Raw genomic sequence first — 288,358 nt, forward strand, 5'->3', positions numbered from 1 at the left:
CTGGAAGTAGACCAGACAGGCCCTTTTGTGGACGGAAAGATAAATGATGAAAACATTACTTTCCTAGTAGATACTGGTGCTACTCGCTCAACTGTTAGATCAGCTGACGTTAAAAATCTTCCTCTCTCGGATAACACAATCCAAGTAGTTGGAGTCTCAAACAGACAGATTTAAACGTATTTAACTGAACCAGTTAAGGTTAAAATAGGGAAATTTTCCGACATGCACCGCTTTGTTGTATGCGACACCAGCCCTGTAAATTTGTTAGGGAGGGATTTGTTGTGTAAGATGAACTGTACGATCTTCTGTACTCCTGATGGCATAGCTTTTATGACTCTTGACGAGGATGCACTGTACAAAATGACCATGGCCAATATGGAACCTGAGATTACTGAGGCATTTGCTGTATTTGACCCAGAAGAATTGCCTCAGGAATTAAAGAAAACAGTGAAAACGGAGGTATGGGATTTCACTGGAGAAGACATGGGACTAATGAGAAATGTAGATCCCGTAAAAATTGACACCCGAGATAATTGCAGGAGTTACTCCTATAATAGACAAAATGATTAACCAAGGTATTTTGAGAGAAATGAGCAGCCCATGTAATTCACCGATTATGGGTTTGAAAAAGCCTAACAGAACTTTTAGGATAGTACAAGACCTGAAAAAAGTGAATAAAATTGTTGTGTCATGTTGTCCCATCGTACCAAAACCTTCTGTGATTCTATACCAGATTCCTCATAATGCAGAATGGTACACAGTCATTAATCTGTGTCATGCTTTCTTTTCCATCCCATTGCACCCTGACAGCCAACAGATTTTTGCATTCCGGTTTGGTGAACGTACTTTGGCATGGTGCCGAATCCCACAGGGTATACAGAAAGTCCATCGATATTCAATCAGATTCTGAAGAAGTCCCTAGAAGATTTAAAAATGCCCCAAAATTCAGTACTAGTCCAATATATCGATGACATACTGGTGGCATCAAGAACTCGAGAGGCCTGTGTAGTGGATACTGTTACGTTGCTGAATCATTTAGCAGATGGAGGACTTAAGGTATCCCCATCAAAATTACAGTTTTGCCAAAAAGAAGTACAGTATTTAGGCCATAAAATTGAAAAAGGGCTGAGAAAGGTGACTGCAGATAGGATCAGAATAATCAAAGGAATGAGAGTCCCAATGACTCAAAGAGAGGTGAGAGGTGAGAATGTTTCTTGGAATGGTTGGGTATTGCCGTCAGTGGATCAGCAACTTTTCACTGATTGCAAAACCTCTGGTGCGATTGACAAAGAGTGGTGTGAAAGACCCCCTCGAATTGAACAAGGAGGAATTGAAGGCTTTCAAACAATTAAGAGACGGTTTGTGTGATGCCCCAGCTCTTGGCATGCCTGACTATGAAAAAGAGTTTGAGCTCTATTGCAGCGAGAGGAATGGGTGTGCACTTTCTGTACTGGTACAGAAATTTGGAAAATTGAGGCGACCAATTGCATATTTTTGGGCTATACCAGATCCTGTAGCTGTGGCATTGTCAGGAATCAGACTAATGTAGTATCTGTAGTTCAGTGTAAACTGCGAAAATCGAAGAGGCAGCGAACTTTTGTGAAGCCTCAAATGGTGAATCTTTACTGGAACTTATAGTGTTACTGTGGGCATTTGGACCTTTCAAGATGGCCGCTGCTCTTTCCTTGAATTGCTGCGCATCTGTGACAGGACGTTACAAGACGGTTGAGCATGCGGTAACCTGCGCACTTCAATCGTGATATTCTGTGAGGAGTTTCGTTTTGTTTGCCCTCTTCCCTTTAGCGAGTGGAAGGCGGACTTTCTGCACCCTAGAAGGGTTCATTCCCTTTCCGGCGGATTTCTCTTGTTTTCTAGTGAGATCTTGCAGTGTTAGTCTTGGAGCCGAAATTACCGCTTGCCGTCAATGTCTTGTCTGAGCGGTTACGGTTATCTGAAGCCAACACAAGTCTGCAGCGGCTCTCCAAGTAGCTCTCTAAGTTCAATCCCTCAGCACAAGTTGGTAGCAGTCTTCCTGTGAGGTTGCAGTAAGAACTTTCCTGTGGAGTTCCAGATGCCAAGTCGATAACAACAACTCGAGTCAGTAAGAGAGTGTTAGCGCTCTGGACCAGTTATCCTTTCCTTCCTAGGCGACCTTCCCTTTTCCTTTCCGTCCTTCTTTCCCTTTCCCTGTTCCTTTTGCGCGTTTACCTTTTGCCTACTGGAGAAGCGGAACTATCAACACTTACGTGAGGCAAAGCAAGAAACAGCTTTTGACAATCGGCTCTACAGAAATTCAAGAGAGTTTCCCATGCTACTAATGTATATATCTTGCACCATGTGAAGAGTGAAAACTGAGTTTATCAATTCGTAAATTGTTGACTAAGACTGGTAATTATCTTAAAAGTTAGCAAGTATTTACCATATTCAGAAGAGAAGCAAGCCTACAGGAGTACTAGGTAGGAGTTAGTTATGATATTTAATGTCACTAGAAAAAGAGTAGAGTAGGATGTTGTTATAACCTTTTTTGTTCACATCTGTGCATTAGGTGTTCCTCGCCAGGGGTTGCCAGTGGAGGATTGAAAACTTCCATGAGACGATTCTGTAAAGAGAAGGCAGTTGCACCATCCTGAGGCAGTCTCTTCTTTTCCCACTTCCCCTTTCCCCCGTGCTAGTGCCGTTACTCAGTGACTGGTGACTGTACTGGTGCAGGGACATTGGGATCTGTCTTCCGTTGCTGCTTCCGTGGAAATTAAGGTACTCTTTGACAGGCATTACCTGATTGTTTAAAAGCAGTAGCAGCTACCTGTAAGAGCTTGGAACAGAGTGAGGGAATTGTGATGGGATATCCTGTGATGTGGCAATCCTTTGAACTAGGAGTCGCACTCAGTTTATGACGCATAGTCGTCTAACTAAGTATGAGAAGGTCATTTTAGGTGCAACAAATGTGAGCCTTGTGAGATGTCTAAATGTGAACCCATCAACATTGTTGCCTGATGCTGAGAATGTGGAAGTAAGGAATGATGTGGATCATGATTGTCTGGAAGTTCTTGACTTTTGCACTAAACCACGCCCTGATAAAAGATGTATCTCTGAAAGAAAGTGCCTATGTAATGTTTGTGTATGGGTCATGTTTTAGAACAGACGAGGGCATTCTGAGTGCAGCATATGCGGTATGTACTGTAGCGGCTGTACTGGAAGCGTCTTGTCTGAAAGGAGTGAGATCGGCCCAGGTTGCTGAATTGTTTGCATTAACAAGAGCGTGCAATTTGGGAAAGAATTTGAGAGTCATTGTGATTACCGATAGTCAGTATGGCTTTGGTGTGGTGCATGACTTTGGGCAGTTATGGTCCCAAAGCGGGTTTTTGACATCAAATGGAACCCCTATAAGGAATGCTGAAGTGGTTGGGAAATTGCTTGAGGTGATACAGCTGCCTAAGCAATTGGCAGACGTAAAATGTGCTGCCCATTCAAAGACCGCGGACTATGTGTCGGCGGGGAACGAGTTTGCAAATGACATGGCGCAATATTGTGCGTGCAACCAGAATTCGGTTGATCGAGGCAGGGAAAAAGAAATGAATTCATGTCTCTTACTTTTTAATAACACTGTGAATATGTGGGAGGAAATGAGACAGTTACATGAAGAGGCAGGAGATGAGGAAAGAAAACAGTGGATAAAATCAGGATGCGCACCCCGAGAAACAGACCACGTTTGGGTTTATAGGGATGGAAGACCAGTCATGCCTGATAGCATGGTCTCTTCCATGGCACGGATGTATCATGGACAGGCACATGTAGGAAGGGATGCTATGATTAGGCTTTTCAAACAGACATGGTATAATGCCAAATTTAGGCTTGTAGCTGACAGTCTGTGTCAGATGCCTTATATGTCAGCAATACAATCCTGGAAGAAAAACAGTGGTGAGCCTAGGAACGATAGGACGGGAAGGAGGGCCTTTCACCAGAATGCAGATTGACTTCATTGAAATGCCCCCCTGCAATAGGCTGAGGTATGTTCTAGTAGTAGTTTGCTTATTTTCACGTTGGGTGGAAGCGTACCCGACTAGAAGGAGTGATGGAATTACAGTAGCAAAACTCCTATTGAGAGAATTCATTCCCAGATTTGGTTTTCCAGTCACGATCGAATCGGATAGAGGGAAACATTTTCATAATGAATTCATGAAACTGATTTGTGAAAAATTGAATGTACAGCAAAAACTGCATTGTGCCTATCGCCTAGAGGCTTCTGGAGTGGTAGAACAAGTGAATGGCACCATTAAAAATAGATTGGAGAAAATGTGTTTGGCCACAGGTTTAAAATGGCCTGATGTCTTGCCTCTAGTGCTCATGACTATTAGATCTATCCCAGATAGGAATACTGGACTGAGTCTCCACGAAATTGTAATGGGGAGGGCAATGAGACATGTTTTCGTTCTTGTCAACAAACTACTGCCTATATCTGATGACTTAGTGTTGGCTTATTGCAAGGGGTTGGCTGACTCCGTTCATTCTGTGTTTCATCAGGTTGGATCGGATGCAACCACTCTTGAAAAGAAGCCAACTCATGATCTAAGTCCAGGAGACTGGGTAAGGATTAAAGTGCATAGAAGAAGAAATTGTCTGCTCGCACGGTGGGGAAAACCACGTCAAGTGATCTTGAACACGACGACAGCTGTGAAATGTGCCAGAGAGAAGAATTGGATTCATGCGAGTCATACTTTGCGAATCCCTAATCCAGCGAATAACCATGAAGAGGAATACTTGGAAGAATCTGATACCAGTTCCGAGTCGGATTCAGAAGAAGCAAGAACAAGACCAACTCCTGGAAGGGGGGAGTTGGAATCAAGTCCAGTTATAGCACCAGAGAACTTTCCCTTAAGAAGGAGATTGGAGATTTCTGACACTAGCTTAGAGTCAAGTACGGAACAAGTGCAAGTACATGAGAATGTAAAGGAAAACATTGAGGAAACTGTCAAGGAAATCCTTGATAAAGAAGCTCCGCATATAAGTACGAGAGAAATTCCACCTGAAGTCACAGAAGTAGATGGTGAGGTACTAGATACAGAGAGTAAGGGTAAGATTGTTGCGGAAGACCCCCGAGGAGGTGTAGGGAATCCACACATCCAGGTAGAAGAAGGGACAGTTAGTCAACAGGAAGATTGTTTGGAAGATACACGAGGAGGGACAGAATTAGATAAGGAGCAGGAAGTTGTGGAAAGAAAAACTACCGAAAATAAGGGTCAAGGTGGAACCGAATCTGAAGACAGTGAAGAAGAAGTACAAGAAGGCTGAGTCCTGAGGAAAAGAGCATGGAAAACTGAAAGAAGTGAAAAGGGAAGTAAGTTGAAAAGGCCAGCGAAGGAGGAAGTTTGGCCAAACAAGGTAAAGAGATTAAGGTATCGATTGACACGAGTAAAGTCATCTAGAGCAGAACAAGTGAATGAGGTTTCTAGCCAAGAGAAATCAAAAGACATTGATCAGACACCTTTGGAAAAGGGAAAACGGACTAAGAAACCCAACCAGAAGTATAAGTCACCAGAATGGAAATACGTGGCACTTCCTGAAGTACAAGAGGAAGCAGACAGCCAAGGAAGTCTAGATGTGACTATACCAGAAGTGGTTGAGGAAGACGAAGATTCGGAAATCCTGAGAATTATCTTGTCCGACATCGGAGAAGAGACGGATGTTCAGGAAATTCTGAACCAAGACTGTGAGAATAAAGGGAAGAATGATCAAATGCCAGATTGAAGGAACTGAGGTGTTCCGGAGAAAAATTGAAATACTGAATAAGACACATATCCGAAAGGAATAAAGTAGGCGCTCAGAGCCTTGGGTTTAGACAAAACTAGTTGTGAGTAAACGAGGCTAAGTCAAAAGACACTAATCATTTCCGAAATGGCAAAAACAGAAGGTAGAAAATATATATGTGTGTTCCTTCGAAGATGGTGCAAGGTGTGTTGTTGTTGTACAGGATTACTAATGCTTCTGTGGAATGTATTAGCTTTAATAGTCTCATTTAAAGTAACATTCGAAACGATAGAGGGTCATAGTGAGAATAAGACTAAAATAGAAAATATTCATGATACTCATCCAACTAGAGTGAAAGATAGAACTGATTTACATAATGTTAGGTCCATAACTGATTTTTCTAACAACGTTTTCTCGAAATTATTATATGAATACATAAAAACTATGGATGTGAGAGATTGTTACGTTTGCATGCAGTTACCTGCATCAGTGTCTGAAGGTGTTACGTACCACCACCTTCCTGTGACATATGGAATAACATGTAGTGTATTAGCAAGTTTGTTTTATAAAGCAGGGAAACTAGAATATTATTTTTCTGATGTAGATAAAACATTTTCAGAAGTACCTGTAGTTCCTGAATTAAATAAGATAAAATCTGGTAAAGTTTTAGGTGAATATTTCTTAGAAACTAGAGAATTAACTTTAGAATCAGTATTTAGAAATAATCTCACTTGTAGTCTGAATAGGGAAGAAAAGACCTTTTTGGATATGGTGGAAGAGAGGAGAATCAAGATGCAAAGAAAGATACCTGAGGGAGAGGGAGAAAAGTCGGTCTGGGATGTTGAAAGAGAAAAACATTTGAAAGGAGAAACAAGTCCGGCTATGGCTTTAGATTGGCCTTAGAAAGGAAAATTGTGCATTAGAAGAAATGAAACTGTGTATGATAACTATTTTATAGGTGCGAGTGAATGCCATGATACGTATAGAATCATGGGAGGATGAGGATTTAAAGGAGGAAATGATCCGGTATTCCCTGGATTATATTTTATCTGTGGGAACAAAGCTTATTATCGACTACCGGACCATTGGTATGGCACATGTTACCTAGGCCTGGTCTTCCCAAAAATATTTCATGTGGGAAGGGGAAAAGATGATGCGCATGAGATAAGTAGACAGCTAACACGTAGAAGGAGGAAAGTTGGTCAGAAATTGTAGGGGATATTTTTGGAGCACTGATACCAGCCGTTGGAATATCTCTGAATGCACACAAAATTAGAAAATTGTCTACAGTAGTGGATCGCTTATCGACAAACACTGCTGGAGGGTTCTTACTGGTAAATACCGAAATGGTTGCCATGAGAGCCATGATTATGCAGAATCGATATTATTTTGGCAAAAGAGGGAGGAGTCTGTGGGATGCTGAAAGTGCAACATTGTTGTACTTATATTCCTGACGAAAGTCAAGATTTAAAGACATATATTAAGAATATAACTGACTTGCACGAGGAGATTGTTCCATTGGAGGTTGAAAGTGTTTGGGAAAGAATTGGGAAAGGGTTTTCTACTATTAAGAACTTCTTAATTAAGTTAGGAAGTACATTTATAGGCAAGATTCTAATTCCAATAACTTGTATGGTAATGTTAGTATTAATTCTGAGGTTAGGATGTGTGTGTATAAAAAGAAGAAAATTACAAAATAAAATAAAAAGAGATGTAGTTGAGAAAAGAGAGAAAGAAAGAAAGGAAAGAGAAATAGGGGACATAGAACTGAAAGAATGGGAAGAAAGTATATATAAGAAAACAAGAGAGGATGAGACGGGGGAAACTATAATGTGATGTAATAAACTTAAGAGAGCTGAATTCATTTCCGAAATTTTTTATCAAAATTTAGTGGAATTTATGGTGATATTAAAAATCATCAAAGGGGGGATTGATGGAGCAGTTAATAAAAAATGTGGTATACCTTCTCTATTTTTCATGAACATACTAATGACGTAATCAGTTTATATATTAATCTGTATTAACTGTGTGCTGTGATTTATTAACCAACAAAGTGCACCTTTGTTAAACACGAATTACACGCGGGACTAATTGCTATTTGCATGGCAGAATAACTTTAATGACTAACTGTGGTACGCCTATTAACAATAGAAGGTGTGGTGATAGAAAATGTCATGATTTATGTTGCTTTTGGTGACGTTTGCGTTCCTGTTGGGACCAAATGGTGAGTATTATTGCTTTAAATGTTGCCATAAGCTAGGAAAATACTAATAAATAATGGGATTAGTGTGGGTTTAGACATTAGAATCTTCATTTCTGTATATTAATTATGTTTTATGTTTGTTTTGCTTAAGTTGGCATTCGGGCCTACCAAGCCATGACATTCAAAATGGAGTTCGGAAGTGGCCATTGTCTTGTGAGCGCGATGTCTACTGCGCAGACTCGGATGGCTCCGAAGATCTCCAGGCATCCTCAATTCAGAGCACAGTGTTCTTTGTCAAGGATAGGAACGTGGAGGACTGCCAGATTTCAGTCAGTGTAAATGACCCGAAGGAACAATAGCCACCTATAACGGAGAGCCAAAATGTTGATACATCGGACATTTTCACATGAGAACTGTATGAGCTAAGAGAATGGCATGACAAATCTTATGAGAACCCCGGTTTATGAGAAATAGAGAATTAGTTTGTAACTTTAAGGGGTTCAACCAATCCCAAAACGTTCCCAATTCAGTAAATGTTACACGTTTCCCCAAATTTGTTGTAAAAGGATAGTAGAATAGGGAGGAGTTAGTTGCGTCCCGGAGGAGTTAGTGCGTTCCAGAGGGTGTCCTGAATTTTGCTTGCACGACTGATTGGTCCGTTGGATATCTTTGGGACTGTGTCGTGCTGAGCGAAGGAACTTTTCAGACTTATTGAGTTTTGGCCTGGGTTCGATTGGGACGATTTTTCAAAAGGATTTGGGTTATTCAGAGCCAACTGAATTAGAAAAGACCCCGATAGCAAGAATAGGTAAATATAAATGTCATGCTAAATTGTGTTGAATAAGTCAATTTGAACCTTGTTGACCTAAATGCTAATTATGCAACTGAAAACAAGCAATTAGATAAACTAAACATTGATTAACAAAGAATGATTTTGTGGTTCTTTGAGTAGGACACTAAATAAGAATTCTGAAGCTTTAATGTGTTTTAGCTGGTTCTAGATCACCATCAACCAGTCCAATTAATTGGTCCGTCGACCAAGTGGTGGAGAGCCTTGATGTTAAGGTTAGGATCCTATAGGTAATGATGTAAAAATGTATATATTGTAACAAGTTTTTCCTTCCCTATAGGTAATAAGGTACCCCCCCACATGTCCAGCGGATTCCTCATCCTTCTGCATGCGGATTAGAGTGAGAAGTGTGAGTGTTGGTGTTATGGGCCCCACCAATGAATGTGTGTGTGTATGAATAAGTGTGGATGACGGATCTGTGACGCAGGGAGGATATGAAAATGTGCCCCCCTTTTCCGCTGGAGCAAATGCACCATACGTTCCGCCGCAGGGAGGTCAGTTAGTCACCGCAACAGGGATCCGGTAATTTGACAAACACGTGGCAACAGCAACCACAGATAGGGACCGGGGCTACAACCTCGGCAGGGAGGAGTAACTGTCTGGGAAGGTAATGCCGTCACACAAACGCAGCCCAAATGTGCAGTAAGATAAAACCCCCAGAGTAAATACCACCCATTCACCCACAAACCAAAAATGTATTGTACCCAAACTAAAGGAAGGACCAATGAGACAACGTTGGGCATACAAACTTTTACTTGCATGTGGGCATTCAGGGCTGCTGTATGTGTTCTGTCTACAGAGTATTCTCACTAAAGTTTGCCATTAAACGCACCTACAGGAGGCAAGGCCTCACTCTGCTGCTGATTCCCAGGGTGGGGTTGGGGGGCCACATGCCAGGGGGAGGACAGTCTGACGAGGGGGTGGGGTGGCTCCCAGACAAAGTACTTAAAAACAGGCACTCTGCTCCTTGCATCCAAACTACCTAATCAAAATGTCCCCATTCTCTGGCATCTGGCCCGGGACCCATGTTTCCTTCGTGGTGTGCAGCTGCAACAGTGTCTCCCAAAAATTAGAAGCCTCCGGCCAGATGGAGGGCCCCATTCACTTCTAAATTGAAGCTGTATTCAAGTGACGGGAGTCAAGATTCCTGTCGGCCTGGGACAATGAAGACCCCATAACCTTCACAGCACACGCACAAGAACCAATGAGTAGCAGGTGCTCGCATGGTGTCAAGTTAATCAGGAGGTTTGCCGGGTTAGCCAGAAGTCCTAGAATTGTGAGGCAGTCCCTGTCCAGTCACCATCCCTAGGCAAAGTTCCCGGATGTCATGATCCTGGCGGTGTTTTTTTCTGTTCTTCAGCTTTTTAAAATCTCCAAAGTCTGGTCACTGTGACATGCCTCTCCTAAGTAGCGAGAGAAGCATGCCCGCTAGTTGGAAGTCCCTAGCTACAAACTGTGAACTGCAGATCCAAGTGCATGGAAAAGACAAGGTCTGAGGGATAGTCAACGCAGAATGTGCGTAACTCGATATCAGGCCTAGAAATTAACCATTGCGCCAGGCCTAACAAACACCATCCGGTGAAGGCAGTAAGACCTGACCTGACAAATCGGCATGATCAGTGGTACATGGGGCTCAGAACAACTTTCCAACCCCTTTAGATCTCAGAAAGTGCTAAACAAAACAGCAAAAGGAACCCAAAGCTAGCCTAAAAAGAAGTCTCAAGAGAAAGGGCAGAGTCAAGATATCTGGCACTGCAGGGGAAGCAACCAATAGGTAAATATGCCTACAAGGGATTTTGTTTCATAAAATTAACACACTTGGAATAATTATTTGGCAGTAAAGCTCCGACTGGTAGCTTACATAAGATTAATCTGAACGTCATTGAATAGTTATAATGAAATTAATCAATGATTATTTAACACATGGGTATCAATTTTCTCAGAACATAAACAAATTTAATGTGAACAAAGTAAGACATTATTGACCGGGCTAGCTGAACTGGTCAATAAACCACTGTTTTTGTTCAAAAGAGGCTCAAATTTAAAAGATCGTCTTGTGCATGCATATATTGCACCTGATACTCACACCATCGACAATTTGAGATAATATTAGACAACTGAGTACTGTTGTTGGACACTTCAAGTGTAGTGTGTTCTCAGCGTTTGCCAACACTAAAACTATCAAGTCATTTGAGATTAACGGCAAAAAGACACCAATAAAACACTTCTCCAATTGCAACACAAGAAATGTGGTTTATTGCATCCAATGTCCGTGTGGCCTACATTATATAGGCAAAACCACACAAACAGTGAAAAAGCGTATTCTACAACATCAATCACGTATCAGAAGTAAAGTGGATAACGCCCCCTTAGTGGAGCACTATATTCAGACTAAACACTCAGAGAAAGACATGCTCTTGTGGGTTATGGAGGTTATAAAACCAACAATCAGACAGATAAATGTAGACCAAACCCTCACCTTTAAGGAGAATCAATGGATTTGTCGAACAGATAACATAAGGAAAGGTTTGAATTCTGCGACGGAATGGCATTCACTAGCACGCATTGTTTAAACATCTGTACTAGAACAATACAAAATGCATGTTACAGTGAATTTCCATTTGACAATCAACATATGATGAAGTCTTCTTGCCTTTAATAGTTCAGATTCTACAGCAGGAGCGGAGGCGAGGATTGTGCATTTCTTTCCTCACTTTTTATTAACCAGCATGTTTAAAGACACAAGAAAAAGCATGACAAGACCACAACTCCCATGAAGCTCGGGAGTAACCATGACCACCAACAGTCCAATCATAGTAGATAATGAAGTCCATAAACAGTTGCAGCCACCGTAGACCTTCCTCTTTCTTCACTGCTGGCCCGTCAGTAAAGTCCCTTCTCTCCTTACTGTGGCTTTGGGTCTTGGCTTGATGGGCTGTGTTTTGTTCTTATTGTGACAGAATTGCATAGTTCCGCTTTGTTTGCACTGTATATTTAGCGGGTATCTTCCGATGGTGTAGCGCGTTAGGCTTCGTCCCGAGCGCGTTAGTATTTTTATACGGAGCGGGTGCACTAGGTGACACTGTTTCGTGCCTTCAACGCAGCTCTTCGTTTTCGGCGCCCGAGAAGGGCCGCTTGTGAGGCAGCTGCCGCTGAGGGATCGGAGCCTAGATCCTTCCCCCCCTCGCCTGACACCGCTTTAGCGGTAAGAGTGACGGGCTTAGCCCTATTAAAATATTTACATATTACTGGTTTCTCCGCTCGTTGGTTTTTTCGCCGGTGTGTGGCAGCTCCTGGACACCGACAAGGGGGAGGGCCCCCCTTAACTAAATTGGGGCATTTTTTTCTGGTGTCCTCACCTCCTATTACGATGCAGGCTCAGAGGGAGCATGATTACACCCCATCTTTGTCCTCTGAGGAGGACCGGCTCCCCCAGGCGCACAGACCTGCAGAGGTGGACAGGCTCCTCTCTTCGGCCATCGCCCAGGCGCTTGCCCCTTTGCAGGAAAGCTTTGACCGTCTGTCCGCCCATGTTTTCAAGGGCACTGGAATACTGGGGGACGGGGGAGCCGGGCCTAGCGGTGTGCCTACTATTCACCCGCGCAAGGCTCATAAGCATGACGCGGGGCACCTTGAGGGCTTCAGTCGTCTGGCGGAAGTCTTTTCAGAAAAGTGCACGCACGTTTCTTGATGCACCCTACCGGGAGGAGGTCTTACCCGGTGAAACCAGCAACGATGGCGCCACGGATTTCAACCCTGAGGAGGGGTTTCCCGAGATAGGGGAGGTGGAATTTGAGGATGATGGAGATTCCTTGGATGGGTACCAGGAGCACGACAGGTCTTGGCACTCTCAGTCTTCTACCTCATCAGTGGGGGAAGGGGAAGGTCCCTCAGCCGATATGTTTAATCCCCTATGCATCTACAGGCCCCGGTCCACGGAATGGGTCCCGGACAAGAAAGTAGCCGATTACGTAGCTGACAAGATTAGGCAACCACTTAATAAGGAGGTTAGGGCCTGACTTCGGTCCGAATGCCCCAGACCGTCCCTTCCCAGCGGAGTCACTCTGACCCCCGAGATTGACCCCAGATTGTGTACTTTCTTCTCAAAATATATGAAGGATCCCAAGAAGGGGATAGATAGATCGTGGTGGGCTTGCCAGGACAAGCTCTTGGATATGGTGGGAACGTTGACTAAGGTTATAGAGTTAGCAGAGAGGTCCCGAGATTCTGGGGAGCCCCTTTCTGCGGACGAGGTGGCGGGATGGGCGCAGCGCGCTCTCTGCCTTCTGGGCAATGCGAATCGCGCCCTCTCGGCCGAGCGCCGCCGTTCGCTGTTGTTGAAGATTGATCCCAAGCTGGGGAAGCTCTCTTCCTCGGAAGCGGGTTCGATAGCCCAGGGCTCCCTCTTTGGCGATCTGTTCATCAAGGAGTTAGGGAAGTTTGTGGCTTCTTTTTCGGCCCTGGACAAGGCGCAGGCTTCTATGAAGAAGATTTTTCCGGGGAAGGTTTTCGGTGGGGCCGGATGAGGCAGGGGTCGCTCCTCCGGCCGTCAATCGAGTCAAGGCACTAATAGAGCCCAAGCCAAGCGAAACAACGGATGGCAGGACGGTCGACAAGGGACCTTCTACCCCTCCCGGGGTGGCAGAGGAAAGAACAGCCGAGGCCGGGGAGGCATCCACAACAACGCCGGTGGATACAGCGGTAAGCGTTGCCTTGTTAGCCCGGTTCGGTTGGGGGGGGAGAATCTCCCTGTTCTCTCACAAGTGGGCAGAGATTACCTCAGACCCTTGGGTACTGGAAACGGTCAGAGGGTTTCACATAGAGTTCTACGGAATGCCGGTTCAAGGTGTCAGACCCCGGTCGATGGTGTTTTCTTCTCAGGACGAGTCTCTTATAGACCAAGAGGTTCAAGAACTTTTGTCCAAAGGGGAAATATGCCTTTCAGAGCTCCATCCCTCGGGTTTCTTGAGCAACATCTTCCTGGTAGAAAAGAAGGACAAGGGCTACCGACCGGTTATCAATCTCAGGGCCTTCAACAGGTGGCTAGTCTATTGCCACTTCAAAATGGAGGTGAGGCCTTCTGTTGCAGGATGATTGGTTGGTGCGTCTGGACCTCAAGGACGCCTACCTCTCGGTCCCCATTTTTCCCCCACACTGCATGTTCCTCCAGTTTCAGTGGAGAGCACAGGTTTTCGAGGTTCGAACTCTGCCATTTGGCCTGTCCTCGGCCCTGTGGTGCTTTACGAAGCTCCTCAAGCCGGTGGTGAAGCATCTCCGAAATCTGGGCATTCGGTTGATCATTTATTTATTCTGATAATGGATCAGTCCAGATCGCATCTACTCTCACACTTAGAGATCACAATTTCCCTCCTTCAGAGCTTGGGGTTTACCATCAACCGGGAAAAGTCGGACTTAGTCCAGCAGCAGAGCATGACCTTTCTGGGCTTCAGGATAGATTCCAGGACGGCGACCCTACATCTCCAATCAATCAATCAATCAAAGCCATTTATAAAGCGCACTACTCACCCGGAGGGTCTCAAGGCGCTTGGGGGGGGGGGGCGCTACTGCTCGAACAGCCAGGTCTTGAGCTTCTTCCTGAAGGAGAGGTGGTCTTGGGTCAGGCGCAGGTCGGTCGGGAGGGAGTTCCAGGACTTGGCGGCCAGGTAGGAGAAGGACCTTCCTCCTGTTGTCGCTCTTCGGATGCGGGGGACGGCGGCGAGGGCGTGGCTGGTTGATCGGAGGTGGCGTTTGGGAGCGTAGAAGTTGAGGCGGTTGTTGAGGTAGCTCGGGCCTTGGTCGTGTAGGGCTTTGTGTGCGTGGGTGAGGAGGCGGAAGGTGATTCTCTTGTTGACGGGGAGCCAGTGCAGGACTCTCAGATGTCCAGAGATGTGGCTGCTTCGGGGGATGTCGAGAATGAGTCTGGCTGAGGCGTTCTGTATCCGCTGGAGTCTCTTCTGGAGCTTGGCGGTGGTTCCGGCGTAGAGGGCGTTGCCGTAGTCCAGTCGGCTGGTGACAAGGGCCTGGGTGACCGTCTTCCTGGTCTCGGTGGGGATCCACCGGAAGATCTTCCGTAGCATGCGCAGGATGTTGAAACAGGACGAGGAGACGGCGTTGACTTGTCTGGTCATGGAGAGGGAGGAGTCCAGGATGAAGCCCAGGTTTCGTGCGTGGTCTGTCAGTTTGGGTGCGGTGCCCAGGGCGGGGGGCCACCAGGAGTCATCCCAGGCGGAGGGCGAGGAGCCCAGGATGAGGACTTCCGTCTTGTCTGAGTTCAGTTTCAGGCGGCTGGTCATCATCCACTCGGCTACGTCTTTCATCCCTTCGTGGAGGTTGGCTCTGGCGGCGGCGGGGTCGTTGGTCAGGGAGAGGATCAGCTGGGTGTCGTCTGCGTAGGAGATGATGTTGAGGTTGTGTTGGCGTGCGATGGCCGCAAGGGGGCTCATGTAGACGTTGAAGAGGGTGGGGCTGAGTGAGGATCCTTGGGGGACGCCGCAGATGACTTCGGTGGCCTCTGACTTGTACGGTGATAGGCGGACTCTCTGTGTCCTTCCGTCGAGGAAGGAGATGATCCATTCCAGTGCCTTCTCCTGGATTCCGACGTTGCTGAGGCGCTGCACTAGGGTGCGGTGGCAGACAGTGTCGAATGCCGCGGAGAGGTCTAGGAGGATGAGGGCCGCTGTTTCTCCGTTGTCCAGCAGGGCTCGGATGTCATCAGTGGCAGCGATGAGGGCGGTCTCGGTGCTGTGGTTGGCTCGGAAGCCAGACTGTGAGGGGTCGAGGGATCCATTCGTCTCGAGGAAGGCGGCCAGCTGCTTGTTGACGGTCTTCTCGATGACTTTGGCTGGAAACGGGAGGAGCGAGATGGGGCGGTAATTCTTGAGTTCGGTGGGGTCCGCTGTTGGTTTCTTTAGTAGAGCGCTGAGTTCGGCGTGCTTCCAGCTCTCAGGGAAGGTGGCGGTGTCGAAGGAGGTGTTGATGATGTCCCGCAGGTGGGGTGCGATGACAGCGTCGGCCTTGTTGAATACGTGGTGAGGGCAGGGGTCGGTCGGAGATCCGGAGTGGATAGAGTTCATCGTGCAGATGGTGTCTTCTGTGTTGATCGGGGTCCAGGTGCTGAGGGTGGTGGTGGGGGGCGTTGGTGCGGTCGTGGGGGGCGTTGTTTGTGGGATGAAGCTGTTGTGTATGTCAGCGATCTTGTTGTGGAAGTAGGAGGCGAGGGAGTTGCAGAGGTCTTGCGATGGGGTGATGTCGTTGTTTCCGGCGTTGGGGTTGGAGAGCTCTTTCACGATGTTGAAGAGTTCCTTGCAGTTGTGTGCGTTGTTGTCCAGCCGGTCCTTGAATGCAGTTTTCTTGGTGGCGTGGATTAGTTGATGGTGCTTCCGGGTGGCGAGCTTGAGGGTGGTCATGTTGTCCGGTGTTGGCTCCCTTCTCCAGGCTTTCTCGAGGGCTCGGCAGTTCTTCTTGGAGCTCTTGAGTTCGTCGGTGAACCATGGGGCCTTCTTGCTGCCGGGTCTGCTGGGCGGGGTCCTCAGTGGGGCGAGTTCGTCCGCGCAGGTGCTGATCCACTTCGTGAGGTTGTCGGCGGACTGGCTAGGGTTCGCTGAGCTGGCTGGAGGGTGCTGGCTCAGGGAAGCGGCGAGCTGGTCGGCTGTGATCTTGTTCCAGCTTCTTCGAGCATCCTGTTGCTGGTGGTGGTGGATCGTGGTTCTTCTGAAGGTGAAGTAGACGCAGCTGTGGTCCGTCCAGTGGAGTCCAGTGGCGTGGCTGAAGGTGATGTCTTTGCTGGATGAGAAGACGGCGTCGAGTGTGTGTCCGGCGAGGTGGGTGGGGGTTGACAGCAGCTGCTTGAGTCCGAGGTTGGCGAGGTTGTCAAGCAGGGTGGTGGTGTTGCGGTCGTTGTTGTTCTCCAGGTGGAAGTTGATGTCCCCCAGGAGGATGTAGTCAGCGGAGGGGAGGGCGTGCAGGCTGATGAAGTCGGCGATGTCTTCGCTGAACGGTGTGCGTGGTCCCGGGGGTCGGTAGATCAGGGTGCCTCTGAGGGTGGTCTTGGGGTCGGTGTGGATCTGGAAGTGTAGGTGTTCGGCGGTAGTCAGGGTGTCGTCGGTGTTGGTCGTGAAGCGGATGGTGTTCTTGTGGACGATGGCGATGCCTCCTCCAGTCTGGTCATCGCGATCTCTCCGGGTGATCTTGTATCCCTCTGGGATGGCGATGGCGATGTCGGGCGCTGAGGAGTCGTTCATCCAGGTTTCCGTGAGGAAGGCCACGTCTGGAGATGTGGTGTCGAGGAGGTTCCAGAGTTCGATGGCGTGTCTGTGGACGGAGCGGGTGTTGAGCAGGATGCACTTGAGGTGGTTGCTGCTGGTGTTCGGCTTGGCGGGTGCTGTTGCGGGGCAGGTCCGGATGCAGGCGAACTTGCAGGTGAGGCAGCTGAAGGGTCCGTGGGTGCGTCTCGGGGTGGCTTGGTGGCATCCCGGGGTTCGGCCGGTGTCGAGTGCGTTGATGGTGGCGGCGTCGTACGTCTGGTGGGTGGGCTGGGGTCCTCGGGGGCCAGGGGTTCGGGCGCTGGGCGCGGGCCAGGCACGGACGGGCGCAGACGGGCTTACCTTTGGCGCACCTTCGGTGCACAATCGGCGCGCCCGCTGCGCGTGCACACTGCGCGTTGGCCACTCTGCCATATGAGGAGAGTGGGGGGGCGGAGCGAGGGAGGGGCAGCTGGGAGGGGGAGCGGGGTGGCGAATGGGGAGGGCGAGCGAGGGAAGGGGGCGGGGCCGCAGGGGGGCAGCGGCGGGGAGGTGGCGGGAAACGCGGCCGGGGCTGGGCGACGGGGGGGAGCACAGGGGGCTGGGCAAAACGGCGGGAAAAAACAAAAAGGCGGCGAAGCAAGCTGGTGGCAGGGGGCACAGGAGATCCACAGACCAAGCGGATCCGGCGGTCGGGGCACAACAGAGGGCGCAGGGCACAGCTCAGGGCAGAGGTGGCACCAGGGGACGGGCTCACTCACGGGGAGTGTGCTCGGGGGTGACCTGTCCGGGGGAGCAGAAGATTGGCAAAATCAAGAAAGAGTTGAGGAAGGTCCTCAGGAGGGACAGGATCTCCTTGCGGCAGCTGGCCAGGATTGTTGGCTTGTTATCATCCTCGATTCAGGCCAATCTTTCCTGGGCCCCTGCACTACCGTGCACTACAGAGGCGGAAAGCGTCCAATCTGCGGAGGGGCCTTACCTATTCTCAGTTGATCTATCTGACTCAGGAATCCATGGTGGAGCTCCAGTGGTAGATCGACCACATGGAGGCGTGGAATGGCAGAGCGATCTTTGGGTCGCAGCCGGATCTGGTGATAGATTCGGACGCCAGCCGCCTCGGTTGGGGGGCCCGATGCGGCTCGACCTCCGTAGGGGGCAGGTGGATGGAGGAGGAACTTTCCCTTCATATCAACTGTCTGGAGCTCCTGGCGGGTTCCTTTGCTATTCGGTCCTTCACGAAGGACAAAGTGTCTTGCTATGTGCTCCTCCGGATGGACAACACGACGGTGGTGCAATACATCAACCGCTTGGGTGGCACGCGGTCCAGGGTTCTGGTGGAACTAGCCAAGGACTTCTGGCATTACTGCCTTCAACGTCAGATTTCGGTGACGGCCGAGTACCTCCAGGTAACTCAGAACTCGGTTGCGGACTGGAACTCCAGGCACTTCCGGGATGCCAGCGATTGGAGGCTGGATGCAACAGTCTTCAGATCGCTGATGGCTTCTTGGGGACCCTGCCAAGTGGATCTCGTTGCTTCCAGATTGAACGCCCAGCTTCCCAGATACTTCAGCTGGAGACTGGATCCCGGGGCGGAGGCGGTGGACGCTTTTCTCCAAGAATGGTCGTCGATGCGGGCTTACGCCTTCCCACCATTCTTGTTCATTCAGAGGGTGGCGGCACAGGTTCGTCGACAGAAGGCCTCCTTAATCCTGATAACCCCGATTTTGCGCTCTCAAGCGTGGTTCCCTTCTCTCCTAGAGCTGAGTTGGGACCTTCCGATACATCTACCGTTCTTTGACGGAGTCTTATTGGACCCCCTGGGCAATCCTCATCCCCTGTTGCTCCAGGGCCATCTTCATCTTATGGCGTGGAGGATTTCAGGTGACGCTGGTCGGACGGATCTCTTTCGCAAGATGCTGAATTCCTCATCCAGCAGGCATGGACCCCGGGGACCATCAAGAGGTACAGATCAGACTGGAGGCGATGGGTACGTTGGTGTATGGAGAAGCATTTGGATCCCGTGGGCTCCAATGTTTCGGATGTCATCAACTTCCTAACTGAGCTTTTTCGAGAAGGACTGGCTTATTGCACCATTAACTCCTTCAGATCTGCCATTTTGGCAGGCCATGTTCCGATTGACAACAATCCGGTAGGAGAACACCCCTGGGTGTGTAAGCTCCTGAAGGGCATTAGGATTTCTCTACCCTCTGAGCCTCGTTTTGAGGGCCTCTGGGTGCAATCTGGTCCTACATTTGCTGATATCCTGGCAAGACAATCCGTATCTATCTAGAAAGGAAATCTCGGCGAAACTGGCAATGCTGTTCTGCCTTATTTCATGTAAGAGGGCGTCAGATGTAAGAGCTCTGGATCTTACCGCACGGATTTTTACCTTCAACATCTCGAGGAGAACCAAAACGAGTACAAGGTCAGTAAATTATCCTGCTTTTCAAGATTCCACGAAGTTGTGCGTCGTTAGGTGCCTGAAGGCCTATGAGGATATGACATTGGAGGTACGGCATCCGGGTGAGCTGCAACTCCTGATTGCCATTAAGAAACCGTTCAAGGTGGTGTCTTCACCGACCATTGCAAGATGGGTCAGGTGGATTATGACTGAGGCTGGTATTGGCACTAGTGAATTTGGCGCACACTCTACCAGGGGAGCAATGGCTTCCAAGGCCATTCAGGTAGGGGGTAGATTGGAGGACATTATGAATGCGGCGGATTGGTCTTCAGATTCAACTTTTAAAAAGTTCTACTTTAAACCAATCCATGAGGCGGCCGCATTGGTGGTAAGTAGGCTTTGAACATGCATAATCCTCGCCTCCGCTCCTGCTGTAGAATGAGAAATTTCCTAGTTAGCACGAAGGAAAGTTTCAATTCTAATAAGGAGGCGGAGGCGAGGATTATCCCCCCGGGCATGTTTCGCTTATGCCTCCCACCCTTGGTAAGCTTTCGTAGTAGCTCTAAGAACAGCGTGGGTTCAGAGTTTTTTTCGGACCAGGGAAGTAACTTTTTAGTCTTCTCTTGTCATTGGATCTTAGTGATGTTCAATACTTTGTTGTGTATATATTTTTTCTATGTTCGTATGCTATATCATGTTATTGCATTCTCGCACAATGGTATGCTTACTGCTTATTGCTTTGACAGGATTTTACAATTGTATTGATACCATACACAGTCTGATTGATGTTGGTATGTGTTGCGGTTTCATAGTCAATCCGCAATATCTTATATATATCCTCCTAGGTTCCAACTTCAAGACGGAATAGGACCCACAGGGCTTAACTTCCTGCAGCAGAGAAAGAGGAAGGACTACGGTGGCTGCAACTGTTTATGGACTTCATTATCTACTATGATTGAACTGTTCGTGGCCATGGTTACTCCCGAGCTTCATGGGAGTTGTGGTCTTGTCATGTTTTTTCTTGTGTCTTTAAACATGCTGGTTAATAAAAAATGAGGAAAGAATTGCATAATCCTCGCCTCCGCCTCCTTATTAGAATTGAAACTTTCCTTCGTGCTAACTAGGAAATTTCTCATTACATGTCAAAGACCTCTTAGATGACAACAACTCTATAGGATGTATAGGTCCAAAAACATGAATCTTGCTCAAAGGCATTTATGTGAAAATATGTAAGCTTTGGAAAGAATATGGCCACAGGTTTGAAGTAATCATTGTTTAAAGTGTATTGTGATAAAGAGTCAAGGGGCATATCAGCAACAACCGGCGATAATTATCACTAAGCGCACTTAGCGCTAGGATAATTATCGCCGGCTAGCATGGATTTTTATCGCTGAGATAGCGTGCTATTAGCAACGCTTATCTCAAAAGCGATAAAAATCCTAGCGCTAACTGCCTAACGTGAGATTATCGCTGGAAACCCAGCAATAATCTCACGTAGAGTGGCGTTATCTTGCTGATAGGGACTCACAAATTTAGCCATGATATCCACCTTCCATAGGATATCATGGCTAAGTCAGTCCTGAAGCAGGTGTAAGGAAAGTAGCGGTTATCGCTACTTTTCCTGCTGCTATGCTTCATAGTGTGGGGCTTGATGTTAGGTCAGGAACGCCCACTTTGCATCTCATTAGAGATGCAAAGCTGGGCGTTAGGAATCCCGACGCTAAAGCAAGGTTTCACGCGTTAGCGTCACCTTGCAAATTAGGCGATAAAATTATCGCCGCTTTTCGGCTGAAAACGGCCGCAAAAGCGGCAATAATTTTTTATCGCCAGCTTGTAAATATGCCCCCAAGTCTTTTACATGTGCTGTATAGCTTAATAGAAACGTGGGTATTTAGTCAAACACAGAACTAAGGAAGGGATACCCTATTGACATTGTTATTGAGTGACTTGCACTATGTAATCTATTCTCTTTCACCACTATTGTTTTCGCTATACTTGACTTTACCGTACCGGTCCATTTACTTCTCACTTTTCTCTTTAAGCTAACACACTATCTGGTGAAATTCGCTGCTCGCGCCCTTCTAACTAGATAGCTGTTCGCAAATATATTTTCTGAAGGAAGTCCTTCCATTATAGGAAATTCTGTTCTCCATGCCTATAGAAGTGCCTTCCCAGTGTGTTTTGTGTTTTGAGTGTCTGCCATATATTGCAGTATTATACCTCTACTAGTATTTTGATCGCTTTTGTTACATGCACACATGTCACTTTCTCCTTTTGTAACGTATCGTCTGCTACCTCTTGTATTTTGTTTGCTTTTGATACATGCACTACGGCCACCACTGCCTCATGTAACGTAACTTTTGTTTTAGTGTTCTGAGTGTCGGCCATCTATTGCAATTTTTTTCTCTTTACCTCTACGTGTACTTTGTATGCTCTTGTAACCTGCACACGTCACTTTTTCCTTTTGTAACGAATCGTTTGCTACCTCTTGTATTTTGTTTGCCCTTGATACTTGCACAATTGTCACTATTGCCTCATGTAACGTACCGTTTGATTTTGTAACATGCTCACTTGTATTTTTGCTCCTTATGTATCATTACTGCTGGTATTGTGAAGCGCTCTGACACCTTCGGGTAAAGTCCGCGCTATATAAAAACGCATTAAATAAATAAAATAAATAAATAAAAAATAAAGAGAGCTGAGTTAAGCCTTCCTGTGATAACTAGCAGCCGCCAGCATGAAGGACACCATTAAAGATGGCCGCTCCATCCGCGGCCTCCGGCGGTAGTCCGTCGTTCATGTTTGCGGAGGAGACCTTTAAAGATGGCTGCTCCACTCGCGGCTTACGGGCGGTAGTCCGTCTTTCATGTCTGCGTTGGAGACCTTTAAAGATGGCCGCTCCCCCATGCCTGCTCTGCTGCCATATAAAGCGCCTTGACACCCGATCTCTCGGTTCGAGGAGGCGCTATATATACCCCTAGAGAAGGTCCCGGTGGTTCTATTCTCGCAGCAGAAGGACTCGGCGTCCATGGCTGGGACCGGCTCCTGTTGAATCTTTGCCACACACTCCAGGTCGGTGCAGTCCCCGCTTCATTTCTGATCTAACGTCGCTTTTAAAGCCGGGGTCTGTTTCACAATAAGTTTTAGCGAAAGAAAATAATAAAATGACAAATTGAATTTAGGATTTATTGTGGATGTCATTGTTCAATGGACTCCCTCCCCCTCCCCGCGCACTCTGATTTCTTTTAGTAATTCTCCTTTGATATAATCTCAAGAACTAGGGGAATTTAGGGCAGAGGATGTGGACTAACGGCTAGAGCGGTCGACGGTGAACCGGGTTCGAGTCTCGGCAACGACGCTCAACATCCTGTGATTCTGGGCAAATCATTTATTCTCCTCGTGCCTAAGAAAAACAAGCATTGGCATAGCCAATAGGTCTTGCTTTTGTGACCTTATAAGTGTTTAGTTATGCAAATGTTGCATGGCTAAACACTTATAAGGTCCCAAAGGTGAGACCTATTGGCTATGCCAATGCTTGTTTGTCTATTGTGAAGATGTATGCGGTCAGGGGTTTAAGTTGGGGTTTCGAAACGGGTCTCTATCGGGCTCGGTTTTGTGCCCTGGCGCTCCGTTTTTTTTCTGGACTGCAGTGACAGCAGGCACATCGATGAGCGCGTGCTCACTTGTGGATAAGTTATGGCATGACGTCATGCCAGGTGAGCTGGTAGGGGAAGTGAAATCCTTTAAAGGGAGTCATTTTCTCTCTGGATTTCCCTTCTCTTTTTTAAACTCAGGAGCAGCAGCATTGCCGTGTTACCAGGGCTTTAAGTGGAAGCATTTTCAATATTCTATATAACAAGCCATAGTTGCTGCTTATTTATCTTATGCAACTAACAACCATTGATAAAGCCAATAGTCCTGACTAGTAGGTATGATGTTAGTAGTTGTATGACATATCTGGATGCAATGACAGAAGCAGCAAAATACAAGTCGGGCGGAACACTAAGCTAAGCACAGATTTTTAGCTTGCGTGTTTTTAAGCCATGGCCTTAATTACATTGGCCACGCCCCTTTGAGAGACCCCCCCCCCCCAAAGTTTTGTTCAACCCGCTTAAAGCCCTGTATGCGGTCATTATCTTTTCTGCAGCTTAATGTCTGGAGGAGAGTAGGTAGGGGGAAATTTCATCTGAAAGCAAAACAGACAGAATCCCAGAAGAACGGGTACAGTTGGTTTATGACATTGCTACTTGGCAAAATATCAACCAGTCGTGTGCGTCTTAGTCAATGAAATTGGCCAAAAGTCCTGTGCATATTGCAGAAAAAGCACAAACCTGACAAAAACACTCAAAGGACATTCTGCCCAGTTACAGTTGTGGCTATCGAACCCGGCTCCCCAGCTTCGAGGTCGCTCGCTCTAGGCATTAGGACAACCCAAATACACGTACCATACATGCAAAGGTGAATCAAAAAAATTAGCAAAACGCCCCGTCAAAGGACTTTTAGTGCCCAGTTTATATTGATGTAAAAAACCGGTCCCTTTCCGTTCACAGGTCCCGCTAGCGATATAGCTGAGTCGGTTAAAGATGAGATGGCGATCACGTGATCTAATCCAAGCGAGCATTAACCGACTAATTCTTCCTGATAACACCTGTTTAAGCATCCTCGTGCGCAGCCTATAGGCATCTAAACATGTCCTCGTGCACAAGTCCCTAGCGCAGAGAAACCCCACAGCCAGGAACTGACATCTCATGTTAAGTGGACATCCTGCAAAACGGTGGTAGGCAGCAGACTGCCCCCCCTCCACCCCCACCATGGGTCTGAGGGGGCGTGTTTGTATGTGTGTGGTGGGGGAGGGGGGCATTCTCGCCACGCCAACAAAAGCAACTATTATGAAGGTAAGAACAATTAACTCGGAAAGTATTATAGAGCAGGCCAATATCCACGGGAGCGAAGAATGAGCCTTTCCTCTCCCCAGAGACAACTCACCCCTTGGCTATTAAACTAGCAAGAACAGGGAGATATATCTGAGGAGCGAAGAGACAGGAATGAGCCACCTGGAGGTTTCTATTTCATTCTGTGGGGTAACAGGAGGAGACGAGACATGAACCTGCAGCAAAGGAAGACAAATAATAAGGTATAGGTTAGGACAGATGTCTTCTATATCAAGGGTGCTTAACTTCTTATTTTAACAGGTACCCTTGTGTACTTTCTCACACTTACACAGGGAATGTATGCCAGTAAGTTTTAAATGAGCTCCGTAATCGTCTTGAACGGAATCCAGGAGCGTTAGTATACGTGGTTCATCAGGATAGTAAGTGCCCAGTTCATTAAGTGAAAGAAAAGGTATAACTGATATCCGGCGTACCCTCAATGCGATAAACAGGTTTGTGTCTCTGACTCTAATAGTAAGACGCCTTGTACAATGTCCAGAATGCACTTACTTGGGGTCAGTTAGGCAAAAAGGCAATAAAGACCAGGGCGTCTCTTCTCTCCGTATGTATACATAGAGCGTCACAGTTCGTTTCCCACAGTGCAGTGTCCAACACAAAGGATACAGTTTAGCGTGTCTAGCGCTTTTATTAACTTGTTGCTATTTTTGTCATAGCGTGCCCCAGTACTGTGGCGATGAAATCAATAAAAAATAAATACATGGCATCCAGTTACCGCAATTCCCCTCTTTCCGTTGGGAGCCGTAGCACTGCGAACGCTTCCTCACGCTCGAGAAGCAAAGCAAAACGTTGTCTCAGATTAAGGCGTGCTCACTCTATTGCCGGGAATTCAAGACAGCTGATTTCTTGAATGCTACGGCGCGTTCCAACATCCAGGGGAGAGTTTACCAAGCAGGAATACACCGCGCTTCCTCGCGCTATTACCAGGAGTTCAAACAAGCAGCCGTCCCAGCGCTACCTCGCGATACGGCAAAAAAGGATAGGGTTATCAGGAACGAACAATCAGCACGTCCTCGCGCTCGAAGAGGAAAGTTCAAAGCAGACTCTGCAATTATAAACTTGCACCAACAGCAGGGATTCCACACGGCGTCCTCTGTCAGGAGAAAGTAAGAGAACGTTCACAGGATAAGGCGCGGCCCAATTACCAGGAAGCAAAGCACCTGGGAGCAGCTCCTGCTTGCTTATATGCTGTTCAAGTCAGCTGATAGAGTCCCTGTGCAATGTGGGAAGGTACACAAGTCATCTACCCTCATAGTGCATTATGGGACATGTAGTTCAAGAGTTACAAGCGTAACCATAATCACAACAAGTCCACACCCTAACAACTGCTGCATTGGATACAGGCAATCCCTGGTATTTTACAGTCTAAAAACCTACTGGATGTCTGGGATAGGACCACTCACCTCTGCTCTGGTAATAGCCGAGACTGTCTCCCAAGAAGGCGTGGCTCTCGCATCTGTTTTGCCCCAAAAACTAATAATATCCTTTTGCACTTCTGTGAGGCAAAGCTTTATTTGTGCTACCGAGCACTTTTGAGGGGGCCCATTCCTGACCGTTCCTCAACATGTTTTTAGTGGCGCTAATTGAAAACTGTTAAATCTGAATTTGCTGGTCAAAATGCACACAGCCCAGGCACCGCTGGTCACTAAACCGGACTCCTGTCCAAGACCAGGATATGTCCCCTCAGATCTCTCCCAGGCTTCCCAGACCGGCAGCGGGTGTCTCGAGGTTACATCTGTGCATGAGACCTACAGCTCACAAGACGATCTGAGCCGTTCATCCTCCAGAGGTCGATATAATCAATAGCGTTGAATTGGGTAATAGTAATGCCCGTGGTTTACAGCACTTAGAAACTGACAAACTAGGATAACAAGTGCTGTATGTATTATAATGTGTGCATGTCGACAGAGGTTTTGAAACCAGGGTATGTGAAATCACGTGTCTAATCTCCACATCCTACTTACGGTTTCTAAAAAAACCACAGCTTCCTGCCAGTCACGCAGTTTTGAAGTGCTGTGGGCACTACTAATACTAATTTCAGGTCTATGTTTATCCAGGTAATCCCGGCTCCGCCGTTTGGGCTCGTTGTGTGATCCTGTACGACAGTTCCATTATCTGTAGGTATTGGATGATCTTAGAAACCCGACTAGCCAAATGAGTTAAGTGCTATTTAAAAACGGGGCCATTCGTTGATATTTCCACACCCAGCTCAATGGCTGCTCACCACACGTAGGTATTCCTACAACCGATAGGATATTTCGATAACATTAAGAAATCTCAATTTGTTTCTTTTGACTAAAGTAAATCCAAGGAAACCTGGTAATTGTTGCCTCCTATTCGACATCCCGTAACCTTGTACCCCGCTAATTCAAACGCTTTAACGCTCCCCAAATTTCGCATCTCATGGTGTAAAGCGGGAACACAACGGAACCTTATACTATACGTAAAATTCTTGAAAAGTTAACTAAAGTCACACATTGGCGGATGGGTTGGGCAAGGGCCTACGACAAACGGGCCTTGTGTCGGATATCTTTCACTGGACTGTCCCTCCCCACTATATCCATCCAGATACATGAACTTGTGTCTTTTTTTTTTCTCCTCTTGCGTCATTTAAGTGTACTGCCAGCGCCCAGATGACTGGTCTCCAGGCGCAGTTTACGATATAGTAAAAAAGAGGGCCTGTCACCATTCGCAGTTCATGCTAGATTACAAATCATACAGCGCCCAGACGACTGGTCTCCAGGCGCACTTCATGCTATAAAAACAAACAAGTGCTCACCTCTGCGTTTACGCTTTAGACCATTACAAATGTGAACACAGCCACTGGGGAACTAGGATTAGAACTATATATATCTGTTGGTTAACCCTCCAAAAATATCAAAACACGCTGTGCCCAATTTCACAATTATTACTGTAAACCTTTTAGTGAGCCCCAGTTTGCATAGCCAAGGCCATGTCCTAGTGAAAACAGATTAGCTCTATCACATGTCTGTCACCACGCTGTTACCAGGCACTTTCCTGAAGTTCGCAAGTTTCACACTTTTAAATAGGTATTTTATTTACAAATTCAGTAGCCCTGTCACCACTATACATTTCAGCCTGCGTTTTTAGGTCTCGCCTGAGACAGCGCTTTAGCGCTGTTCTGGCGAGACTTATAGTAAGCACTTTTGGAAGTGCAAACGAGTGCTTTCAGGCCGCCAACTACTGTGCATGTGTGCCGGGCGCACGCACCATTTGGCAGCCTGAAAGCACTCGTCTTTCACTTTCGCCTGTCACACAGCCGCGCTTTGAAGTGTGATCGCGATTGCGATCACTTACATTTCGCGGGCGCTTTGATGTTTTCAGTGAGCCGCGCGGCCACTGAGGACATCAAAGCGCCCGTGAACACCATTTGCCACCCCCACCTCTTCAGCCAACTTACTCGCCATGTCTGCTCTGGATTCTTGTGCCTCTTTTTGAAACTCAGGAGCAGTAACATTGTCGTGGTGTCACTAGGGCTTCAAGTGGATGCTTTTTCATTCAATATTATATACAAGCCACAGTTACTGCTAATTTATCTTATGCAACTAACAACGATTGACAAAGTCAATAGTCCTAACTTGTTTAAAATGTAAATACTTCAGAGAAATGACTACTTGTTATTGCATAAACAAACGCCCCTTTTCTCAAGTTACACTTTATGCAAAATGAGTGCGTGTTGTCTGTGTGTTTTTTCTGGAAGCACCAAGGTTCCAGTCTGCAGTTCTCATGTGTGTCTGTGGGGGCCTAGGAACGGTGGGATCTATCTCCAAGACATCGCTGTTTTCATCAACGACATGAAGAGTCGTTTGAAGCATTTCAGATGAAAGGGTGAAGTCTGAACTGAAAAAATATGAATGCAAGCGTATGTAAAAATTGAGGCTTCCTGAGTGTTAGGCTACCTTCAAGATCAAGATGTATAACCTGTAGTTTCTTGCTGTCCCCTGCCTCCCACCCTCCCATCTTCTGTTCCTTCAAAGCGCTGCAGACACGTTGTGTGGTCTTAGGCTGACATTCCAGTATTTCTTTTCGCTTTCTTTATAATGTGAGCAGCTTGAGAAACTTCACTTTCAATCCAATGTTGTTTTGGTCACGTTTGTGTTGCTCCTTCAGTTTCTGTAAAGGCAACTGTAAATAGACTGAAACTTTTTTGCTTCACTTCTATATGTTTGTGCCCCCGACATCATGTGTAATAGTGCGCTCCCATTGAAGCAACTGTGAATGTTTAGAAAAGCTGCATTTTCAGTCTCAGATCCCGGTGTCGGAAGACACCCAATGCTTTTATGTCCCCCTCAGAGCTCCCCCAAACTGTAACTGGCTGGACGCTTTAGTAGTTATTTTCCAATATTTGCATTTTGCAGCACTCTGTAAAAGTATATGAAGTTGCTTGCCGCCCCATTTTAGCTGATTACTGCTCCCCCGCATCCTACAATAGTTTGCTTGAAAGCGCTGCAGACACCGTGCGGTCTTGTGCGCATATTGCTGTATTTCCTTTTCCTTCCGTAAACTACAAATGTGAGCAGCCTGAAAAGCTTTTCTTTCACTCCAAAGGGCTACAGGCACCCAGGTTCACCCCTGGTTTCCGGGTCAAATTACTGCCTCCTTGAGCTTCTGTAAAGGCAGCTAATTGTAAATAGATGGAAGCGATTCAGCTCAGCTCCTATATTCTTGTGCCCCGGACACCATGTGTAATTTTATCTCTTCCTCTGGTGCCGATATCAGACACTCAAACTGCAGCTTTTATACACATTCACAGTTGCTTTTACAGGAGCAACAGAGGCATACAAGGATGAAAGGGCTGACTTGAATGTTATAACTGGGAATGGACTGGACCATTGCCAAACACAGCATATAAGCCCACTGGACAGCGTCCAAAAAACGCTGTTGCAATTGTGAGTTAGTCAGGTATCTCATGCCTTTGCATAATAAGCATTTCCAATGCAGGAGGTCTCGCATTTGCAACAGTTTGAGCTATTGACATTGTATATGACCATGCAGTTTATTTGTGTTCAGAAAACCTACATAGTGCATGTTTACGCACCGCTTGCAAGTTTTCAAACACATAAATAAAAAGCATTGCCAATAGCTCAAACTCTCGCAACTGCGAGACCTATTGTATTTTTGTTCTTATGCCGTAGGCAAAAAGTAGTGGTTTTAATAGTGTTTTCTGTGGTTTGAAGAGTGCAAGGTAACCGCATAATAAAGGATTAAAAGATTCACACATGGAATCACAAAGTCTGCAGTTTGACGTTTTAGTGAGTGACTGCCACCTGGGGTTTACCTTTTTAGATTGCAGTCCCATAAGGCTTGCAAACATTATTGATTTATGGCATGCTTTCAGAAGTGCACAGCTAAGATAAGGTTGGGGTCTGAGTCAGTCTGGCTGAGCATTGGCATACGATTGCCCCACCACTGATAGTAACATTGATTTACTAGGTTTCCCCATATCTCTTGCCATTGACAATATTTGTTTGTTTTTTCAGCTTTGCTTTAACATTGGCTCAAGAACGCTGTAAACTGTTTAATACCGTCTGATTGATTTGAAGGGTGGCAATTGTTATTTGAAGCTGTAATGACCATGGGTTCTTGGGTGAAGGTGTTCTGGAGAACAGTTTCATGGTGTTAGGTGGGGCTTTTTTTTTACCCTGTAGTAGTTGTTTACAAAGGACGCCATGCTTGCCCATGTTTGGCCCTCCAGACCACATTCAAGCCTTATGAAGGAGCTCCGTAGATATGATGGTAGTCTGAAAACCATTTTGTATGCCTTGAGCTGATTCTTATCCATGATGTTTACTAGTTGGCCCCGGTTTGTGGCTGTACTTGATCGTTGGTAGGAGGGTAGCTGCTAGGACTCATCTTTTTGGGGCGGTAGAAGGGCTTTCCAGGGGATTGTTTCATTTGCACATGATTATTATTGATTCCGCCTTTGACACAGTGTGCATCAGGTGCTTTTTGGTACCGCCTTTGGTTGATGCACAGACACACAGGTGGTTATAGGCATCGGCTGTTCTGATTGTTAATGGACCCAAGGTCCATGTGCAATTAGGTTTTTTGGTTGAATTACAGAAGGCTAGTACTTTGGTCTTGGAGCCATTTGCCACCATTTTATTATACAGGTTGTACTTGTGCAAGGCATTGAGGGCCTTCTGTAAGCCTACTTTAGTGTGATGCAAAAGAATTACGTGATTGGCGTATTGGAGCACTGAGACCTTAATGTTTCCAATTTTGGGCAGGATAAGGCTCACTTGTTTCAGTGCTGCGCCCATGTCTGCAAAAAAGAGATTAACAGGGGGCGCAAGCACAAAACCTTGCTTAAGGTCATTATCTGTCTGGATTTTCCTTGTGACCGCTGTCGGTGTTTACTTGACCTGCACCCATGTAGAAGTGTATAGGGATATAATGGCCTGGAGAAGTTTGTTTGGTATGCCCAAATCTCTAAGCTTCCTTCATAGGCCGTTTTTCTCAATGAGGTCAAAGGTGGCTGAGTAATCCACAAAACAGACCGAGTGGGAGTTTTTTGTTGTTCGTTGCCCGGTGTATTAAATAGGAAAGGGACACAATGTTATCCAGTGTGAAAGTCTGCCCTGAAGCCCATTTGACTGAGTGGAATTATGTCATTCACTTTTGCCCACTGTTCCAGGTCTTTCAATAGAACAGAGGCGTAAGCCTGGGCTTAAATGTCCTGGAGGACAATGAGGCGGTGAGTGGATGGATCCCTTTTGTCGCCCTTCGTGTATATGGGAATTAAGATCGAACCCCTCCAGCTCTCTGGGAATTGCGTGGACGTTAGGCAGGTTTGATAGAGCAGAGTTAGTATTGCATAACACAGGTCTGAATCTTCTTTAAAGACCTGGTGTGGTGCCTGCCGCTTTGCGTTTGGCATCATGCATGGCAGCGAGGTAAAACAAGCATTTGCAATGCAGTAGTTCTCGCATTTACGCGATTTTGAGCTGTTGGTATTGTAAATGACAATGCCTTTTATTTATGTTGTAAAAACCAAACCTAAATAAAAGGCATTGTCATTTACAATGCCAATAGCTCAAACTCGTGTAAATGCGAGACCTATTGCATTGCAAATGCTTGTTGCTATAGGGCAGTTGTGCAGCGAGCCGCTCTCTCCATACAGGGGCTAAATAGCCGCATTCCTCGTTGGTCACGTGCTTTCCCTTCACTGTTGGTTGTTATCCGCTAATGAAATTTATGGCCTTTCCAGATGCTGCCGCCCTTGGTTAACCTAATATCCTGTTACTAAATGATTTCCGCCCAGCTTTTCTTTGAAATGCTTGTTGTAATTGAAAGCATTCCCCAAATAACCTTTTTCGTCACTGTTTTTGTCCAAGCTTATTAAATAGTAATACACAGTAGAGCTGTGTGCCACGGTTTACAACAGCAGTAATGAAAATGTTGTCCTGAGCGCAAAAATGAGCTTGAAGAATGCCTCAAATTTCCCTCTCAAAGTTCTTTCAACAGAAGGTGCTCGTGGTATGCTATAGGGCAGTTGTGCGGTGCGCCACTCTTCTTCATTCAGGGGCTTAATTTCACCCGGTGTTTGCCGGTATGCACATGACCAAAACATATTGAAATATGAAAAAAAATACGGCTAATATGTATGATATGCTATAGGGCATTTATGCAGCGCGCCACTCTCTCCATACAGGGGCTTAAAAGCTGCATTCCTCCTTGGTCACGTACTTTCGCTTCGCTTTTGGTTTGTCAACATTTTAGGTCTCGCCTGACCCAGCGCATGCGCTGAACTGGCGAGACTTTTTGAGAGGGCTCCAAAAAATGCTACCAGGCCAGCCTAGAGCTACAGTGCATGTGCGCGGGCGCGCACGCCACGCTTGACCGCAATTACTTTCGCGGCTGCTTTGATGTTTGAGCGCGATCACTTTCGCGCCCGCTTGGCATAGCCAATAGGTCTCGCTTTTGGGACCTTATAAGTATTTAGTTATGCAACTGTTGCATGGCTAAACACTTATAAGGTTCCAAAGGCGAGATCTATTGGCTATGCCAATGCTTGTTTGAAGCTGAGGTAGGAGGGGTTGCAACGTAGATCTTTGGGGAGTGAGTTCCAGATAGTGGGAGCATTTCTGGAGAAAGAGCGTGACTGGGTAGCTTTCTTGTTTACCAAGGGCGGTACTAGCACACAATTATTTGTGCTCCTCATTTCTCTAGAGCAGCCCGCTTTGTGGAGTGTCTGAGAGATACAATGGGGTGTGATGATGCACGGCTTTATGCGTAATGCAAGCTTTCTTGTCTGTGGATCTGCCTTCGATGGGAAGCCATTTGAGTTCTTTGAGGATGGGGAGATGTGGTTGAACCGCTTACAGTCAGAAATAAGTCTTGCCGCGAGGTTAAGGACAGATTTGATTGGGGTAAGTGGGCTTTCGGTGTTCCAGAGAGAATGTCATTACCGTAATCCAATCTAGAAAATACTAGTGATTGAACAACTAATTTAAAGTCATCAGCAGGAATGAAGGGTTTACTTTTCTTGAGGTGGAGAAGAGTGAAGAGAGCACCTTTGGCCGCATTTTTTATGTGGGGAGAAAGGCTGAGGTTGTGGTCAATACTTATTCCAAGGGATTTAACGGAGTTAGAAGTGGACAAAGAGCAGTTGAGAGCTTTAAGGTCAGAGATCCAGAGTTGGATGGGGAGCTGGTTGTATTTAGGAGCGAAGAGAATGACTTCAGGTTTTTTAGGGTTGAGTTTAAGGTGATTGTGCTGGAACCAGTGTTGAATCTTAGTCGGGGCATCATTGAGGTGCAGAATGTCAGCTCGGGATTTGATTTTGTAGTGAAGCTGGGTATCGTCAGCATAGAGGTGGTAGTTGATACCGGATTGCTTGAGAATGAGGGTGAGGGGTTCCATGAAGAGGTTAAATAGAGAGAGAGAGAATAGAACCTTGGGTAACACCCCGGAAGACAGGAATAGGTTTAGAGAGACAACTGCTGATTTTAATTTGTTGGGTTCTATGCTGAAAGGAGGTGAACCATTTTAGGACTAGACCATTAAAGCCGAAATTATCTTTGAGCGTGTTGAGTAAGGCGGAGTGGTTAACAGTATCGCCGCAGAGAGGTCAGGAAGAATGAGAAGGGAGGCCTCCCCCTTGTCAAGGGAGTGATGGATGTCATCAACAATGTTGAGCATAGCAGTTTCAATACTGCAGACCTTTCTAAAGCCTGACTGTAATGTGTCCAAAAGACAGAAAGAGTCCATGTGCTCGTCCAGTTGGAGCAAGGCGCATTTTTCAAGAGCCTTGGATAAAGGAGGAAGAATCGAGCTGGGACGCAGATTAAGATCAGTGGGGTCGGCATTTTTGAGGATAGGAGTGATTTGGCCATGTTGGAGGGAAACAGGGACACACCCAGTGGCCAAGGAGGAGTTGATGATGTTGGGCCAATAAGGTGTAATTATAGCAGGGAGATGGTCAAAGGTATGAGAGGAGGCTTTAAGCGTGGTGATGACTTGACGCTCTGTAACAGGGGTAAAGCTAAGCCAAGATGCATTATTTTTTAGCTGTGGGCTGGTGAGGAAATGTTCAGGAGGGGCGTCTGCAGGCGGGAGATGAACAGGGTCAGGCAGGGAAATGGGTGTAAACGGAGACTTGGATGGGAGGGCAAAGAGGGATGATGAGCAGTGTGGTGGGAGGGATAAGGCGAAGGATTGATCAATCTTGGTGATTTTTTCAGAAAAAAGTTAGCAATTTCTTCACATCTTTCGATGGAGGCCAACAATTTGGGGGGGGGGGGGCGAGGGGGCAGAAGCAGTTTGATTTTTGATAATGCTGAAAAGTTCCCTGGGTCGCTTTTTGACCTCCATCGACAAGATGGACCCCACCTCACTCGCCCCATACCCCCTCCTCTCATCGCACCTTCCAGGCCCCTGGGAATGATTGCTCACTCCACAAGTCCTCTTCAGTCTAACATCATGAACACCCCTCACTGCCCGCCACTGGGGTTCCCTCCACGTCCTCTTCCTATTCCTCTCTCCCTGTCAAATGTGGAACATACCACACTCTCCCCCGACGACCTTGCCTCGTTTCCCTCCACGCTCTTAGCTCAATCGCTCCTTAACATTGAACTCCACCTCTCTATCCTAACGTTAGAACTTTCATCCCTCAGGAAAGACTTGTTTGCGCTCCGAGAAACTAATCTTGCCAACCATACCTTTTTCCTGAGGCTCCGTACAAACGAACACTGCATCCCCTCAACAAGGGAATACTACACCTCTGTAGACCAACCGGTCGACCTCCCGGTAACAGTTCTTATACCATTCCAAGCCCTGATTAGCTGCATTTATCATCAGCTCTTATATTCAGAGTATCGTATAACATCGTAGACCCAGCGCTTAAGCCTTGACATATTCAAGGCATCATATGGATACCTCCCCCGTCACAGCAGCAGATGTAATAAACCTGGAACATGGCCACATAGGTATTATGCTGTAAATAAAGTGCATAGCAAATCTCTGGATGCACCCAGCTCTCCTCCTGCCCCGTCTTATATCTGCCCATGAAACGTGCAGGGACCCATAACCGTATTTAACACAGTTGGGTAAATCATTTACAAAAGCAAAAACATAATCAAAACACAGGCTTGGCAGCTTCCGTTCGACCATAGCGGCAGATATTGTAGAGAGGGCTTAAGCCATATATTAAAACACTCAAAGATTCCCTTCCCCCTGTCGTAACATAGACACGTATTTATTAAAGTAAAAAATTAATAGGGTGCAAAGTGACAGGGTGCAAAGTGCAACCAGTTCACCCTCCTGAACACAGAAGCAAAGAGCATGTAGGATCTTTGGGCCACCTCACCCGGGATAGAGGGTGCAGAATTCCTCTCTCTCAAGCATCATGCAGCCCCTAGCAGCCCTTCTTCAGGAGCCCACTGTGCCCAACTGCGCCAGGCTGTTGGCACCCTTCCTGAATTAAGGCGGACTGAGACCCTGTTTGGAGAGGTCCTTTACCCTAATCAAACCTTTAAAATTGCCAAGAAACTGCACCAGCTGAATCATCAACTTGATGTTTCGGGGGTTTAAAGACCCCATGAGGTCACATGGTACGAGGTCAAATGCCGCCTTGAAATCCACAAAGCACATGTGCAGTGGCGTGTTAGTCTCTTCGCGATGAGACCCACAGCCATCGGATTGGATTGGATCCCTGGCTTCTCTGTGAAGCCCGTCTGATTCAAGGGCAGTCTTCAGCTTCTAATGCCCACTCAGACAGGCCTTGTGACAACAGGGTTGAGGTATTTTAGGTCCACATCTGTCAAGGCCCTACTTGTGCACTCATTGTCCTCAGTTCACTCACAGGAGCAGAATGATCCGAGTTCCAAATACCCCCTGCAGACCTCCTCACGAGTCCTCTAGTTACAAGCTCTTGCATGAACCCCGCAGGGGGAAAAGGGAAGGGGACAGAGAAGAGACTGCCTTACTTCTGGGTTCACTTCTGCACCGCTAGGCACCCACCGTTGCTTCTTCTGGAGTAACACTTCTATGCGAACTGCAATTAAATAACATCAAATTAATAAGCTTCTCTAACTTATTCTTTTACACTATTTTACTCTCTTATTCAATGCATTCGCTTATACCACGTGTGTTAAGGCTTAGCCTCTCTTCTATGAGTCTTTTTGTACCTTGAACTTAAAACTACAGAGGTATCCGGGACCATGCTCTAAATTGAAATTATCAGACAGTCTCCAAATATTTCTTATAACTAAAACTTTATCTTTTTTCTTTCAGGTACTTGCGGTTAGAAAGACTGGATTCTACTCCTTGATGTAGACCTCCGTGAGGTGAACAGGTGAGTGGAACTTATTCACTATGAACAAGTTTCTCCAATATTTACACTCTGCTCCTATTTAATAACTATATTAATATCCTGTCTAACTACTCGTTGCACATGAGACGCTAGCTACCCTAAAACTGAATTTACAAATGAACTTGACTGACTAAGAAAATTCCTGAGCTCTCCTCTCTCAAACTGTTGTTGAAGTGCGCGGCTTCGAATGCTGCCAACGCACTTCACTGCTGAGTGGCTGTCCACGTGCCTTCAAAGGCTGTGACCGGCAACTTCTGAGTCTTTAACGTGTGTCTGCAGTGATCACTCCGATCACTGCAGGGGGTGCGTTCAAATCAGGACAAAGCATAGCCCAATCTGCATCCCCCAATCCGACTGTGTTAGATTACCACCACACAGTGTGCCGCACGGGCAGTCAGACGCGGAGCCTTGACAGTACTCCTATGCAAGGCCACGCCTCCTGGCTTGTGTTTGTGAGGATACTGATGATGGAAGGCTCGTATTAATCTAGGAGCATCAACGTCGGATCTCTCCTCCCAAGATCTTTCCTCTGGTCCATAGCTTTTCCAATCGATCAAATGTCTTTCCTCTAACCATTTTTTAATCTAGAATCTTTTTAACCTCATATATTCTTCCTTACCTTCAATCAACAATGGTTTTGGAGGTTGTGATTCCTTAAAATATGATGCCTTTTTTAACAGACACATGAAAGACTGGATGTATTTTGACCTGCGAAGGGAGTTTTAACCTGTTAGTCACTGGATTTATTTTCTGATCTACTGAGTATAGACCTACAAAACGGGGCTGAAATTTTCTACTTCCTCTGAGCCTCAGATTCTTAGTACTCAACCTCACCTTATCTCCCGCCTGCAAATTTGCCCCTGATCTCCTCTTAGTCGCACTTAATCTGTAACGTTCTTTCGCTAGAGCCAAATTTCTAGTTGCTGATTCTTGAACTTTTGTTAGATGTTGAACTAGATCTTGTACGGCAGGCACCGCCACCTCTTGAAATGCTACAGAAAAGTTCGGGTGCCGCCCATATTTGAAACAGAAAGGGGAAAACCCTGTGGAAGCATTTTTAGCATTGTTGTGTGCGAACTCAGCTGCCCAAAGGAGATCTGGCCAATCACCTTCCTGATCTAACAAACAACCATCAGTATTTTTCTAATTCCGGATTGGTTCTCTCCGTCTGAACATCAGTTTGTGGGTGAAAACTCGTGGAATGTAGTTTCTATGCTTAGCTTTCTAGTAAAGGCCTTCCAATAATGGGACAAGAATTGAGATCCTTGATCAGTAATCCGAATCTTAGGTATTCCATGAATCTTAATAAAATGCTGATTGAACTGCATGGCTAACTGTTTGGCATTTGGGTTACCCTTTAAGGCGACAAAGTGAGTGATCTTAGAGAAAGCATTCACCTTTACTAATATTGAACTGTATCCCTGACTGGAGGGCAAATCCACTATCGAATCCATGGTGACAGTGTGCCATGGGTGAGGAGGAGTGGTTAAGGGTTGTAACAGCCCCTGAGGGGCTAGCCGATCCGACTTTCCTTGTGCACAAGTCTTGCATCCTCCTACATATTGTTGTACATCTTTTGTCATGCCAGGCCACCAAAATTGTCTCATAAGTAATTCTTCTTTATGAGGAATTCCAGGATGATGGGGCAAGGGACTGTCATGGCCAGTGACAGCAGTGGGGCATATAGATACGACAGCTGCACCCTTTGTGCAAGCATCCTCCAAGCCCATGCAGTGCATTGCATGGGGTTAATTTCAGTCCTAGGGCCTCCCAAACAAGATCATGAGTCTACGTCAGCAGGAAATTCAGCTCGATCTCCCTAGTACCAGCAGGCCGCGGAAACACCACTGACATTGCCCAGTTAATACCGAGGCCCGAATGCCACTCAAATTTCACATATTCCCATAGCAATTCTGGTAAAAAGTAGCAGAGTCACTGACATATAAAAGCATATCGTCGGCATACAAGGAGACCATAAGTGGTCTCTGCCGAAAACTTAATGCCGCCGCTGCATGCCTTTGTCTAAGTTTACAGGCCAGCGGCTCTAGCGCAAGCTAGAAAAGCATTGGCAACAGGGGGCATCCCTGCCGCATGCCTCTGCCTATGGGGAACGCCGAAGACACCCAGCCATTGACACGTACATGAGCGACTGGTTCCGTGTATAGCACTCTAATCCATTGAAGAAAAAACGGGGGAAGGCCCATTCTAGTTAAAACCGTGAACATGAAACCCCACTGGAGGGAGTCAAAAGCTTTTGCTGCGTCGAGCAGCACTGCCACCACCTGAAAGTCTGGGTCGAAATAATGCAACGCAGAGAACATGGTACGCAGGTTGTGTCCTAGAGCGTGCAGACATAAAGCCCGACTGGTCTGGCAAGACCAGAAGAGGGACCAGCGGTTGAAGCCTAGTGGCAATCATCTTTGCCAGGATCTTGGTGTCTATCAATGATTGAGAGATGTCTATAGGATTCTCAATGATTGGCGGGCTTATCTGGTTTCAACAAGGTTACCAGCATGGCCTCTTTATGGGTAGGCGGAAGTCTCCCCTCCTCGTAAGCCTCCGCAAAAACAGCTAGGAGCAAGGTCTTCCGCATAGGCTTTATAAAGTTCACTGGGGAGCCCGTCCATACCTGCTGCCTTACAGGTAGGTAATGACATAATAGCTAACTTAACGTCCTCAACATGAAAGGGCTGCATTACATATTCCCGTTGTGCATTTGAAAGCCACCCCAATGCAACGTCTTCAAGATAGGAATCTATCTTCGCAGTCGATGGGGCATCCCTAGCCGCATAGAGTGCGGTGTAAAACTTCAAAACTATATTGCTACTCTTACACACAGCCTTAGCTACAGCCAAAATGTGTATACTACGGCAATGGAAGTCACCTCAACCACCATCACAAGAAATATGGATTGTGGCCATGATTCAAACAGCTTCCTACGAACGTATTCTATACAACATACAGGATCAATCTGATCTTTCTTCGAGTATGGTCACCTTTTCTAGCTTTAAATACCGATGCTAATATTAATGACCCATCTATGCAGTAATTTAATTCTTATCCCTTTTCATTCTCATTTATCATTCATTATTGGTGGTTAATAAATCTTAATACATATTGTGTCTGCCTATTATTTGTTGTTGTTTTTAATAGCTACTCACCAGAACACTTGCATACAATTCTGTATCTTTTAATATATATATTTATACATCAAGTGAAATTATTATCCCTTATATTCATCTTTTCTCTATTCTTATTGGTTTTCTAGAGTGTCTTCTTTTCTCAGGAACATATTTATATAGCTTTATATAGCATTATGTCTTATATTTGTGTACATTTTCATTTATCGTTTTCTTTTGTGATCCCTTCTTTACCTTCCCTTTCTCTCTCCCCCCCCCCCCCCCCCCTTCCGTAATTCCATCTTTTATGGCCTCAATATAAAGTCAAATATTTGTTTTTGCATGGATCTGTTTATGTATTTATTAAATTATATAATATGATTAATTATTCAGAAAGTTTTATTATATGCTTATATATAACAATTTTCTTAATCATTTATTGTATGATAATGCAAACAGTTATTATACTATATGTATTCTTTTGTAAATTCCAATAAAAAATTGAAACACAAAAAAAAACTATATTGCTAATTTCGGGAGTTGAGTAGTGTCCAACCCCATTCTCATCTAAGAGTTCCTAAATACACTCTTGACTGCGCGGTGCTGCTAGTTTCTGCGCCAAGAAACGGCTTGGGTAACCCTCTCCCCGTAGTAGCGGGCAGTACTGCGTCTGGAGCGGTGCATCGCTTCCTGATCAACCGTTTCATTATGATCGGTGACAAGGTCTCTTATCTCGGCTAACGTTTGCGGGGAGGGACTTCTCTCATATTCACGCTCCAGTGTAGAGAAATCAGAGCCCAGTTTATGTATTCTGTGTCGAAGATCTCGTAACGCTCCAGATTGTGCCCCTATGCCAGGGGTCTTCAAACTGTGGGGCGCGACCCCCAGGGGGGCCGTGGAGTGATGCAAAGGGGGTCGCACCTTCCCAGTCACACTTCTGCCCAGGCCCAAGATCTTCAGCCCTCCCCCCCCCCCCCCGTCCTGTCTCAGCCCGGGCTGCTGCAGTGAAACTTGAGCTGCTGGGGGCTCAGCTGGGCAGTGTCTGGATTCCTATCTCCGGCACCCCCGTGTTTTTTCACAGGTCTTTAAAGACCATTTAACATACCTTTGTAAACTGGTTACAGAGGCTTAGGTTTTTTTGCTGGTTCCAGTACCCCCTGGGTCCCCACTGTGCCTATTCCTTACATTTGGATTTTACATTCACTGCCGTAGTGTGAGAATGCATTTCATGGAAAGGAATACAAAGTTGGCTTCCTGGGGGCGCCGTGTGTGAAAGTTTATTGTGCTTTTGAGCACCTGCTGCAGCGTTTCTTTCCCCCAGCAATTACCAGGCCTTACATAAATGTCAAGATAACTTGTGTGATTAATTATCTTCCTGGAGAGAGATCAGAATGTTGTATAGTTGAGGTTTTGACTTAGGTGAAGTTAGTGCAGAGGGTTAATATGCCTGCTGCAAAGAACGTGTACCAAGTAGATTACAGAGTGGGTATGATGTGAGGAGATCAGCAGGTTACTGCTATCAAAAGAGACATCCTTTTGTTACTTGCAATTTATAACTTAAAGTCCTAATAGAGAATAGTGAGCTATTAACTTTCATCCTAGAACAGCATGCACACTACAAAGAATACCTTATTAGACCATTGATTAATGTTGCAAAAAGGGTTAATTTGGCTAGAAATCAATTCTTATTATTAAAGGAAACTCCCAAACTATGCTGTTTCTTTTTCGACTCTGAGTTTGTGCTTCTCCACACCAAGCACTCTTGAACTATACTGCCTACCAGTATGGATGACATGTGACTCCTATACTTTTAGTCCTTTGGCTTATGTAACATTTCCTATACACTGATTTACACACTTATGATTGTCTCTGTGTAATGTGTGTGTGATGCAAAGTGCTCGGACACCCTACACTGGTATGAGTGGCACTATATAACTAATTCAATGCATCTGAGAGTGTGGGGTTATGGAGACTTGGTCACTGTTAAAGGGTGCTAGTGAGAGAATCCGTGGTGGGGGTGGTCATTGGGGGGGCACCAACCAACATTGTCGCACAGGGCACCACCAGCCCTAAAGCCGGCCCTGGGAAGTATGCACAGATAAGCGCTGAAAATACCTCTTTAGGTGACTGCTTTTTTTTGTACCGACTGGGCCATCAAAATAATCTGCTGGTAACCCTAACCATAGGACTGGAAGTTTGTTGCAGGATCAGCACATTATTTATTTCCTTCACCCTCGATCCCCGATTAATGCCGCAATAGTTTAACTTAGATCTTAAAGTCTACGCCCCGTCAATAACATGCTGAGTTACTTCATGGGTCTGGGAATGCACCCTGCATTCAGACAACTCATTCCTCATTCTCGCCCTTTATTGTCACGCTCACCCTGCACTCACACTGATCACCATGCACTTGCACCATTCACCCGCTCACCCTGCACTCACAGTGATCTCAATGCACTCACACTGATCACCATGCACTTGCACCATTCACCTGCTCACCCTGCACTCACAGCGATCACAATGCACTCACACTGATCACCATGCACTTGCACCATTCACCCGCTCACCTTGCACTCACAGCGATCACAATGCACTCACACTGATCACCATGCACTTGCACCATTCACCCGCTCACCCTGCACTCACAGTGATCACAATGCACTCACACTGATCACCATGCACTTGCACCATTCACCCGCTCACCCTGCACTCACAGCGATCACAATGCACTCACAGCGATCACAATGCACTCACAGCGATCACAATGCACTCACAGCGATCACAATGCACTCACAGCGATCACAATGCACTCACACTGATCACCATGCACTTGCACCATTCACCTGCTCACCCTGCACTCACAGTGATCACTCTGCACTCAAAATGCACTTGTCCTGCTCACACTATACCTCAACCTGCAGTCACACGAGTACACTACTCATCCTGCACTCGTGACACTTCACTCACCTGTCCCCCTCACTACTCAATATGCAACTCACTCAAACAAGCCCATCAGTAATCATACATTCATTCATCCTATTCTGAACTTGCATCCGCACCCAAAATGAGAGAGGACAGCAAGGGAGTGAGAGAATTTGATTGAAGAGGTCAGGGATGAGGAGAAATGTGAATTGCCGAAGAGAAGTGTGGACACGCAAGAAGTGAGTGTGATCCAAAGGTGAGGGCTTCTGTTAGAACAAAGGGGAGATGTGAAAGAGGAATGGGGGGACTGGAGAGGTGTAAGATACAAATAGACAAAAATTGAATGGAGAGACGAGGTGAATGAGAAGTGCAGATGGGCACGGGAGGTGACAGGGCCAGAGAGGCCATGAGATAAATGTGAGAGACTGTTAGAGATGAGGGCAGTGAAAGGACAGAATGGCAAGAGGTGATTAAAGGTGAAGTGAGAGGTTGAATGGGGAGAGTTCAGAAGTTGTAAAAAGGGGTGAAAGAAAATGACCTGCAAAGTGAGAGAGGGATCCGGGGTTAGGAGAGGAGAGAGGGATGGAAGGGAGGGGGTGAGAGGAAAGCTGCATGGGTAAACGGCTTAACTCTACACAAAACCGCCAGGGTTTTAAGGGGCCCCTGCTTCTTCCGGTCAGGGCCAGGTGAGCTTCTAATGTGGCAGCACGTATTGCTGCAGAGTGGAAGGCCCTTCACAAAGGTTGACTTGAAATCTTTCTGATGATAATTGCTGTATTTTGGTTATAAATGGGTACTGATTGGGGGAAATCTTTCCTCAGCGTTACTGTGTGTAACAAATATCAAAATAATGAAGCAATGCTATCCCAAAATACGCGGCATCACATAACCTCATTTACATTTTCATCCCACGCAATTTAGTCAACAGGTTTAGACATTTTTGTCAGGAGGGGGTCCTTACGCCTCAAAATGTTGACAGGGGGGGTCTCGGCATCCAAAAGTTTGAAGACCTCTGCCCTATGCAAACCCCACGGGTAGTCAGTCACCTTGAACGCCTCCCACAGCACTCTGGCGCTCTCTACCGAATCCCCATTTTCTCAATTTTTTTTACTAATCTTCTGCCCAATAGTGTGTCTAAAAACCGGGTCCGTTAATCCAGTAGGCTGAAGTCTCCATGTAAAGGGTGGCCGCTCGCACGTGGGTATCTGCAGTTCAAGAACCACGGGGAGTGGTCAAAGTGTACGAGCCATGTGCCCGACCCTCGCTGTCCAGGTACAGACTACCTCTGAAACAAGCCAGAAATCTGTGGGACCAGGTCCCATGTACAGAGGAGACAAACGTGCTTTCACGGCCTCACAGAAGTTGGAGTCGCCAGACATCATGTAGTTGGCCAGCATCCAATATCCCTAATAGTGTCTCCGCTGCCTGCTTAAGCCTCCCTGTCCCACTACTGACCCTATCTAAGGTTATATCTAGACAAACATTAAAATCACCACCCCAAATTATCTCAGCCGAAGGAAACTCAGAAATTCGGCGCCAGACCTCCGCAAAAAAGGTCGGATCGTCGGTGTGCCCCATACACATTAACCAACAGCACACTCATGCCACCCAGTTGCCCATGCACAATCGCTACTCCCCCATGCTCATCCGTGTCAGTCTTAATCGTAGTGAAGGGGACCCCATTTTAGGTCGAGCCTAGAGCAGCGCATGCGCTGCTGGCTTGACTTTTAGTAAGGAGATTTTCAAAGTGCTACCAGAGGCTTTTGTGGCCTCAAGCTTGCGTGCGCGTGCCTGCGTGCAGCCGCCATGTGGGTTTCTGTCAAGGCTCATTAAGCCTTGTGCCTCAGCTGACAACATAGCCAAAGGTAATTTATCATCCCCCCACCTTCTTTCACAGTGCAGCGTCCATGGGCGAAGCGCTTTCACTTTTACATCTCTGAAGCACAGGATTCACGGAGGGTGCGCTTCAAGCATAGTTAATAAAATGTAGTTAACTGTCACTGCCTGGGAGAGATTCATACTCCTGCCTTATTTTTACTGCTGCTTCTGTTGTGTTTCTCAGGAACGAGTTACGGCTGTACACTGATCAGGTTCAAAGCGTTCCGTGCTTATCCCCCTTCCCCCTCTCTGTCCTGACACTTATTATCAGGTTCAAAGCATTCAAGCATTGGCATAGCCAATAGGTCTCACTTTAGGGACCTTTTAAGTGTTTAGCCATGCAACAGTTGATGGTGTTGCACCAAGGATATTGTGCTGCATAACTAAATACTTAGAAGGTCCCCGAAGCGAGACCTATTGGCTATGCCAATGCTTGTTTAACAAGGGTCATCACACCCCTAGAGTAGGTGGAATACGAAGGCCCAACTCTCTCACCTGCCCACCACGTGCCCACGATTTGCGCTGATTTTGTAGTGTGGTGCATCTCTTGGAGTAAGGCTAATTACACCTCCAGTCTATCCAAGTGTGCCAAAACAGATAGTATCTTTTTAGGAGTGTTGAGTCAACGTACATTCCAAGTGAGGAACTTAACCATACCACTCATACTGTCCACACAGCACTGTATGAATACCAGCGCTATATAGCATGTCATGCATATCTGAAGCATCGTAACCTATCTTTACAACAAATGCACAAAATAAATACATCAGCCTGCCCCTCCTAATCTCCCATACCCATCCCCCCCACCCACTTCAGCATCCCAAACTTGCCAAAACCATCCCAATTCAATGAAACCCACTGTAACGAAAACAAAGATTTGCATTTGGGGTACACCCATTTGGGGGGCGCAGGGTGCTACTAGCCTCCCAACTAGTAGGAGGTGGCCGAGCAGGTCTAGTACCTGTGCCAGTGTCCAATCCAATCTGCAACAGCGCGCACTATAACCTGAGCATACTGTCATCCGGAAGTGGGAGCCACCCCACCGATAAACAACCACCCTTACAGAATCGTACACATATTACATCCCTGAGTGAGCATTAAAATAATAAAATCAGGAACGCCTCTTTGTATCAATCCTCCTCCATGCGTTTCACTCGTTTAGCATGCTCGAGGGCTAGGGTTAGAGGAGATTTTTGAGTCACCATCCGGCCTTATGTAAGAATTTTTTTGCTCTACATAATTACCTTCTGGCAGACTGCACAGCCACCGTGAAATCAGGGAAAAAGGCCAGTGTTGCTCTGGTGTTCGATAGTCCCTTTGTCTCTGGCTAATCGCAAAATGGTGTCACGATCTCTGTAATTTAAGAGTCTCGCTATGATGGGACGAGGAGAGGTGCCCGGAACAGGTCTCGCCGCAAAAGAGCGATTAGCCCGCTCGACGAACATGTGGGATAGGTGCTCAGTACCAAAGATATCTTTAATAAGGTTCTCCATGTAAGTCTCCATCTTCCCCACATTGGTGGATTCCGGCAGCCCCATGAGCCTGATATTGTTGAGCCGGGATCCTGCTTCTAAATAGTCATTCTTGGCTTGGATGATGGACAACACCGTCTCCATGTTGAGCGCCCTGCCAGAAACTTCACTCAACCCATCCTCCGTTGCAGAGACATGTTCAACTTCCCCGATACGGACATTCTGTTTTTTGAATTGCGCTGACAAATGATCTAGATGAAGGTTCACAGCCGCCATCGTGCCCTCGATAGATTGAAGACTGCGCGGCATTACCAATAAAGTAGCTTCCAGTGTGGGGGGGTTATCTCTGTGAGCGTCTGCGTCCGAGGCAGCCTTCTGTGAGGATTTAGAAGGTTTTCGAGTCTCAAACGTGAGGTGGGGCTGTTTTTTGTCCATTCTCCCCATGGCAGACACAAGTGGTTGCACCCTGTGTTGGTTAGGCAAGACACAGACGTAGAGAAGCGTGCACTGGACAGCCCTGCAAATTATAGCAGGAGGTCCCCCACAAATAAGGAATCTCTCGGCACGTGAAAAGTAGGGAGGGTACACCACATATAAGCACCAGAGAGAGAGAGGGCCCACAACGGGCCAGAGGCACCCAAAGGTTACCACGAAGCAGCACTCCGTCCCAAAGCCGCACAGCGCCAGCGGCGCATATAAGGGGAACACCAATATTGATCACCAGGGGAACAGCGTAGAGCCCAGGCCCAATGAGCAAGTCCATGCAGTCCACACAGGCAATACGGCAGCCAAATCCGTCAGCTTGCTATTTGGAAAAGAGCGAGCTCGTCGTAATCTCCCTCGCCAGGGACAACAGCCTGGTGCAGGCAATCAAAGGTGATATGGGCTCTGCTCTCCAGCTGCAGCAGAAGGCCCAGCAGCGGCATTAGCGATGTGACAGCAGTTGGCAGTGTGGTGGCCCAACTCCACGCGGTGTGCAGAGCCAGCAGCCTCGCCGCGCGCACATCCCCGCTGGCCCCCACCGCAGCTCGCAGAGCACGGTGCCAACCCATGGCCCCCAACCGCCACCGCAGCTCCGGGCCTCAGACGCCGCACCCCACTCACCACCTCCAGCACCGGGAACGGCACGATCGGCAGCTAGTCGCTTTCAGCAGGTCCAATGTGCAGGTGACTTGGGCGGTCGCTTCCCTCCACTCCGATCCACAATCCGGATTCTCACTGCCAGGGCCAGTAGAAGCATGCTCGCCTCCACCTCAATCCTGTCTTGCCGTCTGTGTGCAGGAGGCCGAGGCGAGATGCAGCTCACTCTGTAGGGCTCCAGCAGATGCACTGCGTCTCAGAAGCATTCGGCGGGTGCCATTTTGCAATAGCTCGCCGAGCAGTTGGCGGGTCCATGTTTTCAGCGCTGCGGCCGTCGATAGTTCCGCTAATTCCACCCCAGCACTTGCAGAAGGCCAACACCACTGCCCAGTTCAGTTTGGTAAAGCAGATGCTGCAATTTCAGGCAGGTAAGGGGCAGATTGTGGCTCTGCCGGGCAGAGCAATACTAGGGGGCGGCCATCTTGCTGTACGCCCTCTAGCGCCCCCCTGAAAGACATCCTTGATGGCCGATAATTCTTTTTCCGTAATAGTGTAATTGATTTCCACCGGAAGTAGTTTCCTAGAGCAATATGTGATTGGATGCAACTGTCCGGTATCTTTATGACATTCTGACAAGACTCCTCCGATAGCTTGCTCTGAAGCATAAGTTTCTACGTAAAAAGGGTTGACTTGGATCAGCATGTAACAAAACTAGTGCTGAGGTGAAACTTTCCTTTAAAGACTGAAAGGATTCTTCTGCCCCAGTAGTCTGTTGGAAAGGAGTTCCCCTTTTTTAAAGTCTGGTGAGTGGTATGACCTTCTGAGAAAAATCCTTAATGAACCTCCTGTAGAATTTGGCAAGGAGGCCATTCAAGTACTGCTTCAATCTTTTTCTTGTCCATCGTCGGACCCTGTGGAGCGATGATGAATCCTAAGAAATCCACTGATCTTACTCCAAAGGCACATTTCTCTAACTTTGCGTACACACTGTTTTGTCTTAGACACGGATTCTTTTGACCTGTGACTGATGCTCCTCTTCGGTAGATGAATAAATCAAAATATCGTACATTTTTTACAGTTGCACATTGATCAATAAATTACTTTAACACGCTGTTGATAAAGTATTGGAATGCCACTGGGGTGTTGCAGAGACCATATGGCACTACCTGATATTCAAATAATCCATATTTGTTTATGATGGCTGTTTTCCACTCGTCTCTTTCACGCACTCTGATAAGGTGGTACACACCCCGCAAATCTACACCCCGCAAATCTAATTTCGTAAAATATCTGCAACTTTTAGTTGATCCAGAAAAACTGAAATCAAAGGTAAGGGATAACTATTCTTAGTAGTTATTCTATTCAGTGCACGATAGTCAATACAACTCCTAAATTCAACATCTTTCTTGGTAATGAGAGTGGAGAAAAGACTGGAGACTGAGGGTCGGATGAAACATTTTCTCAAATTTTTTGAAAATAGTCCTTCAAATACTGATTTTCCTTTTAAGTGAGAGCGTAAATTCTGCTGCACGGTAGATTAACTCCTGGCTCCAGATCAATTTTACAATCATAACACCGATTACGCTGTAGATTTTTTGACTGTTTCATTGAACAGATCGGCGAATTCTTGATATTCTTCCAGGAGTTTTGCAGTTTGAACTGTACACAACATTAGCTTGTTCTCGCACAACCGGGAGGCCGGACTCTTTCTTGTGTTCCACCTTTTCATGATAGCAATGTTCGGAGTCTAACACCACAGTTCTCTCACTCCAATTTGTCTGGTTATGTTCTGTTAACCATGGTAGTCTCAAAAGGAGTTGGATTTGGGGGTGGGGGGGGGGTGTGTATCGATAAGATTAAATTGTACTTCTTCACGATGACCCTCTGAAGGAATTAATTTGAAAGGCTCAGTGTGGCTCACAATTGGTCCTGACGATAAATTTGTTCCATCAACTGCCCTTACTTCTAACCTTCCGAATTGATTCTAAGCCCACCATGGAGGCAAATTTAATGTCGCAAAAATTCCCGGTGGGCCCAGAATCCAACATCCAGTTGTGAGAAGTTGGCCTGGTATATGCTGTCTGCTAATTAAAGTGGGCACCTTGCACCAGTCCAAACGACCCTTATTGATGAATAGGTCAAAGACAACCTTTAAAGAAAGCTATCCTAGTGGTAGCTGTGGAGAGAAGCCTTCAGGCTAAGTCTCGAAGGAATGTAAAGCAGCTTTTTACCAGTCTATAACCTCCCTGAATGACCAAATTAAAGGAGAACCACACCAGGTATATATTTAAAATATATGTATTTATTACTAAACACTCTCTACTAACCTCTTTATGAGATTAAAGAACAAAGCACACAATATTAAATCACTAGAATGACAGTAAATGGCACAATACACAGTGGGCTCCAGGGGGATGTGAGAGTGCCATCTTTCTTGCATGGTATGCCCCCACTTTTTGCTAAATTGCTGAATGTACTTTGACTGAGTGTACCCTGGACTCCTGCCAATCAGGGGCCCAGGGCCTATGTTCCTTCACTAAAACACACAAACTCCAAATTGGCAAACCCTGGCCACATGTCAGCCCCTGGTAAATGGTACCCTAGGTACCCAGGGCCTTGTGACCTGGGAAGGCCTCTAAGGGCTGCATCACTCATTGTGCCACCCTTAGAGGCCCTGTACACTTACACACACACACTGCCTTTGCAGGCTGAGTGTCTGGGTGCAGGACAAAACGAAGAGTCGACATGGCACACATCTGTGTGCCATGCCCATCCCCTACACTGCCAAGGCATATATCAGCCACCCCTCTGGCTGGGTGCCTTATGCCCATGGTGTGGGTGCAGGAGCCCTGTGCCCCTACAGTACCCAGGTCCATTCCTGGGCACTGTAAGTGCAGTGCTGCCATTTAAGAGTACATGGTGCTGAGAGCTCGTCAAACCCGAGCTCCACAGCACCATAATGGCAACACTAAAGACTGGGAAGTTTAGTATCAAACTTCTCAGCACATTGAACCCACACTGATGCCAGTGTGGGATTTAATGTACCAAGCACCCCAGAGGGCATCTTAGAGATGCCCCCTTACAACTAACCTACAATCCACGTCTGCTCTGAGGCTGCCCAGGCTGCCACACAGCAGACACGTTGCTGGACCCCTGGGTGGGAGAGCCCCTGCTCTCCCGGGCCTGCAACAATGCACATCCTGGGTGAGGTGATAAATCTCCTCCCCCAGGATGAGCAAAGGGAAGCTTCAAAGGAATGCCGCCTCTGGGAGTTTCCCCAGGCCACTGCAACCCCTCATTCTGGCGGGAAGCTCGGCTGGAAACCCCATACAAGGACAGGGGATGTGCCAGCCTGCCCACCCCACCCCTCAGGTGGGGGAGGCGAGGTGAAGCACATCTCCGGGCTCTCGCCATCTTGAAGATGGGAAGCCCTACCCAATCAGGATTAGGCTACTGCCCCCCTCCCACAGGAGAGGCAGGATAGGGGGTGTACCCACCCCAGGACAAGGACCCATTGGTCCCTGGCCTTCACCTACCTGTAACGCCCCTAAATCTAGCATTTAGGGGCACCCTGAACCTTCCTTCCCCAGATTCCAGATTCAAAAACTACAAGAAGAGCAAGAAGAACAAAGACCTGCCCTGCAGCTGCTAAAAAGAGAGGAAGGCATCAACTGCTTTGGCCCCAGCCCTACCGGCCTGTCGACCCTCAAACCTGCTCCAGCGCGGCATCTCTCGTGGCCAGCAACCTCACCAACCCCGGAGGACCTGGCTACCTTTTGGCTCTAAGCCCCTGGGACTCCCATGAGTAGAGGCTCTACTCCGAACCTATTTCTAACCCATGGCAGCAACCCGGAACCGCGAACCCAGCACACTCTGCACCAGCCAAGCCTGGCCAGTGCCGGAGTGGACAAAGACCCCGAGGACGACCCTACGGCGACTGTGACCCAGAGTCCGCCACCCAAGGACCCCCCTTGACACTCCTGAAGAAGCCTGCAGCATCAGAACAAGGTGCCCCCCCAACCGCGATCAACCGAGGGCAAGATTTCCCGACACCAAAAGGCAACCCTGCACGCGGCGCCCTGCGGCCCCCTGTGCCCAATCCCGGGGTACCCACCTAACCTCCAACTACCCAACTTACCTCTCGAAATGGTGGTGGCACCTGAAGCATCCTCGTCCCCGAGCTTGCAGCCTTTTTCCCAACCGGAGTATTCCCATTGAAATCCATTGAGCGCCCGACGGCTCAAAAGCACCCTGCACCCAGCCGCCCGAGTGGCCCTGGCAGTGCAACCTCTACACTAGCCTACTTGCCCTGAGTGAGTGACCAGGAGCCCAGCTCCCACAGCCGCGTGGCCTGCTAGTCAGCAGCCACCAGTCCAGGCCCCCATATTCCTCATAGGCTAACATTGGGTCTAACTCTCTCTGCACCTGGCTGCCCTAGAGCCGCTGAGGGTGAACTAACTGTGCCTATCTGACCTGGGGGGACCCCTGAGTCTATGCCCAGAACCTCAACTTTGCCAGGCGAGAACTTACCTGAAAACCTCTTACTCTATTTTCTACATAGGGTAACATTGACTGGCTTTTTCTTGAAATTTCGTCTAAGTGTGGACTTTTCAAAACTTAAAATATTCACTAAAAATCAGCCGAGTGACAAACTCCCCTATTCTCGGGTGAGCTCACAGTGCTGGATCTTGGTGCCCAGCACTGGCTCGGAAGAATACTCACATCTGTACTTACCCAGTAACCCAATTTTCTCCCATAGGAAACCATTGACTGCTTTTCTGTGAAATTTCTTTTGTGTCGATTTCTGCAATCTTTAAATATTCTTCTAAAATCGTACAATTTCTGCAAACTTAATTACTTACCTGTTTTTGATAAAGACCCCAGTACTGAGTCCAGGTACCCAGTACTGGATTACAAAAGTAACGATAAAGTACTCTACCTACAATTTGAATTTCTTGCCATAGAGAATCATTGAATGTTTTCTTTGAAATATTTTCTAAGTGTCAACTTTTGAAATAGCTAAAAATTACTGTAATGATTTTTACACAATAAAGTCGACTTTCACCACTTGATTCTGAATACTGACCCAGGACTGAATCTAGGATCCAGTCCTGGATTTACAAAAGTAATCTAAAAAGTAATCTATTACAAATAACCTGAATTTACCATTGAGCTCAATGCATTGTTGTGTTTAGGAAATAGAATTGTCCATTGCAACCAACTGTGACTGTTTACACAAATCAACTGCTTATTGCAAAAGTATTTATATTCAACCTCTCATTCTGAGAAAGTATATTTTTATTCCATTTGTGGTTCTAAAAATAAAACAAGCATATATTTTTTTATATAAACTATTGGCCTAGAGTTCAGTTATTGAGTGTGTGAGACCATTTGCTGACTGAGTGTGTACAATAAATGCTTTACACTGTCCTCTGGTACTGCCTTACTGCTCGACCAAGCTACCACTTTTGAGAGTAAGGTTATACCTAACTTTAACCTATATCAGCCCCTGGGGGACTGTGGACTCTGTACACCCTGTACCTATTAGGGAACAGTGTATACAGAGTCACTTTCTCACAGGGGAGACCAAACCATATACTAAGAGTGGTATAACAACAACGACTTGACTAGACACAGTGCCTAGAGCACTTAGAATCGCTGGGACCCCAAGGAACCACCCAAGGTAGTGACACGGGGCCCACGGGGTCGTGTGCAGTGTAAGAACACAGCCGCGAGCTCTGTACAACTCTATGGGGAAAGTCGCGGTTGGAATTTTAAAGATTAAGGACACTTGGGAGAAGACTGTAAAGCAAACCCTTTCAAACATGGAAGGTTCTATGGCCAGCACCCATGTGAGCACCGGAGTACTCTTGTTACGTAACCCAGGGAAGCCGGGTGCATAGGTATTAAATGGTGTCGGTAATCTTCGTCGTTTTCAATGGCGTGATGCTGAAAAGTGCTGCTGCTTTGAAGCGGAAAAGTGTCCAGTGAGATCCAAGCCTGGATCGGAGATGAGAAGAATCTGAAAGCAGAGGGGACAGAGTCTGGGTCACTTCACAGTAACTAGGGGCTCGGTAGACGAATGCCCACCGATGTCTGGTTCTTCAGGTGAGAAGAGGTGAAGCTTGACTCTGCAGCCATGGGGACTAGGAGACGTCGAGGAAGACCAAAGTCCGCAGGCGAGCTGTCCCACGAAAGATGTCGAGTGCTAGGGGGGTCAGTGTCCGGATTGAACACCAACAAGCCTTGGCAACTGCAACCCACTCGGTCAGAGAAAATATGCTTGTGAGGACCAACCAGGTCCTGGTGACTCCCCAGGCGATGGAGTCAGAGCATGTCTGGAGCAACCAGGAAAGCCCACTGAAAGTTAAAGTTGCCTTCACAGGGACCCACATGCCAACAGGCCAGGAATCGCGAAGGGACCTAGAGAAGAATCTCAAAATACCAGGTCACGGAGCACTCGTGGAGTGTAGGCCGGTAATCTTCAGTGGAAACACTGCTCATGGTCAGGACTACAAGTAGCCCAAAGCATAGACTCTGAGAGCGCCGAAAAGCATATGTTGCTGCAAATGGACACATTGTCCAGGGGTACAGGTTGCACTGTCCCCATGAGGGCTGAGGGTCTCCATGCAACCATTTTAAAGTTAGCGTTTACCACAAGGTTATAATGCACTTACAAGTATATGGTTGGCTGCATCACAACCCGGAAATAAGTTCTGAAGGCTGCAGAGGGGCTCTGCTCATGCATGGGCTCCCTCTCACATAAAACCCAGCACCCTGCCATCAGGATTGATAAGCCCTACCATAGGGGTGACTGACGAGTTTATATGTGCAGTGATATAACCTTACACAGGTTGCAGTAGCAGACCTGTGGTGTCAGATTGAGAGGTCTCTCAGGGGTGGCACAATACATGCTGCAGCCCCTTGGAGGCCTCTGGGGTACCTATGCCCTAGGTACATAGTATACCATATACTAGGGACTTATAAGGGTACCCCAGAATCCAATCTGGAGTGTACCTAAAGTACATGCAATCAATTTAGGGAGAAATCAGATAAACTGGGGTCCTGATTAGAAGGATCCCAGTCAGACTAGTCGCAAACCAGGAAAAAAGTGGCGATAACCATGCAGTGAGATTCCACCTTCCTACAACGGTGACTCCTAGAAGGGTCTTTTCTCTAAACTTCAAGGGCGTAGTTGAGACCAGATGAGGAGCTGAAGACTAACTTATTTGCAACTTGATGACCTTTTGGAGTGGTTTCCTCATACGCATCCAGTAGTCCAACTCCTCCTACTGGTGGTGCTGTGAGTTTTCCTTCGTGTAGAGTTTTGGTATTTTTGGGCAACTTTTAACAAAATGCCCACTTATACCACAATAGATGATTTTGTCCTTTTTTCCTTCTCTTACTTGGAAAGTTGGCCCCTAATTTTACCAATTTGCATTGGTTCAACTCCCGATTCTTTCTCCAACGTTTTCGTGAAGTCTGTTCGTCTTAGATCAAATCTAGGAATACTTGGGCAAAATTCTCTTTTCTCTCCCTTTCTCTGAGTGGCGATAATCGATTTGCAGGGCTAGATCTATCAAAGCGGACTCCTCAGTGGGGCGATTGGGGATTTGTGCCAAGGCGTCCTCCAGCCCATTCTTCAAACCTCTATAGAATAAAGCTGCTCTCTTGCATTCGGGCCACTCAATCTCTACCACTGATTTATTGAATTGCTCTAAATGTCAGCAGTTCACAATTTCCATGTCTTAATTCCAGCAATTTGTCTATTGCCTGAGCAACCTTTGATCTAAGATTCTCAAATAATTTTTTGAACTCGTCATAATCATACAGTTTTGGCTCATCTTGTGTGACCAACTGCATCGACCATGAAGCTGCATCTCCACTGAAATAGAGGATAAAAGCAATACGAGACCGTGCATCTGGAAAGACGGGTGGACGGCACATGAAATGTAATGAACATTGATTGAAGAAGATCTGAGCCTTTTGGGGATCTCCACTAAAATGTTCTGGTGGAGCTAGTGGAATGACTGGGGCCAAGGAATGCACTACTTGTGTGGTGCCACCTGGATTCAGGACTGCACTGGTACTTGTCGTAGCTGAACCAGAAGGGGGAATTGTAGCCCCAGAACCCCCACTCTGTAGTGTAGTTCCTATTTCCCTAATAGACTCTGCGTATTGGAATAATATACCCTATAGTTTTGGCATAGGACTGAGGTCAGTATGCCCCTATCAAGTATATTAAACTTAATTACTTTGTGTGCCAGCTAACTCTGAGGCCACTAGAAACTCCTTTTAAACAAGGGAGTAGTTTCTGGCAACCGCAATAGCATGACAACTTTGTTTCTCTTTAGAATCGGAACACACTCAGTCGTGGAAACCACAGATAAAAGTTTCACTCGGCTAATCGTGAATGCTTAGTTTCTTCAGAGTTGCACAGAAAGAATAGACGGGTGTTTCAATAAAAGGATTTATTGAACAGTCTTATTTCTCGTGTAGGAGATATGAGCAGTTACAATCGTAAGACAGTATGCGAGATATATTATGTACAGCGTGAGCAGTATAAATGAATAATACTGCACTAGCATTATCTTTTAGCTATGACACATGTATTCATATACATAAATAACATAAGCTAAAAATGCGAGTGCTCATAAGATGCTTCTCTAACTAGTTCTACCCCAGTGTACCTAACCTAGGTGTAGTACAAGGTAAGAAGTAGGTGATGTAGTCTATAGTATGGTATGCTATAGTCTGTATGCTAAGTTTGTATAATCAGAAATTCAAAGGGTGGGGGGGGGGAGTGAAGAGGAAAAAGGTAGAATCGTCGTCCTCTTAATATTGTTATTCAACATAAAGATTCTACCATTTATTACATCGACATATACGTGCATATGTGTGCTATTCTGATTTGAGCTGTTAATCATACATAAATGATGGTGTCCTAAAGATCTAAGCACCTTCTCTTATTTCAGGAAGGGAAATATTACAAAAACTGTAAAATACACCTCACACACTGAAACCGGATTCAGTGTCCTGCTTCATCATTGGGGTCTTCCCGCCGCTCTATGGGAATTAAGAGAAGGTGCTTAGATCTTTTTATGACCCCATCATTTACGTATGATTAACAGCTCAAATCAGAATAGCGCACCTATATGCACGTATATATCCATGTAATAAATGGTAGAATCTTTATGTTGAATGCTAAGTTTGTATGCCAGGAGTCCCTCTAGGTTCTAGTCCGCTCCATACCTTGAGAATGAGAGAGGTGGGAATCTCTTTTCGGGTCTCGAACTCTAACACCCTGCGAAGGGAGTCGGAACACTGGAAGCTGGATTCTCTGCAAGCAGGGATGACAGCGTCTTTTGTCAGTGCGTCCGGCTGGGACACGGGCTCCTCTAAAGTCGAGGTCTCCTCTGACTTGCCTGGGCATGGGAAGGTATATTCATACGTGGTAGGTGTCTTGGAATGTTAGCATTGACGTAAAGTCGGGCTGAGGAAGACGTCCGGAATGAACCCTTAAGGAATAGTGGTTCATGCATAATAAATAAGTTCTTGGAGAAATCAACAATCCTGTGCTAGCGGAACTCCCAAGAGCTTAAGGGTCTGGTTTCTAAGAACTCGTTGTGACGTTGGGGTGGACGGATGTAGGTGACCATGCCTGTATTTGGATAGCATGGCTAATGCCTAAATAAGGACTGGGATCTTATGCCTATATAAGGGCAATGTGAATTGTGCCTATATAAGGACATGTTTCGGGAAACTGTATACGGACACCTAAAGCGGAATATAACACCCACTCCACCTTCGAATGAACGATGGTACTAAATGCTAAACATTAAATGCTAAACCTTAAACTAAGTACCACATGTTGTCAAACATTTGTGAAAGCATACTAAAGTTTAAAAAAACTTTTGCTAAACATGTAATGCAAAGGTATTGTACATTTTAAAGCAGTTTTTCATTCTAAGCCGATATCGGAAATAAATGCAATATGAATGAATAGAAATGTATACATATGACGAATGGTTGACAATTATTAAACCCAAAGCCATTTCATAACATGGTACTAAATGAAATAGTGGTAAATAAGGCGACAATGTGTCCCTGGAAGTGTTCAAAGAAGTCCGTTCTATATGAATAGTTCTACTGTAAGCAGATTGAATTGCCATGTATTTTCAAATTTAGAAAAAAAAGTAAATTTTAGGAAGAGTTCCAAGTCTTGTTCTTTTTAGAAAATATGGAAGCCAAATTCATAGCTTACCCTGTACACTGAGCCCTATCAATGTCAGTGTATGGGTCTGCTGAAAACATGAAATCATCTACTCCTGTAGACAAAATATTGTCTACCGATGTCGGTGACAGTTAGAACACCTCGTTTAGAAGGTTAACTGCACAGAGATGTAAAGCATCTCCTTCAGCATGGGATACCGCAGCAATGTTCACGTCCGTTGTTACCTGTGTGCATGTTGATCCATCTCGTACCTCAGCAGCAGGAAGCGTCTGTGATCTCAACGAAGGCCGTCATCATGATTGGTAGCCTCTGGATACAACACAGAGCATGGGCCGTAATCTGGTCCAGCAGAGTATCGATACCCTTTGGCATGACTGATGGGAGTGTTAGACAAATGTCTAGCACGCATTCTTCACCGCAAAGCAGGCAGCGTAGAACAGGTAAGATGCAATCTTGCCAGATTGGTCTAAATGACAGAAACCATGTTGTATTAAGTTCCCGTAGACTAAGAATGCTCAAAAGTTGCAATATGCGCTCACGGCACTTCCGCTCTAGGAGAGCTTTCTCCAAGTTACTGGGAGTGACGCCAGTGGATAGACTTGCCATGGCGTAGTAGGAATAAAAACAGGATTCCTGCAACGAGTGCTAGAATTAAAGGCAGACCACCAAACACCGAATGCACGAAGTTTGGAATGATTCCGAAGACCGCCTGAAAAGGTGTTAACAGTCCTGAACATACGGTCTTAAATAAATGTACAATCCCGCTCGTATCAGACATGTTTAAGATACGTCACATCATTTCTACAAAATGTATAGGGCAGTTTGTACGTATTCGAGCTTGGATCTCAGCCGAAGTCCTTGCAATTTGTAGATCATAGGTTTCTTTGGCCGAGGTCAAAGGCATGGTCAGTTGCAAAAGCATGGCTTTCATTCTGCTTAAAGTATCAAAACGTATAAAAGAAACATTCAATGAAGGCCACAGAGGCGACTCCCTGACTGTGTCTATTTGGGGGAACAATACTTGCAAACAACAAGTAACCCTGGAGCTAACCGTTACCAGATATGGGATTCCTGGCCACATGCCACAGCAACTTTGATCATTCAACATGAGGTAAGACAGGTTTGCCACAGAACCATTACAAGCCCCGTGTGAAGAAATGTCCTGACATAAGTGGCACAGTGTCATTCAAAAACATTATTTGCTGTGGGATGATACAGGCTCTAAACACAGCTTCTATCCCCTGCACTTGCCAATCTTTAGAACCCCAGACAGATTTTGTGTTGGTCTTTCCAAAAGTCAAACCTTGTCTAGACAGTTGGGCAATAAAGGCTGCAGAATAAATCTGTTTTGTATTAGTTAACACATTTTTCTGTCCTGATGTGTTTGCATTTCTATAGAAAAATGTTTCTGGATCAGATGTATTGTACCCTGAAAAAGATGGAAACTTATTTGTAAACGTTTTTCAGCTATTACTACAGTTTCTTGCTTCACGATGGGAAGATTTGTGTGGTTTAAAAGTAAGTTCACATTTTTACTTTCAGTGTCCAAACGAATGTATCTGCCATTCACAAGCACGCCAAGTCATTACCAAAGCTAGCCCAAGCAGAAAGAAAAATATTCCAGAAATAATCCATATTTCAATCCATGGTGAAACCAGATAAGTCTCTTTCAGAAAATGAAAAGTCTTGTACTTGTTGTTTGAAAGTTTTTTTGGGCTCGCGTCGTTTCAGGCTCACTTGGAGCCTCAAAACTTATCAAAGTTAATGAAGTAGCCAGAAGCAGTCGGTCAATTGTTGGAATTGCATCAGGATTCGTTGAAATCGCTGGAACCAGTTGATCACGTGTTACGTTAGTGTAGACGGGTGTATCTGGACGAACTGTTACTTGTATTTCAAGAGGGATGAGTTCCATAGCATTGATGCTTAGTCCTTCATTTGTTACTGCTGAATTCTCGATGGTTTTGAGTCTTTCAGTCTGAACCTCTTGGATAGTGAGAGGAGGGAGTCTGCTACTAGGTCGGAGTCCACGAGGCCTACTATTGAGTATTGCCCACATAGTGTGGTTTGATTGACAAATCTTTTCTCCTTTTTTCCAGCAAGGGGCCGCAGGAGTACTGTTCTTGTTACGTGGATCGCTAGGACAGGTACTGATTGTCTGTAAGAAGGCCCAAATTCCTTCTTGTCGGCAACCTTCTCTGACTAGATCCCCAACTTTTGGGATCCAGACAGGCCGTGCTGGGACTGCCGTTTTTTCCACAGTGGTGGTTGGCTTCAGGAACACGTTGCTTTGTTTCGATCTTAGTTCATTTAGATCCACCCAAACCTAATACTCTAGCTGTTAGACTGCTTTATGTCCCGGTTTTTCCTTTCCACAACAGAATTTCCCTCCGGATGAAACCGAGAGGAGTACCGCAATGCTACGCCCAAACTGGCCATGGCTTCTTTGTAAGCCCTAGAGCTAAACGCAGGGCCCTGGTCAGAATGTAATGTGCCGATAAAGACTCGCAAATCTTTTATAATAGTTCGAGCGTCAGCTGAGCGCTGAGGCCACATCCATAAGAACCTTGAGCATAAATCTACTGTGACCATTATATATTTATAGTTACCGTCCCTTTGCAAGGGACCACAGTGGTCCAGATAAACACAAGCTAATGTCTGAAAGTAACAGGGGTGTCTGCACAGGATGTTTCACTGTGGAGACTTTCATCTGTTCGCAGATTTCACATTCCAAAACAGTTTTTTGTCTGTTTCCTAATGCCAGGCCACCAATATCTTTGTTTTAGTAAAGATACTGTTGCAGAAACACCCGCATGGGCAGAGGCTATCCCTTTATGTGCTGCTAGGATCAGTCCTATTCCCTGTTCCGTGTTTGGAATTACCCTATCCCGCACTCCAGGGATTCGAGCAAAAGGAACGTTGTTTGCATCAATTACATAAGAGTAATTGAGTGGAAATTTCTTTGGTAACGCTGCACCATTGCCTTTGCTTGAAGCATTGACAGCCAACAATATCTCAGTTTGTTCTAATTTTTGAACGAGTGATCGCAGCTACGGAAGCAGTCTGAACAGCTTTGTGGCTTCATCAGCCTATGATTTCCCTGCAACGTGAACGCCATCACGTTGATGACTCAGAATGTGTATCACGTGAGCTTTTGGTAGTTTGTTTCTCAACTGAACTACTTGTTCCCAAAGCGTTTTATGCCCTTATTGTGCCACCTTTTGCATCTTTGAATCCGTTTTGAAGCCAATTTTGTAAATATTCATTATATGACTGAACACAGTAAAAGTAATCGCACACTATAGCCAGTTTGAATGCTTGTAGTTCAGCTCGCTCAGCTGTACAATCTCCTAGAGATTGAGTTTAAGTGACCATTCGGAAGATACCATCGCGCATGCGACATTTAACAATTGCGCACGCTTCATTGTAAGCTTGCTTACTCCCTGTAGCGGGTTGTGCTGATCCGTCAGTATAAATGATAAATTCGTACTTATCAAGAGGCAGAATTTCAGTGGGCAGAGGACATTCATGTTCATATTGCAGGAATGCTTCTGTTTTTAAATCTGGATCAAAAACCTATTCAACATCTGTTGCAGCCGGAGAATTAACCCATTGTATCTATCTAGAATGTAAAGCTTTTGCATTTAGAATGCTCACTTTTGTAACCGCCTCTAAGGCTGGTACTGGAGTCACGACCATGCATTTCCCCTGAGCTAGAGCTTTACTACAGCGGTTTGAACTGCTGTCAGTAGTTATTCTGTTGCAGTGACAAGCATTTCTGCTTGTGTATACTAATGTGATATGTATGCTATTGGTACTCTTTCACCCTCAAATGTTAGAAAGGTTAATCCGCATTGACCCAAAATTATTCGGATCACTAGATTCCATTTATTTTCGCGTGTTTGTAAGTGACTTGTTGCTAACATGTTAGCTTGGAGTGAACGCAGGATGTCTGTGTTACTGTGTCCAATGTTTTGTTGGAAAATCAGGTTTGAATAATTCGTAGAGGTTTAACCCTTTCTGTGTAATTTAGAATGTAAGTTCTTCCAAAATTTAGGAAACCCAAGATGGATTGTACATTTTTCCGCGTCTTTGGAGGTTCGGGCAGGTCACACTTTTCTAAAGTTAGCTGTCAGGCTTTTGCTTTCACTTGAAAGCTCATATCCTAGGAAAAGGACATTAAGATGGGCAATTCTGGATTATTTTTAAAGTTTAATTTATAGCCCTCCGAGGCGAAGGCCAGTGTAATGGTACTCACCCTGTTCAAGTGCCTATCTAGGTCCTCGTCGGTCAGATAGTCATCGAAATATGACAATGCCTCGTCGTCATAAATTTGTAGTTACTGTTTCTCTTGCTGAGAATAACACTGGGATGTTTTTGAACCCTTGTGGGAGTTGACAAAATTGACTCTGGATCCCCATTATTGAGAACTCTGTTAAGTACCTGCTTTCAGGTGCAATGTTTTGACAAAAGAAACCATTTAAAATGTCCAATGTGATTTTATATTTTTTACGCACAATGTTATTCATTAATGCTGTACTATGTGCATTTTGCACTGCAAATGTCTTAGAACAATTGTTCAGGTGTCTGTAATACAAGACTAGACGATATGTATTGTCTGGTTTGGACAGGGAAAAAGGATTGTTCATTGAGGAGGTGCATGTTTCAATCACCCCTTGGTATTCAAGTTGATCTAAGATCTCTCTGACCTGTTTTTTTAGCTTCTTGCTTTATTGGGTACTGCCTTAGTGCAGTAGGCTTTTTTTATTCATTTTTATTTTTTTTTTACCTCTATTTTACCTCTATTTTGTGGTGAGGGGAGTCCTCATCCCACCCTACATGATTTTTGTATAATGCTGGGGCCTGAGCAACTGCCCATTTCCTGTAATGTTTTTGTGATGTTTTAGGGCGCCTTTAAACCAGAGATTATGCTCTTGGTATGTGAGTGGAATTTCAATATCCTCAAAAGGAATATATTCCTCAGGTGGTTCATCTTCTTTAAAGAGGTGAAAGACTTATGTTGCTGGATTTGATTCTGTGAATATAATTCATAAATAGAATACCTCTGTCTGAAAGGATTCGTGTGCTTCTATCACAAACTGCTCTACCACCTCTTGGTGTTAGGCCGTGTTTTATAAGTTTTAGAGTGATAGCTCTCCTTAAGTTTGGAGGGATGTTTATAACACCCTCATCGGTTTCATTTAAACCTGTAAAATTAAAAGCTGTTACGACTTGGTCAGCCGCAGCTACACCGTGCTCGGTGTTAGTATCCCCGTTCTGGGACATTGTTTTTCAAGGAAACCAAGATAAGGTGCACAATATTTTGGAACCCTGTAATCCTTTAACGTTGAACAAACAAAACAGCTAATATATAGGATTTTTGTCCTATTCAGCTTTGGCGGATACTTAACCCTACCCACTCCAGACGTCTTATGGAGTATATGAATAGGGGTCTCTGAGAAAAACACGACTGAGTTACTCAGTATCTAGCGTTAAAGTAGTGCCTTACCAAACGTTGGGCGCCATGTGTAGTTCCTGTTTCCCCTAATAAGCTCTGCGCATTGGAATAATATTCCCTATAGTTTTGGCATAGGACTGAGGTCAGTATGCCCCTATCAAGTATATTAAACTTAATTACTTTGTGCCAGCTAACTCAGAGGCCACTAGAAACTCCTTGTAAACAAGAAGGGAGTAGTTTCTGGCAATCGCATAAACATGACCGCTTTGTTTCCCCTTAGAATCGGAACACTCTCAGAATCGTGGAAACCACAGATGACCGTTTCACTCAGCTAATCGTGCATGCTTAGTTTCTGCAGAGTTACACAGAGAATAGAATGGCGTTTCAATAAAAGGATTTATTGAACAGTCTTGTTTTTCGTGTAAAAGATATGAGCTGTTAGTCGTAAGACAGTATGCGAGATGTATTATGTACAGCGTGAGCAGTAGAAAGAGATAATACTGCGCTAGCATTCTTTTAGCTATGACATATATATTCATATACATAAATAACATAAGCTAAAAATGTGAGTGCTCATAAGATGCTTCTCTAACTAGTTCTACCCCAGTGTACCTAACTTAAGTGTAGTACAAGGTAAGAAGTAGGTGATGTATTCTAAAGTATGGTATGCTATAGTCTGTATGCTAAGTTTGTATGCCAAGAGTCCCTCTAGGTCACAGGTCTTCAAACTGTGGGGCGCGCCCCCCCTGGGGGGGGGGGGGCGTGGATGGGTTCCCAGGGGGGCGCAAAGGCCTCTGTAAGCACATGTAAATGAAGACGCCTGGAAGTGAAGCGATGTTTACTGCATTTCCAGGCTGTCTTCATTTTCTCCGAAGCCCTCAGAGTGCCGTGGGGCCAGAGGTCAGTGGGTGTGCTGCTGGGGGCTCGGCTGGGCCATGTCTGGAGTTTTATTAAGACACCAGCAGGCCCGAGTTTTTCACAGGTCTTTAAAGACCATATACATACCTTTTGGAAACTGGTTACAGAGGCTTCGTTTTTTTTCTTTCTCCAGTACCCCCTGGGCCCACACTCTGCCTTTTCCTTACATTTGTATTGTAAATGTACTGCTGTAGTGTAGAAAAAATGCCAGCCATGTATGTTTAAAGAGCCTGCAAAGACCTTGCTTTGACACTAAATAGGGTCTTAAATAAAAAAGTACGTGTTCATTTGTAATTTGACTTTCTGTCTGTTCCTTTTATTTTCAGTCATGAAACATTCAGGTAGCCCTAGAACACATTTAAAAGTGCTTTATATTTGCTTTTCGAAGTGCGCACAGATAAGTGCTGAAAATAGGGCTTTAGGTGACTGTTTATTTTTGTACCGTCTGCAACATAAAAATAATGAGCTGGCAACCCTAATCACAAGACTGGAAGTTTGCTGCAGGATCAGCACATTATTTATTTCCTTCACCCTCGATTCCCTGATTAATTCCATAATAGCAGTAGTTTAACTTGTATCTGAAACCCTGTGCCCCGTCAATAACATGCTGATTAACTTCAAGTGTCTGGAATTCACCCTGCATTCAGACAACTCTCTCCTCATTCTCACCCTTCACTTTCACACTCGCCCTGCACTCACAGCGCATAGTTATGGTTTTCCCGCATTTGCCACATAATCTATCATCTGCTGCATAGTTTGCAGATTAAAAAATGCAGCAACACCTGTTACCTCACAGTGGAAGGCCCTTTCTAAAGGTTAACTGGTCACCTTTCTGTTGCTTATTGCTATATGTGGGTGTTAATGTGGTACTTATGAGGGGCAATAAAGGCCAGGACAATCTTAACCAGTGTAAGAATAGCAAAATAGCGCAGTAATGCGATCACAAAATAGGCAGCATAATTCACCTTTGCTTGCTGCAGAATTTTGTCAACCAAGCTGAATAATTTGTCCTTCTCCTGCCGCATAATTCCAATGGCCCTGTTTCTAGTGCTAGGAGGTCCCAACCTGTGGCAGAAAGCACTGTGAATATGTAAGTCATTATTTTAAAACAGTATTTACATACTCTAAGCTATGCCGCTGCAAAATGATGCAGTGATTGAGATAAAACAAGTTCTTACAAAACATACTTTTTAGTAATAAGTAATCAAACTGTATCTAATGCAGACATTTTTGTAAGTGTCTCCACTATTCCAGATCCCAGCTGATAACTCCTTTACATTACATCTTAAAAAGAATAGATCTTTGCCGCCATAATGCTTTAAGCAGATCCACTGGAATTATTCAGCAGAAGAGGACCACATTATGCGGAAGGTTTGACTAAATTATGCAGCAAGAAAAGGTAAATTATGCAGCACAATGCGCCACATTTTGTGGTTAGCATTACCTCATTATTTTGTAATTTTAACTCATGGTAACGCTGTCGGGGGAAATATGGGTCTCCAGTCAATCTTTGCAAAGGGCCTTCCACTGCTCTGGAACACTTTGTCACGCTTTAAGTAACTTTTGTTCCGTTTGAACTAGAATCAAGATTTTTGTTGTTGAAATCTGCAGATTATGTCGCAAATGCAGTACACTGATAATTATGTGGAAAACGTTGCTACAGAAACTCCTAATTCCATGGTTTCTTTTTTAACTTTCTGCACCACCACCCACACTTCAATTTCAGGCAGAGGCATCTCATAGTCAGTATTAACCATTCAGGGGCAGTTTTTTTGTGAAAGCTAAGTAAGTGTGGCAGGTAGAAGGCCAGCAGGATTGCATTCAGATGCAAAGCCCTAATCCTCTCGATCCTTGGGGTCTCACAGTAATGGTCTAGGAGACAGAGAAAAGGAGCGAAATTCATAGATATTGTCAAAGAAGGCCCAGAATAGGGAGCACTGTATGCAGACTCATTTTTATGTTTACAAATGGCCAGAAACCGCTTCTTCAGAGAGATACCCCAAAGAAGGGGACAATATAAGTGTTTTTGTTTTTGTAAAAGGGACATTCATTAGTGAAGCTGGTACTGCTGTCAAGTGTGTAAGTGGCCTCTGCTGGTTATCATAAAGGAGCAGATGCAGCAGGACTGGGGCCCAGGGATTTCGGAGGCCCACTGCATCACAATTATGACTGTCTACCTTTAAAAAAAGGGGCATCAGAGCTTATTGTCCTTTCAAGCATTAGGACAGAGGTGATGATCCGTACTGGAGGGGAGGAGGTAAAAAAGGAAAAGGAGATAACTGCAGTCCTGAGTAGCAGGCTATGATTAGTGCAGCAGGTATAGTTGCATTCGGGTCAGAGAGTGTGAGGGGCTCACAACACCCCAATTATGGGGAGCAGTTTGTTTGGGATCTGTTTGTTTGATGCTTTTGCTGTTTAAGTCTCATATTTGGTGCAATTCATAAGCTACAGAAAAAATATTTCTAAAATCGCCTCATAAGCCCCGCTCCCTTTCACGCAGCCATGTCCCTCCTGCTCCCCCAATCCTTGTCATAAAGTTTTGGAGGGGGGCCCGACCTCAAAACATTTTGCTTAGGTGGGGCTCAGAGCTCAAAAGTTTGAAGACCTCTGCTCTAGGTTCTAGTCTGCTCCATACCTTGAGAATGAGAGAGGTGGGAATCTTTCTTGGTCTCGAACTTTAACACCCCGCGAAGAACACTGGAAGCTGGATTCTCTGCGAGCAGGGATGACAGCGCCTCTTGTCAGTGCGTCAGGCCGGGACACGGGCTCCTCTAAAGTCGAGGTCTCCTCCTACTTGCTTGGGCAATGGAAGGTATATTTATACCTGGTAGGTGCCTTGGAATGTTAGCATTGACGTAAAGAAAGAAGTCCGGAATGAACCCTTAAGGAATAGCGGTTCATGCATAATAAATGAGTTCTTGGCGAAATCAATAATCCTGTGCTAGGGGAACTCCCAAGAGCTTCCGGGGCTGGTTTCTAAGAACTCGTTGTGACGTTGGGGTGGACGGATGTAGGTGACCATGCCTGTATTCGGATAGCATGGCTAATGCCTAAATAAGGACTGGGATCTTATGCCTATATAAGGGCAATGCGAATTGTGCCTATATAAGGACATGTTTGGGGAAAATCTATATACGGACACCTAAAGCGGAATACAAAAACTCTTCAACTTGACCGCCAATTCCAAGGTTTTTCTCCTAGAGGCTTCCATTTCAGTCTTCAGGGCCTTATTTTCCTTTCTAACCACCATTAACTCTTGCTGTATTACTTCTAGAATCTTCCCCCGACTCTTCAAATCATAACCTTCTGCCATTCTACTCGGAGTTCACTACATGGGCACTTCACTCTGTCAAGGCCCTACTTTTATACTCCCTATCCTCAGTACACTCAGAAGCAGAATGATGCAAGTTCCAAATTCCCCCTGCAGGTCTCCACACGAGTCCTCGAGATACAAGCTCTCACATGAACCCCGCAGGTGGGAAGGGGACAGAAGAGACTGCCTTGCTTCTGGGTTCAATTCTGCACCGCTGGGCACCGACTTCTATGCGAACTGCAATTAAATAATATCAAATTAATAAGCTTCTCTAACTTATTCTTTTACACTATTTTACTCTCTTATTCAATGCATTCGTTTATCCTGCTTTTGTTAAGGTTTAGCCTCTCTTCTATGAGTCTTTTTGTACCTTGAACTTATAACTACAGAGGTTATCGGGACCATGCTCTAAATTATCAGACAGTATCCAAATATTTCTTATAACTAAAACTTTCTTTTTTCTTTCAGGTACTTGCGGTTATGAAGACTGGATTCTACTCCTTGATGCAGACCTCCGTGAGGTGAACAGGTGAGTGGAACTGATTCACTATGAACAAGTTTCTCCAATATTTACAGTCTACTCCTATTTAATAAATATATTAATATCCTAGCTAACTCCTCACCGCACACGAGACGCTAGCTATCCTAAAACTGAATCTACAAATGAACTGGGCTTCACTAACCCCTGACTAAGAAAATTCCTGAGCTCTCCTTCGCTCTCAAACCGTTGGTGAAGTGCATGGCTTCGAATGCTGCCAACGCACTTCTCTGCTGAGCAGCAGTCCTCTCGCCTTTAAAGGCTGCCGACTAGACTGGCAACTTCTGAGTCTTTAACACGCGCCCGCAGTGCGCTCTCAGATCACTGCAGGGGATGCGTTCAAATCGGGACAAAGCCTAGCTCAAACTGCGTTCCCCGATCCAACTGATAGATTACGGCCACATAGTGTGCCGCACGTGCAGTAGGACGGGGAGCCTTGACATCTAACAGCGCTATCAAGCAATAACTGCTTGGAGATGAAGCTATCCTGCCTTTGAAAATGGGGTGAATGATTGAATCTCGACAACTTTTTGGTGTGCTCCTGGAGGCCAATATGGTGTTAAACATTAAAGCCAAGAAATTCGCCCACATTGGTATATTTTGTGTTTGGAGGGTTCGAGGGGTACCATTGGGCCAGGTTCAGAGCTGGAGTGGGAGTAATCTATAATTTTGATTATGGACTAAGTCGAGTATTCCAGTGGATCATCGGCAGCGAGGATATCGCTTGCCATATGGCATTACTGTGAGGGGGGCACTGAGGGGATTGAGCTGTCTGAACAGCCTGAAAAATGTGACCTCAGATACTCCACCCAGTAATCCTCACTTATGCTCGCATTATTTGATGCCCTTTGTCGATCTTGTTGATTAGCTTCCAAAACGTTTCGGAGTCATTTTGCTTTGACGAGTGTAGGTGCTTGGTCCATAAAGCTTCATGCCTGCTTCTCTTGAGAGACCAGAACTCTTTTAAGCCTTCTCATATTCTAGAGTTTTTAGCAGAGCAGCATTCTGCGGGAAACACCGCAGTTGCCGGAGAGATCTAGTAATCTGGAATCTCATAATGCGAGTCGCCTTGGCACACAGTGACCGTGTTAAAATTGACACTTGTACATTTGTGTGACTTATTTGCCCGTATTTTGCCACCAGACACTCTGAGGCATTTCCAAGCCTTGACTGGGTTTGACTCACTAGTTGTAGTTGCTTCAAAAATCTCTACTATGTCAGCCGCCAGGTTGTGGACATTATCTGTATTCCACTTAAGACGTAGTTGATGATCAACCTCAACACGGTGATCAATTTTAAAGTCAATAGCTTGACTTCTACATTAAGGCTTGTCATGAAACCGTTCTGTTCGAGGACCTAGTTTATGTTTGGAAGGGATCTCTCCCAGGAGGCGGCCATTCAGGACTCTTAGTCCAACTGATTCACAGGCTCCCAGGAGTTTTTCACGATCATATCTTGCCACCTGTAGAGTGGTTAACTTTGGTCTGGCATGGCACCAAGCACATCATCGTCATCCACGTCTGGGTGCTGGAAAAGGTTTAGGTTAAAGCCACCGGTGATTAGCAGCTTGGCTGCTGTACAGTCCCTTTTCAACTCCAACCGCAGCTTGTCCAATGCCATATTTGTTCTCTTGGGTTAATGTAGATCTTGACTAAAATCAGAGGATCTACCGTATGCCGAGACCAGCCATACAAAGGTAGGGCCAGTAGCCATGGCTCCTAAAAACCCATTAGTGACCTTGATGGTTATAAACAGCTGGAGCGCCTTTTGCTCTCCGAAAGGTGCTGCTTTTCTGTGTGAACCTGCTACATCCTACACACCCTATTGGTGGTATGCTGGAATGTGCCCACGTCTCTTGGACCACTATTGTATCAAAATTGTTCAGGTATTTTAACTTGGATGCATCCTCATTTCTCAAAAAAAGTCCTTTCATGTTCCAGGAGCGTATGGTTAAATGACCCTGCTCAGTTGCGCGTATCGTGGAATGCTTCTCTTTTCAATTCGTGGGATGTCCGACTGTCAAGGCTGGTGAACAACAACTCCCGCCATCCATTTCTCTTTACTTGATCACAGATCTTCTGCAAGCTGTGGATGTTTGGTCCACCGATCCTTGGATCGTCAACCTGACTGAGACAAACAAAGTAAACAAGGATGACAAAAAGCAAGAGATGGGAGAGAGATTCTGAGGAATATATATTTATAAATGATTTGTTGATTGAGAGACCGCCAGCATATAATGAGGCTAGTGTTGAATTGTAAATGGTAGAGAAAGGTGCGTAACGTAAGATGAAGCAGGACCTAGCTCAGTTACCCCAGTTTCTTCAGTTGAGCAAACAAAAGGAATTGATATTTTAAGACGAACCATTTAATTAGAAGAAATTATAAACTGTACAATTGGCTCAAAGATGACAATGTTGTATAATGAAGAATTGAACTATTTGAATTTGGAAACGGCAAAATGTGCATGAGATACTTATGAAAAACTAGAGACTTTAGCTAAAGAAAATAATGTGAATTAAGCAGTATGAGGGATGATAGGATTTTGATAAAATACTAAATTTTAGTTCTTGAGTTACAGAAATATTGGGAAAAAACTTAATGATTCAAAATATTGTGATGCAGAAATATTGATTTAAAAAAACTTTTATAATACAAATGTAAAACCAGTTTTATTTTATTTCTTTGTTTTATTGCACATATTAATTTTGTTTGTATAATTGGTAATATTTGTAAATAGTTTGTAATTTTAAGTTATTTGTATTTTGTTAATTGCTAATAGAAATGCATAGTGTCGTAGCGTGTTGGTAGGGATATATAGTGTATATTAAGTATAAATAACTAACAATTGTTAATCTACTATTAAAATAATGTAAATTGTGTAATAATTATATTTTATAGTTGTATATTAGGTGCAGGCTACTGGGTTTCGAGGGGTATAGGGCGGGAAGTTACGTAATAATTACTCATTACGTTATTAGATATTCCATTAATTTTTAACTATCTACATCATGTAGTTATATTTTTAAAGTTCTGTTAGGTGCAGGCTGCTGGGTTTGTAGGGGTATAGGTTGGGAAGTTAATTAAATAAATACTAATTATTCATTTAATGCATTATTAATTATTTTATTGATTATTAGCCCAGACACACTCAGGTTGTAGTATGCTCTACAAATCCAAATTTAATTTAAATAATTGTTAATTGTGTTATGCTTATGTAAGTTATGTGTTGGTTGATAGGTTTCTGGTTGTAAAGGGTAGGAAGTGATAAATAACAATATTTGCAATTGATAATCAGTTATTCAATTGTTTATTTGTTTTTTGTACTTTTATCTATACCATTTTTATTTGGGGTTATTCAAATGTTGTGTTTGAAGTGAAGTGCTTTCCTTACTGTTGCACAGACTGGAGTGTGAATGGTAAATTTAATCCCTCTATAATCGAACACTTTACATACTATTGAAAAAATAATATATTGCAGAATTTTTAAAATTTAAGCATAGTGTTTAAAGAGAATATAAAGTAAAAATAAAAAGATGTAAAAAACCTTGCAAAAAAAAAAAAATCACACGTTTAATATAAGAATTTGTATTTAAAAAACCATACAAAATCACTGAAAAAACCATGGGTTTCACACACGTTATAGGTAAGAATTAGCATTTAAAAAACCATACAAATTCACTGAAAAAACCATGGGTTTCACACACGTTATAGTTAGGAATTAGCATTTAAAAAACCTTGCAAATTCAGTGAAAAAACCATAGGTTTCACACCCGTTATAGTTAGCTGGACATTTCACTCGTAAAAAACCAATGAAATTCCCCCGTTATAGTTAGTTAAGCTAACTATAACTCGCGCACCCGCAATCCACTGCTGATGACGTTTTTTACCAGTTCATTATTTTAAACGCACGTTCCGGGCAAAACTCACTTGAGTAATACTAAACGCTACTACAGGAACCAGCAGGCTGCGGGGGCGGCCACGCCACTGGGGCGAGATCGAGAACATACGTAGCAGCACCATTTTGCCTGTGAACATTGCAGTACCAATGCCAATGATTAAGGGGAAACCTGAAACGCGCCTGGCTAAGGTTGATGATGATTTTAAAGCCTGTTTTCCTGACAGAATGACTCTGCAGCATCTCATTAAAAGCCTGGAGGCTCTTCTATGGGGGTAACTCTTGCGTTTGTGTGTGTGTGTGTGTGTGTGTGTGTGTATATATATATATATAATCTACGCCAGTAGATAGTTATAGTTAGGACCGTGTTTCCATAGGAAATCCGCAACATTCTATTTGGAATAACTTTGGCGCCGGTTGACGAATCCTCGCAAAATTTTCAAAATAGGTGGGGCGCTCCGCTCCTACCCTGAAAGTCTCGGGGGGGATTCGTCAAGCGGGGGCTGAGAAAGGGGGGTCCCAAAACGCGTTTTCCCCATGCAATTTTCCATGGGGACCTTTAGTCCAAGGTACAGCCCGAACGGCTGAACAGAATTACTTGAAATTTGGCAGAGAGGTAGTCCTCAGCTCAGGGAAGTGCCTTTTGCAGGTCTGGTGCCAATCTGTTCAGTAGTTCCTGAGAAAATCAAAAGTAAAATCATATATATATATGTGGGCGGAGCCTAACCACACATCTCATCCTGAGATCTGATTGGCTGTCAGCACTTCATCCAAGAAGTGTTGGCAGCCATCTTGGGACCAATATTCATGATAGCACCTCATTAAAAAGCATTGCAGTTAATAGAAGGTTTTAAGACTTCAGTTACATTATAAATCATTTGTTGATGGTACCATACTCATTTTAGGAATTGTGGTATGTTCTAAGGTGATTTCACCATGTGAAAAAGCCTTCTGCTGGGATATCATGATTGAGAGAAAAATATTTTCTCATGCTTTTCCCACAGAGGTTTGGAAGGTGATCCATAAGCTAAACTGAGAGCTTATTTTCTGTAAATTCACATTATCTTTCTCAGTCATGTGAGAATGAAGTCTGACATTCTCAGTAAAACATGTACATCCAACAAGGGCAGAGACTGTCAGTTGATTCCTTTGTGTTCCACTGCAGCTTCCCAGAGTGTTCCAAAGAACAACTAGAGCGCTAACAGTCCTACTTATGATAAACGTATGGCACACCTGAAGCCATCTTGCTTGGATTAAAGTGGTAACTCTTAAAACATTTAATTTAAAAAGGAACAAAATGAGGGGGTTCATTTTTCCATAACAAGTATGATTAGTGCTGCAGAAAGAAAAACTAGGGCACATTTTGACTTCTGATTTCCTCTTTTATTTCATTAAACTTCTGACATGCAGACTGAAACATGCACTTTTAATACCAGGAGCAGTTTTCCCTGGTGAGCAGTAGCTTTACTACAGTGATCTAATGAGCAAAAAGAGTGCTAACATTCTGAATTTATGGCAAATGTGTGACACATCTGAATGCCTTCTTGATGGAATCAAAGTAAAAACCTGAAAGTATTTCCTACTGAGGAGACTGCAGTAAATGAGGAAATTGGGAAACTTCATAACAAATAAGTCTCCCAAGATGGCCACCAGAGACAAAAGAGCCCAAATGTAGCCCAAATATCACCAAGATGTAGCCCAAGTATAGCCCAATGACAGAATGTCCCAGAGTGTTCTTAAAAACAACTAGAGCGCTTACTGTCTTCATTATGACAAAAGTATGGCACACCTGAAGCCATCTTGATTGGAATAAACTGGTAACACTTAAAACATTTAATTTAAAAAGGAACACAATGAGGGGGTTCATTTTGCCATAGAAATTATGATTAATGCTGAAGAAAGAAAATGAGGGCACATTTTGAGTGACTTCTCAAATCCTCTTCTATTTCATTAAAAAATTCTGACATGCAGACTGAAACATGCACTTTTAATACCAGGAGCAGACTTCCATGGTGAACAGTAGTTTTACTACAGTGATCTAATGAGCAGCTAGAGTGCTATCATTCAGAATGTATGGCAAATGTGTGACATATCTGAATACCTTCATGATGGAATCAAAGTAAAAAACTGAAAGCATTTCCTACTGAGGAGACTGCAGTACATGAGGAAATTAGGAAACTTCATAACAAATCTCCCAAGATGGCCACCGGAGACAAAAGAGCCCAAATGTAGCCCAAACTCACCCAGATGTAGCCCAAATATAGCCCAATGACAGAAGTGTGCAAAACACTTATTATTTTGTGTTTTTGCAGTGTTATATAGTGCAGACTTGTCAGGTATTGGAGTGCTTTACATGAGCATTGGTTACATCACACAAGAACAAATTCATTTTGGTTGTAGACATGGGGAGATTAAGTGATTTGACCAGAATCACAGAATGTTGAGCTGAAGCAGAAACTCCAACCTGGTTCCCCAGTTGCAAAGTCTGCAGTTCTGGAAGTAACACCACATCCTCTCCCCTAAGGGCAACATTTAATCAAGTGGTCAACTGGATAAAAAAACATAAAGATAACAAATAATTTAAAAGTGCTTTGTCGCTATTTGAAAACTCAGAAAATATGTCCTTATTTTAGTCTTTTAGAGCACTCACCATAATTTTGATGCCAATAAGACCCTCTCATATATGTAATTTCTAAAGGAAATGCTCTAGGTATTACAGTTTTGATTACATCAAGATGACGTCAGGCGTTCCACACTTTTGTAATAAATATAGAATGTTAGCAATCTTGTTGTTCATTAGGATACTATTGAGAGGCAGAGGCCATGGGCACGGACTCTGAAAATTGAAGGCAGGTATGAGGGTGCAAAGGCAACAATTTAACCACACTGAGCAGGCAGGAAGGGCCGTGGCAGCACAACAGACTGGAGGGCAGTGGAAAGGGGGGCAGGGGCAACAAACCAACAATACAGGACTTGCAAGAGAGGCTGTGGCAATGTAATAGACCATTGTGGGCAGAAGGAAGAGGCAATGGTAGTACAACCATACATGCCAACAGACCCAATTCAGCCAGGAAACGTCCAATGTTTTTAAGCTCAAATGGGCTTTATTTGATCTGTCTCCTGTCTACAATCTCCTCTTTTTCAATGTAACTCAAAGGGGAAAATCAATACCCCAGTTCTTTTTCAAAATCTCCCTCTTACCAAGTTCAAAATGTTCGCAAGTATGGTACATTGGATCATGGAAGGAAATGGGGTAGGGACATGGACTTGGATAACAGAGGACAGGAGGGACATGGAGAGGTGCACCAAACTGACCCTGCAGGGCAGGCATCAGGGTTTGCAGCAGCACAATACACCACACAGGGCATGCGGGACGGGAGTGCAGCACAACAATCCATAGAAAGCAAGAGGGAGGGGACAGGACCATGGACAACAGAGAACAGAGGGGCAAGAGGCAATGGTAGCTAGCTGACCATAATGGACAGACAGGAGAGAAAGCTGCAGCATAACAGACCATAAAGGGCAGGAGGGACGGATCAGGGGCATTACAATGGAACAGACAAGCCAGGAGGGCAATGATGGGGCATAGAATTGGGCAATGGAGGGCAGGAGGAGGGGACTGGTACATCATACTAAACTGAGGGCAGTGGCAGCAAATCAGACCATGCATGGCAGGAGGGAGGAGGCTAGTCCATGGATTCACACAACAGAGGATAGGGAGGAGGGGAATGGGGCAGCAAGCTAACTGTTCAGAGAAGGCGGGTATTAGGAACTTTATTGTTTTTAAAACGTGTGTCTGTGCGAACTACTTAAAATATGAACAAGTATGCAGCATAATCTCACTTTTATTCAGGAAGAAGAGGACGTTTGTGACTGACTCCGGGCTCACTTGGCAGAAACACCCCCTGACCCTCCACCCCCTATCGCAAAATGTAATGCCCGTGAAAAGGGTAGGTGAACACAGTGTTATATAGAACATAGTCCTGAGAGCACGATTGAAAATGAACTAGATATAGTGTATGGTATAAACTATGCACCAAAAAGTGTGATATAAGATGAACCGGGCGTGAAATATAATATGCAATACATTGTGCGCAATGACAGATTCATTGGAGAGCGCGAGATAGCACAGGCACTAGCGCGTGCTATGCGATGTGCGCCTTGGAGTGTAATATGCACAGGGCAGTGTTGTGTAACCTAACTAGTCTCTAAAGTTGTAATATAAAATATGTGCTCGGGAGTGTAATGTTGCATATGCACTGTGACAAAGATATGGATCCCAGATTGTAATATGTTTGGCATAGCACTGTGCGTTATGACATAGGCATCGAGGAAGGCACGTTAGATGGGGCAATATAACCCGTGCGAAGACAAGTGTGGCATGACATATTCACGGGGTGGTGTTACAGTGCACATGGGCTAGAGAGTGTCGTAGCATATGCACTAGCTGGTGGAATACAACACAGAGGTGTGTGGCACTCGGCAGGCAATGGTGGGTGTAACACAGCATTGGGCTCTGCCAGGAGCGCGCTGTGACTCTCAAGTGATGTTCATCCCCTTTCCAGAGAGTAAAATAAAAAGTATTACACATCCGGCAGTGGATGTGTGTTTTATTAACCGTGAGGGGGGTTTCTTACATAGTTTTGGTTACATTTTTGACGAATCCCCTTTGAATGGCTTGGTGTGCATGTGTATTAAATGTGCCCGTCAATAGCTACCCATGGGTGTCTACCGGGATTAGGCACGGTAGGGCATCAGACATGTCAGCTTCACTAGTGGTGTAAATACATTCCACGTGGATTCATTGTATGCATAGTCGCCTTTTAATGAGTATCACTCAAATCGTCATGGTGATAGGTACGTACGGTTTGTCCAGCATGTCCTAGGTGTGTCTATAAATATATATTTTTTTAAAATAATAAACAGTGACCGGCCCTGGGGATTGGGGTAAAAAAAATATAATTAGGAGACAGGCCCTGGGGGATGGGGTCATCAGGGCCAATAAATTAGAATAAGAAGGGGAACCACACAGCCCCCCTTCTTATAAAATTGAAATAAATAAAAGACTGGCATCTCCAGTATGCGCCAGGGAGCTGCGCTGCTGACAGGTTTTCTGAGGCCAAGCCCCTTTTTACACCTCTCTGCAACGCAGCTCTGTGGCGCTTACTGGAGGTACCTAGTGGTCTAGTTTGACCCTAGGGACCCTTAGGATTCAAGGGGACTTAATCTCTCAACTTAGAACAGCCACAGGGCGCGTTTACACAGTGGTGAAGGGAGGGGACAGGGCCTGAGGTGACGTGTGCAAACACGCACTATGGCACGTTTTAAATTGGGGATATAATTTTCCTTCAATACTGAGGGCCCCTGGGGGCTAACTAGCCCACCAAGTGCTTCCAGTAAGCGTGTAGAAAATAGGCCTCAGCTAGGCCTACCAGTGCAAGGGGTTCGCCCTTCTCTGCACAGAGTCCTCAGACTATTGGAAAGCAGTTGGCACAGAAACTGAAATAGAAAATACAGAGTTTAATAAACCTCATGAGGTGGAACTACATTCAAACAGCACCCTTCGGTATTGAATGAAGTAGCACACTGAACAGCAGGGCCACGGTCCTTTTATACCCACACAGGGGCTAAAAGAAGACAGTACAAGTATACTTGAGAGGAGTTATGCACATATATGGTCATACAGAAACTGCAGAGTCGACAAGTGGGAGGAGTTGACAGTTTGCTAACACTGGTAAACATATCCTGACAGTTACATGCTACTAGCAGCTGCAAATTTAACTGGGCATGTGCGGAAGTAGGAGATACTAAATATAGTTTGTTGCTAGGCAGATTACAAGAGCAGTCAACACTAAGGGAGGACAAAGCACATGGTGAGCACATGGCAAACAAAATGGCTGCCAGAAATACAAAATGGATTCTACAACATGGACAAGATAGCCTCTAAATACCAGATGGATTCCGCTAATGCTAATCCAATCTCTGCCAATTTACAACAGACGACCCTTTTAGCATTAGCTGAAGACATCTGTTCCTCTAAGATAATCTAAATATGCATCTCTTATATCTATTAACATTATTTCGGCCACTTCTTTATTCAACATTTGTTGGGCCTTGATCTCTTCAATATTCCTTTTAACAGGTATACAAGCAGAAATGCAAATGGAGCAAAGCATTGGACCACATTGAATACATACGCAGCATGTAAATAAAACAGTAATAATTATACACAAGATAGCTCGTAGCTTCCAGCCCCAAGCAGAAACGAGAGTCCAGAACCATCCAGCTAGAGTCAAAGTACCAGTCTCTGGATGAATTTCTGCAGCGATCTTATGCAGTTTTGAAATTGCGTCATACACTGAAGGTGAGTGATCCAGTATAAATACACAACAACTGCTACCGATGATGTGACATGCACCACCTCGATCAGCCAGAACAACATCTAGAACCATTCGATTCTGGAGAGCTACAATCCTTGCAATTTGCAGCTCCTCTGTAATATTTCCAAGCGCCAAGGCTGTCTGATTGGTAACCGCTTCCACAACTCTAGTCAATCGTCTAATTTTCCTACTGTTTAATGCAGCTCCCACAAAGAAGAACAAACCCAGGTTAAAATCAACATACTGTTGTAGAGTGGTATCTGTTTGGTCTACTTCGTCAACACTTATTGTCCTTTTTATATCTGTTTTTAGAGATATCAGTAAATAACTTAAAGTCTCGGTGGTAGGATGCAGGTGCCAGAAACACAGGGGGCAATAGAAAAGATACATAGCATACGCCTGACCATCCAACAGGCAGGTGATAATATCTGTGGCTACCACAGATAAAGTAAGTATTGGGTGAGGCTATGAAAGTGCTATTATTTACAGAAGAGCAAAGAATCTAAAAGATCGCTTAGTACATAGCTTCTACAAAACAAAGAAGTTGAAAGAATCATGGCTACATACAACTGGCTTTGTAAAGTGTCACAATTGCAAAGTTTGTGAGATCGCCAAACCCACAATGGAAGTCACAATGGCCAATAAAAAAACGTGGCAAATCAAAAATCTGATAACGTGCAAAAGTCAATACACAGTGTATGTCATAGAATGTCCTTGCCCACTCAAATATGTGGGCTCAACCATCTGTGAGCTCAAGAAGCGAATTTTGGAACATGTACGAGCTACAAAGAATAAAGACAAAAACAATGCAGTAGCAAGGCACATGGAAATCCATCATAATGCCAATTGGAAACTCTTGAAATTTTATGGCATCGAATCAGTGCCTTTAAATGTGCGTGGTGGAAATAGGGAGAAAATCCTACGCCAGAAAGAATCCAGACATATTTTGAACTTGAGATCCATGATGCCATTCGGGTTAAATCAGTCAGAAGAACTGTATATACATCTTTGAATAATTGAATGTTCTTGAGCAAATACAGAATTATGTCCAGACTGCAATCGCGACTCAAACGGACTACAATGTACTAGCCCACCAGAGGGCTGACAAGAAAATTAATTCAAGGATAAATATAAGGAGTATGCCCACTGGAGGGCTAAAATGTACACAAATGGCGCAACGCAAAAGACTTTAAATACATCCCACCGGAGCAAAAGATTGCAAGACTTGGACAAAGATGTTGGTAAATTAAACTGTCAAACGTGAAAATACGTTACCGAGAACATGGGCAATTTGTAAATAACTGACTGGTGAAGTAATGACTACATGACCCATAAGTCACAGGGTGAACGGTGAAAGATGTCGGGAAATGACAGTAGGACCTTGTAGGGCAAAAAAAAAGATTTATATTTTGTTAAAAAATATCGCCGAGTGCGCGCACCCAGCGCGCACCCGGAAAAAAACTTTATTAAACAAATTAAAAAAAAATCGCATTTAAGTGTTTAGATATAAGGTGGCTCTAAAAAGAGCCCTTGTGTTTATTGTTTGTTTTTTGGTACCTACAAGTAAGTACCGATGCAGAGTCTAAGGTTCAAGAGGAAGACTCTGTTGCCTTCATCAGTGAAGTGTACACCATCTCCTCTATAAATGTCTTGCATGTTGTAACGCAATATATAGAACCCATACCATAGTCACGGAGGAAAGCAGAAATAGATTTGTTGACGTGCTTCCTTGCTTTGTCAATCTGCGGACAAAATTGGTTGGACCAGTTCCACTTTTGCCTTTGGCATATATTAGAATATACAAAGGCAGTTTGTGGAAAAAGCGACATCAATTGCACAAAGGTGTCCTTAATAAGCATTTCCAGACCTACCCCAGTTAAAGTGCCTAGATCATTACCACCACAGTGCACAATAATAAGGTTAGGCTGTGGGAGATGTAGAAAGGTTTTCACCAAAGGCATTAATTGGTGCCACTTTAACCCTCTCTGACCAATCCATTTGATGTCTACATTTGGCAAAGCAAGGTCTCTCACCATACCTCTTTTTACTGCAAATTTTTCACTCCAGAAGACATAGCTGTGTCCTACAATCCACACTGTGAACATCTTCAAAGGAGATCTGGATGCACTCGGGAGGTGTAATTCAGTAGAATGGGAAAAAGAAATGAAAGACAGTTTGGAAATGGAGGCATACATATTTTTTTATAAAAAAAAAGAACTGATTGGCTGTTTCATACCATTCTACACTAAAAACTAGGCTGTATGTGTAAATTTATAGAAGCATGTTTTGTATTGGTACAGAAAAATGTGTTACCAAAGAACAGTACTATGGATTTGCTGTAAGGTTTGAAAAGTCAAGCACTCTTGCTCTGTGGAATTGAAACATTGTTTGGCGAACTTCTGACCTAACTCCACACAGCAGTGTTCCATGAGCTGTTGCTATGGTAGCAGGCAGAAGTCAAGTTGGGGGAAGGGTACTAGGCAGAAGTCAAGTTGGGGGAAGGGTACTTTTGGAAAAGGGTTGGTTTTAAACCAATAGAAATGTGTGATTACATTTGAAAAAAAGGGGGACGCACTGAGATTTGAAACTTACATGTATATGTGTGGAAAAATAGAGGGAAACTTTGCCATTATCTGGTTCTGCTGAGAGGAGAGAGGTGTAGAGAACAGAGATCCTGGCTCTGATAATCTGCTGTTTGAGTGCCACATTTCTTTCACAACTAACTAATTTTAAAGGTGAGGTTAGAGTTTGAGAGGAGATGTATATGGTAAATTAAGAAATGAATAATATAAATGTAATTCTTTTTGTTGAAGTTGTGTTTATTATTTTCTGTTTTGGGAGAAATTTAAATGTGAGGAACATGTAAAATAATATGGACTATGTTTTCACGATAAATTAAGGTGTATTGGTATAAAAAAAGAATAGTTTAAGGGTTTGAGGTTGGACTCAGTAATGCAAATACATTCAGCATCACTAAGGCTGGTTGCCCTTGGTGGAATGTAGGCAGTCACCCAGGTTACACATGTTGGGAAATATAGGCAGAGATTTATTGTGTACAACTCTGGTAATTTTATATTTGCATTAGTAGGAAAAAGGGGGAGCGATTTTTTTGGTGCAGAAGCAGACTCTTAGCACACACCCAGCTCCTTTCCATGTTTAATCATGCACAGTATTTACAAGCGAGTGGGGTTTGAGGTTTCAGTCTGTAATGCAAATACATTCAGCATCACTAAGGCTGGTTGCCCTTGCTGGAGTGTAGGCAGTCACCCAGGATACACATGGTGGTGGTCTGAAAAAGCAGTCTGGACATGGGCTTTTTAAAAAATCTGAAAAGTGGATTCATAATGTGTCAGTCTGTAAAAGTGATTATTACTTGTCAAAAAAAAAGAGCAGTAAGTGTGCTTTCAAATTGGCAAAGAAATTTCGTTTTGTGACTAATGTGAAAACATGACTGTGTGCAAATAGGAATTACAGGCAGAGATTTATTGCGTTTTGCTCTGGTGATTTCACAGTTGCATTAGTAGAGATTTAATTTGTGAAGTTGTTGATCTGAAAGAAATGCAGCCCATGAAAGGGGCAGCCTGTGTTATGTGCTTAAAATGATGGCATGACTCTGTGTGCTTCCATTTCTTCACCTCTTTTTGTATATTAATGTTTTTTTTTTTTTTTTTTTTTTTAATTTTTAAAAAACCTTGGGTGCGCGCAGGGTGCGCGCACCTCAAAAAAATTTCAAAAAAAATATCTCAAAAAAAATTTGTTTAGTTTATAAGTGGCTCTTAAAAGAGCCCTTGAGTTAATGGAGGGAAACAGGAAGAGAAAAACGCAAAAAAAGAAAAAACATCTATGGCCTAGTGCACGGATGCGCATCAAATTTTCTCTGAAGGAGATCAAGACTGGTCTCCCCCACAGAAATAAGAGAACCGCAATCAGTGCACCGTGTAGACAACCTCGCCAAACAAGGTGGACCAACAAGAGGTGTAGAAACAGGTGAAGGCACCATCGCAGCTGAAGTGCTCCCCTGAGCTGCCGAAGATGTGCTCGGCTGAGCTGCTGCTGATGTCGTCGGCTGAGCAGGTGGAGGGTTTTCTCCAGAAGCTCGACGAAAAGTTACTGGATGCATTTTGTAAACATGTCTCAACATAGTGTGAATGCTAAAAGAATATTTCTTGTTAGGATTCCCACGAGATAAGACTTTTTTACAAAGTACACATGTAACTTTCGGTGCATTTACCTTTTTCTGACCTTCTGGAAAAGAGAAAAACTGCCATATAAAGCTGTCTTTCTGCTTCCTGTTCCTCTGCCTCTCAAGAGTGTCCTGGTCACTGTCTGAAGTAGGTTGCTGTTCAGCCATTGTCTCTCAACAACAGAATAGCTCCTTCTCCAAAGGAATCAGAACTAATAATGAGGGGAGTAGGTGTGGTTTGGGAAGAATCTGGACCAGAAAGTACTTCAAACCAATCAAAAGTGATGATTCTTGATCACATGACTTGCCATGAGGGGATTGGGTGTGGCATTGAAACAATTAGAAACTGAAAGTAATGATAACCAATAAGAAATATTGTTTTATTATGTATAAACCCGAGGTGCGCGCACTGCGCAAGCTCCGAGCGCGCACCCCGTGATGACGTATGCACGAACGCGTAAGCGCGCAGGTGCATACGTCATATGCGCGTACCTAGCGCGCATACGTTGAGCACGCGTATACGCGACCGTTATTGCGCGTAATTTTAGCGTATGCGGAAGTAAACCGCGTCGAGCGCGTAGGACGCACACACGCATGCGTACGTACGTACGCATACGTACTGGGTGCGCGCTCCCAGCGCGCACCATGAAGTATATTTGCGTACGTAAATAACGTACGCCGGCATTCATAAAAAACTTACGAAATAGTACTAGGAGCGCGCTCAGAGCGCGCACCCTAAGAATTTATATAAAAAAAAAAAGAAGTGGACAAAAAATAATTTAGAAAATTGAAAAAAAAAAAAAAATTATCCTAATTGAATTTTTTTAAAAAATAAATTAAAAAAAAGATACAGATAATATATAAATGAATATATAGTAATTTTATTTTTATTAAAAAAAAATATCTTTAATTAAAAATACAAAAATTAGAATATAAAAAACCGTACAAATTCACTGAAAAAACCAAAGGTTTCAAAAACGTTATAGTTAGGAATTAGCATTTAAAAAACCTTGCAAATTCACTGAAAAAACCATAGGTTTCACACATGTTATAGTTGGACATTTCACTCGTAAAAAACCAATGAAATTCCCCCGTTATAGTTAGTTCAGCTAACTATAACTCGCGCACCCGCAATCCACTGCTGATGACGTCACATATTACATCACTCATGACATGGTCAGTGACATCACTCATGACATCACTGATGACATCTCAAATGACATCACTGATGACATCATCTAGTGAATGTGTGTTTTTCTGAAAATTAAATATGTTTTATATATGTATATCTGTGTGGTGTCCTTTCATTTAGTTTTTCAAGAGATTATAAGGTAAAACAAGCTGCATTACATTCCTTCAAGACTTAGCCTGAAGGCTGCTCTCCACAGTTACCACTAGGATAATTTTCTTTAAATGTTGTCTTAAACCTATCTACCATAAGAGTCGAATTGTACTGGTGCAAGGTGTCCACTTTAACTAGTGAACAGCATATACCAGGCCAACTTCCCACTATAGGTATATGAGGTTAAAACTAGATGTTATAACCGTTGTTTGGGTGAGTGAATATCTTTATGGGTGTGGTGATGAGTAAATATATCTCTCAATGGTACATGTCCAACAAACTAGAAAAATAAAAGGCAGTGTATGTGACAGTTGTATATAAATAAGTATACATAAGTCTCTGAGTGACTGTATGGATAACTGTATACCTGTAATAGGGATTTTATAGCACACTAAGTATGAGTTACTATCTATATGAATAAATGAAGTGGTGTTTGTATATATGTGTAGCTGAGTAAATGTAAGTAGGATTCGTTGTTTGCATAAATGAGTGGAATGACTGCATAAGTGAATAGGATGTGTGCTGGTGTGTAATGTCGATATAGGTGTATAAGTACATTTGATAGTGTTCTATTGATCATTGACAGCATGTATGAGTGACTCTATAGGTAAGTGATTAGATGTGTGTGTAGATAAGGAATCACTAAGTGGGTTTTTAGAAACTTTTATTGGTGTGTCAATGGATTCAAATATGGTACTCTGTATTTTACAGTGAGTGATGAAAGGTTATACTAGTGTATGATGAGGTGTATCTTATTGTCACGTGGATGATGTCATTTGAGATGTCATCAGTGATGTCACTGACCATGTCATGAATGATGGAATACGTGACATCATCAGCAGTGGATTGCGGGCGCGCGAGTTAGTGAGTACAACTAACTATAACAGAGGAATTTCAATGGTTTTGTACGAGTGAAATGTCCAGCTAACTATAACAGCCCTGAAACCTATGGTTTTTTCAGTGAATTTCTTAGGTTTTTTAAATGCTAATTCCTAACTATAACATGTCTGAAACCTATTTTTTTTTTTTCCAGTGAATTTCGTAGTTTTTTTTTTAAATGCAATAGTTTTATGTATTTTTTTTGTTACAGATTTTCTAGTTTAACTGTTTATTTTTACATATTTTATTTTTTAAATTGCATTATATATTATTTATATAAATGGAAATAAACATTTTTTTTTTTAAATATTGAAACTGAAATATTTTAATTTTTTTTGTTCAATATAGAAGTGCAGAACTATAAGTGTGATGGTTAGTTAGGGGACTGCATGCATAGTGGATAGGGGTTTAAAGCAGTCCATGTGCTAAGGCCTGGCTAACTGCATGAGTACTTGAGTAGTGACTGAATGATTAGAGTACTGCAAGGAGAGTACCTGGGTGAATTTATAAGTGGTTGGGTTTTTGTGCAGCTTTTACAAATGTTTCTGATGGGTACTGGTGGTAACTGACTGACTAACCAGTCCTAGAGCCAGTGCTTTGCTAAAAGACACTTAGAATACAGTTAAAACACCTACATACACTAGGGAACACTATGCGTTGGGTTATCCCTATGATTGGAATGACCTCCTCCGTAAGCCCCTAGTACATAATAGTGCAGGGGGATTAAAACTACTTCTGAAAATGCGCCACAGGGCATGTTTGCACACGTCACCTCAAGCCCCATCCCCTCCCTTCACCACTGTGTAAACGCGCCCAGTGGGCATTTTAATTTGGGAGATTAAGTCCCCTTGAATCCTGAGGGTCCCTAGGGTCCAAGTAGCTCACTAGGTACCTCCAGTAAGCGCACTGCAGAGAGGTGTAAAAAAAAAAGGGCATGGCCTGGACCACCTCTGTGCAACGCCGCGCAGTGGCGCTTACTGGAAGCACCTGGTGGACTAGTTGGCCCCCAGGGTCCTTCAGGATTGAAGGGGAATTATTTCCCCATCTTAAAACCTGCCGCAGGGCGTGTTTGCACACGTCACCTCAGGCCCCATCTGTGAGAAAGTGCCATCTTTCTTGCATGGTATGCCCCCACGTTTTGCTGAATTGCTGATGTGCTTTGACTGAGTGTGCCCAGTGCTCCTGCCAATTAGGTGCCCATTGCCTGTGTTCCTTCCCTAAAACTGTATTGAAGCAGAAACCCAATTGGCATCTCTAGCCACATGTCAGCCCCTGGTAAATGGTACCCTAGGTACCCAGGGCATTGTGACCAGAGAAGACCCCTAAGGGCTGCAGCACTTTTTGTGCCACCCTTGGGGGCCCTGCACCCTGACACCCACACACTGCCTTTGCAGACTGTCCTGTGTGCCATGCCCACAAACCCACTGCCCTGGCATACATCAGTCAACCTCTAACTGGATGCTCTATGCCAGTGGTGTGGGCACAGGTGCATGAGCCCCATGCCCCTACAGTACCCATGGCCATTCCTGGGTATTAAGTGCAGTGATGCCATTAAGAGTATATGGTGCTGGGAGATTGTCATTACGAACTCCACAGCACCATAATGGCTACACTGAAGACTGACAAGTTTGATATAAAACTTCTCAGCACATTAAACCCACACTGATGCCAGTGTGGGATTTAATGTAAAATGCACTACAGAGGGCATCTTGGAGATGCCCCCTGAAACCTAACCTACAATCCACGTCTGGTCTAGGAGGCTGTCTAGGCTGCCACACAGCAGACATGTTGCTGGACCCCTGGGTGGAGAGCCCCCTGCTCTCCTAGGCCTGCAACAATGCACAGCCTGGGCGAGGTGCTAGGTCTCCTCCCCCAGGATGGGCAGGGGGTAGCTTCAAAGGCATACTGCCTTTGTGAGCTTCTCCAGACCACTTGCTGTACTTAGCAACTGGCCCCCACCAGTTCTGACCCCCACTCTGGCGGGAGACTGGTGGGAAACCCTACGTGAGGAAAGGTGTGCCAGCATGTACCAACTCCACCCCTCAGGTGGGAGAGGCGAGGTGAAGCATAACTCCAGGCCCTGGCCAGCTTGAGGATGGGGAGCCCTGCCCAATCAGATAGGCACATGCCCCCCTCCCACAGGAGAGGAGTAGGATAGGGGGTGTTCTCACCCCAGGACAGGGACCTATAGGTCCCTGCCCTTCCCCTACCTGTAACTCCCCTAAATTTAGTATTTAGGGGCACCCTGAACCCTCCTTCCTCAGATACCGATTTAGAAACAAGAGGAGACCAAGAAGACGACCTGCCGTACAGCTGCTAACAAGAGGACAACACCAACTGACTTGGCCCCAGCCCTACAGGCCTGTTGATCCTTGAACCTGCTCCTGCTAAATACCGGCTTCTCCTGCGGACAGCAACCTCAAGAACCCCGGAGGACCTGCCTGCCTTGACCCTCTTAGAGACTGGGACTCCCGCGAGCAGTGGCTCTGCTCAAACCGCAACACCCCTGGTGCCAGCCAGGAACCGTGAATCCAGCCCACTCTGCACGAGCAGCAGTGCGCCAAAAGGCGCGTTGGCAGAGTGGTGTAAAAAGGGGGCGTGGCCTCGGACCACCTCTCTGCAATCCAACTCTGGGAAGCATATTGGCTGTACCTGGTGGGCTATTTGACCCCCAGGGACCCTCAGTATTCAAGGGTAATTAATTCCACAACTAACGTGCCACGTGGATGCGTCTGCAGACTCGTGGAGAAAGGGGGCGTGGCCTTTGTCTACCTCTCAGCAATCCCACTTCGTGGGGCTTACTGGAGGTAAGAGGTAGGCTAGTTGGACCCTAAAGGACCCCCAGCAGCGAAGGGGACTTCAATCCCCATCCAAGAACGCGCCAGGGAGAGCGTTTTTAGAGTGGTGGGCAAAGGGGGCGTGTCTTGCTCTTCGAACTTAGCAATGCTGATGTGTGGGACTTACTGGAGGTAATAGGAGGGGTAGTTGGCCCCCAAGGATGTCCTTGGGGGCTAACTACCCCTCTTGTTACCTCCAGTAGGTCCCGCCAGCAAAACTTTTTCGGAGGCCGTGCCCCCCTTTCTCTACCATTCTGCAAACTCTCCTAGCAGACTACGAGATGGGGTATGAAGTACAATTTACTCCTCCGGGACTTTGGGGACCAAGAAGCCCTACTGATACCTCCTTTAAGCCCTTCGCACTGGAATTCCTGAGAACTGGTAGCACCCTTTCTCCACCACTCTGCAAACGCGACTACTAGTTAAAGAAGTGTTTGCAATGTAATAGGTTTCGCATCTGCGAGAATTAGAGCTATTGGCGTTGTAAATGCAAAAGGTTTTTTACTAATGTTTTTGGAGTGGATGTACGTTGTGTATAGTGGAATTATGTGGTATATTGTGCAGTGAAATTATGTGGATCGAAAGTATGTGGTATTTAGTGTATAGGAATTATGTGGAGTGGGATTATGTGTTATGGAGATTAATTATGTGGTATGGTAGTCTTCCTCGTTTCCATAGAAGCTCAACTATGAACTCAGTGAGACAAAAAAAGAATGCATCACTGAGGAGGGCTTGTGGACCTAGTCAGAGGTCACTGGAATTATGTGACTTTTTGGCTGCAATGACTTTCGCACAGTTATACATTTTCTGCATTCGACACATAATTCATCATCTGCACCCTGAGCTGCAGATTTTAACAAAAAAAGCCTTGTTTCTTGCTGAATCGTGTCAAACGTTACCAAAAATGTAGTGACCAGTATTAAAGCTTGGTGGAAGGCCCTTTGCAAACCTAGAATGGTCACGTGTTACTTATTGCTAAATGTGGGTGTTACATTGGTACTAATGCTTCCCTTTGCGCTTCTCTTGCCTCTTTCTGCATTTCTTTCTTGCTGCACGTTTTTCTTTTTCTGCACTTCTCTTGACCTCATTCTGCGAATCTCATGTACTTTCTCAACCTCTCTTCTCTCTTTCTGCACGTCTGTTGCCTCTTTCTGCACCCCCTGTGCTTCTTTCTGCACCCCTGTTGTCTATGCACTTTTTTCCCTCTTTCTGTACCTTTCCTGCCTGTTTTTGCATCTCACTTGCCTCTCTCTGCACTTTTCTAGCACCCCTGTTGCTTCTTTCAGCAATTATCTTGCCTTTGTGCACTTCTCTTTCCTGTTTCTACACTTCTCGTGCCTCTTTCTGCACCCTGTTGCTTCATTCTGCACTTTCCTTGCTTCTTTCTGCACCTGTCTTGCTTCTCTCTGCACTCCTGTTGTCCCCTAATGTATTTTTTGCCTCTTTCTGCACTTTTCTTGGCTTTTTCTGCACTTCTCCCTTCTTTCTGCACCCCTCCTGCCTTTTCCTCTACCTCTCTTGCCTCTTTGTGCACCCATCCTACATTTTTCTGCAACCCTCTTGTCTCTCTCCATCCCTCTTCTCTTTCTGCACCTGTTTGCTCTTTGTGCACCCCTCCTGCCTCTTTGTGCACCCCTCCTGCCTCTTTGTGCACTACTCTTCCTTCTTTCTGCACCTCCCTTGCCTCTTTCAGCACCTGTGTTGGTTCTTTCTGCACTCTCTTGCCTCCTTCGGCACCTCTTAGTTAGAGGTAGTTTTAATCCCCCTGCCCTATTATGTACTAGGGCCATACAGGGGAGGTCAAGCTGGGGGCACAGGATGACTTTTCAACAAGGACTTTCTGCTCCTCTGTTTCCTCGCGTTTCGGCATCACTGCATAGGAAGTACCGAGTGTTTAAATGCTGCTGCGCTTTCAGACGAATGAATGTCTATGTGGGAATAAGACTAAGTTGGGCTTTCCATCTACACCAGCCTCAGTATTTCCATGGCAATTTGGTGTTAAGGCAGAAAAGAAAGGGAGATGAGAGAGGTAGCACCCTCCCTTTGGAAAATGCGCAACTCGAGTATGTATTTGGAGCGTGGCAGCGAAAAATGCACTTTGCCTAATAATTAGTGTGCACTATAAAGTCAGAAACTGAATGGGACATTGGCAGTTTTAATCACGCTATTAAACATAAATGGAACTTGTGCCAAGCCATGCTGCAACAAAGATGGTGCATTCTGGGGCCTGTAGTCGTGTAAAGGGCCACGTGACCATTGAGACTTTGAATTAACACTCACCTGTGAAAAAGGCAGTGATGCCGAAATGCGTAGGCAGTACTGAGTGTTTAAATGCTGCTGCGCTTTCAGATGGCTAAATGTCTGCATGGGAATAAGACTAAGTTGGGCTCTGTGGTTTTTTCTTTATATATATCTCCATTCAACAGTTTTTAGTCCTTGATTTGGTGGGGTTGGGGGGGAAACACGTTGTAGCTTGTACTCTTGGCGAGAAAAGGACTAATTCTCACAGACAATGTTTCAACAATTGATGAATACACGGCACACACCTCGGTAAATTTCAGCTCTTAATTTGGACAAAAGCTCTCCTCCTACAAGTTTCAAACTTCACGTTCTTGGTCACGGTAGTTTACAAAGTCCCTTGTTTATTTCCACTTTATATTCTCCGTATCCACTGTTGCCCGTTATGAAGCATTGTGATACTGGTAGTTCAGGTTTACAATTTAACTTTGTTAATCACATTCTGTAAGCATGCACAAATGTTTGTTGCAGCATTTCAAGGCAACATTTAACAATTTTATACATTATTTCCAATCTGTCTCATATTTCTGTCACTTAATACAGTCTCCTCCCGTTTTCTGGGTGATATTGCGGGGTCCAATTGCTTATGTAAGTCATACTGAACTCCTCAATTATGAAGTCCGTACTGGTGCTTCTATTGATTATTTTTCCGACCCCGATTTGGTGAAAAATAATAATCCTGTTTTCTGAGTTTGTGATATGGGCTGGCACTAATTAGCAATTATCACTAGGGCTCTCATACTGCCCTGAAAGCAACTTTAATTATGCTCACACTAGAATGGATATTTTCAAATTTGTCCCCAAATTAAAGTAGAAGAAATACCATCTTTTGCGTATAACTGACAGCCCAATGGATAAATAGTTGGGTCATTGTACACTCACCAATAATAACTCTAACTATATCTGATATGCCACTACTTGGGGATTTCCAGGAACTCCAGGAGGAGAATGACATTCGGAGCTCCCAAGGAGACCATAGCAGACCAACAGCAATTACCAGCGTACTCACCGACTCCACAACCATGATCAAATCTAAAGCATTGATACCATTCAAGCCAAAATCTACATTCAATCCCATTGCACCGTGAGATTCTATTGATATTTTTAAATAACAGATAACACAAATAAAAAACCTAAAGTATCAAGTGCACAAAACGAAGCCAAGACTAAAACAAAATCACCAATACCAACAATTGATGATTAAGCTACAAATAACAACCAAATTGTAATTCGGATAAAGGTGGCAATATTGTCATCTGGCCCTAGGAAGTCTACATGCAGGAGGCCTTGTCACAACTGAGTGATAGGAATTGCACAAATAAAAAAGCAATGTCTTAACACTCCGTGCAACATCCAATGAATTCTACGCAAAATTACTAGCATGAAAAGTGCAGGCCTTATCAACATGGATGAAAATAAATTCCTCAAAAAAGAGAATCAAACATTGCCAGTGGTATATTTTATAGCAAAAATGCACAAAGGTGCAATGAAACCTCCGTGAAGATCTATAATATCTGCACAATACAGTCTGCTTGAGAATACATCGCAGTATGTTGACTTTTTCCTACAAGAACATGTGCAAAAATTACCATCATATATTAAAGATACAAGTGACTTCCTTAGGAGATTGAAAGATTTTTTCCTGGCAAAAAGACTACCTACTTATGACATTAGACGGGATGTCGCTTTATACAAGCATTAATCAAAGGGTGGGATAAGGGCACTAGAATTTTATCGTGAGAACTGACCGATCTGGTTACTACAGCACGGCAAAATGTTAACCAGTATGGTGACTTTTTGTCTGAATAACAACTTGTTTATGTTTCAAAATCTTATTTATCAACAAATACGTGGTGTTGCCATGGGAGCCAGCTTCTCCCCCCGCTATGCTTGTTTACATATGGGCTGGTGGGAGGAGCTGGTTCTAATGGGAACTCATGGGACAATAATTAAGTATAATGTAATGATTTGGCTACGTTTTATAGACTACTTATTTGTGGTGTGGAAAGGCACCAAGGCAAGTGCATTTGAATATGTCAACCATTAATAATAATTAAATCAATTTGAATTTACCCCAGTATTGGAACTTTCATAGATTCTCATGCTTTGTATCCTTCCCTGTCGTCGGAATGGGAGCCTCGGTAAATAAAAAATATATCATAACCATAGAAACAAAAGAGAAAAATAGGCCTAGGTCTGATCTCATTTTGTAGTATATCACCCTCTTTGTGTAAAAGAGCCCAAACTTTTGCCAGGACCAATCCGCACAGCCTCACCCTTTGGAACCTTCCTGAGAGAGCTCAGAGCCTCAGATTTTTCTACCGCACGTTGTGCTAGGGAGTCTCCACTGAGCTCTGCTCAGTTGTTTCTCATTGTTCTTTCAGAAGTTACTTTTGACATTTTGAGTAACAGTATGTCTGAGAAGGAGAAGAAAGCCTTATTCAGGCCATGTGCTTCTTGTGGAAAGAAGAGGCTTTTCGTGGAAGATAAGCATGACAGTTGTATTTACTGCTTATACCCGGAGCACAAGGCCACAGACTGCAAGATTTGTCGCACTCTTTCAACCAAGACTTTGCGAGACAGAGAGGGTCGTCTGCTGACATGGTTGCAGAAACTAAAGACCAGAAAGGAGGTTGTCTCGTCAGATGAGGAAGATTCAATTTCTGGCACTTCCTCCAGAAGATCAAGGAAGAGGGGTAGGTCATCTCCCTCCATCTCTGAAGAGCCCCCTGTCAAAGCCCCTCATGGGATCTCTGAAAGGTCTGAGGAGGTTGGTCCCAAGAAATCTCCTCACGAAAGTGTAAAGGAGAGGCAGGGACAGGCTGCTGGTGTGGACACAGCCTCTAGGGATAAAAAGGAGGTTTCAATATCTTCTCCTCCGTCCCAAAAGGATAAATCTGCGAGGAAACACTCTGCAGGGACTTCACAGATGGTTTCTGTGAAGTAGCAGCGTCCGTCGACTATGATTCAAGCAGGTACGTCGACGACGATTACCGCTCCAAAGACAGTTTCTTTGAGTTCGTCGACGGGACCGTCGATGATATCTACTCCTGTTTCGTCGACGACAGCGTCATTCTCGTCGACGACAGTTTCCATGAAGATCCTGTCGACGGCGATTTCGACGACGAAGACCACGACGATGACGACGACGTCAATGCTGCTGACGACTACCTCGTCGACTGTTGTCCTGTCGACGAAGAAAGCTCCGTCGACGAGTGTTCCGTCGACGAAGAAGTCTTTGTCGACGGCCCTACCGTCGACGACGATTCAGACATCGTCGACGGCCGTATTGCCGACGACGATTACTCCGTCGACAAAGATTACCGTGCCGTCGACTGGTTCGTCGTCTCTTTCGTCAACGCTAGTGGTCCCTTCGACGACGGCTCCGACGACGGGACCATCGTCGACGAGTAAAATTTCTGCATTTACGATACAGAAGTTGAAAATTACACCGGAGATGACATCTCCTAGACAAGTGACGCCTTTACCACCATCCATGCTGCTGGATGATTCGGAAGATGAGGAGGTGGATGAGCAGTTTGGTGACGCCTACAGTCCCTCGGAACTGCACGTAAAGCAGCAGGACACTGATACGGAGGAGTACTATGAGCAAGCTGACCAAGAGGAACAACAATATGTTCAGCAAGAATTTCGTCCTCAGACTGTGCGACAGGATTTGGTAGCTCTACCAGTTGCTCTGGTTACGGACTTGCATTTGATGCTGCAGGATTACAGAGCGCGATTTCCGTCACGCCCTGAAGTTCAACCACTGCGTCCATCTACTTCTGGGGTCCCGCGAGGGCCGCTAGTGGATGAGTCCCCCCCCCCCCCCCCCCCCCCCCCCCCCTCCCCTCCGGAGAATGTCCCACGTACTTCGCCAGTGGTAGTACCAGTAGTGGTTCCTCTAACTTCATTTACGGAGCCTGCTGAGGAGGATGCACAGGATTTGGATACGGATGGTGACGATGAGGGGCACGTGGTCCCGCTTACTGATCCAGGGGATCCGGATGTGGATCTGGATGATACGGGAATGCAAGATCCGGATGAGGCAGGGCGGGACACAAACGTGTCGCCGCCAGCAGATATTGGAGGGTTCCATAATCTAATGGAGCGTGCATCCACGAGATTTGGGCTGCCTCTCTCAGTAGAACAGTCGGACTGTTTCCTGTATGATTTCAAAGCGCAGTACAGAAAGTCCGTCAGATTGATTCCTATCATCGAACATGTATGGAATGAGGGGATCAAGGTTATGCAGAACCCGGCAACGGTCATCCCGGTTCTTCCCCGGCTGGAGAAGAAATACAAGGCCCCTGAGGGCAGTCCTGCATGTTTCCTTGGTCAACCAAAGCCGGACTCTGTGATATCTCAAGCTGCACAGAGCAAGTCCAAGAACCCTTTGCCTTTGACTACACCTCCGGATAAGGATGGCAGGTGGTTAGACCATGTGGGGAAGAGATTTTCCACCATGGCCAGTTTGTTGGTTCGGGCAGCAAATTCATTAGCCATTCTGGGCAGGTATGACCGCCAGATGTGGTGCGACATGGAACCGTTTGTGGACCTCTTAACAGACTCTAATCAAGAGGAGGCCAAACAAGTCCTTATGGAAGGGGAGAGATGTTCCTCGGAGATAATCGACTGTGCTATGGACATAGCCTCTACCGCTTTCAGGGCCTTGGCAGGGTCAGCGGTCTTGCGCCGTCAGGGATGGTTAAAGCGACCTGGTTCCGTCAGGAGGTCCAAAATAAGATCCTGGACCTTCCTTTTGATGGAGAGATGCTTTTTGGTAAGCATGTGGATGAGGCTCTGCAGAGCATAAAGGACACAGACACGGCAAGGTCCTTAGGATCCTTGAATTATCGCAATGTTCCATTTAAAGGAGCACGTGGGCGAGGGTTTTCTACTTATCGAGGAAACCAACGTCAGTATTCCTCCCAGTCAGGACAGTCTTATAAGAACCAGTACTCAAACCACCGCCAAGGACAATCGGCGTCTTTCTCTCGTCAGTCCCAGAGAGGACGTCGGAACCGTCAAGGACGAGACCATGCCAAGAGGCAATAGCGGCCTCCTGGCTCTGACTACTGTTCCTCCTCCTCCAAGAACACCGGTTGGGGGCAGGATCTCCTATTGTCTGGACAGCTGGGTCTTTATAACATCGGACCGCTGGGTTTTGAATATTCAGAATGGCCATACGTTGGAATTCCAAGATTTTCCTCCAACAAGAGCTCCGGACGCCCGTCCCTCAAAGCATCTTCGTCTGTTACATCTCGAAGCCCACCAACTATTCATCAAGGGGGGCGATAGAACCGGTACCTCTTTCACAAAGAGGCAAGGGTTTCTATTCCAGGTTCTTCCTGGTTCGGAAGACGGAAGATACGTGGCGTCCTATACTAGACCTAAGAGAGCTCAACACCTATCTCATCAAGCTCTCCTTCAGGATGGTCACTCTCCAGGATATTCTACACCTACTGAATCCGGGCGATTTTCTTTTTTTTTTTGCGTCCCTGGATTTAGAGGATGCGTACTTCCACGTTCAAATCCACCCAGCTCACAGGCAATATCTACGCTTCACAGTAGGCAAGAGCCATTTCCAGTTCAGGGTGCTTACGTTTGGCCTTCGGTCTGCACCTCGGATATTCACAAAGATGCTGGCACCAGTCGCGGCGTTCCTCAGGAAGCAATCCTTGGAGGTTTTTCCATACTTAGACGACTGGCTTGTCAAAGCTCCGTCGCTCAAGGCAGCTTCTCAAGCAGTATCAACTTGCATTCACTTGTTCGCCCACTTGGGTCTTCAGCTCAACAGATCAAGTCGGTGCTGATGCCTTCCAGGTCCCAAAAATTCCTTGGAGCTATTCTGGACACGACGCTGTGCACCGCTCGTCCTTCGGAGGAGCGTCAACGCAAGCTGATCACCTCCGCTCGTCAGGTGCTGCAGAGCAAAAAGGTGTCGGTTCGCAGGTACAAGTCCCTACTCGGATCGATATCATCCTGCATACCTTTAATACCGCATTGCAGGCTTCATATGCGTCCTCTGCAGGAGGAGTTAGACAAACAATGGCGCCAGGCAGAAGGGTCGTTCAACGACAAGGTGTGGATAACACCAGGGATACGCAAGGCCTGCGAGTGGTGGCTGATAAAGAAGAACATCGCAGTAGGGTTAACATTCAGGATCCCTCCTTCTCCTATGGTGGCGACCACAGATGCCTCCTTAGAAGGCTGGGGAGCGGTACTCCAGGAGCTTCAAATCAGCGGTCACTGGAGTCCAGCGCAAAGCCTAAACCACATCAACCTCTTAGACCTGATGGCTCTCCGCTTAGCCTTGCTGGCGTTCCTTCCCAGACTTCAGAATCGTGCAGTGCTGGTCCGGACAGACAACACGACAGCTATGCACTATATCAACATGCAAGGGGGAACAAGATCACGAACTCTATCCAAAGAGGCTCAGTCGATCTGTCAACATCACGGCGGATGCTCTGAGTCGTCAGAGGAAAGTGACGCACGAGTGGGAATTGGACCAGGCCACACTGGAGGAAGTGTTCGAGAGATGGTGTACTCCGACCATAGACCTCTTTGCGTCTCCGGAGAACGCCAAATGTCAGTTCTACGCAAGCAAGGTTCCCCATCGAGGATCACTGGGGAATGCCCTTTCGATTGCTTGGTGCGGCGCATTTTGCTACGCTTTTCCTCCCATTCGTCTCATTCCTCGAGTTCTCAGGAAGGTCAGGGCGGAACCATGCAAGATGATTCTCATTGCTCCAGCGTGGGCCCGGCAGTTCTGGTTCACGGAACTCCTGCTGCTCTCCCAGGATCGCCCAATTCGCTTGCTGCTGATTCCATCTCTGTTGTCGCGGGATCAGGGACAGGTGCTCCAACCAGATCCGAAGTCACTTCACTTGACAGCGTGGCTCCTGAACACTGAGAATTCCGTCATCTGAATCTCTCCAGGGAGTGCAGGGATGTTTAAGCACTAATAAGACTTACAGGGCAAAATGGAAGAGATTTTGTCTGTGGTGCCAGAGGAATAAACTCCATCCTTATAAATCCCGGCCACATCAGGTTTTGCCTTACATCCTGTCACTGGCTAAGTCAGGTTTGGCGCACTCTTCGGTCAAGGTACATTTGGCTGCCATTTCCCGTTTTCGAAGGAAGACATCGGGTCCATCTCTATGGTCTGCAAGGATTGTAAAACAGTTCCTTGAAGGGTTGTTTCGGATGTATCCTCCAGTCCGAGCACCTCCACCGATCTGGCAGCTCAATCTAGTACTGGCTCAGCTCATGAAAGCTCCCTTTGAGCCGATCCACAGGGCGGACTTGAAGTTCCTCTCTTGGAAGCTAGCCCTCCTCTTAGCGTTGACTTCGGCTAGGAGGGTTAGTGAACTCCAGGCTCTGTCCATAGTGGAGCCTTTTCTGCAGTTCAAAAAGGACGTGCTAATTTTGAGAACCAACCCAAAATTCATCCCGAAGGTGCCTTCGGATTTTCATCTGAATGAACCCTTGATTTTGAATTCCTTTTTTCCACGTCCTTCTACCTAGGCGGAACGAACATTGCATTCTTTGGATGTCCAGAGATGTCTGAAATTCTATCTTGAGCGCACACGATCTTTCAGGAAGTCTACACAGTTATTTATTTCCTACAGTGCACCACGGAAGGGGTTGCCTCTCGCTAAGGGTGGCATTTCCCGCTGGATCTCCAGTGCAATTCAATTCTGTCATCAGGCTGCGGGCAAACCTTTGGACAGAAGGGCCCGTGCTCATTCTACACGAGTGATGGCATCTTCAGTAGCTCTTTTTGCTGGAGTGGCTATCAAAGACATTTTGCAGAGCAGCGACGTGGAGCAGTGTACACACCTTCATGAAGCACTACTGCCTGGAGTCGGTGGGACGAGATGATGCGGCTGTTGGTCAAGCAGTCCTCAGGAATCTTTTTCATTGAGAGGTGAGTTTTCCCGACAATCCCTCCATCCTGGTAAGCCCATTTGGTTCAGTAATGATTATTTTTCTTGATTACCATGTACTGGTTGTTACTGTAAACTGAGATGGTTATGTAAGACCAAGTGTCTACCAAGATGTGCTTTAGTATTTACTGCTTGCTATTCTGATACAAAGCATGAGAATCTATGAAAGTTCCAATACTGGGGTAAGAAAACAAGTTACTTACCTGTAACTTTGGTTCCCCAGTATTGGTAACTTTCATAGATTCTCATGCGCCCACCCACCTCCCCTGGGAAAGCTCTGCCGGTTTACTGAGGTAGTGGCTGTTTGCACAACGGCTACGAAAATCTGAGGCTCTGAGCTCTCTCAGGAAGGTTCCAAAGGGTGAGGCTGTGCTGATTGGTCCTGGCAAAAGTTTGGGCTCTTTTACACAGAGTGATATACTACAAAATGAGATGAGGCCTAGGCCTATTTTTCTCTTTTGTTTCTATGGTTATGATATATTTTTTATTTACCGAGGCTCCCATTCCGACGACGGGGAATGATACAAAGCATGAGAATCTATGAAAGTTACCAATACTGGGGAACCAAAATTACAGGTAAGTAACTTGTTTTCTTCACAGCCACAGTGAGCGAACAAACTTAACTTTTTAGATGTGCAGATCTACATTGAAGACAACGAACTCGAAACAAAGTACACCGTAAAGAGACAGCGAGCAATTCTGTGCTACATGCCACTAGCTTTCATTCCAGGCATTTAATAGAAAGTATACCCCATGGAGAAATGCTTAGGCTGAAGAGAATTTGTAGAAACAATACGGATTTAGAAATAGCCCAACAGACAATAGAACTGCAGAAAGAGGTAAGAGTTGCAAAAACGGGCAAAAGAGATACAGAAAGAGGGAACCGAGATGCAGACTGAGACCAGAGCGGTGCAGAAACAGGTAATAGGGGTGCATAAAGTCAAGAGGGGTGCAGAAAGTTGCAAGAGGTGCAGAAAGAGGCAAAAAAGGTGCAGAAAGGCAAGAGGTTCAGAAAGCGGGAAGAAGGGTGCAGAAAGAGGCAAGAGGGGTGCAGGGAGAAGCAAATGAGGTGCAGAAACAGGCAACAGATGTGCAGAAAAAGAAAAATGTGCAGAAAGAAGCAACAGAAATGCAGAAAGTGGTAAGAGGCGCAAAGCAAGAGTGGCTTGCACACCATTAGTACCAATTTAACACCCACATTTAGCAAGAAGTAACAGGTGACCATTCTAGGTTTGCCAAGGGCCTTCCACCATGCTGTAACACTTGTCGCAACATTTTTAGTAACGTTTGAGCCGTTTCTGCAATACTGCAGATTAGGGAGCAGATGATGGATTATATAGCTAATGTATAATTGCGCGAAAGTCGGTGCAGCCAAACAGTCGCATAATTCCAGTGGCCCTGCTCATACCTCTGATTAGGTCCAGAAGTGCTCCTCAGTGATTAATTCTTTTTTGTCTCACTAAGTTAATAGTTGAGCTTCTATAGAAACGAGGAAGACTATACCTGACGTTACCACTCCACAACACAGACTACCCAACCACATAATTACTCTCCATAACACATAATCCCACTCTACATAATTCCTATACACTAAATACCACATACTTTCTATTCACATGATTTCACTGCACAACATACCGCATAATTCCACTACACACAACAGACGTCCACTCCAAAGAACATTTGTAAAAAATGTTTATATTTACAACCCAATAGCTCTAATTCTCGCAAATGTGAAACCTATTACATTGCAAACACTTTTTTAACTTGGTCGCGTTTGCAGAGTAGTGGAGAAAGGGGGGGGGGGGGCATGGCCTCCGAAGACGTTTTAGCAATCCCAGTGTGTGGGACTTACTTTAGGGGAACGAGGGGTAGTTGGCCCCAAGAACATCCTTGGGGCCAACTACCCCTCCTATTACCTCCAGTAAGTCCCACACACCAGGATTGCTAAGTTCTCATAGGCCACTCCCCCTTTGCCCACTACTCTGCAAACGTGCTCCCTGGCGCGCTCATGGATGGGGATTGAAGTCCTCTTCGCTGCTGGGCTTAGGGGCCAACTAGCCTACCTCTTACCTCCAGTAAGCCCCACACAGTGGGATTGCTGAGAGGTAGACAAAGGCTATGCCCCTTTTCCCCACCACTCTGCAAACACACCTCCTGGCGAGTTCTAATTTGGGGTATTAAGTCCCCTTCATTCCTGAGGGTCCATGGGGACCAACTAGCCCATCAGGTTCCTCCAGTAAGCGCAACACACCTGGATTGCTGAGCCTGGTCTGAGACCAGGCCCCCTTTTTACACCACTCTGCAAACGTAGCTCCTGGCGCACTGCTGCTCGGGGGATGAAGTCACCTCGTGTCCTGAGGTCCTCAGGACTTGAGAACCTCATCGCCCCACCACTAATGCGCCAAGAAGTGCTTTTGCAGAGTGGTGTAAAAAGGGGCGTGGCCTCGGACCACATCTCAGCAATCCCACTAAGTGGCGCTTACTGGAGGTACCTGGTGTGCTGGTTGGCCCCCAGGGACCATCAGTATTAAAGGGGACTTAATTCCCCAACTCAGAACGCGCCAAGAGGAGTGTTTGCACAGTGGTGCAGGGAGGGGGCGGGGCCTCCAGCGAGATGCTGGCATTTCTTTTAAAAAAAATATTTTTAGAAAGGGGGCTGTGTGCCCCACCCCCCACCCCCACCTGCTTTTAGTATTTTTAGGCCCTGGGGGCCCCATCCCATAGGGCCTTTTTTGATAATATCTAAGGTTTAGAATTCCTATTCAGCAATAGCTGCAACAGTCCAATCAGATAAGATGGTAAGGATAGCACCTGTGCCTCTCTTTTCAGTATTCACTCCTATGTCTCAGAAGGAGGCACTGGCTGCGATCCAGGGTGGTAAGTTTGGTTCACCGGAGGACCCGTGCCTTCCTAAATTGTGGAAAGAGTTCGCACCTATTTCCATCTATGCGCTGTCTAAAATATGGAACACTTCCCTTACCACAGGCATTTTCCCTGACCTATGGAAGCACGCCACTCTCCTTCCCCTTAAGAAGAAACTGAGTGTTGACTCGGGAACTGAATAATTACAGACCTATCTCTCTGCTGCCAGCACCAGCAAAAAATGCTAGAAAAGGTAGTGCAGCGACAATTGGCCAAGTTAATCAAGAGCCACAATATCCTGCACGACACCCAATATGGGTCACATGCTGTCTTTAGTACAGAGACCGCGCTATTAGAGGTGGCAGACTCGGTAAGGATGGCGCTGGATTCAGGGGCATCAGCTATGCTGGTGCTCCTGGGTCTTTCAGCAGCATTTGACACGCTAGACCACTCAATGCTGGTTCAACATCTTTTGGACATTGTTGGGAGTGCAGCCCTGGCTTGGCTGAAGTCATTCCTCCATAAGCGTACACAAAGGGTGGCTCTACAACTGTATCAGTCCGACCGCAAGCACTAATGGTGCGGAGTGCCTCAAGGGTCGGCCTTAAGCCCTCTATTGAACATCTGTTTGGCCCCATTATTCTTTCTGAGAGCCAACTGGGGTATGTAGGCGATTTCCTACGCCAACGACACCCAGCTGGTATTCCCTTTTAATGAACAGTCGGAAGATTCTTTCAAGAGCTGTAAGGGCTGTTTAAAAGATATCACCCACTGAATGAATAACCACAAACTCAAACTGATTGCCGATAAAACGGAAGTGATGTGTTTTGGTAAAAACCAGTCCCCCTGCTGCAGATCTTTGGTGGCCGATGGTAATGGGTTTACCACCCACTCCAGTTGGCATTGCCAAAAATTTGGGAGTAAAGTGGCAGGCTGACATCTTTTTCGGACTAAATTCAGCAGGTGACAGCTGCCTGCTTCCGCAGTTTGCGAAACCTGCGGAAATGTATACATCTGCTGCAACAGAATTGCCGTTGGGCCGTAGTCCATGCCACAGTGACTTCTCCCCTGGACTATGCGAACAGCCTCTACTTGGGCTTACCAGCCTACCTTGTTAAACTTCAAATGGTTCAGAATGCGGCTGCGAGATTGATTAGACCTGTCCCTTTCCGGCAGCATAATCACTCTGCATGTCAAGGAACTACATTGGTTGCCGGTAGCCAATAGAATCAAATTTAAGGCCTTAACCCTAGCTTTTCGGTCAATCCATAGAACGTGCCCTAGCTATTTGAAACAGAGGCTAGGTGCCTACAAGCAGACTCAATGAGGTCGAATTCTCAGAACCTGCTTTGCACCCCACAAGTTAAAGCTCTGATGGGTGACAGATCTTTCATGCTTGGTGCATCCATTTTACGGAATTCCCTGCCTAATGCCTTGCGCCAGATTGCCTCTGAAACACAATTCAGGAAAGCAGCAAAAACATGGCTTTTTAATCTTGATTAATGGCCTGGAATCCTCGGTCTCGCGTGCCACCTGTTGCTACAGCGCCGTGACCCCTCTATCGGAGGTAGCTGTTCGCCCTCTACAAATGGTTGTATTATTATATTTAAAAAACAATGGGAAGGGGCCTGGCTTTTTTTTTTTTCCAGGGGGAGGGCCGCGTGGCCCCACCCCCCTGGGCCACTTCTGGCCCCGGGGACCCCATCCCCTGGGGCCTGGCCTCATTAAAAAAAAAAAAATATATATATATATATATATATATATATATATATATATATATATATATATATATATATATATATATATATATATATATATTACCTACTGGCGGTCGCCAGTAAGTAGTTATAGTTAGGACCCTGTTTCCATAGGAAATCCGCAACATTCTATTTGGAATAACTTTGGCGCCGGTCGACGAATCCTCGCGAAATTTTCAAAATAGGTGGGGCGCTACGCTCCGCTCCTACCCTGAAAGTCTCGGGGGGATTCGTCAAGCAGGGGCCGAGAAAAAAGGGGGGTCCCAAAACGCGTTTTCCCCATGCATTTTTCCATAGGACCTTTAGACACAGCTACAGCCCGAACGGCTGAACAGAATTACTTGAAATTTGGCAGAGAGGTAGCCATAAGGTCAAGGAAGTGCTTTTTGCAGGTCTGGTGTAAATCTGTTCAGTATTTCCTGAGAAAATAGCATTTAAAAGCATATATATATGTGGGCGGAGCCTAACCACACATCTCATCCTGGGATCTGATTGGCTGTCAGCACTTCATCCAAGAAGTGTTGGCAGCCATCTTGGGACCAATATACATGATAGCACCTCATTAAAAAGCATTGCAGTTAATAGAAGGTTTTAAGACTTTAGTTACATTATAAATCATTTGTTGATGGTACCATACTCATTTTAGGAATTGTGGTATGTGCTAAGGTGATTTCACCATGTGAAAAAGCCTTCTGCTGGGATATCATGATTGAGAGAAAAATATTTTCTCATGCTTTTACCACAGAGGTTTGGAAGGTGATCTATAGGCTAAACTGAGAGCTTATTTTCTGTAAATTCACATTATCTTTCTCAGTCATGTGAGAATGAAGTCTGACATTCTCAGTAAAACATGTACATCCAACAAGGGCAGAGACTGTCAGTTGATTCCTTTGTGTTCTACTGCAGCTTCCCAGAGTGTTCCAAAGAACTACTAGAGCGCTAACAGTCCTACTTATGATAAACGTATGGCACACCTGAAGCCATCTTGCTTGGATTAAAGTGGTAACTCTTAAAACATTTAATTTAAAAAGGAACAACATGAGGGGGTTCATTTTTCCATAAAAAGTATGATTAGTGCTGCAGAAAGAAAAATTAGGGCACATTTTGAGTGACTTCTCAAATCCTCTTCTATTTCATTAAAAAATTCTGACATGCAGACTGAAACATGCACTTTCAATACCAGCAGCAGTTTTCCCTGGTGAGCAGTAGCTTTACTACAGTGATCTAATGAGCAAAAAGAGTGCTAACATTCTGAATTTATGGCAAATGTGTGACACATCTGAATGCCTTCTTGATGGAATCAAAGTAAAAAACTGAAAGTATTTCCTACTGAGGAGAATGCAGTAAATGAGGAAATTAGGAAACTTCATAACAAATAAGTCTCCCAAGATGGCCACCAGAGACAAAAGAGCCCAAATGTAGCCCAAATATCACCCAGATGTAGCCCAAGTATAGCCCAATGACAGAATGTCCCAGATTGTTCTTAAACACAACTAGAGCGCTTACTGTCTTCATTATGACAAAAGTATGGCACACCTGAAGCCATCTTGATTGGAATAAACTGGTAACACTTAAAACATTTAATTTAAAAAGGAACACAATGAGGAGGTTCATTTTGCCATAGAAATTATGATTAATGCTGAAGAAAGAAAATGAGGGCACATTTTGAGTGACTTCTCAAATCCTCTTCTATTTCATTAAAAAATTCTGACATGCAGACTGAACCATGCACTTTTAATACCAGGAGCAGACTTCCATGGTGCAGTAGTTTTACTACAGTGATCTAATGAGCAACTAGAGTGCTAACATTCAGAATTTATGGCAAATGTGTGACATATCTGAATACCTTCATGATGGAATCAACGTAAAAAACTGAAAGCATTTCCTACTGAGGAGACTGCAGTACATGAGGAAATTAGGAAACTTCATAACAAATAAATCTCCCAAGATGGCCACCGGAGACAAAAGAACCCAAATGTAGCCCAAAATAAACCAGATGTAGCCCAAATATAGCCCAATGACAGAAGTGTGCAAAACACTTATTATTTTGTGTTTTTGCAGTGTTATATAGTGCAGACTTGTCAGGTATTGGAGTGCTTTACATGAGCATTGGTTACATCACACAAGAACAAATTCATTTTGGTTGTAGACATGGGGAGACTAAGTGATTTGACCAGAATCACAGAATGTCGAGCTGAAGCAGAAACTTCAACCTGGTTCCCCAGTTGCAAAGTCTGCAGTTCTGGAAGTAACACCACATCCTCTCCCCTAAGTGCAACATTTAATCAAGTGGTCAACTGGATAAAAAAACATAAAGATAACAAATAATTTAAAAGTGCTTTGTCGCTATTTGAAAACTCAGAAAATATGTCCTTATTTTAGTCTTTTAGAGCACTAACCATAATTTTGATGCCAATAAGACCCTCTCATATATGTAATTTCTAAAGGAAATGCTCTAGGTATTACAGTTTTGATTACATCAAGATGATGTCAGGCGTTCCACACTTTTGTAATAAATATAGAATGTTAGCAATCTAGTTGTTCATTAGGATACTGTTGAGAGGCAGAGGCCAGGGGCACGGACTCTGAAAATTGAAGGCAGGTAGGAGGGTGCAAAGGCAACAATTTAACCACACTGAGCAGGCAGGAAGGGCCGTGGAAGCACAACAGACTATGGAGGGCAGTGGAAAGGGGGGCAGGGGCAACAAACCAACAATACAGGACTTGCAAGAGAGGCTGTTGGAGGGAAGATCTATTACGGGTCAAGGAAGCTAGGGGCGGTCCCCAGATCCCCGGGAGCCACCACAGAACTGAGCAGGAGAGTGAGTCAGGGACAAAAGGGGCACCTTAATTTGAGCCGGGGTGCCTAGGAACGCTTGCTCCAAAAATGAAGAAAACAGACATATGAGACATGGAATTGGAGGCAGAATACAATGGCAGTTTAATGAGAAGATGCAACTTCAAAGAAACCGCAGAATAGAGACATAAAGTACAAAATACAGAATCCAGATAATCATACAGCTGTCATAATATTCTCTGTATCTCAATTAATGTACTGACAAAGAGAGAGAGAAAACACATCTATAAATGCATCATGAGAAACAAGTTACACCAAGGAAAATGTTACCTAGGAACACTCACGTTTACTCTTAGAGCAAGCATTCCTGCAATTACAATACAAAATCTTTTAAATGCAAAAGTAAAGAGAACAATGGTTAAACATAACATGACATTTCATATAGGTAAAATAGAATAAGATACTTCAAGCAAAGCAGAGCAAGACATTTTAAGCAAAGGAAGACCAGAGCTCCCAGCTCTTGGGGAAAACCTGCACTGCCTGTTAACCTACATACAGACGGCGAGGTAGTCCGTCGATATCTGTGGGTGCTCCCTTTTTATATCATTTTGTGGGCTCCTTTGCACGCTACATCTACCTACGTATGCTACCCAAAAGCTTCTTCTGCAGATTTTACCAGACATTTCGTCATTTACCCACTTAATGCTGACAATGGACTGGGTGAAAAGGTCAGTCTCTCAGGCCAATCGCTTATCGTAAGTTCCATAGAGCAAGCAGAAAATAATGGGTATTGTACGGGAATTCAATATATTCATGTATAAAATCTCCTCAGTTCTCCTAACTTGACGCTCTGCGGTTGCCACTTCCTTAAAAGCGGGAAACCTGCCCAGGAAGCAAGTACCAGTCCAGGATGCAGCCTATTGTATGTCGACAGCTTCAGGGGGATGTTGAACTTTGATACCGAGCACGGAGCACTCTGGTAGGGTGGGGGCTACTAGTTTGGATCAGAAGGCCTCGCAGACCTGCCTTCAGACTGCTATACACTAAAATTGCAGAGCTATGGTCAATTTAACAAAGAGGCCTACATATTGAACAGAAGGGCCTACACAGGGGTTTTATGCTGGCTGAGTGGTAAGGATGTCTCAGGATAATTATATAGCAACACAGGACCAGCTGGTCAATTTAATACGGCCTACAAATGCAGCTGGCAGGGCAAGGACAAGGGTCTCATACTTCAGGTGTGGACAGAACGGGCCAGGGGCCCCCTGTGATACAAAATCTACCCTCCTTCAAGGCTGTGGCAATGTAATAGACCATTGTGGGCAGAAGGAAGAGGCAATGGTAGTACAACCATACATGCCAACAGACCCGATTCAGCCAGGAAACGTCCAATGTTTTTAAGCTCAAATGGGCTTTATTTGATCTGTCTCCTGTCTACAATATCCTCTTTTTCAATGTAACTCAAAGGGGAAAATCAATACCCCAGTTTTTTTTTCAAAATCTCCCTCTTACCAAGTTCAAAATGTTCGCAAGTATGGTACATTGGATCATGGAAGGAAATGGGATAGGGACATGGACTTGGATAACAGAGGACAGGAGGGACATGGAGAGGTGCACCAAACTGACCCTGCAGGGCAGGCATCAGGGTTTGCAGCAGCACAATACACCACACAGGGCATGCAGGACGGGAGTGCAGCACAACAATCCATAGAAAGCAAGAGGGAGGGGACAGGACCATGCACATGGACAACAGAGAACAGAGGGGCAAGAGGCAATGGTAGCTAGCTGACCATAATGGACAGACAGGAGAGAAAGCTGCAGCATAACAGACCATAAAGGGCAGGAGGGACGGATAAGGGGCATTACAATGGAACAGACAAGCCAGGAGGGAGGGAGTAGGGCTGGGGGCAAGGGGGCAGGAGCAGCAAGATAGCCATGGAGGTCAGGCAGGATGGGCACTAGAAGCAAGACACACCATGAAGAGCAACAGTGAGACTGTGATGGCATACACACAGACCATGGAGGGAAGGTGGGAGGGGGTCAGGGGCAGCTAACTGACCACACAGGGAAGGTGGGAGGGGCCATGGCAGCACAGAAGACCATGCATGGCAAGTGGGAGGGTTAGTGGCAGCACAATGGCTATGATGGGCAAGAAGGAGGGTGGAGGGGCATGCACAAAGGACAATGGAGGATAGAAGGGAGGGTCAGGACCTGTGCACAGACAAAGTTCAGGGGAAGGGACCTCACAACAGACCACACGGGGCAGGCAGGAGGAGCAGTTGCAGCACAACAGACCAGGGAGCGCAGAAGGGTGTGGCAGTACAATGGACCATGTAGGACAGGAGGAAGAGGATAGGGGCATGGCATGTGGACAGGCAGGGTGGAGGTGGCAGGGACAGGTTACAGTCATCTGACAATGCTAGGCAGGTGGGAGGGGAGTGGCAGCTCAACAGAACACTCAGAGTAGATAGGAGTGGCAGGTCCATGGGACATGGTGGGCAAAAAGGATGGAGCAGGGGCATGCACAAAGACATCGGAGGGCAGGGGGAAGGAGAATAGGGGCAGCAAGCTAAGCACAGAGTTTAAGCAGGAGGTCAATGATGGGGCATAGAATTGGGCAATGGAGGGCAGGAGGAGTGGACTGGTACATCATACTAAATTGAGGGCAGTGGCAGCACATCAGACCATGCATGGCAGGAGGGAGGAGGCTAGTCCATGGATTCACACAACAGAGGATAGGGAGGAAGGGGATGGGGCAGCAAGCTAACTGTTCAGAGAAGGCGGGTATTAGGAACTTTATTGTTTTTAAAACATTGTGTCTGTGCGAACTACTTAAAATATGAACAAGTATGCAGCATAATCTCACTTTTATTCAGGAAGAAGAGGACGATTGTGACTGTGACTCCGGGCTCACTTGGCAGAAACACCCCCTGACCCTCCACCCCCTATCGCAAAATGTAATGCCCGTGAAAAGGGTAGGTGAACACAGTGTTATATAGAACATAGTCCTGAGAGCACGATTGAAAATGAAAACTAGATATAGTGTATGGTATAAACTATGCACCAAAAAGTGTGATATAAGATGAACCGGGCGTGAAATATAATATGCAATACATTGTGCGCAATGACAGATTCATTGGAGAGCGCGAGATAGCACAGGCACTAGCGCGTGCTATGCGATATGCGCCTTGGAGTGTAATATGCACAGGGCAGTGTTGTGTAACCTAACTAGTCTCTAAAGTTGTAATATAAAATATGTGCTGGGGAGTGTAACGTTGCATATGCACTGTGACAAAGATATGGATCCCAGATTGTAATATGTATGGCATAGCACTGTGCGTTATAACATAGGCATCGAGAAAGGCACGTTAGATGGGGCAATATAACCCGTGCGAAGACAAGTGTGGCATGACATATTCACGGGGTGGTGTTACAGTGCACATGGGCTAGAGAGTGTCCTAGCATATGCACTAGCTAGTGGAATACAACACAGAGGTGTGTGGCACTCGGCAGGCAATGGTGGGTGTAACACAGCATTGGGCTCTGTCAGGAGCACGCTGTGACTCTCAAGTGATGTTCGTCCCCTTTCCAGAGAGTAAAATAAAAAGTATTACACATCCGGCAGTGGATGTGTGTTTTATTAACCGTGAGGGGGGTTTCTTGCATAGTTTTGGTCGAATTTTTATCGAATCCCCTTTGAATGGCTTGGTGTGCATGTGTATTAAATGTGCCCGTCAATAGCTACCCATGTTTGTATAAATAAACGACAAGGGTGTCTACCAGGATTAGGCACGGTAGGGCATCAGACATGTCAGAGCTTCACTAGTGGTGTAAATACATTCCACGTGGATTCATTGCATGCATAGTCGCCTTTTAATGAATATCACGCAAATCGTCATGGTGATAGGTACGTACGGTTTGTCCAGCATGTCCTAGGTGTGTCTATAAATATATATTTTTTAAAAATAATAAAAAACAGTGGCCGGCCCTGGGGATTGGGGTCAAAAAAATATAATTGGGAGACAGGCCCTGGGGGATGGGGTCATCAGGGCCAATAAATTAGAATAAGAAGGGGAACCAAACAGCCCCCCTTCTTAAAAAACTAAAATAAATAAAAGACTGGCATCGTGCCGGAGGCCATGCCCCCTCCGTGCAGCACTCTGCAAACGCGCCCCCAACAGGCATCTCCAGTATGCGCCAGGGAGCTGCGCTGCAGCCAGGTGTTCTGAGGCCAAGCCCCTTTTTACACCTCTCTGCAACGCAGCTCTGTGGCGCTTACTGGAGGTACCTAGTGGTCTAGTTTGACCCTAGGGACCCTTAGGATTCAGGGGGACTTAATCTCTCAACTTAGAACAGCCACAGGGCACGTTTACACAGTGGTGAAGGGAGGGGACGGGGCCTGAGGTGACGTGTGCAAACACGCACTATGGCATGTTTTAAATTGGGGATATAATTTCCCTTCAATACTGAGGGCCCCTGGGGGCTAACTAGCCCACCAAGTGCTTCCAGTAAGCGCCACTGAGCTGCATTGCAGAGAGGTGGTCCAGGCCGTGCCACTTTTTACACCTCTCTGCAACGCAGCTCTGTGGCACTTACTGGAGGTACCTAGTGGGCTAGTTGGACCCTAGGGACCCTCAGGATTCAAATGAACTTAATCTCCCAACTAAAAATGGACACAGGGCGTGTTTACACAGTGGTGAAGGGAGGGGACGGGGCCTGAGTTAACGTGTGCAAAAACGCCCTGTGGCCTGTTTTAAGAGGTAGTTTTAATCCCCATGCCCTATTATACACTAGGGGCTTACAGAGGAAGTCATGCTAATCACAGGGGGACCCCAACGCATAATGTTCCCTAGTGTATGTAGGTGTTTTCACTGTATTCTAAGTGTCTTTTAACATAGCACTGGCTCTAGGACTGGTTAGTCAGACTCAGTTACCACCAGTATCCGTCTGAAAAAGTTGAGGGTACAGGATGATTTTGCAACAAGGCTTCTTCCTGCTCTTCTTTTTGTTCTTTCTGCACGATATCCTTCTTCCTGCACTTATCTTCGTATTTGAGGACTTCTGTTGCTTCTTTCTGCACTTCTTTTGTTTCTTTCTGTGCCTTTTTTCTTCTTTCTTCACATGTCCTATCTCTGTAGGCATAGTTAGAAATTAGCATTTAAAAAAACCTTTGAAATTCACAGAAAAAAACATAGGTTTCAGGCACGTTATAGTTAGGAATTAGCATTTAAAAAACCTCAGAAATTCACTGAAAAAACCATAGGTTTGAGGGGTGTTATAGTTAGCTGGACTTTTCACTTGTACAAAACCATTGAAATTCCCCCGTTATAGTTAGTTCAGCTAACTATAACTCGCGCGCCCGCAATGCACTGCTGATGACGTCACATATTACATCACTCATAACATGGTCAGTGACATCACTCATGACATCACTCATGACATCTCAAATGACATCACTGATGACATCACTGATGACATCATCCTTGTGATAGAGTGGCAGACCTCCTCTCACCCTAATATAACCTTTGATACACACATTCAAAAATAGAGACTAAAATTTTCAAAACAATGGACATACCAATACCAGTTACAACAACCTCTTCAGTAATTCTAAGATCCACATACACATCCACTCATTCACCAACAGTCCAATACAGTCACTCATACATGTACTCACTCATCATATGTACTCATACACCTATACATCCTGTTACACAATGCCACTCATCCATAGAGTTACTCACACACATAGTCACTCATGCTAATAAAGAATCAAACATACATTTACTTGCATATACAGTTATACACACACCACCACACTTACTTCTACGGAAACTTACACATACTTAGTCTTTTAAACAATCACTTATAGAAACACATACTTATTCATACAGGAACTCTTTCAATCTCTCACTCTCACATATACTCACATATATACACCAATAGTCACATATACTCGTTTAAAACATATGTAGTTACTCATAAAGACACTATTGAGACAGTCATTCACTCACTAACACACCCATACACACACTCATCCACCCATACAGTCCTGCACACATACTGTGTTCAACACATACAAACAGTGAGTCACTCATTCATGCACCTATGCACTACGTAATACCCCCACCGAACCATGCAGACACTCAGACTGATACTCAAAAAACCAACTAATAACCTATATAGACACCCATGTAGCTACTCACCAACCCATGCAGCCACTTATACACAAAGTGAGAGACTGATACAGATATTTACATATTTAAACATTACTCACTAAGCCATGTATTCACTATGATACACTTAATCAGTCAGTTACACAATCAATTTTTCAAAAACAAATCATCCATTTAGACACTTATATACCCATTTATTCTTCCATCGACCTTGAGATATACATATATAAAACATATTTAATTTTCAGAATAACACACATTCACTGGATGATGTCATCAGTGATGTCATCAGTGATGTCATTTGAGATGTCATCAGTGATGTCATGAGTGATGTCACTGACCATGTCATGAGTGATGTAATATGTGACGTCATCAGCAGTGCATTGCGGGCGCGCGAGTTATAGTTAGCTGAACTAACTATAACGGGGGAATTTCAATGGTTTTGTACAAGTGAAAAGTCCAGCTAACTATAACACCCCTGAAACCTATGGTTTTTTCAGTGAATATATATATATATATACATTACCTACTGGCGGTCGCCAGTAGGTAGTTATAGTTAGGACCCCTTTTCCATAGGAAATCCGCAACATTCTATTTTGAATAACTTTGGCGCCGGTCGATGAATCCTCGCGAATTTCTCAAAATAGGTGGGGCGCTACGCTCCGCTCCTACCCTGAAAGTCTCGGGGGGGATACGTCAAGCGGGGGCTGAGATAAAAGGGGGGTCCCAAAACGCGTTTTTCCCATGCATTTTTCCATAGGACCTTTAGAACGAGCTACAGCCCGAACGGCTGAACAGAATTACTAGAAATTTGGCAGAGAGGTAGTCCCTATGTCAAGGAAGTGCCTTTTGTAGGTTTGGTGTAAATCTGTTCAGTAGATTCTGAGAAAATAGCCTTTAAATCAATATATATATCTGAGCCCGCTTACGGTACGCTTACCGTACGCTTACGGTACGCGTACGGTGGCGTGCGCGATTCTGATTGGCTGTTAGATCTTAGTAAACATTCGAATCGGCCGAAACCAGGAAGCGGCGGCCGCCATTTTGTGTGTTTCACTCAGAAAAAAAAGAGAAAACAAGAAAAGGGGGCAATGAGGAGAGTTACAGACCCCCTTACATTTGTGAGGGGGTCAAAGAAGGACTGAAAAGTACAAAGAAAACATTTATTGATTTAAAAAAAAATCACGGGGTACGCGTACGGTAAGCTTACGGTAAGCGTACGGTAGAAAAAAAAATAAAAAAATAAATGAAATTCAGATTTAAGTGTTTAGATATTAGGGGGCTCTAAAAAGAGCCGTTGTTTATGAAATGATTTTTTAGTGGTACCTACAAGTAAGTACCGATGCAGAGTCTAAGGTTCAAGAGGAAGACTCTGTTCCCTTCATCATTGAAGTGCACACCATCTCCTCTATAAATGTCTTGCATGTCATAACGCAAGTTGTTGTGGTAAATGGCACCCATACCATAGTCACGGAGGAAAGCAGAAACAGATTTGTTGACGTGCTTTCTTGCTTTGTCAATCTGCGGACAGAAATGATTGGACCAGTTCCATTTTTGCCTTTGGCATATGTTGGAAAACACAAAGGCAGTTTTAGGGAAAAGTGAAAACAGTTGTGCAAAGGTGTCCTTCATAAGCATTTCCAGACCTACCCCAGTCCAAGTGCCTAGGTCATTGCCACCACAGTGCACTATTATGAGGTCAGGGTGTTGGATTTGCATGAAGGATTTCACCAATGGCATCAATTGGTGCCACTTTAACCCTCTCTGACCAATCCATTTAATGTCTACATTTGGCAAAGCAAGGTCTCTCACCATATCTGTTTTCTCTGCAAACTTTTCACTCCAGAAGACATAGCTGTGCCCTACAGTCCACACTGTGAACATCTTCAAAGGAGAACTGGATGCACTCAGGAGGTGTCTTTCAGTAGAATGGCAATATGAAAAGAAAGACAGTTTGGAAATGGAGGCATACATATTTTTTTCAAAACAAAAAACTGATTGGCTGTTTCATACCATTCTAGAATAAAAACTAGGCTGTATGTGTAAACTAATAGAAGCATATTTTGTATTGGTACAGAAAAATGTGTTACCAAAGAACAGTACTATGGATTTGCTGTTAGGTTTGAAAAGTCAAGCACTCTTGCTCTGTGGAATTGAAACATTGTGTGGCGAACGTCTGACCTAACTCCACACAGCAGTGTTCCATGAGCTGTTGCTATGGTAGCAGGCAGAAGTCAAGTTGGGGGAAGGGTACTAGGCAGAAGTCAAGTTGGGGGCAGGGTACTTTTGGAAAAGGGTTGGTTTTCAACCAATAGAAATGTGTGATTACATTTGAAAAAAAGGGGGAAGCACTGAGATTTGAAACTTACATGTATATGTGTGGAAAAATAGAGGGAAAGTTTGCCATTATCTGGTTCTGCTGAGAGGAGAGAGGTGAACAGAACAGAGATCCTGGCTCTGATAATCTGCTGTTTGAGTGCCACATTTCTTTCACAACTAACTAATTTTAAAGGTGAGGTTAGAGTTTGAGAGGAGATGTATATGGTAAATTAAGAAATGAATAATAGAAATGGAAATTCTTTTTGTTGAAGTTGCGTTTATCATTTTCTGTTTTGGGAGAAATTTAAATGTGAGGAACATGTAAAATAATATGGACTATGTTTTCACGATAAATTAAGGTGTACTGGAAAAAAAAGAATAGTTTAAGGGTTTGAGGTTGGACTCAGTAATGCAAATACATTCAGCATCACTAAGGCTGGTTGCCCTTGCTGGAATGTAGGCAGCCACCCAGGTTACACATGGTGGTGGTCTGAAAAAGCAGTTTGGACATGTGCATTTAAAAAAATCAAAAAAGTGGTTTCATAATGTGTCAGTCTGTAAAAATAAGTATTGGTATTAGATGATATTTTTTTTAGATAATTATGCATTTCTATAATGTTAAGTTTAAGTAAAAAGATTCTGGGCTTTTTTAATACAATCTTTGTGATTGTTATTTTTTTTTGCCCGCTGTAAAATGATGAATGCAATTGCTTTCACAATTTATAGTGAAATGCAATATATTCTGAAAACAGCAAAAATAAGGCAAAAATATTTTTTGAAAAATATGTAAATATGTGTACTGTATTATAAAATGTTTTAAAAATATTAATACTTTTTTCTTTTTTTTCAGATTGATATAGAAAAATTTCGAAAACTAGAACCATTTTTAAAGCTATTTTTTTAAAAAACAAATGAATAAATATTTTTTTGAGTGGGTATGGTAAGTCAATAATAATAATTGTAGTCTCTCAAGGACCTTGTAATGTGAATATTGATTTTTAGTGGTTTTTAAAAAAAAAAAAAAAAGTACGCGCACCATACGCGTACGGTAAAAAAAAAATAAAAAAAGTTTTTAAAAACAAATGTAAAAAAAAGATGAAAGATAAGGTTGGCTCTTAAAAGAACCGTTGTGTTCATGCAGGGACAGAGGAAAGAAAGAATGGGAAAATTATTCAAAGCGACAAGTGTGCTGATCTATTTTGTTGTTCACTAGGGAAACACTGGTCTCCCTATGGCAAATTAGATCTTGACAAAAGGCGCATCGAATATCAACCCTCCGAAATCGAGGGTTCATTTCCAGAGGGCCAGCAAAAGGAGATGCTCCCCCCACAGATGAAGGGCTCACCTGACCTGCAGAAGAAGGAGTCAGCTCTGCAGATGATGGTCCAGGCTGAGCTGCTGTGGATGTACTTGCTTGTCTTTCTGAAGAGTTACCTCCAAAAAGATGACCATGTGTCCTTCTGTGTACATCCTTGAGGTGTCTCTTCATGGTATGATTCCCAAAGGAATACTTCCTGTCAGGATTACCTCTTGAAAGTACACGCTGACACAGCTTGCAAGTTACTAAGGGTGCATTCACCTTTTGCTGGCCTTCAGGAAAAGTAAAATAATCCCATACATAAGAGGGCTTTTGTTTCCTCGCTCTCTGCCTCAAAACAGTGCTGCTAGTGCTAGCCTCACTCTCAGAAGAGCTCTGCTGTTCTGCCATCGTATCACAAAGACAACCCAGCTCCTTCTCCTAAGGGATCACAAGCAGAAATGAGGGGAATGGGTGTGGTGTAGGAGAGTTCTAGAACTGAAAGTAGTTTCAACCAATCAAAAGTTGTGTTTCATGATCACATGACCTACCGTACGCTTACGGTGCGCTTACGGTACGCTTACGTCAAAAGTGCGCATGCGCGTAAAAAAAGACACGCGCTTGCGCGCATGCGCATAACAGACACTACCCGACACTTCCGCGTAACGTGCGCGTGTAGCGTACGCGCGCACGCGTCCCACGCGGAGTACGCGCGGCTACGCAAATTGCGTAACTATACGCAAGCAGCGTAGAAAAATTACGGGCGTTGCGTAAACCGTACGCTTACCGTAAGCTTACGGTACGCGTACTAAAAAAATAATAAAAAAAAATAAAAGTACTGCAAATAAATTTTACATGTTTATTTTAAAAAATATATTTAAAAAAAAACATATTAAAGAATTTTAAAAATTTAACCATAGTCTTTATAAAAGGTAAGAAAAATAAAATAAAAATATGTTAAAAAAAATAGAAGAAAAAAAAAACAATTAGCATTTAAAAAACCTTGCAAATTCACTGAAAAAACCATGGGTTTCACACACGTTATAGTTAGGAATTAGCATTTAAAAAACCTTAGAAATTCAGTGAAAAAACCATAGGTTTCACACACGTTATAGTTAGGAATTAGCATTTAAAAAACCTTAGAAATTCAGTGAAAAAACCATAGGTTTCACACATGTTATAGTTAGCTGGACATTTTACTCGTAAAAAACCATTGAAATTCCCCCGTTATAGTTAGTTCAGCTAACTATAACTCGCGCGCCCGCAATGCACTGCTGATGACGTCACATATTACATCACTCATGACATGGTCAGTGACATCACTGATGACATCACTGATGACATCATCCTTGTGATAGTGGCAGACCTCCTCTTCCCCTAATATAACCTTTGATACACGCATTCAAAAATAGAGACTAAAATTTTCAAAACAAAGGACATACCAATAACAGTTACAACAACCTCTTCAGTAATTCTAAGATCCACATACACATCCACTCATTCACCAACAGTCCTATACAGTCACTCATACATGTACTCACTTATCATATGTACTCATACACCTATACATCCTGTTACACAATGCCACTCATCCATAGAGCTACTCACACACATAGTCACTCATGCTAATAAAGAATCAAACATACATTTACTTGCATATACAGTTATACACACACCACCACACTTACTTCTACGGAAACTTACACATACTTAGTCTTTTAAACAATCACTTATAGAAATACATACTTATTCATACAGGAACTCTTTCAATCTCTCACTCTCACATATACTCACATATATAAACCAATAGTCACATATACTAGTTTTAAACATATGTAGTTACTCATAAAGACACTATTGAGACAGTCATTCACTCACTAACACACCCATACACACACTCATCCACCCATGCAGTCCTGCACACATGCTCTGTTCAACACATACAAACAGTGAGTCACTCATTCATGCACCTATGCACTACGTCATACCCCCCACCGAACCATGCAGACACTCAGACTAATACTCAAAAAACCAACTAATAACCTATATAGACACCCATGTAGCTACTCACCAACCCATGCAGCCACTTATACACAAAGTGAAAAAATGATACAGATATTTACATATTTAAATATTACTCACTAAGCCATGTATTCACTATGATACACTTAATCAGTCAGTTACACAATCAATTTTTCAAAAAGAAATCATCCATTTAGACAGTAATATACCCATTTATTCTTCTATCAACCTTGAGATATACATATATAAAACATATTTAATTTTCAGAAAAACACACATTCACTGGATGATGTCATCAGTGATGTCGTCAGTGATGTCACTGACCATGTCATGAGTGATGTAATATGTGACGTCATCAGCAGTGCATTGCGGGCGCGCGAGTTATAGTTAGCTGAACTAACTATAACGGGGGAATTTCAATGGTTTTTTACGAGTAAAATGTCCAGCTAACTATAACATGTGTGAAACCTATGGTTTTTTTCACTGAATATATATATATTTATATATATATTCACTGAAAAAACCATAGGTTTCACACATGTTATAGTTAGCGGAAATTTTACTGATAAAAAACCAATGAAATTCCCCCGTTATAGTTAGTGCAGGCAACTATAACTCACGCGACCGCAATCCTCTGCTGATGCTAATACTGTATTTAGACACTTATTTGCCCATGTCTTCTTCCATACATTTTTAGCTATACATATATTACAAATATTTTTTTTTCATAAAGACACATATGTCATCAGCAGAAGATTGCGGTCGCGTGAGTTATAGTTGCCTGCACTAACTATAACGGGGGAATTTCATTGGTTTTTTATCAGTAAAATTTCCGCTAACTATAACATGTGTGAAACCTATGGTTTTTTTCAGTGAATTTGCCAGGTTTTTTAAATGCTAATTCCTAACTATAACGTGTGTGAAACCTATGGTTTTTTCAGTGAATTTGTACGGTTTTTTAAATGCTAAGTTACTTTACGCCATTCGTGGCGTGCGCGCCCACTTAACGCAGTTCGTTCCGTGCGCGCACGGTGCGCTTCGCGCACCGTGCGCGCACAGTGAGCACGCGGTGCGCTCGCGCACCGCGCGCCCACTTTACGCAGTTAGTGCCGTGCACGCACGGTGGGCACGCGGTGCGATGACAAAGCAAGAAAGCACGTCAACAAATCTGTTTCTGCTTTCCTCCGTGACTATGGTATGGGTGCCATTTACCACAACAACTTGCGTTATGACATGCAAGACATTTATAGAGGAGATGGTGTGCACTTCAATGATGAAGGGAACCGAGTCTTCCTCTTGAACCTTAGACTCTGCATCGGTACTTACTTGTAGGTACCACTAAAAAATCATTTCATAAACACAACGGCTCTTTTTAGAGCCCCCTAATATCTAAACACTTAAATCTGATTTTCATTATTTATTTTTTTTTTTTCTACCGTACGCTTACCGTAAGCTTACCGTACGCGTACCCCGTGATTTTTTTTAAAATCAATAAATGTTTTCTTTGTACTTTACAGTCCTTCTTTGACCCCCTCACAAATGTAAGGGGGTCTGTAACTCTCCTCATTGCCCCCTTTTCTTGTTTTCACTCTTTTTTTTTTCTGAGTGAAATACACAAAATGGCGGCCGCCGCTTCCTGGTTTCGGCCGATTCGAATGTTTACTAAGATCTAAGAGCCAATCAGAATCGCGCTCGCGCACGCCACCGCGCACGGTAAGCGTACGGTAAGCGTACCGTAAGCGGGCTCAGATATATATATTGATTTAAAGGCTATTTTCTCAGAATCTACTGAACAGATTTACACCAAACCTACAAAAGGCACTTCCTTGACCTAGGGACTACCTCTCTGCCAAATTTCGAGTAATTCTGTTCAGCCGTTCGGGCTGTAGCTCGTTCTAAAGGTCCTATGGAAAAATGCATGGGGAAAACTCGTTTTGGGACCCCCCTTTTATCTCAGCCCCCGCTTGACGGATCCCCCGAGACTTTCAGGGTAGGAGCGGAGCGTAGCGCCCCACCTATTTTGAGAAATTCGCGAGGATTCATCGACCGGCGCCAAAGTTATTCAAAATAGAATGTTGAGGTTTTCCTATGGAAAAGGGGTCCTAACTATAACTACCTACTGGCGACCAGTAGGTAGTTATAGTTAGGACCACGTTTCCATAGGAAATCCGCAACATTCTATTTGGAATAACTTTTGCGCCGGCTGACGAATCCTCGCGAATTTTTCAAAATAGGTGGGGCGCTACGCTCCGCTCCTACCCTGAAAGTCTCGGGGGGATTTGTCAAGCGGGGGCTGAGATAAAAGGGGGGTCCCAAAACGCGTTTTTCCCATGCATTTTTCCATAGGACCTTTAGACACAGCTACAGCCCGAACGGCTGAACAGAATTACTTGAAATTTGGCAGAGAGGTAGTCCTCAGGTCAAGGAAGTGCCTTTTGTAGGTTTGGTGTAAATCTGTTCAGTAGTGTTGGACCCGGCCTCGAAGAATGGCCCTCCGTGCCCCCGCACCACCGAAACCTGGCGCCTGCAGCCCAAGCACGCGGCCCAGCCGGCCCTTCCCACCAGGACACCCGCACCAACCCCGGACATCCCCGTCCATGGCCTCTCTCCTTTCGGCCACCCCGGACCCGCGTGCCCACTCCATGCAACAAGATGGCCGCCCGGCTCCAGCGCGACCCGGGCCTCGAGGCGCCACTCCGGCTGGAGGACATCACGCTTCCAGGGGATGAGAGAGGGAGGAGCAGTTTCTGTCGCACCTCTAACTCCCCTGGGACGATGGGTTTCAATCGGCCCTCCGGCCTCCCTGCGGGCTGGCTCCGTGCCTGCTGGGTGTCTGGGACTCCTCCTGACCCGGCCCTGAAAGGATCAAAAGACAATAGCAGGAAACCCCGACAAGCGGCCCCCAGGTGACAAGACCCCTGCCTGCACAGACTCCGGACATCAAAGCGGGGTCGACCTATAACAAGGGGTGCTCTGAGACTGTCCGGCAGATTCAACGCTGGAACAACGAGAGCTGCCGACGTGGTCGCGGCTCCTGGAACTTGAACCCACCTGAGCCCTGCTGAGTGACTCGCGGCTCCCTGAAGATCGTAAGACCTCCGAACTCGTACCTGAGCCCTGCTGAGTGACTCGCGGCTCCCTGAAGATCGTAAGACCTCCGAACTCGTACCTGAGCCCTGCTGAGTGACTCGCGGCTCCCTGAAGATCGTAAGACCTCCGAACTTGTACCTGAGCCCTGCTGAGTGACTCGCGGCTCCTTGAAGATCGTAAGACCTCCGAACCTGTACCTGAGCCCGCTGAGTGACTCGCGGCTCCCCCAGACACTCACGGTCCCGCCGGACCCCGACTCCGACCACGTATCCCCCGGCTCGAGGATTGTGAGCTGTGCGCCGGATACGTCCCTGCTTTGAACCGATACCAGAGACAGTCCCGCTACCCCCTACCTTTCCGAGACTCTTGAGCCCGTGCTCCCCTTGTACATATTTGCAGTGATACCTATTTGATAAAGCTTGTTTTCTGAGAATACCCAGTGTGGTCTCTCTGTGTCGTGTGGTGCCAGAAGTACGATCCTAGTTGCGAGATTCCTCTCCCTGGGGAATCTCTCGCCAGTGCCCGGCTGCAATACTACACGGGCGGGACTCAGGGAAGTCAGGACCCCCTTCCGGGCTCCTCTGAGGTCGCCGTCTAACAAGTAGATTCTGAGAAAATATCCTTTAAATCAATATATATATCTGAGCCAGCTTACGGTGCGCTTACCGTACGCGTACGGTGGCGTGCGCGAGCGCGATTCTGATTGGCTCTTAGATCTTAGTAAACATTCGAATCGGTCGAAACCAGGAAGCGGCGGCCGCCATTTCGTGTGTTTCACTCAGAAAAAAACGGAGTGATATCTTGAAAAGGGGGCAAGGAGGAGAGTTACAGACCCCCTAACATTTGTAAGGGGGTCAAAGAAGGACAGAAAAGTACAAAGACAACATTTATTGATTTTAAAAAAAATCGCGGGGTACGCGTACGGTAAGCTTACCGTAAGCGTACGGTAGAAAAAAAAAAGAAAAAAAGAAATGAAAATCAGATTTAAGTGTTTAGATATTAGGGGGCTCTAAAAAGAGCCGTTGTGTTTATGAAATGATTTTTTAGTGGTACCTACAAGTAAGTACCGATGCAGAGTCTAAGATTCAAGAGGAAGACTCTGTTCCCTTCATCATTGAAGTGCACACCATCTCCTCTATAAATGTCTTGCATGTCGTAACGCAAGTTGTTGTGGTAAATGGAACCCATACCATAGTCACGGAGGAAAGCAGAAACAGATTTGTTGACGTGCTTTCTTGCTTTGTCAATCTGCGGACAGAAATGATTGGACCAGTTCCATTTTTGCCTTTGGCATATGTTAGAAAACACAAAGGCAGTTTTAGGGAAAAGTGAAAACAGTTGTGCAAAGGTGTCCTTCATAAGCATTTCCAGACCTACCCCAGTCAAAGTGCCTAGGTCATTGCCACCGCAGTGCACTATTATGAGGTCAGGGTGTTGGTTTTGCATGAAGGATTTCACCAATGGCATCAATTGGTGCCACTTTAACCCTCTCTGACCAATCCATTTAATGTCTACATTTGGCAAAGCAAGGTCTCTCACCATATCTGTTTTCTCTGCATACTTTTCACTCCAGAAGACATAGCTGTGCCCTACAATCCACACTGTGAACATCTTCAAAGGAGAACTGGATGCACTCAGGAGGTGTCTTTCAGTAGAATGGTAAAAAGAAATGAAAGACAGTTTGGAAATGGAGGCATACATATTTTTTTCAAAACAAAAAACTGATTGGCTGTTTCATACCATTCTAGAATAAAAACTAGGCTGTATGTGTAAATTAATAGAAGCATATTTTGTATTGGTACAGAAAAATGTGTTACCAAAGAACAGTACTATGGATTTGCTGTTAGGTTTGAAAAGTCAAGCACTCTTGCTCTGTGGAATTGAAACATTGTTTGGTGAACTTCTGACCTAACTCCACACAGCAGTGTTCCATGAGCTGTTGCTATGGTAGCAGGCAGAAGTCAAGTTGGGGGAAGGGAACTAGGCAGAAGTCAAGTAGGGGGAAGGGTACTTTTGGAAAAGGGTTGGTTTTCAACCAATAGAAATGTGTGATTACATTTGAAAAAAGGGGGAAGCACTGAGATTTGAAACTAACATGTATATGTGTGGAAAAAGAGAGGGAAAGTTTGCCATTATCTGGTTCTGCTGAGAGGAGAGAGGTGTAAAGAACAGAGATCCTGGCTCTGATAATCTGCTGTTTGAGTGCCACATTTCTTTCACAGCTAACTAATTTTAAAGGTGAGTTTAGAGTTTGAGAGGGGATGTATATGGTAAATTAAGAAATGAATAATAGAAATGGGATTCCTTTTGTTGAAGTTGTGTTTATTATTTTCTGTTTTGGGAGAAATTTAAATGTGAAGAACATGTAAAATAATATGGACTATGTTTTCACCATAAATTAAGGTGTACTGGTAAAAATAAAGAATACTTTAAGGGTTTGAGGTTTCAGTCAGTAATGCAAATACATTCAGCATCACTAAGGCTGGTTGCCCTTGCTGGAGTGTAGGCAGTCAACCAGGTTACACATGGTGCTGATCTGAAAAAGCAGTTTGGACATGTGCTTTTTTAAGAATCTGAAAAGTGGATTCATAATGTGTCAGTCTGTAAAAGTGTTTATCACTTGCCAAAAAAAAGAGTAGTAAGTGTGCTTTCAAATTGGCAAAGAAATTTCGTTTTGTGACTAATGTGAAAACATGACTCTGTGTGCATATAGGAATTACAGGCAGAGATTTATTGCGTATTGCTCTGGTGATTTCACAGTTGCATTAGATGGAAAGGGGGAGCCATTTTTTGGTGCAGAAGCAGACTCTTAGCACACACCCAGCTGCTTACCCTGTGGAATCATGCACATTATTCACAAGCGAGTGGGGTTTGAGGTTTCAGTCAGTAATGCAAATACATTCAGCATCACTAAGGCTGGTTGCCCTTGCTGGAGTGTAGGCAGTCAATCAGGTTACACATGGTGCTGGTCTGAAAAAGCAGTTTTCTGCCTAATTTCAAAGCATGACTTTGTGTGCACACAGGCATTATTTTTAGAAATTTAATTTGTGAAGGTGTTATTGTGATTTTCATTTATAGGAAACGGGTTTATAGTATTTTAAGATTTCTAAAGAACATAAAAAATGTAGTAATATATTTAAATAAAATAAAGGAATTTTTTTTTAGTTTTTTTCAGGTATTGCTGAAGAGCAGTGAACAAAATTTAAGATGCCTACAAAATCCAGAGTAAAGAAAGACCACAAAAAAAACCTATATTTGAAGACAACTGGAGGACCTAAGTTAGTTGGAGATGCTCATGTTGGGAAAAAGAAAAAATCTTCTGGTAAGCAAACAAAAGATTTTTTAAAGAACATATTCAAAAAAAGGAAAAATGTACAAAATGTCTGTACTGGAAAAAATGTTTTCAATAGAAAAGGAGAGGAAAAAATTGAGCATTTAGTTAATGCAAATATACCTTCTGCAACTAAAAAGATAAACTTAAACAGAAAAACAGCGTTTAAAGAGATACGTAGAAAAATGTTTCAGAGAAGAGTTATGTCCAATTTGATAAAGGATGTGAAGAAATATAAGCAAAAGGCTAAGTTTTATAAGAGAAAAAAAGAAATTGAAGCCATTGCAGCAAAGGCATTAGAATTAAAAAGGAAACTATTCATTTTAATTTTGAATAGGATGCGTACATTAGATAAAATGGTTAATGTACTGAAATCACAAAGGAAAAGAGTAGTGAACAGAACTTTTGTAAAGTGTTTTTAGGAAAATGGATGCATAGTTCAAGTAGTGAACCTTTTTTTAATGAAGAGAGCTATTTTCAAAGTAATAGTTTGCTGCATGCAGTTGACACCAGAGGTCGTGCTTACGAAGTGAAAAATGGTTGCATAATGGAGAAGGAGATAATGGTTCCAAGAGATGAGGTACAAGTGATGGCGGATGAGGCTATGGGGAGACGTCCTAAAGCCCCAGTGTACACTTGGAATTGTAGTAGTATTTGCACTGTGCGTCAGGAATCTATTGATAAATTTCGTGAGTTTCTAAGAGAATATAGTAAAAAAAGTGTAAAACAGAAGATTAAGGTGCTTCAAAGTCTGGATCCATGCAGAGTGAGAGAGAATACTGGTTTGCAGGGTCATTCTCTGGCTTGTCTATCTAGAAAAGTGTGTAATAGTGTTTTCCATCATTTTAGGATACTGGCTGTTCATCATACTGAAATGAGAAAGTTTGTGAGACGGTTGTATTTTGCTAAAAGTCCAGCAATAAAGTTAGATGAATTGAATAGGGCTCTGTTCCGTGGATCGGTATCAGATGTAGAGAAGGTTGTTGATGAAATTCAGTTTTGTTACTTTGGTCCTGAACAAAACAGTGCAGAAAAGGACACAGTAAATGAGGAAGAAGTGGAAGAGAATGTAGAACCCTCTGTAAGTAAGACATTTAATGATCACATAACAAAATTTGCAATAATCTCTAATGAAAGACCAAATATTACTTGTATTTGTTGCCGCAGAACTCATTATAGAAAACAAACCAGGTATGTTGATCTCTATAGAAAAAGTGAAAATGAAGATAATTATAAGTGGAAGGATTTTGCCACATATATATTTCTTGAAAATTGTTTTGAATTGGGTGAAGTTCAGCGTATTTGTAAATACTGTTATAATAAGTTAGAAGAAAATAGAATGCCGACCAGAGCTGTACATAATAATTTAGAATTGGATGCAATTCCTGCTGAACTTTCTGAATTAAATACATATGAGTCTATACTCATTCAATGTGTTCATCCGTTCCAGACCATAGTACGTATGGAGCCCAAAGATGGTAAATTACCTCCTTCAGATTTACTGAGCGGTTTAAAAGGTAGAGTGGTGTATTTGCCCTTGGATTTGAAAAAAAATATGGAAACTATTGATGCGGATACTTTGGAAACTGAACCATTAGTTATTCTGGTTAATGGTGTACCTACAAAGAATAAGAAGATTTGGCAGGAGCTGGTAGATGTACGGAAAGTACAAAGAGCAAATTTGTATTTGAAAAGGAATAACAAATGGTATGAATCAATTTATATAGAAGAAGAAGAAGAAGAAGATTTACAAGAAGACACAAACACCAACTGGACAAATTGAAAAAGTGGACAAGTCAAAGGAAGAAGAAATTTATGAACATTTTAGCATACATCCTCTTCATTCAAAAGAAGTTATGGGAGACAATATTGATCTGTTTCAGATGAAGAAAGCAAAAGGAACTCCCGTGAGTGTATGGGAGGAGAGCTTGGAAGCTCGATGTTTTCCCCAGCTGTTTCCTACAGGAAAAGGAGGACGATACGATGAACGTCCGGAACAGATTCCAGCTTCTGAGTATCGGACTACAAGACTATATGCCGAAGATCCCAGATTTCGACAAAGTATTCCTTATTTGTTCCATCTTTTATTTGAAAGTGACTTGTCTGCACTGTCTTATGCAGTAAATCACATTTTAAAAAGTGGAGTACATTTACAAAATGTGTCTGCTAAGGATTTTATGGAGAAAGTGCAGCACCGAGATGATCATTTGGAAACACAACTGATCAATCTGATGGCTTGTCAGCGTGGGACAAATGAATATTGGTACCGACGTCATGGTGAATTAAAATGCATGTTACGGAATTTAGGAACACCAACATGGTTCGTTACTCTAAGCTGTGCTGAGTACGCTTGGGATGATTTACTGGATTTTCTACGAGAGGCAAATTCAAACATTAAAAACATCGAATACAAGACAGCAGGAGAACTGTGCTCATTGGGTCCGGTTAATGTTTGCAGATATTTCAATCATAGATTTGAGGCTATGATGTCGTTCATCTGCAATAAAAAAAATCCACCTCTAGGAGAAGTAGTGGATTTCTTTTGGAGAAAAGAGTACCAGGCAAGAGGTGCTCCTCATATTCATATGCTGTTGTGGATCAAGGATGCCCCAAAGTTTGGAACAGATGCTGATGAAGCAGTGTTATATTACATTGAAGAATATGCAACATGTGCTATACCAAAAAACACAGAAGAAAAAAAGTTAAAGGAGCAAGTTTTACGTTTCCAAAGTCATCGGTGTGGAAAATACTGTCGACGGAAATACAAGAGCAAAGATAAATACTACACTAAATGTCGATTTGGATTTCCTAGACCTGTTCTTTCAAAAGAAGAGTAAACCGTTTTATGTCAGCTGTGAGACATACTATCACAAGAAAATCACCTAAGAATACCTACAACCTTAAAAGAAAAGAAGAATCAAAAAATATAAATGACTACAACCCAGTCATTTTATCCATGTGGAATGCTAACATGGATATACAGTATGTAGCTGACAATTCCATTGCTGTTGCTCGTTATGTAACGTCTTACATTACGAAATCAGAAAAAACAGAATTGAAGGAAATGTGGGAAGAGATTTCTCTCTGAAATCTGTTGGAGAAATTGAATATTTGGCCGAGAATGACCCAGAAAGTACAGATATTTTGAAATCAAACATGTTGGACACATATTACCCAAAGAGAAGTCATCATCTGGAGAACATGTGTCTGTATGAAGTGCTGCAGAACTACATTTATTCACGGAAAGCCGCAGAAGACATCAACAATGGAAAATATAAAGTCATTGGTGAGGAAGGATGTTTGGTGAAGCAAACAAAAGGAAGTTTGATAAATCACAGGAAGCTGAGTTGCGACACTACTGACAAAAAGGAATTTTACTACTTGGCTCTTTTACAGCTGTTTAAACCATGGCGTACAGAGGATGAACTACTGGGAGAATTTCAAAGCTATGAAGATTCTTTTAATGCTTGCAAAGACAGCATACAATGCAGTACATTCTCAACTTATCTGCAAATGTTAAATGAAGAAATTGAACAGGAAACTACAATTGCAGCAGAAATTGTCAGGCGCGGATCTAGGGCGCCTACCGAAGGTACAGCCAGAGGAGGACTACATCCCCCAGAATCCCCGGCTGTATGAAGGCGTGACCAGAAGGGGTAAATACGCGCATTGCAAGCCAATCGAGGCGCGTAATACTGGAAGGTGGTTGGTGCTGGAGAAGACGCCCAGCAGAGAAGGAGGAAGACGCGTGTGTTCGCGTCTGTTATCGAGTTCGGAGAGTACCGGGTTGTGGCGGAGTGCCGCCGCGAGGTACACGTATCAGGGAAGCCAGTTCCGGCTTCACGAAACCACACGCGGGACGCTGACGTAAGCGTCGCCGCGTTTCTAGACCCCAGGACTGAACTAGGTAAGGAGCGGTTCTATTCCCCTCAGGAGCCGAGGAAGACGCTGTGAGATTCCGGCAAAGGAAACAGGTATCTCGGGACCTAGGGAGGGGTCGGCTCTGTTCGGGACTGTTTCTCGTTGCCAGAGAGGAGGAGGAAGGGAACCCGGAATACGAGACATTTGGTTAACTCTTCCCTTTCATGCAGGCAAGGGCACAGCAAGCGCTAACTCTATACATGAGGTCAATGCTGGATTAGTGACTTTGGGATTAGGGCCCTTGTACATAATTTCAGAAGCGCTCAGTAGCGCCACGGGGGGAACCGACAGGGGAACAAAGGGGAAGAAGGTCTGTTAGATCTTGCGAGTGTTGGAGGGGGCTTGTCCTCTCGAGTCTGAAGGGAAGGCTTCGTCCCTAAGGGGACATGGTATGCATGAAGTGACACATTTGGCAGCTACACTTAGTGAGACCTAACAGAGTAGTTTACCTTGTGGTTATGTCCTATGTTCTTTTCTGTTCTTTCTTTGCAGGACTCCCAATTCCCACGGTCCCCGTTTTAGTCCTTTCCCTCGCCTGATTGCCCTGGCACTCTGTGTCTCTATAACCAGAGCCAGGTACGTCGGGAGGTGGAACCCTTGTGCTTCATTCGGATCTACAGGAGCCACAGCGGAACGTGACAGAAATAGCTAGAGACAGTTCTCAGGACAGCCAAAGTTCAGGAACACTCAGTCAAGATCCCCTAGGACAACCAATCGTTGAAAATGAAGCATCAATAGCCATGAATGAAGTGGAAACAGCTATGAATCAAGCTCAAGAAGAATTTATAGACTTACAAAATTTGGAAAGACAACTGAACGAAGAGCAGCAACAAATTTATGAAGAGATCAGAAACAAAATTGATCACGGATTTCTACATGAAAAAAGAGTGCTCATGCACATCATTTCATCCAATCAGGATGTATGTAAGCGGACAAGCTGGAACTGGAAAAAGTTTCCTTATAAAAGTCATCAGAAGCTACCTACAGCAAAAAACGGATTCTACTTTGTCTTGTGTGGTTACTGCTCCAACTGGGTTAGCAGCATATAACATAAAAGGAATCACTTTACATCGTTTGCTAATGTTACCAGTGGAGCATGAGAACAAAATACAATACAACAAGCTAACTGGAGAAGCATGCTTGGAAGTTTCAAGAGTATTGAAGAAGATGCAAGTTCTCATTATTGATGAGGTGAGCATGGTATCAAACTTAATGCTTGCCTTTGTGCATTTAAGAATGCAGCAAATTCTGAAGACAGACTATGACGTGTTATTTGGAGGAAAACACGTCATAGTTTTTGGAGATCTTTTGCAACTTACTCCAGTTAAAGGACAACCAGTGTTTAATACTGTGACACATGAAGACACAAAAGTCATTGGGAAGCATCGGTAATGCAAATATTTGGTCCTTCTTTGAGTACAAGGAACTAACTACTACTATGAGGCAAGCAAACGATGAAGAATATGGAAGTATTCTGAAAGATATCAGAATTGGACTACTCACTGAAGCTGGCAAAAAAGCATTACAGAGTCGGCTGCTACATAATTTATTTCCAAAGGAAGAAATAGTTGCAGAGAAGATATACAAGAACATTGCAGAAAAGAAAAGTGTCATCTGCTTAATGCCAACTCTACGTGAATGCTCAATATTCAATGAGGAGCTTTTGAAATTGGAAAAGGAAGATATCAGGAAATTGGAAGCAGTGGACAAAATTGAGGATGGAAGAATTACTGTCACATTAACAGGCACACTGAAAAATAAATTGGATTCACTAGAGAAGAACATTTCCAAAACAGCTGGATTAGAAAAAAATCTATATGTTTGCATGAACTGTAGAGTATTTTTAAGGAGAAATTTGGATGTTGAAAAAGGTTTAGTTAATGGAGCTATGGGAAGAGTTGTGGGTTTTATTAATTATCAGAAAAAAGATGGAATTGAATGTTTAAAAATAAAATTTGATCAGGTGGAAGAAGTTAAAGACATTTGTCGTTGTTCAGTTTGTTTCATGCTTGTGAAAGATTTATATGTACGTAGGAAGCAGTTTCCGTTTTCTCTAGCATATGCTGTAACTATTCACAAGTCTCAAGGATTGACTGTAGATTGTGCATTTGTGAACATTGGTTCAACTGTGTTCAAAGAAGGTATGGCATATGTTGCTTTGTCACGAGTGAAAACATTATCAGGTTTATTCATGATAGACTTTGATGACTCAAAAGTTAGTGCTGATGCAAATTGTGTAAAGGAGTATAATAGATTAAGAAGAAGCTATGCTCCTCATTTAGGTCAGTATCCTGTGTTGGAGAAACGTGTAGTTTCTCGTAAAAGGAGAAATGAGAATATCTGTAATGAAGATGTAGAGAGGAGGAAAAAAAGAGGAGTGATGTAATTGCAAGCAAAAAGAAAAAGAACAGGTTGTAGGATGTCATTTTGAAAATAGCTCTGGTGTCAACTGCTACGCTAATGTAGTGCTGAATGTTGCATTTTATCTGGAAAGTGTGCAAGAGCAGATAATAGTAAATCAGGGAAAAAGATTCTGTTCTGAGTTGAGTCTCCTTTTTCAAAAGCTGAGTAATGATAAAACTCAAATAGAAAGTGCCACTGAAATTAGAAAACTTTTAGATGTATGTTCAGGACGAACACAGTTTTCTCAAAATGTACAGCAAGACGCACAGGAATTCTTGATGTTTTTTCTTCAGGTACTGGAAGAAGAAGGGGTTCCCATTAAAAATGTATTTGGTCTCTCTTATAAATGGGAACATAGTTGTGAAAACTGTTATAATATATGTGCCTCTAATGTTGATTCTGAAAGGTTTATTTATTTAACATTGCCAGAAAGTAAAACAGTCACTTTTGCTAAATTAGTTAAAGATGCTAATCATAGCATGGAATGCAGTGAGTGTCAATCTGACATGTTTTCAACGTTAATTTTAAAGGAATACGGACAGTATGTAATTTTAATGATGCAACGCTGTAAAGCTGATGGTTCAAAATTAGATACTTTAATAAAGAAGTTTACAGGACAGCAATTATCAATTTCAGGAAAAACTTTTGTAACAGTTGCAATAATTTTCCATGATGGACCTACTGTAACTTCTGGACATTACACAGTTTATCTTAAATGTGAAAAAGGCTGGACACTGTGTAATGATTCCCAATTGATTTTTAAGCAACGTTTGCCTTTTGATTTAGCAAATTCCTATCTAATCTTCCTGAAACCTAAATTTTAGAGAGATTTGGCAACATCTGGACAAAACAATTTTACAATTTTATTGGATTACCAGTGGAATTTTCAAAAAAAAGGATTTTACAAATTACCATTTGGCCTAATGGAAAGGTAACCAATTGTAATGTGGACTTTTTTAATTTTTAATGAAACTTTGGAAAAACAAAAATTTAGACAAAATCGGTAACATCTGCACAATTTAAATTTTGGAATGTTATTGGATTGCCATTGGAAATTTATTCAAAAAAGATTTTTAAAATTACTATTTGGCCATGCGGAAAGGTAAACAATTCTATTGTGGACTTATTTAATTATTAATAAATCTTTCGGAAACCAAAATGTTACAGAGAATCGGTGAGATCTGTACAATTTAAACTTTAGTTTTTTATTGGATTAACATTGGAAATTTAATCAAAGAATTTTAAAATTACTATTTGGCCTAAAGGAAATGGAACCATATGTATTGTGGAGTTATTTGAGATATATTTTTGGGATTATACTTCTGAAACAAAAATATCAGACGGTATTTTAAAGAAATAAGTATTGATATTAGTTGACATTTTTTTAGAATATTATGCATTTCTATAATGTTATGTTTAAGTTAAAAGAGATTCTGGGCTTTTTTTATACAATCTTTGAGATTGTTATTTTTTTTTTTTGCCCGCTGTTAAATGATGAATGCAATTGCTTTCTCAATTTATAGTGAAATGCAATATATTCTGAAAACAGCCAAAAAAAGGCAAAAAATTTTTTGGGAAAAATATGTAAATATGTGTACTGTATTATAAAATGTTTTATTAAATATTAATACTTTTTTCTTTTTTTTCAGATTGAGATAGATAATTTTCGAAAACTAGAACCATTTTTAAAGCAATTAAAAAAAAATTTAAATGAATAAATATTTTTTTGAGTGGGTATGGTAAGTCAAAAATATCATGGTCCCTTTTTTCCACTTCTCCACAATCACATTTTCAGTTTTTCATTGTAGTCTCTCAAGGACCTTGTAATGTGATAATTGATTTTTAGTGTTTTTTTAAAAAAAAAATAATTACGCGTACCGTACGCGTACGGTAAAAAAAAAAAAAAAAAAAAGTTTTCAAAACATATCTAACAAATAGATGAAAGGTAAGGTTGGCTCTTAAAAGAGCCGTTGTGTTCATGCAGGGACAGAGGAAAGAAAGAATGGGAATATTAGACGGTACGACAAGTGTGCTGATCTATTTTATTGTTCACTAGGGAAATACTGGTCTCCCTATAACAAATTAGATCATGACAAGTGGCCCACCGTATTTCAACCCTCAGAAACCGAGGGTTAATTTCCTGAGGAGAAGAAAAAGGAGATGCTCCCCCCACAGATGAAGGGCTCACCTGACCTGCAGAAGAAGGACTCGGCACTGCAGATGATGGTCCAGGCTGAGCTGCTGTGGATGTGCTTGGTTGATTTACTGAAGGGTTACCTTCAGTAAGTCGAGCATGTGTCCTTCTGTGTACATCCTTAAGGTGTCTCAACATGGTGTGATTCCCGAAGGAATACTTCCTGTCGGGATTCCCTCTTGAAAGTACACGGCCACACAGCTTACAGCTTACAAGTCACTAAGGGTGCATTTACCTTTTGCTGGCCCTCTGGAAAAGAAAAATACTCCCATATGAAAGAGGTCTTTTGTTTCCTCGCTCTCTGCCTCAAGGTAGTGCTGCTAGCCTCACTCTCAGAAGGGCTCTGCTGTTCTGCCATCGTATCACAAAGACAACCCAGCTCCTTCTCCTAAGGGATCACAAGCAGAAATGAGGGGAATGGGTGTGGTGTAGGAGAGTTCTAGAACTGAAAGTAGTTTCAACCAATCAAAAGTTGTGTTTCATGATCACATGACCAACCGTACGCTTACGGTGCGCTTACGGCAAAAGTACGCATGCGCGTAAAAAAGACACGCGCTCGCGCGCATGCGCATAACAGTCACTCCCCAACACTTCCGCGTAACGTGCATGTGTAGCGTACACGCGTACGCGCCCCACGCGCAGTACACGTGGCTACGCAAATTGCGTAACTATACGCAAACAGCGTAGATAAATTACGGACATTGCGTAAACCGTACGCTTACCGTAAGCTTACCGTACGCGCACTAAAAAAAATAAAAAAAATAAAATATTTTCAAAGTTATACTAGTATATCTTACCTGTAAAAAATCTTGAAATATTGCAGATTTTAAAGAAAAAAAACATAGTGTTTTAAGAGAATAAAAAGTTAAAAAAAAACTTGTTTTTTTTTAAAAAAAAAAAACATTTAATATAAGAATTTATAAAAAAAAAAAAAATCAATAAAAAAAATATGGTAATCACATATGTTATAGCTAAGAATTAGCATTTAAAACACCATACAAATTCACTGAAAAAACCATGGGTTTCACACACGTTATAGTTAGAAATTAGCATTTAAAAAAACTTGCAAATTCACTGAAAAAACCATAGGTTTCACACATGTTATAGTTAGGAATTAGCATTTAAAAAACCTTGCAAATTCAGTGAAAAAACCAAAGGTTTCACACATGTTATAGTTAGCTGGACATTTCACTCGTAAAAAAACAATGAAATTCCCCCGTTATAGTTAGTTCAGCTAACTATAACTCGCGCGCCCGCAATGCACTGCTGATGACGTCACATATTAGATCACTCATGACCTGGTCACTGACATCACTCATGACATCTCAATATATATATATATATATACCGTGCAGTCCCCCCTCCCGGGCCACTATTGGCCCCATTTTGCTTCTATAGAAGGGGGGAGGTTATGCTACCCTGTCATATATAACCTCTCTTTTTATGATTTATGGACTACTTGCTATGCTGACCGTATTTGTGTTGGGCATTTTTCTACTTGTTTGGCATGCAAACTAGAGCACAATAATACATTTTTTTTCTTTACCTTTTCACGTCTGTCAGATCTTATTGTGGACGAGTACAAGAGTGCGAGCGAAGAGGTGTGTACTGCAACTGTGATTCCGGAGAGGATCGGTTGTGTTCTGAGGTGTCTAATCACTTGGTTCTTTGTGAGTGAGTAGGAGGGCAAGTGACACTATAGTGAGCCAGTCCCCGGGCTCATGGGTACTCAGGTGGCAGGATGACTCAGTCCCTGCCTACTAAGGTTCCATGACCCCAAGAAGAGTTCTGTGACTTCGCAGAATCCCTGCAACACCACTCCTCAGTTCAATCTTACATGTGGAGTAGCGGAGGGAATTTTACCTGTCGTTGATAAAATGATTCAGCAGGGCATTCTAAAATGAGTGCTAGGAAGCCCATGCAATCATGGGCTGTATTGGATCCGGCGGCAGATCCTCCCCCGCGCCTTGAGACCCTCACGGGTATGTAGTGCGCTTTACAAGTATCTTGATTGTAGAACATGCAATATCCAATGTCAAGCCATTGCCTTTAGTCTCAATTATTCATTCAGTTTGTAGGTGTTTTCATGAAAGTTTATTGATGTTATTATTACCTCATCTTGAATCATGTCAATGTGATCTGTCTGAAAACGTATAAAATGTACTGTTTTGGGGATATTTGCTGGATTGTTTTCACCCTTTTCCTAGAGGCAGACATCATGCTAGTTGTTTTATTGATTATTTTTTTTTTTTTTTTTTTTTTTTACTTATGAACTTTCCTTTGATTTTTAACTGAGGAGACTCTGTCCGCTTGCAATTTGATGTTCTAGAAGAACCCTTTTCAATTTCTTAGCAGACAGTTGTTGTGTTGGTCTGTCTATTGATATACTTTGTGATCCTCTTGCAAATACTATGATGATTATTTGTCTGAAAGCGTAACCATGTTACCAGTAACCATTTTAAATCTGTAATATGGCTTGCTGTAGCTTCAAAGGCCTCTAACTAGGGATCTGTCCTTTAATAGCCGGTATAGTCTGCTGCTGTGGACTATAGGGCTATTACAACATTTGCCCAAAGAGGGCAGAATGGGTTGATTGATAAAATAAAGGGGTTGATACCGAGGGTGTTGAAACAGCCTTGCGGCTCAAACCTTTGTTTTGCAGTTGTTGATGTGAAAGTTCGACAGTTACCATCTGCATGCAGGGCCACAAAGGGGTAATTGTTCAACATTCACAGCAGTAGCTATGAAAGGAGGCTTGAGTCCGCCCCCCCCATGTTCTCCCTGTGCTTGGCTAAACTAATTTTCATCATTCAGGTGATCCAGGGAGATGCGGGAGCTGAGCAGACCCCCCGCCCCCCCCCACCCTCTCCCCCCTCTCCTTCCAAGGCACCAGTGACACTGTGAGCTTCAAGAGTAGTGGGGGGGGGGAGGGAGGGAAGGCTGCTGTGTGGTCTGCTGCAGGGTCTATCTTTTGCTTTTCTCTGCCCAAAACATATATTTTGGAGAGGCAGGGGAAAGAGAGAGGCCGTGCATTAGACATTGTATTGTTGAGAGCAGCGGGCCTGTATCGGGTTTTAGAGGCTGCTGCTCCTTGTGTTCAATGGAGATCTCAACATTCCAATGTTCTAAGCTTTGTCCTGCGAAGGTTTGAGTCCAAATTCCAGCTCTTGAGTCGCCGTCCTTTGGGGCTCACAAGACACCGACCCTCCACATCATCCCTTAAGATAACTTATAAATAAAAAGCGCCAACACATTGATGCCTTGTTGCTTTCCGTTTCTCAGTATTCCCACACTGCATCAGCTTGAACTGGAGTTACTGTTGCTCAGACAGCATGGTTTCTATAAATATCAGTGTGGTTGACTGGTTTATGAAGGATAGGCACAATTGTAAACAAGGGCTTTAACATGCTGTTTGTAAACCTGATTCTGTTGCTTTGTAAGTTTTATGGGCTGTAAATGGGAATTATGAAGAAGGCACTGTTGTTGGGGACTGTTCTCTGAAACACTGTGTGCGCTCCATTATCACAGAGACCTTTTCCAGCAAAGGATCATGGATCTTGGTGACTAAAAAAAGTCCATATTTTAATACCCATAGTTGCTTCACAATTCTTGATTTGGTTTTGTTCGTTCAAGACAGTTTTTCTGAAAATAGGGTGAAGTGCAATTGTCATCTAATGTAAAACCTTCTCTTTACTTCCTTTCAAGGTATTTTGGGATGATCAGATGGTGCTGTGAGTGGCGGCTGACACCCTTGGAGAACGAAAAAAAAAAAACTCCGGTAATTATTCTGAACTGGGGTGGCGAAGTGACCTAAAGAACGATGATGGGTTGAACCCAGATCTGTGACTGGGGGTGAGTGTCTGAAAATTTTCAGCGCTCCGTCCATCATCTCCTTGAGTTTGCAATGTTTGAAAGCACCCTGAGTTTCTTCTCCCCCTGTTTCTTCTCCCCCTGTTTCTTCTCCCCCTGTTTCTTCTCCCCCTGTTTCTTCTCCCCCTGTTTCTTCTCCCCCTGTTTCTTCTCCCCCTGTTTCTTCTTCCCCTTCCCCTGTTTCTTCTCTCTGGGTAGTGCTCACTCTGGCCTATGGCAGCGAAGCACTTAGAGGGAGAGACCTGTGGTAATGTGAGCATTGGTTCAGAATGCCCAGACATTGGAATGTGTGATGAGGTCATGAGGGCACTGCATTCCGATTGTAAGCAGTTGCTCCAGGGCCCCTTCATGGTGAGACTTATCCTCTCCATTAAACATCCTCACACCTTCACAGACTGCTTGGAGTCTTCCTTATCAAAAGACCCCATGGTCCTCGATAAAACGGTCACCCGTATATACAAGCAAGTATTTCAGCTTCCTCGTGTTGCAGCGTGGAATGCAAAATCCCTCCCTCTATCAGACCAATTGATTTTTCTCAAGCACACACAATCAACACATTCGCTGGTGGGGCCCATAACACCAACATTCACTCATCAACGATCCGTACTACTCGGGAGGTGATTGGTTCTACCACGCTGACATGGATGGGAATACCTCTACATAACCTCCTTTAACTCACTAGACGCTTCTCTTCACCTTTTGGTATTCCTCCCATAAATGGCCTATTGATCAGTTAGTTGTGGGCTTGGTGACTTCATTCACCATTCAATTATCTTCAATCAATACATTTTCAATGAATAACAACTCGACACATTTAGTAAATCAATAAATCTTTATCTAATTAATTCAAATTAAATTCTCTTTCTAGTCACAAATCGTCACATTTACCTATTCTGGCTAATTGTCGTTCTCTAAGTCAAAGTATGGCCATTGGTTCAGTCTGTCAGTTTCAGGGGAACAGCTGTCCTGCAGTGTCACCGTCCTCTCCGTCAGCATAACGTCAGGAAATGGGGAAAACGACCTCTCCACCTCACTATTCTACCATATTTTATAGTGAAATCACATTCCAAAAGTATCCAATATTTTTGAAAGTCTTCTAATTGGTCAGTCAAAATTGTTCAACGAGTTTCCATACGGGAAAAGTCTCTTTATATGTAATATTTTAATTTGACGGTCCGATGTATCTTTTCATTGTTCTTTCAGGGGAGCTGGCTTGTAGCCCAGAACGTCCTTGGTGGGTACAGAAGGGTTAGGGTCATGAAGAGGCCACTGTTGCTGAAGTTAGCGCAGGCGCACTTCTCCATGGACCAGAAATGATGTCATTCTCAATGTCCGCTACAGGAGGCAGCCATTTTGTGGCAGGCCCAAATGGTCAACTTAAGTAAAAGTAACACAAAACATAATTAATACATCGAAATGATTAATAAAATGTTATTCTCACTAATTCCCATATGCGTGTGCATTTATCTAGCAGAAACAACACTTAATGCAGTTTTATACTCTCTTAATAAAGCACAAATCACGAATACATCACAAAACCAACGTTTATAACATTAGTATGCGTTTGTACTTAGTTCACATATTTTAGCCATGTAAATGTGTTCCCACGTGTATTTCATCTGTTAATATGGTTGATTAGTTATCGCACATCAAACTATTAATGAAATCATAATTAATCGATTATTCATTTTGATACAAACATGCAAAAATGAAGAGGGTATACTAAAAAAAAAAAAACTTTACCCGCTCCTGCAATATCCCCCCTTTGGTGATTTTATCACCATAAAACCCACAAATTGTGTTCTTTCTTTTATGGAATTTTAAAATGTTTTCTTGCTCAATTCATAGTTCAGTTTCACCTTCATCTTCTCTTTTTACTGATTCATATAGGTTTTCCTTCCACTCCTCCCAATTCTATCTCCTCAAATTCTCTTTCTTGTTTCTTGTCTTTTCTCTTTAGTTTTTCTCTTTTTAGTTTCTTCTTGTTTTTATTATGTCTACAACACATATATCCTAATCTAATTACTAATATTATGAAAATCACACATGTTGGTGGAAACAATATCCTACCTATAAAAGTACTACCTATTTTAACTAAATAATTCTTAATAGCAGCTATCTTGTTTCCAATATTTTACCAAACACTTTCAACCTCCAGTGGTACTATTTCATCATGCAATTCTGTAATATTTTTAATATAAATTTTCAGATCTTTACTTTCATCAGGAATGTAAGTGCAACAATGTTGAACTTTCAGCATTCCTCAGACTCCACCCTCTTTTGCCAATAAGATATCAAGGGCAAGTCGATTTTGCATTACCATAGCACGCATGGCAACCATTTCAGTATTAACCAATAAAAATCCTCCAGCGGTGCTTGTTGACAAGCGATCCACTACTGTTGATAGTTTTTGAATGTTATTTGCATTCAAAGATATTCCCACTGCTGGTATCAATTATCCAACAATATTACCTATAATTTCTGCCCAAGATTCTCTTTTACTACGTACTAAATGATTACTAAGTACACTATCTTCTACTCTATCCATATGAAAGATTTTTGGAAAGACAAGGCCAACATAACATGTGCCATACCAATGGTCTGGCAAACGATAATATGCCCTGTTTCCACAAATAAAATACAATCCAGGAAAGACTGGATCATTTCCACCTTTGAATCCCCATCCACCCATGAAAAGGTATGTATCCTGGCACTCACTGTTGCCTACAAAATAATTATCATACGCAGTCTGATTCCTCCTAATGCATAATTTCCCTTTCTGAGGCCTATCTAAAGCCATGGTTGGACTAGCTTCACCTCTCAAATGCTTTTCCTTTTCTATATCCCAGACTGTTTTATCCATCTTTCCTTCTGAGGCCTTTCTTTGCATTTTCTGTCTCCTTCAACCATGTCTAAAAATGTCTTTTCTTCTTTCTTCAAACTGCAAGTTAAATTGTCTCTAAAAATGTCTTCTAATATAAGTTTGTTAGTTTCTAAGAAAAATTCCCCTAGTACCCTAGCAGGTTTCACTTTGTTTAGTTTGTTATAAGAAGGCACTTGTCTAAAAATGTTATCTACATCTGAAAAATAATACTCTAATTTACCTGTCTGATAAAATAAACTAGCTATTACACTACATGATATTCCATACGTTGCTGGAAGGTGATGAGTCACTCCTTCTGAAACAGAGGCAGGTAACTGCATGCATACATAGCAATCCCTTACATCCATTGTCTTTACAGATTCATACAATAACTTTGAAAACACATTGTTAGAAAAATCAGTTATAGACCTATCTTTATGTAAATGATCATTGCTTATTCTAGTTGGAACTACCGTTTGAGGAGCTACCTTTTGAATTTTCCCTATGTTAGTTGTATTTTCTGTATGTCCTTCTAATGTATCTATAGTTACCTTGAAAGAGATCAGTAGAGCAAGTATGCTCCATAGAAGCATTAATAATCCTGTACAACAACACATTTTACACCATCTTTTCATAAAAGTACATCTACCTTTGTTACCATCTATGTTGGCCATCTTGTTAAAATGGACAGTGTCTTTTGACTTAGCCTCTTTTACTACTGTGGAGGAGTGTGGCTCAATGGTTAGAGCGGCAGACCCTGAAGCAGAGTTCTGGCCAGGGACCAGGGTTCGATTCCCGCCTCGGCGGGGCTCGGGCTCAATTTCCTCGGACCTGTCTATTCTCGCCTCGGTGCCTATTCTAATCACGGGCCCCACGCTGCAACTCTGGGCAATAGCTTGCTTAGCCTCCACACCGGCCCCAACAGCGCTAAGGATGCCTGGCTTCACCCTGGGGGTGCCCAGGAGTGGACACTGCACAGGGAAAGCCAGGAGGGGGTTCCACAGCGGTATGAGTATCAGCGCCAGGAAACCGCAAAGGCGACACCGCAAGGTGGCCGTCTGGTGACAGTGCGCTCTTTAAGTACCTTGACATTTACATTTACTTCACAGCTAGTTTCTACCTTAAGGCACTAAGCCCCTACTTGGTTCTACCAGTCTCTATTTTTTGTTTAGTCTTTTATTTCTCCATCAACAGCTTTTCTTGATCTTATTCAGTTTGGTATCTCATCATTTTTCACTTTTTTCTTGTCATCGAAATACAGAATTTCCGTTTCTTCTTCTCCGATGTCGGACAAGATAACTCTCAGGATTCCTTCTTCTTCTTCTTCTTCTTCAACCACTTTCAGTAAAGTCTCCTCTGGATTTCCTTGACTATCTACCTCTTCACTTTCAGGCAGCGCCACGTATGTCCATTCCGGCGACTTATACTTCAGATTAGGTTTCCTTGTCCTTTTGCTTTCTTCGGACACTCTAATCTCTTCCTTTTTTGATTTCTCTTGACTTGACACTTCATTCACTTGTTCAGCTCTTGGTGAATTCACTCGTGTCAATCGATGTCTCAATCTCTTTATTTTATTTGGCCAAACGTCGCCTGTAGCAATTCTTTTCGATTTACCTCCTTTGTTGTTTTTCTCATTTAGCCAAGTTCTCTTTCTCAGAACTCGACCTTCAGGTATCTCATTTTCGCTTTCTTCAGACTATGTCTCAACTTGCTTTTTCTTTTCAACAGTTTCTTTTTCCACCACTTGTTGTGTTTTCCCTACTTCTGTCCCTCCTCGGGTCTCCGGCACGCAATCTTCCTGCTGACTACTTGTCCCTTCACCTAGCTGGATGTTGGAGTTCCCTACACCTCCTCGGAGGTCTACCGCAGAAATCTGTCCCCCTCTCTCTGTACCTGTCCCTTGTTCACTTACAATGGTTATTTCAGGTGAAATTTCTCTCAATCTTTCATCTAGTAATTCATCTACATGAGTCTCTTCTAATGGTTTCTCTATCTTTTATTTTCTTCTTTTTGTGTTCTTTGTTAAAACTTTGTGTCTCTTGCTCGTTTCCAGAGTCTGAACTTGTATCAGAGATCTGTAACCTTCTTCTCAGGGAGATGCTTCGAGGGAATAAAGTCAGTCTCGGCTCTGTCTCCCCCCCCCTTTCAAGGTTTTCTTTTGTTTTTGACTCTTCGTCATCTGATTCTGTATTTGATTCTGAATCATCCAAGTATTCTTTATCAGTGCTGTCCACTGGATTTGGAATTCTCAATGTATGACTTGCATGGATCCAGTTTTTCAGTCCAGCACTCTTCACAGCTGTTGTTGTGGTCAAGATGACTTGTCTTGGCTTTCCCCACCTGGGAACCAAACAATTTCTTCTTCTGTGGACCTTTATCCTCACCCAATCCCCTGGGCTCAGATCATGGGCTGGCTTCCTCTCGTGGTGCCATCCGCTCCAACCTGATGAAACACACAGAATGAACTGCGTCAGCCAGGCCTTTACAGTATTCCAAAACCATGTCATCAGTTATAGTCATCAACTTGTTGGCTGGTGTAAACACGTGTCTCATGGCGCGTCCCATGATTATCTCATGTGGACTTAACCCTGTGGTTCTGTCTGGAGTTGATCTGATCGTCATGAGCACTAGAGACAAGACATCGGGCCATTTCATACCTGTGGCCAAACACATTTTCCCTATCCTGTTTTTGATAGTACCATTCATTTGTTCAACCACACCAGAAGCCTCTGGTCGGTAGGCACAATGTAGTTTCTGTTGTACATTCAATGCTTCACTGATCAATTTTATAATCTCATTATGAAAATGTCCTCCTCTTGTCTGATTCAATTGTCACTGGGAACCCAAACCTAGGGATAAACTCTCTCAACAGTAGCTTGGCTACCGTCATCCCATCATTTCTTCTTGTTGGAAATGCTTCCACCCATCTGGAGAATAGGCAGACCATAACCGAGACATACCTCAATCTGTTACAGGGTGGCATCTCGATGAAATCCACTTGCATTCTGGTAAAAGGCCCTCCTTCTTGGCCTATTGTTCCTAGACTCACTACTGTCTTTCTCCCAGGATTGTATTGCTGACATGTCAAGCATCTTTGACAAAGACTTTCTGCTACAAGTCTGAAATTTCCATTGTACCAGGTCTGCTTAAACGACCTGATCATGGCATCTCTCCCTATGTGTCCCTGGCCATGATACATCCGTGCCATGGTAGACCTCATGCTATCAGGCATTACAACAAACAAATGATGGACGGAATGCTGAGTGGGAAGGGTATGCTCAGACGTGAGTCCCGTGCTCTCCATGCCACTGGAATCAAGCTATCCTGGCTGACGAGGGCTGAAAGCCCGAAACCGGTCCTAGGATGCTTGTTTCCAGTCCAGGGAGGACCTGGCTTGGCAGTTCGGGCTGGACTGTTCCCATGGGGCACAGGGTCAAGACTGATTTGCATATGGCTGGGTTCAAACTGGAATGGCATGGTGAGCAAAAAAACGATGGGTTTAGGCCCAGATCTCTGTACTGGGGTGAATGTATGACATTGCTCTGCATTCTGTCCATCAATTGTTGTTTTTGCATTTGTCACCCCGAGTGGGAAGGGTATGCTCAGACGTGAGTCCCGTGCTCTCCATGCCACTGGAATCAAGCTATCCTGGCTGACGAGGGCTGAAAGCCCGAAACCGGTCCTAGGATGTTTGTTTCCAGTCCAGGGAGGACCTGGCTTGGCAGTTCGGGCTGGACTGTTCCCATGGGGCACAGGGTCAAGACTGATTTGCATATGGCTGGGTTCAAACTGGAATGGCATGGTGAGCAAAAAAACGATGGGTTTAGGCCCAGATCTCTGTACTGGGGTGAATGTATGACATTGCTCTGCATTCTGTCCATCAATTGTTGTTTTTGCATTTGTCACCCCGAGTGGGAAGGGTATGCTCAGACGTGAGTCCCGTGCTCTCCATGCCACTGGAATCAAGCTATCCTGGCTGACGAGGGCTGAAAGCCCGAAACCGGTCCTAGGATGCTTGTTTCCAGTCCAGGGAGGACCTGGCTTGGCAGTTCGGGCTGGACTGTTCCCATGGGGCACAGGGTCAAGACTGATTTGCATATGGCTGGGTTCAAACTGGAATGGCATGGTGAGCAAAAAAACGATGGATTTAGGCCCAGATCTCTGTACTGGGGTGAATGTATGACATTGCTCTGCATTCTGTCCATCAATTGTTGTTTTTGCATTTGTCACCCCGAGTGGGAAGGGTATGCTCAGACGTGAGTCCCGTGCTCTCCATGCCACTGGAATCAAGCTATCCTGGCTGACGAGGGCTGAAAGCCCGAAACCGGTCCTAGGATGCTTGTTTCCAGTCCAGGGAGGACCTGGCTTGGCAGTTCGGGCTGGACTGTTCCCATGGGGCACAGGGTCAAGACTGATTTGCATATGGCTGGGTTCAAACTGGAATGGCATGGTGAGCAAAAAAACGATGGGTTTAGGCCCAGATCTCTGTACTGGGGTGAATGTATGACATTGCTCTGCATTCTGTCCATCAATTGTTGTTTTTGCATTTGTCACCCCGAGTGGGAAGGGTATGCTCAGACGTGAGTCCCGTGCTCTCCATGCCACTGGAATCAAGCTATCCTGGCTGACGAGGGCTGAAAGCCCGAAACCGGTCCTAGGATGCTTGTTTCCAGTCCAGGGAGGACCTGGCTTGGCAGTTCGGGCTGGACTGTTCCCATGGGGCACAGGGTCAAGACTGATTTGCATATGGCTGGGTTCAAACTGGAATGGCATGGTGAGCAAAAAAACGATGGATTTAGGCCCAGATCTCTGTACTGGGGTGAATGTATGACATTGCTCTGCATTCTGTCCATCAATTGTTGTTTTTGCATTTGTCACCCCGAGTGGGAAGGGTATGCTCAGACGTGAGTCCCGTGCTCTCCATGCCACTGGAATCAAGCTATCCTGGCTGACGAGGGCTGAAAGCCCGAAACCGGTCCTAGGATGCTTGTTTCCAGTCCAGGGAGGACCTGGCTTGGCAGTTCGGGCTGGACTGTTCCCATGGGGCACAGGGTCAAGACTGATTTGCATATGGCTGGGTTCAAACTGGAATGGCATGGTGAGCAAAAAAACGATGGATTTAGGCCCAGATCTCTGTACTGGGGTGAATGTATGACATTGCTCTGCATTCTGTCCATCAATTGTTGTTTTTGCATTTGTCACCCCGAGTGGGAAGGGTATGCTCAGACGTGAGTCCCGTGCTCTCCATGCCACTGGAATCAAGCTATCCTGGCTGACGAGGGCTGAAAGCCCGAAACCGGTCCTAGGATGCTTGTTTCCAGTCCAGGGAGGACCTGGCTTGGCAGTTCGGGCTGGACTGTTCCCATGGGGCACAGGGTCAAGACTGATTTGCATATGGCTGGGTTCAAACTGGAATGGCATGGTGAGCAAAAAAACGATGGATTTAGGCCCAGATCTCTGTACTGGGGTGAATGTATGACATTGCTCTGCATTCTGTCCATCAATTGTTGTTTTTGCATTTATCAGGCATTACTGGCCTTCCATCTCGATGGACCCACACATGGTTCTTCTCTTGGTGCACAACCTGCTTTTACCCATGGTTTCATTTCCTCATCTCCTGCTTCATCTTGCAACTGTCTTACTTCTTTCCAAGTTCCCACAATGTTAGTAAACATTAAGGAGCAAGAAGACCTTTCCTTTTCCTTTGCCCGATTGACTGAATTCTGATTCTGTGCGCAATATTGTGCCATATCATTGGCATAGCGGTTGCCCGTAGTGATATAATCACGACCTTGACCATGAGCAGCACATTTCACCACAGCCAATTGTCTAGGCAACTGTATCGCCTCCAGCAATTTTCCAACCACTTCAGCATTCTTAATAGGAGTTCCACTTGAGATTAGGAAACCTCTTTGCAGCCATATTTGGCCGAAATCGTGGACAACTCCGAAGCCATACTGGCTGTCAGTTATCACAGTCACTCTCACATTTTTCCCAATTTTGCACGCTTTAGTCAAAGCCATAAGTTCTGCTACTTGTGCTGATCTTATTCCTTTCAAATATGATGCTTCCAGTACTGTTGCGACTGTGCACACTGCATATGCTGCACTCAGCACTCCATCTGTTCTGAAACAAGACCCATCCACAAACGTCACATTATTACTTTCTGGCAAAGGTTGGTCTTTTATATCTGCTCGTGGTTTTGTGGAAAAATCAAGTACATCCAAGCAATCATGATCAGCTTCGTCTCTTACTTCCACATTCTCCGCGTCGGGCAACAATGTTGCAGGATTCACATTTACACATCTCGCAAGACTCACATTAATTGCACCTAATATGACCTTTTCATACTTAGTCAGCCGACTGTGTGTCATGAGTACGACGCATATTTCCACATCCCCGTCCTGCCGGCCCACCGGCGTTACCTGCGGTTCACGGTGGGCCAAGAGCACTTTCAGTTTACCGTGCTCCCCTTCGGCCTCACCAGTGCCCCTCGGGTGTTCACGAAAGTGATGGCGGTGGTCGCAGCTCATCTGCGCAGATCAGGGGTTCCAGTCTTCCCCTATCTCGACGACTGGTTGGTTGTTGAAGGCGGGCTCGCCCCAGACAGTCGTCTCCCACCTCCAGACTACGGCGGATCTCCTGCATTTGCTGGGATTTTCCATCAACGTGCCAAAGTCACACTTGAGTCCCTCTCAGAAGCTCCTCTTCATCGGAGCAGTTCTCGATACGGCGCAATTCCGGGTCTATCCGCCGGAACAGCGGGTCCGGGATATACAGGCCCTGATTCCCATCTTTCGGCCTCTATCCTGGGTTTCGGTCAGGCTAGTGTTGCGGCTTCTGGGGCTGATGGCCTCCTGCATCCTACTAGTGCATCACGCCAGGCGGCGCATGCGGGCTCTGCAGTGGGACCTGAAGTTTCAGTGGGCCCAGCATCACGGCAACCTGTCCGACCATGTCTTGATCTCGGAGGGCACTGCACAGCAGTTGCAGTGGTGGCTCACGGACCGCGATTGGGTCAAGGGCAAGAGCCTCTCCCTTCCCCAACCGGAGCATGTCGTAGTGACGGATGCGTCCCTCCTGGGATGGGGTGGCCATATGGGAGAGGCAGAGATCAGAGGCCTCTGGTCTCCGGCGGAGTCTCGTCTCCACATCAACCTGTTGGAGTTGAGAGCGATCCGACTTGCACTGAAAGCCTTCCTTCCCTCTGTCAGGGGAAGTGTCGTGCAGGTGTTCACGGACAACACCACCGCCATGTGGTATTGCAACAAACAGGGCGGGGTGGGGTCGTGGACCCTTTGTCAGGAGGCTCTGCGCCTCTGGACGTGGCTGGAACACCAGGGCGTCACCCTAGTGGTTCAACATCTGGCGGGCTCTCTGAACGCCAGAGCAGACGAACTCAGCCGCCGGTGCATGATGGATCACGAATGGTGTCTGAACTCCGAAGTGGCGCAAGGTCTCTTTCAGCAGTGGGGAGAGCCTTGGTTAGATCTATTTGCCACCGAAGAGAACGCGCAATGTCAGCAGTTCTGCGCGTTGGAATTTCCAAGGCGGCACTCGCTCGGCGACGCTTTTCGTCACGAGTGGAGTTGCGGTCTGTTGTACGCCGTTCCGCCTATACCACTTCTGCCCAGAGTGCTGAAGAAGATCAGGCACGACCGGGCCCAAGTCATCTTGGTGGCTCTGGATTGGGCACGAAGGTACTGGTATCCCGAGCTACTCAGTATGTTGACCGATCCTCTGATACGTCTGCCCCTTCGGGAGGATCTTCTGTCGCAGCAGCAGGGGACGGTCCTCCACCCGAACCTGTCCAGCCTCCACCTCCATGCGTGGAGATTGAGCGGCGGCAGTTGATGCCATTTGACTTGCCTCCTGAAGTCTGTGATATCATTCTGGCAGCCAGGCGTCCCTCCACAAAGTCTGTATACGCCTGCCGGTGGAACAAATGTGTGGCATGGTGCACAGCAAAGGCTGTGGATCCCCTTTCCGCCCCTCTTTCTGAGGTTCTACTGTTTCTTCTTTCTTTGGCCCGGCAGGGCTCTGCCCTGGGCACCCTGAAAGGTTATCTTGCTGCCATCTCTGCCTTCTTGCGGCTTCCTGATCAGCCTTCTCTTTTCAAGTCCCCTGTAGTTACACGCTTTCTAAAAGGCATTACTCACCCGTTCCCTCCTGTCCCTTTTGTAATGCCTCAGTGGGACTTGAATCTTGTCTTGACATTCCTGATGTGCGCTCCCTTTGAGCCTCTTCACAATTGTCCTCTTCTTCTTCTGACTCTTAAGACTGCTTTTCTGGTAGCCATCACCTCGGCTAGACGGATGAGTGAGCTCCAGGCTTTATCTTCAAAGCCTCCTTTTCTGTCTGTTCATCCGGACAAGGTTGTCCTTCGGCCTCGTCCCTCCTTTCTTCCGAAAGTGGTGACTCCATTTCATCTTGTGCAGTCTGTCACCTTGCCCACCTTCTTTCCGCCTCCGCATCCTTCCAAAGAGGAAGAGAGGCTCCACGGTCTGGACCCAAAACGTGCGCTCTCCTTTTATTTGGACCGCACAAAGCAGTTCCGGGTGGACGACCAACTTTTCGTTGGATACGTGGGTGCTAAGAAGGGGAAAGCTGTGCACAAACGGACCATCTCTCGGTGGGTCATTTTGTGCATCAAAATTTGTTACTCCTTGGCAAAAAAGGACCATCCTGTTGGGCTGCGCGCCCATTCTACTCGGGCCACACCGGCTACTACCTACTGCTTTGGGACGGGGTGTCCCTTTGCAGGACATCTGTCAGGCGGCGACGTGGGCTTCGCTACACACGTTTGCCAGACATTATTGCCTTGACAGCCAAGTCCGGAGGGATGGCTTCTTTGGCCGTTCTGTCCTCCAGGACTTTCTGGTGTGATCTTGGTTCGCAGACCCACCACCGGGGATGGTATTGCTTGGGTATCTATTCTAAGGTGAGGAATCTAACTAACGTGTTTCTTTCAGATGAACAAGTTACTTACCTTTGGTAACGATGTATCTGTAAGAAACATTAGTTAGATTCCTCACCGACCCACCCATCCTCCCCGTTCTGCGAACTGACATCTAGGGTTAAGGTTATCCTTTTTAGGCCCCTAGATTTTATTTTTGGCACCAGTGTCGGTCTTAGCTTTCCGCGCCAGGAACGCAGAGCCATGCAATGTACAAGAACTGACGTCAGCGCGCGAGGGCGGTGTCTAAGTACTCCGACGTCATTCCGGCGCACGACGCCGACGACTGACGCGGAGCCGCAGACGACGCCTAGCGACGCGCAAGGGGTATTGCTGACGAAAAATCTTCCGGATCCAGTCTGAAGCCTGGGGATATTCTAAGGTGAGGAATCCAACTAACTAATGTTTCTTACAGATACATCGTTACCGAAGGTAAGTAACTTGTTCTATTGGTCCATTGTGACCCCCCTCACAGAACTCACCTCCAAGAAAATGCCCAAGAAAGGTAACTAGACAGTCAGTTGTCAAAAGGCTTTTGACACCCTGAAAGAAGCAATGTGCTCAGCACCAATTCTAAAAGCTCCAGATTATGCCAAGCAGTTCATAGTGCAGACTGATGCCGCTGAGCTAGGGATAGGAGCGGTCCTATCCCAGACCAATGATGAAGGCCAAGACCAACCTGTTGCTTTTATAAGCAGGAGGCTACTCCCCAGAGAGCAGCGTTGGAGTGCCATTGAGAGGGAGGCCTTTGCTGTGGTTTGGTCCCTGAAGAAGCTGAGGCCATACTTGTTTGGCACGCACTTCCTAGTTCAAACTGACCACAGACCTCTCAGATGGCTAATGCAGATGAAAGGGGAAAATCCAAAACTACTAAGGTGGTCCATCTCCCTACAGGGAATGGACTTTGAAGTGGAACACAGACCAGGGACTGCCCATGCCAATGCAGATGGACTTTCCAGGTTCTTCCACTTAGACAATGAAGACTCCATAGTACAAGGTTAGTCTCATCACCTTTCGTTTGGGGGGGGGGGGGGTTGTGTGAGAAAGTGCCATCTTTCTTACATGGTATGCCCCCACTTTTTGCTAAATTGCTGAATGTACTTTTACTGAGTGTACCCTGGACTCCTGCCAATCAGGGGCCCAGGGCCTATGTTCCTTCCTTAAACCACACAAACTCCAAATTGGCAAACCCTGGCCACATGTCAGCCCCTAGTAAATGGTACACTAGGTACCCAGGGCCTTGTGACCAGGAAAGGCCTCTAAGGGCTGCAGCACTCATTGTGCCACCCTTAGAGGCCCTGTACCCTTACACACACACACTGCCTTTGCAGGCTGAGTGTCTGGGTGCAGGACAAAACGAAGAGTCGACATGACACATCTCTGTGTGCCATGCCCATCACCTACACTGCCATGGCATATATCAGCCACCCCTCTGGCTGGGTGCCTTATGCCCATGGTGTGGGCACAGGAGCAGGAGCCCTGTGTCCCTACAGTACCCAGGTCCATTCCTGGGCACTAAGTGCAGTGCTGCCATTTAAGAGTACATGGTGCTGAGAGCTCGTCAAACACGAGCTCCACAGCACCATAATGGCAACACTGAAGACTGGGAAGTTTGGTATCAAACTTCTCAGCACATTAAACCCACACTGATGCCAGTGTGGGATTTAATGTACCAAGCACCCCAGAGGGCATCTTAGAGATGCCCCCTTACAACTAACCTACAATCCACGTCTGCTCTGAGGCTGCCCAGGCTGCCACACAGCAGACACGTTGCTGGACCCCTGGGTGGGAGAGCCCCTGCTCTCCCGGGCCTGCAACAATGCACATCCTGGGTGAGGTGAGAAATCTCCTCCCCCAGGATGAGCAAAGGGAAGCTTCAAAGGCATGCCGCCTCTTGGAGTTTCCCCAGGCCACTGCAACCCCCCACTCTGGCGGGAAGCTTGGCGGGAAACCCCATACAAGGACAGGGGATGTGCCAGCCTGCCCACCCCACCCCTCAGGTGGGGGGGGCGAGGTGAAGCACATCTCCGGGCTCTCGCCCTCTTGAAGATGGGAGGCCCTACCCTATCAGGATTAGGCTACTGGCCCCCTCCCACAAGAGAGGCAGGATAGGGGGTGTACCCACCCCAGGACAAGGACCCATTGGTCCCTGGCCTCACCTACCTGTAACGCCCCTAAATCTAGTATTTAGGGGCACCCTGAACCTTCCTTCCCCAGATTCAAAAACTACAAGAAAAGCAAGAAGAACAAAGGCCTGCCCTGCAGCTGCTAAAAAGAGAAGACACCAACTGCTTTGGCCCCAGCCTTACCGGCCTGTCGACTCTCGAACCTGCACCAGCGCGGCATCTCTCGCCAGCAACCTCACCAACCCCGGAGGACCTGGCTACCTCTTGGCTCTAAGCCCCTGGGACTCCCATGAGTAGAGGCTCTACTCAGAAACCTATTCCTAACCCCTGGCAGCAGCCCGGAACCGCAAACCCAGCACACTCTGCACCAGCCAAGCCTGGCCAGTGCCGGAGTGGACAAAGACCCTGAGGACGACCCCACGGCGACTGTGACCCCGAGTCCGGCACCCAAGGACCCCCCTCGACATTCCTGAAGAAGCCTGCAGCCTCAGAACAAGGTGCCCCCCCAACCGCGATCAACAGAGGGTAAGATTTCCCGACACCAAAAGGCACCCATGCACGCGGCGCCCTGCGGCCCCCTGTGCCCAATCCCGGGGTACCCACCTAACCTACAACTACCCAACTTACCTCTCGAAGTGGTGGTGGCACCTGAAGCATCCTCGTCCCCGAGCTTGCAGCCTTTTTCCTAACCGGAGCATTCCCATTGATTTCCATTGAGCGCCCGACGGCTCAAAAGCACCCAGCCGCCCGAGTGGCCCTGGCAGTGCAATCTCTACACTAGCCTACTTTCCCACTTGCCCTGAGTGAGTGACCCGGAGCCCAGCTCCCACAGCCGCTTAGCCTGCTAGTCAGCAGCCACCAAACCAGGCCCCCTATTCCTCATAGGCTAACATTGGGCCTAACTCTCTCTGCACCCGGCTGCCCTAGAGCCGCTGAGGGTGAACTAACTGTGCCTATCTGACCTTGGGGGACCCATGAGTCTATGCCCAGAACCTCACCTTTGCCAGTCGAGAACTTACCTGAAAACCACTAACTCTATTTTCTACATAGGGTAACATTGACTGGCTTTTTCTTGAAATTTCGTCTAAGTGTAGACTTTTCAAATCTTCAAATATTCACTAAAAATCAGCCGAGCGACAAAAACGCAAAAACTCACCTGTTCTCAGGTGGGCTCACAGTGCTGTATCTTGGTGCCCAGCACTGGCTCGGAAGAATACTCGCACCTATACTTACCAGTAACCCAATTTTCTCCCATAGGAAACCATTGACTGCTTTTCTGTGAAATTTCTTCTAAGTGTCGATTTCTGCAATCTTGAAATATTCTTTTAAAATCGTACAATTTCTGCAAACGTAATTACTTACCTGTTGTTGATAAAGACCCCAGTACTGAGTCTAGGTACCCAGTCCTGGATTACAAAAGTAACGATAAAGTACTCTACCTGCAACTTGAATTTCTTGCCATAGAGATCCATTGAATGTTTTCTTTGAAATATTTTCCAAGTGTCAACTTTTGAAATAGCTAAATATTATTTAAAAATCATTACAGTAATTAAGTCGACTTTCACCACTTGATTCTGAATACTGTCCCAGGACTGAATCTAGGATCCAGACCTGGAATTCCAAAAGTAATCTAAAAAGTAATCTGTTACAAATAACCTAAATTTACCATTGAGCTCAATGCATTGTTGTGTTTAGGAAATAGGATTGTTTATTGCAACCAACTGTGACTGATTACAAAAAACAATTGCTTATTGCAAAAGTATTTATATTCAACCTCTCATGCTGAGAAAGTATGTTTTAATTCCACTTGTTGGTTCTAAAATAAAACAAGCATATATTTTTTTTATATAAACCATTGGCCTAGAGTTCAGTTATTGAGTGTGTGAAACCTTTTGCTGACTGAGTGTGTACAACAAATGCTTTACACTGTCCTCTGGTACTGCCTTACTGCTCGACCAAGCTACCACTTTAGAGAGTAAGGTCATACCTAACTTTAACCTCTATCAGCCCCTGGGGGACTGTGGACTCTGTACACCCTGTACCTATTAGGGAACAGTATATACAGAGCCACTTTCTCACAGTCTACATTTCTCATTAGTCCTACAGCTTCTCCAGTGAAATCCTAAACTTCTGCTTTTACTGATTGTTTCAATTCTTTTGGTAATTAATCAGAGTTGAATACAGCATATGTTTCAGTAACCTCATTTTCTCTGTTAGCTATGGTCATTTTATACAGTACATCATCTGGTGTTTCAAATGCTATTCCATCCGGAGTACAAAATATGGTGCAATTCATCTTGCACAACAAATCCCTACCTAATAAATTCACAGGACTGGTGTCACATACCACAAAGTGGTGCATTTCTGAAAATTTCCCTATTCTAACTTTTACTGGTTCTTTAAGGCAAGTTCTAATCTGTTTGTTGGGTACACCAACTACTTGGATCGTTTCATCCGAGAGGAAGATTCTTTACATCAGCTGACCTAACAGTTGATCGAGTAGCTCCAGTATCGGCTAGGAAATTAATATTTTCATTAACCTTCCCATCTACAAAAATGGTCCTGTCTGGTCTACTTCTAGAGTTGCGCCAAGTTCGCACTCTTCTTCCTCCCTTCGGCACCGTCCATAGCTTTCCTCTGAATCACTCATCGCGTTGCAGCCAATACTGCGAAACAGCGCTTGCGCGTGGCAGTTTATTTACCTGTTCTTCGTTGTAGAATCCCGATTCGTTACTATACTTCGGTGTGTTTCTGCTCTGTAGAAAAGGCGGTTTTGGCACCTGATTCTGTGGATTAACAGCCTGCTGCTGTTGCTGCTGTTGACCACTCACCTCATGCTGCACCTGTTGGTTCAAGGATGGATTTTCATTGTTAGTATTTGGGGGAAACTTACACTCGGATTTCCAATGCCCTATCCTACCGCAATTATGGCATGGGAACTTCTTTTTAGCTTCTTCTATATTACCCTTTCCTTTTCCAGGCCCAAATCTTGATCTCACTCCTGTGTCTTTTGCTTGTTCCACTAATTGAGCTTCCTGCCGCTCTGCTACTTTTACTTGTGCCCACATTGCCTTTTCTTTCAGTTTTCGCTGCTTTGCCTCAATCGCCTCACTAAAATATTTAGCATGTCTCAATATCTCATCGATTTTCTTGCTTTGCCAATCAACAGTATGCTGCTTAATCATGTCACAAATTTCAGGGCGTAAACCATATACAAATCTGTATACGAAATGACTCCAATCCTTCTCACCCAGGTTCTCATCTCCACTAAACTGCTTAAAAGCTAGTATTAGTCTCTCGTAATAAGCATGTACTGACTCTTTTCCTTCCTGATGTGTTCGATCAATTTTTACCCAGTCGGTCTCTTTGGGGAAGTACCTTATTTTTCAAAAATACCATAACTTGTTCATATTCCTTCATTACTTCAGGGTCTGGTGCTCCTGTTTTAGGATCCCTAGGGTGTTCCTTAGTTGGCCAATCTATCACTATTTTGCACTCTGTCCATAAATCTGCTGGTACTATTATGTCAAATAGGCTATTCAAATCGATCCATAATACTTTAGATAATTTAACGAATCTGTCTTCTTGTCTGTACCACTCAATGGGCTTTTCCCGTAGTCGAGGGAAATCATTTGTGAAAGACAAAATATCCTGTCTTGTCCATGGACATGCACATGGCCTCCTCCTGGAATCTCTCTCATGGGGCATTCTGTCACTAACTTTTCTTTTTCTCTTACAGGAAATGCTGAAATTTTTTTATCTGAGGCATCACGTTTTCTATACTACCTACTTCTCCATTTGTCCACATCTTCCCATTTTCTCAAAGTGATTATGTCCTTAATCTGACCTATCCGTCCTGTGGTATTCATGTTTTCAATATCTTTTTCGGTGAAATCTACTCTATGGTTTCTGTAAAGCTTTTACCTTGTCCATGTCAATTCCCATCTCATTTGCTATTTCTTCTAACCTCTCATGTAGGTTTTTCGCTCTCCATGTGACACTTTTACACAAAAACAGCAATTGCTCATCCTGGTAATTTTTCAACTTTTCTGTGGAGATAGTTCCTACTATTAATTCCTCTAGTACCAATTGTAACTTAACCACATCAATTGATTGGCATTCTTTTTCTTTTCTCTGCAAGCCTCTTAACCATTCACTCAATTCGTCTGATGGTCCTACTGGTTTTTCCACACTACCTTGTTCTGAAATTCTTTGCGGTTCTAATATTGATTCTACTGTCATTCAGCTTCGTTCGGAGGAATCTTGGCTTATAAATGGATTGTTTGAAACATTAGGTTCGATCATACTTATCGTGTGTCTCCGTGGATTCTCATTTGCTCTCATTTGTGGTTGATCAACCTGTCTATTGCTCGTATAAGGAACTGTCAAACAATGTTCACCATCTTTTTGCTTCTCAAAAATGGGCTCTAGTGGACCTATTGTTACGGGAACAGTGACTGCTTCTAGGTCCTTGGTCAATTCTCTTATTTTCTCAGTTAGTTCTAGTGTCGTTTTTGCTAATTCCACAGAATTGTCACAATTTGTTTTATTTTCTGATCTTTTCTCTCCTTCTCTAATGGAGTTGCTTCCTTCTAAATCTTGTGAGCCAGGTTCTGTCTTTATAATTCGGACCGTTTCTCTCATTGGGGCACTTGGTGTTTAAAATATCTGGTTCTGGTCGATACGGTGGTGGATTTTTATAAAACATGTCATCAAGAACATCATCCTCTGATTCATTCGCTCCATACCTTCTTGATTCTACATTGTCTCTCTTCTACACACTTTCTTCCTTCATTCTCTCCTGTGTTTCTTACGGGGAACAGGCCTTCAGTCATACTTGTGTCTCGCCATCGTCTCAATCGATCATTATGATTTTCACGGTCATACTGTCGCCCAAACATATTCCTATATCTTCTGCCACTTCTCTGTTTTTCTCGCTCATGCATTTCATCTTCCCATTCTGTCAATGCCTCAAACTGCGTCGGTCTAGGTCTTGGCTCTAAACTCCTCATCTTCTCTCTCAGGTTCCTCAAAATTGCCAAATTAAATGAACCGTGTTCTGGGAATGCTAGGACTCCATCATCCCTAGTATATTTCATCCAATTGTCTAACCAGATACAAGTATGATATCCATATTTCGCAACCATGAAGGATGCGGGCGTCTTTGTTGGAGGAAGTAACTGTCCTTCTCTTGTCACAATCGGTTTGTCCTTTTTAAACTACCCTTTTTATTTTACTGAACCAGGCCTTCTCCTTCTTTTCTACTGAATGGTAATACATTTTCCTGTCTGTCATGAATCCCTAGTCTCTTCCTACAACTGTATGATTTTCTGTCCAATTGCAGCGCGACTCACACTAACGCACCAATCCGGAGCGTCTTCGTCACTGTCACAATTCTCAAATCCCAGCACGACTCACACCAATGCATCAATCCTGGAACATTTATGTCACCCTGTATTTTTCCAATCCTTGTGCGGCGCACACTAACGCTCCAATCAGGGCGTTTTACTGTTCTGACCCTCTGTCCAATCCCAGCGCGGTCGTTTTGACGTCAGCAGTCGCTGCAGCAGCTCCTGCTCATGTCTACCTCTCCTTCACAAAACCACTCGGTAGGTTTTTGTTTCAATTTCTACAGTTCTATTAGTAACAACATAAAAACATCTCCATTGTCCGCTTCGCTAACCAAAGCATAGCAATAGACCTTTCTCACGAGAATTCCGTCTTTCCCGAGAGCAGCGCTTACCTCTGCCCTACTACGGAATCGTTACTTCTATTGATAAAGTAGCACATCCCTCTACTTCACCCTTCTAGCAAGCATCAATTAACTGTTTCTCCAGAGTTAAAACACATGGCTGGAGACCCAATACTCCTGAGAAATAAAACCAGAGTTTCGCAATTAATTGGAATGCCTTTTCATACACACGCTTCCATACAGAAAATGTAGTACATTCACACAGAATTCTGCCTTTCCCGAGAACAGCGAACAGTCTGTCCTACTACAGAATTATAATACCCGTTAACAAAGCAGCGCTTACCTCTACTTTGTCCTTCTAACAAGCTCAGAGAGTACCTATTACCTTTCCAGTGATAAACGTTATCGGAATGCCAGTTGGATCCCTGGTACCCAAGACCAGAATTTCACAGGTAACCTTCGCTATCATACACTCCTTTCTCATACAGAAATTGTCTCTAATGGCAACACACGACGATGTCACCGAATCGAACCCAGACAATGCGTCTTGCAACTTCAATCGTTACACGTTTCCCCTGTGTGCATACAGGGCCAACAATCCCGTCTTTCCCGAGAACAGCGCTTACCTCTGCTCTACTATGGAACTGTTACAAACTTCCAACTTCCTATATCCCAGAAGCCGTGCAAACCACATGGAACTCAACGCAACTCAACAGAGTGTTAGTACATATACCAATACAAATCAATAATCAATAAGCTATGTACAAGCAATCATCACCAAACCAAAACAATAACAACCATCATATTGCAACCAGAAAACTGTTGCAGCGCGGAATGCAAAATCCCACCCTCCATCACAGACCAATTGATTTTCTCAATCACACTCAATCAACACATTCGCTGGTGGGGCCCATAAAACCAACATTCACTCAACGATCCGTACTACTCGGGAGGTGATTGGTTCTACCACGCTGACATGGAAGGGAATCCCGCTACATAACCTCCTTTAACTCACTAGACCCTTCTCTTCACCTTTTGGTATTCCTCCCATAAATGGCCTATGGATCAGTTAGTTGTGGGCTTGGTGACTTCATTCACCATTCAATTATCTTCAATCAATACATTTTCAATGAATAACAACTCGACACATTTAGTAAATCAATAAATCTTTATCTAATTAATTCAAATTAAATTCTCTGTTATTCTAGTCACAAATCATCATATTTACCTATTCTGGCTAATTGTCGTTCTCTAAGTCAAAGTATGGCCATCGGTTCAGCCTGTCAGTTTCAGGGAAACAGCTGTCCTGCAGTGTCACCGTCCTCTCCGTCAGCATAACATCAGGAAATGGGAAAACGACCTCGCCACCTCACTATTCTACCATATTTTATAGTAAATTCAAATTCCAAAAGTATCCAATATTTTTGAAAGTCTTCTAATTGGTCAGTCAAAATTGTTCAACGAGTTCCCATACGGGAAAAGTCTCTATATGTAATATTTTAATTTGACGGTCCGATGTATCTTTTCATTGTTCTTTCAGGGGAGCTGGCTTGTAGCCCAGAACGTTCTTGGTGAGTACAGAAGGGTTAGGGTCACGAAGAGGCCACTGTTGCTGAAGTTAGCGCAGGCGCACTTCTCCATGGACCAGAAATGATGTCATTCTCAATGTCCGCTACAGGAGGCAGCCATTTTGTGGCAGGCCCAAATGGTCAACTTAAGTAAAAGAAACACAAAACATAATTAATACATCGAAATTATTACTAAAATGTTATTCCCTCACTAATTCCCGTATGCGTGTGCATTTATCTAGCAGAAACAACACTTAATGCAGTTTTATACTCACTTAATAAAGCACGAATCACGAATACATCACAAAAGCAACGTTTATAACAGTATGCGTACGTACGTAGTTCACATATTATTTTAGCCATGCAAATGCGTTCCCACGTGTATTTCATCTGTTAATACGGTTGATTAGTTATCGCACATCAAACTATTAATGAAATCATAATTAATTGATTATTCATTTTAATATAAACATGCAAAAATGAAGAAGCTATACTAAAAAAAAATGTAAAAAAAACTTTACCCGCTCCAGCACTCGCAGCTCCTCCGCAGCTCAAATCAGGCTAGAATTTTGGCTGACAAAGCAGTCGTACTCAAGAATGCCGTCCTTTGTCACCTTCTGTCACAAATTAAAAAAACTCTGAAGGTAAATTCCATCAATTGCTTCATGTGGGACGAAATATCAAAGAAGCCACGCTTGCTGACGTGTAAACATCTCAATGACCCTGTCGAGCAACTAAGCCTGGGGGAAACAGTCAACATCTGTGAGCCACAATCCATTTAGGAAAACGGCAATAAAGTCCTCCAATCCTAGCATCAATTGAAGACAGGGCTATTTTAGCTAAAAGGTCACATTGATAGTTAGTGCTAAACAGCTACACAATCTGAAACCTCAGCAGTAGCTGGGGGAAGCACAAAATCCCAGGATAAAAATTATATTTGATCTATCGAATGGGCGATTTACCTACTTTACCGCGCAGCAAGCCTTCGTTGAGGACAACCAAGGAAGCGACCTTCAGGCTCTGTGGCAAGGCCACAGAAAATTTGGTCCATACCATTCTGCTTTTGTGATCACTCCCTAGGCATTCGACAAACTTCTACGGCCCCAATGGAACCAGCAAGGGTGCGCAATTGCATGGGCGCTATCCTGTTCTGCTTCAATGCCTCAGACCAGGGCGCAACCGCCAGAACTGTCAAGTATTTACAAGGGGTTAAGAAAGCCCTTAAAATGGCAGCTAAATAAAGGAGAGAAAAGTGCATTTCAACTTCCTCGCCGCACTTCTCCAGCTCAAATCAGGTTTGAGTTTGGGCTAACAGTGCAGTCATACCTAAGAATGGCATCCTTTGTCAACGTCTGCCACAAATTGAAAAGCTCTGTGGCAAATTCCATCAATCGCATCATATGGGAAGAAATAACAAAGAAGCCACACTCAACGGCATGTAAACATCTAAACAACACTGTCAAACAACTAAGCATGAGGGAAACTTGGTAAACATCTGTGAGCCAAGATCAATGTAAGAAAATGGCTATAAAATCCTCAAATCCTAGCATCAATTGAAGACAGGGCAATTTAAGCCAAAAGGTCACAGGGATGGCTAGTGTTAAACAGCTTCACAATCTTGAAACCTCAGCAGTACCTGGGGGAAGCACTAAATCCCAGGATGGAAAGGAAATATTTGATCTATCGAATGGGCGCTTATTGGAATCCGGTGTCCCCGTCCCACACCACTGTCACCAAATGCGAGACCCAGGACTCCTCACTCACCATTAGGCTAAGTAAGCACACCGTTTGAGATAGCCCTGCTCACCCCCTTAGTAGCTTGGCATAAGCAGCCGTGCCTATCCACGCACGAGTGTACAGTATGTGCAACCACACCCACAACAACCCACTGGTGACACCACAAATGGACTCCACACGAGTTTGATAAAACTAGTATAAACTTTATATAAGAAGATATACGATCAGACTACACGATACAGAAGCCAACATATAATAAAGGGTAATATTAGTTCCGGCTGGCTGATGGGTTCAAATCCCAACCACCGCTTTCAAAATGCTATGCTGGTCGTAATGCTAGAATCACACACGTTGCAATGGACAAACCATAATGCACTGCATAACGATACAATCCTGTGCTTGGCAAAGAAGTAATTTAAACAAAAGAGGAACCAAGAGCTTTTGAGGAGGTCCTGCACTGTATTTTTTTCTTTGTCAAAGAAATGTGTAGTTCCTGAGGGGAGGGTCAAGGAGTGAACAGGTCTCCTTTTGATTGCCCTCACACACCCCCGAAGGATGTCATGCTTCATCATTCGGGCTGTGCTCCTCGTCGGGCCATCGCTGCAATCACCGGGCTCCCGCGAAGGGGCTCTTTATCGGAGATCTTTTAAGAGACAGCCGTATGGTGAATGAGGGTAAGTGGTCAAGGTAGTGGTATGATTGTGAGTAAAAAGTAACTGACTATGACTGTCAGTAGGTTTTTTATAAGTCTTAGTTTCCAACCCTGTTGTGGTGCGACTTATTACGGGCAGTATCGCTCGTATGAAAATTACTGCACTATAGGTAGTGATTACAGCCTTCCGGACAAAAGTCTGGTATTGATTGATTTATTTTCTTTCAGGTCTCTCGTATCCAGGGCAACTTGCCTGGAACATTGGTACACTACGCTGGTGATAAAAACACTCTTCAGCACCTGCGTTGTGGTAGTATTCGAGTTAGGAGACTTTTACTCCTGTAGATACTGGTCCTGAAGAATGCTGGTTGACCCGCTAGGGGCTGTAGGCAAGAAACATGTTGACCACATTACAACAGACCTGTAAGATCATTACATCTAGACAGGGCCCACCCATTTGAACTAGGTCAGTACACCCCACGAATAAATATTTCTATAGGGCAGTACTTAACCTATTTTAATTCACAAACACGCACTCATACCACTACCTTGACCACTTACCCTCATTCACCATACGGCTGTCTCTTAAAAGCTATCCGATAAAGAGCCCCTTCGCGGGAGCCCGTCGGGCATTGCAGAACCGGCCCGACTAGGAGTACAGCCTAAATGATGACGCATGATCTTCGGGGTGTGTGAGGGCAATCAATAAGAGACCTGTTCACTCCTTGACCCTCCCCTCAGGAACTGCACATTTCTGTGACTTAAAGAAGAAATAATACAATGCTTAACAATACACCCCGGTACCTTGCAAGTCCTGCGCAATAAAGGAATAATGCAATGCGTCACACCCCAATCACGTACTTTGCAATGAAGAAATAATGCAATGTGCACCGCTACAATCCTGGACTTAGCAATTAAGGAATAATGCAATGCATAGCTACAATCATGTACTTTGCAATGAAGAAATAATGCAATGCAGGCCGCTACAATCCTGTACTTTGCAATGGAGAAATAATGCAATGGGTAGCGCAACAATCATATACTTTGTTATGCAGAAATAATGTCAGGCGTCCTAAGACAGTCCGGCAGTTGGCTAGGAGCAATATTGGCAATGTGTATTACGACAATCGGCCTCTTTGATAACAGTTGCCCCCCACACGTATCACTGATATAGTACAGCTTCTCACTCTGGCCACAGTACCGCCACTCCTTTGCTCAGTACAGGCCCCGCTCTGAGCCGAAGCAAAGGCTCACGTCGCCAGAAGGACTGAGGCAGAGAGTTTACCTCCGAGCCCACACCCCGCCTAGGTAGTTATCCACGGTACCTGGGGGTGCGCCCCCCCCCCTTCCCCTCCTCCTTCAGCGAACTGGGCCTTCAGTGTAGAACTTTCTCAATGGGCCTTAGTGGCTCGGCCTGGCAGCTCGGCTCTGCCTTGCCGTGACTATTAGAAGATTACGTTACTCCGGGTGCACCTTCACCACAGCAACCTCCGGGTCTCCTCTGGCATGAAGCCACACACAACGCTGATAGGACTTCACGTCGACTCCGAGTGCACGTTCACCAGGCACTCCTTCATGCGGTCTCAGTTGGCACCAAGACAAGCACACCGCCCTGCAGAGACTCCCTTTCTTCCGGTGCACACAATGATCAGCTGATCACCTCCACAGTCCCAGGTAGCACCAAAGCGCACACACTGCTTCACTGAGACTTACTCCGATATCTAGGTGCTCTTCACCAACGCCTTCGGCCGCACCACGACACGCTCACTGTGTCCGAGCCTCACTCCGGTGCACTCGATGACCATGCACTCTTCACCAGCACCTCTGGTGCATCTCGATATGCACCTCGATATGCACCCTGCGCATCCAAGACTCACTCCGCTTCCAATGCACACGTTGACTAGGGACTCCTCACCAATGCCTCCTGTGCACCATGACACGCACCGTCCGCGCCCGACACTCGCTCCACCTTCAGTGCACACGTTGACCAGGTACTCCACCAACGCCTGCGGTGCACCACGACACGCACCCAGCACGTCCGAGTCTCACTTAACCTCCAATGCACACGCTGACCAGGCACTCCTCAGCAACGCCTCCTATGTACCACGACACGCAACCAGCGCGTCTGAGTCTCACTTGTCCTCCGTGTGTCCAAGATCACAGGGCACGCCTTCGGAGGGTCTCAAGCTGCCACAACACTGGCCCACCACGTCGCTTGAAACTTCTCCGGAAACTTTTATGTTCCTGTGTTTCCAAACAGGGAGCCAGCTCATCTCGGGCCCTTGGAGTAACAAGACACAGCACAAACCAGTCTTCAAGCAGGGGGACCCAGTGCATGAAGCACAGTCCCAACAGCCTCTTCCTAATGGACAAAAATCCCTTAGACATCGGACTGCTTATGTTTTTGCTAGCTGCGGCCATCCTCCTTCAGAGACTCACACTCAAAATACTTTTAAAACTATTGAATGATTTTTAATCTTGTTCCTGGCCACTTATTCTATGAAATTGTTCCTCATCTTCCTGTATATCTTATAGGATCTCTTTTTAGAATTGTTTTAAGTGTAAAGATTTTAAATCTAACACGTGTGTGTGTGTGTGTGTGTGTGTGTGTGTGTGTGTGTGTGTATATATATATATATATATATATAAGTTCCAAAGGCTATCTCCCACTTCCTGACGGCGAGGAAGAAGCACACGGACACAAACTCGTGCTTCACAGGTTTTTTAATGAAAATCAGCACCCACACAGCACGCCATTACGCGTTTCGGCCACCAGATGGCCTTGATCACATAAAGTAACTGCCGCTTCATTAGCCTTTATATTTTGGAGCACTCTATGACCTCGTGATGCTAGTGATGATAAACATAGAAGAAATACACTAGTCTACATGGCAAATGCAAAAATGCAATATGAACAAAATATATTAGTAATTATAGCAGCATGGGTCTATAAAATTCCACAGTAATATTATTGGATGATGTCTGTTTAGAACTTCTTTAACTTATTGAAAAAATGTCCAGACCATGTAAAAACACAGTAGGTTCCATGAGTCTAAGGTGCAAATGTTGCTTGTGCAAATACGCAGATTTTTAGTGCAAATCCTGATTTTTAAAGTGCAAAATGTGCCTTCAAAGTGCAAGAATGCAAAGGTGCAAAATACGCAACAGTGGTGCAAAATGCAAACAAATGCATTATATATACACACATAGCAGCTATATTATAAACCTAATTCATACAGTTAAATAATACACGGTCTGAATTCTTTACAATTTTTCAACAAATGTTAAAATTGTTTCTAATTACAAAATCATTTCATAAAACCCAAAATTGCTTTAAGATCATTTGCCTATGTGAAAATCATGAAAGCTGGTCAAAAAGTGAAGAAAGTGCAAATAATGATAGGATAGCAAAACAAGCGAGGAAAGAGAGCAAGAAAAAAAGGGGGGGAAAAAAGGCATTAAAACCTTTATCGTATGTATGTGTTTACATATTAACATATACATATTGAGTTCAGCAAACCACCTAATCTTTCGAATAATGTATCTACAGTTTGATGTTTGGGCATGTCCAATGGGGCTGCTTTCACCTAAATTATAATTCACACAAGGATGAAAGGAGCCTGACTGAAAGATTCATCAGATATGAATAACTGGAACGCACCAACATTCGAGGAAGGAATTTTTTTTTTTTTTCTTCTCTTTTTTTTTTTTCTCATTTTCTCTTCACTTCCTAAACTATACCCCTTTGAATTCGAAAGACAAAAGCAAAAAACAGAAAAGACATAGAAGGAACAAATTAATTCAGACGACTGGCTAAGAAGTCTACTCTCAAACAATATTGGTAAACAGTATTTGTAAAATTGGTGAGGATACAGGTTAAATACATGGACTGGTCAGTGAGATGGCTTCAGTCAGCAGGATTGCCGATGCACACGCTGTAGATCTTAATCGAATATTAAAAGAATATTAAAAGAATATTTTGTACCGTGTGGCATGCAAATACTCAAATAAAATTATGTAAATCCTCAGTGTTATTTAACCCTGTGGGTGCTTTGCTGTCGAACTCGAGTATGTATTTGGTTTCGAGTTGTCTAAGAGCTTTCTCTCTGTTGCCCCCTCTTTGCTGTGCGTGGACACTGTCGACAACAAAGTATTTCAGGCAACTGAGATCATTATTATGTTGTTTCCTGAAATGACGTGCTACTGGGTAGCTAGAGCCGTTATTCACGATTGCCCTTAAATGTTGTAAAATTCTGACATGGGCTTGTAATTTGGTGCTCCCTATGTAATTCAAGCCACATGTACAGAAAAGGACGTAAACCACGAATTCAGATCTACAAGTAAAGTGACCCTTGATTTGTCTGGGGTTAGCACTGAACGGGACTGAATATTGAGTAGTATTTTGACCAAATGTGCACGCTCTACAACTGGTGCATTTAAAAAAAACATTTTTGGGTTTTAGCCAAGAACAGCTAACATGGCTTGAAATGTTTGGTCTCATGAGCTCCCCTTTCATGGTTCTGGCCCTTCTAAACGTCAGTACTGGTTTGGGGGGTAGCGTTGGGGCCAAAACACCATCAGTTAACACAATCGGGCAATTTTTTATTAACAATGGCCCTGATCTTGTGGTGCTGTTTGTTAAATGTTGTAATCAAACTGGGTACATTGGAGATTGCGTTATCAGGTGTATCAACTGAATTTTGTTCGCTCGTGTTGACCGATTTATCTTTAAGCAATAAGTCCCTGGGAATGGATTCCACTTTCTCATAGGCTTCCCTGAGGATCCCCTCAGAGTAACCTCTTTGCCTCATCCTACTCATTGCCTCCTCTGAACATTTAGCTCTCTCCTCCGGTATACTGCAAATACGTTTAATGCGGAGGAGTTCCCCATAGGGGATGCTTTTTATGAGGTGTGGTGGATGGGCACTGCTAGCGTGTAAGATGGAGTTGCCAGTGGTAAGTTTTCTATACAGACATGTTTCTATTTGGTTCTCAACAATCGTGATTTTGGTGTCTAAAAATTCAACTGATGTATTGTCTATGTTAAAAGTGAATTTGAGATTAAAAGTATTATTGTTTAAAACCTCAATAAAATTTATCACACTTTCACGATCACCTTTCCAAACCATAAAAACATCGTCAATGTATCTGAACCACTCTACAATTTTGGATCTAAACACATTAGCATGGGTTCCCATGAGAACCTGCTCCTCCCACCAGCCAACATGCAAGCAGGCATAGCTGGGGGAGAAGCAAGCTCCCATGGCGACTCCCCTCTTTTGGGAATACAAATCATTTTCAAACATAAAATAGTTGTTGTTCAATGCCCAGTGAATAAGTTCTAAAAGCATAGCATTGTGACTGTAACATTTGATAGGTCTACAGTCCAAGTAATGTTTAATGGCAGCAATTCCTGTATCGTGTTCTATGCTGGTATACAGGGACTCTATATCTAGAGTCACCAACAAGAAATCCTCACGCCATAGAATTCTAGCTAGTTTCCTGATAAAGTCACCAGTGTCCTTAACGTAAGTTGGTAAATCCCGGACTAATAGCTGTAAAAAATAATCCACATACTTACTCGCATTTTCACTGATGCTCCCAATAGATGAAATAATGGGTCTGCCTGGTACCGGCTTCACTCCTTTGTGGATTTTTGGTATCCGGCGAAACGTGGGAATAATCGGAAACTCATTGAAAAGAAAATTGAATTCATGGCTTGAAATTAATCCCTGCCTTTTATAGGCATGTAACATTTTCTTCAGGGATTCCTTTGAAGTATTGTAGATTTTCATGCTGATTTTTTCGTAGCAGTCCGTGTCCGAAAGTTGCCTTTTGACTTCAGTTTAGTATTCTTCCTTGGGCCAAATGACCACATTGCCCCCCTTGTCCGACATGCAGATTACTAGGCCGGGATTATTGTTCAATTTTTGAATCAAGTTCTTATATTGTAAATCCTGTTTAATTCTCCTGCTGTTAGAACTTGTGGCCCGATAGAGATTTTTTAAATCATTGGTCACCATCTCTTGAAAAGTATCAATATCGTCCTTGGGCATCATAGGAATAAAGTTTGATTTGCCTCTAAATGGACTCAGCCCGGCACATGGTTCTGTGCCGATGATTGATGCAAGTCTGTCCTGTGAGGGCCGTGTGTCAACTGGCTGACTGAGGGAATCAGAGTCCATATTATTTATATCTGCCAAGGTGATGAGTAAATGTGCATCGGCTGCTTCCAGATTGTATTCTTTGGAAGTTGTTGTATTGTCATGAGGGACCGCATTCGTTTTGTTGCCAGTTTTGATGGTGAAAAATTTCTTTAATTTCAACTTTCTTGTGAAATTGAACATATCCGCTCTAGTTTTACAGTAGTTGAAATTATTGCCAGCGCAGTACGAGAGACCTAAAGATAGGATATTTTCCTCTGCAGCAGTAAATGCGAGCTTGGAAAGATTCACTATGGTGTTGTTGTTGTTTTTACCACCATTTAGCGTCGTCGCCATTGTGTTTTTCTGCCTCTTTGCGCGGCGGGCCTTTCTTCTGGCATTGCGTTTTTTGTTTTGCTTTGCCCTGCGGATACTTGTGGATTCCGCGGCCTCAGGGTCTGACGGCGGTCCTCGGCTAAAAAATGTAGCTCTTCACCAGGTTGTAAGATGCTGGACTTCGAGAGACCCCGGACCATTTCCTCGCCTTCACTGCCACTGGTCAAGGAAACAGTCACCTGTATCTGATTCTATTGGCATGCACTGTTCACTGCTATTGGATACTTCACGAGTGGTAGTGGCCAGTTTGTCCGAGCGTCTCTTCCTTGCGCTATCATAGCGGCGAGCAAAAGTGAAAATCTGCCCAAGCTCATAATCTTCTCTATCCCTGGTAAAGTTTTCTCTTGTTGTTTGCTGATCCTGACCTCAATTTCTTTTCTCTGTTTAAGTATTTCTTCTTTTTCTGGTCGTTTATTAAGTTGTTCGTTGATCTCTTCTATCTTCTTAATGAGCGCATCACTATCGATTCGGGCATATTTGATAAGAATTTTGACTGCGTTCATGGACGCGTTGAGATTGTTGTCCGCCCACTCCACTAGCATTTCTGGGTGGATGTTGTCAAAGTTGGGTGCCAACATGATCCTCAAACCTCGTGGGATCCGACCAGCTTCTACATATTTGGTCAGTGAAATCTCCTCCCACCACTTAGTCATTTCACTCCGTTGACATTTCTCGAGTGATTTTAATAATGTCTTCAAATCAGGGTTGGGATCCGTGGTTGAGTTGATGCCCTCGTCTGTGCGTCTCGTGGAAGCTGACATCAAGTTCCTAAATAGTTCCTCAGCCTCCGCCTCGCGGTCCCGCTGGGCGTTACTGGACATGTTTGTGGGGTCGTGATACTGTCTTTTAGTCGAAATCCAGGAGTTGCCTGGATCAATTGGATAAAGAAGCACTGCCTCGATACCCGTGCGCGTCTGTAATCCCCGTAGCCCGACTTCGGAGAAATCACCTGGAATCACCAACGAATGCGTCGGAAAATTGCGTCCGGCAATGCTTCTCCAAGGGCACTCTGGGATGTGTAGTCCGCACGGGGAGCCGCCACGTTATTTCCTTACCAGGAATACAGGACATGCAGTGGCTGAAAGCGGCGGCCAGCAATCTTCGAGGGGATCCGTGAACGGTAGCAGACCCACTACAGAATGATTGATATAAGTTCCAAAGGCTATCTCCCACTTCCTGACGGCGAGGAAGAAGCACACGGACACCAACTCGTGCTTCACTGGTTTTTAATAAAAATCAGCACGCCATTACGCGTTTCGGCCACCAGATGGCCTTGATCACATAAAGTAACTGCCGCTTCATTAGCCTTTATATTTTGGAGCACTTTATGACCTTGTGATGCTAGTGATGATAAACATAGAAGAAATACACTAGTCTACATGGCAAATGCAAAAATGCAATATGTACAAAATATATTAGTAATTATAGCAGCATGGGTCTATAAAATTCCACAGTAATATTATTGGATGATGTCTGTTTAGAACTTCTTTAACTTATTGAAAAAATGTCCAGACCATGTAAAAACACAGTAGGTTCCATGAGTCTAAGGTGCAAATGTTGCTTGTGCAAATACGCAGATTTTTAGTGCAAATCCTGATTTTTAAAGTGCAAAATGTGCCTTCAAAGTGCAAGAATGCATATATATATATTCTACTGGCGGTCGCCAGTAGATGGTTATAGTTAGGACCTATATTCCATAGGAAATCTGCAACATTCTATTTGGAATAACTTTGGCGCCGATTGACGAATCTTTGTGAAATTTGCAAAACTTTTGGACTGCTCCGGTCCGCTCGTATCCTAAAAGTCTCAGGATGATTCATGTAGCGGGGGCTGAGAAGAAAGGGGGGGGGTCCCCAAACGTGTTTTCCCCATGCAATTTCCCATAGGACCTTTAGCCGCAGCTACAGCCCGAACTGCTGAACGGGATTACACCAAATTTGCAAAGTGTTAGTCCTTAGTTTAGACTCGTGCCTCGTGTAAATCCGTTCAGTAGTTCCTGAGAAAATGACATTTAAAAGTACAAATATATCTAGGGCTGCGGATCCTCCCGTGCACGAGCTTTATGCTAATTGGCTGTCTACACTTCAAACCAGGAAGTGTTGGCAGCCATCTTGTGCCTCGGTAGAACCGAGGCACAAAGCAGTGAAAAAACGCAAAAAGGAGGCAGGGTAGAAACACCCTGACCCCTAGGCCTGCTCAGGGGGTCCCACAAGGACCCCCAAGGTCAAGCAAATTATTATTTTTTAAATCGCGGGATGCGCTTAGCTCCCGCGCCTCGTTTTTATTTAGCCCCTGGGGGGGCCATGTCCCGGGGGCAATATGTATATTATAATGAGGGGCCCACCAGCCCCGGGGACCGCCAATCCCCGGGGCTTATCTAAATTATTGGGGGGGCTCACTGCCCCCCCTCAGCCCCAGGGACCGCCACCCCCGTGGCTTTAAAAAAAACTGTGGGGGGGGCTCACACGCCCCGGGGGCCGCCACCTCCCCGGGGCACTAATTATTTAACATAGGGGGTCCCTTACGGACCCCCAAGCCCCGGGGACCACTACCCCCCCGGGGCTTTAAATTAAGTAGGAGGGGAGCCGCGCGGCCCCCCTCCTGGAGCCAATGATGGCCCTGGGGACCGCCACCCCCCAGGGCTGGCTCCTGCAGTGTCCCAGGGTGCCCACCCCCGGGACACTAGTTTGCAATGACAGGGCGGAAACCGCGAGGCTCCCGCCCAGGCATTGCAAACTGTTTTGCTATAATTGAAGCGAGAGCAGGGAAACCTGCTCTCGCTTCAATGAAGCAAAGCAGATTGCTTTTCCACATGGGAAGCAGCATGTTAGCTGCTACCCATGTGGAAAAGCAATGCGGGCTCCCGCAGGAGGTGGGGAGATGGCTGGGACCATGGAGGGATTGGGGGACACCCCCACGGTCCCCAACGAGGTGGCCAGGCCCCAGGGGATGGGGCCAGTAGTGGCCCAGGAAGGGGGGGGCGGCATGCGGCCCCCCTCCACAAAAAAACCAAGAAAAAAATAGGCAGGCCGGCCCCAGGGGATGGGGTCCCCGGGGTCATAAATGGCCTGAGGAGGGGGGGCTACGCAGCTCCTCCATAAAAATATTTTACTAAATTGGCCATGCCCTGGGGGATGGGGTCCCCGGGGACCGCAATTGTCCATGGGAGGGGGGGGGGAGGCATGCGTCCCCCCCTTACCGTAAATACACTAATTTGTTTTCAAATAGGGGGTCAGGCGCTGGGGGATGGGGTCCCCAGGGCCCCGAAAAAGAAAAGGGGGCCACACAACCCCCCTTTCAAATTTTTTTTTTTTTTTAAAGACATGTGATTGTCCCTAGGCGCCCCCCCCCCCCCAACAAACATTCTGCAAACACGCCCTGTGGCGCATTTTAAGTTGAGTAATTAATACCTCTTCAATCCTAAGGGTCCCTGGGGGCCAACTAGCCCACCGGGTACCTTTAAGCGCCACGGAGCCCCGTTGCAATTGTAAAAAGGGGCATGGCCTTTGAACACATCTCTGCGACGCAGCCCCCTGGCGCATACTGGAGGTTCCTGGTGAGCTAGTTGCCCCCCAGGGACCCTTAGGATTGAGGAGCAATTAATTCTCCAAATTGAAACGTGCCACAGGGTGTGTTTGCAGACATGTCACCTCAGGCCACGCCCCCTTCCTTCACCATTGTGCAAACACGCCCTGTGGTGCGTTAAGTTGAGGAATTAATTTCTCTTCAATCTTGAGGGTCCCAGGGGGCCAACTAGCCCACCAGGTACCTCCAGTATGCGCCAGGGAGCTGCGTTGCAGAGAGGTGTTCAGAGGCCACGCCCCTTTTTAGGTCTCGCCTGAGCCAGCACTTTAGCGCTGCTCTCGCGAGAGCTTTTGTAAATGGGGGATCTGGAAGTGCAAACGAGTGCTTTCAGGCCTCCAAATACAGTGCATGTGCGCCGGGCGCGCGCACCATTTGGCAGCCTGCACACCACCGCTTGTTATTTTTGCGGTGGAATGTTGGTCATTGTTGTAGGTGGGGTTGATGTTATTGGGAGTGGCGGAGAGGCCCCTCTACGTTTTCAGCCAACTGTTGCTAAAAGTGGCTGTGTTGAATGAATGGTCATCTGGTACCTAAATAACATTTCCGTAACCCAAAAGGGACTTTTCATTGCATTAGGAACGGCGCAATGCTGGAGACGTGTAGATTGCACAGAATCCTGCAGGGAGTGCTCCGTGCCGCAGTTTTCCAGTTTTGTGTCAGCCTACAACAGATTGTTTAATTTCTGAAGTGCTTTTTTTCCATGCTCGGTGGTGCGCCCCTACCACATGCAGGTGGTGTCTTCCTTTCTGCATTAATGTAGGGGTCGAGTGAGGGAAGTTAGCGTAGGTGAAAGCGAGGCCCCCAAGTCAATGACCATGGGCTCAGCCCCCCTTCCTGCTGCTGTGCAAGTGGAAATCAGCAGACGTCCGAGGCAACAGGCAGTGGCCATGGAAAGCAGGCTCTTGAAACCAGTGCCAGCAGCCTGCAGTTCTGTTCCTGTGCAGTGCCACACTCCTCTCTGCCTCCACGGGTACTTCACTGCTTTTACTTGCTCCGGGAGTTTACATGCATCAAGTGTGCCTTCGTGTTGGTCTGCTGCGAGGTAGTTTTTGCACAGCCAGGCGGCGCTTCGCCTGTCCCTGTGAATGCTTGTCAGAGCTCCGTGGGATCTCTTAAACCTCCTTGTTATGGTAATGTATATAGTTTCTTTCACTGAGGTGTTGACACTTCCCAGATAGTTCTGTTTGATTGCTATTACCCTTAACTTGGCTATTTCCTAATGAAAGATTTTTTTACGTCGCATTTATGCAACATGCAATATACTGAAATTATAACACCAGAGCTTTGTCTATGGTATTTAATATTAGAGATGCGGATATCCGCACAATAACTGATTTGTGCAATGTTTGCGGAAGTTGATGTCAAAATCCCAGCTTCCTTGCAAGCATTCCTCGGGGCTGAGTGGTTGGTAGTGGGAGTTGGGAAGCTAGCGACTTCTGTTCCTGTGCAAGACAACAGAAACCAGCAAGAAGCTGAAGGTGAGCCTTGACAACTAACCAGATTTATTAGACCATATAAATGCCGTATAATAAAATGATCCTACCTATTTAGTCATATACGGGCATTTCAAATTGACTGGTCTCCTTGTTAAACTAATGGCGTCATCGGGAAGGCATGATGGGCTTCGTGAATGTTTCATGTTTAAAAATGATTACCTTTAATAAATGTCATTTAGTTCATTAATATGATGTAATGAACTCGGTGATGGGCAGGGAACCCAAAACAGCCCAGGTGGTTTCGATACTAGCTACAGATTGCAACAAGCATTGGCATAGCCAATAGGTCTCGCCTTTGGGACCTTCTAAGTGTTTAGCCATGCAACAGTTATAGGATATTGTGCTGCGTAATTAAATACTTATAAGGTCCCAAAAGCGAGACCTATTGGCTATGCCAATGCTTGTTACCCCTGTCTGCAGTGCAGATCTGTGGCGCTTACTGGAGGTACCTAGTGGGCTAGTTTGACAATAGGGACCCTCAGGATTCAAGGGCACCTAATCTCCCAACTTAAAATGGGCCATGGGGCGCGGTTACACACTGGTGAAGGGAGGGGACGGGGCTTGAGGTGACGTGTGCAAACACGCCCTGTGGCGCATTTTAAGTTGGGGGGGGGGGGGGGGATTCCTCTTCAATCCTGAGGGACCCTGGGGGCCAAGTAGCCCACCAGGTGCTTCCATTTAGTGCCACTGTGCTGCGTTGCATAGAGGTGGTGCAGGCCAAGCGCCTTTTTACATCTCTCTGCTATGAAGCTCTGTGGCGCTTACTGGATGTACCTAGTGGGCTAGTTGGACTCTACGGACCCTCAGGATTGAAGGGGAATTATTTCCCCAACTTAAAACGTGCCACAGGGCATGTTTGCACAGTGGTGAACGTAGGGGATGGTGTAGGAAAGTGGCTCTATATATACTGGACCGAAGTAATTCAGCCGAACTACGAATTCCGATTTACTCACTTATCCGTACAGACCTCAGTGCTGTATCTTTGAGCCCAGTACTGATCCCGAAAAGTAATTCTAACCGCACTTACCAGTAACTTCAATTTCCTTCCATTGAATATCATTGCCTCCCACCCCTGTTCCTGTAATAGTACTCAACATGGAGAGACATCAGTGCTGCATCTTTGAGCCCAGTACTGATGCTGAAAAGTAATTCTAACCATACTTACCAGTAACTTGAATTTCCTTCCATAGGCTAACATTGACTGGTTTCAATTAGAAGAATTTTTTGTGGAGTTTTGGAACTTTAAAATATTCCTCTAAAAGCAGCCGAACTACGAATTCTGATTTACTCACCAGTTATCAGGAGAGACCACAGTGCTGCATCTTTGAGCCCAGTACTGATCCTGAGGTAATTTTAACACTTATAAATTCACCCAGGCACTTTCCTTGCAGTACTCTAATCATTCAGTCCGTATCCAAGTACTCGTGCAGCGAGTCAGGCATTAGCACATGGACTGCCTCAAACCCCTATCCACTATGCATGCAGTCCCCTAACTAACCAACACACTTGTAGTTCTGCACTTATACATTCAACAAAAAAACAATATTTCAGTTTCTATATTTTAAAAAACATTTTTATTTCCATTTATATTAAAAATATATAATGTAATTTAAAAAATAAAATATGTAAAAATAAACAGTTAAACTGTAGAAAATCAATATAAAGAAAATACGTATAACTATTACATTTAAAAATTATCATTTAAAAAATCCTTCGAAATTCACTGAAAAAACCATAGGTTTCAGGGCTGTTCTAGTTAGCTGGACATTTCACTCGTACAAAACCATTGAAATTCCTCCGTTCTAGTTAGTTGTACTCACTATGACTCACGCGCCCGCAATCCACTGCTGATGATGTCTCATATTATATCATTCATTACATGGTCAGTGACATCACTGATGACCTCTCAAATGACATCACTGATGATATCATCCACGTGACAATCCGATACACCTCATCATACACTAGTATAACCTTTCATCACTCACTGTAAAATACAGAGTACCGTATTTGAATCCATTGACACACCAATACAAGTTTCTAAAAACCCACTTAGTGATTCCTAGATCTACACACACATCTAATCACTTACCTATAGAGTCACTCATACATGCTGTCAATGATCAATAGAACACTATCAAATGTACTTATACACCTATATCGACATTACACACCAGCACACATCCTATTCACTTATGCAGTCATCCTACTCATTTATGCAAACAATGAATCATACTTACATTTACTCAGCTACACACTTATTCAAACACCACTTCATTTATTCATATAGATAGTAACGGATACTTAGTGTGTTATAAAATCACTATTACAAGTATACAGTTATCCATACAGTCACTCATACAATCACGGAGTCTTATGTATACTTATTTATATACAACTGTCACATACACTGTGTTAGAATCCGGATTCTCTGATTGGCACAGGTAGGTACCTGGGACAAGCAGAGGGTCCTTCTTCTAGTCAGGGTGAGGGGGTACACTCCAACAATAACCCCTGCTCACCCTCTAGGTAGCTTGGCGCGAGCAAACAAGGCGTTAACTCGGGGCGTTTAGGTTGAGCATTTGTGAATACCCACACAGTAATACAGTGACCCTCCACAAATGGTCTCCACACGGGATATATTAAAAAAAATACTTTATATATTTATCAGGCTTAGCACAAGACCACAGTAACGTTTAAAATGACCCCAATACTTGTTTTCAAAGAGTTCTTGAGTTTAATGATGATTTAAATGACTCTGCGCTTCGTTCCCAGGCGTACGCGGTTAAAGATAGGCTGGGGAGCGGGACGGACACACAGTACCTTAAGCATCAGAGTTTGTCACGGACACTTCCTTGGCAGCAGGCGCACAGTACGGTGCGATGTCCTCCGGGCGGCACGTACTACAGTACGGGACACCTTGGGCGTGCGCGGCTCAGGGGACGGGGCGAGAGTACAGCTCGTACTGCCAGACGCTGTGTACGCGTAGTACCAGGATCGCTGGGCTTCACTTGGGCTGCTGATACAGGCGAACAGTACGCTCCGTACAGGAGATGTACGACTCCCAGATGCACCGCAGCCTTTCCCAAAGCCAGGGGCAGGCGCTTAATCTTGGAGTACGATCCGCAGGGGGGTGCAAGCGGGTACAGGCGATGTCCTTCAGTTACGGTGCGAGCTACAGCTCTTAGAGGGGCCCCATACGCGTTGTTCGTGCCGGACAGCGGGATATTAGCTTACGGGGAGTACGCTGCGATCAGCAAGACGTACACAGCAGTTCGAAGCGAAGTTGTGAGGAAAACGGTCTGTTTTCCAAGGCGATTCCGCGGCGGTGAAGTCCACTGGTCCTGAGACTTCGTTCAGGGGGCAAGCTCACTCACAAGCCCTTGGAGATCTTTCAGGCACAAGTCAAATAAAAGTCTTGGTAGTCTTTTCTTCCTCTTCTTCAGTAGCAAGGCAACCACTGCAGGCCAATCCCCAAGGTCAGGGACAGTACTCCTCCATGCAGCTTTCCCAGTTCCTCCTCGTCGGACAGAGGTTTTTACTTGGCAGGATAGGATCTAGTTTCTTAGGAGCAGTGCTCCTACATTTATACCACAAATCTTTTGTTCTCCCAGGCCAGGGGGGGCCCTTGCCTAGTTCAGTCCTGGAGCACTTTGTTGATGCGATGTAGGCTTCTTCTTTCAGAGTCATCAGATGCTCCACAGGGGGTGGAGACAGCATTGTGGTGGCAGAGCACAGCCCCAGAGTCCAGGTGTACTCCTCCCACCCATCTAATGTCAATCTTTCTATTCACCACCAGGCTACCTAGCCCTGCCCCTCTGGGTTTCCCCAGCCCTGTCACTCACACAAGCCAGACAGGCAGATACACATCAGCGCGGAGTCGGGCTGAGATGGTTAGGCAAGCAAATGCCAACTTTCTAAAAGTGACATTTGCAAACGCAGAATATTAAAATAAACCTTACTAAAAGATGTACCTTATTATTCTGAGTTCAGGCATACTAAACTCGATTTTCTACCATGTTCCCTGGGACTGTTAGGATCATAGGATGTAACAATCTTAACAGCCCATTCTGGCCTATGAGAACAGGGTAGCCTTACAATAGTAAAAAACGAAAATGGCTGTAATTCACTATTAGGACATGCCACACACATCAGGGCTTGTCCTACCTTATGCTACAATACACCCTGCCCTTGGGCCTGCCATAGGGGTGACTCACATGAGTAAAGGGAAGGTTTAAGGACTGGCAAGTGGGTGCACTTTGCCCAGTCAGCATGACAGTACCAGAATGCACGCAGACACATTTTACTAGGCCGCTTCTGTGGGTGGCACAACCAGTGCTGCAATCCCACCAGTCCTAGGAAGCTTGTTTCGGGTCCAGGGAAGTCATGGCTTGGCAGTTCGGGCTGGACTGTTCCCATGAGGCAGAGGGTCAGACTGATTTGCATATGGCCATGTCTGAACTGGGGTGGCAGAGTGGGCTAAAGAACGGTGATGGATCAAACCCAGATCTGTTGACTGGGTGTGAGTGTTTGATTGGTTCTGATGCTCCGTCCATCACCACCCCCTTTTGTACCGCTTTGTTCGCCATAAGTTGGCAGGGTATGCTCAGACGTGAGTTCCTTACTCACTTTGCCACTGGATTCAAGCAAGCCTGGCTGAAGACGGCTGAAATGCCAGAAACCGGTCCCAGGAAGCTTGTTTCCGGTCTAGGGAAGGTATGGCTTGGCAGTTCGGGCTGGACTGTTCCCATGAGGCAGAGGGTCAGACTGATTTGCATATGGCCATGTCTGAACTGGGGTGGCAGAGTGGGCTAAACAACGGTGATGGATCAAACCCAGATTTGTTGACTGGATGTGAGTGTTTGATTGGTTCTGATGCTCCATCCATCACCACCCCCTTTTGTACTGCAATCCCACCAGCAGCATTTGTATTTACACGCCCTGGCACTCCTGGTGCACTTTACTGGGGTCTGACAGTAAACCAAATAAGCCAATCATGGAATCCAACCAACATATATCAATTTTACAGTAGGGAGAGCATATGCACTTCATCACTGATTGGCAGTGGTAAAGTGCCCAGAGTCAGAAAATAGCCAACAACAGGTCAGAAAAAATAGAGGCGGAAGGCTAAAAGTTCAGGGATGACCCTGCAAGAAGGGCCAAGTCCAACACACGGCCCTTTATTTTTCTAGTTTGTTGGACATGTGCCATTGAGAGATATATTTGCTTATCACCACACCCATAAAGATATTCACTCACCCAAACAACTGTTATTACATGCAGTCTTAACCTCATATACCTACTGAATCAACTATTCACACATCTTTGGGCAGTCACCCCCCCCCTGAACCACACACACATTCACTCTCCCATACAAATACTCAGTTAACTAATCAATAAATAATATAGACTTTCACGTAGCTAGTAACCAACTGGTGCAGCAGTTTACACAACAACCGACAAAGTGATAGATATTCACACAGTTTAGTCACTATCCAATATATTTAATGGGACACTTTGGTCACTTAGACAGTCAATCGCAGTGCTACTAAATCCTCCAGATATTTATATATCCACTCATTCTTCAATGCAGATTGCTATATATAATACATATTTAACTAACGAACCAAACCACGTTTACTGGATGATGTCATCAGTGATGTCACTGACCATGTCATGAATGATCTAATATGTGACATCAGCAGCAGTGGATTGCGGGCGCGCGAGTTATAGTGAGTACATCTAACTATAATGGAGGAATTTCAATGGTTTTGTATGAGTGAAATGTCCAGCTAACTATAACAGCCCTGAAACCTATGGCTTTTTCAGTGTGTGTGTATGTGTGTGTGTATATGTATGTGTGTGTATGTATATATGTATGTGTGTGTGTGTATGTGTGTATATATATATATATATATATATATATATTTCGTAATCCTTTCTGGCAACGGTCTCTCCACGATCCAGTCCCCAGAACCAAGAAAGGCGCGAACTCCACTTTTTGCAGTGCAAGTATAGTTTTTTATTTCTTTCAGTGCATGGCCGCCATGACGCGTTTCGAACCTCCAAGGGTTCTTGATCACATGACACACCACGTCATTTCCCCCGGCTTTTAAAGTGACAAGTGCATAGTTTTTTTCTTTTTCTCTTTTCAACTGAAATAATGGAGCAAGAAAACATACTATTCGTGCGCTTTCTGCCATATTGCAAACAACAATAATAAATTCATGACAATTGTGTTTACTTTATATTTGCATAAATGCCCAACATTGTTGAAGAGTGGAGATGTTGTTTGAATTTTGATAACTGTTGTCAGTTACTCGGTAACATTTTTTAGACGATATCGTTAACATCCCTGCAATGACCATTGCTATAAATGCGTAATGCAAAAAATGCGTTCAAAGCACAGTATATCATTGTCTAATATACCTATTGATTGTTATAACGATACAAGTTCCAAATACATCATAACATAATGACTGTTCATCTCTTTGTTTTACTCATGTTATTTCTGTGCAAAATACGCTAATGGATGTAAACATTTCCGACTTATGTAAACAATCAAATTATCATACTAATATGTAAACTCTAATGTTTGTGCAAAATGGCAAAAAAAAGTGCTAGTGCTTAAACTTTTAACTGTGCCTATAATTAACTTTATCTAGAGGTATATTGTACAGTGCACATGAGCCCATGTGCTTACCATAAACTCCTAGACTGAGGAAAACGAATCTGGGAGGGGGGAGGGGCATTTTTGTTTCTTTATTGAGATGCCAACCTTGTACCAAAATCAATGATGTTATAGCCACGTATGTAAGTCCTCTGTTGTATTTAAACCATGTGGGCTTTTGCTGTCTAGTTCTAGAATATATTTGGTTTCTAGACGCCTCAACATGGCTTCCCTGTTTCCTCCTCTTCTTGGGGGTGGCACGCTGTCAATTGCATAAAACTTCAAGTGGTCCATGTTGCTAGAATGGACCTCCTCCAAGTGGCGGGCCACCGGGTAAGTAATATCTTTGTTTGTGATGGCCCGCATGTGCTGGAGTATTCTCTTGTGGACCTGCAACTTTGTGCTTCCCACATATCGCAGTCCACAAGAGCACTCCAGCACATACACAACAAAGTCTGACTTACAGGTTAAAAATTTGTTCATAACAGAGGGCTTGCCTTTGAAAGCTGCTGAAAATGATGTTTTATTCTCACCGTGTTTGCATGCTTTACATACCAAACACTGGACAAATCCTTTTCGATTGGTCAGCCAATTGCTACTCGTGGTGACCTCTGGAGTACTGCTGACTAGATGGTCCCCTGTGCTTCGTGCCTTTCTGTATGTTATCTTGGGTAGTGCTGGCATTTGACTTCCTATGACTGGATCACTTTGCACTAAATGCCGGTTGTCCTTGAATATTTTTCTTAGTCTGTCTTTTTGTTTGTTATACGTGAGTATTAAGCGGGGGCTACTCTCTGTGGCAGACATTTTCATTTTTTTAATCTTGCCAGCTGATGGTTTGAAGAGTAAATCTTCCCGTGTTTTATATATATATTCACTGAAAAAACCATAGGTTTCATGCATGTTATAGTTAGAAATTGGCATTTAAAAAACCTTAGAAATTCACTGAAAAAAACCATAGGTTTCAGGGGCGTTATAGTTAGCTGGACATTTCCCTCGAACAAAACCCTAGAAATTCCCCTGTTAGTTAGTTCAGCTAACTATAACTCGCGCCCCCGCAATGCACTGCTGATGACGTCACATATTACATCCCTCATGACCTGGTCAAGTGACATCACTGATGACATCTCAAATGACATCACTGATATCTCAAATGACCACTGATGACATCACTGATGACATCATCCAGTGAATGTGTGTTTTTCTGAAATGTTTAAATATGTTTTATATATTTATACTGAAAGCCCTATGAAAGAATGAGTGGGTGTATAAGTGTGTGAATGGGTGATTTTCTAGGTGCGTAACTGACTCTATGTGAGTCATTAAATGTATCTTACTGCAGACTAGTGACTAAACTGTGTGAATATCTGTATGTGTCTGTGTGTTGGTGTATAAATGGCTGCATGGTTTTGTGAATAGCTATATGAGTGTCTATATGGGTTATTGATTGGTAGTGTGAGTATCTGTATGGGTGCCTGAGTTTGTGTGGGTGGGGTGTGTGACTCTGTGCATAGATGTGTGAGTGGGTGATTCTATGGGTGCATGGTTTTAAGAGTGCAACTGTGATGGACTGTATGGTTGGGTGAGTGTATGTATGAGTGTGTTAGTGATTGAATATATATCTGTTGTACATGTGTCAGTAACTACATATGTGAAACACAGTGTATAAGAGTATATAACTATATGTGAGTGTGATTGCGGGAGTGGCTGTATGGATGAGTGTGTGCTTGTACTAGTAATTGAATATGAGTGTCAATTATTTAGTATTTTTATGAGTAAGTGAACTTGAGTGTGTTTTAACTGTATAGGTGAGTCAATTGGACCGTGTTTAATTATTTGCACAACTGACTAGGTGTGTCAGTACCTCAATGGATGATTGGCAGTGTGTGAGTGTCTATATATGTGTATAAATGCATATGATACTCTTGTACAGAGTGACTGTAAGTATGAGTGACTGTACAGGTGAGTGAGTGGAGGTGTATATAGACCTAAGACTCAATGAGTGGGTATGTAGTTATTGGTATTGCAGTATCTATGGTTTTCAAAATGGCCGTCTGAAATTTTGAGTTGGTGTATCAAAGGTTATATTAGGGTGTGAGAAGGTGTACTAATTTATCACATGAATGATGTCATCCGTGATGTCATTTGAGATGTCATCTGTGATGTCATCAGTTATGTCACTGACCATGTCATGAGTGATGTAATATGTGACGTCATCAGCAGTGCATTGCGGGGGCGCGAGTTAGTTAGCTGAACTAACTATAACAGGGGAATTTCTAGGGTTTTGTACGAGGGAAATGTCCAGCTAACTAACGCCCCTGAAACCTATGGTTTTTTCAGCGAATTTCAAAGGTTTTTTAAATGCCAATTCCGATCTAGAACTTATCTCTAAATATATCATGTTTTAATGATTTTGATTGGATTTCCATATTTTTCAAATTCAGTTTGTCAATTTCATTAATTGTTTTTTTTAAATACTACTTTATCACCATTTTTTAAACATATTTTTTCAATTAATTCTTTTAAAAATTAATAAATATTTGAACTTAATGAGTTGTTCAAACATTTTTTTTATATTTTTCAAAATATTTTTTTAACTATATGGGCAAAACTTTATTTTAGATTTTTTTTTTTTTCAATGTTTTTGGATCCGCGCTTCATTCACGATCCATACGCGATAGCATCAGCGCATGGTATGCGTTGGGTACGTGTTTAGTGCGCGATCGCTATGCGACCGGTACGTGACTACCAGCCTATACGCGATACGTTCGATGTACGTAACGCGACGTTTACGCGCTTCCGCGATGCGTCATATGCGTCCATGACGCGGTAGGTGCACGAATCCCGCAAAATATTTAACATTTAAAAAAACATACATATGTATTTCCTGTGCATATTAATTCAAGACAAACTCTAAACTAGTCTTAAAACTAATACATTTTTACATCTAATGCTATATTTTTTTTTAAATTCAATTTTGCGGATACTTGCTGGGTGAGTGCTGCGTATGCGCAGGGTGCGCGAATCCCATGTGACCTGCAAAAAAAGAGATTTGATTGGTTCATTACACTTCCTGTTCTAACTACTGAAAGACCCCACCCATTTCAATCATTCTTCTTTGAGCTTCTTTGGAGACCCATCTCTTTGGAGAGAAGAAGATTTTTTTTAGACTAAGTATACACTTAGCTCTAACTTTTTGCAACCAAAAATGGCTTCAAGGCAGCAGGCATCACCTGCATCACCTCAAATCTCTGAGGATGAATTTTTGCCGGAGGAACCACACAAACGTTTTTCTTCAGTGGTGTGGAAATTTTTCACTTTTCCCGAAGGACAGAATAAGACCAATGCCACCTTGGTCACATGTAAGATTTGCAAAAGACTCTTATCGAGAGGGGATCCTAACAAGAAATACTCTTGCGGCACAGCAAGTATGATGAAGCACATGAGGACCCTTCATCCAAACAATCTTGTATGAGAAGAGTGCTAGTTTTTTTTTGTTGTTTTGTTTTTTTACTGTTCCCTGAAGTTCATTGTTTGGTTTCTCCTGTGTTTCTTTTTTTTTTTTTTCCAGAAAAAACCCAAAAATCAAAAAAAAATTCAGAAAACCCCAAAAAAATTATAAAAGAAGAAAAAAAAAAGTTCTTGTAAGAACTAACTTTCCTGGTTTAAAAAAAGAGCTAAATTTCTTTGTTAGTGTGTGAAAGTTTAGATGAATGTATGAGTAGTACGTAATTGACTGAATGAATGCATTAGTAGCGTATGGTGAATGTATAAGTGCAGAAGTATAAGGAAGTGCTGCAGCATCACACAGTAACCTCTTTAACTGCAGTGTGCTGTAGTACTTCCGAAGCACAGGGATGCAACATATGTACATAAATATGTTGCAAATCTATGCTTCTCTCTGCACGGCTGCTTAAACTGCAGCCATGTGGTGACACAGGCACCTTTGCACCATAGCGCAAGCATATCTGTGTCATGTGCTGTTTGTTTTTCTACAGGAAGACACACCTTCCTGCACAAAAACTATGAACGCATTTTTCTTTAATGTATGCTGAACATTTCAGCATGCATTGAAGATATAAAGATGTGGAGAAATTAAAACAATTCTCCTTGCACCGTTCACACACATCAAGATTTAGGATTTATGATCAAACCAGACATGTGTCTTGTTCTATGAGTATTAAGTGCAATCATGCACAACAACACTTATAGAACACCCTTTCAACCGAAAGTGGTCTGCATGATGAGGTTGTATTTACATCATACCACTGAACGAGCATAGAAGTGAAAACCACGCTGCATTCATACAGGATGTGTACAAAGGCCAGTCATTGGTGTTGTGAGATGTCTGCGACCATGGTCATCATGGATGAGATGCCCAGCATATGGCACATGGTCGAGTTCACTGTGTTATGTTGCCAAACGGCTGCTCCTCCCTCCCACGAGACCACACACTTTTGTACGGTGCGCTGTTGTATCTCGTGCACTCGTACGGCACACCATTGTATTTTGGTTTCCTTTATAGTTGTGATGTTTTTCCTTTGTATCGCAGTGACCGGGTCCTGTCGGAGGAGTGTGAGTTCCTGGCCACAAAGTTGGTCCTTATGGTCACCACAATTTGAAATTGTGAATTCCACTGAGCTAACGGGACACTGCATCAGTCTACGGTGGCATTTAAGTAGTGGTTATAACAGGCCAATACCTTTGTTCAATAAAATGTCCTTTTCTAGATCACTGGAAAATGGAATAGATGAACACTCCATGTGTGCAGTGGAATAAATAGCATCTGATAATTAATTATCAAATATTACAAATATGATGCAAGCCGTTATCACAAAGTGTAATTATTTCATTTTTTTTGTGTCCTCATTCTGCCAACATTCTTGTTGGGGTATACTCTAATCCCTCTAGGTCCAGTCCAGACCATGATGCGAAAAAAGAGTAATGACCCAGAAGTGAGCTGCTGTGTCCTCTTCCATCTCCTTAGCACACTGAACCACCAAAAAGGAAAGAAGATACCGTGGCCGACAGCGGGATTGGCTCAGTCATAGGACTCATTGTTGTTTCTCTCTACCTTACCAACGGAGCCCAAATTTTCTTCTCACTTGTTGGATCGAATGCCATATCAGACTCACTGGTGTGTGTGTATATATGTGTGTGTGTGTATATATATATATATATTCACTGAAAAAACCATAGGTTTCACACATGTTATAGTTAGCGGAAATTTTACTGATAAAAAACCAGTGAAATTCCCCCGTTATAGTTAGTGCAGGCAACTATAACTCACGCGACCGCAATCCTCTGCTGATGCTAATACTGTATTTAGACACTTATTTGCCCATGTCTTCTTCCATACATTTTTAGCTATACATATATTACAAATATTTTTTTTTCATAAAGACACATATGTCATCAGCAGAAGATTGCGGTCGCGTGAGTTATAGTTGCCTGCACTAACTATAACGGGGGAATTTCACTGGTTTTTTATCAGTAAAATTTCCGCTAACTATAACATGTGTGAAACCTATGGTTTTTTTCAGTGAATTTGCAAGGTTTTTTAAATGCTAATTCCTAACTATAACGTGTGTGAAACCTATGGTTTTTTCTGTGAATTTGTACGTTTTTTTAAATGCTAAGTTACTTTACGCCATTCGTGGCGTGCGCGCCCACTTAACGCAGTTCGTTCCGTGCGTGCACGGTAAGCATGCGGTGCTTACTGTGCTTGCGGTGCTTATAAGCCATGCACAAATGTTGCCCTTCGGGCACCATTTGCACACGGGGTGGAGAGAGTGTGGATAATTTTTTCTTTGATTATTTTTGTTAAAAATATTGTGGTTTTTTACACCTCTGATAAGCCCTGCACATTTGGTGGACTGCGGCCACCAAAAGCACAGGGGGTGGGGAGAGTGTGGATAGTGGTTTTTTTAAAATATTTTTTACCGTACGCATACGGTAAGCGTAATCGGTGAAATTAGCGAAAAAATAAAAATGGCTTTTTTGGTCTTGGGGGGTCTTGGGGGACTCCCTCATCATGGCTATGTGTGTGTGAGCTGTCAAAACAGCTCCTTTACATGTGTATTGGTTTTATTTAACTACCTAACTCTCAGTGCGAGAGAGAAAATGGCGGCCGCCGCTTCCTGGTTTCGGCCGATTCGAATGTTTACTAAGATCTAAGAGCCAATCAGAATCGCGCTCGCGCACGCCACCGTACGCGTACGGTAAGCTTACGGTAAGCGTACTGTAAGCTGGCTCAGATATATATATTGATTTAAAGGCTATTTTCTCAGAATCTACTGAACAGATTTACACCAAACCTACAAAAGGCACTTCCTTGACCTAGGGACTACCTCTCTGCCAAATTTCTAGTAATTCTGTTCAGCCGTTCGGGCTGTAGCCCTGTCTAAAGGTCCTATGGAAAAATGCATGGGAAAAACGCGTTTTGGGACCCCCCTTTTATCTCAGCCCCCGCTTGACGAATCCCCCCGAGACTTTCAGGGTAGGAGCGGAGCGTAGCGCCCCACCTATTTTGAGAAATTCGCGAGGATTCGTCGACCGGCGCCAAAGTTATTCAAAATAGAATGTTGCGGATTTCCTATGGAAAAGGGGTCCTAACTATAACTACCTACTGGCGACCGCCAGTAGGTAATATGTATTCACTGAAAAAACCATAGGTTTCAGGAGCGTTATAGTTAGCTGGACTTTTCACTCGTACAAAACCATTGAAATTCCCCCATTATAATTAGTTCAGCTAACTATAACTCGCGCGCCCGCAATGCACTGCTGATGTCACATATTACATCACTCATGACCTGGTCAGTGACCTCACTCATGACATCACTGATGACATCACTGATGACATCACTGATGACATCATCCAGTGAATGTGTGTTTTTCTCAAAATTACATATGTTTTATATATGTATATCTCAAGGTTGATGGAAGAATAAATGGGTATTTGTTTTTGAAAAATTGATTGTATAACTGACTGATTAAGTGTATCTTAGTGAATACATGGCTTAGTGAGTAATGTTTAAATATGTAAATATCTATATCAGTCTCTCACTTTGTGTATAAGTGGCGCTGCATGGGTTGGTGAGTAGCTACATGAGTGTCTATATAGGTTATTAGTTGTTTTTTTGAGTATCAGTATGAGTGTCTGAGTGTCTGTATGGTTCGATGGGGGTATTACGTAGTGCATGAATGAGTGACTCACTGTTTGTATGTGTTGAAGACAGCATGTGTGCAGGACTGTATGGGTGGATGAGTGTGTGCAAGGGTGTGTTAGTGAGTGAATGACTGTCTCAATAGTGTCTTTATGAGTAACTGTAAAATCGCCTGTGCTGCAGTGGGGGTCCGCAGCCACTCACCTTGGAGTCCACGCTGCCTTGCTGCCTCGTAGCTTTCCCTCCCGCCGCCGCATCCAGCATCTCTACGCGGCCGCTGTGAGGAGGGGGGACTTCAATCCCCAGGATACCCTGCAGGCGGAAGTCGTCACCGCCAATTAAGCGCCCGGAGGCGTTAAAAAATCAAGGGAAGCCCCCGCGTCGCGGGAGCGCGCGGGGCAAGCGCCGGGCTAAGCCCGGGCAAAGGGCGGGCCCTCTGTGGCCCTCAGAGGCCTGATGAGGCTGGGCTGGGCCTGAGACTCTGTTCCTACTAAGCTGCCGGACTTAACGTAGCCTTGCACAGTGAGACCCTTTACACTATATTGCGTTGCAACTCTGTTTATTGGCTTGTATTTGAAATTTGCTATTTCACCAGTTGATGGTGTGTAAAATCTAGTATAATTCTGTAAGCTTTATTTTGGTATTATTTTATTCTAACTACTTTTGTTAGCATGCCGAAGCAGAAGGCCCCCCCCGGGCCGCGTACCTTGGATAATTATTTGGTGCAGGTGGTGAGCAAAATAAATACTGAAAGGCGGCAGTCACTAGGGATAAGCATATCTCCACCGCCGGCAGCCCCTACCCAGTCTCCGTTAGCCCCTTTATTATTGGATGATAATAGTTGCATTAATACTAATAATTTGGATGTTTCAGATGGGGAACTGCCCGAGCCTGAGCAGATTCCCCCCATTTTAGCGGATTCAGATGATTCTACTGATAATGTAGTACAACACTCTCCGGCCCCAGTAGCGCGGCTAGTTAGAGCATGTAGGAAAACTCAAAATAAAAGGGGGGAAAACGCACTGTAAGGAAACTGGCCGCCTCACCATTAAAACATTTTGACATAGATGAGGTTGCCAAGCCTAATGATGTCAAAATAGACGCTGATTTAATGAATAACTTAGCGGACATTATTGACCTAAAGATCAGAGGTATTATACACCCACTTGTGTCAAAAATCGAACAACTAACTGCAGAAGTCGTTAGACTGGGTGGTCTTCTTAAAAGGGCCATTGAAGAACCAGGAAGAGTAACTACCGCCACAATTAGTAGTAAATGCAATACCCAGGACGTTCCCTCTATGAAGACTACAGGCAGTGGGGAGAATGTTATACCTAACTCCACAGCCCCCCAAGCGTCAACCTGTAGTGACAGTCCGACTGCCACTATTACTAAAAGTAGCGAGGGTTGGAAAGAAATAAGGAAAGGGCATGTTACTAATCTCCAGCCTGAATGTGCACCATATGTGGTAGTACTAACGAATGTACCGCCACTAGAAAATGGGGGTCACCAGGAAACGCATGCCTCCTTAAAAAACAAAAGTATATCCTGGTTGAACAGGCAATGCGGTTTTCCGTTAAATTTTTCTGACCAAATCCTGACTACCAGGAGAGTTAAATGGATAGGGAGTTCTAGGAAAAGCTCAAGGGGGGATTGTGTGATTGTAAACTTCAAACATCCACAACATGTTGCCACTGTTCTCCTAAGACCAGCGTCTCTCCCGACCTCTGATGCTAACGTACGTGCTCGATCGTTGGGTTTCTTTTACAGTTACCTTAATACTAATCATTGTGAGAACAGAGGTAATATTACCTACCCGGCTACCTATAGACCTTACCCTGGTATTCCAACTCAAAATAGATTTCATGCCTTTAGCTCCCTGGACTCTAATGATTGACTTATGCAGGGGGGAGAGATGTACCTAGAGAAGGCTAAAAGTATTGGTGTAGATGACTGTGTTAATAAAACTATAGTCATGGCTACACGACCTATGCCCTCATTGGCCGAGGGAGAGACTGTTGTTGAGGGACATGAGGATCTGTGTAATATGGGGCAGCCTATCGGGGGGGGGGGGGGCCTCTGTCACTGGACCTGTAACTACGAATGTTAGCAGAAGAGGCACATGTACCACATTGGTCTGCTGGAACGTGGCCGGCTTAAAATCGAAGGGCAGAGATCCAGGCTGGAAAACTTTTATTAGCAAGTATGATATTTTATGTTTCCAAGAAACCTGGTGCAAAGGCGATGTTAATTATAAGGGATTTGTGTCCTATAACTTACCTGCATGTGGAGAGGAACCTGGTAGAGCCAAAGGGGGTCTACTTATACTTACATCGGTCCTCCGCCGGATAGTGGTGAAAAAGCACATACCAGTAGGTGATCTTGTACAGATGCTTTGGATTTCTGAAGGTAAAGGCCGCAATATCCTTTTGATCAACTATTATAATAATATCTTCGACGGCACCAGGAGTAAAATAGTAACGGACCTGGCCAGTACCATTGATACTCTGAGTTTGGAATCCAATGTTGTATTTGATATTATCTGGTGTGGGGACTTTAACACCACGTTGTGCGAACTGTCATCGTTAAAGGCTTGTCGGGTTACTAATAATGCTGGATGGGATGTACTGCACTTTGGTCATGATACCTATGGGGAAACCTTGCATAAATTAATGGGTTGTCATGACCTGGAAATATTGGAATGTTGTAAGGATGGAAATGGCTTGCCCGTTCCAACATTCAAAAATTGGCGCACTGATTCTGCGATTGATCATGTGATAGTATCTTCCAGTATTATCGATTGCTTTGCCGCTCCGGAAATTGAAATATCAGTTATAAGTGACCACAATATTATTATTATGGCCACCACTTTGTGGGAAGATAGTGCTATAGAGATGGGAATTACAATTGATAATGTAGAAGCTCACAGGGCCAATGGGGTAAGGCTTAGGTGGGTAGGGGAAAAAGCCTCGGAATCGATTATCTCTATAATAAAGGGGAATTTGGTAGACCTTGTGTTTATTTTGGAAAATAGATTTGACCATGAGCGGGTCTTATCTTCTTTTAAAGGAATCGACACTGCCATTGATGCTAAGTTTACCGGCCGCAATAGGGGCCGGGCCGTTCAAGGATCGGACCTGGTTGGTTTGACCACTGTTGTTCGGCAGCTCTAACCAGCCTCAAGCAGGCTTTAGCGAAGAAGCCCAGGGATAAAAACTTAATAATAAATTTGAGGACAGACTATAAAAACGCTCTTAATCATAGGAAGGGGGAATTGCAGCAGCAAGCCTGGGACTCACTTAACCAAGCTGCAGAATTATCTAATTGCATATTGTTCTGGGCGACAGTTAACTCACCATTTCTTAGAGAGGCCAATGTACCCGAGTTAACTGCAAATGTCTCCAGCGAAGGGTGGATTACCCACTTTTCGATTATTTTTGACTCTGGTAAAATTATTGATGCTTGTTCCTCCAGTTGGCCTATTTTGCCACTTGATATCTCTGTTAGGGAGGTCGAAAGTGGCATTCGGGCGAGTAAGGGAGGGAAAGCCCAAGGCCCGGATGGGGTGCCGATTGACGTTTATAAAGCTGCACCTGAAGTCTGGGGACCCTTGTTGGCCGTCGTTTTTGATGCTGCTGTCTGTACTGAGCCCCCTCCAACCTGGGGGGAGTCTATTATTGTCCCAATTTATAAAAAGGGAAGCAGGGCTGATGCAAAGAATTATCGCCCTGTTTCTCTATTGGACTCCTCGATAAAGGTTATGAGTAGAGTCATGCTTGTAAGATTGGAGGAATGGGTGGAACAGGATTGTATTCTGGCAGACAGCCAGTACGGATTTAGGAAAGGCAGGGGTACGCTTGATCAGTGTGTCAATTTAGAACTGCTGATCGGGAAGTACACTGATGCAAAACCAGGCCTTGTGTACCTGTGCTTCGCAGACTTGAGCAGCGCATTCGACATGGTAGACCACTCGATTCTGTGGCCAACCTTGTTGAAAATGGGAGCACCAGAGGGTATAATATTCTTTCTTGCCAGAATGTACGAGAAATTAAAAACTTGTGTGCGCTTTGGTAATGAGGGAGAATGTACCCCAAACTTTAGCGTTAAACGTGGTATTAGGCAGGGCTGTGTTTTAGCTCCTCTTTTATTCATTTTATTTATTAATGGAATTGATGCTATTTTAAAGGATGTCAACGCAGATGCTCCTGTGATCAATGGTGTTCCAGTGCCGGTGTTATTATACGCCGATGACGCTGTTTTGTTATCTAGAACTTCTGTGAGACTGCAGCGGCTGATGGATAGTTTTTCGTCCTTTATTAAAGATAGGAAACTAGTTATTAACAAAGGAAAAACATATACCATGACCTGTGGTTCAAAGAATTTAAAACATACTAGTAAAGGTTATTTTATTGATAATGAAAAGGTGCAACAAGTGGATAAGTTCTGCTACCTAGGTATTACCTTTTCTTGTGATAAGAAGTGGATCTATGAATTTAATAATATACGCAATAAAATGGCTAGAAATGCCCACGGCATCTTCAGATTTGCCGCTAAAATCGGGGACCGCAGGACCGGGGACATGCTTAAGATTTATCAGGCCATATGTGTAACTATTGCACTGTACGGGGCAGGAGTTTGGGGCTACTGTTGTGCTCACAATTTACAGCTGGAAGAAAATCTTTTTCTCAAACTTCTATGCTTGCCTACCTCGGCCTCTAATGCTCGAGTCACCGTGAATTATCTGTTAATTACCTACTTGACTTTTTATCCCTTAAGCCTTTGATGACCTGGCGTTCCATCTGGCTGAAGGATGAGAAGTCTTTTACTAGATCTATTATTCAGGACTGTCTGCAATTAGATAAATTTGTAGCAATACCCTGGATCAAATACATTATTGTATGCTTTTCAGATATTTTTAACCTGAATATTGTAAAACATCCTAAAGCAGTTTTATCGATCCCTAAAGCTGAATTAAAAAGGGCTTTTCTGGATTTTGCAGGGAGAAAGAGGACAGTTGCAGACGGAACTTTGTCCACTGTTGTGTTTTATAACAGGTACCTATCTATGGAAGGATTTCCTGTCTATCTAACCTTGGTTACAAGGCCCTTGCATAAATTTGTGTTAACAAGACTCAGATTTGGAACGGCACACCACTTGGTGGCCCATCCGACTGCGAGGAAACATCCATTTGGGCCCTGTAGATGTGATGGGACCTCCACACAAAGCACACTGCACTTTATCTTGTTCTGTAAACTGTACACTAATTTTCGTATTGCTTTTCTTAAACCATTGTTTGTTAAAAATGGAATACGTACAGTCGAGCATGCAATGAAATTAATATTTAATTTGCAATCTGCGGACATCTGTTTTTATACTGCAACTTTTTTAAACAAATGCATCAATTCCAGTAAAAGTATGTGTTTTTAACAAACTGTTTTTTGTGTTTTAACCAATTTATTGTGATTTTTATAATATTGCCAATGTTTACTGTAACTCCCCCTTTTGTACTTCTATAATGTGTATTCTTTTGTGCTTTTATGGTCATTAATTTGAACCGAATAAAGCTTAATTGAATTGAGTAACTACATATGTTTTAAACTAGTATATGTGACTATTGGTGTATATCAGTGAGTATATGTGAGAGTGAGAGATTGAAAGAGTTCCTGTATGAATATGTATGTGTTTCTATAAGTGATTGTTTAAAAGACTAAGTATGTGTATGTTTCTGTAGAAGTAAGTGTGGTGGTGTGTGTATAACTGTATATGCAAGTAAATGGATGTTTGATTCTTTATTAACATGAGTGACTATGTGTGTGAGTAACTCTATGGATGAGTGGAGTTGTGTAACAGGATGTATAGATGTATGAGTACATATGATGAGCGAGTACATGTATGAGTGACTGTATAGGACTGTTGGTGAATGAGTGGATGTGAGTCACACACACCCCACCCACACAGACATTCAGGCACCCATACAGATACTCAGACCAGCAATAAATAACTCATATAGACCCTCATGTAGCTACTCACCAACCCATGCAACCACTTACACACCAACAGGCAGACTGATAGATATTCACACAGTTCAGTCACTAACCCATGCATTCAGGAAGACACGTTTAATCACTCACTTATACAGTCAGTCACACACCTACTAAATCATCCATTCAGACAGTCATACACCCACTCATTCTTCAATACACCTTGACCTATATATATATATAAAACATATTTAAACTTTACAGAAACACACAGTCACTGTATGATGTCATCAGTGATGTCACTGACCATGTCATGAGTGATGTAATATGTGACATCAGCAGTGCATTGCGGGCGCGCGAGTTATAGTTAGCTGAACTAACTAGAATGGGGGAATTTCAATGGTTTTGTACGAGTGAAAAGTCCAGCTAACTATAACGCCCCTGAAACCTATGTTTCTTTCAGTGAATTGCTAAGGTTTTTTAAATGCTAATTCCTAACTATAACGTGCCTGAAACCTATGGTTTTTCAGTGAATTTCAAAGGTTGTTTTAAATGCTAATTTCTAACTATGCCTACAGAGAAAGGACATGTGAAGAAAGAAGAAAAAACAAATGCAGAAAGAAGCAACAGAAGTCCTCAAAGACGAAGAAAAGTGCAGGAAGAAGGATAACGTGCAGAAAGAACAAACAGAAGAGCAGAAAGAAGCCTTGTTGCAAAATCATCCTGTACCCTCAACTTTTTCAGACGGATACTGGTGGTAACTGAGTCTGACTAACCAGTCCTAGAGCCAGTGCTATGTTAAAAGACACTCAGAATACAGTGAAAACACCTACATACACTAGGGAACACTATGCGTTGGGGTCCCCCTGTGATCAGCATGACCTCCTCTGTAAGCCCCTAGTATATAATAGGGCAGGGATTAAAACTACCTCTTAAAACGCGCCACAGGGCGTGTTTGCACACGTCACCTCAGGCCCCGTCCCCTCACTTCCCCTCTGTGTAAACACGCACTGTGGCCGTTTTAAGTTGGGAGATTAAGTCCCCTTGAATCCTGAGGGTCCCTAGGGTCCAACTAGACCACTAGGTACCTCCAGTAAGCGCCACAGAGCTGCATTGCAGAGAGATGTGAAAAGGGGCACGGCCTAGACCACCACTCTGCAACGCAGCGCAGTGGCGCTTACTGAAAGCACCTGGTGGGCTAGTTGGCCCCCAGGGTCCCTCAGGATTGAAGGGGAATTATTTCCACAACTTAAAACGCGCCACAGGGCGTGTTTGCACACGTCACCTCAGGCCCCGTCCCCACCCTTCACCACTGTGTAAACACGCCCTGTGGCCGTTTTTTAAGTTGGGAGATTAAGTCCCCTTGAATCCTGAGGATCCCTAGGGGCAAAATAGCCCACTAGGTACCTCCAGTAAGCGCCACAGAGCTGCGTTGCATAGAGGTGTAAAAAGGGGCGTGGCCTCAGAACAGCTGTCTGCAACGCAGCTCCCTGGCGCATACTGGAGATACCTGTTGGGCTAGTTGGCCCTCAGGGACCCTCAGTATTGAAGGGGAATTAATTCCCCAACTTACAACTGGCCGGGGGGCGCGTTTGCAGAGTGCTGCAAGGAGGGGGTGGGCCTCCGGCGCGATGCCAGTCTTTCATTTATTTTATTTTTTTAAGAAGGAGGGCTGTGTGACCCCCTCCCCCCCTTCTTTTTCTAATTTACTGGCCCTGGGGACCCCAGCCCCCAGGGCCTGCACCCTAATTATTTTTGTTGAAAAAAAATAAATTTGGCCCTTCCAAGGCCTTAATCGGCCTCGGGGACCCCAACCCCCGGGTCATGGCCCTTTTTTTTTTTTTTTTTTTTTTTTTTTTTTTTATTCTTTAGGAGGGGGCTGCGTTGCCCCCCTCCTCAGGCCACTTATGGCCCTGGGAACCCCATCCCCTGGGGCCGGCCTTTGTTTTTTATTATTTTTAAAAAATATATATTTATAGAAAAACCTACGACATGCTGAATAAACCGTATGTACCTATCACCATGACGATTTGCGTGAGATTCATTAAAAGGCGACTATGCATAGAATGAATCCACATGGAATGTATTTACACCGCTAGTGAGGCTCTGATGTGTCGGACGCCCTACCGTGCCTAATCCCGGCGCCCCCGCCGGTGGGTACTCTCCAAGTAGACACCCTTGTCGTTTATTTATACAAACATGGGTAGCTATTGACGGGCACATTTAATATACACGCACACCAAGCCATTCAAAGGGGATTTGACAACAATTTGACCAAACTATGCAAGAAACCCCCCTCACGGTTAATAAAACACACATCCACCGCCGAATGTGTAATACTTTTTATTTTACTCTCTGGAAAGGAGACGAACCTCACTTGAGAGTCACAGCGTGCTCCTGGCTGAGCCCAATGCTGTGTTACACCCACCAGTGCCCGCCGAGTGCCTCATACCTCTGTGTTGTATTCCACCAGCTAGTGCATATGCTATGACACTCTCTAGCCCATGTGCACTGTAACACCACCCCGTGAATATGTCATGCCACACTTGCCTTTGCACGGGTTATATTGCCCCATCTAACGTGCCTTCCTCGATGCCTATGTTAGAACGCACAGCGCTATGCCATACATATTACAATCTGGGATCCATATCTTTGTCACAGTGCATATGCAACATTACACTCCCCAGCATATATTTTATATTACAACTTTAGAGACTAGTTAGGTTACACAACACTGCCCTGTGCATATTACACTCCAAGGCGCATATCGCATAGCACGCGCTAGTGCCTGTGCTATCTCGCGCTCGCCAATGAATCTGTCATTGCGCACAATGTATTGCATATTATATTTCACACCCCGGTTCATCTTGTATCACACTTTTTGGTGCATAGTTTATACCATATACTATATCTAGTTTTCATTTTCAATCGTGCTCTCAGGACTATGTTCTATATAACACTGCGTCCACCTACCCTTTTCACGGGCATTACATTTTGAGATGGGGGTGGAGGGTCAGGGGGTGTTTCTGCCAAGTGAGTCCAGAGTCACAGTCTCAAACGTCCTCTTCTTCCTGAATAAAAGTGAGATTATGCTGCATACTTGTTCATATTTTAAGTAGTTCGCACAGACACACGTTTTAAAAACAAAGTTCCTAATACTCACCTTCTCTGAACAGTTAGCCTGCTGCCCCATCCACCTCCTCCCTATCCTCTGTTGTCTGAATCCATGGACTAGCCTCCTCCCTCCTGCCATGCATGGTCTGATGTGCTGCCACTGCCATCCATTTAGTATGAAGTACCAGTCCACTCCTCCTGCCCTCCATTGCCCAATTCTATGCCCCATCATTGACCTCCTGCTTAAACTCTGTGCTTAGCTTGCTGCCCCTATTCTCCTTCCCCCTGCCCTCCGATGTCTTTGTGCATGCCCCTGCTCCATCCTTTTTGCCCACCATGTTCCATGGACCTGCCACTCCTATCTACTCTGAGTGTTCTGTTGAGCTGCCACTCCCCTCCCACCTGCCTAGCATTGTCAGATGACTGTAACTTGTCCCTGCCACCTCCACCCTACCTGTCCACATGCCATGCCCCTATCCTCTTCCTCCTGTCCTACATGGTCCAATGTACTGCCACACCCTTCTGCCCTCCCTGGTCTGTTGTGCTGCAACTGCTCCTCCTGCCTGCCCTGCACGGTCTGTTGTGAGGCCCCTTCCCCTGAACTCTCTTGTCTGTGCCCAGGTCCTGACCCTCCCTTCTATCCTCCATGGTCCTTTGTGCATGCCCCTGCACCCTCCTTCTTGCTCATCATAGCCATTGTGCTGCCACTAACCCTCCCGCTTGCCATGCATGGTCTTCTGTGCTGCCATGGCCCCTCCCACCTTCTCTGTGTGGTCAGCTAGCTGCCCCTGACCCCCTCCCACCTTCCCTCCATGGTCTGTGTGTATGCCATCATAGTCTCATTGTTGCTCTCCATAGTGTGTCTTGTTTCTAGTGCCCATCCTGGCTGACCTCCATGGTCATCTTGCTGCTCCTGCCCTGCCCCCTTGCCCCCAGCCCTCTGTTTCCATGTGCAGACCCCTATTCCCTCCCTCCTGGCTTGTCTGTTCCATTGTAATGCCCCTGATCTGTCCCTCCTGCCCTTTATGGTCTGTTATGCTGCAGCTTTCTCTCCTGTCTGTCCATTATGGTCAGCTAGCTACCATTGCCTCTTTCCCCTCTGTTCTCTGTTGTCCATGTGCATGATCCTGTCCCCTCCCTATTGCTTTCTATGGATTGTTGTGCTGCACTCCAGTCCTGCATGCGCTGTGTGGTGTATTGTGCTGCTGCAAACCCTGATGCCTGTCCTGTAAGGTCAGGTTGGTGCACCTCTCCATGTCCCTCCTGTCCTCTGTTATCCAAGTCCATGTCCCTACCCCAATTCCGCCTGCCTACCATGATCCAATGTACCATACTTGCGAACATTTTGAACTCGGTAAGAGGGAGATTTTGAAGAAAAACTGGGGTATTGATTTTCCCCTTTGAGTTACATTGAAAAAGAGGAGATTGTAGATAGGAGACAGATCAAATAAAGCCCATTTGAGCTTAAAAACATTGGACGTTTCCTGGCTGAAACGGGTCGGTTGGCATGTATGGTTGTACTACCACTGCCTCTTCCTTCTGCCCACAATGGTCTATTATATTGCCGCAGCCTCTCTTGCCAGTCCTGTATGTTTGGTTTGTTGCCCCTTTCCCCCTTTCCACTGCCCTCCAGTCTGTTGTGCTGCCACTGCCCTTCCTGCCTGCCCAGTGTGGTCAAATTGTTGCATGTGCACTCTCCTACCTGCCTTCAATTTTCAGAGTTCATGCCCCTGGCCTCTGCCTCCCAACAGTATCCCAATGAACAACTAGATTGCTAACATTCTATATTTATTACAAAAGTGTGGAACGCCTGACGTCATCTTGATGTAATCAAAACTGTAATACCTAGAGTATTTCCGTTAGAAATTACATATATGAGAGGGTCTTATTTGCATCAAAATTATGGTTAGTGCTCTAAAAAAACTAAAATGAGGACATATTTTCTGAGTTTTCAAATAGCGACAAAGAACTTTTAAATTATTTGTAATCTTTGTTTTTTGTATCCAGTTGACCACTTGATTAAATGTTGCACCTAGGGGAGAGGATGTGGTGTTACTTCCAGAGCTGCAGACTTTGCAACTGGGGAACCAGGTTGGAGTTTCTGCTTCAGCTCAACATTCTGTGATTCTGGTCAAATCACTTAATCTCCCCATGTCTACAACCAAAATGAATTTGATCTTGTGTGATGTAACCAATGCTCATGTAAAGCACTCCAATACCTGACAACTCTGCACTATATAAAACTGCAAATACACAAAAAATAAGTGTTTTGCACACTTCTGTCATTGGGCTATACTTGGGCTACATCTGGGTGATATTTGGGCTCTTTTGTCTCTGGTGGCCATCTTGGGAGATTTGTTTGTTATGAAGTTTCCTAATTTCCTCATTTACTGCAGTCTCCTCAGTAGGAAATACTTTCAGGTTTTTACTTTGATTCCATCAAGAAGGCATTCAGATGTGTCACACATTTGCCATAAATTCAGAATGTTAGCACTCTAGTTGCTCATTAGATCACTGTAGTAAAGCTACTGCTCACCAGGGAAGTCTGCTGCTGGTATTCAAAGTGCATGTTTACGTCGACATGTCAGAATTTTTTAATGTAATAGAACAGGATTTGAGAAGTCACTCAAAATGTGCCCTAATTTTTCTATCTGCAGCACTAATCATACTTTCTATGGCAAAATGAACCCCCTCATTTTGTTCCTTTTTAAATTAAATGTTTTAAGAGTTACCACTTTATTCCAATCATGATGGCTTCAGGTGTGCCATACTTTTGTCATAAGTAGGACTTTTAGCGCTCTAGTTGTTCTTTAGAACACTCTGGGAAGCTGCAGTAGAACACAAAGGAATCAACTGACAGTCTCTGCCCTTGTTGGATGTACATGTTTTACTGAGAATGTCAGACTTCCTTCTCCCATGACTGAGAAAGATAATGGGAATTTACAGAAAATATGCTCTCAGTTTAGCTTATGGATCACCTTCCAAACCTCTGTGGGAAAAGCATGAGAAAATAGTTTTCTCTCAAACATGATTCATGATATCACAGCAGAAGGCTTTTTCACATGGTAAAATCACCTTAGAACACCACAATTCCTAAAATGGGTATGGTACCATCAACAAATGATTTATAATGTAACTAAAGTCTTAAAACCTTCTATTAACTGCCATGCTTTTTAATGAGGTGCTATCATGTATATTGGTCCCAAGATGGCTGCCAACACTTCTTGGATGAAGTGCTGACAGCCAATCAGATCTCACGATGAGATGTGTGGTTATGCTCCGCCCAGATATGTATATGATTTTACTTTTGATTTTCTCAGGAACTACTGCACGGATTTACACCATATATGCAAAAGGCACATGCCTGACCTGAGGACTACCTCTTTGCCAAATTTAAAGTAATTCTGTTCAGCCGTTTGGGCTGTACCTTGGACTAAAGGTCCCTATGGAAAATTGCATGGGAAAAACGTGTTTTGGGATCCCCCTTTTTTCTCAGCCCCCGCTTGACGAATCCCCCCGAGACTTTCAGGGTACGAGCGGAGCGCCCCACCTATTTTGAAGATTTCGCGAGGATTTGTCAATCGGCGCCAAAGTTATTCCAAATAGAATGTTGCGGATTTCCTATGGAAACACGGTCCTAACTATAACTATCTACTGGCGACCGCCAGTAGATAATATATATAATCACTCAGTAAAACACGGTGGATCTTTAGATTTCCATTGTCTATGTAGGAGAGTAGGATCTGCTTCACATGGGTACCCCCACTTTTTGCTGGTGTTTCACTGTTTTTCGACCTTAGTCTGGCTGTGGCCCTGCTAATCAGGACCACAGCCTAGCTGCTTCCTCTCTAAAATGGTTTCCATGTACATTAGGTACATCTCTAATTGGATTCTGGAGTGCCTTATAAGGCCCTAGTATTTGGTATACTATGTACCCAGGGCATAGGTACCTCAGAGGCCTACCAGGGGCTGCAGCATGTATTATGCCACCCCTGGGATGCACTCCAAAATGGCACCACAGGTCTGCTACTGCAGCCTGGGTAAGGTGGTATAGGCTACCTATACCACTACCATTGCGAACACACACACAAAACCTATAAGTCACTCATATGGCAGGCCTTAACAATCCTGAAGGCAGAGTGCCTGGTTTTTATGTGAGAAGGTGCCCCTGCATGAGCAGAGCCCCTCTGCAGCATTCGGAGTACCTCCTCTGATGCGGTTTGTGGTGCAGCCTGACCATATACTCCTAAGTGCATTGTAACCTTGTGGTAAATTCTAACTTTGGGATGGCTGCACGGAAACATGTCGTGTTTGGTGTCAAACACTTTGGAATACTACCCCTCCTCCCCCACCCCCCTGCCAGTCCTGGCAGCGGGGGTAGCATTCCACCCTTCTAGAGGGAGAGACATGTTCACACTGGTCTTCCCGGTAAAGACTTTCTAAAGCTCTGGCATCACAAAATGAATGCCGGTGCCACAGTCACGGATCTGGCCTCCTGCTGTTGGCTGAAACTCCGGCAGGGGTAACCACCTCCCAGACAGGCAGATGTGTACTGGGTCTGGGCGGGAGCACTCTCTGGTGCTTTGAAGTCCTGCACTGGGGGCACACTTGGTGTCCATGTGCATAGTCCAGTTCAAACCGGTTGCAGGGGCTACCTGCCCCTGCTCTGGCGCGAAACTAGACAAAGGAAATGGGTGTAACCACCCCTCTTTCCAAACCCTCCCATAGGTGGGTCCCTAGATAATGTCCAGCTCCCTAACTTTGTATAAGTATGGGAACCCAGTCCTTGAGACTTTAGATTACCCTGGACAAAACTCTGCAACATATATCCTGGACCTTCGATGTTCTACTTTAACTAGAAGACTGAAGAAATCTCCCTTGAGATCAAGGAGTGACTCCCCTGCTTGGCAGGCACCAAAGAAGCAACTGTCCAGTCTGAAGCTCCAGCTGGACGCCGAAGTCTTTGCATCACCAGAGGTGGATTTCCAGACTTCCCCAAGGCTACCCTGAGTCCACAGCAAAGCTGAGGCCCCTGGCTATCGTGGGTGACGTGGAACCGTGACCCCTGGACACGTGAACTTTTGCCGGTACATCATCTTCCTGGTCTTCCTCGAAGTTGTGCTCTGCGCTCCAAGTAGCCCCAGTCTTGAGCACCAACTGCACCGAAGATCTCTGGCCTCCACTCCACGAGTGACCCGTGGGCCAGTTTCCAGTGCGACTGCTCGAGGCTTCTTCGCGATTGCTAGTCGGTTGGCTAGTGGGTCCCCACGAAGGCAACTCCTTTTCTGCTTGGGCTTCCCTGGTTGCTCCAGACGTGCCCTGACTTACCCTCGCAGGGTGAGTCCCCCAGACCTTGCTGGTCTGCACCGACGTCTTTCTTCTATTTCCACTTGAATTGCCGTTGCCAAGGCTTGTTGGGTCCATTCTGGTCGCTGATACTGCAGCACTCGACAGACTTCGTGGGACAGCTCGAATCCAGCTCCTAGTCGTCGTCGATGCCTCCTAGACCTCGTAGCTGAAGTCAAGACACCCGTCAACTCGCCTGAAGCACCCGACATCTGTGGGCATTAGACTATCGTGTCCCTGGTCACTGGTAAGTTACCCAGACTCTGTCCCCTCTGCTTTCAGGTTCCTTCCATCTACGATCCAGGCTTGGATCGCTTCGGACACTTCTCCTCTTCACGGCAGCAGCACTACTTTGCCAGCTTCCATTGAAATCGACGACGCGACCCAACACCAAAAGACACCTATGCACCCAGCTTCCCTGGGTGAGGTAACACGAGTTCTCCGGTGCTCCCGTGGGTGTTGGCCCTAGACACCTCTAAGTCCAAAAGGGTTTGCTTGTAGTCATCCTCTAAGTGTCCTTAACTTGTAATTTTCCAACCGTGACTTTCCCCATAGAAGTAAACGGCGATTTGCGCCTGTGTTCTAACACTGCACATGTCCTACCCGTGGGTCCCCTATGTCATTACCTTGGGTGGTTCCATGGGGCCCAAGCGCTTCCAAAGGCTCTAGGCCTTGTGTCTAGTTCAGTCGTGGTCCTTATACCAATTTATTCTTACATCGTTTGGTACGCCCATAGGGCTCAAACATGTATTTGTGCTTTTACTGTTGAATACTGACTTATAACTTAAGTACTTCGAACTCTAGCCATATAAAGGGACTAGAGGGGTGTGTTTTATCTTAAATACATATATTTTAAATATATACCTGGTGTGGTTGTCCTTTCATTTGATCATTCAAGAGATTATAGACTGGTAAAACAAGCTGCTTTACATTCCTTCAAGACGTAGCCTGAAGGCTGCTCTCCATAGCTACCACTAGGATAGCTTTCAATAAAGGTTGTCTTTAACCTATCACCATAAGGGGTTGTTTGGACTGGTAGAGGGTGCCCACTTTAATAAGTGGACAGCATATACCAGGCCAACTTCTCACGGTCTACAAATCTCCCGTCTTGCCAAGAGAATCACATAAAACCAAAACCGCTGAGAGCTGCACTTCTCCTTCCGAATTTAGTCCAAAGAAAACTAGGCGCGGGCTGACTATGACCCGTGTCCCGATAATTTCCTCCATGAAATCACAGACTGAGTTCCAATAAGATGATATTTTTGGACATAGCATGAAATAGATGCAGGTCATCTGCCACTGTGAACATACATCTTGGGCAGTTATATACATTACTGGACATCTTAGATGGCTTCGCAGGTGACCAATATACTCTATAGGTGGTTGTGTTTTAATGATGCTGGTTTTACTACTATTTGTTAGATATCATAAGAATCACAAGTTATTTACTTCAGATCACCCTCGCCAATCTCTGTTTCAAACTCCGTATCAGTTTCCAAGAAAGCCCAATACCAAAATTCCAGGTTTTTTCCACTGGTCTGTTCTCGTCACCTAACTGAGTTTTGTCTCTTCTTCCTCCACCCAGTCTTGTCGCCCACCAGGAACTCAGCTGGTAATATTTAAACCTCGTTAATTGCCCCTTAGTCAGGTTATTCATGGCTTCCCAGCTCATCATGTTTGTGCCCTCCTTGATCAGCCCAATAGTAGATGCCCCCAATTTCAAGTGCTGACTGAGTTGATTCCTCAGACATTCTGGGGTCCCTGGGGAATCCCAAATTGGTGCCCAAATAGAAAAATATGAAACTCTGTTTTCTTCACATACAGCCACATACTCCATGCAGCCTTCAAGATCTTTAAATGCACTTTAAAAAAAAAACTTAGAACCTGAAAATGTAAATTGATGGTGCTGGCTGCTTCTGAGAATCTGTCACAATGTGTGTGTAACTTGTGTTTCTTATTTTAAATATTCACTTTTTTTGCTCTCACATCCTTGAATTCCAGTGGTTCCAAGTTCCCTTTCTACAGTGTCCCAGAGCTGTTTCACAAATATCAGGAATGCAACTCAAACGGATTTCCTCTCTTGTTTCTGTAAATGCTTTCTTTCTGCAAAGTATAAAGTCACAAATATTTTGTATTTGTTTTCATTTACAATCTCTATCTCCATTTATACAGGTGACTGAAGCATGAATCAGACAAAAGAAGGTTTTAATTTAGTGAACCAACATGAAACACAATGAAAAGGATTATTTTAAGGACAGTTAGAACATTCTCGAGCTCTAGAGGAGAAACCTATTTTAAGTGCCAGGAATGGTGATGAATTTGGAGCAGAAGAAACTGCTGAATGTGAAAGTTGTCAAATATTTAAAGAAAAATGCTGATAAATGTTTACGAAGAGGCAGTTACTGAGATTGAGGAGCCTCTGAACGGAACTCAAGAGTAAACTGAAAGTCTGCATCTACTAATAGTACAAATATTTTCACTTAGAAACATCTCAAGATTGGTTGAACAAAGAACATTGGCTACAATTGATACCCTTGCAGTGCAATTGAGAATGAGTGTTGTAAATTCTGTCTGATAGTTTGAGAAATGCTTTGGAGACCCAAATCTCTCCCAAAAAATAGTATCCATAGACGTGATGTGACCGAATTGTCAGAAAGACTAATAACCACAGTTTAACAGAGCAAACGTTTGTCTACGTCTCCTAGGATTTGTATCGAACACCTTGTTAAAAAAAACACAAAAAAAACTAATTGTACATGGTCTTTCTCAATACAGCAAAGACGCTAGATTATCATTTCCAATATCAAAACATTATCCCCACCAACTCTGTCTCTTGGGTTGATCAGAGTAGTTTTAAAGTGTCCCAGACCACCAAAGTCGATCATGTACCTGCCTTAGCCATAGAGCGGCAAAGCATGTTCTGCCACAAAGTTTAAAAGGGGGCGGTGCTGTGTATTACTAATTCATAAAACCACCCTGGCATGCCCTAATCACCTGTCATTACTTGTATGAAAAATATACTTAAACAGCAAATACTAGACCCCAGAGACCTTATCAAGGCTTCTAAAACTCCTAAATCTAATCTGATAAACTGGACTCACAAACGGAGTTTAATTCAACGTGAGAACTCACCCGAGCATAACTTGGAGAAGTTGAATCCATCTCACTAAATACAAGGGGCTCCGCAGGCAAAGTTTATAAATCAGGTTAGACCGGCTGCCTTTAAAAGTAGGAAAGTAATCTCCAGATAAAAGCTATAATTAGTTAAATGCAAATATTAAGAAGAGCATCTGCAGTTTATTTGAGAAGTTAATGCTGAGTGTAACATAAACGAGTACAGACTCTGGAATCCGATTCAGTCTTAACATGGCCGGTGTCCAGGAGCAAACCCAACATGAAGATTCGCATAACTCGACTAAGAGTTTTGAATGTGAGAAGAGCTTTAGTTCTCAATCCCACCCCACTAAACACGAGAGAACTCCCACTGGACAAAAAACGTATCAGTGTCCTGAATGCCAGAAAGGCTTCATCAACAAATTCTCTCTCATTCGGCATGTGAAAATCCACACTGGGCTAAAACCTTATCAGTGCACTAAATGCCAGAAAAGCTTCCGTCTGAAAGGTAATCTCACACAACATGAAATGATTCACAGTGGGTACAAACCTTATCAGTGCTCAGAGTGCCAGAAAGACTTTCGTTACCAAAGCGCTCTCATTTTACATGTGAGATGCCACACCGGGGAAAGGCCTTATCAATGCAATGAATGCCAGAAAAGCTTCAGTCGGAGAGCGTGTTTAATTCAACATGTGAGAATCCATACTGGACACAAACTGTTTAAGTGCTCTGAATGCTGGAAAAGCTTCCAAAAAAAATTTAGTCTCACTATTCATGAGAGAACTCACACTGGACAAAAACCATATAAGTGCTCTGAATGCTGGAAAAGCTTCAGTCAAAAGTTTAGTCTCACTCAACATGAGAGAACTCACACTGGACAAAGACCATATAAGTGCTCTGGATGTCAAGAAACCTTCAAGCACAAGTGGCTTCTAACCGTGCACGAGAGAATCCACACAGGGCAAAAGCCTTATCAGTGCTGTGAGTGCCAAAAAAGCCTTATTTGCAAGGCCAGTCTAATTCGACATGAGAGAATCCACACAGGGCAAAAGCCTCATCAGTGCTCTGAATGTGAGAAAAGCTTCATTTGTAAGGGCAGTCTTGTTCGACATGAGCGAATCCACACTGGGGAAAAGCCTTATCAGTGTTCAGAGTGCCAAAAAAGCTTTAGTAAGAAAGATCATCTCAATCAACATGAGAGAACACACACTGGGCTAAAACCTTATCAGTGCACTGAATGCCAGAAAAGTTTCAGCCAGAAAGGTAATCTCGCTGTGCATAAGATAACACACACTGGGTACAAACTTTATCAGTGCTCAGAGTGCCAAAACAGCTACAGTCATAAGGCCAGTCTCATTAGACATGAGAGAATCCACACTGGGCTAAATTCTTATCAGTGCTCTGAGTGCCAGAAAAGCTTCAGTGAGAAAGGTAATCTCGCTGAGCATAAGATAGCACACACTGGGTACAAACTTTATCAGTGCTCAGAGTGCCAAAACAGCTACAGTCATAAGTCCAGTCTCAGTAGACATAAGAGAATCCACACTGGGCTAAATTCTTCAGTGCCAGAAAAACTTTAGGCAGAAATCTGATCTCATTCAACATGAACACACTCACACTGGGCTAAACCCATATCAGTGCACTGAATGCCAGAAAAGCTTCAGTAGGAATAGTGATCTCACTCGACATAAAATGACACACACTGGATACAAACCTGATCAGTGCTCAGAGTGCCAAAAAAGCTTCAGTTCGAAGGCCTATTTCATTAAACATGAGGAAATCCACACTGGTCAAAAACCTTATCAGTGCTCTGAATTTCAGGAAAGCTTCATCTGGAAATCTAGTCTAGCTCAACATGAGAGAACTCACACTGGTAAAAATGCGCATCAGTGCTCTGAATGCCAGAAAAGCTTTAGCTTTATATCTGTTCTCACTCAACATGAGAGAACTCACACTAGACAAAACCTTGTTATTGCTGTAAATGCCTGGGAAGTGTCCGCTGGAGATTCAATACGATTGAACATATAAGAAACTATGATGAGAATGAAAATTATCAGTGCCCTCAATGTGACAAAAACTTCAGTACTAAATGCAACCTCAGTACATGAGTCAGTGTGGGAGAGTATAAGGTGCTCTGTGTCAACCCTGGAGAGGAGGTTTCAGTATCGCAGAAAATTCACGTGAAGAGGCCACAAAGCCATCGATCCATTGATTGTCCGAACTGTCTACTGAGAAAAGGACACAGCTAGGGATGGAAATGCTTTAATTAACCTTAGTGACTATTTATGGCCTCATTCCATTCACAGTGTTTTGCTCCCTGTGGGTTAATAAGCCAGGGCATCAACCCACAAGGTCAAGTTGATCCTGAATGTGAGGCCACACCCCTGTGATCTGGAACGCTAGTCACCTCAAACTATTTCCAGCCTTAATGAGCCTCACCAAGGAGCTGCAGCAGGAGTCCCTTTGCCGTAGATCTCCATGGGACCAACATCTGTTAATGTCTATACCACATAGAGGTGAACATTGAGAAAATCTAAAGGGGGATGGAAGGACTGGTCGTTAATCTCAGCAACATCCCACCGCATCTTTCTCTAGTCTTTGTGCAACTACTGACAGGGCCAAACCTATGCAAACCATTCTTGGCCCCACCATAAATAGCCCTAAACACCTCTCTTCCGAGGGGACACAGTCTAATTTTATAATGATCCACTTGAATGACCTCTTTCCATTTCCTTTTTTGCTACAAATGGAACCTGCTTCCTATCTGCTGGGGACAGTCTCACGAGCTTTACAATCACATCAGATACATCCCAAGAGTCTCACAAATATTCAGGCCTATTAATGAACTGCAATAGGACGATTAAAGCACTACAAAATGCGATTCACAAACCTATGTGCAGAGTTGTCAGCCTTTTCTACTCAATTTCCACACTTTAATATACCTTATAGTAGTAAATGTGGGAGGGACAGTGGGGATTGAATGTAAAATGGAAAATAGCCTCAACTTTATTTATAGGTAAGGGAGGAGTTTAGGGAAGGACAAGAACTCTCCCATAAAGGAGTAAGATCATTTCTATTTACAAGACCCACTTCAAAAGTTAGTCTTAAATATACTCCAAATGACACATACCCATCTGCTGGAACTGCAACACCCTCCCTAAATAATAATGGAATTTGGGCCGTCAAATAAAATCTCGTAGGAAATATTGTTTAATTTAATACTGTAAACTAGTTAATCTGAATATATGTAATTTAATGGCATAAAATATCTAAAAAGAAAACATTTTATTATTTTAGGATGTTTTTAATTTAAGCACTAATATAACATTCATTATTAGTAAAGTAAAATTTATCTTTTTGTCCACATTCCACGGTTAATCACTGTCCAACTCTGGTTATTCCAGTCAATAGACTGAGATACTCCTTACTGTAGATAAGACTGAATCAATCAGTCATTTGTAAGCGCACTACATACCCGCGAGGGTCTCAAGGCACTTGGGTGGGGGGGGGGGGGGCGGCGCTACTGATCGAACAGCCAGGTCTTGAGCATCCTCCTGAAGGTCAGCAGGTCTTGGGTCTGTCGTAGGCTCAGTGGGAGGGTGTTCCATGTCTTGGCGGCGAGGTGGGAGAAGGATCTCCCGCCGGTGGTTGTTCTTCGGATGCGCGGGACGGTGGCGAGAGAGGTCGGCAGAGCGTAGCTGGCGGTTGGGGATGTAGGAGAGCCGTCTGTTGAGGTGTCTTGCTGAATGGCATTATACACAATGCGGTCCGACCTCAACTCATTGGACTAATAGGATTAGCTTGCCAGGTTACAAAAGGAGATCTATGCCTTCCAATTTCGTTGTTATACGCTAGGTCTAGTTTACTCACATGCGTCACTGTCTTAATACAGTCTAGTTCAGATGGCAGAACCAGAGAAATTCAAGGTTTATAAATTTCTTTTTTTACAAGTAAGAACAAAAGGTTCTTTTGCTGCTCTGAGGTTATTCAATGCCAAGTCTACCCCAAAAGGCATCAGAGGGTGTCTTACCTTGGCTTCACAGCCCGTGAGTTCTTCTACGTAGTCACCTACTTTATTCCAGTAACGTTTCAGCATAGGACAATTGATGACCTTACGCTTGTTGCCTGCTCATGTCATACCGCACCACCTCTAACCTGGGGCCACTTGGGAGAACTTAGCCAGTCTCTGGGACATCCAATAGGCTCTGTGGGGAGTGAAGAGATAGTTTTGCTTCAGAGGTGAAGACTTTACTGTTTTATCAAGAAAACCTTGAGATACTTCCAGAGGCCTTTCATAGCCAGCTGCCTCAGGTCTTTCTCCCATATCTGATGTCGATCTATATTCTTCTTGCCCTCTGCCACCACCATGCCCCAGTACGACAAAGATGCTTCCTTATTAATCCATTTATCCTCATTTTAAGAGGGTTTTGTGCTCCAGGGCTCTATTTTCCCTAGTCCCTGAGCGACCACCATAAACAAATCTGCAGATATTTCAACTTGGAGATTTTCCTTCCTATTAACAACTGGAGGGGTGTCAATCGACCTCAGATCCCCCAGGTACTAGGGTTTACCTTTTGTAGTGGGAAACGGAGTTCATCCCTCAACCCCACAGGAGTCCCATGGGAATCCCAAATAGGAGCAGTCTTGTAGTAGTGGATCCCACAAGTCTTAATTGCTGCCAAAGGTCCTTCTCGGCCTTACTTGCTTAAAACATTTTGAATCTCTGAATTATATAAAAAATTCTCAGTAATCCGGGATCTCAACACAGCAGAATATATTTGAAAAGTTTATTATACTTGAAAAAAATGAAATTTTAATGTTAAATATTAATGTAAATTAGTTTTATATGCTTTTAATGTAGAAAAAAATAAAATGTTACACTTGTAACCTGTATTTTAATTAAGGCTCCCGATTTTTTAGACATTTCCGTCTGTATTTATCCGTATTTATTTTTTGCTAAATTTATCTGTATTTATCCATATTTATTTTGGGTTTTGTGGAAAAACTACGCTGAATAGTATATTTCCACATTTATTTAACCAGTAAATATGCACTCATATTTGAATGCCAACTAGGTTTCAGTGCTGTAAACACCCGCAGAAGATAAATCAATGTACTTCTAAGAAAATATGTAAATTGCACAATCAACCGTGTGCATATCTACTGCTGTTAAAGCCTCTTTACTAAAAGGCCTTTCTTTTTAGCCTCCTTACCTATCTATCCACACAGCTATTGGCCTGGCAGACAGTATTTATAATTACTCAAAAAGCAACCCAATTTCCATTTTTATCCATACTTAAAAATAAATACAAACAAGAAAAAAAATGTATTCTGTCTGTATTTAGCTGTAAAATTCCGTAAAAACGGAAAACAGGGAGCCTTAATTTTAAATAAATATTTAATTAATTTAAATGTGTTAAAAGTGCGTTATAAAGATCTGTTTAAACAAATCCCACTTAGAAATTAAATTGTTGTATTTGTTAGATTACTGAATTGCCTTACACATATCTGTTCAGAGAGGACACTGCCCTACAAAATTATGTGTAGACTTATTTGAAGTTTTTTTTCAAAATTGTTATATTTTCATAAATTAAAAGGTCCCCATTTTATCATGAAGTAATTATTTTTGAAATATGTGTTCTTTTGTAACATTCTTTTAAATGTATATGCAGGCTAAATAAATCAATTAATGAAATTGTTGAATTTATTTGTTATTTTACTGAATTGCCTTACACATATATGTTCAGAGAGGACAATGCCTTACAAAATTCTGTATAGACTTATTTTAAAATGATTTTTTAAATTGTTACAGTATTTTTTTTAATTAATAGGTTCAAATTTTTATCATAATGTAATTATTTTTAAAATATACGTACTTTTCTAACATTCTTTTGTTGAATGTAAAATAAATAATTGTAATTTACATTTATTTCCTATGGGGTTCTATTTTTAAGTCTCTGCTACAATTCTTTTCTAAGGAGGGGTTTTGGCTATGTGTGGGGCTGCACTTTCTATTGCTCCACTTTGGCTGTAGGAAGCTACAATTGTAAATTTTGCCCCACCTCTGTTTAATGGCGTGGAGACGCGCAGGTCTACACTTTTGAGTAACTTTACATTGTAACTTTACATCGTATTGGTGAATAGCTAAAAGTAGCACAGTTGCTCTAAGAGCGTCCTAGCATGTGTAGAGTACTCGCAGGTGTAAGATACCTTTGTGAATAGCCCTTGAGGCGTCCATCTCAACCTCAGTGTTTAATTTTTGTAGTAAAGCTAAAGTGGACGCGGGCACTTGGGCTGTTATTAGAGTGAATGGGGGGATCCTGCTCGAACACCAGAGCACTTGTCTAATGTGTTTGTTTGAGGAGTGACAACGAAAATCTTGATGTAATTTTCCTGGATTTGCTGCATCACTCTGCCTCCTGAGGGCCTCTAGTAGCAGCGATTTGATGCTACAAAAGTAGGATCAGATGCTACAAAAGTAGGATCAGGTAACTTCTCCGTGTTGTTAACCATGTTATGATTTGCTTTTATATTTTCCATTCTCCTCTTCCTTTCACCTGATTTTGTCGTGTTTAGTTGGCACTGAATTGTACTTTGCTGTTGAATGGTTCTGAGGTCTTATTCTTCATTTACATTTTTAAATGATTAACAGTTGTTTTGCAGCGTGAATCCTTTTCAGGATTCACATGCTGTGGATTATTCTGTCATCTAGTGGTTGGGTCCGGAATTGCCTTTGTGGTTTTCTTTCGTTTTTTTTTTTTTTTCTTGTTTTGGTTGCTGTCGACCACCATTTGGTGCCAGGTATGTCCCCTGTGTGACGTCAGATGGTATCCTGAAGCTCAACATGCGTGGTAGCCATTTTCTGATTCTTTTTTCCACCGTTGGGTCTCGAAGCAAGACGGGAAGCGCCGAAGAAAATTCTAATTTTTCCCAAACAACTTAAAAAAAGATTGTTGAAGAAATTTCAACCAACATCGACGTCGGACAGGAAGAAGACCACTCCGGTCCACAAATGGCGAGGTAGGGGTCATGGAGAATACCCCCTTCAAATTCTGCCCAAAGGCACCAGTGACCGAACAGGACAACGTCTATGCTGTAGAGGCAGAAGATGCAGAGGGAGAGGGTATCTTCGACTCCCCTCCAACCCTGGAACCTTGAGGTGAAGAACCCTAGGATTATGGAGACATACCCGAAGACGAGAAAACTCGGAAAAATTCAATGACACCTGGACACCGCGAGCCTGGAAGAAGAGATTTGCAGCTACCCTTCGAAAGCTTCACCACCAGATGACTTGGCATTCTACAATCACATTGTCAAACGGGCAGCAAATCAATTTGGAGTACCCTTAAAGGAGGAAAAAGGGGCCACATGTTTCTTGCTCGAAACACTGGCACCACAATACCTGCCTATGCTGCCCAGTATCCTGGACCAGGGCAAAGAAGCATTCAAAGAACCAGCTTCAAACAAGGGGGTAACCCCCAAAGTAGAGAAAAAATACAAACCCTCCTCAAAGGACCCAAAATATATTCAATGAAGTACAGTACCTGACTCTATTATTGTCACCACACCCAGGAGGAGAGCCAATGCAGTCCAACACAGGACCACCACCTGAAAAAGAAAGTAAAAGGGTCGACATGGGAGGGAGGAGAATGGAGAAAGAGGCAGAAACACAATGGTGTAGTGCTAACTCAAATGCCCTGCTAAACAGATATGGCCACCAACAGTGGGATGAGCTAGAAGAAATATTGAATAGACTTCCTGAAGAAGACAAAAAGAGCAAAAGCTATTGCACAGGAGGGACAAAACGTGGCTAACACCTGTCTAAAATCTGCTTTGGATGCAGCAGATATTGCTAGTAGGCAGATGTACAGAGGAATCATACTGAAGACATGCCTGGCTCAGGATATCAGGGTTCAAGTAGGAAGTTCAAACCTCCATCATTAATAGGCCATTCAATGGAGAAGCACTATTTGGAAAAGTGGATGAATCCCTTCAACAGATTAAAAAAAGGCTAATGAAACAGCAAGGGTAATGGGTGCCCTGCAACAGAGAGCGATTTAATAGCAGAAAGCCACATTTGAACAAGGACAACAAATGTCTCAGCAAACTCACGTGAAAAACCCAAGTCAACAAATGGGTCAGCAAACAGGTTACCAAGGTTGGCAACAGCAGAAACAGCCCTTTGAGGAAGAGGCAATGGAAGAGGAAAAGGCCAGTGCTCTAGAGGAAGAGGAAATGGATCGAAATGACTCACTCTCCAACAAAGACCCCCACAAGACCTGTGGTGGGGAGAATATCTTTCTTCCTAAGAGAATGGGAAAGTAAAACAAAAGACAAATGGATATTACATTTGATAAAGTATGGGTATTGCATAGAACTCACACATGTACCATCTGCAAACCTACCAAAAACAAGAAAATTATTGCAGCCAGAACAAAAACTGTTAAAGAAATCAAGGAACTATGCCTAAAACAGGCAATAGAAAAAGTACCAAGACAGGAGTGGTTCACAGGAAACTATTCACCATATTTCAAATACCCAAACAAGATCTAACTCTAAGACCAATCGTGTATTTGAGGTTCATAAACAAGTTCATACGGACACAATGCTTCAAATGTGCACGCTCCAAGAAATAATCCCACAGATTCAAAGAGGAGATTACATGGCTACAATAGACCTCCGACGCCTACCTTCATATACCAATAAACAAAAGACACAGAAAATACCTAAGATTCCTGCACAACGGAACACACTACCAATTCAAAGTACTTCAGTTCGGAATAAAAATAGCACCACGTGTGTTCACAAAGTGTCTGGCCGCAGTAGCGGCACACCTGAGCAAAGAGGGAATCCACGTCTACCCCTATCTAGACAACTAGCTCATAAAAGGGAAATCAAAACAAACGTGTCACAAACACGTGCTAAAAGCAGTTTAAATGCTGCAAACACTTGGGTTCTCCATAAATCACAAGAAATCTTCAACACCAGAAAGAGAAAAGACCTTCCTGGGAGCAAAGTTAAATACAACGAAATAGAGGGCATACCCCACGCAAGCCAGGATACAGGCCATCCATCAGGAAACTAGACTTTACCAGAGGGGTCGGTCTCTGACAGTGAAACTAATGGGCATGATGGCATCATGCATCCCACTAATCCCTCATGCCAGGTTACACATGCGACCATTCCAAGAATGGCTTACCAACAGCTGGTCTCAGGCCACAGGAAGCTGGGAGGATCTAGTGGTTGTTACACAAAAGGTGCAAGTGGAGATACAATGGTGGTCATCCAGCAAGATAGCACATGGGAGACCTTTCAGGAACCCAGCTCCTACTGTGACAATCACCATGGATTGGGGGCACTTCTGAACTAGCTGAAAATACATGGGCCATGGAACAAGCAGGATTCCATAAAGCACATCAACTATTTAGAAATAAACAGTATTTCTAGCTTTAAACGCATTCCAGAAACATTCAGGGAAAGCCCCCCCGCCCGCAGCTCCCTCGGCGTCTTTGAACTTAAGTAAACTGAATCAGTTTACTTAAGTTCAAAGACACCGAGGGAAAACTGATAATCATGTCAGTCAGCATGCTGTCGGACCGCCCACGCCCTTCAGAGTCTGAAGGGGGTGGGCGGACCGGCGTCATGTTGACTGACATGATTGTCAGATGGACCGGGGGCAACAGGCAGCAGCATAAGTGCTCATGAGTGCGAATTTTCGCACCGTGCCCAGTCATGCGCACTAGTGTCTGCTCTGGCTGGCGCATGCCCATTAGGAGAGCGAGGCTTGAGCAAAGGCTCAAACCTCGGTCTCCTAATAGCGCCAGGATTGGCTGAGAGGGACTGTAGGCGCCAACGGACCCGATGCGGCGCGGACCTGCTCGGACCTCAGGTAGGGTTTTCATTTTTTTTATCGATTTTTAACTCTTTTTTTTTAATTTAGAACATTTATTGACGCATATGGTGGCCACGTTTCAGTGCCAAGTGTTTGTTTCCTTTTAACTTGTGTTGTGCACTTGCAATAAAAACATTTTAAATGTCTATCTCACAGGCTTTGCCAAGTCTTGTCCTAAAGTAAAACCCGTGTAAGGGATCCTTTGCACCCTCCAGTCTTGTAGACTGAGTTCTGTGTTTTTAAACAGTTTATTCTGGCTGCTAATTTGCGATTCTTTTGATTGGGGGCGGGGCGGTTACAGGGAGAATTAATTAGGCTCGGGATAAACGAGGCTCATGTCGTATGAGGAGATGCGCCCCTGTGAAGTCGGGATTTTATTCCGAGTCTTCAGACAGTAATTTGGGGGGGGGGGGGGTCACGTGCTGAGAAAAGGCTGATAATTTCATCCTCTTCAGAGGGGATGGAGCGGGAGCCTGTGAAGTGGGGAACACAGGAGATTTCCGCCTCAGCCGCGCTTTGAGGATGAGGGCTGAGGCCGTCGGATCACCTACACCTTTGGCGCTTTAAATCCACCGCTCCCTTCATTGCTTTTGCTGCAGGGGCTGCACGTGGTCTGGTAGTGCAGTTGAAACGTTCTCCTTTTATTTTGGGTGTCTTTTTTTATCAACACCTAAGTCCGAATGGGACCTTGTGCACACAATGGGGTAACATCACCTGCAGAATATGCATAGAGTTCCGGCATAGAACTTGGGCTGTGTTAAGTGCACAGCTGAGACGTGCTTTGTCCCTGTTTGTATGGAATATCTATGTGCACTCCACTGAACATCTGTTGTTTTATCTGCTATTATCTCAGCTCAAAGAACGTTGGGTGGTTCCCAGATGCATAAAAGAACAATGGCTTGGCCCGAGCTAGCGCTGCTGCTGCTCGTTACACGCACTTCACCCGTGAAAACTTCTGTATATTATGTTTTGCGAGTAGCATTTCTTGTTACGCTAGCGTCATGAAAAGAGCAATACCAAATGAATTAATTAAGCTAAACAGACCCTTGTACCAGTGGGTTTTGTTTGTATTAGGCAATTACTGAGTGAAGTGAATTCATGTGGCTGATGGGTTCTGATGCATGTGGCTGACAGGTGACGCAACAACAGCTGTTCCTGAGTTTGTGCGCATCTTTTTCGGTTACACTTTTCAACAAGGCTAATGGACCGGGAAATTGGGCACTTTCAGAAGTTGTTAGCTGTGTAAACCTGCTGATTGTGCGCTGCCTTTTCTTTAAACGAGTCGCCTCTGCGGGTTGGCATTTCTCCTGATGGTATGTTGCCTCACTCATAGTACCTTGTCATATCAGACACCTTAGGAGCTCGAGGTGTCAACCAGCCGCCGAGCCCAGCGCTGCACTCCTGAGCGGCTGCTGCCTTAATGTGCTCGGCGTGGAGAGTTCCGGAATCATTTGAAGAGGGGCCTGGGAGAAATGACAGCATCTGGGACAAGCACCAGGCCTGAGGACATTGAGAATCAGTGCAAAGGCTACGGGCACTTGGGAACAGTACAAGGGGCGCGTGTAGCCAGTACTTGGAGTTCAGACCCGTGTGTCGCACTGCATACTCTGCAGACTGCTCTGGTATTTGATTCTCGGTCCCTTTTGTGTTTTATCCGGTAAGCTATTTGCAAAAGGTGTGGGCTCAGGGTGTTACTACCTATCTTTTTATCGCATTTGCAATCTGGTCTTGAACACCATCATATCGCTCAAATCTGCCTTGGCCTTGTCATTTGTAGGCAGCTCTTTGATGACAGGTAATTGCCCTCTCTGCTATGTTAGCCTTTTAACTTTTAAACTGCAAGTAACAAAAACCTCTTTCTGACAAAAGCAGTAACCTGTTGAACTAGCTACATTATATGCACATTTGTGATCTGCATGGTATAAGTTCTTTGCATATTAACCTTGTGGGCATTACCATTACCTTGGGCCCAGAGGAAGTGCATAGGCAGGTATTGGTTGAAGCATGATGATCTATTTGATCACATTATAAAATCGAAAAACCCTCAATTTTCTTATCGTACTGAGTAATAGTAACCACACTTATGTCAATGCAGCATTGTATCGCAGAGTCTGTTGTGAAGCTCTGTGGTTATACTGAATAAGCAGCTACCTATGTTATGACATCTCTACATTAATGTAATAACTGCACTTTCACAATTGCTTTATTAACCTTCCTGCTTTCTCAAATTTGCTTGAAAATGCCCACTCTTTTTTCAAAATTTTCACAGGGGTACGCTCGCTCGCCGCAGTGCACGCCGACACAAACTTTACGCCCTACCACTTTCAAATGTCACTAGCCGCCACTGCTCCTGCAAATACTATGATGATTATTTCTCTGAGAGTAACCATGTTTCTGACTACAGTAAATATTTTAAATCTTTAATATACCTTACAGCTCCAAAGGCAATGGCCTTTAACTAGGGAGCGGTCCTTTAATGGCTGGTATAGCCTGCTGCAGCAGACTATATGGCTTTCAAAACATTTGCAGAAGAAGGGCAGAATGTGTTAATTAATAAAACGAAGGCATCCCACGGACTGAGGGGGTTGAAACACCCCTGCGGCTCCGAAACCTTTGTTTTGCAGCTGTTTATGTGAATGTTCAATAGTTGGTGCATGCGGGGCTTCGACGGTTAATTATTGAACATTCACAGCAGTAGCTATGAAAGGAGGCTGGAGTCCGCCCCTTGTTCTCCCAGGGCTCGACTAAACTGATTTTCATCTTTCAGGTGAGCCAGGTAGATGCAGGAGCGGAGCAGAAATCTCCCTTCTCCTTCTGAGGCACCAGTGGCACTGTGAGCTACTGAAGAAGGAAGGGAGGAAGGCTCCTGTGTGCCCTCCTGCACAGGTTCTATCTTTTGCATTTCTCTGCCCAATCCATAAATTTTGGAGATGCAGGGGAAAGAGAGGCTGTGTATTAAGACACTTTAATGTTGAGAGCAGCGGGCCTGTATCTGGTTTTATAGGCTGCTGCTGGCTATTGTCTTCAATGGAGATCTCAACATTCCAATGTTCTAAGCTTTGTCCTGCGAAGGTTTGAGCCTAAATTCCAGTTCTTGAGTCGCCGTCTTATGGGGCTCACAAGACACCGACCCTCCACATCATCCCTTTAGATAATTTATAAATAAAAAGCGCCAACTGTAGGATGCTGGCTCTGTATATACTATACCAAAGGAAGGTATAGTGTGCACGGAGCCCAGAGAGTTCCCAGAGTTATAGGAGAGGCTAAATTAGGTAAGTACTAATAGCTCTCTTTGTGATAGTGTGGGCGAGCAGTTAGGCTTATCCAGAGGGTGTGTTAAGCATCTATTGTATTCACTCAATCAAGACTGGCACACACTCAGACTGAATCCAGACCAATTAGGCAAGTAAAAAAATGTATACTTATGTTTTATTTTAGAACCAAGCAGGACCTGGTCCAGGTAAGCCAAATATATTTCTCAAGTGCAATGTTTTATAAGGTAATGCAGTTGTAGATGAATTTGCAATCCTTACAAGTTGGCATTGGTTCAAAAAGCAGCTAAAATTACACTAATTACTTTTTGACTACTTTTGGATTACTTTCAGATTACATCGACTACTTGGGGTGGTATGCCTAGATACTATGCCTGGGATCTCACAGTGCAAGGTAAGAGATTTTTTTAAGGTTTGCAGTTTAGTTACTTTCTTCCCATACATCAACTTCACACAAAACATTCCAGGAACAAAAATACACAACATTAGTTTATTTATGTCTCTCCAACTTCCAACATTTGCCTCGCTCTGTACACTATTCTTGCTGCTATCAGACTTCTGAAAATAACCCGATGGAGCTACATTCCTCCTGGAACATTTTGGGGGCCTAGTGCAGCTCATGTTCCTTATCAGGTCAGGATGCACTGGGCCATGAGCACTTGCCTCCTGTTTGCCCAGCAGTCCCGTCACTATTGGTGCATTTGTCTCCTCCTCCTCCTCCTTTGTCTCCTCCTCTGTGATACTGTGCCCCCTCTGTCTGTTCTTTCTGCTTCTTTTCTCTCTGGTTCTGACTTCCACCTCTTTACGTCCTCCCCTCCTGCCATTTTCTGTCTTCTTTGTCCCTTCAGGGGTCGTTTTGGGTACCTGTAGTGAGAGTGGAAGATGGTCTTTTTTTTCTCTCCCCTCTGTTTGTTTGTTTTATGTTTGTCTTTTTGGTCCTTTTTTGGTTTCCTTTACTGTTGTGATGTTTTTCCTTTGTCAAGTGTTGCAGAACTTGGGTCCTGATGGAGGAGTGTGAGTTCTGAGCCACCAGGTAAGTCCTTATCAACCCCAAATTTGAAATGGTGAATTCCACTGAGCTAACTGGACACGGCCTCAGTCTATGGTGACATTTGAAGCAGTGGTCACAACAAGGCCAATTCCTTTGTTTAATAAAATGTTCTTTCCTAGATCACTAGAAAAAGGAAATGATGAACACTCCAATTGTGCAGTGGAGTAAAGTACATCAAATAATTCATTAAAATTATTACAAATATGATGCCAGCCTTTGCCACAGAAAGTGTAAATTGATGGTGTTGGCTGCGTCTGAGAATCTGTGTCAGAATACATCCCTAACTTGTGTTTCTTTCTTATATATTCACTTCTTTTGCTCTCACATTCTTGAGTTCCAGTGGTTCCAAGCTCCCTTTCTACACAGTGTCCAAGAGCTTTTTCACCACTGTCAGAAATGCAACTCAAATGGATTACCCATCTTGCTTCTGTAAATGCTTTCTTTCTGCAAAGTATAAAGTCATAAATATTTTTTATTTGTGTTCATTTACAATCTCTATCTCCATTTCTACAGGTGACTGAAGCGTGAACAGAAAAATGAAGGTTTTAATTTAGTGAAACACAACAAAAAAGATTATTTTAAGGAAAGTTAAAACCTCCTCGAACTCTAGAGGAGAAACGTATTCTAAGTGCTAGTAATGGTGATGAATTTAGAGTGGAAGAAATGGCTGAATGTGAATTTGTTGTCAAATATTTAAAGAAAAATGATGATAAAAGTTTACCAAGAGTCAGTTACTGAGATTGAGGAACCTCTGAAATATGAATATAACTCAAGAGTAAATTGAAACTCTGCATCTACTAATTGTAAAAATATTTTTGCTTAAAAGAAACATTTCAATATTGGTTGAACAAAGAACATTGGCTACAATTGATACCCATGCAGTGCATTTGAGAATAATCAGTGTTGTAAATTCTGGCTGATGGTTCATGAGAAATGCACTGGAGACCCAAACCCCCCCTTAAAAACCGTATTCGTGCACGTGGTGTGACAGAAGTGTCAAAGGCTAATAACAGCAGTTTAAAGGAGCAAGCTTTTGTTTACGTCTTTGTAGAGAGAAGTCATTGTTTTAATAAATTGAATTGTAAATACTCTTTCTCAAGTGTCATTACATTTCTAATATAGAAAGATTGTCCCCACCAACTCGATCTCTTGGGTTGATCCGAGTAGTTTCAAAGTGTCCCGGACTGCCAAAGCTGATCATGTACCTGCCTTAGCCACTAGAGCGACAAAGAATGTCCTGGCACAAAGTTTAGAAGGGGACAGTGCTATGTATTGCTAATTCATAAAGCCACTCTGGCATGCCCTAATCATCAGAACTTGTATGAACAAATATACTTAAACTGGACTCACAAACTGAGTTTAATTCAACTTGAGAGAACTCACCCGGGCAGAACTTGGAGAAAATGAATCCATCTTAATAAATACAAGGGTCTCCTCAGTGAAAGTTTATAAAACAGGTTAGACAGGCTGCCTTTAAAAGTAAGAAAATAATCTCCAGATAAAAAAGCTATAAGAGCATCTGCAGTTTATTTGAGAAGTTAATGCGGAGTGTAACATTAACATGGCCGGTGTCCAGGAGCAAACCCAGCATGGAGACTCACATAACTCAAATAAAAGTAATGGATGTGAGAACAGCTTTAGTTGTCAATCCCACCCCACTAAACACAAGATAACTCACACTGGACAAAAAACGTATCAGTGTCCTGAATGCCAGAAATGCTTCACTAACAAATCCTCTCTCATTCAACATGTGATAATCCACACTGGGCATAAACCTTATCAGTACTCAGAATGCCAGAAAGACTTTCGTTACCAAACCTCTCTCATTGTGCATGTGAGACGCCACACTGGGGAAAGACCGTATCAATGCAATGAATGCCAGAAAAGCTTCAGTCAGGGAGCATGTTTAATTCAACATGAGAGAATCCATACTGGACAAAAACCGTATCAGTGCTCTGAATGCCAGAAAAGCTTCAGTCAGAAAGGTAATCTCACTCAACATGAGAGAACTCACACTGGACAAAAACCGTATCCGTGCACTGAATGCCAGAAAAGCTTCAGTCAGAAAGGTACTCTCACTCAACATGAGAGAACTCACACTGGACAAAAACCGTATCCGTGCACTGAATGCCAGAAAAGCTTTAGCAGGAAAGACAGTCTCATTCGACATGAGAGAACACACACTGGGCTAAAACCTTATCAGTGCTCAGAGTGCCAGAAAAGCTTCAGTCGGAAAGGTCATCTCTCTCAACATGAGAGAACTCACACTGGACAAAAACCGTATCAGTGCACTGAATGCCAGAAAAGCTTCAGTCAGAAAGGTAATCTCACTCAACATGAGGGAACTCACACTGGGCTAAAACCTTATCAGTGCTCAGAGTGCCAGAAAAGCTTCAGTCAGAAAGGTAATCTCGCTGAGCATAAGATAGCACACACTGGGTACAAACTTTATCAGTGCTCAGACTGCCAAAAAAGCTACAGTCATAAGGCCAGTCTCATTACACATGAAAGAATCCACACTGGGCTAAATTCTTCAGTGCCAGAAAAGCTTCAGGCAGAAATCAGATCTCATTCAACATGAACACACTCACACTGGGCTAAAACCATATCAGTGCACTGAATGCCAGAAAAGCTTTAGTAGGAATAGTGATCTCACTCGACATAAAATGGCACACACTGGGTACAAACCTTATCAGTGCTCAGTGCCAAAAAAGCTTCAGTTCTAAGGCCTATCTCATTAAACATGAGGAAATCCACACTGGTCAAAAAACCTTATCAGTGCTCTGAATTTCAGAAAAGCTTCATCTGGAAATCTAGTCTTGCTCAACATGAGAGAACTCACACTGGAGAAAGACCTTATCAGTGCTCTGAATGCCAGAAAAGCTTTAGCTTTATATCTGTTCTTACTCAACGTGAGAGAACTCACACTAGACAAAACCTTGTTATTGCTGTAAATTCCTGGGAAGTGTCAGCTGGAGATTCAATCCGATTGAACATATGAGAAACCACAAAGAGAAAGCAAATTATCAGTGCCCTCAATCTAACAAAAAGTTCAGTAGTAAATGCAACCTCAGTACATGAGAGACAGTGTGGGAGAGTATAAGGTGCTCCGTGTCAACCCTGGAGAGAAGGTTTCAGTATCGCAGAACATTCACATGAAGTGGCCACAAAGACATCGATCCATTGATTGTCCGAACTGTCTACTGAGAAAAGGACACAGCTAGGGATGAAAATGCTTTAATTAACCTTATTCCTTAGTGACTATTTGTGGCCTCATTCCATTCAGAGTGTTTTTCTCCCTCTGGGTTAATAAGCCAGGGCATCAACCCACAAGGTCAAGTAGATCCTGAATTTGAGGCCACGCCCCTATGATCTGGAACGCAAGTCACCTCAAACTATTTCCAACCTTAATGAGCCTCACCAAGGAGCTGCAGCAGGAGTCCCTTTGCCGTAGGTCTCTATGGGACCAACATCTGTTCATGTCTGTACCACATAGAGGTGAACATTGAGAAAATCTAAAGGGGATGGAAAGACTGGTCGTTAATCTCAGCAACATCCCACCGCATCTTTCTCTAGTCTTTTTGCAACTACTGACAGGACCAAACCTATGCAAACCATTCTTGGCCCCACCATAAATAGTCCTAAACACCTCTCTTCCGAGGGGACACAGTCTAATATTACAATGATCCACTTGAATGACCTCTTTCCATTTCCTTTTTTGCTACAAATGGAGCCTGCTTCCTATCTGCTAGGAACAGTCTCACGAGCTTTACAATCACATCAGATACATCCAAGAGTCTCACAAATATTCAGGCCTATAAATGAACTACAATAAGACGATTAAAGCACTACAAAATGCGATTCACAAACCTATGTGCAGAGTTGTCAGCCTTGTCTGCCCAATTTCCACACTTTAATATACCTTTTAGTAGTAAATGTGGGAGGGACAGTGGGGATTGAATGTAAAATGGAAAATACGTATAAATAAAGTTGAGAGGCTAAGGGAGGAGTTTAGGGAAGGACAAGAACTCACCCATAAAGTAGTAAGATCATTTCTATTTACAAGACCCGCTTCAAAAGTTACTACAGCCATAATGTGCATAAAACCGTCTTAAATGTACTCCAAATGACACATACCCATCTGCTGGAACTGCAACACCCTCCCTAAATAATAATGGAAATTGGGCCGTCAAATAAAATCTCCTAGGAAATATTGTTTAATTTAATACTGTAAACTAGTTAATCTGAATATATGTAATTTAATGGCATAAAATATCTAAAGAAAACATTTTATTATTTTAGGATGTTTTTAATTTAAGCACTAATATAACATTCATTATTAGTAAAGTAAAAATTATCTTTTTGTCCTCATTCCACGGTTAGTCACTGTCCAACTCTAGTTATCCCAGTCGATAGACTGAGATACTCCTTACTGAAGATACGACTGAATCAATCAATCATTTGTAAAGCGCACTACATACCCGCGAGGGTCTCAAGGCACTGGGGGGGCGCTGCTGATTGAACAGCCAGGTCTTGAGTATCCTCCTGAAGATCAGCAGGTCTTGGGTCTGTCGTAGGCTAAGTGGCAGGGTGTTCCATGTCTTAGCGGCGAGGTGGGAGAATGATCTCCTCCCGCCGGTGCTTGTTCTTCTGATGCGCGGGACGGTGGCGAGTGAGAGGTAGGCGGAGCGGAGCTGGCGGTTGGGGATGTAGAAGGAAAGCCATCTGTTGAGGTGTCTTGCTGAATGGTATTATACACAATGCGGTCCGACCTCAACTCAGCAAAGTTATGACTTAATCATTGGACTAATAGGATTAGCTTGCCAGGTTACAAAAGGAGACCTATGCCTTCCAATTTCTTTGTTATACGCTAGGTCTAGTTTACTCACATGCCTCACTGTCTTAATACAGTCTAATTCAGATGGCAGAACCAGAGAAATTCAGGGTTTACAAATCTTCCTTTTTTGCAAGTAAGAACAAAAGGTTCTCTTGGTGCTCTGAGGTTATTCAATGCCAAGTCTACACCAAAGGATATCAGAGAATGTCTTATCTTTACTTCACAGCCCGTGAGTTCCTCTACATAGTCACCTACTTTATTTCAGTAACGTTTAAGCATAGGACAATTGATGAACTTATGCTTGTTGCCTGCTCACGTCATACCTCACCACTTCTAACCTGGGGCCACTTGGGAGAACTTAGCTAGTCTCTGGGGCATCCAACAGGCTCTGTGGGGAGTGAAGAGATAGTTTTGCTTCAGCGGTGCAGACTTTACTGTTTTATCAAGAAAACTATGAGATACTTCCAGAGGTCTTCCATAGCCAGCTGCCTCAGGTCTTTCTCGAATATCCGGTGTGGGTCTATATTCTTCTTACCCTCTGCCACCACCATGCTCCAGTACGACAAAGATGCTTCCTTATTAATCCATTTATCCTCATTTCAAGAGGGTTTTGTGTTCCAGGGCTCTATTTTCCCTAGTCCCTGAGCGACCACCATGAACAAATCTGCAGATATTTCAACTTGGAGATTTCCCTTCCTATTAACAACTAGAAGGGTGTCAATCGACCTCAGATCCCCCAGGTACTAGGGTTTACCGTTTGTATTGGGAATCTGAGTTCATCCCTCAACCCCACAGGACTCCCATGGGAGTCCCAAATGGGAGCAGAGTCCGAATAGCAGTGGATCCCTTTTGTCTTCCTTAAGTGCTGCCAAAGGTCCTTCTCAGCCGTACTTGCTTAAATGTTGAATCTCTTAATTATATAAAAAATGTCCAGGAATCGGGAATCTCAACACAGCAGAATACATTTGAAAAGTTTATTAAACTTGAAAAAAATGAAATATTTTAATGTTAAATATTAATGTAAATTAGTTTTATATGCCTTAAAAGTAGAAAAAAATAAAATGTTACAACACTTGTAACTTGTGTTTTAATTAGGGGTCCCGGTTTTATGATATTTATTTTTTAGACATTTATGTCTGTATTTAACCGTATTTATTTTTTGCTAAATTTATCTGTATTTATCCATATTTATTTTGGGTTTTGTTGAAAAACTACGCTGAAATAGTATATTTCCACGTTTATTTAACCAGTAAATATGCACTCATATTTGAATGCCAACTAGGTTTCAGTTCTGTAAACACCCGCAGAAGATAAATCAATGTACTTCTAAGAAAATATGTAAATTGCACTATCAACCGTGTGCATATCTACTGCTGTTAAAGCCTCTTTACTAAAAGGCCTTTCTTTTTAGCCTCCTTACCTATCTATCCACACAGCTATTGGCCTGGCAGACAGTATTTAGAATTACTCAAAAAGCAACCCAATTTCCATTTTTATCCATACTTAAAAAGAAATACAAACAAGAAAAAAAATGTATTCTGTCTGTATTTATCTGTAAAATTCAGTAAAAACGGAAAACCGGGAGCCTTAATTTTAATTAACTATTTAATTAATTTAAATGTGATAAAAATGCTTTTTAAAGATCTGTTTATACAAATCCCACTTAGAAATGAAATTGTTGTATTTATTTGTTAGATTACTGAATTGCCTTACACATATCTGTTCAGAGAGGCACTGCCTTACAAAAAGTTATGTATAGACTATATGAAGTTTTTTCTCATTGTTATAATATTTTCATAAATTAAAAGGTCCTCATTTTATCATGAAGTAATTATTTTTGAAATATATGTACTTTTGTAACATTCTTTTAAATGTATATGCAGGCTAAATAAATCAATTAATGAAATTGTTGAATGTATTTGTTATATTACTGAATTGCCTTACACATCTGTTCAGAGAGGACACTGCCTTACAAAATTCTGTATAGACTTATTTGAAAATTATTTTTAAAATTGTTACAGTATTTTTAATAGGTTCAAATGTTATCATAATGTAATTATGTTTTAAATATATACTTTTCTAACCTTCTTTTTTTGAATGTAAAATAATTGTCATTTACATTTACTGCCTATGGGTTCTATTTTTAAGTCTCTGCTACAATTCTTTTGTAAGGGAGGGTTTTGGCTATGTGTGGGGCTGCACTTTCTATTGCTCCACTTTGGCTGTAGGAAGTTACATTTGTAAATTTTGCCCCACCTCAGTTTAATGGTGTGGAGACGCGCAGGTCTGCACTTTTGAGTAACTTTACACTTGTATTGGTGAATAGCACAAAGTAGCAAAGTTACTCTAAGAGCATCCTTGCATGTGTAGTGTACTCACAGGTGTAAGATACTTTTGTGAATAGCCCTCGAGGCGGCCATCTCGACCTGAGTGTTTAATTTTTGTAGTAAAGCTAAAGTGGACGCGGGCACTTGGGCTGTTATTAGAGCGAATGGGAAGATCCTGTGCAAACACCAGAGCACTCGTCCGATGTGTTTGTTTGAGGAGTGACAACCAATATCTTGATGTAATTTTCCTGGACTTGCTACATCTCTCGCCTCCTGAGGGCCTCTTGTAGCAGCGATTTGATACTGCAGTAGTAGGATCAGGTAACTTCTCCATGTTATGATTTGCTTTTATATTTTCCCTTCTCTTCCTTTCACCTGATTGTCGTGTTTAGTTGGCACTGAAATGTACTCTGCTGTTGAATGGTTCTGAGGTCTTATTCTTCATGTACATTTTTAAATGATTAACAGTTGTTTTGCAGCGTGAATCCTTTTCTGGATTCACATGCTGTGGATTATTCTGCCATCTAGTGGTTGGGTCCGGAATTGCTTTGTGGTTTTCTTTCGTTTTTTTTTTCTTGTTTTGGTCGCTGTCGACCACCATTTGGTGCCAGGTACGTCCCCTGTGTAACGACAGATGGTATCCTGGAGGTCAACATGCGTGGTAGCCATTTTCTGATTCTTTTTCCCACCGTTGGGTCTCGAAGCAAGACTGGAAGAAAATTCTAATTTTTCCCAAACAACTTAAAAAAAGAAGATTGTTGAAGAAATTTCAACCAACATCGACGTCGGACAGGAAGAAAACCACTCCGGTCCACAAATGGCGAGGTAGGGGTCATGGAGAATACCCCCTTCAAATTCTGCCCAAAGGCACCAGTGACCGAACAGGACTACGTCTATGCCATAGAGGCAGAAGATGCCGAGGAAGTGGGTATCTTCGACTCCCCTCAACCCTGGTACCTTGAGGTGAAGAACCCGAGGATTATGGAGACATACCCGAAGACGAGAACTCAGAAAAATTCAATGACACATGGAATGACCTGGACACGAGAGCCTGGAAGAAGAGATTTGCAGCTACCCTTCGAAAGCTTCACCATCAGATGACTTGGCATTCTACAATCACATTGTCAAACGGGCAGCAAATCAATTTGGAGTACCCTTAAAGGAGGAAAAAGGGGCCACATGTTTCTTGCTCGAAACACTGGCACCAGCTACAAGGGGAACACAATACCTGTCTATGCTGCCCAGTATCCTGGACCAGGGCAAAGAAGCATTCAAAGAACCAGCTTCACACAAGGGGGTAACCCACAGAGTAGAGAAAAAATACAAACCCTCCTCAAAGGACCCAAAATATATTCAATGAAGTACAGTACCTGACTCTATTATTGTCACCACACCCAGGAGGAGAGCCAATGCAGCCCAACACAGGACCACCACCTGAAAAAGAAAGTAAAAGGGCCGACATGGTGGGGAGGAGAATGGAGAAAGAGGCAGCAACACAATTGTGTATTGCTAACTCAAATGCCCTGCTAAACCGATATGGCCACCAACAGTGGGATGAGCTAGAAGAAATATTGAATAGACTTCCTGAAGAAGACAAAAAGAGCAAAAGCTATTGCACAGGAGGGACAAAACGTGGCTAACACCTGTCTAAAATCAGCTTTGGATGCAGCAGATATTGCTAGTAGGCAGATGTACAGAGGAATCATACTGAAGACATGCCTGGCTCAGGATATCAGGGTTCAAGTAGGAAGTTCAAACCTCCATCATTAATAGGCCATTCAATGGAGAAGCACTATTTGGAAAAGAAGTGGCTGAATCCCTTCAACAGATAAAAAAAAGGATAATGAAACAGCAAGGGTAATGGGTGCCCTGCAACAGAGAGGGATTTAATAGCAGAAAGCCACATTTGAACAAGGACAACAAATGTCTCCGCAAACTCACGTGCAAAACCCAAGTCAACAAATGGGTCAGCAAACAGGTTACCAAGGTTGGCACCAACAGAAACAGCCCTTTGAGGAAGAGGTAATGGAAGAGGAAAAGGCCAATCCTCTAGAGGAAGAGGAAATGGATCGAACTGACTCACTCTCCAACAAAGACCCACACAAAAGACCTGTGGGGGGGAGAATATCTTTCTTCCTAAGAGAATGGGAAAGCAAAACAAAAGACAAATGGATATTACACTTGATAAAGTATGGGTATTGCATAGAACTCACACATGTACCACCTGCAAACCCACCAAAAACAAGAAAATTATTGCAGCCAGAACAAAAACTGTTAAATAAATCAAGGAACTATGCCTAAAACAGGCAATAGAAAAAGTACCAAGACAGGAGTGGTTCACAGGAAACTTTTCACCATATTTTCTAATACCCAAACAAGATGTAACTCTAAGACCAAACATGTATTTGAGGTTCATAAAGCAGTTCATACGGACACAATGCTTCAAAAGGTGCATGCTCCAAGAAATAATCCCACAGATTCAAAGAGATTACATGGCTACAATAGACCTCAGACGCCTACCTTCATATACCAATAAACAAAAGACACAGAAAATACCTAAGATTCCTGCACAACGGAACACACTACCAATTCAAAGTACTTCAGTTCGGAATAAAAATAGCACCACGTGTGTTCACAAAGTGTCTGGCCGCAGTAGCGGCACTCCTGAGCAAAGAGGGAATCCACGTCTACCCCTATCTAGACAACTAGCTCATAAGAGGGAAATCAAAACAAACGTGTCACAAACACGTGCTAAAAGCAGTTCAAACGCTGCAAACACTTGGGTTCTCCATAAATCACAAGAAATCTTCAACAACACCAGAAAGAGAAAATACCTTCCTGGGAGCAAAGTTAAATACAACGAAACAGAGGGCATACCCCACGCAAGCCAGGATACAGGCCATCCATCAGGAAACAAGACTTTACCAGAGGGGTCAGTCTCTGACAGTGAGGGGGGTCGTGAAACTAATGGGCATGATGGCATCATGCATCCCACTAATCCCTCATGTCAGGTTACACATGCGACCATTCCAAGAATAGCTTACCAACAGCTGGTCTCAGGCCACTGGAAGCTGGGAGGATCTAGTGGTTGTTACAAAAAAGGTGCAAGTGGAGATACAATGGTGGGCATCCAGCAAGATCGCACAGGGGAGACCTTTCAGGAACCCAACTCCTACTGTGACAATCGCCATGGACTCATCCCTCAGCGGTTGGGGGCACTTCTGAACTAGCTGAAAATACATGGGCCATGGAGCAAGCAGGATTCCATAAACAGTATTTCTAGCTCTGAACGCATTCCAGAAACCTTCAGGGAAAGACCATCCTGATCCAAGCAGACAACACAACAACAATGTTTTATCTGAACAAGCAAGGAGGGCCAATCATTTCCTCTGAGAAAACTAGTACAGGAAATCTGGCAATGGGCAATACTTCACAACATCAACTTACAAACTGTACAGGCTAAAGAACGATGATGGATTCAACCCAGATCTGTGACTGGGGGCGAGTGTCTTAAAAGTTTCAGCACTCCGTCCATCATCTCCTTGTGTTTGCTTTGTTTGCCTGAAGTTGGCAGGGTATGCCCAGACGTGGGTCCCTTGCTCGCTGTGCCACTGGATTCAAGCTAGCCTGGCTAATGAAGGGTGTTACCCTGAAACCGGTCCCAGGATGCTTGTTTCCAGTTCAGGGACGACCTGGCTTGGCAGTTCGGGATGGACTGTTCCCATAAGGCACAGGGTCCAGACTGATTTGCATATGGCTGTGTCTGAACTGAGGTGGCGAAGTGAGCTAAAGAACGATGATGGGTTCAACCCAGATCTGTGAGTGAGGGTGAGTGTCTGAAAAGTTTCAGTGCTCCGTCCATCACCTCCTTGTGTTTACTGGGTGTGATACAGCTTGTGATTCTGACATTTAGGGGGAAAGATTTGGACCTGGGAGATTAGGTGGAACTTGTGTTTGGGCAAGAGGGGCCTGTGGTTCTCGAGTCCTTCCTTTTTTCCACCAACTATTGTTATTATCCTTGTCCTGGAGGCGATATTGACAGACTATCAGCTCATTGAGTCCCATGTACCGCGCAGAGCTCTCCTTGGTCACTGACCAGAGTAGGGTGCGCTAGGTGCGGGAGAAGGGATTCTTGACAAAGGCATCATTTATTCCCTGTCAGTCTTTAGTTGTTGAGATTGATGTAAGGTATATGTGATGTTGTGGTGCTGTTAATTATGGCAACCTGTGTTTTGTCCTAAAGTATTGTGTTTTTGTCGATGACTCAATGTTTGATATGAGCGTGCCGCTATTTCTCCCAAACTGTATTTGATGCCAAGAGTTAATATCGTTCAGATACTGTTTTTTTTTTTTACAGTTGCACTTTTTCTATGTCGCAGACCTTCACATGCATTGTTTGTATTTATGAAATGTTCATGTTGAACTATTGATTCATCTGTAGAATGCACTGAGCTCGTAGTAACATAATTATAACAGTAACCTCGTGTACTTTTTCCCCACGATTAGACCAAGCCAAAGATTCCCTAAAACAAAGAAGCTAGAATGTAGGAGAATGGCATTATTATAACCGTGGGCCATCTTCGAAGAAGCCCAGATCGACAGCCCTGAACTGCAGATAGCAAGCAAGATGTCTGCACCTCTCACCACATGCAGGTATAGATGTGCTCTCGCCCGCTCTCCTGCCCTCCCCCCCCCCCCCTTAGATACTCCAATCTGCCAGTCTAAAAGGCCAGCAGGCCCAGGTAGTCCCAATGCAACCTCAGTTCAGTGCGAGGGCTCCCAGAAGTTCGACCCCCCCCCCCCACCCCCTATGTCCGTCGCACCTAACACACAGAACACCAGCGTGGCGGAGAACACGCCCTCCCACTCGTCTAAGTGAACACGCACAAGTGACAGGGAGGTTTATAGCATATGTAGACAGTGATAAAGCTAGCAGGAGTGAGAAAGGGGGCCCCAGTTCCACGGGATCCAATGGAGAGGGTGTAGCTACAGGATTTGCTCAGCTAGCCGAGGAAACAGAGTGAATCTGAGCGCAAAACCCGACCGAGAAGAACAGCGCATAGCTCAGTGAAGGAGGCTACCTAGAGGAGATGTGAAAGAAAGATGCAGACTAAAGAGGGAGAGTGAAAGAGCTTGTACCCAGGAAGCACATCCAGAAAACCGAGCAGTGTGCCCCCCACATGAAGAGAGCGGGGGTAGAAACAGGGCACCGATCGAGGAAGAATCGGAGGTAGAATTAGATGAGGCTTGTGGCCGGCATCCTAGACTTACAACATTTTCAATGTAGGAGAGGGGCTGACTGGGAAATAGGAGACCAAGGTAGCCTGGTGCTGTCCCAACCAAGACCTAGAAAGATGACACCTTTGCACATGCACAAGGAGAAGCTGTGGCGAGGACGTACGCTGCTCCACTCGAACGCAAGGGATAGATAGAATAACCCCAATGGAAATAGTGGAAGGCAAGATCTTTGCGTGACCATTCTGCCACCTGCTAGCCCACTGGACTGAGGGAGAAAATCAGCACTATAGACCTTGCCTGAAGGAGGGATCCTTCGAACCAGAGGACATGTATATAGTTGAAGATTGCATCCGACATGGAGGAGGAGATCCCAACTGAAACTTCCCCTACATGCAGGAATGCCTAAGAAGATGGGAACGCCATGTAAGGGATAAACCAGTAGATCTACCCAAAGTAAAAATGTACCTGCTACTACAGATGGGCACGTCCGGGACCATCTATGTGCTGTGGGCTCAAATGGATAAAAAATGGCTAAGCATAAAGTTACCGCATTGCTGGATGGAGCAGGGAAATGGATCTCATGAGATCATCGCAAAAGTAAACCTAGCAATAGGTAATATCAAAAGTCTGCTAAGCTATCTTATTTTTTTAAACATTTTTGAGGGGTTTTCGATGGTACAATACCAATACAAATTATAGCCATATGTACCAAGGTCCATTACATAGAATATGCCGGTATAGGCCAAAGGTGTAACGTGGCATGCAGGTCTATGCATTTTACAACAAAGTTATTTATTTATGTATTTTATATGAAAAGTTTTATAAAGCACGAACATGACCCGACAGGGTATCAGAGCTCTGCACCCGTAAGCAAACCATAAAAGAAGTTAAGCAGACATAGGGTGATCATATTAGATATAAGGAAACAAAGCATAACATGGATGAAAGGTAGATCCAGGCTGTTAAACATGAGACTCGGTTACTTTGGTGACTTCAAGTCTATAGTTGCAGGCAGCTTTTCAGTAACAACCCTTTGACTTCTGCAAGATATGAGGCAAACTAAGTTTAAACTGGCCCGGATAGACCCATCCTTTTTTCAAGGAGATAAATTAGGTTGTGTCGTGTTTGACCGCGTCGAATGCAGATGAGAGTTCTAGAAGGGTAAAGAAAGCATAGTTCGTTCTGGTCAAGTAATCTCAAGGCGTCATCAACAATGTGTTAGAGCAGTTTCGGTACTGTGTGGATCCGAAACCCGATTAGAATTGGTCCAGGAGTTTAAACTGTTCTATGTGTTTACAGAGTTGTTTGTGAAAGCATTTCTCAAGTAGCTTGCATTAGGCTTCTTTGGGATGGGGGTGACTTGTCCTATTTTGAGGCAGTCCGTAATCAGGCTCTGCATGAGAGATTTGTGGAAGATCTTAGGCCAGAGTGGGAGCACAGAGGATCTAAGCTCATTGAAGCACTTGGTGGGCAGTGGATCATTGAAATGATTTGAAGGTATCCGTGTGTTTTTGAAGTATACTTCCTATATCCTGCGAGATGGGAACTCCCCAAGAGTTAACATGGAGAGGGAGTGGGCTGGGTCAGAAAATGTCTATTTGGCATGGTGAGTTGTAGTCTAGCTCAATTTTTCTTGTTTTATTCTCTGAAGTGTGTGGAGCACTCCTCCCTGCTGGTTGGTTGAGTGGTTTGCTTGTCTGATAATTTTTAAGAGTTTTTTCGGTTTGTTTTTGGCATTGTCTAGTTGTAATTTAAAGTGATTGGCTTTGGCGCAATGGATGTTTGTGATACGCACTTCTTGTCTTCCTCAGCTGCTTGAGGTTCGTTATGGAGGGAGGGTTTCTCCATGCGCTCTCTGCCACCCTTAGTTTGCGTCTCATCGTTAAGGGAGCAATTAAGCCAGGAATTGGATTGTTTGCTGGGAATCCATTTGAGCTGATTTGGAGCGACTTTGTCAAGCAAATTCGTCCTGGAGTGGATGTAAAGTTTGAAAGGTCATCAAGGTTAGTCATATTATGGGGCAGCGGGAGGAGGTTATTGCTAATGTGGGTAAGATGATTAATGTTGATGTTCCTTAGATCTCTTGCCCATTGTTTGCTTTTACGAGGTTGACCCTGTCTGATCAGCACCCTTTTCAAGATGGGACAAGAGATTAGGTAGTGGTCTGACCAGTCACAAGGTGATATTTCATCCAGTTGTATAACATTGTCCTTGGCAAAGATTAAGTCAAGGTTGACGCCCTTGGAGTGTGTGAAGTTTAGGTCAGAGAGGAAAGCTTTGAAAGTGCAGAGTAGTGATCATTTGTTTCGTTACAGTGTCCGTTGAAATCCCCCAGGATGATATGGTTATGGTGTTCAGAGTAAGAGGAAATAGTGTCCATTATTTGTTCACTAAAAATTATCACCTGGGGGTGATAATTCATGTGGAGTGTACAGACTATTTTTTTCATCGTTCAAAGTAGACATATGCACAGTTTGTGTACTTCTCAGGATGAGAGTGGAGCAAAAGATGCACGCTATGCCGCCCCCAACTTAAACCGGTCTATCAAGTCAGATGTCCTATTCGGGGGGGATCAAGATGTCCAGAAGTGGTGAGTGGTAAGGAGGAGTCCTTGAACCAAATTCCGGTTAGGATCAGCAGGTCCAGTTTGTGTAAGTATGAGGTCTGCAATATCGGCTGTGTGCTTTACCGCTGACCTGCAGTTAAGGAGCATCAATTCGATGTGGGATTTAGTTACTACGGTTTAGAGGTGTAATGTTGGGATGAGTAGTAAATTATCCTTGTTCATAGCTCTGAGATTGACACTGTGTTTTCTTACCATTTTGGAGGGAATAGTCTGAATCTTGAAAGAAGCAGGTGTTGAGTTATTACGGGAGGAGTTGTACGATAGGAGAAGGGAGTGAATGTAAGCCTCAGTTAGATGGTCCGTAATCCTATGGGGCCTGGATAGGTGATTGGGGTGTGATTGTGATTTCCAGTGAAGTTTAGCCAGATTAACAATGGGCAAGGTTCTGTCCTCGTTGTGTTTAGTGATTGCGGGATGGCACGTTGATTATACTTAAAGGTAATATTTGGATTCCAGAGCTTCTCCATCTTCATGGCGAAGTGTAACAGGTTCTGAAGGCCATCGAGCTCCATCTTCATGGAGAAGTGTAACAGATTCGGAAGGCGCTTGAGCTTCATAAAGAAATGTAAAAGGTTCTGAAGGCCCTCGAGCTTCTCCATGTTCATGGAGAAGTGTAACCGGTTCTGAAGGTGCTTGAGCTTCTCCTGAAGGAGGTTCTGAGAAATGTAACCGGTTCTGAAGACCCTCAAGCTTCTCTATCTTCATGGAGAAGTGTACCAGGTTCTGAAGACCCCCCGAGCTTCTCCATCTTCATGGAGAAGTGTACCAGGTTCTGAAGGCCCTCGAGCATCTCCATCTTCATGGAGAAATGTAACAAATTCTGAAGACCGTCAAGCTTCTCCATTTTCATAGAGAAATGTAACCGGTTCTGAAGGCTCTCGAGCATCTCCATCTTCATAGAGAAATGTAACAGGTTATTAAGGCCCTCGAGCTTCTACATCTTCATGGAGAAGTGTAACAGGTTCTGAAGGCCCTGGAGCTTCTCCATCTTCATAGAGAAATATAACCGGTCCTGAAGGCCTCTTTGACTAGTAGAAGATCCTGCTTGAGATCTGCCAGCTTATCTTCGATGGATGAGGGATTTAAAGGGAGGGTGGGTGGTCCAGGGGTAGCCAATAAATGAAATCCTATAGAGGAGGGAGTGGTGGATTGCGATATGCAGTCTTCAGCTGTATGTAGTAGGCGAGGTGATTTGGAGTGAGAGGTGGTTAGTAGGCGGTGAACCTGAGGAGGCTAGAGGAAGAGGGGTAGGAGAAGGAGTCCGATTGGACTAAGCGATAAGCCTATTGTGTACAAGGGTAGTTGAAATCCGTGTGTCAGGACTAGCGGTGGATGAGTGTGAGAAATCGCAGGACGGATATACCTGTATAGCACCCTGGGAGGGTTCTTTTAACCGTCCACGCGAACCTCCCGGTATTCCAGGAACACGGGATTACCAAAAACTACATTACCCATACACCCCCCCTGTCTCTCAACAGAAGGAGATCCCGGAACCATCGGAAGTAGGCGGGGTTGACCGCGGAAGTGATTTCCAAGAGCCAATGAAAAGTGGCTGTAGCGGAGAGCTGGGGGGGCAGACCAGCGGTAGAGAAGGCGAACGACGAGACAAGCACCAGGGAGAAAGTGGAACCGGTACGACGATAGCGGAAGGTGGAGACGAGAAACAGGACGTCTGGAAGGAAGGCGGTGACGTCGGAGACCCGGAAGAGCAGTGGTACGAGGAGTGGTGGTGTCCGACGGAGGATGCTGGGGAGCGGCCGCAACTCTGGAGAGTTGCGGCGGAGCCTGTGAGTACAACCGTCCCCAGGGACCAAGGGGGGGGGGCGAAAGGGAGAGTGGGTAATGCCTGAAGGAGACAATGGGTGTTGCGTGTGGTAATTCCTCCCTAGCTTTAGCCTGAATAGAACGTGTCTTGCCCCTCGAGCAGAACGACTTCAGCACACCCTTAAAACATATCTGGATAGCATCGGTGTCTCTGATGCGAAGACACCGCCTAAATTACTGAACCCGATAGGGTCGCTGTTTTCTGTTTTTTTTATTGTTTTCTTCACGTCTTCCACTATCCCTCACAACCCTTTGGAAAAGAGAACCAGAGAGAACACTTCCGGGTGTGGTGATGGGCTTAGTAAAATAAAAACGTGTAACCAGCTCACAACTGACGGCTCCTTCTCTCTTTCCTCCTATGAGCCTCCGGGAAGACATCGGCGTGAGCGACGAAGAGGAGCCCGACACTTCCGGTGCAACATCCCCTTTGGGTCCATCTCCAGGAGCATCGGGCGGTGAACCAGCGAAAACCGTGTTCTCGCGACCTTTCATTGCCACTAAAGAAAATAAAAGTCTATCATTTGGAAAGTATATACAGCCTCCGCGTCTGCATATCAAACCTGCCCTCCCGCAAGTGGTGTCAGAAGTGGGATTGAAAGGCGTCATGGAGGCTGCCTTGGCCAAGATGGCAGAAAACCAGGAGCATCTAGGGAAAGTAATGGAACGCTTCCTGACTGTTGTGGAAGAAGATCAGGGCAAGTTACAACAAGTGCTTACGGGTCAGAACCAAACACATGGGGCAGCTATGGATAAAATTACAGAGGTACTAGGACATCAGAGAGGTCCTACTACCCTTCCCCCTGTGGTTTTGCAACTCTACGTAGCAGGGGAAGATCCAGACTATTTTTTTACCAATTTTGAACGGATGGGGACTGCAGCCTCCTGGCCAGTCAAAGTGGGGCCAATACCTTGGTCCCCTCCCGTCAGGCGATCATCAGGCCGCGTACCAGGCCGCAACGGTGCAGGGGGTGGTTCCCTACTCCGACATCAAACGCTGTATCATGGAACGGCTGGGAGTAGATGATGAGACATATCCGCGGAAACTACGACAAATGAGAGAGGGACCCCAAGAAACCCCCCCGAGCCTTATATTTTAGGGTAAAAGATATGGCCGACAGGTGGTTAAAACCTGCCACCACAGAAAAAGAGGGGATTATGGCAAAAATATACTTAAAACAATAGTTGTCCTCCCTTCACCCTCCTATCCAAAAATGGGTGAGACAACAGGCCAACCTCACCCTTGAAACAGCAGTGGAAATCGCCAGCGCCTTCAACAGGGCCCAAGTGGTACATAGGGGATGCGAGGAAGCTGCCGGGAAACCTGTGGCTCATGGGGCCCAACGTCCTCCGCGTCCTCCATTGATAAAAAGACCAGACCCCATAACCATTGTTCCTGGAGGATTGGCCCCTAGGACTGACCCCAGTGTTTCCAGTGTGGCGGTATGGGACACATCGCCCGGTTTTGTCCCCTGAAAGAGGAACCAATGGAAATAGGGATGGCTCGTAATTATTACTGCTCTCCCTTTGAAAAAGGGAAAGCCCCCTATCGATGCAATGTATCCGTGAACGGTCAATCAATGACTGCCCTAGCCGGTACGGGGTGCTTACACAGCGTAATACGTCCTCAAGAACTGGGGAGCCGAATTGGTCCCATTGACGGAACTTTATCCATTCGTTGTGTTCACGGGGATACTAAGCCGTATCCCACAGCCCGAGTACGAATTCAACATCCACACGATGCAGGAACCACCCTTACTGTGGGATTGATACCACGCTTACCGGAACAAGCCATACTAGGGAATGATTACCCCAAACTGCCTCAGTTATTACACAGGACCGATGCCCAGGAAGAAGAGTGGTGGTTCTCCGCCCCTTTTTCTCAGGACAATGATAAGGAGTGGCCACCTTCCAAAGAGAGGAAAAGTAGAAAACAACGGAGAGCCGAAAAATTCAGAAGCCCGTTGGCATTACCCGTCCTTCTGGAAGAGAATCCCTGGGAAGCCGATAGGAATTTCCATGCTGCACAGCGAGAGGATCCGGTATTACAGGAAGCATGGAACCAAGCCATGGACCAAGAAGATCCACAACGCGTAGGTCCATATTTCTTTAAGAAACAGGGGTTGCTATATAGAAAGGGATCCCCCAGCCAGAAGGCCCAGTTGTTGATTCCAGGTCCTTTCAAAGAAAAATAACTTTCTTGCCCACAGCCACTTATTAGGGGGTCATTTTGGGGCGGAGAAAACGGAAAAAGCGATAACGGAGCAATTCTACTGGCCAGGGATCTATCGACAGGTCAAGAAATACTGTAGAGAATGTACAGTGTGTCAAAAGAACAGTAGATACCATCCTCCCCGAGCTCCGCTACGACCCCTCCCTATCATAGACGAGCCTTTCCACCGCATCGGCATGGACATCATAGGACCCTTGTTGCCCTCCCGCAGTGGTTTCGGTATGTTCTTGTCCTAGTGGACTACGCCACTCGATTTCCGGAGGCCATACCCTTACGTCGACTCGATGCCTCTAATATCTCAAAAGCCATGATCAATGTCTTCTCAATGGTGGGCTTCCCCAAGGAAATATTGACTGACCAAGGGACCCCTTTCGTATCACGCTTGATGAGGCAGGTCTGCTCCCAGTTAGGAGTCAAACGGATAAGAACAGCGGCGTACCATCCACAAACCGATGGCTTAGTAGAAAGGTGCAATGCCACCATTAAGACCACACTGAAGAAACTGTTGGCTCTTGAAACAAGAAAATGGGAAGATATGTTACCGCTGGCCTTATTCGCCATTCAGTGCAAAGAACAGAAAAGCACCGGTTACTCGCCTTTTGAGTTGTTATATGGCCATAAACCCCGTACCTTCTTAGACATGGCCCAAGAAGGGTGGGAACAAGAAAAAGACAATTCTAAACCCCTTTCCGAGTATGTATCATCCTTGCGTACTCACTTAAGCCAGATCAGGGCTATAGTTCGGAACAATTTAGAAGACGCCCAGAGGGCACAGAAAAGCCAATACGATAAAAACACTAAAGAGAGGACGTTCCAAGTGGATGATTTAGTGTTACTCATGATGGCCACCTCTGATCAAAAACTGCTAGGACAATGGCAGGGTCCCTACCAAATAGTGGAAAAGGTAAGCCCTGTGACTTACCGTCTTGAGCTCGATCCCATTAGACATACGACCCAAATATACCATGTCAATACGCTAAAAAAATGGGAGGGTCCTTTACCTGATTCAATAAATGTAGCGAGTGTACAGTCTCCCTTGTTCGACCAGTGCATCAACCCCAACCTACCTCTTATCTTACGGGATGACCTTTCACATGTCTTACAACCCCTGAAAGATACTTTTTCTACCACTCCTGGCCGTACTACCCTGATAGAGCACGCCCTAAAAACATCTCAAGGAAAACGGGTTCGATTGAAACCCTATCGCATTCCCGAAGCCCGTCGTCAAGTCATAAAAGAAGAGGTACAAAAGATGCTACACATGGACATTATTGAGCCATCCATAAGTGAGTGGAATTCACCTATTGTCCTCGTACCGAAACCTGACAGATCGGTGCGATTTTGAATCGACTTCAGAGAAGTCAATAAAATATCGGAGTTTGACACGTACCCCCTGCCAAGAGTTGATGAGATGGTGGAACGAAAAGGTAAAGCGAAATATATCAGCACTTTGGATTTATGCAAAGGCTATTGGCAGGTCCCCCTGAGAAAACAAGATAGGGAGAAAACAGCGTTTTCCACCCGGGAAGGATTATATCAATTTAAGGTGTTACCCTTTGATCTCCATGGGGCACCCGCAACCTTCCAAAGAGCAATGAATATAGCCCTGCAGCCCCATGAGTCCTATGCCGGTGCCTACATAGACAATATTATCATATACAGTGACATGTGGGAACAACACCTATCACACCTTTTTCAAGTGATCCAAACATTAGGACAATACGGTCTTAAAATAAATTCCGCCAAAAGCCATCTCGCAGCCCAGACGGTTCAGTATCTGGGGTATCTATTGGGGGAGGGGGTTATCAGACCACAATCCACTAAATTAGCTGCAATCTTCCAAATACCCCTACCCAAAACCAAGAAAGATCTTCGAGCCTTCCTGGGTTTATTGGGCTACTATCGCTGATTTATACCTCAATTTTCCCACTTGGCAGCCCCTTTAACTAACCTGCTCCAGAAAAAGGTAAAAACTGAAGAGGTATTACAGAATCCACCTCCCGATGTCCTATGTGCCTTCACGGCCTTGAAAACCACACTTACCTCTGATACCGTTTTGATTAGTCTGGATTATTCGCTCCCCTTCATCCTGCAAACAGACGCCTCGGACCAGGGATTAGGAGCTGTTCTGTCCCAAGAGACCCCCCCAAGGAGAAAAGCCCATCTTATACATTAGCCGAAAACTCTTCCCACGAGAAAGAAATTACGCTACCATAGAGAAAGAAGCCCTAGCCATTAAGTGGGCCATAGATATTTTACGATATTACCTAGACGGTCGCGAATTCACCTTGTATACCGACCACGCCCCACTCAAATGGTTAGCACGGAACAAGGGTCACAACGAAAGAGTCCTTCGATGGTTCCTATCCCTCCAACCCTATAGGTTCCACACCAAACACAGAAAAGGGAGCGAACAAGGAAATGTAGACTATCTGTCCAGGTTTCCCCAAGAATGGACTCTTAGTAGAAGGACAGCAAGGGAAAGGGGATGTGAGAAATCGCAGGACGGACATACCTGTATAGCACCCTGGGAGGGCTCTTTTAACCGTCCACGCGAACCTCCCGGTATTCCAGTAACACGGGATTACCAAAAACTACATTACCCATACACCCCCCCTGTCTCTCAACAGAAGGAGATGCCGGAACCATCGGAAGTAGGCGGGGTTGACCGCGGAAGTGATTTCCAATGAAAAGTGGCTGTAGCAGAGAGCTGGGGGGGCAGACCAGCGGTAGAGAAGGCGGAGAATGACGAGACAAGCACCAGGGAGAAAGCGGAACCGGTACGACGATAGCGGAAGGTGGAGACGAGAAACAGGACGTCTGGAAGGAAGGCGGCGATGTCGGAGACCCGGAAGAGCAGTGGTACGAGGAGTGGTGGTGTCCGACGGAGGATGCTGGGGAGCGGCGGAGCCTGTGAGTACAACCGTCCACAGGAACCAAGGGGGGGCGAAAGGGAGAGTGGGTAATGCCTGAAGGAGACAAGGGTGTTGCGGGTGGTAATTCCTCCCTAGCTTTAGCCTGAATAGAATGTGTCTTGCCCCTCGAGCAGAACGACCTCAGCACACCCTTAAAACATATCTGGATAGCATCGGTGTCTCTGATGCGAAGACACCGCCTAAATTACTGAACCCGATAGGGTCGCTGTTGTTTTCTGTTGTTTTTTTTTTATAGTTTTCTTCACGTGTTCCACTATCCCTCACAACCCTTTGGAAAAGAGAACCAGAGAGAACACTTCCGGGTGTGGTGACGGGCTTAGTAAAATAAAAACACAAAAACGTGTAACCAGCTCACAACTGACGGCTCCTTCTCTCTTTCCTCCTATGAGCCTCCGGGAAGACATCGGCGTGAGCGACGAAGAGGAGTCCGACACTTCCGGTGCAACATCCCCTTTGGGTCCATCTCCAGGAGCATCGGGCGGAGAACCAGCGAAAACCGTGTTCTATCGACCTTTCATTGCCACTAAAGAAAATAAAAGTCTATCATTTGGAAAGTATATACAGCCTCCGCGTCTGCATATCAAACCTGCCCTCCCACAATGAGTGAGGAGGCCGTTGGAGCGAAGGTGATGTATAGGAAGGGCAGCGAGAGGACCTGGAGTTCCCCCAGATTGTAGTTATTGAAATCGTTAGGGGGGAGCTCATAGTGTTTCAATGACGTGATGAGAAATGTGATTAGAGGGAGAGGACAAGACCATCGCGCTGGTAGTGATACATTCTTTGAATGCGAAAGAAGACCTAGGATTTGCAACATTAGTTTCGGTATTAGAGCAGCGGGGTGACTGGTCATGCCAAGTTAGATCCAGTGAGGGGGAGGAGGAGGGGATGGTGGATGTCGAGTGAGGTATTGGTGCTGTGGAAATGTGGATTCTCCTGACCAGTTATGTCCCCTATCTTGGACCCCAACGGTTCTATATGCATGTTACAAGTACATGTATGTTCCCTCCAGTTCCAGTTTCGAAGACGCAAACACATGTGCGTCCACCGTTAACATGTCCTCTGTCAGATCCGCCATGAATGGGCTGGATATTCGATTCCTAAGTATGAAAGGCCACCGACTTTTTATGGCTAAGTTACTCCATTTTTGCAGTTCAGGCAGAGTAGGCCCGATTCTGTCCTCAAGCCTTTCCCTGCTCTCTGCCTCTGACAGCTTCAGCTTGAGCTCGCATCTGTATCCATGAACTTTGTCCTACTCCCTGTGCGGCTAACGGTGCCTGCCTCGGCCAGTTTTGCCTGCCTGCCAAGAAGCTGTATTTCACCTTCGAATTATCTACTTTGCTCCTCAGCCGATGCATTCCTGTCTAGTAGTTTAAGTAAACATTCTTCCAGCTACCAAGCAAAAGGCCCGGCCTCTCTGTCCTCATGCAAGTAATTCATAGCCCTGTTACCATGGAATATTCCTACCCCCTCGCATTTAGTGTAGACACTTAGACGCTTGTGCACGCACACACAGTCAGTATAGAATAGATTCTGTCCGAGAGCCCTTCCCTTGTGGATAACATAGTTCTTTAAACATAGGATATTAGATATGATTTGGGATTAGGTTGACATAACCCCAGACTTTTTGTCTCCACATGTAGAGCTAAATGTCAAGTCCCTTTCACCCTCTAGTTGCACGTCTATCACACGTCATGCTGCTGCGCGCGCATCTCTGCCAAGTATTTCTGCTGACATTGCGAAATCATCTCCAGGTATCCACCCACACATGACAATTTACCCATTATCATCAAGTGGACACCCACATGGACGCCCACCTTCACGCCTACTTACACGCCCACATGCTCTTATCTCATTCTCTCTTGCTCTCTTGCTTACGTACAATTGAGAAATGTATATATACTGTACTCTGTGAATAATGTTTTGAGAATATTGAGAATACTTTTCAGCCCCGTCCAGATCCTTTTTTGGTGATGGTGATATTCTCCCTTTGACTCGAGTTATTGGAATAAAGCCCTTTATGAATCTGATACCACAGACTCAGCCTCTTGCTTTATGCATGATCTTATTGATATCTGAAAAATTATGACAGCGTGATATTTTATTTACCACAGAATGGCGCCCGAACAGTTTAATCTCTTTCCCCACACGCCGGAGATGAAGGTCCAGTTTTGCCCCCTTCCATAGCCGTGATGGACTTCAAGCGTGCACGTCGCGGGTTTTCCCGCCAACTCCCTCAGGCCAACGAAGGGGGCAGACTGCGACCAGGCATCCATACGAGGCGGTGAGGAACGCAGATTGTCTACCCAGAGCCCACCTGCGAGAGAGCTGCGTCCGAGGTATACAGAGGCCCACCAGGTTTTCAAAGTCCCGATGTCCAGAGGGTCCGATGTCCGCAGTCGTCGAGTCCAGTCCATTCTCTGAGGCCTTCCGTTTCAAGGAGCTACTCGGTGAGTACCATCGCTGGGGAGGCGTGTTGACGCGCACATAGGTTGTGCCGGTCAAGACGGATTTGGGTACACAAATCCGGTCTGCACTGTTTAGCAGTGTATATGTACTGTTTAGCAGTATATCAAGTATTCCGAAGTATTCAGTTATTGTCAAGAATTCAGCGTGGTGATTAGTTAGGCAGACTGTCATCATTGTCGGTCGTTGTTAAAATGTTTAATGTTTAATGTTTAAAGTGTTCAAATATTGTGGTATGAATGATTGTTCATTGTTCACTGTTCATTATTGTGTTTTTTTCGTATTAAGTGAGTTCAAGAGTAAGTATCAGATCAGTTGTCAATATGCCGCTCTTCTCGAAGTTAAGACAGATTACTACCAGAAAAGGGGTGCTTGAAGAAGCAGTTCCTATTCCTCCTAGGGACACTCCAGGACATTTTATGTATCACAAGCATGGCTTAGACGCCATATTATTCCTTGATCTATGGGTGGACTACACCAAAGAGTTACCAGAAAGTCAGAGATGGCCCGTAGCTGGGACCTGGGATGCCGAATGTATCATGAAAGTCGAAGAAGAGTTGTGGAAGAGGAAAGCTAGACAGTCACAGAAAGACGCTGTTGAATTATGGCGTAAAGAATAGCATAGACGCACAGAGTAAGCGCTCAGAAAAGAAGAGAAAAGTAGGGAGGATTCAGACAAAGCCCGAGAAAACGTGTTAGTTGAGGAAGGTATCTGAGTAAAAGCAGAACAAGTAGACAGACAACGAAACACTCTTATGAAAGAGAAAATGTAGACCAGCTTGGAAGGATGCCATTGAGTTTTTGGCGCAAGGAGTGACATAGAAGGACAGAGTAAGTGTTTCACGAAGCAGAGAGAAGTGGACTGGTGTCTGGAAAAGCCAAGGATGAGATGTTACAGGAGGAATTTGAGCTGGTAAAATGAGCGCAGGCTGACAGAAAAAGAAATACTGACGTTGCTGGTATTTATCACGTCCTTTCAGAGGACCTAGCAAGAGTGGCCCCAGTAAAAAGACCAGTTATAATACATATATTAATTACATAGTAGCCCAAAGGTTCTTGAGCCCCCCACCAAATGAACAGCGCATAGCTGGTGTTTACATGGTCCAACATTTGACTACATTGTCAATAGGAAATTGAGAGGGGTGCAGCTAGAGAAGGAGCAACTCCTGTGATTTGATGACACCCCTAATGTACAAAGTGTTAACGAAAAATAATTAGTGACAAGTTTAGCTTGGAAAAAGAATTGTGGGTATTTCGAATTTGCAAATTTTTCATGAATACAGGTTTGTGTTCTTGATGGTCCAGTGAGCCAATGTGCTGGGTCAAGTCGGTATGATTATGACCCCTTGAGTGCAAATTGTATGTAAAAATAATTTTTCAATTGAGCGAATTATTGCAGTTTTTATGGAATTGAGTAGTCTTTTTGTCTTTGACAGCTTCAGAGTGAGGAGAAGGTGGGGGCCGTGTAGAGCAGAATGTGATACAGAAATCGGAGACAGATTCTGACCTTGTAGCCAGTGTAGGTGGGGGCCGATGAGAGGAGCAGAACAGGGCACTGCTTAGAAGGCTTCTCTGACATCGCATCTGTGTAATGCCTGCAGCTGGAGAGCCTTGGGGCCAGGAGTAGGAAAAACAAAAAAAAGATGGCTGGCAGCCCAGGCTCAGGCCGCGCTGAGGGGCTATTTTTAACTTCTCTGATAAGACAGGGCAGCTGAGAAATGTAAGTCGAGAAAGATTCCCTTGTTCTATTCTGTGCAAAACAAGTGCCCCGAGGAAATGTCTATGGAGAAGATTTGTTTTATTTTTTAGCAATTGTTATATTGCTTCTGGTCAGAAAGTAAAATGTTGCTCTTGCTTGGAATTTTAAGGGCTATGTGCCTATATAAAAACGATTTTCAAATTCAGACATTTTTGAATTGTGGCCACAAGCTGCCACCAGTTGCATTGGATAAATGATCCAGTGGTTACGGGTCTGTGAGGAAAGATGTGGGATGCATCTTCGACTAGGACATGAGGGTACATTGTGTACAAAGATGCATAGCTCATTTTTATAAAAAAAAAAAAAAAAAAAAAAGAGACAGGTTCGTGTGTTCGTCATTTTTTGATTATTGTTGCTGATCCTGTGTGTCAGACTTGACGCGGTCATCATTGGGATGACCCACTGCCAGATGGGGTTGTATAGGGCAGGTAAATAAGTTATTGATTATAAGCCTGACAAATTAAGCAGGCCAGAATGTTCGCATCTGAGCTGTAGGTACTGTAATTATGCATCGCTGCTCATTTATATATGTTAGTGTAATTATCTATGCTTTCTGTGCCCGGTATACTGATGGCTTGGCACAATTACTAAATTTCACAGACATGATATTACCATTATCATGCTGTCAAAATAGCAGACAACACGTTATCAGTGTATGTCTAATTGGTGTTGGAGATGAATGAAACAAAAGAAAAAGGCTATGCAAGACTAAAATATTTTTCACATAACTGCCTTTCTCTTATAGACAGGCAGCCTCGGTCATATGTTTCCAGATTGGACATTAAGGAACAATTATGATCTGTGCACTCGCATTTTAACTCTTGAAAGGCCTGTTTTAAATAAGGACTGCCACCACAGAGTGACAAATAAGGCTCGGTATTTAGGGTAATGAGAAAATATCTGACAGGATTTCCTTTTTAAAGTTTGCTTTAGTAAGCTCATTCTTGTGAGTGGTGGCCCCAAAAGTTGACTTGTTTTTGAATTAGGCTATTTATTGTATAGGTGGAAATTATTGCACATTGACTGATTTCTTTAGCAGATAAATTATTAATTATCAACATTAACAACTGTTCTTAAACTTGGTTTTCCGAATATTTAGGTAATTTAGCATTCCTATTAGGGCCTCCTAGCATTAATATTGACTTCAGGTTGGTGTAGGTTCATGTAATAGGGACATTTGCATATGAGATGTCATTTGGCCAGCTTATGAGCTAACACAATGAGGTTTGTACATTAATTTGAAGGATTTCTCGCCGTTTCACATACGCTGTGTATCTCCTATAATTTTGCTTGCGCCCAGTAGCTACACACAGGGATTAATAGTGTTGACAAGACACAGGGTTTGATAGTGTTTGACAGCAGTGAAATCTGTTTCAGATTTCCTCCTGTCAAAAAGGGGGGGAAGGAGGAGAATATTGGCTTTCTGCTGGCCCCTGAGGAGGTTCGCTTCCCGCTAGCCCCTTAAGAAATTAAGCCCCTTAGAAATTAGCCCCCTTAGAAATTAAGCCAAGGAAATAGGTATGGTGTTTTCCCCTTTTTCTCATGTTTTATTGTGATCTTTCAGGGGAATTAGTCCAAGCCCCTAATACAGCTTCTACTAAAGTCCTCCCTTGGACACAAGAACACACTGTGGCATTTGAAGAATTAAAGAGAGCTTTATGTCAAGCACCAGTTTTAGCAAACCCTGATTACAACAAATCGTTTATGTTTTTGTGACAGAGCGGGATGGAACAGCACTATCTGTCCTAACACAAGATCATGCAGGAAAACACGAGCCCTGTGCTTATCTTTCTAGTACATTAGACCCAGTAGCACAGGCTTTGCCTGCGTGCCTAAATCAGTTGCAGTAACGGCCTTAGCCATAAGACAAAGTGACTCGATAGTGCTGGGCCACCCTCTGACAGTACAAGTACCACACGCAGTAGAGGTTCTCTTGAACCGGACACAAACACAACACCTGACTGTAGCTAGACTGACGGATTATGAGCTGACGTTATTTCAACCACACATAGAGATCAGACGATGCAACATACTGAATCCCGCTACCCTTTTGCCCTCCAGTACAGAAAGCGTTTCACCACACAACTGTGTTGAAGTAATACATACCGGGACTAAACCAAGACAAGACTTGACAGATGTTGCACTCCCAGACCCCGAGCTAACACTATATGTTGACGGCTCATGCATGAGGACAGGGGCGGGAGAATTAGTGGCAGCATATGCAGTGACTGCTGATACTGTAATAATAGAGACTAAAAGAATAGACATATTGTCAGCACAAGCAGCAGAGCTCATCGCCCTGACACAAGCGTGCATAAGAGCTAAGCACCTGAGAGTAAACATTTACACCGATTTTGTGGAGAGAAAGAGGTTTCTTGACCTCTCATGGGGCCAAGATACAGCATGGCCCCCTTATTCAAGCCCTACTGGAAGCAATACATTTACCAACAGCCATAGCTATCCTAAAATGTAAAGCACATACTAGAGCCACAGATACCATTTCCCAAGGCAATGATCTGGCAGACCAAACTGCTAAACAGACAGCTCAGACCCCACTAGACATGACAAAGTTACAGGTTCAATAAGTGTCCAAAGCCATGACAGTTAGGGATCCTTCCAGGGATGTACAAGACATTCAGACACATGCTACTGTAAACGAATTAAAGAAATGATCGGAACAAGGAGGGGTACTGACTGATCAAGGTTGGATGACAAAGGGCAAATCCACATGGTTTCTTCCTGATACCATGGTACAAGTGATTATAAATACCGCACATAGTCCTTCACACTTAGGAGAGAAAGCAATGATAGATAGCTTACAGAATATATGGTTCAACAAGCACCTGCGTGCAGCAGCGAAACAAAAGGTCAGAACATGTATGATCTGTTGCCAATTCAATGCAGGTAAAGGCATTCCGATGGAACAAGGTGGATTCCATCCACCTGACCACCCTTTTGAAGTGCTCCAAATGGATTATATCCAAATAAACAGATGTAGAGGTTACAAATATGTCCTGGTACTAATGAAGCAGGTGTCCCTTCTTTTAGGGTATACCTGGAAATTCCATTGTGTGCGACATCCTGAAGCAGCAGGCCTTGTAGAAAGACATAATCAGACATTAAAATTTTGCGCAGACAAAGGTATAGACTGGATGGTAGCCCTGCCGGTTGCCCTCTTTTACATGCGAATGGTAGCTCATTCTAGAACAGGCTTATCTCCCTATGAAGTGGTCTTTGGTAGACCACCAAAATATGTGGGCACTACAATGCCTAAAAGATTACTTATGTTGACAGTAACATGCTGACAGATTACCTGGCTTCCTTGATGTCTGCACTACTCTCTTGTTGTTCGCAGGTTGCTGCCGCCTTCCCTGACAACACCCAGGTCAAAGAATACTCCATCGCTCCTGGATGACAGGCGCCAAAGTCAGTGCTCTGGACCACGGGGACGGCCGTTAAAGTCAAAGTGCACCTTCACCACTCTTTTACAAAGAAAAAAAAAAAACTTTGAACTTGGATTTTGAACAACATTTTCTAGAGGAGAATGCCCAGATGTTTCCACAAAGCTAAACCTTGATTCAAAAAGTCAGAACCCGTTTGATCAATTAAGTCCACTAGGTGGTGAAGCGGTTGAACATGTATTCTGGCTCGCATAAGATCTTGGACAATAACATAAAGCAAAAATAAGAGAGCTAGATAAGAAGCAAATAGATGTATAGTGACTGTAATTTTTCAATATCTTAAGAGCATCACGATAATACGTGCATCAGCTTAATACTACATGCTATTTTTCCTCCTATTGCCTCACTCTTATACTCCTCCACTAATGATACCATAAAGCACACATTTAGTGATCTGCCATCCTATGAGCTATCATATCGACTTGCCTTACGCAACAATACCTTTATTCAGATGCTGCACCATTCACATCAGACTAGCAATGCTACAGACTGCTGGGTCTGTGGCCGACTCCCCCCCCTATCAGAACTATAAGGGAGTTTTGCCCCTTTATTCTCTATCCGTTCACACACAATGGCTCCTGTGGAGCATGGTTTAGTTTGATTAATTCCCTAGATTCGAATTCCGCAGTTTATCAAGACAACTGGGTATGGGGAAACCTGAACTTAGTTTTGCTTAAAGTCTGCTACCCTAACAAGGAGGGACTTCCCAAAAGAACAGGAACTGATCTAAGAAATGAAGTATATGGATTAGGTAATTTTACACTTAACCTCATGATCCTGAACGTTGAATCTGAAACTACACCAATCTTGCCCGCCATGTCCATATTCCCAGTAAAAGAGGAATTATGTATAAGAAAGAATGGCTCCATACACATGGGCCATAGTAAATGCACCACTGTAATAAAATTCAGTGATCAAGGCAAGTCTACATTTAGAGCTTCTCGTCATTCCTACTTTATATGTGGCCAGACCGCATATATACGCCTACCTCTAGATTGGGATGGTACCTGTTACATAGCATTCCTCCTACCACCTGTTTTCCTAGCTCCTCCTGATTCTCATAGAAATACTCATTTAGTACACAATAGACAGCAGAGAGATCTCCCAATTGTCAATTACACTGAAACAGCATGGGAAAAATACACAGATTTCAATAAAGGTTTCTTTCCCTATATAGGTACAGTTACCAATAGTAAGCTGATACGTAGATTAACCAGAACCCTTGAAGCAGTAGTGAACGAAACTATTTCCGCCTTAGGCAATTTAACAGAAGAGCAGTCTGCTATGCGGATTGTTGTGCTTCAAAATAGTCTTGTCCTTGACGTTATCCTGGCCGATAGGGGCGGAGCTTGTAGGGTCATCGGATCAAGCCATTGCATTTTTCATACCAGATAATTCGCCATCTGTATATAAAGCCATAACTCGCCTTCATAAGATTGTAAGCCAGATACACCAGAATCCAGGCACCTGGACTTGGTCCGGTTGGTTTTGGAGTGTATTATCTACCTTTGGATGGAGGGTCCTATCCTTCCTAGGTATTGGCCTTCTCATACTATTCAGTTGCTGTCTATGTCTACAATGTGGACCAGCGATCTGTGGTCTGTGTGCCACATCGTGTATTCCACCACCAAGATTTCATTCAAGATCACGGAAGAAGAAAGAAGAACAAATGATGCTATATGAACAGATCAATGGATTGATGAAGATTGATATCTCTTGAAGGGCAAGTAGGGGACAAGGAGGGAATGTGGAAATGTGGATTCTCCTGACCAGTTATGTCCCCTATCTTGGACCCCAACGGTTCTATATGCATGTTACAAGTACATGTATGTTCCCTCCAGTTCCAGTTTCGAAGACGCAAACACATGTGCGTCCACCGTTAACATGTCCTCTGTCAGATCCGCCATGAATGGGCTGGATATTCGATTCCTAAGTATGAAAGGCCACCGACTTTTTATGGCTAAGTTACTCCATTTTTGCAGTTCAGGCAGAGTAGGCCCGATTCTGTCCTCAAGCCTTTCCCTGCTCTCTGCCTCTGACAGCTTCAGCTTGAGCTCGCATCTGTATCCATGAACTTTGTCCTACTCCCTGTGCGGCTAACGGTGCCTGCCTCGGCCAGTTTTGCCTGCCTGCCAAGAAGCTGTATTTCACCTTCGAATTATCTACTTTGCTCCTCAGCCGATGCATTCCTGTCTAGTAGTTTAAGTAAACATTCTTCCAGCTACCAAGCAAAAGGCCCGGCCTCTCTGTCCTCATGCAAGTAATTCATAGCCCTGTTACCATGGAATATTCCTACCCCCTCGCATTTAGTGTAGACACTTAGACGCTTGTGCACGCACACACAGTCAGTATAGAATAGATTCTGTCCGAGAGCCCTTCCCTTGTGGATAACATAGTTCTTTAAACATAGGATATTAGATATGATTTGGGATTAGGTTGACATAACCCCAGACTTTTTGTCTCCACATGTAGAGCTAAATGTCAAGTCCCTTTCACCCTCTAGTTGCACGTCTATCACACGTCATGCTGCTGCGCGCGCATCTCTGCCAAGTATTTCTGCTGACATTGCGAAATCATCTCCAGGTATCCACCCACACATGACAATTTACCCATTATCATCAAGTGGACGCCCACATGGACGCCCACCTTCACGCCTACTTACACGCCCACATGCTCTTATCTCATTCTCTCTTGCTCTCTTGCTTACGTACAATTGAGAAATGTATATATACTGTACTCTGTGAATAATGTTTTGAGAATATTGAGAATACTTTTCAGCCCCGTCCAGATCCTTTTTTGGTGATGGTGATATTCTCCCTTTGACTCGAGTTATTGGAATAAAGCCCTTTATGAATCTGATACCACAGACTCAGCCTCTTGCTTTATGCATGATCTTATTGATATCTGAAAAATTATGACAGCGTGATATTTTATTTACCACAGTGCAGAGGAGAGGCATCGATTAGGTGGTGTAGACGCTACAGAGCTATCTAATGTATGTTTAAACCTCATAAAGATTTTGTCAAATTGATCAAGATTTTGAAATGATGCTTGAATAAGGATGTGAGGCGTTTTAGTGTTAGGTTTGGATCGGAGCAAGGAGGTTAGGACTCTTGTCCATTGGGCTCTTCTGTTAATGAAGAAGATTAGGTTATTAACCAAAACACCGCTTGAAGTGCACAAGTTACCCCTTGTGATAAATGATGCATTGTGTTATCCCACCCATAAGGGAAACCAAACTCTCAACTTAATATTGTAAGGGACCATAAGGAGGGGGAGGGGCGCGGGTCTAGCTACAGGAAACTGGTAATGGGATCTCTCGATGTTTGACACTAGTGAGAATAATGGGGGCCTGAGGAGGGCAGCCCTTCTGGGTCAATTCCGCTGGGAAAGGTGTCTACCTTTGTACCGCTAACGGGATCTATAACTGTTGGAGCTCAGTCTTTCTCAGTTGCTTGCCGAAAGTGTGTGAGCAAGATGGCTGACTGGGGAGATGAGGCATCAGCATTCCCGACGCACGTCTTCATCCAAAGTGCTTCCTCCTCTGCAGCACCCCATTTGCGCACTGCTTCAATCCATGCCTCCACTAGGGGACCGACTGGTGCTCGACAGTGTAGTGTTTGCTCGTTTGGCTAAGAGCGGGGCCAGGGCTGGAAAGTGCGGTTGTACCTTGTGCTGCGTCCTGGGCTTGAAAACGCCTGGCAAGCAGGATTCCCAAGTGTATATGTCCGGGAGACTTGTGACTTCCCTCAGCTTAGCATGGAGGGCATCCCAGTAATGATGTAGAGCTGAGCAGGACCATAACATGTGTACAAGTGATGCGTTAGGTGTGTGACATCGTGGGCAAGCAAAGTGGGACTCCGGGAAGTGGTGATGGAGCTGTGCTGGCATTAGATATGCCTGATGTAGGAGAAGAACTGTATGTTTTTGAAACATGAGTTTCGTGAGTCCTACTTTGGGAATTCTAAGGCCTTTTCCCATTCTTGATCATAAAGCAACCTCCTGAACTCCTCCCATTTTTAGCGAAGTGTTGAGCAGGGAGGTTGTGAGCAATTGGTCAAGGCACGCTGTTCCCTAGCTGTATAATAGCCCTGGTCCAAGGCAAGTCGACCAGGGGCAGCAAAGGGGTATAGAGTGGAGCATTCTGGGAGAGATTGTGTATCCTAGCCATACTAGCCTTTACCATCACCACTTCTATGGTATGGGGGTAGTGGGGCTCTTGTGCCTGCCTTACAAGGCACGAGTCCCCAATGTGCACCTCTCACGGTGGGAGTTTGGGCTGAGTGGGTAAATGGCAGATTTCATTCAGTTCATCCCAGCCGCTGCAGAAAAGTCCGCTAGCGTGGTGCAGAAGTGGTCGATGTGAGAAGGTGGCCTGATATATGCTGTCCACTAGTTCTAGTGGACACCTTGTATCAGTCCAAACAACCCCTTATGTTGATAGGTTAAAGACAACCTTTATTGAAAGCTATCCTAGTGGTAGCTATGGAGAGCAGCCTTCAGGCTAAGTCTTGAAGGGATGTAAAGCAGCTTGTTTTACCAGTCTATAATCTCTTGAATGATCAAATGAAAGGACAACCACACCAGGTATATATTTAAAATATATGTACTTAGGTGAACACACACCCCTCTAGTCTCTTTGAGACTGGAGTTCGAAGTACTTAAGTTACAAGATAGCAATCATCAGTAATAGAACAAATACACGTTTGGGCCCTAGGGGTGTACCAAACCATATACCAAAAAAGTGGTATAAGAACCACGACTGAACCAGACACAAGGCCTAGAGCCTGTAGAATCGCTGGGACCCCAAGGAACCACCCAAGGGAGTGACACAGGGGACCCACAGGGACTGTATGCAGTGTGTAAACACAACCACAGGTTCCCGTTACCTTCTATGGGCAATGTCCTGGTTGGAAATTGAAAGATTAGTTACACTTCTAATCGAGTCAGGACCAAACCCTTTTGGACTTAGGAAGTTCTAGGGCTAGCACCCACGAGAGCACTGGAATTCTCGAGTTACCTCACCCAGGGAAGCCTGGTGCATGGGTGTCTTTCGGTGTTGGGTCGCGTCGTCGATTTTCAATGGGAGCCTGCAAAGCACTGCTGCTGCCGTGAAGAGAAGTGTCCGGAGAGATCCAAGCCTGGATCTGGGATGTATGGAACCTGAAAGCAGAGGGGACAGAGTCTGGGTCACTAGCCAGTTACCGAGGGCAGGATGGACCAATGCCCACAGATGTCGGGTGCTTCAGGTGAGTTGATGGGTGTCTTGACTCCAGCCACGAGGTCCAGGAGGCGTTGACGAAGTCCACAAGCTGGATTCGAGCTGTCCCACAAAAGTCTGTCGAGTGCTGCGGTGTTGGCGACCAGATTGGACCCAACAAGCCTTGGCAACGGCAAGTCACTGGAATTCAGAGAAAGGACTGCAGTGCAGACCAGCAAGGTCTGAGGGACTCACCCAGCGAGGGTAAGTCACGGCACGTCTGGAACAACCAGGTAAGCCCAAGCAGAAAAGGAGTTGCCTTCATGGGGACCTGCTAGCCAACAGGCTAGTGATCGCGAAGGAGCCTCGAGCGGTCGCACTTGAAGCTGGCCCACGGGTCACTTGTGGAGTGGAGGCCAACTATCTTCGGTGCAGGAGGTGCTCAAGGCTGGGACTACTCGGAGCCCAAAGCACAACTTCGAGGCGGTCCAGGAAGATCGTGTTGCTGCAAAAGATCACTGTGTCCAGGGGTCACGGTTCCACGTCACCCACGATAGCCACGGATCTCAGCTTTGCTGTGGACTCAGGGTAGCCGCGGGGGAAGTCCTGGAAATCCACCTCTGGTGATGCAAAGACTTCGACGTCCGGCGGGAGCTTCAGCGATGCAGACCGGTCAGTTGCTTCTTTGGTGCCTGCCAAGCAGGGGAGGCACTCCTTGACCCAAAGGGAGATTTCTTCAGTCTTCTAGTCAGGATAGAACGTCGAAGGTCCAGGATATATGTTGCAGAGTTTTGTCCAGGGTAATCTAAAGTCCTAGGGACTGAATTCCTATACTTATAGTAAGTTTAGGGGATGGACTAACTCTAAGGCCCCACCTATGGGTGGGCTTGGAAAGAGGGGTGGTTACACCTATTTCCTTTGTCCAGTTTCACGCCAGAGCAAGGGCAGGTAGCCCATGCAACCGGTTTGAACTGGACTATGCACAGGGACACCAAGTGTGCCCCCAGTTCAGGACTTCAAAGCACCAGAGAGTGCTCCCGCCCAGCCCCAATACACATCTGCCTGTCTGGGGAGGTTGTCACACCTCCCTTCGACAGGAAACCTACTGTCCAGGCCTCCCCGCCGGAGTTTCGGTCAGCAGCAGGAGGCCAGACTCGTGTCTGTGGCAGAGGCATCCATTTTGTGATGCCAGGGCTCAGGAAAGCTTTAGCCAGTGTGAACATGTCTATCCATCTAGAAGGGTGGAATGCTACACCCGCCGCCAGAATTGGTGGGGGTGGTAGTATTCCAAAGCGTTTGACACCAAACACAACATGTTTTGATGCAGCCATTCCAAAGTTAGCATTGACCGCAAGGTTATAATGCACTTAAGGGTAAATGGTATGGCTGTATCACAGAACAGCCATAAGGAAGTATTTCTGAAAGCTGCAGAGGGACTCAGCTCATGCTTGGGCACCCTCTCACATAAAACCAAGCACTCTGCCTTCAGGATTGTCAAGGCCTGCCATAGGAGTGGCTTATAGGTTTATATGTGTCTGTATATATGTATGGATATAGGTAGCCTATACCACTGTAAGGGGTGCAAGCATACCCTTACCCAGGCTGAAGTAGCAGACCTGTGGTGCCAGTTTGGAGTGCTTCCAAGGGGGGGCATAATATATGCTGCAGCCCCTGGTAGGCCTCTGAGGCACCTATGCCCTAGGTACATAGTATACCATATATTAGGGGCTTTAAAGGCACTCCAGAATCCAATTAGATATGTACCTAATGTACATGCAAACCATTTTAGAGAGGAAGTAGCTAGGCTGTGGTCCTGATTAGCAGGGCCACAGCCAGACTAAGGTCGAAAACCAGTGATACACCAGCAAAAAGTGGGGGTACCCATGTGAAGCAGATCCTACACTCCTACAGTCGAGGTCAGCTGTTATGTCCCTTATGATAAAGAAACAGGTCATCAGCCTACGGGAACACACTGTGTTTCTTGCCCACCAACGGAATGCCCCAATGCACCCCCCCTCCAGAGTTGTATGGCTAATGGCTTTACGGACAGCGCGCAGGGAGAGCAGGCAACTCTGCCGTGTGCCTCGGCCTATTGGGAAAGGAGCCGAGATGTTACGACCCAAGCTGATCCGGGAGGAGGGGTTTGAGTACAGTAAGTTTCTGTACGCTAGGGGTCTAAGACTCACTCTCATGAGCAAATAAGGCCAGATCAGGGTGTCAAATGCTTGTCGGATGAGCCATACCAGTAGTGTGCCAGGCATGTTGCCCTCTTGGGGTGCCCTAGTGGTGTGGGCCTTAAAGTTATAGCATCTCAGGTTTTCAAGAAGGGGCGCATATGCGGTCTTTGCCTCTGCCAACGGGATGCGAGTGGCAGGTCTGCCACTTTGCTGAGGGTGGCCAAGTTGTGCTCAGCCACTTTTAAGTCTCTCTCGAGAGAATTCTGCGGACCCCACTATCTGTTGTATACAAGTTCCCCTCGCCACTTCTTTAAAGGCATCCCAATCCAGCATCCTGGAAGACGCCATGTTGTGGTTTTCAGAAAAATAACAGTGGATGCTATTCTCTTTCTCCTTGCCGAACATCTGATCCTCAAGGCATTAACGTGGCAGCTGCTAGGTGGGTGTAGGGGGTGCAGGGGGCCTCCACCTAAGGGTCATAATGTGTGCGTCATGGTCAGATATTTCCCAGCCTAAATAATCTGTGTGCTGGATCGAGAGTACAATCGGGGGTGAGCAGAGAAAGCAGTCAATGTGCACATAGACTGTGAAGACTGCTATGGAAATATTATAGTCTGGATATGGGGTGTCAGGACCTCCATGCATCCGTAAGTGTCCAGTGGTGGACCAAGGCACGGAAGCACTCCATCTGCGTGTAGGACAGGGAATGCAGAAAGGGAGGGTGGGATTCATCCAGGGATGTGTCAAGCACGAAAGGTGTAACCCTCCCCCTCCTAATATCCATGGGAATGCTGTATAGTGGGCCAGTGTGCCAGAAAGGGGTTCCCAGAATGTGCCCTGATTGGTGTTCGGTGCATAGATGCTACCCTGGAGTACCGGCTGGCTGTCCAGATGCCTCGCAAGGAGGGCATACCGACAGACTTTGTTGACCACCCTGTGAGTCTCCTGGAATGGGATCCCAAGGCAGCTCCACACGATAGCCCCTTGCGCATATGCCGAATAGGTACTGGCACCAAGAATCCCTCTCCAGTGCTTACACAGGTGGTCCATCTCCCCCGCTGTAAGGTGTTTCCAGCAGAAAGACTATTTGCGTCTGTTGGTGCTTAATATAGGGGTGGACAGCATAGCATTTTCACACAGTGTGCGTGCCTCGGATGTTGAGGGTGAGATGACGGGTGTCAGCCAGTGAAGCCATGACGAGGGGAGAGTGGTGTATGGAAGGCGCATATGGGTACCCTTACCCAGTGCCAGTGCACCCATCCCCACAACCTGGTGACACCCACCTGCCATGGTGCTAGGGGTGAAGGGATGAGAGGAGTAGGATAAACTACAATATCTGGGGGATGAGATATTCCCAATACTGGGGGCCTACCGCAACCGGCGATACGCCAAAACAGAACGTGTGAAGCATGCTCTAGTGGATCGTGGGGGGTGAGCTAAACGTGTGCCTGATACAGAGAAGGTGCATTGCTCATTAATGTCTAAAAAGAGAGGTTGCCGGAGGCGCAGGGGGATGCATTACTGCAGTGTTGCATCACTATGCAATCTTCAGCACAATGTGAGCCATCACCAATCAGCTAGATGAGGGTATCTGCCGTCTGTGGAGTCACTTCGGGAGGTTTAGCTGAATTGGCCCAGGAGCTGCCCGATCAGCTGGGGTCCTCCTCGAGTGTGAAGATGTGCAGACCTTTCTCATTGTTCGAGGCTGCGGAGGCAGACCCTAAATTTGCAGCAGCCTGCAGGGCTCCCCTTTGATCGCAATAATTTGTTCCAGGTTGGGGGAACTGTTCAAATACACTCTGGGTGAAGGCTATGTGTGTGATTGAACCCTCCCCTTGCATTGTCGTCTGTTCCGGGATGCTCAGGCATTGTGGGTGCGGTCAGCATCTGACATCCCAGGTTCTTTTAGATGTTGCTCAGCCCAGTCTCACGCCTCTTCATGGTCCATACAGAAAAGACTGGTGCCCTCTGAGATTACCTTAAGGCGAGCTAGGAACAGCAGTAAATCTTGTACTCCCCTTTGGCGCAGGCAGCATTTCCCCGCCAAGAAAAATTAACGCTTGCATTGCACGGCGCAGCTGTAGTTGGGGAACAGCATTATATGCTTGTCCTCAACCTGTAGGGGTCCTGCCTGCCTGGCAGTGTGAAGCACCGCATCTCTGTCCTTGAAGTGAGGGAGTTTTGCCAGCATCAGACGAGGGGGGGGCCCAGAGACGGGTGCCACGCCACGACCCGTTATGCCCTCTCAAGGGAATAAAAGGGCATGAGGTCTGAGGATGGGGTGAATGTTGAACCAAGACTCTAGGTATGCAATGGGGTCAGACCGCTCAATTCCCTCCGGAAGCCCCAGAATACCAATATTGCTCCTCTGGCAGCAGCCTTCCAAGTCATCCGCTCTAGCCTCCAACTGTGTTACACGTCCTTGCAGGTCTCGGATTGTGGCCTGATGATCCTTTGTAAGTGGTTGTAGGGCTGAAAGGGTTTTCTCGACATCTGCAACGCTATCCGCTAGCTTGCGCTGGTCATCCTCGAGAAAGGTACGGTTAGTGGTTAGGGCTCCAAACCTGTCCTCCATGGTGACCCTGGAGTGCTCTTTTGCTGCCAGCACTTTCTCCAGTTTGTCATGTGGTGAGAGTCTGCTCTCCCTACTCCCGTGCCCCATAGGGGGTCAGGGACCAGGGAGACCAGTGTCTGGGTCCCAGCGGCTGAACTCCATCTGCCCAAGGCATGGGGCATCAACGCAGCCCTGGCTAAGGACGCTGGGATGATGCTCATGTTGATGCAAGTGCTTGTCACGCCCCAGGTATCTGCTGCGTCAGGCAGTGGCCGGTGCGGGAGATTCCACATTTCCCAGCTGTAGTGGCGAGTCACCAGTGTCTGGAAAAGCAGGGCCACAATTCGGTGCTGAAGCTGACCAAGCGGAAGAGTTGTGTCATGGGGCACAGCAGATCCAGGGTCAGAGCCAACACCACTACCCAGGCCCACACATTGCATACGTCTCGATCTAGGCACCGATTCACATTTCGATGAGGGTGGAAAGGTACAGCCGGCAGTTCAACAGGGGCCCTCACTCCAAGCGGGCCAGGTCTGATCCAGCAGAGGCAAGAACACCGGGTGAAGGTAGGTAATCAGGGCCCCAGTTCCCGGTGGTGACCCCGTGCCTCGATTATGGTGCCGACCCAGCACCAGGTCACACGTAGCGGCACCACCAGCACTCCAGCAGGCGCCCGCACTCCATGGGGCCTGAGCAGGCAGGACCCAGGGGAGCGCTGGTAAAGTCAGGGAGCTGCAGGGCCTCAAACCCCTCCAGCTGCAGCCTCCCCCCCCCCCCCGACTAGGGCGCCGAATTAGGGGTTAAATGCCATGTAGGGTCCAGGCTCAACAGGTAAGGTGCCGGAAAGCGTTGGGAGTGGACAGGGAAATGTGCAGGATCCCTCCCCCATGCCTCAGTTATGTTATATGAATTTGTAACGCGCGTGGCTACTCATGAGTGTTCCGGCACAAAGTCTAACGGGGTATAGGCAGGAGCTTCACGGAAATAGATGTGTTGTCAGCTTCCTCTTGAACACGACTGGGTCCTGGATGGTGCGCAGAGGAAGAGCATTCCAAGCAACAGCCGCTTTCACTGCAAATGAGCTGCCCCCTATCCTCTGAAGCTTGAAACTGGGGACCTGAGCATAGCATAAGCACGAGGATCGCAGGGGGCGTGCGGGAACATTAAAGGAGAGATCCCTCTGCAAGTAGAGAGGGCGGCAACCAGGGAGAGCGCGGTGGGCTAAAACTAGAAGTTTAAATTTGACTCTGTCGACCTTGGGGAGCCAGTGGAGAGAGCAACTGTAGACGGACACTGCTCCTAGCCGACATGCCCAATAGGAGTCTTGCTGCCGTATTTTGAACCACCTGTAACGTCTTCAACAGGTAGCCCAGGATACCGGCATAAAGGGCATGGCGTAGTCCAGCCGTGACAAAATCAGGTGACCGTTTTCCTCGCCGTCTGAGGAAGGAGGGGGAAAAATCTGCTGAGGGTTTTTAGCAGGCCGAAACAGCAGCCAGCCAGCTTTTTGATGTGTGTTGAGAAGGAGAGACATTCATCAATCCAAACCCCCAGTTTTTTGTCCGGCTTCCCTGACGAGGTGGGTATAGGAAACTCGGGAGGCCAGAGCTGCTCTCTGAAGTTAGGGGGGAATTTACCAACTAACAGAATCTCTGACTTTTCTTCATTGCACTTAAGATGCGCTTCCGCCAGCCAATTAAAGGTGGAAGATAGGCAATGATGAACCAAAAGTACAGAGTCCGCATCTTTGTCCCAAGTTAAGAGCAGCTGGGTGTCGTCAGCATAAGCCATCACCTTAGCCCCCAGCCCCCCGCCAGATAAATCATGGAGTGACATAGATATTAAAAAGGAGGGGGCTAAGTGCGGAACCCTGGGGGACACCTGTCATTACTGGCTGAGGGGAGGAGGAAGAGGGTGGAATCCAGATCTGCTCAACCCACCCCTCCAAGAAGGACCGGAGCCAGCGCCACATGGCACCTGACAGGCCAATCTTGGACAGACGTAACAGAAGTGAGTGGGGGACCGTGTCAAACGCCACCGAGAGGTCAAGCAAAATTAATGCAGATCTCCCACCGGCATCCAAACACTCCTGGATAGCCTCCGTCACCTCAGTCAGCACTGTTTTGGTGCTATGGGCCGACCGGAACCCTGATTGGGCAGGATGCAGGAGCGCCTCTTTACACAAAATCGGTGAGCTGTTTTACCACCTTCTCACACACCTTTGCCAAAGCAGGAAGGAGGGAGATGGGCCGGTAATTCCATGGGCAACGAGGGTCCAATGACAGCTTTTTTAGGAGTGACAAGATCTTAGCCTCCTCCAAGCCAGTGGAACCTCCTCTTTCTGGAGAGACAAGTTAATAATGGTACTCACTTATATATTTGCGACCCCTGCCACTGCTGCCAGTACCCTAGCGGGACATGGGTCCGAGGGCGAACCAGACTTTAGCCCCTTAAGGATTTTAAGACAGTCCAATGGGTTGACTTGCCTAAATACAAACAAGGAATGGGCTGTGCCAACCGGGTGACACTCCATAGGTTCCTCCGTTCTGATGTCGCGGGGAGTTAATGCAGCTTGGATAGACTGAATCTTATCCCTAAAACAGCAGTAAAGAGTGTTACACCAGGAAAGTGAAGATGGCGCCACACTCGCTTGAGCCAGAGGGGAAGTGAAGCTCTGGACAATAGCAAAAATGTCCTTAGAATTGTTACTGGCTAATTTGATGCGGGCAGCTTAAAATTGCCCTTTGGCCAACGTGATGGCTGCATAGTATATTTTCTGCTTGTCTCTGAGCTTCCGCTTGTCAGCCGGGCAATACCCACTCCTCCACCAGGATGTTACAGTCATGTTTCAAGGCTCTGAGGGTTGGATTAAACCAGGGTTTAGACGGAGATTCCCTAGCCAGTTATGGTGCTGACCCAGGGGCCACTCGGAGGGCCGAAACCTTCAGCCCTCACTCAGTTGCACCACAGCACTCCTCACCTGTCGCGGCGTAGTGCGCAGTGTCCCACAGTGTTGTCTGCAAAGGCTGGTTGGCCAGTAGTTGCTGCCGCTGCATGCTCCACCAGCAATGCTGGAGGCAGGAGAAGTAAGAACTGGATCCTGCTGCGCTGCAGCGTCTGCCCGGGTCCGCCCTTGGGAAAGCTCCTCATGTCGTGGGGCCTTTCCAGGGCCCATAGGATATCAGACCAGCAATCTGGTAGGCCCCGATCAGAGGTGTGGAATTAAGGGACCAGGAGCCCCAAGGCCCTTGCTCCAGCAGCCAATTACAGCCCTTCGCCGCACCTTGATAGTGGTGCCGAGACAAGGGCTGGGGGTCGGGAACTCCGCCGTCAGGCCCTGCGTCCGCCTCTACCTCTCCCGGGGCCGACAGTGCGCCACCACCAAGGTCAGGGCCTCCTTTAGTAAATAGCCCTTTTTGGTATGGTTACCCCCCCCCCACACTTTTTGCCTGACACTTGATGCACTTTGACTTGATGTGCCCTGGGTCCCTGCCATTCAGGTTCACTGGACCTGTGTTCTTTCCCAAAACTGTACCTTTGTATCCACAATTGGCACATCTCTTGCCAAAGGTATCCAAGGGCACTGTGACCAGGAAAGGCCTCTAAGTGCTGCATCACCTATTGTGCCACCCTTAGAGATCGTGCACGTTAACACCCACACACTGCCATTGCAGGCTGTGTGCTCTGGTGCAGAGAAAAGTGAAGAGTCGATATTGTGAGAAGGTGGCCTGATATATGCTGTCCACTAGTTCTAGTGGGCACCTTGAATCAGTCCAAACAACCCCTTATGGTGATAGGTTAAAGACAACCTTTATTGAAAGCTATCCTAGTGGTAGCTATGGAGAGCAAGCAGCCTTCAGGCTAAGTCCTGAAGGAATGTAAAGCAGCTAGTTTTACCAGTCGATAATCTCTTGAATGATCAAATGAAAAGACAACCACAGCAGGTATATATTCAAAATATATTTATTTAAGATTAAACACACCCCTCTAGTCTCTTTGAGACTGGAGTTCGAAGTACTTTAGTAACAAGTGTTTAAGCATCAGTAAAAGCACAAATACACGTTTGGGCCCTAGGGGCGTACCAAACCATATACCAAAAAAGTGGTAGAAGAACCATGACTGGAATAGACACTAGGCCTATAGCCTCTAGAATCGCTGGGACCCCAAGGAACCACCCAAGGTAGTGACACAGGGGACCCACGGGGACTGTATGCAGTGTGATAACACATCCGCGGGTTCCTGTTATCTCCTATGGGCAATGTCGCGGTTGGAAATTTAAAGATTAGGGACACTAAGAATTGAGTCAGGACCAAACCCTTTTGGACTTAAGAAGTTCTAGGGCTAGCACCCACGAGAGCACTGGAATACTCGAGTTACCTCACCCAGGGAAGCCTGGTGCATAGGTGTCTTTTGTTGTCGGGTCGCGTCGTCGATTTCAATGGAAGCCTGCAAAGCACTGCTGCTGCCATGAAGAGAAGTGTCCGAAGAGATCCAAGCCGGGATTTAGGATGGAAGGAACCTGAAAGCAGAGGGGACAGAGTCTGGGTCACTAGTCAGTGACCGAGGGCAGGATGGACCAATGCCCACAGATGTTGGGTGCTACAGGTGAGTTGATGGGAGTCTTGACTCTTCAGCCACGAGGTCCAGAAGGCGTCGACGAAGTCCACGAGCTGGATTCTATCTGTCCCACGAAGTCTGTCGAGTGCTGCGGTGTCGGCGACCAGAATGAACCCAACAAGCCTTGGCAACGGCAAGTCATTGGAATTCGGAGAAAGGACTGCGGTGCAGACCAGCAAGGTCTGAGGGACTCACCCAGCAAGGGTAAGTCAGGGCACATCTGGAGCAACCTGGAAAGCCCAAGCCGAAAAGGAGTTGCTTTTGTGGGGACCTGCTAGCCAACAGGCTAGTGATCGCGAAGGAGCCTCGAGCGGTCGCACTTGAAGCTGGCCCACGGGTCACTCGTTGAGTGGAGGCCAACAATCTTCGGTGCAGGAGGTGCGCAAGGCTGCGGCTACTCGGAGCCCAAAGCACAACTTCGAGGATGACCAGGAAGGTGTTGTTGCTGCAAAAGTTCACGGTGTCCAGTGGTCACGGTTCCACGTCACCCACGATAGCCACGGGCCTCATCTTTGTGGTAGCCTGGGGGAAGTCTGGAAATCCACCTCTGGTGATGCAAAGACTTCGGCGTCCGTCAGGAGCTTCAGCGATCCAGACCGGTCAGTTGCTTCTTTGGTGCCTGCCAAGCAGGGGAGTCACTCCTTGAGCCCAAGGGAGATTTCTTCAGTCTTCTAGTTAAAGCAGAACGTCGAAGGTCCAGGATATATGTTGCAGAGTTTCGTCCAGGGTAATCTACAGTCCTAGGGACTGGATTCCTCTACTTGTAGTAAGTTTAGGGGATGGACTAACTCTAAGGCCCCACCTATGGGTGGGCTTGGACAGAGGGGTGGCTATACCCATTTCCTTTGTCCAGTTTCGCGCCAGAGCAAGGGCAGGTAGGCCCTGCAACTGGTTTGAACTGGGCTATGCACAGGGACAGCAAACGTGCCCCCAGTGCTGGACTTCAAAGCACCAGAGTGCGCTCCCGCCCAGCCCCAATTCACATATGCCTGTCTAGGGAGGTGGTTACACCTCCCTTCGACAGGAAACCTATTGTCCAGTCGAAGTTTCGGTCAGCAGCAGGAGGCCAGACCCGTGTCTGTGGCAGAGGTATCCATTTTGTGATGCCAGGGCTCAGGAAAGACCTACCGGGTTTGACCAGTGTGAACATGTCTTTCCCTCTAGAAGGGTGGAATGCTAACCCTGCCACCAGAACTGGCGGGGGGGGGGGGGGGGGGTAGTATTCCAAAGCGTTTGACACCAAACACGACATGTTTGGATGCAGCCATTCAAAAGTTAGCATTTACCGCGAGATTATAATGCACTTAAGAGTATATGGGATGGCTGTATCACAGAACAGCCATAAGGAAGTATTTCTGAAAGCTGCAGAGGGGCTCAGCTCATGCTTGGGCACCCTCTTACATAAAACCAAGCACTCTGCCTTCAGGATTGTCAAGGCCTGCTGTCAGGATTTTGCATCTGGCGCTCGCGCTCACTGCTGTGTCTGGAGCCAACGCGACGCGGACTTGACAGAAACTACAACTCCCATTTGGCAACGCGAAACACGTTGCGCGTATGACGGCGGCGGGACCAGAAGCAGGAAATAAAGGCCCTGCGTTCTGGACCGCGCTGCCGATTATTCGACCTTCGCCCTCGAGGAAGCAGGACGCTTCGCTCTTCAGCTCTGTTGGCGGTAAGAGTGTCAAAGGACACACCTTTCGACCGCATACTGAGGAAATCACGGGACTTCATATCCCGGTTTCCAGTGACTCCCCTGTTGGAGGTGATTGCTTCACCGTGCAGGGGAGCGTACGCGCACGTAGTGGCGCTTGGGCAGCCTTTAACCCCATTGGAGATACCGTGCTAGGTTTCATGCGGGGTGAATACACGCCCGCGAATTGTATGGTGAGAAAACGCTGAATGGATGGATGTGTGGCCATAACATTCCTGGCATCCAAAGGCAGTGAACGCAAATTGATTACTATAGAAATTGAGAATAAGCCGAGTAGGCCATTTCTTTCGTGTGACATTTTCTTGATCTTGCATTAGCTGATTACGGTTCAGTGCTGGTGTACCTGGGATCACCAGGCTTCTTGGGAATTGAGGTACAAAACATATAGAAGTGGAACGTGACATTTATCGGTTCCAGTATTATCCAATACAAAAGACATGATCATACCTGACCTGTAACTCGGCTACAGTGTTAAAGTTCAGTGTTCTCCTCGCTTTCCTTTGCTGTTGTGTGTGTGTTTGTTTCTCTTTTGGTATCTGTTTTGAATGTAGCTTCTCACCAATAAGCCACACCCAATCCCTGCACTCCCACCTGGGAGGCAAATAACAAAATGCAAAGACTCTATCACTTTTAGAATAAGGCTTGGGGTTTATTACATAATACTCTCTAAGCAAAGGCAATCTCAGATACCAAATGCATAAGATTCAAATATATGTAGCAAACTTATAATCTAAAGGCATGAATCAATAACTGAGCAAACTATAATACTGATTAATAAACAAGCAATAACTGATATAAGATAAAATACACTGGACGTCCTGCAAGAGATCAGAAAGCTATACATATATATAGAGCAGAGGAGTACTCTGGATGTGCACCTCCCACACCACAAAGAAAACACCTCCAATGATTAAAGAACCACACAACTCAATACATCACCTGGTGCATACACTGCCCACTTCTGACTGGGGGAATTACAGCCGGGGATCAGAGCTCAGCAAGCCAGGGTTCAATCCGAGATAGACACGTCTGCCCTCGCTCGGAATCCAAACTCCCAGTTTCTCAGCCTGCAACCCTCAGCTATAAACACACTAGAAGATTCGTGAAAGACCTCCTCCCACCGCCAGAGGAATTTTACCAGAACTGGCCAAGTTCCAAGCAAGCATCTCCAAGGCAGTAACGAGCTCTCAAGTCTCTTCTTCCATTCGCACTTCTTCCAGCCTCTGTCTTGACGAAGCTCTCACAAGGCCTTCCACAGTACACTAAACAAAAACAATCGCTCAGGAAAACACCAAGACCTTGAATGTGAATAACCCAAACAACTTGCAAGCACTGCTGTGCATGCAGCAGCAAGGCAGAGTCAGACATGAGGCCCTGTCAAAGGCAATAGTCAGCACCTATAATTCTCATCCACACAACTTACAAGCACCACTGTGCACACAGAAAAGTTTGAAGCAAGGTAAAGTCAGAAGGCAGAATGACATTAGACTACGTCAAAGCCAATAGGTCAAAGTCATAATTCACCTAACCCAAATAACATTATACACTTAATCCCTCAGTATACAACATTGAGCACATGTGTGCACCACCACCCACAAGACTGCACCTCAACATCCCATACCTTCTATTCTTGGAAAGACTATTCCACTAAAAGGCAGAACACACTTAAGTCAGTACAGAATGGTGGTGGTTGAGGGTCATCATAGGGTGTCAGACCACAAAAGTGGCTGATTCACTACAGTATCCACCCAGGAGTGAGAGTAAAGGAGTGAGAGTAAGGTGAACGGAATCAGACGGATAAACACACAAGGCCGAGCTACCCCTAGAGCACTTGAGAGACGTCTTCATTCCCTCTCTTCTGAAGAGTGATGGAACGTTATTCTTTTTTTCTTTACAGGTAAGAAGTGGGTGGATTGAGGGGGTTAGATAAGCGAGCGAGGGAGTAAAGGGTGAATGCAAATTCTCATAGTGTTTCTTGTTTCTCACACACAGGTCTCCCTCCCCGCAGTCCCCACCCTTTCCTTCCCCCGCTCAATTGCCCCAAAAGTCTGCGTATGTTTACACGGCCAGACTTGGGTCGATTCAGAGGTGGGCCCCCATAGAGCATCGACACAGCCCTGAGGATTCGGACCCGGAGAGCCTGACAGAATAATCGGCCCACGAATCAGTTTCCTCCTGGTTGTGTTGAGTTAAACATGGCCACCTTAGAAGACGTAGTCGCGGCCTTAACGCTTGTTCAAGCTGAACTGGCCGCTTCACGTCAGGAGACAGCAGCCCTTCATACCCGAGTAGATAGGCTTCAGAAGAACCCCTTTGATGTAGGGGGTACTCCACACCCACCGTCAGTAGTGGTAGAGATGCCAGCACAAATCCAGTTAGCACCACCGGAGAGGTTATACGGTGACATTAAAAAAAGTGCAAGTATTTCTTACCCAAGTCCTCCTCCATTTCAATTGCAAGCCTAACCCAGTCACTCCACTCCGCATGGCCCCCGTGTGCCCAGATTCTGCTGCTGCTGCCTTCTTGGCCTCTCTTGCTGCCGCCTCTCCTTAAGGCCCCTGCTCTCCAGGCTTGCCCAGGCTTGCCCTCGCTCTCCTGCTCTGTCTTCCCGCTCTTTCCACCCCCCCTTCCGCTCCCCGCCGCTGCTCTCCTGCGGCCCCACCCCCTTCTCTTGGCACCCGCTCCCCATTCGCCGCCCCACTCCCGCCTCCCAGCTGCTCCTCCCTCCCACTTCGCCATATATGGCGGGGACCGCGCGTACGCGCAGCGGCCAAGCGCAGCGGGCGTGCCGATTGCGCGCCGATGGGGCGCCAAAGGCAAGCCCGTCTATGCCCGTCCACGTCTGGACCGCGCCCAGCGCCAGAACCCCTGGACCCCGCCGGAGCCAGCCAACCCGACAGATACGACGCCACCACCCTCCACGCACTCAACACCAGCCGACAGCCAGCCTGCTACCAAGCCAACCCGAAACGCACCCACGGAGCATTCACCTGCCACGCCTGCAACTTCACCTGTACCCGATCCTGCACCGCACCCACCAAGCCAGGCTCCAGCAACGACCACCTCAAGTGTATCTTGCTCAACACCCGCTCCATTCACAGGCACGCCGTCGAACTCTGGAACCTTCTCGACACAACATCACCAGACGTCGCCTTCCTCACAGAAACATGGATGAACGCCTCCTCAGCTCCCGACATCGCCATAGCCATCCTGGATGGCTACAAGATCGCCCGGAAGGACCGCGTCAACCAAGCCGGAGGAGGCATCGCCATCGTCCACAGAAACACCATCCGAATCACGACCAACTCCGACGACACCCTCACCGCCGCCGAACACCTTCACTTCCAGATACACACCGACCCCAAGACCACCTTCAGAGGCACCCTCGTCTACAGACCCCCGGGACCACGCACACAATTCAGCGAAGCCATCGCAGACTTCGTCAGCCCGCACGCCCTTACCTCCTCAGACTACATCCTCCTAGGAGACCTCAACTTCCACCTGGAGAACAACAATGACTGCTTGACAACCTCGCCAACCTCGGACTCAAGCAACTGGTGAACAGCCCCACCCACATCGCCGGCCACACGCTTGACCTCATCTTCTCCTCCAGCAAGCACATCTCCTTCAGCCACTCCACCGGACTGCACTGGACAGACCACAGCTGCGTCCACTTCAACTTCAGGAGAACCACGACCCACAACCACCCTCAACAGGTTCCCCGCAGAAGCTGGAGCAAGATCACCGCCGACCAGCTCACCACCTCCCTCAGCCAGAACCCCACCACCAACACGATGGACCCCAACGAAGCAGCCCGCAACCTCACACAGTGGCTCACCAACTGCGCCGATGACCTTGCACCACTAAAGAACCCCCCAGCAGACACGGCAGCAAGAAAGCCTCCTGGTTCACCTACGACCTCAAAAACTCCAAGAAAACCTGCCGTACCCTCGAGAGCCTGGCGCCACGACCAGACTACAGAAAACATGACAGCCCTCAAGAACGCCACCCGCAAACACCACCAAAAGGACCACATTCAAAGAACAACTGGACAACAACTCCCACAACAGCAAGGAACTCTTCAGCATCGTCAAAGAGCTCTCCAGCCCCAGCGCCTGCAACAACGACATCACACCCTCACAGGACCTCTGCGACTCACTCGCCTCGTTCTTTCACCACAAGATTGCCGACATACACAACAGTTTCGGCGCACAGACCGCGCACCCTACCACCGATCCGGCGCCCCCCACCACCACCCTCCGCACCTGGACGATGGTCAGCACCGAAGATACCACCCACACGATGAACACCATCCACTCCGGCTCCCCAACCGATCCCTGCCCACACCACATCTTCAACAAAGTCGACTTCATCATCACACCCCAACTCTGGAACATCATCAACCGCTCCTTCGCATACGCCACCTCCCAGAGAGCTGGAAACACGCCGAGCTCAGCGACCTCCTGAAGAAACCCACCGCGGACCCCACGGACCTCAAGAACTTCCGCCCCATCTCGCTCCTCCCCTTTCCGGCCAAAGTCATCGAGAAGATCGTCAACAAACAACTCTCCGCCTTCCTCGAGACCAACGGATCCCTCGACCCCTCACAGTCCAGCTTCCGAGCAAACCACAGCACCGAGACCACCCTCATCGCAGCCACCGACGACATCAGGTCCCTGCTCGACAACGGGGAAACAGCTGCCCTCATCCTCCTGGACCTCTCGGCAGCCTTTGACACCGTATGCCACCGCACCCTGATACAGCGCCTCAGCAACATCGGAATCCAAGGAAAGGCCTTGGAATGGATCATCTCGTTCCTCGCCGGCAGAACCCAGAGAGTCTGCCTTCCCCCGTTCCGGTCCGTGGCCACCGAAGTCATCTGCGGCGTCCCGCAAGGATCCTCGCTCAGCCCCACACTCTTCAACGTCTACATGAGCCCCCTCGCAGCCATCGCACGCCAACACAACCTCAACATCATCTCCTACGCCGACGACACCCAGCTGATCCTCTCCCTCACCAACGACTCCGCCACAGCCAGAGCCAACCTCCAGGAAGGAATGAAAGACTTTGCGGAATGGATGAAGCTCAGCCGGCTGAAACTGAACTCAGATAAGACGGAAGTCCTCATCCTGGGAACATCCCCCTCTGCCTGTGACGACTCCTGGTGGCCTCCTGCCCTGGGCTCCGCTCCAAAGCCAACAGACCATGCTCGCAACCTGGGCTTCATCCTGGACTCCTCCCTCACAATGACCAAGCAAGTCAACGCCGTCTCGTCATCCTGCTTCAACACCCTGCGCATGCTCCGAAAGATCTTCCGGTGGATCCCCACCGACACCAGGAAGACGGTCACCCAGGCCCTCGTCACCAGCCGACTGGACTACGGAAACACCCTATATGCTGGAACCACAGCCAAACTACAGAAAAGACTCCAGCGCATACAGAACGCCTCTGCACGACTTATCCTGGACACCCCCCACTTCAGCCACATCTCTCCCCAGCTGAGAGACTTGCACTGGCTCCCCATCAGCAAGAGGATCACGTTCAGACTCCTCACCCACGCACACAAGGCTCTCCACGACATGGGACCCACATACCTCAACAACCGCCTCACATTCTACACACCCACCCGCCACCTCCGCTCCGCCAGCCTCGCCCTCGCCACCGTCCCGCGCATCCGCAAGACCACCGCCGGAGGAAGATCCTTCTCCTACCTGGCGGCCAAGACATGGAACTCCCTCCCCACCCACCTACGACTGACCCAGAACCATCTCTCCTTCAGGAAACAGCTCAAGACCTGGCTCTTCGAGCAGTAGCGGATCTCCCTCCCCCCAGCACCTTGAGACCCTACGGGTGAGTAGCACGCTTTACAAATTCATTGATTGATTGATTTGATTAAGATGTTCAGTACAAATCAAGCACGAGTGGCGTTTTTGATTTCCTACCTGGGAGGAGAGGCCGCTCAATGGGCAGTCCCCATAGTGCGGAGAGACGACCCGAAGCTGCATGATTGGGACGAGTTCCGGGAAAGCTTCGAAAAAACATTCGATAGAAGGGCGGACACGTTTTCAGCAGATAGAGACCTGTTGGAACTACGCCAAGGGTCCTCTGAGTTGGTTAGTTATTTAAATAGCTTTCGGAGACTCGTTGCAGAAACAGATTGGCCAGAATCTAAACAATCGGCTATATTCTATCTGGGGCTCTCAGAGGAGCTCAAGGACGTATTAGCCCAAATCGATCCTCAGCCTCGCACTTGTACCGCGCTTATTGACCTAACACTTCGGTTGGATCACCGTCTTAAAGAACGTCGAGGAGAAAACAAAAAGAAAGAGAAAGGTGCCGTGTACAGTGATCGAGGCTCCAGTGTGGAAAAGACGAGTACCCAACCGGAACAGATGGAAATCGGCACGGTAAGAGCCTCATTGACGCTCAGCGAACGAGACCATCGCCGGAAGCAAGGATTGTGCCTATACTGTGGGAAGAAGGGGCATTTCCTCCGGGAATGTCCGATAAAACCCAAGTATGGTAAGGGAAGAGTAGGGCAAACCGCGGCCCTAACCACTGAAAAGGAAGAGGGAAACGGCAAAGCTTGAAGAAGAAGGAAGGGACATCTTCAGGCGAATGCGCCATCCCTTCAGTGGATGCTTACGAGTTCGACACAACCAAACATTTTTTTATAAAGCTGGCGATCAGGATCAACCACGAACATCGACACCTACTGGCAATGGTGGACTCAGGAGCCACCGGTTGTTTTATGGATAAAAGAGAGGCACATCGCCTGAATGTACAAATGGTTCCCCGATCCATTCCGGAGAAGGTGTATGCGGAGGATGGTCAAGAGTTGGAAACCGGTCCCATTACACATTACACCCCGGAATATGAAATCCTCTACGAGGACTGTCATAGTGAGAACTTATCGTTCTGCATAATACACGCTCCACAATACGGCGTTATTCTAGGCCTACCTTGGCTCCAAAAGCACGATCCAACGATCAATTGGGCTCAAAATACGTTGAGTTTTAATTCAGAATATTGCAAACAACATTGCAATCCACCACTGTCCCGGCCTTCGAGACTCTTAGCCACTAGTCAACACATAGCCACTGCGGCCGAGAAAGACTTAGTTCTGCCTTTATGCTATGAGACCTACGCAGATGTGTTCTGCGATATTCAGGCCGAACGATTACCACCCCACAGAGACTACGACTGTCGCATAGATTTGGTCCCCGGAGCAGTAGTACCCTGTGGGAGGGTGTTTACGCCCTTACAGTACCTGAAACAACTTATCTACGGGAGTATTTGGATAAATACCTGGAGCTGGGTTTTATAAGACCTTCTAGATCACCAGCAGCATCTCCCCTTTTTTTTTATCCCCAAGGCCAATGGGGACTTGAGATGTTGCATTGACTACAGAGCCTTGAATGAAATCACCATCAAGAATCGCTATCCACTTCCCCTAATACCGGTGCTTTTGGAACAAGTGCGAGCAGCAGGCATCTGCACAAAATTGGACTTAAGGGGTGCCTACCACTTGGTCCGAAAAAAAGAAGGGGATGAATGGAAGACAGCGTTTAAAACGAGATACGGGCTCTACGAATACCTGGTAATGCCCTTTGGGTTATGTAACGCCCCAGCGGCATTTCAATTTTTTCTCAATGAGGTCCTGAGACAATATCTGGATCTCTTCGTCGTGGTCTATATAGATGACATATTGATTTACTCCAACAATGAAGAAGAACACGTTGGTCACGTAAGCCTGTTCTTGCAAGCCTTACGGAAACATCAGTTGTTTTGCAAGATAACAAAGTGCGAATTCCACGTCACAACTGTGGAATTTCTGGGGGTGATGCTTACTCCGTCGGGTCAAGTCATGGCAGAAAGGAAGGTGAAGGCCATCCTCGAATGGCCTTGTCCACACAACGTCAAGGAAATCCAGAGCCTGTTGGGGTTTGCGAACTTCTATCGCCGGTTTATCCGACACTTCTCAGAAATAGTTACTCCATTAACTAAGTTAACCCGGAAAATGACCCCATTTGTATGGACCCAGGACACCCAAAAGGCCTTCGACCGTCTAAAGAGTGCTTTTGTCACAGCCCCGTCCTCACACATGCCAATCCAGCTCTACCTTTCATAGTCGAAGCAGATGCCTCCGAGTCAGCGATAGGAGCGGTGCTTTCGCAACGACATGAATCTATGGGATATCTACATCCAATTGCCTTTATGTCTCGGAAACTCAACACAGCGGAACAGAATTATACAATAGCAGAGAAGGAGTTATTAGCTATCAGAGACGCCTTCTTGGAATGGAGACATTGGCTAATGGGAGCAGTTCATCAAATCACGGTATATTCCGACCATCGTAACCTCCAGTTTATGAAGGCAGCACGCCATCTTACGCCACGACAACTCCGGTGGATGCTCGTCTTCGCCGAATACCATTTTGTGGTTACTTACCGGCCAGGAACCCAGAACAAAAAGGCCGACGCACTGACAAGACAGGAAGTCGTTCTCCCTGAGGTTGCTTCAATCAAGGACTCCATAATTGAACCTGCAAAAGTAGTATGTGCCATGCAAACCGAAGGATTTCTACGAGAAATTAGACTTGGAATACAAAACTTCACTTGGAGACGCTGGCTCAAATCACATCCTGAATGGCTGGTGAGACAAGGGCTTCCCATGAAAGGACAACAATTGCTGCTTCCTACCCTCAAATTACGCCGCTCTGCGTTTACATGGTGCCATGATCTGCCATGTGCTGGTCATCCAGGAGGCGCCAAAACATTGGAAAAGATGTTGCGTCAGTTTTGGTGGCCGACAATCCGTCCAGACGTATTGAGGTGGGTCCGAGAATGCAACAAGTGTGCTCAGTCAAAAACGGATCACCAAACGACGCAAGGACTACTACAAATCATGCCCACGCCTACCGCTCCCTGGGAAAGAATTTCGGTGGACTTCATCGTGGGTTTACCGAGGGATCAAGGAAACACAGCTATAGTTGTGGTGGTAGACTTGTGGAAATGTGGATTTTCCTGATCAGTTATGTCCCCTATCTTGGACCCCAACGGTTCTATATGCATGTTACAAGTACATGTATGTTCCCTCCAGTTCCAGTTTCTAAAGACGCAAACATATGTGTGTCTACCGTCAACATGTTCTCTGTCAGATCCGCCATCTATGGGCTGGATATTCGATTCCTAGGTATGAAAGGTCACCGACTTTATATGGCTAAGTTACTCCATTTTTACAGTTCAGGCAAGTAGGCCCGATTCTGTCCTCAAGCCTTTCCCTGCTCTCAGCCTCTGACAGCTTCAGCTTGAGCTCGCGTCTGTATCCATGAACTTTGTCCTACTCCCTGTGCAGCTAACGGTGCCTGCCTCGGCCAGTTTACGCCTGCCTGCCAAGAAGCTGTATTTCACCTTCGAATTATCTATTTTGCTCTTCAGCCGATGCATTCCTGTCTAGTGATTTAGGTAAACATTTCCTTTAGCTCACAAGCAAAGGACTCAGCCTTTCCGTCCTCCTGCAAGTGATTCATAGCCCTGTTGCCATGGAAAGTTTTCTGCCCCTCGCATCTCATATAGACACTTAGACGCTTGTACACGCACACACAGTTAGTATAGAATAGATTCTGTCCGAGAGTCCTTCCTTGTGGATAACATAGTTCTTTAAACATAGGATGTTAGATTTGATTTGGGATTAGGTTGACTTGACCCCTCAGACTTCTCGTCTCCACATGTAGAGCTAAATGTCAAGTCCCCTTCACCCCCTAGTTGCACGTCAATTACACGTCATACTGCTGCGCGCGCATCTATGCCAAGTATTATCTTATAGATCCACCTATGTTTGATAATGCAAACCAATCATGTTTCTTTTATTCCTTATTACGCCTAGTTTCGATTACGTACCTGTTTTGTCACTTTTCTTATCAAATGTTACGCCTTCTACATTCGTTTCATTGTAATGCACTTATTATAAAAATACATGTCTATCAATAAAGTATTGTACTTCACTTCCTGAACCTTCGTGGTGACGGAACCTGAAGGCCGCGACTCGAGTCGGCCATTTTGAATGGAATAAAGCCCATTTAGAAAACCTCTTATACCACGGATTCTGCCTCTTGTTATTTTGAGCTATTTACTTTATTTTAAGATTCCGTATGAAATTCAGTCCGGTATTTTATTTACCACATAATGGCGCCCGAACAGGGACACTTTCTCATCTCACGCGCCGGCGGTGCGTTGCAGGCCCGGTCTCCTGCCACAACTGGACGGACCATAAACGCGTACCAGCAGGATTTCCTGTAAGCTCCCTCCGGTCAAGCGGGGGCGACTGAGGCTGCGATCAACCCAGACGAGGCGGTGAGAAGTGCGAAGTATCCCGACCAGAGCCTAGCTGAGAGAGCAAGATCCGAGGTATACCGAGGCCCACCAGGTTTCTCGAAATCCCGATGTCTAGAGGGTCCGCTGTCCGCAGTCATCGAGTCCTGTCCATTCTCTGAGGCCTTTCGTTTCAAGGAGCTACTCGGTGAGTACCATCGCCGGGGAGGCGTGTTGACGCGCACATAGGTTGTGCCGGTCAAGACGGATTTGGGTACACAAATCCGGTCTGCACTGTTTAGCAGTGTATATGTACTGTTTAGCAGTATATCAAGTATTCCGAAGTATTCAGTTATTGTCAAGAATTTAGCGTGGTGATTAGTTAGGCAGACTGTCATCATTGTCGATCATTGTTAAAATGTTTAATGTTTAATGTTTAAAGTAGTCAAAAATGTCTTGCATATTGTGGTATGAATGATTGTTCATTGTTCACCGTTCATTATTGTGTTTTTTTCGTATTAAGTAAGTTCAAAAGTAAGTATCAGATCAGTTGACAATATGCCGCTCTTCTCAAAATTAAGACAGATTACTACTAGAAAAGGGGTGCTTGAAGAAGCAGTTCCTATTCCTCCTAGGGACACTCCAGGGCATTTCATGTACCATAAGCATGGCTTAGATGCCATATTGTTTCTTGATCTATGGGTAGATTATACCAAGGGATTACCGGAAAGTCAAAGGTGGCCCGCAGCGGGAACCTGGGATGCAGAGTGCATCATGAAAGTGGAGGAAGAGTTATGGAAAAGAAAGGTCAGACAGTCACAGAAAGACGCTGTCGAGTTATGGCGTAAAGAATCTCATAGACGAACAGAAAAAGCACGTAGACAAGAAGAGAGGAGTAAAGAAAGTTCAAATAAAGTTCAAGAAAATCTATTAATTGAGGAAGGTATCCGAGTGAAATCAGAACAAGTAAATAGGCAAAGGAATGCTCTTATGAATGGTATGTATCCCCTTCTAGCCGAAGGACTGCCTAAGGCTGTTACAGAGATGCCAAAAGACTTGCCACCCCCATTATTTCCAATTAAGGTACATCCAAAAGGGCATCCCAGAACCGCAGAAGATGTTTTTCTCTCCTCATATCTAGACGACGCAGCTCCCGAGTATGCTAGCGCCCCACCACATAGACCGTCTGGCGGAGGGGTTCAACGTCAGGATCAGGTATCTGTCCCCGTGCAACAGCAAGTCCTGACGCAAACTTCGGCAAGCACATCTGTTTCCGCATCTGTCTCCGCAGTCGACTCTACAGAGGTATCGACACCCATAGTTGCTGTGTCACGTTCGACGAACCCATTCACACCCGACGCCCCAGATGGGGCCACGGGAGGTACTAGCAGTACCTTTACACCACCTAGAATAAATAAACTTGTCTTTCAAGAGTCAGCGCATTCACGTACACCTAAATTCGTAAGTGAACGTACGCTTAAGGAACTCCTTGTTAATTGTAGATATGACCCGGTGGTTGGTAAAGAGGACAAAATGGTCCTGGCATCATTACGTATCAGGCGAGCCGCAGAGTATTTAGCAAGGTTACCAGGGATGATTACGCATCTAGATAACATATATCATTTTGTTCAAACAGGACGAGATCCAGGATGTATTAACAGAGCTATGGAATTCCAGAAAGTAGAAATACAGGGGGAACTGTTACGTTTCCTCATAAACTGTGTAATCAGAAATCAAGATCGTCCGGGGGTAGACCCGAATGCAATGCTTATTCTTACAAGATGGAGTCAGAATATATCAGAAGGGAGACACGATAAACAAAATTGTATAATAGCCATGTGCCGAAAAATACGTAAAGAAATAGAACGTATTCATGAAGAGAGATTGGGAACAGACGAGTTTGAGCAAGATGAAGTGTCCGAATCAGGGAATTCCGCAAGACAGTCAGAGACCATAGCCTATGTAGGCAGAGGAAGATCCTGTGAAAATACTAGATGTTTTTCTGATCCAATACACTCTGTATACCCAAATAATAGCAGAACGTATCCGACGCCTGTAATAAATCTAAAGTCTCCTGAACATTCGTTTCAAGCCGCAGATAAGATACTACGAGAACGAAGGGGTTACCACCTCCTCGATTCCATGGATGAGCAAGAATTAGCCAGATCAGCCGTTCACTGGATTGACAGTCCTGAACAATACGGTGATGAGACCGTAGCACACACGTTTTTTAATCTCAGTACAGATGAACAACGCTTAGCTGGAATCTATATGATTCAGCAACTCCTCATATTATATAAGAGCCAACATGCTGACCCCGGTCCTTTACCTGATATATTAACGGAACTACTCACAAACAGATGGAGAGGTTCTAGTAACAAGCTAATTAAAGAGATATTAGTGTCACGTAAGCAGTATGTCCTTTTTGTAAGTCCGGATTCTCTCTCGCTGCCCCGCAGAGAAAGAGCGCCGTACTATATGGATAGACAAAATCCTTTACGAGAAGTGCACCCAATAAAAGGCGAAGACAATGAGTTTCACCGTGTATTTGTTTACACACCCATATCAAAAATGGAATTATTAGAAATGAAGAAAGTAGTACCTAGTCATGACAAAGACCCAGCGGGTTTCCACCGAGAAATTAAAGACATGTTACTGATGGGAGAGTACACCTTTCCTGATATTATGACGATATTAAAGGTGCTTTTGCCTGCTGGCATTTATGAAAAATTGAAAGAAAAAGAGTGGGAAGTGGGAGACCAAAAGATAGACTGGACAGCATTAGCAGAGGAAGAAAGGGCCCGAACTGCAGGTTCGGGGCTCGGGGATAAAGTTAAACTGTTACCAGGTTTACTAGTACAGGTACTGCCACGTTTATTAACTACAAAAAAGGAAGATTGGGGTGCAATCACAGCCTGCAAACAAAAGCAAGATGAAGACACAAGCGATTATTATGCTCGATTTGAAAAATGTTTTGGTATAAATAGTGGTATAAAAGCAAGTAGTGATTCATATCCACATTTATTTGTGACAAAATTAGTGGAAAATGCATTACCTCCAGTGAAGAATAGAATATTGAAATTCGAGAGTACCTGGCAAAGTAACACTCCGTCGCAAATGCTACAAATGTTACAGTATCATCACAATAGAATTAGGGATGAACAAGAACACGAGCATAGACGCATGAAGGATACAAAAATGAAAATGCTAGTTTCTCAGACAGTACCAGCAGATGGTCACAAAAAGGGTGTGACACATTCTGGTGATTCCGCAGTTCCTGTAAAAGGAACCTGCAATTACTGTAAACAACTAGGCCATTATGTACATGATTGTCCAGTCCTGAAACGTAATATAGCTACAGGTATTGCAAAAGAGAGACCACGATTAGTTAGACAAGATCAGAATGAACAAGGAGCTATGCAGCACGGACAGTCCATGCCAGTTCAGCAACAGTCCATGCCAGCCTCACAGCAACCCATACAGTTTGTGCCAGCTGCACCACCGTTGCCTGCTACTGCCACACAAACTACAACACGACAAATGTATCAGACTGCACAGTATGAATACCCTGAGTATCAGCGTTACGCATGAACCAGCCTAGAGAGGGAAGTTGACTTACCGCTTATCGAGATTCCTGTAGATCAAGAAGGACCTTATGTGCATAGTGAATTATTAGGTCAAGATAGAAAATTCTTACTCGATACAGGGGCAAGTCGAACAACCATAAAACGTAGTGAAGTTCCAGGGGCACCCCTCTCAGGCTCTCAAAATGTTTCCCTTGGTTTTTCGGGAAAACCTATTGTTAATGAAGTATCACAGCCTCTACCCCTTACGATAGGACCTTTGACACGAACTACAGATTTATTGCTTACTAAATCATGCCCAGAAAATCTGTTAGGAATTAAAACTCTGAAAGCACTAGGAGCCATAATATGTTGTTCTCCGGAAGGAGTAAGGTTGTTTTTACGTGATTTTAAAGGTCATTATGTGTCTAGAGACATGGATCCCCGACTACAGACGTTACCAGTACATCTATGGGCACAAGGCCCTACGGATGTTGGCTGCATGAACATTACACCCTATCGAGTCACACTGAAAGCAGGAGTGGTACTACCACGAATGCGACAATACAAGTTACCGCATGATGCTGTAGTGGCTTTGCTGAAAATCATTGATGAGCTGATTGCCCAGGGAGTAGTTGTAGAAACAGACTCCAATGTATGTAATTCACCTATAATTCCGATTCTTAAACGAACTGATCCTACTGCCCCACCAGTGTACCGATTGGTTATTGATTTGCGTGAACTAAACAAGTGTATTGTACCACAATTCCCTGTGGTCCCTGATATATCATCATTGTTGACAGCAATTGATTCCGAAGCAACATTCTTTACTGTAATTGATCTCAAGAATGCCTTTTTCAGCGTCCCAATAGATCCGGAAAGCCAATACTTGTTCGGATTCAGTTTAAATGGGCGCAGCTTTAAATTCTCACGCGCTCCCCAAGGATTCACAGAAAGCCCCAGCATCTACAGCCAAGCACTGAAACGAGAACTCGACAGTATCCACATGCCAGTCAATACTGCACTGCTTCAATATGTCGATGATCTGCTGATCACCGCAAGAAGCGAGCCAGAATGTGAAAAAGCTTCTCTGACAGTTTTACATTTCCTAGCCGACAAGGGGCACAAGGTGTCCCCTTCTAAGCTGCAATTCTGTGTTCAGCGAGTTATTTATCTTGGTCACTCGCTGTCCAAGGAGGGAAGGCAGCTTACACCAGATCGCATCCAGTTAATTGCTAACATGTCAATACCCCAGACACAGAAGGAGGTGCGAGCTTTCATAGGCCTCACTTCATATTGTAGGCAGTGGATCCCTCAGTACGCATTTCTAGCAAAACCACTCATTCAGTTAACCACACAGGAGGCAGCCACATCGACTGTTCTCCCTTGGACTCAGGAACATACACAAGCTTTTGAAAACCTAAAGAAAGCCTTATGCCAAGCACCTGTTTTAGCAACACCATGTTATAGCAAACATTTTACACTCTTTGTTACAGAACGCGAAGGTACTGCCTTGTCAGTACTCACTCAGGATCAAGCAGGATCACGCAAGCCATGTGCTTATTTTTCCAGTACATTAGATCCCGTAGCTCAGGCTTTGCCTGCATGCCTGAAATCAGTGGCAGCGACAGCTTTAGCAATCAGACAAAGCGATGCCATAGTATTAGGACACCCATTGACAGTACAAGTACCACATGCAGTAGAGATTCTTGTGAACCGAACACAAACACAACACTTGACCATAGCAAGACTTACCGGTTATGAACTGACATTATTTCAACCACACATAGAGATCCGACGGTGTAATACATTGAATCCTGCTACACTATTACCTGTAAAAGGAACAGACCCACTAGCTCATGATTGTGTTGAAATCATTGAAATAAAGACGAAACCTAGACAAGACTTGACAGACGTTCCATTGTTAGATCCAGACCTGACGGTGTATGTAGACGGATCGTGCATGAGAACAAGTACAGGAGATTTAGTGGCCGCGTATGCAGTCACAACAGACACTGAAGTTATTGAGACAAATTGTATAGATACTTTGTCAGCCCAAGCAGCAGAACTTATTGCTCTAACACAAGCCTGTATTCAAGCCACAAATAAGAAAGTTAATATATACACTGACTCACGTTATGCATTCGGAGTTGTACACGACTTCGGCGTGCTGTGGCGAGAGAGAGGTTATTTAACGTCCCATGGTGCCCACATTCAGCACGGACCCCTCATTCATGCCTTGTTAGACGCAATACATCTACCCACTGCTATATCAATTATGAAATGTAAAGCACACACGAAGGTTACTGATATCATTTCTCAAGGCAATGATTTAGCTGACAGAACAGCTAAACAGACTGCTCAGAATCGCACATTAGACATGACAAAGCCAATAGTTCAGACACCAACACAGTGTATGACAATTAAGGATCCCGCACTTGACGTAATTGACATACAGACACATGCCACAGCAGAAGAAATAAAGAAGTGGACTGAACTAGGAGGGATCCAGACAGATCAAGGATGGATGACGAAGGAGAAATCTGTATGGTTTCTCCCTGATTCCATGGTTCAAGCCATTATAGCCACAGTTCACAGTCCAGCACATTTAGGAGAGAAGGCTATGCTAGACAGCATTCAGCACATTTGGTTCAACAAACATTTACGAGCAGCAGCTAAACAAAAAGTTCGTACCTGTATGATATGTTGTCAGTTCAATCCAGGAAAGAGTGTTCCCGGAGAGCAGGGTGGATTTCAGCCTCCTGACCATCCTTTTGAAGTCCTCCAGATGGATTATATTCAGATGGAACGTTGTCGAGGATTCAAATATGTTCTCGTAGTTGTCTGCGCTCTCTCCCGTTGGACAGAGGCGTATCCCGTATCAGATTACACTGCCCCGACTACTGCCAAGCAGCTAGTTCGAGAATTCTTCCCACGGTACGGTTTACCACGTGTTGTATATTCAGATAACGGTCAGCCTTTCTCATCCGAATTAATGAAACATGTCTCACTTTTGTTGGGATATCAGTGGAAATTCCACTGTGTCAGACACCCCGAGGCAGCAGGTCTCGTGGAACGACATAATCAAACTTTGAAAATCAGATTGTCTAAAATATGTAAGGAGAAAGGTGTTGACTGGATAGTAGCCTTACCAGTTGCACTATTCTACATGAGAATGGTAGCACACTCTCGAGCAGGGCTATCCCCGTATGAAGTGATCTTTGGTAGACCACCGAATATGTGGGGGACGCCTATACCCCGTAAAATAACTGATGTTGACTGTAATATGCTGACAGATTACCTGGCTTCCTTGATGTCTGCACTACAATCTTGTCGTTCACAGGTAGTCGCAGCTTTTCCCGACAACACCGAGGTGAAACCTCATGATGTGATTCCCGGTGATTATGTCCTCGTCAGAAATTTTGATCGGAAAACCCAATTGGAGCCCAGGTGGAAACTTCCCAAGTTGGTCCTGCTGACGACCAGAACAGCTGTGAAGATCGAAGGGAGGAAAGGCTGGGTGCACTCCAGCCATATCAAAAAATTTCATGGACTTCCTCCTGACACAAACAGTACTCCCCGTGTGTCTTCCCCCATTGACTCAAAGCTACCCTTGGCTGAGGCCAGTAGCACCGAACTCTATAAGCAGAAACTCAGGTCCAGATCTAAACTGTCGGACGATTTGATTGTTTAAGTCCTCTCCAAGGTGAAGCGGTTGAATCTGTCCCGACATGTATCCCTTAGGTCTGAATCACGTAGAGTCCAGAATCATAATGAAACGACATGCTTATTGTAAATTACTGCGTAACCACTGTATTGTGACTTTATTAACTTTGTTTTCCTTGAGTTTTTTAATAGTTACTGCAAGTATATTGTTGCATATGTACTATCCTGTTTCTAAACGTGTTTTCAATATAACTGGCGAACATTCTTTTAGTGACCTACCCCCACATGAGTTGTCCTATAGACTTGCGCTGCGCAATAACACCTTCATCAGTATGTTACATCATTCCCATCAGACTAGTAATGCCACCAATTGTTGGGTGTGTGGCCGACTCCCTCCCTATCAGAATACCAAAGGAGTTCTGCCTTTCTTTCCACATCCGTTCACACACAATGGCTCCTGTGGAGCATGGTTTAGTTTATTAAATTCCATAGACCCAGACACAGCAGTTTATCAACAACATTGGATATGGGGAAATCTGAATCTAGTTTTATTCAAAGTCTGTCACCCCAATAAGGAGGGTCACCCCAGTAGAACAGGAACTGATTTAGAAAATGAAGTGTATAAATTAGGTAATTTTACGCCTAATCTTATGATTTTGAATGTCAAATCCGAAGTTGAACTAATTCTGCCCACTATGTCAGTATTTCCAGTCAAGGGTGAATTATGTGTGAGAAAAGTTGGTTCCATACACATGGGCCATAGCCAATGTGTTACTACAGTAGAATATAGTGATCAAGGTAAATCTTCATTTAGAGCTTCTCGCCATTCTTACTTTATATGTGGTCAGACGGCATATATGCGTCTGCCTCTAGATTGGGATGGTACCTGTTACATAGCATTCCTTCTGCCACCTGTTTTCCTAGCTCCACCTGATTATTATCGGAATGTTCATTTAGTACACAATAGAGAGCGAAGAGATCTCCCAGTTGTCGATTATACTGAGACGGCATGGGACAAGTATGTAGATTTCAATAAAGGTATCTTTCCCTATATAGGTACTATATCAAATAGTAAGCTGATACGCAGACTCACCAAGACTCTTGAAGCGGTAGTAAACGAGACTATAGCCGCCCTAGGCAATCTGACAGAGGAACAATCAGTGATGAGAATTGTTGTTCTCCAGAATCGTCTTGTCCTTGACGTCATCCTGGCCGATAGGGGCGGAGCTTGCAGGATCATCGGATCCAGCTGCTGCATATTCATACCAGAAAATTCGCCATCTGTATATAAAGCTATAACACGCCTTCATAAGATTGTAAGCCAGATACACGAGAATCCTGGCACTTGGACGTGGTCCGGGTGGTTTTGGAGTGTGATATCAGCCTGGGGATGGAGAGTTCTATCCTTCCTAGGTATTGGCCTTCTTATACTCTTCAGTTGTTGTTTATGCCTGCAATGTGGACCAGCGATTTGTGGTCTGTGTGCCACATCATGCATTCCATATCAAAGTTCTCGTTCAAAATGCCGGAAGAAGAAGGAAGAAGAAATGATGCTCCATGAGCAAATCGATGGAATAATGAAGATTGATGTCTCTTGAAGGGCAAGAAGGGGACAAGGAGGGAATGTGGAAATGTGGATTTTCCTGATCAGTTATGTCCCCTATCTTGGACCCCAACGGTTCTATATGCATGTTACAAGTACATGTATGTTCCCTCCAGTTCCAGTTTCTAAAGACGCAAACATATGTGTGTCTACCGTCAACATGTTCTCTGTCAGATCCGCCATCTATGGGCTGGATATTCGATTCCTAGGTATGAAAGGTCACCGACTTTATATGGCTAAGTTACTCCATTTTTACAGTTCAGGCAAGTAGGCCCGATTCTGTCCTCAAGCCTTTCCCTGCTCTCAGCCTCTGACAGCTTCAGCTTGAGCTCGCGTCTGTATCCATGAACTTTGTCCTACTCCCTGTGCAGCTAACGGTGCCTGCCTCGGCCAGTTTACGCCTGCCTGCCAAGAAGCTGTATTTCACCTTCGAATTATCTATTTTGCTCTTCAGCCGATGCATTCCTGTCTAGTGATTTAGGTAAACATTTCCTTTAGCTCACAAGCAAAGGACTCAGCCTTTCCGTCCTCCTGCAAGTGATTCATAGCCCTGTTGCCATGGAAAGTTTTCTGCCCCTCGCATCTCATATAGACACTTAGACGCTTGTACACGCACACACAGTTAGTATAGAATAGATTCTGTCCGAGAGTCCTTCCTTGTGGATAACATAGTTCTTTAAACATAGGATGTTAGATTTGATTTGGGATTAGGTTGACTTGACCCCTCAGACTTCTCGTCTCCACATGTAGAGCTAAATGTCAAGTCCCCTTCACCCCCTAGTTGCACGTCAATTACACGTCATACTGCTGCGCGCGCATCTATGCCAAGTATTATCTTATAGATCCACCTATGTTTGATAATGCAAACCAATCATGTTTCTTTTATTCCTTATTACGCCTAGTTTCGATTACGTACCTGTTTTGTCACTTTTCTTATCAAATGTTACGCCTTCTACATTCGTTTCATTGTAATGCACTTATTATAAAAATACATGTCTATCAATAAAGTATTGTACTTCACTTCCTGAACCTTCGTGGTGACGGAACCTGAAGGCCGCGACTCGAGTCGGCCATTTTGAATGGAATAAAGCCCATTTAGAAAACCTCTTATACCACGGATTCTGCCTCTTGTTATTTTGAGCTATTTACTTTATTTTAAGATTCCGTATGAAATTCAGTCCGGTATTTTATTTACCACAGACTATTTAACCAAAATGGGCCACTTTATAGCGTGTAGACAAGCACCCACAGCCAGCCAACTGGCGAAACTGTTGTTAATCCACGTAGTTCGACTCCATGGTCTTCCCAAAGATATTGTTTCAGACCGAGGAGCCCAGTTCACTGCGGGATTCTGGAAGACGTGGTGTGCAGGGTTACAAATGGCAACATCTCTCTCCACTAGTTTCCATCCGCAAACGGACGGCCAAACAGAAAGACTCAACCAGACTCTGAAACAATTCCTAAGGTGCTATGTCAAAACCAATACTGACGAGTGGGTGGACTGGTTGTGGGCGGCCGAGGTTGCTTACAACAGCGCCAAACATTCCTCCTCGCTATACACTCCATTCTTCAGTACCTATGGTTTCCACCCTAGGTTCTCACCACTGATCCTTCCGAGCTCTACTGCTCACATCCCTGAGGTACACGCAAGGCTGCGGCATATGCGCAAAACACTTATGGCACTACACAGCAATCTGATCAAGGCCAAAGAACGATACAAAACACAGGCTGACAAAAGGCGTAGACCAGGTCCTACATATGTCAGGGGTGAGTGGGTCTGGTTGTCCACGAAACACATCAGATTCCGAAGGTACAGTGTTTAATCCAAAATACATTGGCCCATATCAGGTGGAGAAACGTATAAACCCTGTGGCGGTGAGGCTAAAGCTACCGTCCCATATGTGCATATATCCCGTATTTCATGTGTCCCTTTTGAAACCAGCTCAGGGTAAGACGCTGACTCGCCCGGCGCCTGTGGTAGTACAAGGGGATCTCGAATATGTGGTACAGGGCATATTAGATGCCAAGAGGGTAGGTAGGAAGTTGTGGTATTTGGTGGCCTGGAAGGGTTACGGCCCGGAAGAGAACTCATGGGAACCGAGTGAAGCGGTGCATGCCCCCAAATTGGTAGCCAAATTTCATCGCTTACACCCTGGCAAGCCGGATTGCAGCTCGTGCTCCCGGTGAAAGGGGGATGTTCTGTCAGGATTTTGCGTCTGGCGCTCGCGCTCACTACTGTGTCTGGAGCCGATTCGACGCGGACGTGACAGAAACTACAACTCCCATTTGGCAACTCGAAACACGTTGCGCGTATGACGGCGGCGGGACCGGAAGCAGGAAATAAAGGCCCTGCGTTCCGGATCGCGCTGCCGATTATTCGACCTTCGCCCTCGAGGAAGCAGGACGCTTCGCTCTTCAGCTCTGTTGGCAGTAAGAGTGTCAAAGGACACACCTTTCGACCGCATAGTGAGGAAATCGCGGGACTTCATATCCAGGTTTCCAGTGACTCCCCTGTTGGAGGTGATTGCTTCACCGTGCAGGGGAGCATACGCGCACGTAGTGGCGCTTGAGCAGCCTTTAACCCCGTTGGAGAAACCGTGCTAGGTTTCATGCGGGGTGAATATGCGCCCGCGAATTGTATGGTGAGCAAACACTGAATGGGTGGATGAGTGTGGCCATAACATTCCTGGCATCCAAAGCCGGTGAACGCAAATTGATTACTATAGAAATTGAGAATAAGCCGAGTAGGCCATTTCTTTCGTGTGACATTTTCTTGATCTTGCATTAGCTGATTACGGTTCAGTGCTGGTGTACCTGGGATCACCAGGCTTCTTGGGAATTGAGGTACTAAACATATAGAAGTGGAACGTGACATTTATCGGTTCCAGTATTATCCAATACAAAAGACATGATCATACCTGACCTGTAACTCGGCTACAGTGTTAAAGTTCAGTGTTCTCCTCGCTTTCCTTTGCTGCTGTGTGTGTGTTTGTTTCTCTTTTGGTATCCACCCAGGAGTGAGAGTAAAGGAGTGAGAGTAAGGTGAACGGAATCAGACGGATAAACACACAAGGCCAAGCTACACCTAGAGCACTTGAGAGACGTCTTCATTCCCTCTCTTCTGAAGAGTGATGGAACATTATTCTTTTTTTCTTTACAGGTAAGAAGTGGGTGGATTGAGGGGGTTAGATAAGCGAGCGAGGGAGTAAAGGGTGAATGCAAATTCTCATAGTGTTTCTTGTTTCTCACACACAGGTCTCCCTCCCCGCAGTCCCCACCCTTTCCTTCCCCCGCTCAATTGCCCCAAAAGTCTGCGTATGTTTACACGGCCAGACTTGGGTCGATTCAGAGGTGGGCCCCCATAGAGCATCGACACAGCCCTGAGGATTCGGACCCGGAGAGCCTGACACCTGCCATAGGAGTGGCTTGTAGGTTTATATGTGTCTGTATATATGTGTGGATATAAGTAGCCTATACCACTGTAAGGGGTGCAAGCACACCCTTACCCAGGCTGCAGTAGCAGACCTGTGGTGCCGTTTTGGAGTGCTTCCCAGAGGTGGCATAATACATGCTGCAGCCCCTGGTAGGCCTCTGAGGTACCTGTGCCCTAGGTACATAGTATACCATATACTAGGGGCTTATAAGGCACTCCAGAATCCAATTAGATATGTACCTAATGTACATGCAAACCATTTTAGAAAGGAAGCAGCTAGGCTGTGGTCCTGATTAGCAGGATCCCAGTCCAACTAAGTCATAAACCAGCAAAACACCAGGCAAAAAGTGGGGGCAACCATATAGTCAGATTCCACCTTCCTACACATATGGCACACATCCCTGTGTGCCATGCCAGCAACTCACTGCCTGTGGCTTAAGTAAGTCACCCCTCTAGCCGGGTGCACTAGACCACAGGTGAGGGTACAGTTGCATGAGCACTGTTCCCCTACAATGTCTAAGTCCATTCTTAAACATTGTAAGTGTAAAATTGTGAAGAGTACATGGTTTGGGAGTTGGGAAGTTAGGTAGCAAATTTCTCAGCACATTAAACCCACTCTGATGCCACTGTGGGATTTAATGCAAAATTCCCTACGAGACCATCTTAAATGATGCCCCCTGAAAAACAACCAGCCCTGGTGTTGTTCCTTAATGGCTACCCATCATTTGCCAACACCAGACAGGTTTCTGGACCCTTGAGTAGAGAACCTTCGCTCTCTGGGTCCAGAAACGCAGCCCATTTTGGGCAGAGATGTCATGCCTCCCCTAGGATGGGCTGGGTCCATGAAGGGGAAGCTTTGCTAGCTGACCATGTCTTTTGTTGCTGTCAGCAACTGGCTCTCGCCGGTCCTGACACCCACTTTGGGTGGGAGAATCAGCAGGAAAACAGAGTTAGGAGGAGAGGTGGGCCCACCTTTGCCAACCCCACCCCTTAGGTGGGGGAAGCAAGGTGAAGCATACATCTCAGTCCCCTCCATCATAAAGACGAGGGTACCCAGTCAACCAGAGAGATGCTAATGGCCCCTCCCACTGGAGGGTGGCAAAATAGGGGGTGTATTCACCCCAAGGAAGAGAACAATTAGTCCCAAGCTGCACAACCCTGTAACGCCCCTAAATTTACTATTAAGGGGTGACCCTGAACCTTCCCTCAGATTCGAGAAGAAGAGAAGGACAAAGGAACCATGCTGAACAAGAAAGGACATCAACTGCTTTGGCCCCAGCCCTACCGGCCTGTCCAGACTTCTCCCTGTAACCAGCGAAATCACAGCGTGTCCAGTAGCCAGCAGCCATCCAGACCTGGAGGACCTGCCCTACCTTCACCAAAAATGCTCTGTCTCCCATGAGCAGTGGATTTGCTCAGCCAAAGAATCCAACACAAACCCCAGATCCAGCCGAATCTTCGATTCTGCAACCGACACCCACGGCCCCACTTTGAGTGGCCCAACACCATGAGGAGGTCTTCCTAGCGATCCTGACCTGGGATCCAGAGATCCCTGACTTGCCTTAATCTTCAACCCGATGCCTGAAGTCTCAACCAGAATGGTCCCCCCCCCTGACCGCTACCGGAGCAGCTCAGAAAACCCGACGCCTAAAGAAACCCTGCACCTGACGCTCCATGGCCTTCGGTGGCTCATGCTGTTCATGCATTCCAGAACAACCCAATTTACCTCGCTCACCTGTGGTTGCACTCAGAAAGCCTCTTTGCCCGAGCCTGCAGCCTTTCTTCCGAACCAGCGATCTCCATTGAAATCAACTGGGCTTCCGACGTCTTCTTGGTACCCTGCAACCATGCCGCTGGTGGTGCAGCTCCTGTGCTGATTGCTGACCCCTGCAGTGCTGATCTTAACCCCAGGAGCTTTGCTTCCTCAACTGAGTGGTCTGCTTGTGAGCAGCCCCGAACCGAATGCCCCCTAGCCAAATTGGCTAACATTGGGCCCCTGCACTCTGCATCGGAGGCTGTAGTGCTGCAGGTGGTGCAACTCGAGTGCCTTCTTGAACCTTGGTTCTAACGCCAGACATCCAGCAGTGTAAGTCACTTACTTACCTGCAAACCGATAACACTGTTTTTCTCCATAGGAACCAGTGTTGTGGTTTTTCCTCTGAAATATTGTCGGCCTGTTTTTTTTGTATGAAACAAAAGTAAACTGTCTTACTTACCTTTGTATTGTTGGACCCACAGTGTGATATCCAGGCATATCACAGAGTGGTTGATTTCAAAGTATTCTAAACTGTTTATAAAGCAAATACAAACCTATAATAAAACCAATTTCAATTACAATTCCATTTCTGTGTACAGCCTTACATTTGAAAGTATATTTTACCTACCTGTGCCAAGTCCTGCTTGGTTCTAGACTTAAAACATAAGTATACCTTTTAAATACTTACTCGATTGGTCTGGATTCTCTATGAGTGTTTGCCATAATTCCTCGCCCAAGTGAATACAATAAATGCTTAACACCTTCTGACATGCCTCACTGCTCAATTACACTACCACAAATAGAGCTGTTGGTGATTATCAAATTTAGCTTCTGCTATACCTCTGGGGATCCACTGGACTCTTTGCACACTATACCTTACTTCGATATAGTATATACAGAGCCACCTTCCTACACCTCACTGCCCTGAAACTGCAGGGCAGGCACCTCTGAGCCCCTCACAGCCACCAGGTCAGGCCCCCCATCCCGGCACAGAGTCCTCCCCTCACTACAGATGCAGCTTTCCGGAAGACCTGCTCCGACAGGTGAAGGCCCCCTCACCGCTCCATACACGGCCCCTGCTGGAGGGTCAGGATAATTTCTTTCTCCTGGGGGGGTAGGTGTGGACCGCGCCACATTCATGCGAGCCAGCAGGGGCTGGTTGCTGCCATGTTGCAGGCGAACATGTCGTGCATGGACTCTGGGCTCCCGCAGCGCTCAGGAACCGGATTAAGTGTGTCGGCAGGGAAGCGGCATGGCATGTAATGCTCCCTGCAGTGCCGTAATGCCCCTGCAAAGTGCCACCGGCGAGAATAGAAAGTCGATGTTTGAGCTCAGTCGCAGAGCTCTAGGGAGTCGTGTCCGCCATCTTGGCCAGCTCCGCAACAACCCTGTCTGCTAAGCAGTCTAATCGGAGAGAAGACTAACACGGTGTTTGCCTGAGTTCACATCCCAGCAATTATGCTGACAAACACCGAGCATCATGCGGCCGCATTCAATTCATGCAGGCACCGAATATGGACAGCCCTGAGACAGATGTTCCCTGACTCCCCTGACATAGGAGGGTTAATGGCAGAGACTATGAAGCAAGGGGAGAGTGTAGGAGAGTAGGATCTACTTCACATGGGTACCCCACTTTTTGTGGTGTTTCACTGTTTTTCGACCTAAGTCTGGCTGTGGCCCTGCTAATCAGGACCACAGCCTAGCTGCTTCCTCTCTAAAATGGTTTCCATGTACATTAGGTACATATCTAATTGGATTCTGGAGTGCCTTATAAGCCCCTAGTATATGGTATGCTATGTACCTAGGGAATCGGTACCTCAGAGGCCTACCAGGGGCTGCAGCATGTATTATGTCACCCTGGGAAGCACTTCAAAATGGCACCACAGGTCTGCTACTGCAGCCTGGGTAAGGGTGTGCTTGCACTCCTTACTGTGGTATAGGCTACCTATATCACTACCTTATACAGACACATATAAACCTATAAGCCACTCCTATGGCAGGCCTTGACAATCCTGAAGGCAGGGTGCTTGGTTTTATGTGAGAGGGTGCCCAAGCATGAGCTGAGCCCCTCTGCAGCATTCGGAAATACTTCCTTATGGCTGTTCTGTGATCTAGCCATACCATATACTCTTAAGTGCATTATAACCTCAGGTAAATGCTAACTTTGGGATGGCTGCATCAAAACATGCTGTGTTTGGTGTCAAACGCTTTGGAATACTACCCCCTGCCAGTTCTGGCGGCGGGGGTAGCATTCCACCCTTCTAGAGGGAGAGACATGTTCA

At 44.9% G+C, this 288,358-nt stretch overlaps 1 pseudogene across 1 annotated transcript; it reads left to right on the top strand.

Annotated features, from left to right (window-relative positions):
* The first annotated feature begins 22,311 nt into the window (after positions 1 to 22,311).
* Positions 22,312 to 222,700, top strand: LOC146839248 (uncharacterized; annotated as a pseudogene). The gene is made up of 8 exons (XR_014981051.1): positions 22,312 to 22,511; positions 36,146 to 36,206; positions 67,084 to 67,144; positions 134,797 to 134,869; positions 200,625 to 203,535; positions 216,117 to 216,124; positions 217,400 to 218,274; positions 218,348 to 222,700. The product of XR_014981051.1 is annotated as an uncharacterized LOC146839248 (transcript).
* Positions 222,701 to 288,358: the final 65,658 nt, after the last annotated feature.

The sequence above is a fragment of the Triturus cristatus genome, chromosome 4_1, assembly GCF_964204655.1.
Source record: "Triturus cristatus chromosome 4_1, aTriCri1.1, whole genome shotgun sequence".
NCBI lineage: Eukaryota > Metazoa > Chordata > Amphibia > Caudata > Salamandridae > Triturus > Triturus cristatus.